The sequence below is a fragment of the Colius striatus genome, chromosome 10, assembly GCF_028858725.1.
Source record: "Colius striatus isolate bColStr4 chromosome 10, bColStr4.1.hap1, whole genome shotgun sequence".
In the NCBI taxonomy this organism is placed as follows: domain Eukaryota; kingdom Metazoa; phylum Chordata; class Aves; order Coliiformes; family Coliidae; genus Colius; species Colius striatus.
The window spans coordinates 17,867,929-18,153,798 of NC_084768.1; the positions used below are offsets into that span (position 1 = coordinate 17,867,929).

Genomic DNA, 285,870 nt, shown 5'->3' on the forward strand with positions numbered 1-285,870 from the left:
GGGAAGGGGAGGAAGAAAGGATGAAAACGGAGCGTTTTGTTAAATCTCCCACACGGGGACATGATTCATTCTCCAGTATTTCGCTGTGAGAAGGAAAAAGAATCAGGGAAAAGAAGCAAACCCCTCACATTACAGAAACTCTAATGTTCTTTGTTTTTTTTTCTGGTGACACAACAAAAAGGGGGAGAATTTCCAAAGCACTGGCCAAGGGGGTCTTTTTAATTGAAAAGCTAATTTCCCATTAGGAGGGAAATGTTTGAAGACTGAAAATATTCAACATGCTTGTTGTAAAACCTTTGCCAGAGTTTGAGACGCTACGGGCAGACTGTGCTGTACCCACACCACGCTGCTGCTTACACAAAGAGAGAGGCTACCTGCAGCCTGGGCTGCTACAGGCTTCCCTTCTAAGAGCTGTGAGCTTCTAAGAGCTGGTTCCCAAACTAGCTGGGTTGGGGTTTTTTTTCCAGATTATAAAGCCCTTAGTTTCTGTTGACCTCCCTGCTCTCAGGTTTGATGATTTAAGTTAAGGAGGTTGGTTGGCATGAGCAGGCTTAGCAAGAGGAGGGCTGCAGCATGTGATACTTCTGACTGAAGGTAGACTATGTGGTGTAAGGCTTTCTGTTGAAATATATAGAGGAAAACCTAGGGGTCCTCATGCCTGCAGCCAGACCTCTTGCTGTGATCATAAGAGCTGCAAGGTTGGAGTTTAAATTGGCCAAAGCATCCCAAAGTACTTTGGGCTTTGGTGGCTTTGTCTGGGTCCACGAGGAGGGATTCAGAGTTGCTGATATTCCACATTGGCAGAACAGCTCAACACATGGACAGCAGAGAAAAATAAACTGGACAGAAAAGTGGGATCCAGAGTGTAGCCCAGATGGCTCTGCCTGTGCAACTGCAGTCAGTGCAAGTGGAGCTTGGCCAGTCCTATGGGCAGTTCACCTTGACTATCTTAATGCTGATCTGAGCCCCCAGTCTGGGAGCAAAGCCAGACCACTGCCTGCAGGATGAACAGCCACTTTTTGAAGCTGGAAGTGATGGGATACCATAACCAAGACTGGGGCAGGAAGTCTCAAAGTAGCCATTTGTGACTCCTGGACATCCCTACACTTAGCAGTCTACCTCAAGACCCTGGCAAGGAGATCTCTGGGTACTGGGCCACAAAGTCTCCATGTTTCACTTTGAGCAAAGCTTTTGCTCTTTCTCCAGATGACTAGTGGGGTTTTTAGGTTAAATTTATCTGCTCAATCATCTGTTTAACACATCCTCCACTACACACTGTGTCTGGTAGAGCAGCGAGACCAGGAAACACAGAGTATAGCTTCTGTAAATAAGACACTACATGCTTGTCTCAAAGTGTCATTATCAGACAGTAGTCTTGTGCAGAGGAAAGAAGTTACTGAGCAGCTCAGCTCTCTCTGCAATCATTGAGGACCTGAGGTTTGATGGAATCTCCTGGGTTTGGTCCTAACCCTCAGATTTATCACTGGGGTTGTGTGCTTCCATGCAATAGTGTCAAATGCTGCCCAAGAGTAGTGCTTCCCCTGTCCTTGCACAGCAGAGGGATGTGTGGCTACAGACATCCCAAGGAGCAGATCCCCCAGCAGTTAGCAGTAACTCCCTGGTGCAGTTTTCCTTCAGGATGAATTGCAGCTTGGCATGGTTGAAGCTTATGCAATCTGCAGCCTTGCAAGAACCTCATTTGCAACAAATAGTAGAAATGACAATCATGGGTGAGCCGAAGAAAACTTCTGTCCTTGCACATACATGCAGTCCCAGCTTGTGTGGAACTACAGCTGCACAAAGAACCAAAAAATATCACTGAAGAACTCAACAATCAAGAGCTACCACAGTTTAAGGCCTTTACAATGTGGTATTTTTTCCTTGCAGACATGTGGCATGATGGTGCCTTCAAAACCCAGGCTCAGGCACTCTTCAGGCACAACAAGGAGAGCATAAAGGGATCTAGCCACTTACCATTCCTACAGAAACCTCCTCCTATCTCCTCTGAACTTTGCTCTTGGCAGATTTCTGGGTCTTGCCACCACTTCATCTGAAGATCCAGTCACTGTTTTTCCCATGAAAACCCTCATAGCCTCAGATTAAGCTCTGACATTTTTTTCCCTTTGCTCTGGGAATAATAAATAAACCATGCTCTGGGAATGACTGGTACAAAACAAAATGTCCCTTTCACTTTCCCACCATGCATCGCATCTCATGAGGTTTCTGAGTTACCAGCAGGTCCCTCTCACCATGGACGAGCTTTGTTTCAGTGCACAGACCAAATATATAAAAGCATTTATTAGTTCTGAGCTGCTCCATGGAGGAGAGTTAAAAAAATAGTGGGTTTGGCCACCTATGATGAGGACTTTGGGAAATGAAAAAGCTCTTAAACTCCATTGCTTGTGCTAAACTGGATTTGTTACTCATCCAGAAATCCAAGCCCATGTGTTTTCCTGCCCCTGTCTTCCTTTGGATTCTGTAGTGGCTGCTTCAGTTTCTACTGAAGTTCAACAAAAGCAGTTTTGGACTGAGAATAAAAATGCATCCTAAACTATAAAGGTTTGAGGTGGTTTCCATTCAGTCCAGCTCTGTGCTCCCTGCTGAATGTAGTGGTTCAAGGGCACGTGCCCTTGAGATGAGATGACTTTTCACATGTCAATGAGTGACTAAACTGAGTGTCACCACCACTGGCCTGTCCTCGAGGGCCTCTTGTCTGGGCTGGGCCCTGGACTGACTTCACCATGACACCTGAGCTCCCCTGAGGTACTCTGCCCTGTCTGCTCATCCCCTTCCTGTTCCTCCCAGGTCCCACTGAAGGTGCGGGTGGGAAGCTGGGGAGCCTGTGCTGACTCAGAGCTGCCTGGCGCTGCAGAGAGTACGCAGAAGAGGAATTACACTGATGAGGCACATCCCCAGAGCTGATGGTGGCAGTGGGAAGCAGTGTGTGTACCCTCTTTCTGGGGATGATGGCTTTTGTTTCATGGTGAGGTACATTGGAAAGCATGGTACAAAGGCAGAGAAGCCCAGAATCCCCAGGCGTCGTTCAGCAGCAGTGGACGAGCACCAGCCTATACCTACACAAGGCAGTGGCTGCCACCCCTTACCTCTCTCCCCCTATGCCCTCTGTGCAATTAGAGACCAGATTGGTGTGGGGGCTTTCAGTGGCAAAGGGAGAGGATTTTATCACCTTGGGAGTATCTGACAGTCGTGTCTGTGGGCTGGTTTCTGGTTTACCTCTCTCCAGGGGCTGGCCAGCCCAAGGTGGTGTGGAGCCCCTGATGTCTGTAAAGGGCTATGAGGGTGGCAGAAAAGAGAGGGCAGTGTGTTTTCTGTAGGAGTGAGTGGTGGAGAGTGATGTCTTCTGGTTCAGAGTTGGCTTCAGGCACTAAAAGCACCCCAGTGCCAAAGGAAGGTGACTGTCTGTAGCGAAGCACAGTTCACAGTCACCCTCCCTCTTGGTGTCCTGTGTCCCTGCCTCTGGGTCCCTGCTCCTGCATTGTTGTGCATCTGCTCTGCTGGGCAGAGTTAAGGGTTTATGGGAGGAGGGATCTATCTCTTCACTGACTGGAGCCACGTCTGTTGCTGTGACTGTGACTCCCCACCCTCAGAGCCCAGTGCTGTTGAGCTCCTTCCAGCAGTAAACAGCGGGGAAGCTTCTGCTTCACCTGGGCTCCTTGGCACAACATGTGAGAGCTGGGCAGGCCCAGGGACAGTGGCTGGGGAAGATGTGTGGCTCCTCTTCCAGTGGGCTTGTGAATCTGGTGGGCAGCTTCTGTTAATACTGTTTTCCCCTGACCACATAGTTTTTGCAACACCTGGCTGCCTGCAGAACATACAACTAGAAGAAGAGAGCCTCCTCATGCTTGTCCTCTGGTTTGATTCTCTTCACCTGTCAATGCTCTGGGCTGCTGAACCTATTTGAGCCCTGGATGAGGTGATCATGGAACTCCTGATGCTTAGAGGCCAAGGTCAGGTGGCTGACATCCTCTCCCTCATCTTTTGTAAGGCTGTTGCCTGAGGTGAAGGTGTGCTTTGGGGGTGAGGGGATGTATTTCTTGCATATTTTACTGGTTTAGCTGATGACTGTCCTTTGCACGAGACCAAGTATGCTCCAGTACTTGTGATGTGTGTGGCAGCTGGTGGATATGTGGCAGCAGCACCCTGTGGTGTTGCACACTGGGCTTATCCCTCAAGCCTGATCCTTTGTAGACTGAGCTGGGAGTTGTGCAGAAGAGCTGTGAGGTAAAGCTGTCTCCAGATCCCTCTTTGCCTGGAGAGAAGGAGGAGAACGAACACCATGGGGTGACAATATCTAGGGGTGGAATGACTTCCCTCCCAGCTTCCTCTGTCTTTCATTAGTCCACATCAGTGCCTGGTACAGGGCCACAGCTGTGAGCAGTGATGAGGGATGGTGTTCCTACCCCACAGGGCTGAGCTCTGGCTGTGTGAGGAAAATCCGCTGTCCTGCACAGCTCTGCAGCTGGGGTGGGATGGGATGGCTGTGCTGGTTTGCCCAGGGAGGAAGAGCAGCATGTGAGGCCTCGAGTCCCCAGTCATGCTGCATTCCTTGCTGGGCTGGTGTCTTGGCAATGTGGCTCTGACAGGTCTGGCTGCCCAGAAACTTGGCTGGAGCTGCTCAGAGGCCTTCAGGAAGAGACAAAGACAGAGGCATCAGAGCCCACTGCCTCCCTGGTACAGCTGCAGCTCTGCCTTCCTGGGTGTGAGGGATCAGCTGTTCCATGCTGACCTGTGCAATGGTGCCAACGCTTTTGTGCCCAGATTCCCAGTGTGGTTATAGTGAGATACAGTGGGGCTGTCCCAGGACCCCACTTCCCTTTTCCATGGGGTTTTGGCAGGGTGGTGACCCACCTCTGCTAACCTGTGGCCCCCTGAGCTCCCAAAGGACACGAGCTTGGTCCCTGCATCACCCAGGGGCTGGGAGGGCTCCTGCCCCTGGTGCCAAGGTCACTGGTGAGCATGGGAGGTGAAGCCTCTAAAAACCTCCCATCCTCTACCTGCCTGTGGTGGGTCCTCTGCGGCTGGAGAGGGGGGAGCCCAGCTCTCTTCTGTGCCAGGGGAAGCCTCAGCCCCGCTGCCCAGGCCGCTCCAGCAGCGGCAGGTACGTGGCCCCGGCCCTGCTGCAGGCGGCTCCGGGCCTGAGGGGCCCCCAAAATTCCCGGAGAAAGAGCGACTCGCCCCCTCCATCCCTAAGCAGGAGGGAAGGAGAGAGCCGGGTGGGACGGGAAATCGTCGGGGCCGCGGGAACGCTCCAAGTTTCAGCGTCCCCGGCCGGGCGGGATCTTTCCTTGGCGGGTTTCCCCTCCTTGAAACGGATGCGGTTTGGCGGTGCTGGGGCCGCCTCCGCCCGCGGCTCCACGGTACCGGCGCCCGTAGCGCACCGGGCCCTGCTCGGCGCCAGTGATCAGGGCGACGAGCTCTCCGGAACAGCGCTCCAGCTTTGGGTTTTGGTGTGTTTTGGCTTTTTTTTTTCTCTCCTCTCAGAACTCCTTTTCCTTAAAGGTTGCGGAGCGGCGGGGCGAGGCGCCCGGGGGGATGCGCAGCGCGGGGAAGCGCATCCCCGCCGGGGACCGCATCCCGCCCCGGCCGCTGCCTCCCCGCGCCGGGGACCGGCTTTCCCCAAAACCTCCCGGCCTGGGCTTCTCCTGGAGGAGGCAGCTGATTTCCAGGCGGTTTCATTATCGGGAGAGCAGCGGTGACGGGACACCACCCTTTCCACCCTTTTCTCTCTTTTTTTTTTTGTTTGTTTTTTGTTTTTCGCTTCTTTTTGGCTCGCTTTCTAAGAAAAGAAGGGGGGAAGAAAAATAACAAGGCAGGGACGGGAGCGGAGCCGGGGCTGTCCCTGCCGTGCCCCTCGGAGCCGGGAAGAGCCGCCGGCCCCTCGAGGCGTGGCGGGGCCGGTGCCTGCAGCCAGGCACGAGAGCGGGGAGGAAACTTATTTCGAGTGGGGTGGAGAGGGGAGGGCAGAGGGTGGGGGTCGGGCAGGGAGGTATCAGCTCCAGGAAATGTGCCTTGGCAGCAGTCGGACGGGCGCTTCCCCGCAGGTTGGTGCGTTCTGCTCCGCTCCGGAGCCGTCCAGGGAGCCGCGGTTCTCTCCGCAGCCCGGAGAGGCAGGACCTGCCGCAGGACCCCCCCGGAGCGGTGGCTGCGAACGCTTCTCCCGCCGGGCCCCCGCAGGAAGGCACCGCCCAGGCCGCCCCAGGTAAGCGGTCGAGCCCTGCCGACGGCAACCCCGCATCCTCTGGTCCCGCTGCGGGACCACGTCGGGGGCCGCGGGGTTGGTGGGACGCTGCGCAGCCGGAGCGGGGGCTCCGGGGGTTGTCTGTGCGTGTGCGTCTGTCGCTGGGAAGAAGGGCAGAAGGGTGCGGGCCGGGGAGCCCGGGCCGCGAGCGGTGGGGTCGGTGGCGGGGCTGAACGCGGCGTGTCCGGGCTGTGTTGGCAGGCGGGCGGCGCGGCCCCCTCGCCCGGCCCGGTTCCCCACCATGCTGGACGGGCTGAAGATGGAGGAGAGTTTGCAGAGCGCCCTGGACCCCGCGGCCCCCTTCTCTCTCCTGGGTAAGTCGAGGCACCCCACTTGCTCTCCTGGGACCCCCACCCTGCCGGGCGGGACCGAGTGATGGGCACAGGGAGTGCGGGGGCAGCCTTTCCCCCTCGGCTCGTTCCTGCCCGGCGCCGCTCCCTTCGCCCGGGGAGTGCTCCCGGCATCCGCCTTCCCCGCTCCGTTTCGTTCCGCGATTGCACTGAATCGTGTGTGCCCCCCTCCCCTCCGGCCCGTTGAACGAAAGCCTTTCCTTCGGTTCCAACAATAAATTTGAGGGCTTTTAATTTTTTTTCTCTTCGTTTTAATGTCGCTTACAAACAACCGCCCTCTCTCCGAGCCGCGCCGCCGCCGCCGCCTTTCCGCCTGGAACGAATTTGGGGGCGATGTCCCCTCCTTAGAGCTCCCCTAAGGCACAGGTCCCCCCCGGATCCCGGAGCAGCCCCCCACACGCCCCCCGTCTCTCCCCCGTCCCCCCTAGCCGCCGGGGGGCAGCGAGAGAAGCGGGATACGCCGTCCATCCTTCGCCCGCTCCGTCTCCCCGTCCACCGCTCCCTCCACCCAGCCCTATCCCCGGATTCTTCCCCGCAGGCAGAGCCGCGACCCCCAAGTCGGTGTGTGAAGGGTGCCAGCGAGTGATTTCGGACCGGTTCCTGCTGCGCCTGAACGATAGCCTGTGGCATGAGCAGTGCGTCCAGTGCGCATCCTGCAAGGAGCCCCTGCACACCACCTGCTTCTACCGCGACAAGAAGCTCTACTGCAAGCTGGATTACGAGAAGTAAGTGTCCCCCAGCCCCCGGTGAACCTCCCTCGCTCCTCTCCCACCACCCACAAAGCTTCAGTACCCCGCCGACGGCATGTCCCGAGAGATAGCAGCCTGCCCGTGCTGTGTGCCCAGTGGTGCATCTCCCTCAGCCTCGCTATGCCCCGCTTCTCTCCTTAGAGGTGTTTTGTTGTGCTTGGTTTGTACTTTGGGAATTTAGGAGCCTTTTGTCGGGAGCCTGTAAGACCCCTCGGTAACTCTGGGGCTACGGATGGGGCCAAATGTTTTCCCGTCTTCTCTGGTTTTTGTTTCCTACTGAGTGTCTGCAGGAGGAACGTTATATCCTCCCCGACCTGGTCCTGGACAGGGCTATTTTCCTAATATCCCCACAAGCAGGGAAATGTTGCAGCCCCTGCTCAGATGGGGAAACTGAGGTACTGAGCAGGGACCAGGGAAGGCTGTGCTGAATTCCCTGTGTTCACTGTCAGGCGCAGGACGCTCTGCCTGCGCCCGGGGCTGTGATGGAACAACAAATTTGCATGTAGGTGATTAAAGCTTCCAGCTCTGATGCTTTCCCTTTGGCAAGTGTGAAACTTGGGGTGGAAAGACAAGAAGAAAATTATTTTTTTTTTCTTTCTTTTAAAAAAAATAACCACCCTAAACTTCCCCGTGGGACTGGGGAGAAGGCTGTTGAGCCTTTCCTACAGCTGCTTTCGTTTTTCATCCCTGCTCATCCCTCTTGTACCGTCAAGGCCGGACGCCACTCGCTTAGTTTTGGAGAGGGGAAATTTGTGTGGACTCCAGGCTTCTTGTTTCTTGAGGAAGGGTGTAGATACCCCCTCTTGAAGAGGGTGTAGGTCCTTCATTGTGACAGGAGCGCAGCTATGGGAACCCCACGCTTTCATTCCATGAGACTGTTAAACGAGAAAGCAGCCATCCGCTCCCTGGCTCTGGCCCGACTGCTGAGCATACCGGGGGCTAGTGCTGCTCCAGGCCTTTTTCAAGTTGGAGTGGGTTTGTTTTTTGGGTTTTTTTTTCCCCCCTTTAATTCCTGTATTGTGGGTCTGAGTTTAATCACTATGGATACGAGGCAAATTGAAAGCAGAATTTGTGCGCGTGACCTTGTTTTCAAATGTTTACGAAAGAGTGGAAGAATTAGCTGCTGCGGGAGAGGGAAGGAGAGAGCTGCCTTGTGGGGCTTGGTTTGGAGGCAAAAAATTGGTGAGATTGGGTTGTGCTGCCTGTTTGGCCATAGACATTTGGCTACTGGTTCCCACACGTTTCCAACACGATTTAAGTTGCTTTTTATGTTCGACGAGTGCCCCAATTTGGGATATTAAGGAGAAATTGGGGTGAATATTACCACAGAAGTGCCTTTCCAGCTTGCAGCATGTCTGGGTTTTACTCTCTGCATGTTTGCCTGCAGCTTCGGAGCTCTGGAAGTCAGCTCCAACCTGAAACCCTCCTCCTATGTTGCTTGGCCGTGAAAGAAATCGGTGCCGCAGTTGGCTCCTTGCTGTGCCTGTCTCGCTGTCGGGATGGACACAAATGATTGCAGGGGGTGTAAAAAAGCAAGTCACAAATATTACCTAGGCTCTGGCGGCAGTACCCTTTATCCTTGCTATTTCCTGGTAATATCCTGGTTATTTCCCAGCTGCGTTTGGGTCGGTGATTTCTGCGTGAGCCGGGGAGCGAGCTCTGTGGCGGACGGCTTCCCGGAGATATGATGGTTTTAGCCCTGAACTGCAGCTGGCCTCTTTCCCCTCCTGCACCCACCTGCCCCTCACTAGCACCTTGTTGTTCCCTTGAATTTTATTTTGTTGTATTTTTTTTGGCATGGGGCTGCAGGTCCATGTCCCTGCTCCCTCCCTCTCCCCAGCGAGGCTTTCCGCTCTGCCGGTGCTGTGGCTTCTTACCTGGGCATGGCAAGGATGTGGAGCAGAGTCTCAAAGAGCTGTTGCTTTTGCTTTACAATATAGCTCTGTATTTAACAATAAAACCTCTTTCTTTGCCCAAACTGCCCATCGTGTCTTTGGGCTGAGCGTTTTCCCTGGGTGCAGGAGCACTGGGCTTGCCTCCGCCGCGCTGCTGACGCTGTGAACGGGGCTTTCGGTGTGAAACACACAGGGGAAGAGCTGCTGCTCTTGGACTGAGTTAATTATCTCGAGCTGATAGCTGGTTAATTATCATGGGTGACTGACACTCCCTGCGCAGCGTGGTTGTGTGGAGCAGCCGATCCTCCCCACAGAGGACTGGGGTGTCTGCGTGTGAAACGCCGCTGCTGGGGAAACGGTTGGGATCCTGCTGCTGCTGTCGTGGCGTTAGCGTTTTGGGGTGATTGGGGTTGGTTTTTAATTGAAAGAAGGGAGTTTCTCTTCCAGATGGTGACTGTTGGGGTGTTTTATCAGAGAAGAGTAGGTGAGGTATTTTCTGACGCATATCTTTGCTCACTGTGTGAGCTCTGTCTGTAACGAGGCTGCAGAGGGTTAATGACAGAGCATGAGAAGCAGAGTTATGCCTTTAGTTATAAATACACCCATGGAAAGTGTTACAGACTGTTTTAAGCGAGCATCTGACTTGCCGGACTCTAGAAATTGAGGAATTGTTTATTAAAACACATGTTTTGAATTTCTTTCTTTTGTAAAGAGGAAGACTTTGGGAGAGAACCTAGAGAGGGATGGATTAAAGACCAGGGACACCAGGCCAGGTCTCGGCATCTCTTTGTGGTGCCCAGCAATGTGGGTTGGGGCTTGTGGGCAGTCCGGGTGCCAACGCTGGATGGGAGCTTGAGGGGCTGGGGCTTACTCTTGGACTATTTTCCCTGGCTCTTGTGTGGAGGGCTCCTGGGGAGAGACAGCTCAAGCTTGTGCCCCTGGGACAGCGTCTATTTGGGGCAGAGAACGTCCATTACAGAACATCCTGAATCCCGCAGCAGCCCCCGGCTCTTGTCCAAACCTGATAAGTCTCAACTATGACAAGGTTCAGGCTTCGCCCTGGCCGCCTCCCTGACTGCCAAGTGGCCCCAGGGATGTGCCCCGGCTGCAGGGTCCCTGTGTTAGTGACCAGGGGAATGAGGTTTTGTAGTGGCAGATTGGGGAAGAGGGGCAACATCAAACCTGGCTGTAAATCAGGAGGGGGTGATGGGAAGAATGGGGCTGCCCTGCAGGCTTAAAATCCACATGAGGATGGGAATGGCTGAGCCTCCCTTGCCCAGTGGAGTTTCACAGCGGGTTTGCGTAGGCCAAACGGAGTCAGAGCCATAGGGAGGCCGTGGAGCTGCGAGGATGTCGTCACCCTCAAGCCTCTTGGTGTGTGCAGGAGCCCCACTGGCCAGTTTGGGGGGCCGGGAGTGCCGGCAGCGGTGTAGTCGTGACGGGGGGCGCAGCTGGGGAGCGTGGTGACGGCGGGACGGGTTGGCACGTCCCCAGCTACGGCACAGAGCCCCGGCCCCAGCCCCGGCTGGCAGGAGCAGATGGCCAGCACATCTCGGAGCAGGCCTGGCATGTGGGCGCCGGCAGCGGAGGGGCGGCCGTGGGCCCCGAGCTGCCACTGCCGTGCCGGGCTCCGTGGCCAAGGGAGGCAGTTGTGTGATGATCGCCCGGTCTCTGCACAGTTCCGTGTCTTTGCCAGCTTCTGTACCGTCATCACTGCTTGGCTCTGAACTCTCCTGCTCCTGGAGTTGTGGGTGCCTCCTCCTCCTCCTTCTCCTCCACCATGAAATAAAATGAGGAGGCATCTGTCTGTGAAGGGGGGAGGAAAAATAAAGTCTTTCCAACTTCTGATTGTGCACAAAAGAAAATGTGTGAAGAAATGCATCGGTGTTGGGTTTTAAAATCACACCCAGTTACCCTCATGTGGGGGATGAGCCCGAGTGCCCAGCAACATGGTCACGGCAGACCGCGGCTGGCTCTGGCTGGGGGAAGGTGGGATCCCCGGGCTCCGGGCTGTACATCCTCCTCTCTCCTGCTGAAGGCTCGTCTGGCAGCTGCTGCTGTTGAGGAGAGAGGAGGAAGAGGTTTGCAGTGTGGTGGTTGTTTATCTTGCTTAATGTGGGTAATGAATGGAATTGTGCAATTAGTTGCAAACTGTGGTGCTGCTTCCCCGTCCTGGAAGGGTCATGAGGGGGATGTGAATGAGGGAGGGGTTGCTGATGCTTTAAATGCTTTAGGGCGGCCTGATTCCACTGTCCAGAGACTTTCTGTGGTCTGAGGGGTTTGTGCTGATGATTCACAGTCCTTTCCCTTTTCTTGCCCAGAGAGATGGGACTTTTTGCTCTTCTTGTGGCTGATGGGAGAGAAGAATCCCTTCAGAGAGCCATGAGTCAGTCCAGCTACAGTGCAACATGCTTTCCAGAGGTCCTTTCCCTTCCTGTAGGGCATCATATGGAGAGGGTGGTGCTAACTTGGGCTTCTCCAGCTGGCCATGCACTGGGGATACTCATACTGGCCCAGATTTGGTTCCAGAGCCAGTGGCACCTCCGTGGCACAATGTCCCTCTTGCCAGTCTCTCTTTTTATATCCCTCATTCTTTTCTTCTAGTGATTCTCATCCTTCTTGCCTGCTCTCCATCCTCACCCAGCACCTCACCTCCCCTAGCAAACCTCTCTCTGTCCATACCCACTTCCCAATACCAGGAAGGTGCTGACTCTTTGCAAGCTGGGATGAACGTGGCTTTGAGGCAGGTGAATCTGGCCTCATCCCTCCAGGGATGTGGTGGTAGGTAGCACCAGGTGCTGGTCCTTTGGTGTTTGTTATTCAGTCGCCTTTTATGCCAATGGGGCAGGGAGGCAGTGGGATGGTGGTGAGAAGGCTGTTACAGAGGATGCTGTGGGATCCAAGTTGGAAAAGCCAGGCAAGCAAAAATGTGCCTTGTCCCATCACCACCACCCCCCTGTCCTCCTGTGTGCTGCTTACAGGGTTCCCCCTTTCCAGAGGGAGTGGAGAAGAGATTTGGTGTCTTACCCCTTCCCCCTGCCCTTAGATTTGTGTCTTTCAAGTAACGTTTTGCAGAAAGGGCCTGGGAAGGAGTGACTTTTGGCAGTTTGAGAGTGAGGCAGCCAAATATATTCATAATCTGTTCCCCCCTGGTGGGGACAGGGGTGGCTCTGCGGTCACCCTTTCTCCTGCTCGTTGGCAGTGAGATCCTGGATACTGTAGCTCAGTGCTGGCTGATCTGGGATCTGGGCATCCTTGGGACCCTCCGTGCTTTCTACCATCTTGTTCTTATTACCATCTCTCTCCCCCGGTGGCACAGCACTCCCTGATCACCCTCTGATGGGGCACTTGGAGCTGGGGGAACCTCTTTGGATCTTTGCAGTCCCAAGGAAGGCGACAGAAAGAAATCAGCTTGGGGAAAGAAAGGGGGGTTTGTTTCGATTTGATGAGAATTTTGTCTCCACCAGCTGGAGAAACAGCTGGGGTCCCCCCCTGCCCCAGCTCGCCAGCCCTCGCCTCGCTGCTTTTTCACCTGCTCACAGCCACCAGGCGCGGGGAGGGATCCGCTGAGCCCTGGATTTGAGAGCCCACAGTTTGGTCTCTCCCTCTGCCCTTCCTTAGGGGGGTTTCCAGCAGGGTCTGAACCCAATGCTGTGGTCATCCCCAACCAGTTTTGGAGAGGATGGTGGTCTCGGGTGTTGGCTGTGCTGAAGGCTGGCTGGTGTGCAGGTAAGGTTTGCTGGTGGCCATGCACGTTGCTGGGAGACTGAGGTCTGCTGGTTGCTCCTGTCCCTGCTGCCATCAACATACCCAAAGATGTGCTCCTCACTCTGATCCTGTGCACTTGCCCCAGAGTGCAGCTGGGGGCACCCTGAAGAATCCTCTGCCTTGGAGAAAGGGGAATTTAAAGAGTGAGGGTTGATCTCCTGCTTGCAAGGGTGCAAGTCCCACTTCTGGCTGAGAATGGGGAAGACTCAATGGTTTATATCAGGTTTGGGTCTGGATACAATATTCCCTACTTCTAGTGAACCCCGTGGTATGCAGCCAAGGAGGCCTACTCAAAACATCCCGTGTCCCAGGCACTTTTCTTTTCCAGATACTCTCTGTGCTCTATTTTGCCTCTGCAGACACTGGCATGAGGACTTGAGCTGGAGAACTGCCTCTGCCTGCGATTCAACAGAGCATCTCCCCTGTAATAGGAGTAAAGAATAGCTTTAAACCAGGGACAAAATACTTAGATTTTGTTAGGGTGAAGCACTGAAGCTGATCCCAAATAATTTAGGGTTTGGGTTTTTGTACGTAAATGTGTTCTCTTGAGCAATTTGAATTTGTGTGTATTTGTAAGAGATTGCAGAAGGCAGAAGTGGAGGGAGGGGACTAACAACACTCCCTGACATGGCCAACACTGCAGAGCTGTATGTGAAATCCCATAGCCACAGTTACACTAGCCTCTAACTTCAGTTTTGTTCCTCAGTGCTTTTAACCTGGAAGAGACCCTGCTTGGGCAGAAGGAAGCCAGCTGATCCCAGCGTATCTTCTCCCGGGGCTGTTGGACCTCGGGGGCAATGGATGCCCCTGCGTTGTCTCGTGTGTCTCTGTGAAACTGACAGTCATCTGTGGCAGCTGTTTAAGGCTCACGGGGTTCTTTTTTTTTTAAGATTATCAAACCTTGGTTGCCCAGGAGAGGGATTCTGTAATCTCTGGCTTCTCATCCCAAATATTTACGGACAACCAGATGCTGAAGCTTTAGGGAAAGGCGTGGGGCAGGCTAAGCAGTGCTGTGCTGGCAGCAGGGGCACAGCATTGGGCTGGTGGCACTGGTCTTTTATTTGGGGGAATTTCTATCAGGTGGCTCTGTCTTCTTATCTGTTTTGCTGCAAACTTATTGACAAAAGTCTGGTTTCTTCAGCTTGCCAGGGATCCTTCACATTTTGTAGGCTGGCTCTCTGAAAATGGTGTTTTCTTCCACCAAGACTTGTGTTTTCGGGAGAGTGCCATGTGCATTTCTCAAGGCAGGGGTGAAATCATGTTGTGTTTAATGCAAACAAGTTATTTTCTCATATTGTGCTGTGTGCTTACCTACCTGCTTTCAGTAGAGCATTTCCCATGCCCATGAACGTGATCCTGTTTTGGGTTCAGGTCTCCAGTGCTGGTGTCTGGCCACGGTTACATGCAGGAAAAGCAGCTGAGACTTGACCCCTTCACCCATGGAGTGGAGCTGAAAATATGAATCCAGTTAAAAAAGGCTTCATTCATCATCATAAATGCTTTGAGCATCTTGCTGGGTGAGTCTGAGCACAGGGCATGAGTTCTCAGTCCCTCCTCAGATTGGCCTTTTATGTCATGTTTGCCGTTGCGTTTTCCACCTCGGGCTACCTTTGACCAAAGGTGACTGAGATCTCACCAGCTGAGATACCAGCTTCTTCCAGGTGTGAATCAGTAGGATTAAGGCATGAGTTGATAGGAGAAGGCACAAATTGGTGGGAGAACCTCTCTCCTCTGTAGGCACATCCTAGCAGGCAGCAATGCTTCCCCTCGCCTCAGGGTCACTGGGGCTCTGTGGCTGCAGCTGAAAGAATGGCACTGCATGAAGACATCCTGCTTTTCCTCAGGGCAGATGCCTCAAAGGGCAGAGCTCACTGGAAGAGGCTTCCTGGGCTGGTACTGCTGCTCTGCAAACCCATCAGGGCTCAGCGTCGATCCTTCCCAGCTGTCCCCCTGTCACTGTTGTCCATCCGTTGTCTCTCACTGCTCCCTACCCGTTTTTTTTATTTCCCCCCTTCCCTTGTGGGTTTCATTTCCTCAGGCTGCTCTTAGGGAGAGCTTTCTGTCCTTGACAGCGGAACAAATCCCTTTTCACGCGACCATCGCTCCTCAGCCCATTGTCCTCCGCCTCTGCTGGCACCGTGCAAAATCTCCCTCCCTGTTAAGCCTGTTCCTCTGGAATGAGAACCACCATCACCCAAAATCCCTCTGGGCAAAATCCCCTGTCCTTGCAAGGGAGCAAAGTGGGGTCTTAAAAGCACAAGAAGAGGGTTTCCAGAGAATCCTCTGTCTGGATGTGATTTGTCTCTTTAGGATGTGCATTCTCTCCTCTGGGTTTGTGCTGCAGAGCTCCTCGGATGAACCTGGAGCCTATGGGTGCTGAGGGTTCCTTTTTCCCTGCCTGGGGCCAGCAGGATAGTGTTGTAAGTTGATTTCTTTTCACTACATAGCATCACCCAAGGTGGCTAAGCAGGAAGAAGGAATTTTCTCTTTGCTGTTGAAAGCTCGGGTATGCATTTATCAGGAAAAATCTGGAAAGAAGAGGAGGGAAATAGCTGAAGCAGTTCTCAGCTGCAGCAGTGGTTATTATTTGAAAGGGTCAGTGTGATCATTTCTTCTCTCCATCCCCCACTGTCATAAAAATATAGGGGTGCTTTCATTGTCCAAACTTCTGCTCAGCATTTGCCAGCTCTGTTAAGACTTTATTCGTGGAAAACAGCATCTCGCCAGGGCAAAATGTTGCTGACCTCTGCGGTGATGTATCTAAAAGGGAGGAGGGAAATGCAGCCTGGGAAGTGGCACGTGCTCACAGTTGCCTCTGTAGGGGTGGCTGGTGCTGCTAGAGGACTAAATTGATGGGTGCTGATAGCAGAGGTGGACACTGATACTTACAAATATTTAAAAGGTGGATGTCAAGAGGATGGAGAAACACTTTCTCCTGTTGTCTCCAGTGATGGACAAGGGGTAAGGGACATAAGCTGGAACACAAAAAGTTCCACTTAAGTTTAAGGAAAAACTTCTTTACTGTAAGGATGAGTGAGCCCTGGCACAGGCTACCCAGGGAAGGTGTGGAGGCTCCTTCTCTGCATGTTTTCAGACCTGCCTGGACACGTTTCTGTACAACCTGATTAAGGGGAAGCTGCTTCAGCAGGGAGTTGGACTAGATGATCTTTAGAGGTCCCTTCTAATCCCCACCATTCTGTGATGTGTCAGGACATATTGCTGAGTGACTTCTATGTCAACCCTGGATTGTGACTGCCCTGCAACACCCTTCTGGGGCATCTTTTCCATTTTTAGCCTGAGAGAACTGTCCAGGCAACAGGAGAGAAGGGAACAGCAGCTGTGTTTTGGGTATGCAAAACCCCAGCCCTGTGCTGAGTGTTGAGATTGTTGCCTCATCCTCCTCTCTGCTTGTAGTCTGCTTTTCGTAGGCTGCCTTCAATGACTGAAGAGAAGGGGCTCCTTTGGATCACATGATTCAGCCAAGCCAAGGTCTCAATTGCCTGATGGAGATGCTGAACTCCAGGTCTTGGCTGCAGGGAGAGCTGAGAGCACCTTGCTCAGCTGAACTGTGTCTGGGGCACCTGTGGTCTCTGATGGGGTGAGATGGCTCAGGCTCATGTGTCTTGAGTCTTTCTTGTGCCAAGTGGATGTCCAGCTGGGTTGGCAATGGGGAGCTGAAATACTGAATTATGTATATCTCAGTGGAGTGGTATCGAGCAGATCCTTTTAAACAGCCATGTGGATGTGGGAGCCTGGTTAGGAAAGCCATTAAGCATTTGAACCTTCTTGATGTCTGCTCAGGTGAACGTTGCTCTTTCCTCTGCGGCCCTAATTATGAAAGGCTAAAAGAGCAGCCTCAGTAGACAGGCTTAAAAGTTTAATGAAGCTTGAAGTTGTCTTGGCTAGGCTCTTGAGTTTGAGCTTGTTTCAGCTCGGGCCCTAGGAAGGAGGGTTAACCAGAAAGGAGGAGAGGCTTCCTGCATGCATTACCTCAAGGACACTAAAACTCGTGTTGATGGGAGGTGCTGTTACTGAGATGGATTCGGAGAAAGTAATGGGAGAAGATAGCAGAGATGGGTGAAGAGCTCTGCATGAGGGAATTAGGTCCAAGTGAAGCATTTATCCTTTGAGGAGGGAAAGCTGCCCATGGCAGGGCTGAGATTTTTCTGGCCCCTGCAGTGCAAAATGTGCTTGTGTGATGAATGTGTGCAAAGGTGCTGTAGGACCCTCACAGGAGTTTTCTCTGCAGCACTGAATTCCTCTGTGCAGCCTTGTTTGGTCAGCTGAGGCTCTGAGCAGTCAGCCAGTGTGGGGCTGGGACAGAAGTGCTCTCTCCAGATGTGCCACAATGTGAAATCTCCACCAGATCCTGTTTTTAGTTTCATGGGAAGGGTTTGCAGTGGGAACAACCTCTGGCTGAGTGCACTAGATTCCTGCCCACTGACAGCACTTGGTGAAGCATTGGCACAGGTTGTCCCAAAGACATTGTGGATGCCCCATCCCTAGAAGCATTCAAGGCTAGGCTATGAGACTTTGAGCAACCTGGTCTAGGGGTAGGTGTCCATGCCTATGGCAGGGGGGTTGGAACCAGCTGTTCTTTAAGGTGCCTGACAACCCAAGCTATGCTTCCTCTCTCCTCGTGGCAAAACTGTAGTTCTTTGTGGCCTAAATCCACCCTGCTCTGCTGGGATGGCCCATCCCCATCCTCCAGAGAAAGTGCAATATCCCTGCCAATAGTTTCTTTATGCTATTTCCAACCGCATAGCAAAAATCCCAGGAACTCCCTGAATCCTTGGCTTTTCAAGTAAATATACCCCCACCTCCAACTGATTTATTTTTGCCTGTTTCATGCAGTTCTGCCTCCAAACATTAACCTTGGTCCTCCCCTCCCCAGCCTGAGGCCTGCAGGTCTCAATTGGCAGGGGAAGCTCATCAGGCATGTGAGTGAAAGGTGCTAATGAAATGAGCACCCCCAATCTACACCTTCTTCTTCTCCCTTTAGTGCCTTTGTGCTGGAAAAGTGCAGCAACAGTCAACTGAGGAGGCATCCAGCCGAAGCTGCATGTTGTTTTCTTTTCCATAAGGATTAGTGGTTCAAGAGCGGGGATTTTCAATCTGACAAGCCCTTGGCAGAGAAATAATTATGGACTCTGTGCTTTGTGTTTCCTAAGGAGTTCTGAATGACTTTTTCCCTTGGGGCATTTTTTTAAAAGTTCACAAAATTGAGTTAAAAAAAAAAAAGTGTATTTCCTCAGTGTCCTTGAAAATGCAAGAGGTTTGCAAGACTTTGAGTTTCAGCTATAAGACTTGTGTGTGTGTGTGTGTGTTTGCTTTAACCGTGTCCAATCAACCAAAGTTTCTTGGCCAGTGGTGCTCCAGAAATGGATTGTAGATGGAAGGAGATAGATGTGATCACTTCTCAGTCATCTCAGGAATGCGGGTTCTGCCTCTGCAATGTATCCCCCAGGGTTTTTTACCCCACTCTTTGCTGTAAGAGAAGGTTTCTGGGGCTAGTGGAGCTGTTTGTTCCCATCAGTATCCATTAATTGCTTGCATAGGTTGCTGCTCATCCCACTGGGAGACCATGACCACGTCCCTCTTGTCAGCATCCCGCTGCAATTCCGAGGGGCTTGCCCAGTCCTGTCCTCCACTGGCTTGCACCTCCATCCTGACCGCTTGGGACAGGCTTTTAAGTGTAAAAAAAGGCACTGTGATGTGAAAAAAGCGACATGGGAGGTGCTGAGAGCAGCTCCAGAGCACATAGGAGCTCACTGATGCCTTTTATCCCTAGCAGAATTCTCCTCCTAGAGGTCTCTAAGCAAGCCTCTGCTGAGGCACCCTGATGTTCTGAGCGCACCAAGTCCCTGCACGTTTCATCACAGTTCAGCCCCAGCCTGGAGCTCTTTGCTTTCTACTTTTTTGCCCTTCTCTGGTAAGAACCCTGCAGAGGATGTTGTCCTATATCCTGCTCCTCACTAGGGAGGGAGATTCCTGCCTTCCATCCATCCCTGATACTAAATGCTGTAAGGAGAGGCTTAGGAGAGGACCCTGCTGGCGTTTACACTCACTGCAACATAAAAGGGCAATGCCAGGGCCCAGAGGGGCTGTGTTATTGCATCTGCTGTCAGGGCAGTGCTGAGGCACTCGCCTGAGATTACTGGTGCAATATTCCCACTGTTGGCAAGGAGTGGGGGCAGGTTGTAATTTAACAGCATGGCTCTATCTTGGCTTTATTAAGTGAGGGAAGTCTCTGTTCCTCACACTCTAGATGTGTCTGGGTCTGGGTTTTATGGCAAGAGGGAAAGGGAGTGGGTGACAGTGCAGAGGAGGGGTGAGGGGAAGATGGTGTTTGAGTTAATTGGAGCTACTTGATGGAGAGGGAGTAATTGCCAAGAGGGATGGCAGTCATGTCTCAACCTACTGCCAACCCTTCCCGTGATCTCTGCCCATCCCACCCCACTCCTCAGCCCTTTGTCTCCCTGGGGACTTTGGAGTTTAGTGAGTGAGCTGGTGAACATGTTGCTTTCATCATTCTCCCCTCTTCTGGAGACCCTCTTGGGGATAGCTAAAGTCTGGTTGAGCTTGTGAGGAGGCCACGATGTAGCTCCGGGGCTTATAAAGTCTCTCGTGCCCTGCAGATGTGGTGGGTGACCCTGTCAGGAAGGGACCTGCCTGTCCTGTCTTTGCCCCAACCATCATTTCTCAGGGCAAAGGATTATTTTTTTCTTTTCCCCTCATCTTCTCGCGTCCAGACGCTGTGAATCCCACTAAAACTTTTGACTGGAGCGGGGATTACGTGCTCAGGTTTCAGCCCTTGTCTGTGAGTGGTGTAAACTTTCTGCTGGAGCTCGAGTGACATTTTGTGGGAGATAGGAGAGTATTAAGTGTTGGTCCTTGCAGATAAAAATAGCTGCTGGCCCGACGATGTTTTCTTGTCTTGTTTCTGCACTGACACAGCTCCATCGCCTCCACACTGCCACTGCAGACCTGGTCTTTTCTTAGTGTCAAGTGCTAGGGACACCTGCAGCCCAACCTGGTGTGGTCTTACTCTGAGCATCCCCACCTGCCTGTCACAGCAACGCTCCTTTCCTCCTGTAAGCACTGTGGCTGGGATGGTGCCGGGCTGTCGGAGTAGACCAGAGAGCAAATCAGACTGGGAGAAGCAGGTTTGTGTCCAGGGGGGTGGAAAGAATCCCTGTCTATCCCACTCACTGTGAGCCCACTCTAACCAAGTACAGCATCCTCCTTCCCTGAAGTCCCAGCCTGAGGATCAAAGCAAGTACCCCAATAGCCCATCATCACAAACCTCGCTGCTAATGTGGGAGCTCTGCTGGTTCCACAAGTCCTCATGCGTGCACACGTGTCCTCCTGGCAGTTTTTACCCTGTTGCTGTGTTTCAGAGTCGATGTTTTCATCCTGAGGTTGTAGCTGGCTCAGGGCCTCTCAGCAGCATCGGCAGAGCTGACTCTTGCTGCTCCAGAAACACGGGGTTGAGGCCGGTCGAGAGGAAAGGGAAGGAGAGGAGGAGGAGGAGGGAGCGGCAGGGTCTGGCTGGCTGCTGAGCTGGGCGCAGATCCGCTGCTGGGAGAGGCTTTCCCACCCTGCCTGCCCCGTGCCTTTCCTGGGCTCCACTGCAGACCAGCATCCGCCTGCTCCACCTCTGAAATCTGCCAGCGTGGCTCTGGAAGAGCTTGTGTACAGCACTAGGATGCCAGCAGGGACAGTTTCTCCTGGTGTCGAGCCTTTCTTTCTCAGGGCTGGGCTGGCAAGTTGACAGACATTGGCCTCTGTGGACTACGCATCCTTTGAGGATGCCTCTGTTTCATCTACTTGTTCCACTGGCCACTAGAGCATCATCCTCCCCATGCAGCCCTTAAATGCCTTTCTCAACCAAACAAAGGGGTTTGGGAACAGCATCTTTTCCAGATTCCCTTTACACCTCTGCTTCAAGTCCCACCCGCCACAAGGGGATTCATCATCTTGAGTGGTGTTGTCCATCAGTCGAAGCGTCTCTCCTTTCAGAAATAAGGAATAAGGGCCTCATGTGTCTGGAGCTGAACTGATTCTGTGGCACTTGGCCACTCACAGTGGTGGGCGATTACTGAGCCCCTGCCAGGAATTCTTCCAGTGGGATTGGGAACGCTCTCGGGTGTTAAATTTGTCCTGCGACGCGTAACCTCTAAGTAGAGCCCATCGTGTTTTGTAACATGGGTCATATGACGCCAGCCATAGCAGACGCCTGCCCTGAGTTTCAAGGTCAGCCCTGAGCTCAGGGCCCTGCTCCTGGCTGCAGCCTTGCCTGGCCACTGAGCCATTTTGCAGGGCTCTGCCCTTTCCCAGGGCAAAGCCTCAGGACCTCAGGCTTGGAGGTGGAAGCTGCTTTGCTCCCAAGGGATGAGGCTGCAGCCTGCATCTTGGCATGTCCCCCTGGATGTGTGCTCCTGGAATCAGCCTGGCTCTGGGAGCAAATGTGTCCTGCAGTCCTCGGAGAGTTTCGTATGTGCTACTGACACACTGTTTCCACATCTGGAAACTACTGTCCTTCAGCCAGAGGTTGTGCATCAGGTGTGGCTCTGTCCACTGGGAGTTTCACAGCATCATGCTGAGGACAGGACCTTCTAGCATACAAACAGACAACATTCCCTCACTCTCAATGCCTTAAAATACATCCCAGTTAGGACTTCATCTTGTATCCTGCAGGCTGGGTCATCTGCTGTGCAGAGAAACGTTTGCTGGCAGAGGTGAGGAGCACAGGGTCCTTGTCTCAGTGGATGATGAGTACAGTGATGCTGCTGCCTGCTCTGTCCCTCAGCCTCCAGTCCCTTGCAGGAACGCACAGCCATCCCCATGGTAAAGACCGTCCAGTGGACTTTACCAGTAAGTAATTGTTTCAGGCCCATCCCTGCATCAAACAATTAGAAGAGACTTTTCACACAGGTCGTTAAATAAGAATTTAGTGGGGGTTTAAAATATTAATGAGCAATTGGCCCTCACCAGTTCTGGTTACACAAACGTTTCATTTGTAACTTGGACCCGAGCTGGGGTGTGCTGAGAGATGCTCAGGCCACAGCCTGTGCAGGGGGGTTAACGTGGGGCTCTCTCCTGCCAGAAAATAATAAAAGCCAGGGGCTGTCTAGGGATCGTGCATGAAGGATTAGGAAGAGGATATGCACGAGCCTGTCTGCAGCTGGTTGAAGTCTAGCGCAGAGGGGTAAGCCTGGAAATCATTGCTTTCCGAGGGCTGAGAGGGGGCCAGCACAGAAAGGGAGCTTGTCTCCTAAAAGCTGGGGAGCTCTGCAGCCAGCCCGTGTTTTCAGTGAGAGGCAGCGAGTGGATCCTCTCTCTCCCTGAAAGATGTGTCTGTGGTTTGGAAGGAGGAAGCATTGTGGGGCAGATGCTTTTGCCTCTACTTTCCAGGTGCTGCAGTTGTTCAGCACAAGCAGAGGATATTGGGTTCCAGGGGCCTGGTTTTCAGTGTGAGCAGAGGATGCCAAGCTCCAGGGGAACAGGGTTTTTCACCTTTCTACAGGATGCCTTATCAGATCTACAGAGACCCTGGCTTCATCCACAGCCTTGTCTGGGGCTTCTGCTTTTAAATCTCTAGGTCACAAAGCCAGGGAATTCAATGAAGCCCTCCCCTACCTTTTGGTAGAGCCCTTCTAGCTCTCTGACTCTAGGAAAAGCTGGAAGATGAGTTTGACTTCTTGACGCCGGCAGTGCTGTTCACTGGAGCAGTCACCTTGAGCTGGCTCAGGAAGCTGGAGTCACAGCAAGGGCATGAAGGTTTCCTAGCGTCAGTTATTCAGTGTTAGGATTCACTTTGTAACCACCACACTCATGGAAGGTGTCTGTGGAGATGGAGGCATCCAGATTCCCCAAGCGAGTCAGGGCTTTCTGGCCCAAGAGAAGCAAAACTGGTTTTGTGGCAACTATAAATTGCTTCCTGAATTTAAAAAGCATAAACAAACTCTCCTGCCAGGGACCAAGTTACCTGGCACAGAAATGCTTTGCCATTAATGTGTGGCTGACCTTGATGATGATGTGAGGACCAGAAGGGCTTTCAAAGAACTTACCAGAAACCATCTGAGGGGAGGTTGTGTGTTGTAAACCCTTAAGTAACGGGATGGAGGGAATTAGATTAGATAATAGTTTGCAGATTGTTCATTGAGGATCTTGAGATCATTGGAAACGTGGTGAGATGAGGAGAGGCCTCTGTCTGTCCTTAGCCCAGTGACCAGGGAGTGAGTTTACAACCTGGAAAATGAGTCTATCAAAGGGTCTGGTTTATACCCTGCAATAGTGAGTGGTGTCTGGGAGCAAAACAGGCTCTTGTTACATCCAAAGGTGCCTTGTAAAGCTGCAGTGGTCCCTGGAAGAGCAGCCCAGGACAGGGCTGTTTGCACTGAGTTGAGGGTTTGCACTACACCTTGCAGGCTTTGGCCTGGGGGTCTTGGGTGGTTCTATGGCTCTGCTGAGCTCACCAGGCTGCTTCAGGACTTTTGGCTGCCATGGCAAGGGTGGTGGTGTCCTAGCACGCTTTCACAATCTGCTCTGATGTATACATCCCTCTTTCTGCTCCTGCCATGCACTGACCTAAAACTGCAAGTTTCTAGGGGCCCCCAGCCCATGTACTGCACCGCTGAGCTATTTCACAGGGAGATGTTGGCACGTGGGGCTGTTTGCTGCCTTCCCCCCTCCAGCAGCGCCTTTCATCTGCTTGCTACCTCCCCTGGTTTGCTCTTCCTCAGATTCCCCCTGTGCCAGAGCGAGGGGATTGAGTGAGCTTTAGGGTTGCTGGTGGCTTTTTGGTGACTTAGACCTGCTTTTACCATTTGGGGCACATGTTGGGTTTTCCCCAGAAGTTTGCAGACGGTGCCTGCTGCAAGGAGCCAGGGAGCTCAGCAGTGTTGAGCCACCCTCATTTGAAAGGATAGGCATGGGGAGGGGGGGAAACTCCACCGTGTTTTGCCTGTGGCAAAAAAAAAAGTCTTTCCCAAATCCAATATCTATGCAATGAGGGGTACTGCAGTGGGAATTGTGCATCCTTTCACGGGGCAGTGCTCCACGGCAGGGAAAGCAGCCAGCGGCCAGGCTGCCTCGAGCCCTAATAATAGTCTTGCTGTCTGCCTGGGGCAAGGCGCTGGTGCTTAAAAGATCAAATCTAGTGGCTGATATTTGGCTGCCTCTTAACGCTGGTGTAGCAGATCACATCCAGCTTGTCTGTTTGTCCTGGGACTGCCCTGGCACGTGCACGGGTTAGTGGTGTTTTCAGGGTGACACCAGGGAAGCTGTAAGCCTAGATTAGCATTGGGGTGTGTGGTTTTGTATCTCCAGATTTCACTCTCTCCAGCAGAAGGACGGAGTTCACAGGGGCTCCAGCCTTCTTGGAACGGGAAACTCTGGGATCCACCCCAGAGCCTTTTCTCCTCTTACCCAGAAGGGTCCCACCCCAGCTGAGAAACCTTAAATCCGGCTGGGTGTGGAAATGGGGGCGGAAAGGTCCCACTTCCCTACCACTCCAGAGCTGGTTGTTCTCCTAGAGCACATGTGAGATTGTGTTTGATCTGGGTCTGAGCTTGGCGTTTGTCTTCATTCTCCTTTACAAAAGGGGGGTAAAGAACTCCAGGCGGCCCCAGCGAGATGGGCTTGGAGCAGGGCGGTTCTTGCTCCACGGAGCAGGCGCTGGCGTCCAATTTTCTGTCTTGCTCTGTTTAATGGACCTGTGAACCCATTGCAAAGCCAAGATTGCAGAGGCCTGATTGCAGGGTCTTGCTTAACCCAGCACTGCCGAGCTTCTCCCCACCGTCCTCGTGCGAGATCTCAGCTTCACCTTTTCACCAGTGAGAAACTCCCCAGAGCAGCCCAGCTGACCCTGAAGGTCAGGGTTGTCTTTGGGAGTTGAATCTTATTCAGCCTTAGAGATGCTTTCTGGCACTGTGGAGGTGGAGGTGGGAAGTGAAGGCCACGTGGATGGAGAGGCTGTTTTGCACTGATCTGTGGTGAGTCCGCTGCTTTTTCCCTCTCAGGAGGTCCCTTGGAAGCACTTTCCTGTGCTGGTCACACGCAGGTCTCTCTGCCTTCCCCACCTCAGGAGGTGTTCAAAAGGTTGACAAGAGACATTGTTAGGCTTCAGAGGTAACGTGCTGTGGAAATAAGCAAGGAGAATCTCTCGGCAGCTGGTTCTCTAACCAGGGGCTCTGTGTTGCTTTGATTTGGACTCTGTGCTCAGGTGTTTTTCCTCCTGATGCACACCTTCCTCACAGACTTTCACAGCAGACTTGAGCAGGCTCAGTCTCTCAGGCAGGTGAATACACGGCCTCGTGGCCTGAGGTGACATTATTTCTGTGTTTTAGTTTTGTGTGAGTCCTTTCCTACCTCTGCACCATGCAGAGGTCTTCCAGGAACACAAGAGGCACCTGAGGGAAGGGAGATACTATAGAAATCAAGGCATGGTGCCCTGGCATCCACCACCTCTGCCTAGTGGGTCACATCCCTGTCTGTCTTTGAAGACCACCCATCCCAGAGACAGGGAGCACCCAGGGTGGATTTTTTTTGACAGAGAAATACAACAGCCCCATTTGCAATGCAGCAGGGATGTCTCTGTAAGAAGAGGTGTGGAGGTACTTGGGATGCAGCATGCGGAGGGGCTGGGGTGAGTTTTGGAGGCTTGAATTCCCCTTCACACTGATGCTGCTGGCAGAGACTGTTTTTCTCTGGCGTGTCCCACCTCTGCAGCGGAGGGGGAAGTGTCCCTGTCAGGGCTGTGCAGGCAGGACACGGGCAGGGAAGGAAAAGGAGGAGAGGATAACGCCCCAGCTGTGGGCTCTGGCCATTTCTGGATGAGTAGGTCATCTGGGTGTGGGAGGGGAGCCGGTGTCCAAGCCAGCCCAGAGAGGCTGAGGTTGGGTGTATGTGTGATTTGGGGGAAAGCGAGAAGAGATTTCTTAGGCGAGAGGAATGCAAGTTTCCTCCTTCACATATGTCTCCTGTTCTTCCAGTTTGCAACAAAAGTCATCAAATTGCCCAAGACCTGGCAGCAAGGACAGCCCAAGAACAGCCCACAAATCACGGGGAAGTATCCCCCCTCCTCCCTGCCTGCCTCCAGATACTCGTGCATCAGGAACCACTTTAATCCCTCTTTGGGCAATAAAACTCCTACCCTTTCCCAGTGCCGAGTGGCTGCAGAGCCCAGAGCCTCTGGAGCTCCTGCACGCTGTAGCACCAGGGCTGGCAGGTTAGAAATCTGTGTTTCCCTTGGAGTGGTGGCACTTTAAACCTCCCAAATGGTCCAGGGTAGGGCTGGAGCACTCAGAAGTTCTTCACTTATGAAGAACTTTTTCCCTGAGAGGGTTGTGAGCCCCTGTCCCAGGCTGCCCAGGGAGATGAGGGAGTCCCCATCCCTGGGGATATTGAAAAGACACACAGCTGAGGTGCTGAGGGCCATGGGTTAATGCTGGGCTTGGCACTGTGAGGTGAGGGGTTGATCTCGATGAGCTTAAAGGTCTTTTCCAACTGAAGGGTTTCTATGGTTCTGTGACCTCAGGGGTGACAGCAGCTGTTTGGAGGTTTGTCCTCAGGCGGCAGTGACTCGGGTGCTGCTTGGTCCACCTGAATTACCAGGAGCTGGGAGACAGACAGTGACTCCCAAGGATTCCCAGCTGGGGAGCACCAGGACTTGGGGCTGTTGGGCTTCCAGGTGGGAGGCTAAGGAGCCACCTGATTTGCACCAGGAGGTGCAGGTGCATTCGGATTCCTGCAAGGAACACACCCACATTACCTCATTTTGGTCATTTCAGCTATTATAGGATTTTCTCACAAGAAAACAATTCCATCCATCTTGAGTTCAGACTGGCAGTGATACCAGGACTCAGACTGCCAAGGTGCCCACCCTGAGGGTCCACCCCTTGTCCTCTGCCCCATAAGACAGTGATGGTGCTGATTAGTCCCTAATTGCAATTGCCAATGAAGATGTCAGCTAAGGCTGATACTAACCCTGCTCCTTCACGTGGATCTTTTACTGAGAATCCTGCAGATTACTCTGTACCCCTCCCATCATCTGATTTTGTCTGTCTTCAAGGAGGGGTGCTCACATCTGCACTGAGTGTCGTTGCTCCCCTAGTACAGACTTGCTGAGATGCATCATAGGGTGGTTTATGAAACCCCCAGGGCCAGGCTGGCGATGGATGTAGCTGTGAGAGGTGTTTTCTGGCTAGTCCCAAGGTCTCACCTCAAAGGCAGAGCCTATGCCTGGCTCTCCCTGGCAGCCCCCTCAGGAGGCAGAAGGTAAAAATAAAGGACTTTGGAAAGTTAGAGTGGCATTTACCATCCCGCCTATACGCTCAACCCTCTGGCTGCTCAGGCGTTGTGCAAAGGTCTTCCACAACTATAAATAGGCAGAGAGGTAGGCAAAGAGATGGTGAGATGGGCTGAGGACAGGTGGCAAGCTAGCCTTGGCTGGCATCTGCAGCCCCCATCGCCTTCGTGCGCACAAGAGCTGCGATTTGTCCCGGCCACGCTACTCTTGTCAGGCAAAGTTTGCCCCCGCAGAGCCTATTTTTGAACACGATTCCCCTCTCTGCTCCCAGTTACCTCTTGGAGGTGTCGCAAAGAACCAGGATTGGCTTATGGTGAGGTGTCCCAGTGCTGCTGCGGGACCTCGAGCCATGTGCTTCGAATAGCTCAGTGCAGACGTGGCCTATGGAGATGAAATGCGGCTCTTGACCGATTGCGAATAAATCAGGGTCAGGAGCTTGAACGCTGGCCAAGAAACCCAAAGGGATAAAATATAGCCTCTCTACAGACTGTTAGCAAACAGCACGTGGGCTGAGGTCTGCTAGATAAATTTATGCACTGTGAATTGTTCACCCAGCTGTAGTGGAGGGATGGACGGACCCATGGAGAACTAATAACCATATGTGGTGGACATGCCTTCGGTGCTGACCTTTAGAGGGTTCAGCCAGGCTGGGAGGTGACACGGTGACGTCTTAGGGCTGTCACCAGGAGGGAGTTGGAGGCACATGTTGCTTGACGTGAGTGAAGGGGGATTCAGGCTGCTGCCGCCCTGCTCGGCCAGGAGGCAGCCTGGCAAAATGAATTAACGCTTCTGACCTTGGTTTTCACATCATGTCATTTGACATGAATTGAGGATAAATACTGGGCCCTTTGCCTGCTTGTTTCTGAGCTTGTGGGATCCATTGGCCTGAGGGAGCCCAGGGAGATCAGTTTATAACAGGAGGAGGCAATAGAGAAACAGTGAAAAGGTGGGATTCTCACCCAATCCCAGGCTGTGGGCATAGGGGTCTCCAGCACCCACTGCTCACCCATTTCAGGGAGTTGGGAGCTGACAGCGCTGCCCTGGCCATGGGGGCTGCTTCCTCTCACTTGCCCTCAATCCCTCATAGCTACAAAGAGGAACATGGAGTTCATGTTGAGATGAAATGTTCTGGCGGCAAGACCAGCTCCAGACAGACTGACCTAACAAGCCTTTGGGCTTGATTCAACTGTTTTAAACCAGAGAGATGGGCCCAAGCCCAAAACCTGGAGCCAAACAAATCTCGTCCAAGCTGTAGATGAGTGAGAGTGGTTTGTGGTTGGTCCCTCCTTTCTCTGACCAGGCACCCACTTCCCACCCTCCACCCCAGGATGCTGGCTGTGTGTATGCTGTCATCACATGGGACCAGCTTATATATCCCACGGCTTATATGTCAACAGCTTATGTATCAGCATCACTGTGCTGGTTTTGCTCAGTGTGCAGGGGGACCTGACACCCTGCTGGGTACCAGACCCTGCGCCCTGAGTCTAGTTCCAAGAGAATGACCACTCTGTTCTCTTGTCTCTTTTTACCCCAGTGCTCCAGGGGGAACTTTATTTCCCTCAGCAGTGAAATGCACAGAGTAATGCAGGGAAAACGAAATTCCACAGTCTAGGGGAAAAAGCATTGCTCCTGGATGCTGGGCCAGGCCTGCACTCCTGGGTTGGGCTAGTCTTCCCTAGACTGCAGGGAATACCAAGGGGGGGTGCAGATTATCTCTGCCTTCTAGGATTTGCAGCACCATTTTGAGGTTTAGAGTTGGAAAGAGAGGCTTTTCCCAGGCTGGGCATCCCCAGCAGCCTGGGAGAATCCTCTCTGGGGCAGACTAGCTGCTAGCCATAGCCAGAATCTCTCCTAAGCTATGAGAGCAGGCTAGTCCTCATCTTTGCCAAGGGGATTCCCACCTCGGTGGCTAATCCAGCAGCTCCTCCCTTGCCACCTCCCCTGTGCCTTTGCCTTGGGCTGTGACTTTTGACACAGGCAGGACACATTTAACACTGTGCTCTGAACATTTCACCAGTGGTGAGCCAGTGGGTTGTGAGCTGCGGGGCTGTGTCACAACTTCTACCAGAGTGACACCAGATCTGGTATCACTGTCCCAGATAGTTGCCACTCATCCCTGTGGCAACTTGGGGTGGGTAAGAGCCAGCAGAGGCTAGTGTGACTCTCCACATGCAGGGTGAAGGATCCCCACCATGACTTGTACCGCCGTGCTGCTCAGTGATCTCATTTTTACTTTTGAGAGTTATTTAGACTGCATCGGTGCAAAACACAGCTGACTGATTTTTCCACTGAGCCGTCTTTCCTTTCTCCCTGTGGCAGTGAGCATTTTGACAAAACCTCCCAAGGAAACCACAAATAAAACCCAGAGCAATGAAATCAGTGTGAAAAAGTGTGACGTGGTGCTTGGGCTAGACGTGCCCATTGCTTTTGGTGAGGCAGTTCAGAAAAGCCCAGCACTGCACAGGCAAACACGAAAGAGGTTTGGTTTTTTGGAGGGTGGAGGGCAGAAACTGATCTTTTTTTCCACAAAGGTATTTATTTTCAGTTAATGGGTGTGATTTTGCAAGAGAGTGTCATTGCCATCCTTTGCTCTGTGGCCAAGCCATCCCAGTGTGTGCTCCTTTATCATCAGGATCTAGCTCGTCCCTTCACAAAAGGCATCTGCCAACTTTTCTGGGGAGCAAATGCTACTGGGGCAAGCAGAAGACTGCCTATGCTGCTGCCCAAAGTTGCATGCTTATAACACACCAGACAAAAGAGCAGAGCTAGAAGGGACTCCCCAACACCTGAGTAGCAGGAGCAGAGTGTCATTCTTACCCCACCCCAACATGCTGGTGCGTTTAATGTTTCACCGAAAGAAATGAGATTTCTACTGGGGATGGGTGGCTTTGGATCTAATCTGCTACCAGGACACCTTTGTTATTGCTGTTGGTGATATCTGTGGTTTGCCTTGGTTTCAATCATTAGGGTCCAGAGTGTACAGCAGGCACAGGGTACCTTATGCTTGTCTCAGCTGTGAGGGAACAGTCCAGCTTTAATTTAATACCCTTCAAAGGTGTTGCCTTCTAGCTAGAAGGATTATCAACATCATTTTTTCTGGGGCTTTGCAGAGCCCTTGCCCCTCTGTGGGCTCCCATCCCACCAGCTCCTGCTACAGGCACGTGTTTTGGGGCCAGGAGAGCCTTCTCCTGGCTGAAGGCGTTGAGCCGTCTTCCGTGGGGGGTTCGCAGCTAATTGGTACAATCAATATTTGTTTTGCAAATGCAATTGGAGGGAAAGAGGGATGGAGAGCGCCAGAAATTCAATTGACCTGTAAAAAAGCAGATACTGTGTAAAGGGAATCCTTTCCCTGCCAAGCAAATATTTAGAAAGGAGAAGCAATAAAATGAATAAGCAACAAAGTAATATCCTGCCTCGACGGCGGCCGGAGGCTGCTGGGAAGGACTGCTGTCCCCACACTGCCATAACCCTGAGCCTGTTTCCTGGAGAAAAGCATGTTTACTTTCACAGTCTAACCTGTCAGAAGCTCATCCTGGCGCTTTGGCAGCACTGGGACTTGTCTTGGGTAGCCTGGCAAGCTGGGCACTGGCCCCACTGTCTTGCAACCGCAACAGCAGCGTGAGCCCAGAGATGGCACGGGGCTGTCTCTGCACCCTTGTTCCCCTTTGTATGTGTGTGTATGTGCTTCTGTGTGTGTTTAGATCTATATAAAATAGAGCAAGGAAGGAAAATGATTTCATGGGAGAACTCTCAGCCAGCTCTGACGCTGAGCGCTGCTAAGCCAGTTTGGAGCCTTCTGAGCATCTTCCCCCACCGCGTGATGGATACTGACCCTTGTAATTGACATCAGGATGTGGGGCCGCTTTGCTTTTACTGATGTCAATCAGAGCCTTTCTGGGGAATGTTCATGATTACTGACACCACCTTGAAATGCAGTTGCTACACAGAAATCAGAAAGAGGTTTGGATTCATGTTGGTGTGATGCTGAATTTTCAAGAGCTGGCTAACAATTCAGACTTCTCTCACAGACTTCAGACTGAGAGGGAAAGAGAGAAGCAGGTGGATTTTAAACACTTGATTTTCAGTTTTTCCTGAGGTTTTGTCCTTATTTATTGTGAGAGTGAGCTCCTCTGGGATGCTCAGTACCTGTGGAGAGCTGATGCTGAGACCCACAAAAGGCATAGCACCTCTCCTTCTCCATACACAAGTTCTCTTTTGGGAGCAGGTTACTTGCTCGTGGCCAGTGAGCTGCCCATCCTGACTACCCGTTGTCTGGCTGCCTCTGCTGACATGCCCTCGGGCCACTGATGGCAGGTACAACCCCCTGCACTGTCATCTGTCACCGCAGCCCTGCAACGGGTGCCTCTGAGCTTGCAAAAGATGCCCCAAGCATTTGTTTCTCCCAACACCTCAGCCCCAGAGCATGCACGAGGAGGGAGCTGCAGCACGAGCTCAGAGGAGGGGGGGAGGAAAGCAAAACAAAGCAAAAAAAGGCTTAAATGTAATGTCTTTTTAGATGGATATTTCCATTCATTCCAGAGCATATTCCTCTGGCATTTCCAGCACGCTTGTTTAGATGAGTAGTTAACAAACTTCATCGAAACACATGTTACAGTGCTCTCTAGTGCACAGAGCTATGAATGAAGGATGCCTCTTTGGAGATATCTCCATGTGCAGCCCAGCTTTTACTCCAGAGCAGCCTCTTTACCACAACAGCTGCTTCCCATTGTGGAAACGCTGTTGAAAAAAAACCCAAACCAAACTAAAACCCGAAACCCCATTCCAACAACTTGACAACACACGATATTTATGCAAAACCTTATGTGGGGGTGAGCTGGGGCACATGGAAATAAAAGATAAGGCAAGAAATAACCTAGCTGAGAGCTGTATCTCGCCCGGTGTGCTCCCGTGGATCTGTGTTTGCTGAGCTGGTTCGGAGCAGCTGGTCTCTGTGTCCAACTTAGTTTATTCTGTTTAGCTTTTATACAGCTGAGCGGTTTTTATAGCTGCTGGAGCACCGGGAAGCTCAGCAGGATATTGGCCACCTCTAATGAGATTTTGGCACGTTGGCACAAACGCCCCGTGGATTTGAAACGCCTGGGAAACAGTGGCTCACGTGGGCATCCCGTCCCCGGGTGCCCAGAGAGCCCTTGAGGGGTAACGTGGAGTTTGTGTTTAATAAGGGGAAATGCAAGTCTTGATTGTAGCCTAGGAAACTTGAGAGCAGCTAGAGCCTCAGCACCAGAGCTGAACCACGTCCACCCATGTTGCCTTCAATGGTGGTGATCCAGGAAAGTCCCCCCAAAACCAAGGAAGCTTTCACTGCCCTGGGTAGCTGGGGATTTGGGGAATCCTGAGTGTGAAGTCAGGCCTATGAGACCAGACTGAGAGTGGACTTGGTCCCCTGGGTTTGCCTGATCCCCTTTTGAACCTGTTGGTGCAAGGTGGATATAAATTTATGGCATCACTGGAGGTCCCCGGAGCTTCCTCTTGCAGGAGTGTGGCTGCTTGAATGCTGGGTCAGGTTGTTCAGGGCTGCGGGTAGGCAAGTGCTGGCTGTCCCCAAGGAAGGAGGTTTTACAACTTCTGCACTTGATCTGAACGCTTTCTTTTCCTTTCCTTTGTTTTGGGGTTTGGTTTTTGTTTTGTAGCCCTCCTTGTGAAGTTCAGCCTGGAAAATATGAAGGTTTTCATTTAGGGGTTTGTTTCTATTTTCATTTTCCGTCACAGAAGGTTCACAAAAGATTCAGAGGCAAATATAATGACTTGCAAGAAGAGGTACCCTAAGCTGGAAGAGAATGAAAATTGTTCCTTCCCCCATGGTGGTTCTGCACGTTAAATAAACAGTGAGTTTGTAACATCCCCAAGGGCTCAGGAAAACCAGCCCGCAGGATTTTTCAGCCAGGGTTTCTGTTTCTTGGAAAGCAAAAAAAAAACCAACCCACCCAACCCCAAACCAAAAGAGGGTTTCGAGATTATCACGTTTTATCCACAAAAAGAAAGACATGAACAGCATTTCCTTCTCTCCTCATTCTTCCTGCCCCGCTTACAAAGACGGCCAAATTGGGGTGGTGGCAGCCATGGCGCATCCTCTTGCTCCTGGTGACTTTGCTTTTCCATCATTTGCCTCCCCATTAATCTCAGTACAAACAAAGGCTCTGAAGAGACAAGCTGAAAAGCTCCTGGGGGTACGTTTAAATCAGTCCTTTCTAATAATGTCTGTCGACCTCTCTGTGGAAAGCACTGCTCCCCAAGGAAAGGACACGGAGCCGCGGCAGCGTGCTGAAATATGGTGGGGTGTAATTAATTCTGACCTCTGGCTCCCGCTCACTCACTCTCAATATTAAATTTGACTAGTGATATTGTGGTTTTTCAATTACCCTTGTTTTCTTGGGGGCACAGGGGGAAGGAGGGGGTCGCTGCTCGGAGTTGGGCTTGGTGGGAGATGGATCGGTTGGGATGCAGAACTGCCACGCCACGGCTGGCTGGGATCGGTGCCTGGGTCCTGGCTGTTGGGACAGTGTTTGTGTTGTGTGTGCCTCTCCCCCTCCTACCTGTGACCCTCCTGCCTCCAAAACCAGATGCTTGATCAGTGCTGTGATGGGGCCAGCACCCTGCCTGATGCTACACGCTGTTGGGAGATGAGGGGTGTGTACACAAAAAAAAAAGCAACCTTTAGGGAAATGGGGAGAAAAATCAGCATTTTGGTTTAATTCTTCTGGCCTTGCCCAGGAGGCCACTGTCCAGCTGCTCCTGGAGTTGGTAGAGGATTTTTACCAAACTGTCTGAGGGCCTGGAAGGGACCCAGAGACACCAGCTCCTATAGGACTTTGTTGGTGAAAGTCTTTTTAGAGTGTCCTTGATCAGAAATGGAGAAACTTAAAGCAGCTTTGGCAGCTGGGCACTTGCTCGACCTTTCACTTTGGTGTAGAGATGTCTTGAGGGTTGCAAGTTTGTTTTGGCAGCGGCTGTTAGCTGGGAAGGCTTCCCTTGCCTATTTGTTTAACCCTGTCATCCTAGCAGTGCCCCTGATGTCCCAGTGTGATCTCTGGAAGGTCCAGGGGTTGTTAAGTGACTGCTTTTGGACCTCGTCCAGGAGGCAGGGATGAAGGTGCCCTTTCCTGGGAAGGCTCAGATGGTTCTCATGTAGCACAAGGAGGGTTAAGCCACCCAGTGCTAACCCTTCTTTCCCTTTGCCATCAGCTCTCCAGTGCATCCCTGGTCACTGATGTCTTCTGCCATGACACCAGGCTCCAGCAGGGGATAAAGGACCTGCTGAGGTGTTTGGGTGTTCCCATCAGGGCAGGAACTCTTTTAGGGATGCTTCTACAGGATGCCAATGCATGGACCCCCCGGTTTAACCTTTCTAAAGAATCTGGATGTCCCCTAGATGAAGCTGTCCCCCTCCTCCATGCATTGGCCATCTGTGGAATTCTCTTGAGGAAAGACTACTGAGTTTGGACCTAGAGAGAGCTGGCTTGGGTGAAGAAAGGTGAAAAACTCTCAGCCTTCACCTCCCTTCCTCACTTTCCCTGGCCTCTCGGAGAGCTCAGCCACCGGCCAGCTGCTCGGGGCTGGATTCATGAGAGGACAAGGGTTGGCTTTTTGGACTCCTCATCCCTGGTTGCCAGCAGCAGCTCGGCTGGACCCCAGGGAGAGCTCACACCCTGGGGCCACAGAGGTGAGCTCTCATCAGCTCCTGGGACGAAACAAGCCCGTTTCAGTCCGGTTGCCATGTCCCCTTGAAGGGTCGGAAGATGCATTCAGGCAGCAGGAATGAGAAGGGCTTGAGCTGGGGGGGAGGGAGGGAGGAGAAGGGAAATTAAAGAAAAAAAAAAAGAAGAAGGGAAAAAAAAGGAAACCAGCACTTGCTGCAAAGCGAGTGAATTCTCCAATAAACCCAAATCTGCTGAGAATACATTTTACAAACATGCAGTGAAGTTGGCCGCTTTTGTTTGGGCGTTTGTTAAGCATTAACTAAAGAATGCCATGGTCCAGCCTGCTCGGTGTGAAACCTAATTCTCCCCCTTTCTGGAGCCATGGCATGGAGTGCTCAATTTTTTTCTCTCTGTAGGACTGCAGCCTTCTGGTACTCCAGCCAAAAAACACTCATATTTTAGCAAGCTTAGCCCCGGCCCCGTTGCCAGGCAGTAAAGCGAACACTTGTCCGCCTCGGGGGGAGGGACCTGGGAGACGGGGAAGGGTCAGGAGAACAGTCCCAGGGGAAACATCCCTCCTCTGTCCCACTGGAGAGCTCTCTGAGGGCTTGGGGTGTGTGGGGAGGGAAGGAGAGGGGCAGCTGTGGGTGCTTTCCTCCGTAAGCACCAGAGCCCAGAGTCCCAGGGTAGGTTTGGAGGTCCCCAGGATTGCTGATGCTGGGTTGCTTACTGAATCACTCTCCTCATCCCCAGGCCATGCCAGCCTGTTCTCAGCGGCAATGAGATGGACTCAGCCATTTCCTAGTCGCTCCCATGGCCTTGATACTTCCCCTGTCAGGGCTGAGGGTCCATGTGGTGTCCCCATGGCTGTGGCTGGGGGATGTCCTCAACAGGCACCAGACATAAGGGCTGCATCTATTCCCTCTCCTGCTTGGCTGTGGTCCATGCCCTCTGTCTCATCCTTTTGCCCCATGAGGGCCAGAGGGAGAGAACAGGATGATGTGAGCCCAGCAGCAGCAGGACAGTGGCTCGTTCCCAAGCCATGGGTTCAAGTTTGACAGTAACTGGCATCTTTCCACTGCCAGCCTGTTCAGGACCTGGTGCTGCTGTCCTCCCTTCCGACAAGTGACAGTGAATGAGAAGATAACCCAGTGCCAAGACAACTCAATCCAGCATCCTCACTCCCCACAGAGCCCTGCAGCTTGCTGCCAGCACCTGCCACCAGCCTCTTCCCTTACACCAGGCATGGCCATCGACCGGTGCCCATGCCAAGGTCACGGCTCTGGTGGGGGGTCATGGCTTTGCTCTCTGGAGAGCTGTCAGTTGGGGAGCTCCCTGCTCCTCTGATGGGTCAGTTGGGGTCTGCTCAGTCTCCTCCTGGGTGATGACTGGAGCAGATGAATTGATCAGACCTGTGCAACGAGGTGCTGGCATCCCTGTGGGCAGGGATGGTGAGCAGGGCAGCTGCTTTGTAAGGACCAGTGCCCAGCCCTCAGTCAGGAGCCCACAGGGTCACTTGAGGGTCTGCCCTTGCCCCTTTCATCGCATCCCTGGGCCAGGCTGGTGCAGGCAGGGAGGAAAGCCTCCCTGCACCCCCCAGAGCTGCCTTGTGTTACCCACCACCTGAACCAAGGCTGTGCAGCGTTTGAGATTTGTCCATCAGTATTTAATATCGGCGTCCCTGAGCCGCTGCTCCCTCCCCAGGGGGCTGCCAGGGGCCGTGTTTGTATGCGGGGCACGCAGGCAGACAGCAGCCGGGAAGCGCCCGTCAATCACAGCCCCTTTCAGCCTGTCACCTCAAAATAAAGGCAGAAAGAGGGGGCGGTGGCTCTGCTGGGAAACCAGGGCTGCCCACACCGCTCCAACTCCACCGGTGCCCCCAGGACAGGATGCACTGCCCCACAGGTGGCTTTGGCCACGGGACAGAATTTCTAGGTGTCAGTGATGCTGCGTGGATGGGAAAGCCCAAAGCAGAGGTCTGGGATGGGTTTCTCACAGAACTACAGAATCATAGAATGATGGGGGTTGGAAGGGAGCTCTAAAGATCATCCAGTCCTCAATCAGGGGGCACAATAACGTGTCCAGACAGATTTAGAAACCTCCAGAGAAGGAGCCTCCACACCCTCCCTGGGCAGCCTGGGCCAGGGCTCCCTCACCCACACAGCAAAGAAATTTTTCCTGGTCTTTAAGTGCAACTTTTTTGTGTTCCAGCTTATGGTCCTTACTCCTTGTCCTATCACTGGAGACATCAGAAAAGTGTCACCCCATTCTCCTGACACCCACCCTGTAGGTACTTAGAAGTGTTGATGAGGTCTCCCCTTAGACTTCTCCAGGCTAAACAGCACCAGTTCCCGCAGCCTTTCCTCATCAGAGAGATGTTCCAGTCCCCTCAGCATCTTGGTAGCCCTGTGCCGGACTCTCTCCAGAAGCTCTCACTGTCACCACTTTGATGGGGCTTTGACTGAGCTGTACTCATTGAGTGGGCAGGGGGAAGGAGCTAGGCACAGAGCTGAAGATCCCAGAGGTGAAGGAACATCTCTGGATCCAGGCTGGGGTGACTTATTCAGGCCAAAAACATTATATTACTTTCCAGGTCTGGTGCTGAAAGAAAACCTTCAGCTCCAGCTCAGGCTGACCAGGGGTGTTTCTGAGTGGGGGTTATCCGTGCTGGAGTTATCCTATGTGGAATTACTCCTAAGTGGAATTATCCATGCATGGGATTATCCATGCATGGGGTTATCCATGTTTGGGGTTATCAGTGCATGCTCTTCATTCCCAGTCCCTGTAGAGGAACTGGTATTGTCCAGGACTGATCCAGGGCTGTGGGTATCTGGGACACCAGCGATGCCCTTTGCTCTCTCCCCATTACTACCTGTGGTAGGCTGCAGTTTTTCAACCCCTGACCTTTTAGTGCCTAAGATCTGGGTTTATTGTGGGTTTGTAAGTAGCTCTTTACGGTCTCATGCTGTGGAGGAGCTTTTATGGGGATTTCTCTTCATCTCACGTTGCCCAGGGCTGGGATAGTGCTACATTGGGCAGTGAAAGACACCTCAGCCCTCTGGCATCCCTCAGCAGGAGCTGTTGGGGACTCAGCAGTTTGGAAATCAAGTCATTTATTCCTAGACCTAAGTATGCCTTTAAGTGTCTGATATTAGGCAACCATTTACCTAAACCTCGCATCATCCTGTTTTACAACATGCTTCAGGGCTTAGAAACATCCATCACTCAGCTGGTGCTGCTGTGCCTAATTGGCAAAGGTTTATGGCTCTCTAATCAATGCCCTGAAAAAGGAGATTTTGGGTACATTCAGTCGTGACAATTAGGTAGTAACATAATAGCTTATCAGTGTTTTATTACTGAGAGCAGTTAGTAATCCCAACAGGTAGGGCTTAAACTTCATTTAAGCAGGAGGAGAATGTGTTATCAGATGAATACAAATCGCCTCCACTTTGACATAAAAGAGACATAATTAAAGATAAAATGACTACAGAAATATTAACACAAGCCTGTGTTTCTCTGAGCTGGAACAAGAACAAATGACCCTTCAGAAGGGATGCTTCTAAGGGAATATCCATCCCTCTCCTCCCAGGGCAGTCACAAGGACGTTGGAAGTAGATACATCTTACAGACAGGCAGTTGTATGTAAACCTGGGAAACAGTTTAATGTACTACTAATGCTACTAATGGTATTATCTGGAATCATAAACTCCCAAACCTCCACCTTTTAATTGGTGATTTTCCACTTTCTGTAGCAAGAACGGTGCTTTATCGAGGCCTTATAAAAACTTCTTTCCTAATTCCTGGGGGATGCTACAGTTTGCTGAGTACACTGAAAACATGGCTGGAACAGAGAGGGCAATGCACCTCATCCTCATCTTGGGAAGGCCCGGAGGGAGCTGGCATAGCTCACACACTGGCATGAAGTGTCTGTGAGATGACCCAAGGTGGCAGGAGGCAGATGCAAATGAAACAGAGTACATTTATGGACCCTTGACACCCAGCCCCAGAGGCTGGTGGGCATCGCTGGAGAATGGCAATGTGCCCACATCTGGTGGGCAACTCTTTGCCTCTGGTGCTCGGTGATGCTCTGTAGCCAAATTTGCCCGTTGGCATGGGGAAGCAGGAGTTCTCTGCACCTGCACATATCTCCCCTCCTCACACTGATGGTGAGATTGCCTTGCCCGGCCTCGCTGGCCATGTTGATCCCTGATGCGCCGGGCACAGATGTGCCCAGCTGCTGCTGACTCTCCCTGCCTGTCCCCCTCCGGCCGTTTCCATGGCTGACCGTCTTGTTTATCTCCTGTTGAGCAACTAAAGCAGTGAAATGAAAAAGTGAAATGAAGCCTGGCTAGGATTTCAGGGGAGCAGAGGCTGCCCCTGGGCTGCAGCAAGACGCTGCCAGGAAGCTTTTGTTCAGCAGCATCTCTGCTGCACCCTCCGTGGAAGCTGCCTCGGGGGCACACACAGACGTGTGCCTTGCTCTGAGCCCCGTCTCCTTGTTTTATGGGCTACAGAGCTCATCACAAAAAACCTTTCTAAAATGATCCCCGTTTTCTGATGGATTTACTGTGGGGGTTTTGCATGCATCTGGTCTTTCCTTGTTGGATTGGAGCTGACTCGGCACTTTTCATTTCCTCTGTGGTTTTGGGGGTTTTTTTGTGGGTTGAAAACCTGCCCTTCTCCTCCCCAGCCAGCCAACCCCAGTGCCCCAGCCCCACAGATCTCCCCCAGGGATGACACTTGGGATGGGGACTATGGAGGTGGGAGCTATCTGGGGCCAGTGGAAGGCTGGAGGCTGCGATCCCTGTGCGGGTCCCTGGGGCATCCCCGGGCTGGGACATGGGTAATGCTCGGAGATAACCTCTGCAGGATGTGTGTTGACTTCTGACTTCTCTTTCTGGGCCAAAGTCATCAAGACAGAGGAATAGTAAAGTCCATTTCCCACAGATATTTAGGACAAGGCTGGGTAAACAGTGTTTTTTTTTCTTTAGAGGGCATAAACCAAAAAAAGAGATATCTAGGGGTGGCAAAAGGTTCTGGGTTGGTACTTTCAAATATCTGTACTGGGGAAACATCCCATTAACTTAAAACATCCAGCCCAGAGTTTAGCTCCAGGTCCTCCTAAACCAACCCTAATGCTGCTACCCCTGCTCTACTTGCCTCAGTTTCACCACCTGTAAATCCCTGCTCATGCTACTGAGCTCCTCGGTAGAGATAATTAGAGACAGAGAAAGAAAAGCTCTTTTTCCAGCCTAAAGTGTTGTTGCTGTTGTCAACAACAACATGTTCATGGTTTTTAAGAATAAAGCCAGTGTGTTGAAACTTGGGAACTGTACAATTAGGGATTCCTCAAACACTGTCACATCAATGTCAAGGAACAAACTGAGCTTTTTCTTTTCCTTTTGACACATCAAGTCTTCAGTCTATCGCCAGCCTTAACTGCAAATTTGCTGCCATGGAGATTTTTAGAACGTATTGGACATTCCTGATGTGTCTGGTAACCAGGCCTGAGGGACAGGGTGGTTTGTGGGTCACCAACAGTGTGAGTGCTTTCTTCAGACGCTTGTTGAGAGGCAGGGATGAGCTCGCTGGCCCCATTACTATCTCCAGCATCTCCCCACATCTGTGTGTGAGCCAGCAGCAAGTGGACATGTAGGATTGGTTTGCTAAAAGTCATGTGGATGTGAGGTATGTCCCTGTGCTGGTGGTGATTGGACTGTTGGGTTTGATGTCTGTTTGCTCTTCACCTGGAGTATCCAGGCATTGAGGTCTTTGTCCTTTGAGCAAGTTTGTGGTGAGCACCAGCTAACAGGTCAACCAGCAATGCCAAAACTGACCCAAAGACAGCATCTCTCCTTGGCACAGGGCAAGGCTGCAGCACATGTGGGGTGCCAGCACCGTTGTGCTTAACCCCTCACTGCATCCAGTGGGGTGAAGCAGTCATCCTGTGCCCATGCCCATCTTTCCACCCATCTGTCACATGAAGGGTGAGAGCTTTGCATATCAGAGGCCCTCCTGGGGACTTTAACCCAAAGCAGTTTCACAAAGTCAAGGGTCAGAATTTGGTTTATGAGCCACAATTTCAGAAGGCTGAGAAACAGATAATTGATTAAGGTGACAGATAACAGAGGGGAGATTGCCATTGATAAATGCAGTTACTGCAGTAGTGCTGATGTGTGGTAAAAATTATGATCAGCACCAGTGCTGGTCCTGGAGACTCCTTGCCACAGAGTGAAAAAGCACAGTTCTTACCAAGGTGTCACTGGGTTGAGGAAGAGGAGCACAGCCCATCCACTGTCTCCTCTGGGTCTCCAGTCTCTAAGTCGAGTTGAGAAGAAGTGGAGCTGAAAGGGCTCAAAAGCTGTGTCTACCTCTCCCTGGGGACTTTTATACCCCAAATTCTCTACCTCCTCTCTGGGTTGCTGTTTAATGTGGTTTGGCTGGAGAGCTGAGGGTCAGAGTCATACATATTTGGCGTATACCTCTTTTTTGCTCTTTTATCATACATACATGTCTTATCACACTATGGGGTGTCAGAGGGGTGTCACCTTGAATATTAATTTCACTGTTATTAACTGTACATTGTTAATATTAACATGAACGAAGCAATTCTCTCTGAGCACCACAGCCGTGCTGAAACCGTTTTGAAGCTGTTTTTTCTGCTGGATCCCACGATTTACAGCCAGAACGAGACCGTCCTGGCTCTGCAAAGCTCCCTCTCTCTCGGCTGTTTCTCACGCTGGCACTGGCACTTTTAACCCTTTATGTGCCATCCCCACACCATCCCGTTGCCGGACGCTGCCGGCCGTCCCAGCGGGGTCTCCTTTTGCTCCCGCAGGCTCTTCGCGGTGAAATGTGCCGGGTGCCTGGAGGCCATCGCCCCCAGCGAGCTGGTGATGCGAGCCCAAAAGAGCGTCTACCACCTGCGCTGCTTCTGCTGCTGCGTCTGCGAGCGGCGCCTGCAGAAGGGCGACGAGTTTGTGCTGAAGGAAGGGCAGCTCCTCTGTAAGGGCGACTACGAGAAGGAGCGGGAGCTGCTGAGCTTGGTGAGCCCAGCTCTGTCGGATTCTGGTAAGGGGCTGCCCGTGCCCAGCGTCTTCCTGGCTGGTCCCGCTCCGAGGCCCCTGTGAGTGCGGTGCAGGGAGGTTTGGGCTCTCTGCTCTGAAGCTCTGCCCCTCTATAAGAAGCTTTGCATCCTCTAGACACAGTGTCTTATGCCTCAGGGAGCTGATACCTTGGCAGCAGAGGGGCCGTGGGGCTGCTCTGGGGACCATCCCATCTCATTAGGCTCATTTCTGTAAGGGTTTGTGCTCCTGGCCTGTGCAGAGCACCAGCACCCCATCCCAAGAAGTGTACAGCCTCCCTGGGTGTGGGAGGGAGAGCTGTACTGGCTAAAGGTAACATCTCCCACCTCCTCACCTGGCGAAACAGAGGAGCTGCCTCTGCTATAAACACACTGCAAATGAGAGTTTTCTTCCTGCAAAAAACTCACAGCCCCAGGCATCCCACTGAGCACCTTGAACTAAACCTTCTGTATCCTTCCCCTGTGCCTCACCTCCCCTGTGGGGGACTCTGGAAAGGCTGAGTGCATGAAGTGAGCTGTTTCTGCTGTAGCCACCCTTCTGAACACAGAAGGGAAACTGAGGCATGAGGCTAAGACATGAGCTGGCTGTAGGGAACCTGCAAATCTGATGTCCCCAGTGGCTTCCAAGGCAGTCAGTGGCCGGAGCCAGATTGCAGACCTGGCATGGTGACACTGGGGGGACACCACAGAGCCAAGGAAGGGCTGCGGGAGAGGTGGCACCACGGGCAGAGGTGGGTAGGGGGGCTTGCATCTGCTCCAACCAGGGTGGCACTCAGGTTAGGTTGGCCAGAGCATCGTATCAGCATTAAAATTTGTATCTACAGTCAATGCAAACCAAACCTGATTATTTCCCAGGCAGCCAAATTTAGTAAGAAAGCCCAGCAATTAGGGGCTGGGGGGGTGAAAATTATCTGCTAGTAGAAGCCCTCATGTTAAGGCAAAGCCTCCCTCCTACCTCTCTCGGCTCCTCTTCAAAACCATCACCAGGGGAAATCTGCTCTGCAGAGGGAAGGATTTACCTTCAAAAGACTGTGCTCTGGAAAGAGCTGCTGGGAGCTGAGGGGAGCTCATCTTTTCCCTAGTAGAGCAAAGCACTGCCTTTTGAAAAACAGGAAAGAGCAGCTTTAGGAGCCCATTTAGGAGGGGCTTGTTAAGGTGTGAAGCAGGACAGGTCACAGACACAGCAAAGCCCAGTGTGGGAAGGTGAATGGAGGGGGGCATAAGGATGGTTTCAGTGGGCATAGTGCAAAAGCTGCCCAAAGCCCATATTTCTCTTTCATATCGTGCTCCTCTGCAGCATGAAGCTGGCTGTTCTGAGCTCTACAAGTCCACTGAAAAGAAAGAACCAATCCTCTTCCCAAATAACAGTGATGATATTTAAAAAGTAAAGAGTGAGGCCACTGGAGGAGGTGGCTGAAGGGAGCTGCTGAGTGATGGTCCAGTGCTGGAGGAGCTGGAGAGGCTGGAAAGCAGCAGGATGCAGTGCTGGCTTTTGCCTTAGCCCTGGGAAAGCTGATTGAGGAATTGTTATTTTTCTCCTTATGGGATGTGCAAACTCTGTCAGTTAAAATAAGAACCACTGAGGAGATGTCATGCAGGAAAATAAGTGACTCGTCCACAACGGTTTGGGCTCATTCCGAGTGGGGGAAAAGGGCAGTTTGGGAAAGGTTGGGGAGCTTTTCCTCCCCAGTGACTCATCAGCTCCTGGTCCAGCCCTGTTGCCAGGGGCTCTGGCCAAACCAAGAGCTTCAGCTAGCAAAAACCTCCGGGGGAAATACTTCTTTTGGTGGAAACTCCAGCTGAGACCTGGGGGATGCAAAGGGCCAGCGTGGGAGTCAAAAGGGCACGGCAAGCCCTTGGTTGCTCAGAAACCCAACACGAATCCCCTGGCACCCTCTGGCAGCCCGTGGCTGGGGGTCCCAGCCCTTCTTGCCTCCTCACAGTCCCCAGAAGGTAGCCCCACCGCTGTCCCCTGCCTGCTTTTGGTGGCACGGTGGCGGCCAGCCCCCGCGCACACCCCGCGTGGATGCTCAGCCTGGGGCGGCTTTGCCCCTCTCCTGCTGCATCCCCCCCGGGGAACCCCCCACCACCGCAGGGATGAAGGGGGATCCTCGCCCCGGCAGCGGTCCCGGCTGCCCTTCGGCAGCAGCGGTGGCTGTGCCCGTGCAGCCGCTCCCCCTCCCTCGCTGCTTTGAAGCCCTCCCTCTCCCTCCCCCCGGCCGCCGCGCACCAAAGGCCACTTTATGAGAAAGCGGAGATAAAAAGCGAGCCATATGTTGTCTGTAATCTCCCAAACCCCCGCTTCAATTACTGCCTCCCCCGAGCCTCCGCCGCCCAGCCTAAGTAAACAAGCCCCTCTGAAAGAGGACCCCGCTTTCCAATTAAAAGCGTCCTAACGTTTCTCCTCTCCCTAAATCCTCCCGAGCGAGGAATGTCCTGGCCCCGGCGGCGGGATGCGGGCTCGGCGGGTCGGACCGAGGGCAAGCCGCACAATATCCAGCGCCCCGGCCCCTTCCCGGCTGACGTCAGGGGCAGCCCCAGACACTCATTAATTTCTCCCCCCCCTCCCCTTCCTCGGTGAGGAAAAGCTTGAAAGGGAGAGTTAATTAAAAGTAATACCCCGCCAAATCCAGCTCCGCTTTTCCTTCTTTCCCTTTGACACTGGGAGGGATTTGGGGAGCAGGTGTTGGGGGAGGGAGGGCTCCAGGGGACTGATCCGAGTGGGTTTTCCCCCATGGTGTGGGTTTTGAGCATCATTTGCTTGATGGAGTCCATAAGCCTCTGGCTACCCCCTGCCAGACTCTTCCCCTCCCCAACTGGAGGAGATTGGGGTGCTCACCTTGTTTTGGGGTGCTCACCTTGTTTTAGGTTGCAAAAGGGTTCAGGTACCAAAATTTCTTCATTGGTTGACATTCCTCCTCCCAATATTTGTAAAAATCTCTACCTTTCCATCAAAACTAAACTCCTTCAGGTTTCAGGAAAGCAGGCAGCTCCTCAGAGCACAGCCCCTGCTTGTGTTGGCACTGAGAAGGAAGCAGCGGCATCTGCTGCTCAGCCCCTTTAGCCATCAGAGACTCCACACCCTGAAGGTCTCTGGTACTTGGGCTCTCAGACCTACTGCATAACTCCATCCCTCATGTTGGGACACGTGGGAAAACAGCAGCTTGTCTTCTCCATTGCTGCTGCTGCCGTGGGCGTGCTGTGGATGTGCCCTGAGGGAGCAGGGAGCTCAAGGCAGCAGCAGCAAGGCTCGGGCTCCCAGGGGCCAGCACCCAGCTCCAGGCTGTCTGAGGATCACCAGCATGAAGACATTTCTCCCTGTGCCAGCCCTCACCATAGGGAAGGTCTCTATGTTGGCTGGAGAGCCCAGGAGGGAGCCCAGCAGTGTGGAGAAAGAGGCAACTGGTACCTGAGAGCATCCTCCAGTGAGATCATTGCCTCCCTGCAGATCTGCTCCTGTCTTTCCCCATTCCCAGCTGAGCTGCTGTTGGATTTATGCTTCTCTGATGTGGGTGATCCATGATTAGCTCTCGCCATAGCGTTTGACCTGACCTGCTTTCACCATGAGTTACTCTGGGCCAGACTCAAACCCCACTGATACATCCCCATCACCCAGAGACGTGTCAGCCCCAGGATGGGCCTCAGGCCAAGCACAATCCTGCAGCCTTCACCTGCATCAAACCAACACCTCAGCTCTGCTATCGATTCTCAAATGGATGGTGGGGGAGCTTTCTGGAAAAGGCTGTCGGTGATTTACGGCTCATGAGAGGGAGACCTGTGCTGTCAGACCTCCATTACAGCCCTGCCACACCGGCTGAGCAAGCAAGGTCATTGGCACGGTGGCGAGGCAGGAAATGAGGAGGGCTGGGAAGAGGCAGAGCACAGCTGAAGGCTTTCCCAGAGCAGCTCCTGCCTGAAGGCCTCGTGGGCCTGAGTGGCACAGAGCAGCAGGGAGATGCACACCAGTGCCTGGGAAAGCAATGGAGCGGCATATTGCAGCCAGTACCCGAGGGGTGAAGCTTGAAAGCAGCCTGGGCTTCTGCCCAGGGAGGTTTAAAACTCCACAAAAAAGGGGAAAATGCAGGAGAAAATATGCCCCTTGTATCACTGATTAAAAGTCTATGCTCTAAATGGAGTTAACCTCCACGGTAGGGCAAATCAGGACAGGTTTGTGAGGTCTTGGTTAACGTGTTGCCCTCTCTGAGCGTCTCTGCTCACCTGCACCCTGACTTCTCCCAGCCTGGGCAGAACGAGCAGATGCCCTGTGACCAACTGGGTAGGGGGAGAGCCCCAGGGGCACAGCAGTCCTTGCTGGCTGCTCTCCCCTCATCAGGGATGCAACCTGCTGTCTCTGCCCCAGCTGAGGCCTGGCAGGAAATCTCTGTGGAGCAGGCAGGGATTTGGGTCTGACGGAGGGAAAATCAGGTGTCCCAGGGTCTCACGTTGCAGCTGCTCAGACTGTTGGGGAAAAGAAGCACCAAAAAACAGATCTGCTGGCTGAGCAGTCCCCAAACTGCGAGCTGCAGCAGCTTTCCCCTTCTCAGAGCTGCAATGTGGCAGCCAGCCCCAAACCTCAGCTCCTTACACACGTTCACAAGGAGACCCCCACCAACACCAGCTTAAGTCCCTCAGATTGTTTTGGATGTGCTGGGAAATTGTGTGCATGGTCTGTAAAGGACCTGAGCTTTTTTTTGCCTCTTCCTTAGGCAAAAGTGACGATGAGGACAGCATTTGTAAGGTGGGCCAAGCCTCAGGGAAGGGTGCTGAGGATGGGAAGGATCACAAGCGGCCCAAGAGACCCCGGACAATCCTGACCACGCAGCAGCGGAGAGCCTTCAAGGCATCGTTTGAGGTCTCCTCCAAGCCCTGCAGGAAGGTATGGGGAGAAGGGCCATTGCTCTGCCACCTCCAGCCCCTGGGATGTCCCAGATGCTGGGCAAGGGCTTGCCACAGCGGCTCTGTCCCTTCCCAGAGTTCCCTTGACTAGCAGAGTGGGCTGAGACACTGCTGTCATTCCTCTCTCCAAGGTGCGGGAGACCCTGGCAGCTGAGACAGGGCTGAGTGTCCGTGTGGTGCAGGTCTGGTTCCAGAACCAGCGAGCAAAGGTGGGTACGAGGGGGAGCTCACTGCCAGTGGCTGGTGCCTGGGCTCCCCTCCCTCCTTGCTTTGTCTAGGGGGCAATTACACCCTGTTTTTCCCCCCTTCTTCTCACCCAGATGAAGAAGCTTGCCAGGAGGCAGCAGCAGCAGCAGCAGGATCAGCAAAACACCCAGCGCCTGAGCTCAGGTACCCCACTCACACCCAGCTCTCCCTGCACTCAGAATCTTCAGCCTTGGCTGGAGCAGTGGGCTGAGGCCAATTGCAGGAGGTTTAACAAGGCCAAGTGTCAGGTCCTGCACTTGAGCCACAACAACCCCGGGCAATGCTACAGGCTTGGGGCAGAGGGGCTGGAAAGCTGCCTGGTGGAAAAGAACCTGGGGGTGTTAATCAATAGCAGCTGAGCATGAGCCAGCAGTGTGCCCAGGTGGCCAAAAAGGCCAATGGCATCCTGGCTTGTATCAGCAGTAGTGTGCAGCAGGAACAGGATTGTTCCCCTGTACTGGGCACTGGTGAGGCTGCACCTCGAGTGCTGTGTCCAGTTCTGGGCCCCTCACTACAAGGACACTGAGGGACTGGAGCATGTCCAGAGACGGGCAGTGGAGCTGGGGAAAGGTCTGGAGCACAAGTCTGATGAGGAGAGGCTGAGGAAGCTGGGGGTGTTCAGCCTAGGGAAGAGGAGGCTGAGGGGAGATATGAGTAGTCTCTGCAACTACCTGAAAGGAGGTTGTAGTGAGGTGGGGGTTGGTCTCCTCTCAAGTAACAAGAGCGATAGGACAAGAGCAAATGCCTCAGGTTGCACCAGGGGAGGTTTGGATTGGAGATGAGGAAGAATTTTTTCCCTGAGAGAGTTGTCAGCCCCTGTCCCAGGCTGCCCAGGGAGCTGGTGGAGTCCCCATCCCTGGAGATATTGCAAAGCGTTGTAGCTGAGGTGCTGAGAGCCAGGAGTTAGTGATGGGCTTGGCAGGGTGAGGCGACGAGTTGGACCTGATGATCTTAAAGGTCTTTTCCAACTGTTCTACGATTCTATGACTTTCCCTATTCCCAGCCCTCTCCGGGCTTCCTTGGGAGCTGGGCCCCCAAAAAGCAGCAGCCTGGCTTTAACCAAGGACCTCCTCTTATCTTCCAGCCCAGCCAAACGGCGGTGGTGGCAGCGTGGGGCTGGAGGGGATGCTGAACCCCTACACCACTCTGCCCCCACCCCAGCAGCTGCTGGGCATGGAGCAAAGCGTCTACGGCTCTGACCCCTTCCGGCAAGGGCTCACCCCGCCGCAGATGCCCGGAGACCACATGCACCCCTATGGTAAGGCTCTGGGGCTGCCCCCCTGCCTGCTCTCCTTTGAGGAGATGCTGGGTTGTGATGGGAAGCTGTGTGGTGGGGGCTGTGGCAATTCTTGGGAAGATGGCTGTCCACTTACCTCTAAATCCTTATGCTGCTAAAGCTTGGGGTGCCAGACACTGTCAAGGTGCCAGAGGAGAAAGCAAACTCTGAAGCCCTTCTGCTTATTCCCTGCTTCCTAAGGTGCTGAGCCCCTCTTCCACGACCTGGATAGTGATGATACCTCGCTGAGCAACCTGGGTGACTGCTTCCTTGCCACGGCAGATGCAGGGCCACTCCAGGCACGAGTGGGGAACCCCATCGACCACCTCTACTCCATGCAGAACTCCTACTTCACCTCCTGAGTGCCGCGTGGTCCCTGGCACGGGGCAGCCATGGCCACCGCGGTGCCCCAGGAGGGGCCGCAGAGCCCCCGGGGTTGGGAGGGAGGGGGAAGCGATACTGCTGGGATGCTGTCAAACAATATGTTGTAGCTTGGGATTCCCAAGGAGCGAGTTAAGTTATGGGTTGCATAGTTTCATGTTTCTCTTAGGAGCCTAGGATTAGGGACAGGAGTGGTTTTTGCAGCTGGCTGGTGGGTTTTCAAATTTCAAACAGGGAACCACATTTCTCGTTTCAGCAGGGGGAAAGGCGGGGGGGAGGGGGGTGCTGCTGGAGGAGCATCTCGGTGCTGTGTCCCCTCCTCAGCGCCTCTGGGAAGAGCAAACTGCTGACCTTCATGGGGAGAGCCCAGGGCACCAGCCAGGCTTTGAAATTTGAAAAGCTGACACAACACTTAGGGGCAACACAGGGGAAAAGTTCTCTGCGGGGTTTTCCCTCTGTTCCCTCGGCCAGCTTGAGCGCTCGCTGTTCAGACACAGGGGCTTTTTCAGATAGATGTTCCCCTGTGAACATAGAAAGCTAGAAACCCCTAACATGGTCCCCATGCCCGAGGATGGGGCTGTGTGTGTGTGTGTATGTGCGTGTATGTGGGCACAACACACGTGTTGTGTGTGTGTGTGTGTGTATGCAGAGCCGTGGGGCTGTGGGGGGATTGTACCACACAGTCACACCTGCCAGATTGTATCAACAAAGTTTATTTCTAAGTCTATCAGAAATTTACTGTACAGCAAAAGTAACTTTATTTTCAGCGTGAACCATATTTAAGGAAACACTCAGTGCACTTAAGTTATGAGATGAAATGATTTACTTTTTATAAGCGTTATGTTTTAGGTTGCAAAAGCCCAGTGGCAGGGAAGGAACGTCAGTTCATTTCAGGTGGTAGGTTTGGGTTTTGGGCTCGGTTCTTTTTTTTTTGGTGCTCTCAGGTTGCCCCACTGGTTTTGAGGTGCAGTTGAAACCCAAAGCAAGGCTGGCTTCAGGGACCAGCTCCTCTGCCAGCAGATTGATGGGGACAGCGTGGAGGCCAGCTCCTCTCCTCACTGCTGGACGTGTCTAGGAGGTGGGTGCAGGGTACAAAAAGCTGCTGGAGCTGGTGGACATCCCAGCCCTTTGGGGCTCAGCCGTGCTTCTCTGCATCACCTCTCCTTCCCATGGCAAGACACAACCCTCAAATACGGGTGGTAGACCAGTGTGAATTGCTCTCCTGGCTCTGGAAAACACCACAGCCTGTATCACCACCCCTGAGGAGATAGAGAAAGGAGGGGAAGCGCTGCATTTCCCACCCTGAGCTTGGATTCATATCTGCAGGAGCTGTGAGAACCTGGGGAACGTTCTCCTTCATGTCGGGCCTTCAGCTGACCCTCACCTCATCCCTGCTCTCGTTTTCATGCGTTGTGTCCTTTTTGTGCTGCTGTTCACAAATGATGTAAGTGACAACCCTGTAAAGACATGCAAGTGACTGTGAGGCTCGAAACACTGGCTCATGGCCGCCGTACGATGTGACACTGAATGTAGCAGGGGCCCAGAGGTGGCTGCCCCGGCGGGAGATGCTGACACACTGTCAGGAATCACGTACCAAGATGAAAGTAAAAAGACAAAAAAAAGATCTCTGGATAAAAAGGAAAAAAAGCAAAAAAAGCCTGGTCTTTTCTTGTGTGGAGTGTCTGCTTGACTTGGACAGACAGGGGTTTGGGTCGTCTCCAAAGACAGTGACATGTTGGTTACGGTATAGTGAGACCACGGGGAGAGCTGCTACCCCTCAGGTTTTCGACATCAAATGTTGTCTGATCTGGGATTAAATTGGCCTTTGAGTGTCTTCTGTGGCCAATAGACAGAGGTTGGTGGATCTAAAAGGTGACACAGCTATCTCTGGCTCACACCCAAAGGGGCTTGCTGGGGTGGTTCTCCTCCAAGCGCAGCGCGACTCTGCAGCGCTAGCTCAGCTGTGAGCAGACAACTTGTAGACATCTCTAGGCAGCAGAGATGATTCCCAGCCAGAATGACAAAAGAAAAAGTGAGATCAGACACCAGGCAACAATCTTTACAACAAGGGGGGATCTTGTTGAAGATCCTTCTTGTTCCTATCTTGTTGAAAGGAGGGGGGGAAAAAAAGAGAAAGAGAAGTGTTTTACATGATTGCCACTTCTTTGCATGGTCTCACTTTGTACCACCAGAAAATTGCTTCTTGTTTATACCTGCCCACGGTGTTTGAATGCTCTTAGCACTGACAGGTAGCTGCAGAAGCCAGCACAGGCAGGTTACTAGCAAAATGGTTTTCCCAAAAGATTGGGCTCTTGGCTTAAAATGCTCTGCAGACCTCATTGGTACCTTCAGATCCCTGGTTGCCATTTCAGCTCACTGAGCAGGACACGACTGGGAGGATTTCATCCTGCTTTGGGGCAGGGGGACTGCAGGAGTGGGAAAGCATTTCTCAGGCAAGCCTACCCTATAAATGCTCTCACCTGGACTATCATTTCACTGTGATGCCCAGCCTCTCCGTTGCAGGGCCACAGACATCTCCGTGTTAAGACTGCCTAAAAAGATACGAGTGGGTATTTCCCAATAGGACTTGGTCTTGTTGCAGCCCTCTGACATGGGAGGGTGTTCCAAAATATGTGTTGATGCCACCAAACTGTGGATGGGGATCCACAACTCATTGTCTAAGCTGTTCAAAAGAAAGTATTCTCTGTCCTGCACTTCATCAGTCACTGCTCTGCTGTCCCTGTGCTGTAAAATATTTTCCAAGTCCAACCTGTGGAAAAAAAATGTTCTAAAAGGGTGTGACAGTGTGAAAAAACATGTGATTTTTGTTTTGCAAGTTGTAGTTTCCTAGGAACAGCCTGGATTTCCTGGGCTGGTTTGGGGTTTTGCTCTACTTCAGGATAGAAAAGCACAGCAACTACTACAAAACTGCCCAGTAGCCCCAGCCCAGCAGTGTCCAGCTTCTTCCAGTCACTCAATTATGTCTTGGAATGGGCTGATGGGCAGTCTGCCTCACCCAAACTGCTTGGGTCTTTGTCATCTTGCAGCTGATTGTTTCCCCTTGCTCCCCAAAATGAAGACTTAATCACTGCACAGGCTCTCTTGGCAGTAATAGTTTGATTTCAAAACATCTCTGAGCCCTTATCTGACCTCTGTTGCCTCAAACACGAGCTGAAAAAGCACAGAAGGAAGGCAGGAGAAACACCTAGCATGTAGGAGAAGGCCTTCCATGGAGAATTAAATCAGCTGTATTAGGCTGCAGGGTCTTCTTTTCCAGTAGAAGTGTCTCAGCTGTGCCTGCTTGCTCATTTAGGATGTAATTAGTGAGTCACCAGGTAAAGGTGTTGCAGGAGGGAGGACGAAAACCTTATAAAAGCAAGATTCACAGTCTGCTTGGGTTTGGGAGGAGGTGGGAAGATGTGCCCTGGGAAGGTGCTTGGCCTGATTTGAGATGATCTTGTGAAGGACGGCAGGGTAGGTGCTTGTGTGCAAATTTTGCTGTGTTTCTAATGCCCTTGCTCTAAGGGAAATGGGTGTGTTGTGGAATTTCTTCGTAGAGGCTGTGGTATTGATGTGTACTTTGCTCTTGCAAAGCATGAGGTTGATACCTGTTACAAATGCTAGTGTGTTTTGATGTTAGTGAGGCATAATTTTTTTTAGCTGGTTGTCTGCAAGCTCACCTTCTGCTTGGATGTTATGGAAAAGCAAAATCCCATCTTTTAGCTGGGGATTTTGGCCCAGGAGGGGCCAACAGCAACAACGAAAAGGACTGAACCTGTCCTGGCATGGATAGGTTGGGGAAGTTGTGGCTTGGTATTTCTCTATCACTAGGCTTGGTGGTCTTGGAGAAATACTGGCTGATGCTAGAAGAGCAGAGGGGATCTGGGCTGGAGTGAGGCTGATAGTCCCTGGAAGCTCAGGGTGGAGATGTGCTTTGCTTCTGGGAAGGGGATAAATCAGGGAGAGGTGGAACACACGTGAGGTGAAGGTGAGTTGCTGTGACCTGTGAAGGTAGGATGAGTCTGATTTGTAGGACTTAGGTGTAGGCAATGGCTGGGTTAATGCCACCCAGGCTTGCAATAGAAAAATGGATGTTTTCATTACTAGTTATTAAAATTGCCTTAACAATTCCTCTCACTTGGATGCTTCTTAAAACATCATGTTTGAAGTGAGTTTTTTAACACATCTTTTCGAGATAAAAGGCTTGTCTTCCCCACCCACAGCTATCTCCTCTTTGAAAAATCTTCACCTACACCAGTTTGATTCTCCATCAGCCTAACTATCAGATCACACTTACCAAATTACTGCCTCAGAAAGAAAACCCCCATAAAAAACCCTGTCGTACAGACTAGTTGCCTGCTTTAAGAATCTTGCCACAGTGCTGTAATAACAGTGCCTCAAGGTAACTGTGTGGTATATGTATGGAATTAATACATGGAGTATGTAATTTTTGGGAAGGATCAGCATCATGGAAGGGGGCAGATCTTTCTCTAGTGAAATTCGTGGTCTTAAACCCATCCTCCTTCTGCAAGTTGGCTTGTGTGCTTGCCATAACCTGAGCCCAAGTCCAGATTGCAATTGTGTAATGCAGTGGCAGATGTGGATCCTCCTGTCATCTGGATTTAATATTCTGTCATGCCTTATTTCAGGGTGTGGATGGATCCTGCCAAAGCAAAACTGGCTGGGCCTTATCTTCTGCAGGTGGTGGAGTCACTGCATGGCAGATGACTCCTTGTCAGGCTGGGTGGGTGACTGGCTGGATGTCTGTGGGTGGTGGGTTTGCTACATTTAAGGACTGGCACCCTGGGATCTGCATTCATGGTGCTTCTTTGCCATTTTGTGCTCCATATCCGAGCCCACTCTCAGCCCAGGACAGTGGTATCTTCTTGTCAGACACAAATTTAAAAAACCCCGAGGTCTGACATGAGAACAGGCTTTCCCTTGCTCTCCAAAGCAAGGGCAATGCCAGGAAAGGATTGGGAGCTGACCTTTGTGTGTCTAGTGACTCAAAACAAAACCCCTTCTGTTCAGACATTGCTCGGTGGCCAAGGAAAGATCAAGTCTGAGATTACTGTTCAGTTGAGGACACTGATTAGATGATACTGATAGCTAGGAACAAGCTAGCTCTGAGTGATATTATGTTAATTAACTTGCTCTTTGTGAATGGATGGTACAGATACAGACCAGAGTGAAACTCAAAGTGGCGTTGGCCAATACTATCTGGGCTTGCATCTGGAGATTTAAACATTGATGGTATTTTTAGGTGTTTGTAGTGTGCAGACATAGAAAGTGGAACAAGCAACCCTCCTGTAAGCATGTCACCTTGGTAGCAGTCGAGGTAAACCACCTTCAGCTGAAGGATTGGATCCTTGCCTTGATCAAAATGATCTGGCTCAGCATGCCACAGAAGCCAAAGGAGCTGGCCTGCCTCCTGCCAGATGAAATGTGGGCACTAAGACCTCAAAGCAGAGAGCTTCCCAGCAAACAAGAGCTTGGTGCAGTGAGGAAGCCTGTGTACGAGCCCCAGCCCCTTGCTGCACAGGGCATTTGCAGGCTGGCAGGGTGGAGGCTGCTTTCTCCTGTGATGTGGGCATGCAGTCATGCACAGGAGTTCTGCAGGATGGCTGCTTATGTGCCCTCTTCAGGGGGTTGTCTTTCTGCATGCCTGAGGTGGAGAGGGCACAAATCCCAGGGAAGCCACAGGCAGGGTGTTTTCCTGGAACTTGACACGGGAGATAGCAAATGCTGCTTTTTCTGGAGGGAAAAGACCAAAGCTTTGGTAGCTTCTGTCACCTTTCCAGAGTGAAATCATTTGCCAGATGTCTGGTATCTATACTGATGCTGTTCGGGGCACAAAATGTCACCCATCATTAGAAAACGCTTGTCTTGTGACACATGATAGGGCTCAAACCACTGAGGATGAGTGCCTTGGCCTTATGGTAGGTCTGAGAGTGAGATCCCAGGTAACACCAGCTGTCCAAATCTGTGACTTGCATTTGCTAAGTCTTTCCTTCCACCCCTTGTCTGCATAGGAAGCTCACTTTAAAAAAAAATAAATAAAAATCTTTATGAAAATGGCATTGGAAAGGCAGGAAAAGTGTCAGTAAGTGCTTCAGGTGTAAAAAAGTGAAGAATAGTTTCTTATCTTGTTGGAAATCAGACCAAATTTTTGTGTCTATTCCTGAGTGGCACAGTGGTTCCTTTTGTGTTGGTCACAAAAAGGTTATCTTGTCAACTCTAGACCTCCTAGACGCTGATGTGGAGACTGACATGTATAAGTTCACAGGCTGAGGACAAGCATATCCAACTGCAAACCATGTCAAAACACTCCAAGTGATCAAATACCGACAGCACTTTTGGTGAGGAACAGCAGATTCCCACTGCCTCGGGCCCTCTGAGCTGCTGCTTCAGACAGGAGATCAGATTTCTCCTCTGATGACCCTGAGAACAGGGGACTCATTCAGAGGGATGCTTGGTGGATTGAATCATGATCTCAGGGCAGAGTAAATCCTTGGCAGGAGGCAGACAGGCCCTGTGGCACAGAGATGGGGAGCTGGTGGGGAATCCCAGCAGGCAGCAATTTAGTGGCTTCAAGTGAGGTGAAGAGCTAATGACCCTTTTCTGACCCATCTTATTCGGGATTCTTAGTAAGAGCCCCAACAGGGCTGAGCTTTGGTATTTCAAATCAGTGCTCTGAAACTGACTGGCCCCCAGCAGCTCTGGCTCTCCTCTTGACTCTGCATTTGTACTGCAAAGAACAATAATATCTGCTTTGGAGAGGAGGGGCCGTGGAGGGAGGTATCCATGGAGCCTTGGGCTTCTCTGAGCTTTGCTGAGCATCTGTGAGGAAACAAGTCTGTGCTCAACACAAACTCAAAATAACGTGAGCACAGAGGACCCTGAGGCTGTGCACAGTGTGAAGAGGAGATGGGAAAGAGTGAACAATCACCCATTTGCTGAAAGAGGCAGGGACTGTATGGAAAATATAGCATGAGATCATGGAACTAGAGATGTAGTGTGTAATGCCTGTGCCTTGGTTGGCTGATTATGTTGTCCTGACAACCTTGAGCTGGTGTCCCAGATTTGGAGGGTTTGGCTCTGCAGCAGAGTGCATGTAGGTATTTGGGAAGTAACTGGAGAGCCCCTGAGGAGTTTGGGAAGAGGAGACTGGTGAAACCCTTCCAAAAGGATTAGCTGTGGCCTGCCAGAAGCTATAACCAATTGTTGGCTGCTCTGCTTCCTCCTGGAGTAGGTGGAGGAGTGAGGAAGGAGCGATGACATCCCAGTGCTGCCAGCAGAAGACCTGGCAGCTGGTGCACATGAAGCCTCATCCCATGGGGTAAAGATTGCCTTTGCTGGGAGCTCTTCAACAAAGGCTGGGCTGGGAGGGATGGAGGCTGAGAGGCTCAGGCAGGACACAGTGACTGAAGGACCAGCAGCAAATGTAGCAGAGCACCTCATCTCTAAAAGGAGACGTTAGCTGCAGGTGGGACCAGGATGGCTGGGAAAGATGAGGCTGTCACTTCCTTGTTAAGACAAAAGGAGCAGCCCCATCATGAGTGAGCAGGAGGCCTAAGGAGAGGCACTGTGAACCACATGAAAGCCTCTTTTGATCCTCAAATTTAAGGTGTGATAAACAGGGCTAATTCTCAGCACCGGTTGGCTGAGCCACGGTCAGGCTTCAGCCAGTGGCAGGGAAGGAAAACAGTATGGTTGGTGTTTGACCAGTGGCTTTTCCATGGCAGGCTGGATTACCTGGAGCTGTGATATGGGGAAGAGACACTGAACCTAGAGAAGAGTATTAGTCAGTCTGGCAAGGAGTCAGACTCATGAAGAAGGCCAAAGGCAGATGCTATCCTTAGAGGCATCATGGTATGTTGGGCAGTAGTACTGGGACCCACAGCCTGTGCCATGACCCAGAAATGGCTATACAAATTGAGCTGCTTGGCCTCTTCCTGGGCTTTACTGTTGCCATCAATTAGAGGCTAATCACTTCCTTCAGAAAGCTTCTAAGTGCAAGCAAGCTTATTCAAGATGATGAAATTGCCTCCTAATTGATTATTCCTGCAGTTTAACAGCTGTTTCCCTGACTTGCTGCTTTTTTCCTTTCCTTGAAATAAAAACCTGCTGTTGATATGACCAGCTCACCTCCAGCTAGGAGCTCGTGAGGAGCTGACAAATGTTTGTGGCAGTGCTGGCTTTTGTGAAGGGATTGACAGAAGTGCCTGATGGAGAGTGTATGAACCAGGGCTGGAGCCAGAGGGGAAGAGCTTCCCTGTGAAATATGAATAAGCAGAGGAGATGCTGCATTCTCAGTCCTCCCTGTGATGGCCTCAAAACTGCGGTGTGCTGGGGGAGGAGGAAGAGTCCTGTTTCACCCCACAGCCCTGGGCCACCCGAGCTTAGGTGCTGCCTGACCGTGTGCACCCAGCCAGCCCCTCCTGATAGCATCGAGGAGAACACAGTAGGTGCTTTGTAGCTGGGGGGGGATCTGGTTACCTGGGAGCAACTCTGCTCCTGGGGAAGATGATGACAACGTGCTGGGAGGAAGCAGGGCTTGCAGAAAAAGCCAATGTCAATTTGTGAATTCCTTTGCGATTGTTTCAAGGTGCTTCCTAAAGAAGTAGCCAGTGGGCTCCCTGCATACAAGGGTTCTATACAGGGTTACCTGGTCTGCCTCTACCTGCTCTTGCTGACATCCTTAATGCTGGGTTTGCTGTGCTATATCACAGCCTTTCCTGCCCTCAGGGTATATACTCCCTTTTTAGCTGCTATTATGGTAGCTATTATTATTACCAGCAAGACTGGTGGTATCTCTTCTTTCTCTCCCAGCATCTCCATCTTTCTTTTCTGCTCAGACAGGGCATGTCTCCTCCTCGACAAAAGAATTCTGAGGGCTGCTGCCTGACTTCTATCAATGTTGATAAGTTAGAAAAGTTATGTGGGCACTGAATAAAGTGATGCTGAAGAGATCTATACATGTGCCCATTACTTCCCTTCCATGTGGAGACTTCAGTGTGAGCGTGGCCCTTTCTGGACTTCAGGCAGTGCCCTGTCAAGTACTGCTACCCATGTCACCCCTGCAGCTGCGGTGTGAGGTGAGGGGATTGGATCATGGCTGCCCATTAAAGGGATGCACATTCAATGTGCTAGAGTTGTGGCGGGAGGTACTTTGCTGGCCCATTCTTTCTCTCTGTTGGAACACCTGATCAAAGTAAGCCAGGGATATGCTGCTGTTTGTTGGCCTCTGATCCAGGTAGCTGATGTCAAGTCCTTTTCTTTCTAAGTTAAAGGTCTTGCTCTTTTGGCAGCAAGCTCCTGTGAATGTGAGGTTCTCTGGAGACTGTCAGAGTTTGACAGTGTGCAAGCTTCTTTCTGTGTAGATGTCTTGAGTTACCCTAATGATAACTCTGTTCCTGGTGTGGCTTTCTGTAACATGGGATGCTTCAGTGAGGGAGCAGGACCCTTAGCTAAAAGGCAAAAGGCTTGGGAGATCCATGGGAAATGGAGCAATGAAATAAAGAGATGATGATGAAGCTTTGCCATCTGCTCCAGAGCAAACTGACTGCAGGGAATATTCAGAGCAGTGCCAACATATACAAACTTGCTCCTGCAATGTGTTTGCAGTTCTGCTTGGTGTGGGAAGCCACTGGATGTGGGATCTCAGCTGCTGGTCCCTAATAAAACCTACAGTGCCTCACCTTTGTCAGGGAGAAATGGTAAACTGTCCTTCAGTGCCAGGCAGGTGGCAGCTCTGTTATTCTGAGCTGTGTTTTCTGATGTGCTTCATACTGGTGGGGAACTGGGAGAGACCCTCTGAGCTGTTTTTCCCAGGAAGGTGGCACCTGGTTGTCCTGTCTGTTAACATCCACGGGTTGGAGGACACAAAACACCTTTCTTGACACACCACCTGTGTGATGCAGCCCAGACTGAGGGCTCTGTGATAACCACCTGATAAAAGGGGTCCTGCAATGGCAGCGACGCGTGGGCAAGCTCCCGTTGCGGGGTGTGTGGATCCAGTTTCAGTGCTAATGGGTTTCCCAGGATTTGCAGATGGGAATTATTTACATTCTTGACTCGGAGGTGAGCACAGGTGCATCTGATGGTGCCCGTGAGCACCCCTCTGACGTGCTGTCCCCACCTCCTGGGCTGCTGGCTGAGCTCACAGAGCTGCTATTGTGTGTTGCTGCCTGTGTGCCAGCTGCCCACGGGACAGCCCCGTTGGGTGCTTGCTCCTTGCAAAGGTGCTTTCTGAAAGGGTCTCTTCTTTTTCTTTCTCCTCTAGGAGAGAAGTCATTTATAGAGTCAAACCCTGAGCTGGCCCTAGGGCTTTTGGTCAGAGGTCCAAGGAAAACAGCCTTTACCTTTAAATCGACCTCCTTGCATTTGCTCTGCTTAAACTCCAGGACTATTTAACACACCTCAGCTTCTTATGAAGTTTCTGTCAAGATGGATTAGCAGCAGGCTGACAGATTGCTATTACAGCCCCAGTGAACTGTTAATACCTGCCAGTAACTTCTGTGAGTCCCTTAAATCCTCCTGAGGGTGCTTGGCTTGGGGAGCACAGGTTGCTGCTTATGTGGCTGGTATTCAGGGTACCCCTGCCTCTCTCCAGACTGTCAGCATTAAGAAATTACCTCTGATATCATGTTCCCCAAGGCCTCAAACAGCTTCCTTGATGCCAATGCATCCCTTCTCTCTGTGGGGTGAGGTCCTGCTGAGGCTTGGGGATGGAAGTTCCCTGCCTCAGGCAGAGGATGGGCAGCAGCACACCCCTGCCTGTCCAGGGCAGGGTGTTGGGGGGGTGAGCAGAAGCCAGGGTGATTTGGTAGGACCCTCAGGGCTGCTGTCTGATATCTGGGATCAGAGCATTACTCAGGTGAGACAAGTTGTTGGCTGCCTGTCAGGCAGGCTTAGGTTGGTCTAGAGGAGTTGTGGCCTGCAGTCCCGTCACCCCACTGAGGGTCAGCAGGCTGGTGAGTCTGGAGTTAATGACAGTTTTCTTCCTTATTCTGACTTTTGCCTATTTTTATTTCAATTTTGATGCACCTTTTCCCAGTACTGTCACCAAAACAGTGTGAGCTGAGGAGTATCTGTTTGAATGTCCATATGGCTGTGGGTGTGCTGATGTGGGTAACTGTGTGGTGGTGCAACTGGAAGACCTTCTCTCCAGGATCCTTGGGCCTCTGCTGGGTACCAGCAAACCTCTCACAGCTTTTTTTGTTTGCCCCCCTTCAAAATCATTGATTTCTGGAAGTGTGGTATGTGCACAAGCTATCTGCTGCACTGGGTGGCTTCTAGTTGTGGATGCGGGGGGAAAGCTTGAAACCGCCTTTGCGTAACTCCCTAAAGTAAAAAAAACAGAAGTCACCTAATAATTGAGGGCACATGAGTTTTTGCTTGCTTGAGACAAAAAAAAAATGGAAATAGCTTTTGAGCAGAGTCTTTCTGACTAGATCTGAATAAGTTCTGCTCTTTGTTTAACTTACTGGGACACACACATTCTCCCAGTAGGCAACTTGCATTCAGGGTTTGTTAGCCTTTTGAAATGCCATCTTTCTCTTGTGCAGTGCTGGACAAGTTTGTGTAGCTTGGCAGAGATACAGTTGTTCAACAAGAAGCTGCAGCTGAGCAAGATGTCTTGTCTTGGCATGGCCAACACATCATGGCTAGCATTTTGGCCTCCTGCCTGCAGGATGTGCCTCAGGCACCCAGCAAATGCTGTGGAGGTGGCTGCTGTGTGATGGTTGATATGGTTGAGGGAGGGTTTTACAGCTGCCCTGAGAGCTGTAGCTGAAACTGGACCTCTGCTTGGGACTGCACGTGTGGCTGGCAGGGGCTAGGGTGCAGAGCTCCCTGTAGCAAATATATTAAGGAATCATAGAATGGTAGGGGTTGGATGGGACCTTTAGAGATCATCCAGTCCAATCCCCCTACAGAAGCAGGTTCACCTAGATCAGGTCACATAGAAACGTGTCCAGGCGGGTCTTGAAGACCTCCAAGGAAGGAGCCTCCACACCCTCCCTGGGCAGCCTGTGCCAGGGCTCCCTCATCTGAACAATGAAATAGTTTTTTCATATGTTTAAATGGAACTTTCTGTGTTCCAGCTTCATCCCATTACCCCTTGTCCTGTTGCTAGATACCATAGAAAAAAGCGATGCCCCAACCTCCTGACTATATGGTGGATGCAGATACAAGAGAGAGCCCCTTGTCAGTAAAGGAAGGTTTGGGGTGCTGAGGGAGCCAGGACAGGCCCACATTTGCTGCTGCTTGTAGAGAGTTAGAGCATGAGAGGGAAGGAGAGTGAGGGACTTTGATTTCCTAGTGTCTATCCCAGCCCTGCCCTGCCTGAACTGGGTTAACTAGCTGCTCTTTAAGTATCTTTAGGGGTTTTTTAATTGTACACCAAAATGCTTTTTGGAAAGCTGGTCTATTATCCCTCCAATAGCAAAATCCAGCCCCAGAAGAGAGAAAGGGGCAAGGGGAGGGAGGGAGCCATGAGAAGGAGGCCTTTGAAGTGAGCTGCCCAAATGAAACGTGTGACATCAGAGAGATGGCAGATAGCTGTCGGAACAAGGCGGCCTTTGAGCCCGCCTCGGGCCCGGCCAGCGCGCGCTTTACACCCCACCTCCCGAAGCTGGAGATGAAAGATGCCCCAGGCAGCCTGCCTGACCCCATTGCCTCTGCTATCTCCACTTGATTGCACAGTGGTTTTGCTCCAAACAATTCTTCAGTGTCTGGGCCTTGCAGGTGAATCTCCCGGCTTGGCTGGCTAGCGGGGATGCCACGCATAGCACGGCTGCTTTGTGGCCCTCGCTCACCTGCTTGCAAGGTGGCTTTCTTAGGACAGGCATTGTTCAGCAGCAGGGCATGAAACAAGGGTGGAGAGCAAAGGATGGGGCAGGGAAAGGTCTGGTGGGGGCAGGGGGATGTTGAGTCAGGGAGCATCTTTTGGCCAGCAGATTGGTGAGCCAAGCAGCTTGTGTTGGATGCTCTAAGAATCCAGGCTGGATTAGAAATCTGCTGTTCCATTTGTTACTGGATTCAGTCTAAATTCAGATAGTGTCTAAAGCACTCTGGGTTTCCCCACTTGGGGTCCTTGCTCTTGAAGTGTGGTGGAGGGGAGGACATCTGCATGCATATCTATGCTAAGTAGAAAATGCATTTTTGAGAAGCTCTTTTGTCTCAGATTTGTGATGGATTTGTGTAAAAATGAGATGAGAAAACAGTTGCAAATAAGGCACTCACCCAATGGGCTCAGAGGGCCATGGGGCTCTGAGAAACCAGACAGGGAATTGGCAAAGATGGTGGTGGGTCATGTGTTTGGAATTGAGACTCTCTTAAGTCTCCGTGTTGAGTTCATGGAAAGGAAATATATGTCATAAAGACTATGTTGGGGAGGGTGAATGAGCCAGTGCCAAAAGCAGGTCTAGAATAGAATCCTCTAGACTAGTTAATTTTGGAGCTTTTTCTAGCAGCACAAAGCCCAGGTGGGACCTGTCCCACATGCATCCAATACCTCTTCAAAACAGCTCTTGTGGGACCTGTGTCCTTTGGGTTGGGATGGTAAGGATAGACAGACATCCTGCCAAGTGAGAGCTTGTGGTTCAGTGTAAGGATTCTCACAGCAGGAACAAAGCAGAGGGCTGGCCACCCTCAGTCCTTGGTTAGATCAAAAGTGGAAAAGGACTGAGCCAGTCTTCAGAAAATCACCAGCCAGTGGAATTCCATCACTACAGATAGTCTGTGGATGGATAAGCTCAGGAAAAGCTTGAGTGTTCAAGTAGTACTACAAATGTGTCCACATGGTCTTCTCGGTAGGTCCTTCTTCAGCAAATGCCATCAGAGGCAATTCTTAGATCCATGAGTGAGGCAGACTTCAAAACCCTGAAGGGCATTTGAACAGTTGAGCCCCAGTACAAAGATCTGAGCACCCTTTTGACCTTTACTGAAAAGATCAGAGCCAAGTTTTCCCTTGCTTTCAGAGACTTGTAAAGCCTGACTGCCCTAAAATCAATGTTACTAGTGGGAACATGGAAATTAATTGTGTCAATCTATCACTCATCTTTCTCTATTACCTTCAGTGATTAGAACTTGGCTTCAAATACATGAACAAAGTGTCTTCTGTGACAGGCAACTGCTGCACATGAGATGGTGGTGCATGACTTAGTGGTCAAAAGCAAAGTTTGGGTCCAACACTGTTTTGTTTTTTCTAATCCAATGCAATGCTTTCCTTGCTTGGGCCTAGCCAGGTCAGTATGACATCTTGGAAACAAAGGCTTGTTTGCACAAGTCTGAGTTGCAAAGGAAGCAGAGTTTTCAGGATGCATTCCCTTAATCTCTCTACTGATGAGCAGTGGGTAACTTGCAGAAAGCTGCTTACTAAGGACTTGTGAAATGGTAAGGCTGGAAAAAAGCAAAACAGCAGGAAAGTAGCAGTAGGAGCAAGGGATTGTGAGAGGGAAGAAATGGAAAAAATGACAGCTAGAGCAGACACTGGAGGCTTCCTGCCCTGTGCCAGAATGCATAGCAGAGTGGCCTCTGTGCTTGCCCTGCCTGCACTGAATGTCCTCCAGTGAGCAAGACTGTGATAGTCTCCTGCAGCTGCCATTTGGGAGCATTTTCTGTGCTACTTTCCTCCTTATAGCAAGGAAAGGGAGGAAGGGAATGAAACCAAGGAGAGAATCTGCTCCTTGCCAGGAGGATGAGCGGCAGAGCAGGGAGGGCTCCCGCCCTCTGCTCCTCCCCTGTGGCTGGGAAGCCCAGGAAGGCATTTCTCCTCTTCACTGGGGACCAGCTCTAGGGGTGACCAGGGGTTTGCAGCACTGGTGAAGAACCTGGTGCTAGGCCATCCCGTGACATGGAGCTTTTCCAGCCTCCCAGTGCCACTTTGCCACTGGGACAGGACCACAGCACTCTCTCCCCGTGGGACCTCTGCCTCAGAGGTGGCCGTGGCAGCTTGGTACCCATGTGTCCCCTTCCTTCCTCTCCTTCATTAAGGCATTAAGAATCTCTTCCCAATAACAAGGGGGCTTCTGTTCAGCAAAACCTGCCAATTAGTCATTCTGGCTGGGTATAAACATGGCACTTGAACAGCTGAGGGGACGGCGGGCAGTCCTGCCCCTTCTCGCGGCGTTGCCAAGCTTGCCATTAACACAATGTGACAACTAATCTCTCTATAGCATCTGACTGAGCAATTTTAATTAATAGCTCTGTACGCTTGCACACCCCCCCACCCCCTCTGCTCTGCACAGGTACCGCATGCCTTTAAAGCTCCTTCCCTTCCACTGCAGCCTGTGGGGACAAAAGGAGGAAGAAAAAGCCTCATTCTGCCCCAAGGAGGGAAAAGATGCTTGTTTGGGACTGTGGCCCTTGGAGTAGTCAGAGCTCGATGCTTCTCATTCCCCCTCCCCTCTGTGGGGCTGAGGACCTGAATAAACATGAGGCCTCTGGATGTTTTCTCAGCTCTGAGGGTGGCTGGGGCATCCCTGCAGTGGCCTGGCTATGCCAGCTTCATGGGCTAAATGTGAGGGAATTAGAGTACTGAGGGGTATTTGTGCTGCTCTCCCAAAAAAGAAGTCTTCCTGGCTTTGTCCAAGTGCATGATAACATCATAAAAACCCCAAATCCCATTTCTATGAGTGGGTTCTCCCCTGATGTGAATGGCTTGGCAGATGGCTGCTGTGGGGCTACCCTGGTGTCAGTGGGGAGGTGTCTCAGTTTGCTTTGTCCCAACTGGCAGGGTCATCCCTGGTGAGCTCAGAGAGGAGAAAGTGGGAAGGCCAGTAGAATATACTCCTTTCAATGCTTGAATTCAGTATTTTGGTGCTTCTGATCCAGGTGGTGCTGAGTAGCCAAGACCAAAGATGTTATTGGGATGACTCAGTATCCCGAGTGTGACAAAGTTGTTCAGGCTTTGGGCACTTAAGGAATAAGAGGAATACATGGGATCACTTCTTCCTATGGTGACATGCCTCCACCATCACTCTCCTGCAGCTCCCTCCTGCCCAGGGGCTGCACAGCACCTTTCTTTAGATCACCAGAGTAAGTCCTCAAAGCCAGTGAAAAAGCACCACGGGCTGCTTAGGCTTGTGCAGAACATCCATGCTTTCTGCAGGCTCCCATTCCCAGGGCACGTGGGTCTGGAGTCTGCCACTATCACCTTGCTGGAACAGCAGCAGCGGGTGACCCGTGGTGTCAGGGGCACATAGCCTTGAACTCTCGCAGAAACTACCACAACTATTGATGCTCCTGCTAGACCTGGCTTGCTGCAGGTGCTTAAACAGTTTGATACTTAGGTGATAAGTGGGGGAAGCCCTTGGCTCTCAAGAGAGGATTATACTCTTGCAATACTGTTGGTTAACACACCTCTGGCTGGGAAGGTTCATCCGGCCTAGAAGTGTTGCTCGTTATGGACAAATGATTTGCATGGGAGAGGTAGGGGGTTGTGGATGTGAGACACTGGGATGATGTCCAAGAGATCTAGAAGGAAATGACCAAGTGGCCTTGCATCCATTTCTCTCTGCTTGTGCTCGTTCTTTCTGGCTTGGTCCTTGCAGGTGACTCCTGGCTTGGGCTCACATTTCATTTGGTCCCTCCCCTGCTTTTGGGGCTGCTCAGGCTGTATCCCAGAGCTCTGGCTGCTGCTGCTGCAGGATGTCTTCGCTTTGGTCTGGCAGGGAATGTATCCTGCCTGTGCTAGGAGTTGAGACTGGCTAAGAGCACCCTTAATGCCTAAGGTGACTTCTCGTGCTCAGCACCAGGCTGCTTGGCAGTGGGGTGTCCCCTCATCTTAGGCCACAAGTGAAGCTGCCTGGGTGTCTCAAACATCCTGGCCCTACAAGCACTACCGAGGCTGTTGTATCTCCCAGAGCCAGGAGAGCTTTCTTGCTCCCTGCTCACCCTCCTGGCAGTGAGCTGGCAGCAGAGTCCCCTGGGCCAGGCACTCCTTACAGCCTGGGTAACTGTGGGCCGCCATGCCCCCAGCCAGGCCCACGGAGAGAGAGCATCTCTGGTGCCCCCCAGCCCAGTGGTGGCAGGATCTGCCCCGGCACAGCCCCTTGGCCCGGTGGCAGCAGGATCTGCCCCATCTGCCCGCGCAGCAGCGCGGCAGGGAGCTAATGAGAAGCAAGGTGAGAGGCAGGAGACGGGCTGACAACTCACTGTCTTTGCAAGCTGCAGGTGGTGCGCGGGCAGCAGAAGGATGGCATCTGCCCCCTCTCCCCCGGTCCCCAGCAGCTCCAGCCTCATAATGAGGTTATTACTGGCCTGCTGCTTGACGGCCGGCACCAGCATCTCTCGCCTCTTCGTCCTCCCAATTCCCACTTGTGGCTAGGGCAGAGATGAGCCAGGGAGGAAGGGATCGCCCTGTCCTCAGGCTTGGGTTTGGCCCAGGCTTTTGGTGGGAGGAAGGTACGGTTTTGACCTTGCCTGAGGAGGAGACTGGGCTCCCGGGCTCACCGCCTGTCCATCCCCTTTATTATCTCTTGAAGGTTTCTGGCCCGTTGCAGTCTGTTGTGACAGAGGGAGAAGTCTCCAAGATAATTAAGTTCCTACAAGTTTTGTGAAAACAGGCAGGTGAAGGAGAGGGATGTGATGAGGGCTTCTGTGGTGGGGAGGGCTCCTGACAGCAAGACTGAGCCAGGCGGCAGTGGCTGCTTTGCTTGCAGAACTGGTGGGAAAGCCCTTCCTGAGCCTGAGCTCGGGAAACTGGGGAATGATCCTTCCCTGGGGGTTTTCACACTTGGGTTCTGCTGGGGGAAGGATGGGATTCCACAGGAGGGGCAAGATCCCAGTGTATCCCGCAAAGGAGCTTCCACAGAGATAACAAAGGCAGGATTTCTCCCATTAGCTCCTTAAAAATTTCTGATGGAAAAAAAAGCTCTGTCTGTGTGCATGCTGCTTGCCAGCAGCATGTGCCAGCCCTCCCTTTGCCTGCAGAGCACCAGCTAAAAGGCTCCAAACACTTTTCATCATCCCACCCTGTCTAACAGCAGCTGCAAATGACTTTGCTGAGCTTGCCACCTCTAGGACACTACTAACATTTGTATTAATGCAGTGTGAGAAACACACGTGTCACCAGACTCCCCTGCCATCTGAAGGCTTGCAAAGCAGGGTGTGGAGTGGCTGCACTGGGGACACACTGCCCATGGAATGGGCTCACGGGGCCCCCTGGCAGACCTCCACATGGGGCAGTGGCAGAGGCTGCCTGCAGTAAGGGTGCTGGGCTGTGCCCTCACCTCCCGGAGCAGCTGGTGTGGGTGTCACTGCCGATCACATCGGGGAAGGAGGTGAGTGGGAAAGTGGTGACACCTCCCTCCTGGCACCCTGCTGCCCAGGGGCAGGTGTGGAGGCCCACACAGGTGGGCTGTTGCTAATTAATCACCTCCATGGCAGGGCTGTGGCAGCTCTGTGCTCCGTGGCGAGAGTGCGGTGGCCCCACCGGGGTGAGGGTGAGAGTTTGTGCCTTGGAGCTGTGGAGAATCAGAGAATAATTTTGGTTGGAAAAGACTTTTGAGATAGAATCCAACCACTCCCCCTACACTGCCAAGCTCAGCACTAATCCATAGCCCTCAGCACTTCATCTATGTGTCTTTTCTGTACCTCCAGGGACGGGGACTCCCCCAGCTCCCTGGGCAGCCTGGGACAGGGGCTGACAACCCTCTCAGGGAAAAAGTTCTTCCTCATCTCCAACCTCAACCTCCCCTGGTGCAGCCTGAGGCTATTCTCTCTTGTCCTGTCTCCTGTTATCTGGGGAAAGAGATCATTCCATCCTTGGGATAGCAAGATGGGAGGGTCACTCTGCCAGCGAACACTGATGCCCTCAGTTTTGGCTCCTGCAAGAATGAGGTTAGAAAGGCAGGATGCTGCCTCCTTCACAGAGGCATCACTACACTATAAATAAATGGGATTCCTCCCTAGCACAGCCCTAACTGGAGCACCCCTGGGAAACTGAGCATCCCAAGACCAGACACCTCATCTGCATCCCAAGGGTCAAGGCACAGTATCTGTGCTTGCAGCTGCAAGCGGTTTGGGCAGACAGGAAAGAGGATTCCCTTCCTCCTGCACCTTCTAAATAATAGAGAGAGCAGGCCTTCTTTTGCAGAAAAAAAAAATGTTGATGAATCCAGAGGTTTTGGGGGTGTTTTTCTGTTTGCTTTGACATGTGCAGCAGAAGTCAGGCACTGCTACTCCAATTTGACTCGCCAAAGAGCCACAGGGAGAGTAAGCTTTTTCCCCACTGTCCCTGCTAGCCAGCTGCAAAAAGCGTCCCGAGTGGAGAGTGTCAGAATTTTGCTGAAATGTTATTTCTCTTTGCTGGGAATGTTTCCCTGGAATTTCTGATAATGTTCTCCCAGCCAGGAGCATCTCCCAGGTCACAGCAGCCCCCTTTGCCTGCCCAGCCTATGCCCAGGCTCCCAGGGGAACAGCAGTGCTGGGGAGATGCGAAGAAGCTCCTTCTTATCTCTTTCCTCTGGCTTTCCACCGAGTGACACAATGAGATTTTGCAGCAGATGCTGCTGGTGACTCGGCTTTGGGGACAGAGGATGAGGATGCAGTGGTCATCTTTGGGTCCCAATCCATCCCCAAAGCACCACAGTGCCTGAGCAGCCCCGGCGTGCTCCGGGGAGCTGAGGGACAGTGGCTGGGGAACCTGCAGCTGCCCGGGAAGCTCTCTGGGGTCTCTGCGGGGCCGTCCCGGCTCTGCTCCGCGGGCAGAAGCCTCCATCTCGTGGCCGAGCTCCGAATGACAGACGGGGCCTGGAGCCGTGTCCTCTCCTTGGGGGCTGTGGCTGGAGCCCCACCAGCCCGCAGCCCTTTTCTTCATCTCTGACTGTATAGTTTCCCCCCCTGCCTTGCAATTTCATCGAGCTCCCCCCTGTTGAGCTGGTGATTTTTATGTGTTGCTCTTGAACTCTTCTGTTCCTGCTCTGTTGCAACAGTTGAAAGTCTTAAAGAAAGTTACTGTCTTGGCTTTTTTTCCCCAGATCCAAGTTTTATTTCCAAAGCTGGGCCTAAGGCAACCGAGGAGGCAGCAGGGATAAAATTAGACAGCAGTGCATCTCTGCTCTTCTGTCTATTCCTGGGATGTGTTGTCCCTGGCTAGGGAATGACAGGAGAGGGTGGAAGACCTGCACCAGCTTGAAGCATCTTCTCCCCATTCCCTCAGATTCTGCTGTCCCTTGCTGGGGGTACAAGGAAGGGGGATGTGCCTGGGTAGGACCTGCCCCTCATATTTAACAGCCAGCTCTCCCACAAAGTTTGACTTCTTACCAGCTCATCCCTCCCCTGTGAGGGTGAGCAGGGTGTGGGGTGCTAAACCTGGTTAGTGCAGGGTGAGGCAAGCCTGTGTGCCTGTTTCCCATGACATTTTTTCCTGCCTTTGTTTCTCTCTCAACCTAGCTGCTATTCTAACCCCTTCAATTAGTACAATTGCTAGCTCTGCCTTCCAGCAACCAGAAGGTTTTTCACCCACAATCCTCATCTCACTTAACTAATGAGCTTTCTGTTTTAAAAGCAAGGGAACAGCTTTTAAAGGGCAGCTCATTCCTGACCTGGGCACCTGCACTGTGTGGCTCTCTCGAGGCTCATTCATGCTCACATCGATGTCCTGCAGCCTCAGTGGGTCACATTGAGCAAGAGTGTCTGTCCGACCACACTTGCAGGGGAAAAAGTCTCAGATGCTACCTGCCTTCTACCCTGCATCTCCCCTGTGATGGATTTTGCATGAGCTGCCTCCAGATCTGGCAAACCTGGTTATATAGAGGACATTCCCCCAGCTCTGTGGGCACTGTCAGTAGAGGAGCCTGTGCTAACCTCAGCAGTTGCCTTCTGCTTTCCCTCTTCTTTTGAGCTCGATGGGGAAAACCAGTAAGGGCGGCCCAGGTTTTGTGGTGCTGTCATGGAAAAGCAACTTCTCCTGGTTCTCACTTCCTCCATCTGTTATCGGTGGTATAGGTATGGCACGTCTGCCCAGGTGCTTCTAGGGCATCCTTTCATCTAAACAATTCCCAGCTGCAGCTCTTTGCTTCCCTTGCTGTCAGCTGCTGGCTGCCCCAGACAGCGTTTGGCTTGTGACTCTATTCTGCACAGATCAAGGACAAAGTTTGACAAAAAAACAAAGAGACAAACAGCAGAGAAAAACAAAACCTGGGATTGGGGCTGGGCTGCTCTGCAACTTGTCAGCTCAAACTCTGGTGTCCTGAGGGCTTGGAAATGAAATCTCCTACAGCCAGTAAGGACCATGGGGGATCTCACAATGGGCCAAGCACCACTCTGTGATAGGAAACTTCCAGCAGTGCCTGCCCCACGCCTGAAGCTGCCCTTTGCTGCACAGAATCATACAATGGTGGGGGTTAGAACAGGCCTCCAGAGCTCATCCAGCCCAACCCAGTGCTAAAGCAGGTTCCCCTTGATCAGGGAGCACAGGAACATGTCCAGGTGGGTTTGGAAACCTCCAGAGAAGGAGCCTCCACACCCTCCCTGGGAAACCTGGGCCAGGGTTCCCTAACCTCAACAGCAAAGCTTTTCCTTGTGTTCCAGCTTATGTCCATTACCCCTAGTCCTGTCACTGGAGACAACAGCCCCATCCTCCTAACACCCACCTTTTAGGTACTGATAAGTGTTAGTGAGGTTCCTCCCTTAGTCTTCTCCAGCTCCTGCAGCCTTTTCTCATAAGATGTTCCAAGCATCTCTCCAGACAAGTGTGCAAACCAAAGGCATTTCTCTCCTACTTTTTGGTCTTCTTGCCTTTCAAAAATTAAGACTTTATTTCAGCATGAAGTCAGGATTTTTTTTTTTCCCCATTTCAGAAATTCCACAAGGAATTTCAAGAAGAAATGGAAACATTTGCAAGGCGCCCCAGGACAGAGAACTGGGTTCTGAGCAGCTTTCGTCTGGTGCAGCCTTTGCTTCCTACCCTGTGGGAGAAAAGTCACAGCAGAAGTGACAAAGAAAGACTCATAAATTCCACAGAACAATTTAGTTCTTTCTGGAAAAAAATCTGGTTGTTCCCTGAAGTGGGGCTGAGAGCTGGGTGTGACATGGGGTAAAGAAACTTTCTGCAGATGTCTGTCTCTTAATTAATATTAATACCTCTCCAGCTTTTTATCTCTGCTTTAAATAAAAGGAATCCAGCCATGGCAGAGTTCCCACCACATTAAGAAACTCATGAAAGCGCCGTGATGGATGCTTTGGAAGATGGTTCTCATTAACGTCTCATCCTTCCCATCAGCCCCGCTTGTCCCTGACACTTTGAGCTTGTTAACCATTTTTTGCAACTGTTTTCAGGGACTTTGAAAGTTGGGAGGGGATAGTGGGAGGAGATGACATTGCTTCCTCCCCTTGCACTTGGGTGACAGCACGAAGAAAAGCGTGGAAAAAAGTGGTTTCTGGTTTGAGTGTAACGAGCTGCCACTTTCCATCTACTTGCCCCAGGTTTATTGCACGTGGACTCTCCCAGGCTGACCCCAAGGCTGGGAGGCCAGGGCTTGCTGGAGGTACTGAAAAATGTTGCTGTTGCTTTATAGGCTACCACCATAATTTTAAAGGCTGCAGGTTCTTTCCAGCAGTTGTTTCTGGGTGTGGGACTGTGTGGTGCCGAGGAGCAGGGCCTTTGCTTGGACTGTAGCTGCTGCTGTGAAGGACAGTCCATCTGGGGACACCAGCTCCTGGATTCAAGTGAACAAGTAACTTTTCTTTGGATTTTTTTATTTTTTGGCATGAAATCACTTTAGTGCATATGGAAAAGGCAAAAGGTTTTGAGGCTGGAAGGGAACAGTAAGTGCTTTTAGTCTCCATGGGATTATACCTAGAAAATCCAGCAAAAGGACTGTTTCCCTGCGCACAGATGTGCCACTGAAGCACTTTTCTGGTAGGGAAGAGCTTGTTGTGCTCATTCCTTTTGTTTTTGTCAGCTCTTGGCAACCATACACCTTTGCTGGGAGAGTGTGCTTATCACAATGGTGATGGTGAAGGCTCCTTCAGTGAACACCAGTATTCCCAGTTGATATCCAGGCTGCAATGCTGTCTCAGCAGTTGGTGATGACACAGCATGCTCGAGGAGGAAGGTGCCCATCCTTCTAGGCTCAGTCTCACTGGGTGTCCTCAGGAGGACGTCACAGGACTGAGTCACCTGTGCCAAGTACTGGGAAAAATGGGCCTCTCATCCTGCTTGTGGTCTTGCAGAACCCCCCATGCCACTCTGCTGAGGGGATGCTGGGGCTCAGGAGCAGCTCATTGAGGTCTTAAACAATGTGGAGCTTCTGCACCCAACCCAACTGTGAGGGATAAGCAGGCTCTGGCCACCTAAAATCAGGACAACTGCTAGATTTAGTTGAAGTCTTTCTCACACCTAAATATTGCATCCAAGTAGGTGGATGCAAAGCCCCTTGGAGATCAAGCTCTTGATGTGGAAGTGGTGCAGACCAGGGCGGCCGCTTCTGTCTCCTTTCCACTAGAGGTTGCTGGAGCCACACACAACCCGCCCAGCAGCCCTGGGACGTGCACGCCCCAGCCCTAAAATCAGCATGTGATGAGCCTGCCGTTAACGGCGTCTGTCTCAAAGCAGGGGGTTGTTGGGCGGCAGCTCTCCCTCCCCTCCGCGGCCCCTCTGCCCTGCCTGCGTCCTTGCGTAGCTGCATCCCGCACCGCCGCATCCCTGCGGCCCCGCATCCCCCGCGCCGCGGGAGCCGCAGCGGCCACCGCTGCGTCAGCACTTTCTGCGTGTAAACCCCAGCGTTTGGGGGCAGAGAAAAAAATCTCCTGTGCTGCTGGAATTCATCAGGCGGCTTCTCAGCCTTGGGGACAGATGTGTGTGACACTGGAGAACAGTGAACTGCTTTTAGCCGTTTGTTCTGCAGAGGAGGAACAGAAGTTCGGTGGTTTAAGGCAATTTTGCCCTCCTTTTATTTTTTCTTCCCATCTTTTGCCCTTCTAGTAGGTTAAAGAGGCATATTGCCAGTTGACTCTGTAGCTGCTGTTTTTGGAGAGGTGAGGAATAACCCCTCCATGGGTCACGGGGTGTGTATAGGACAGTTGTCTCTGGCCACAGGGATCCCTCTGGCTGAAGGACTCCAAGGGGACAAATGTCTTTTTGGGGAGGGGAGAGGAAGGAGTATATCATGTAGAGCAGCTCCTCGTGGGGAGCTGCAATAACCTTGCAAAGTGAGGAAAGAAGGTCAGGAGGAGCAGGGATTATCTGCCTTCCCCACTCCCAAGGGGATTTTAGCCCTGACTTTTAATAACAGCCAGGAAAGAGGCAGACTTCATGCTTACCCAGAGGAAAAGGCCCTAATAGCATAAAGGATCAACTAGAAAAAAACCCCTTTTTCTCTCACTTTGCCTTTGCCATGGAAACTACTGTGCCAGAGAGTGCAGCTCCGACCCTGAGCCTGCCCTGTACCCTCTGTAGTGGATTGGGGTCCCAGCTGGCACAGGGAATGCCCATGCCACCAGTCTGGCCATGATCTGCTGATGGTGTGACTTCCCCAGCCAAGGTCACTGGCGCAGCTCTGTGCAACACGAGGGACTCATGCATGGGATGGAGGGAGAGCCCTTGGGCCCCTCTCTGTGGCCACTGTGTTGCCCAGTTCTTTTGTGGACTTAGCAAGCGTGGCTCAAAATAAGTGAGGGCCCGTTGAGCTGAAGGCATTGGGGAGGAATAAATAGGGGTTGCATGGTTGGAGCCAGCTGCAGCTCCTCAAAGGTTTCCCAAGACTGCAGCATGTGGCCTGCTCTGGCAGGGGGATTGGACTAGGTGATCTTTTGAGGTCTCTTTTGACTCTTAAGGTTCTGTGATCAAGAAGGGCCCCTTGTCTTTTCCTGATGCCACTTCAGATATGGCTGTAGGTCTTTAGCTGCATCATCCTCTTTGGTTGGGTGTTTGTGAAGCTGGTGAAGAGGCTGGAGAAGACGTCTGATAGGGAGCAGCTGAGGGAGCTGGGAGTGTTCAGCCAGGAGAAGAGGAGGCTGAGGGGAGACATGAGCACTCTGTGCAACTATCTGGCAGGAGGTTGCAGCAAGGTGGTTGGAGTTGGTCTCTTCTCTCCATTAATGAATGACAGGACAAGAGGAAATGGTCCCAAGTTGCACCAGGGAGGTTTGGATTGGAGATGAGGAAGAACTTTTTCCCTGAGAGGGTTGTCAGCCCCTGTCCCAGGCTGCCCAGGGAGCTGGGGGAGTCCCCGTCCCTGGAGATATTGCAAAGCCGTGTAGCTGAGGTGCTGAGGGCCAGGGGTTAGTGGTGGGCTTGGCAGTGTGAGGGGAGGGATTGACTTTATGATCTTAAAGGTCTTTTCCAACTAAATTGTTTCTATATTCTATGATGAAGGATCAGCCCTGTTTGGTCTGGCCAAAGCCAGCAGTTACCTCGGTGCCTCCTTGGTCCATCAGGCAGGAGCAGGCTACAGAATGGAGAGAAACAAGCCTTTCTGAAGGGAGAGGCTGGCACCTTCTTGTGCTTTGGTCTAACCTCTAAATCAGTACTGGAAGACGATCTCAAAACCACCCTTGACTTCTTCAGAGGGCTGTCAGGTGGCATTTGGGGACGGTGGAGGAGGACGAGGCCAGGCACACGCCAGTGAGCTTTGACAGATGGAGACTGTTAATATTGAACATATAATTACACCGGCCAGGGCCCAGAGTCCTTCCACAGCAATGTGCACGGAGGGCATCAATATTAAGGCGTTACTAAATGTATCTCAAAGGTGAACTGAAAGGCATTTTAGAGAGCCAGGGCTGGGTTTTGGGACTCTGCCATGCCACAGCCAGCACAGAGGAAGTTCTTGGTGGCAGCACAGCAGAGAAAAGAGCTGTTTTCCCTGAACCTCTAGAGATGTCTCCGTGTTTGACAGTTAAAAGAGGAGACAAGCACAGCTACGTGTGCTGCCAAGCTCAGCCCTTCCAAAATCAGGGGGGGATCAGCTTAACATGCTCATTTTTAAAGACTGTAAATGCTCTAAATGAATCAATCTAATCCAAATATATCCTCCCAGAGCTGGGCTTTTAGGGTGCTTGGCTTTCTTTTTCTACCAGGCAGCTGGAAACTTTGTCGTGGTTGATTTCTAATGCAAGTTATTCTTGCCTAAGCCCTCCTTTCCCAGAGCTGGGCCTTTAAAAGGTACTTCAGGTGCCATGGGTGAAGCTGGGAGACCTGCAAATTGTGCTGGGAGCTCCCTAATGAGAACTTTTTTTATATTTATGGAGGAAAAGGAATAATTTCTCTCTATCAAAAATGAATGAAAACTTGAAAAATCTCCACCAGGTTTATTTATTGCCTCATCTATTAAAATAGCCACATATCTATTCAAGTGTGGGGGTTGTACTTCATCTTACCTTTTCCATGACTCACCGAACACATCTTTTTCTCTTTTCAGGGAAAAGATATTGCTGAGTTTCTCACAAGGGGAAAATGTGCTGGAGGACACCAAGGGCACAACTTGTCACCCCAGCAGGCATCCAGCACCACTGTCCTCCTGCCACCACCATCCCATGGCCGTGCAAATGCCTCCGTGGCCAAGGCCACCCTGTCGGCCCATTGCCATCCCTGCTGGCCAGCTGAATCCAGGAGCAAGGAATCCACCTCTAAACCAGGAGCCATCTACTGCTGGTGAGTGCTAGTTGGGTTAAAGAAGGCAGAGGTGCGCTGAGACACCAGCACACCTACCTGCACCAAACCTCTCAAGGGACTGATGGGCTGCTTCTAGCAGGTTTGGGCATCTGTGCCCATGTTCCTATGCTGTGGCATGAAGGAGTCTCACACACACATAGGCACGTAAAACCTCTTGTACCTTTCTTGCTCAGCATTCAGTGAAAATGCTCATACTGAGCAGATAGCTCTGAGCTTCTGCTAAGCTAGTCCAGAGCAGGAACTGATCTGGAAGAGAAAGGACACGCTTTGCTATCCAAACACAAAATATTTCAATTCAAACCCTAGAACAGAAACTCCCTCCTTGTTTTGTCTCACACTGAAATGCAAACTCACAGCTGGACAAGAAGCCTGCTTCCCATGTACCCCTGTACCATGTACCAGTAGATTTACTGGTCAATAAACTTTCTTTAGAAGTTATCCATAATACTTCAAATGCTATTTGCCCAACCTGATATTATTAACCATGTTTTCAGTGTACAGTAAGTGCCAGTTTGGGCCTGTGACACCATGGGGAGCTGCTGCCTTTTTCCATCACGTGGGGCTGGTTTTAACTCTCTGCAGTATTTTTTTCTCAGTATGCATCGAGCTGAGGATGGCTTCAGCCATGGGCATAGCTCAGGACTCCCACTGAGGGAGACTTTATTCCTTGGGGAATGGCAGGAGGACGAGTATGGGGGCAAAAATCATCACTTTATGAGCATTTTTGGTAAGCATATCAGCCCAGGGCTGGCGAATGGCCTGGCTCAGTGGGATGGGCAGCACTTTCTTTCCCATGGGACCCCAGTCCCCCCAAACCCTTCCTGCTCCCTCCCCACTGCAGCTCAGAAATAGCTTTATTTATCCTCATTTAGCTGCTTGCCTTCTCCCTAATTGAAATCATTAACCTTCTCGCTTAATGAAGAAGCAGACCAGGCAGGGGAGGGGGTTGTTCCGGGGCCAGCAGCCCCCTCCCAGGCTGCTCTGCCAACTCCCTCCGCTGCCTCAGAGCATCACGTTTGAATTTGGCCACCGGCAGCTACAAAAAAACACCCGAAACCAAACCCACCCGAACACCGGGGGTGTGTGTGTGTGGGAGTGTCTTGGTCGGGGGCTGTGGGGGTACTGCTGCCCGAGCCCCCCGGCTCCGCGGCGGGGAGGGGGGATGCTGACGCCGGCGTTTCATCTCGCTGGAGAAGTCATCGGCTCTGACCACGGGGAGGGCTTTGCCCGCCGGGCCCCACTTTGCTCCCCTATATTTAGCCCATTATGAATATGGAAGAGGGTTGAAAATGATTCGCCCAGACATCGCTCTGTCCAGCCGAATAACGTCAAAGGCGGGAGCGGGCACGGGAGCCGCTCGCCCTGACAGGGACCCCGGCCGCCGCACAGCCGCGTGGGGGAAGGGGCAGGGACCGCCACTCGCGGCTTTAGGGACCCCCACGGTGGGTGTGCGGGGGTGCTGCGGGCTGGGGACCGCTCCCCCATCCGCCGCCGCAGCGAGGTCTCGGCTGGCTCTGGAAGGGGCCGCGGCGGGGCCGGAGCGTGGCGGGTGCTCAGCTGCGCTCTCCGAGGGCACCGCGGCCCCTCTGTCCCTCCCTCCCACCGCCCGCACCCCCCGGCTGGCCGGGCACGGCCCCGCACTCGCTGCCTCCCATTGAGCTCTCCCCTCTCCGCAGGGATGCTGCAGTTCTGGATGGGTTTGCTGATGCCCCGACGTCCCCGCTCCTCAGGGATGCTGCAGTTCTGGATGGGTTTGCTGATGCCCCAACGTCCCCGCTCCGCTCAAGCTCTGGCGCCAGACATGCTGAAGGTCCCGGGTGTGTGACCCGGCAGCACGTGGCTGCTCCTCTGCGATAATTTAGCGTGCAGCCCGGAGCATTAAGCACCTTTACCCAAGGTGAGCTGCTCTCCCACTCTTTTGGGAGCCCAAACTTGCCCCCAAAGCATTTGGGATCCTGCTGTCCTGCTCCAGGATATGGACACTCCTCAGGCATCTGCCCCTTTTCACCAGGAGCATCAGTCCATCCCAAAAGCCCAGGTCCTGATAGGGAGAGGACACAGGGGGCAAACCTCCTTCTGGAAGAGCCCTCCCAGCTCGGTTGGGTTGGGTTGGGGTTTGAAGAGCATTTTGCACGAAAGATTACCGTCGCTTTTGGGCATAACGGAGCAGAGGGAGAACAGCTTTATTCGAGCTGTTAATGAAATGTCATTTGCAATTCCCTTCCACGGCTGTCACGTGGCGGATCCGCAGCACCCCCGGGTTGCACCGGCTCACATGGGAGGGGCTGTTACTTTGCGGGGGGGGAGGAGAAAAATGCACAAAAGCATCACAACACGCCTGCCCTGTCCCCAGGGCACGAAGGCTGTGCGTGCCGTGGGTGGTATTGCTGGGAGAGGTGGCTCAGCCTACCCTCCTAGCTCAGGGGATAAGGGTAGGGGTCAGCAGGGACCTGGCAGAGCAACACACCTTTTCTGTGGGGTCTGCCCTCAGAAATATCCCCTCCTTTCATCACATTTTTCCACCCCTCACATTGCAATGGGCAGCCTGCAGAGTCCTGCTGCTTTCCTCCCCATCCCCAAGGCTCAGTGAACCCCTTTTCCACCTTCCCTCCTGTCCCCTCTCCCCTCTTCTGCCCCCTCCCAGTTTCTAGGGGATCCTCTGCAGCCATGAGCAGGTTTAACTCAAATCTCTGTCAGTGGGGTACTTTATGGAAATTGAAAACTAATTACCATTCATCTCAGCAGCTAATCACATAAAAGCCCCACCATCTCATCTTCCCTGGTCATGCAATAGTGATGGCACATGAGCAGGAGCAGAGGAGATCTTGATCAAGCCCATCAGGATGGGATGCTTCCAAAGACAATGCTGGGATTTCCCAAAACCCTTTACCCAGGGATGAGTCACCTTCTGCTGGTGCTGGACTCAGCTCCTGACCCACTGAATCCTTCTTGTCCATCTCACAGCCCTTCCTGCTCTCTCCCTCAACCCAAGAGGTAGGAAAAATGCATTTTGAGGCATTTTAGGGAAAGGAGGAGGTGTGGGGCTGGGGCCAGGAGGGCAGTGGAGATGTGTGGTCAAAGATGCTCTCGCCCGCAGTGACTTTAATTGCTCCTTGAAGTTGTCGGCTGCTGGCAGAGATGTCATGTTATAGTCATGCGTGAAGAGCTAATGGTCAAGGGTGACACCACCACCAAAACATCCTCGGGGAAGCTGTCAGCAGAGCAGGGCATCAAAGGGCAGGGAGAAGGCCCAGCCTGCTGCCAAGGGTCAGGGGGTGCTGCTGGAGATGCAAGTGCCCAGTGTAGGGGTGGTGACAGTGCCCGTGGGGCTTTGTGGCCACAAAATCATCCTGCCACATCAGGGACAGTGCAGGCAGTGCCTGAGCTGAGGGCTGGCTGCTCTCAGAACCCCTGGAAAAGATATCCTTTGAAGCTGGCACAGGCCGGGAGGGATCATGTTGATGCTGCTGTTCGGCCGGTGTCAGCTGCTTTCTGCTGTCCCCATGTTGAAGGGAGATGGCCCAGGTGTGATAAACCAGGGTGTGAAGGTGGGTCTCAGGTGCACAGCTCCCGTGCCAGCCACAGGGACACCAACCCACCCCTTTGGGCTCTTGTACCCTCCTGCACCCTGGCTGGGATGCTGCTGATTGTCACCCACCAAGGGCTGAAGGGAACCCCCTCCCCCATCTCAAGAGGTTAAGTGGCACAGCGTGGTGGGGTTGGCTTTTTGGATGTTGCCAACAGAAGGGGCTGCAGCACACACATTTGCAGGCTGTGACTGTGTCACAGTGCAAGGTGCCCATCATCCCCCGGGGCCAGAGGACACAGGCTGCTCCTCCACTCCCCAGCAGTGCCAGCGCAGTCCTGCCTTGCCTTTGGCTCACACTCCTCCTTTCCAGATGCTTCCCACTGTGCTGCTGCTGGGTACAGCTTCTCTCCCCCTCCACTGCTGCTCCATCAGGATGGGGAACATCTTCCTGCCCTCCATCAGCGGGAATGGCTCGGAGCAAGCCAGGTGAGAGCCAGGCTGCTGGGGCACACGGGTCAGCCCGCCTCAGAAGCAGCCGTCCCGCTGGAGAAGCGCGGCGAGGGAGGAAGAGTTATTACTGCAGTCACACACCAGCTATTACCTCCCGACAAAAGGCAGCGTCTGCACAGCTGGGAGAGAGCCTGAGGACAGGGCCAGCCCCGGTGACCTTCAGAGGACACGCAGCAGACAGACCAAAGCCCTGATTGCCCCAGACAGGTAGGCCCATGGGCACCTCTCCACCTGGCCCAGCGCAGTGGGAGCCTCCCGGGATGCTCCCCGTAAGCCTTCAGCCACTATCAGCTTCAAATCTCCTCACCAGCCCCTGGCCTAGGTGGTTTGTTGTGGTGGCTGTATTTTTTTCCCCGTCTCAGCTTTCTCATCAAGCTTTCAGGTCTCTGGAAGGAGGCAGAGGTGATGTTGTCAGTGCTTAGCTGCTGCGAGGTGCCAGTACCCAGTCTAATGCTGGAGTCTGGATACATCAAACAAAACATCACTTTCCAGCCCATCCCTAGCAGCTGGAGCTTAGCAAGGAACCTGCTTATAATAACTGGATTAAAGACCTGGGAGAGGAGGGAGTGAGCCAGGGGTCTCACCACGAGGCCATGGGTCAGGGTCTGCTGGCTGCATCCCTGGAGCTGAAACATCAGTGAAGTCAGAACACAGCTCTGGGACAGCCAGACCCGAGGGTTATGTCCCTGTGCTGCCTCTCACCCCAGGAGCAAAGGTACTCAAGGACACCTCATGCCATGGTAAGAAACTACCTGTAGACAAGCAGAACTGACTGGCCAGCTGGGTTTCTGGTCTCTCTCTTTAAACTGGCCCAAATGCACCTTGGGGAGGTGTTAGGGCATGTGTGCAAGAGCAGGGGAAGCACCATCATCTTCACGGTCGGCTCCCCACAGAGAGCTGGAGAAGAGTGAGTTGCCAGGGCTAAATGAAGAGGGCAGCAATTGGATGTCAGCACATGTCAAAAAAGCACAAAACAAGTTGGACTTCACAGCCAATTAAGTTTGTATGTTGTGAGAGGAGTACTGGTTAAAGACACGGCAGTGGCTGTGCTGTATGTCCATTTATCTAAACACAGTTTTCCTCAGGAGAGGAGTACGTGCATGACCATTAGCACCAAATATCTCTAATAAGGCTGTCTCTACTAATGTGCCAAGAAGAGCTTAATTAACTTGGCTTCACAGGAGCAAAACAGGTCTTCAGACAGGGCCAATCCCTTCACCATGCAGGGAAGTGCCACTGAGCGGTGGGTGACCCTGGAGGGGTCCAGCCGGCCACGATGTCTGACACTGTGTAGCTGATGGAGAGAGGTCTTGGTGGGACAAGAGGACTCAATAGGAGATGGGTCTCAATAGGAGAGGAGGGGTCTCAATAGAAGGGTCTTGGAGAGTGGTCTCAATAGGAGAGGAGGTTTTCATAGAAGAGGCCTTGTAGGAGAGGGGTCTTGATAGGGGTAGAGTCTTGAAAGGAAAGAGTGGTCTCAATAGGACAGGAGGTCTCAACAGGAGAAGGGGAGGGTCTTAATAAGAGAGAGGTCTTCATAAGAGTTTCTCAACGGGGTCTCATTAGCACAGCCCTTCTGGTTTAGCTAGGGAAAACTTTCATGGCTCCAAGGACAAGTTTTGAGACAGCTTGATGAGATTTACCCACTAATGCCCCAGTCCTGTCAGGCTCTGGAAATGCTGCAGACCACAGACACAGCTTTGAGGAGCTGAAATTCCCTGAGTTATGCAGCATCTCCCCATCATCCCCGTGGGCTGCACTGGCTGTGGGGAGCCTGCGTGGGGTGTCGTGTACAGCAGTGGGCCCCTGCTGCGGGGTGGTGAAAGATTTTAACGAGCATTAGCCACATGTTGAAGGTAAAATGAGCTGCTTGCTTTCATCCTTTCATATTATTTTGGTGTATGCAAATGAACTGGAAGCTTATTAACAAGATGAGAGGCTGGAGCCTAATTAGCAGCAGGACGAGGGAGCCGCGCTGGAGCTGAGTCAGCGAGTGAGACAATTGCTGGCAAGGCCCTCAGCAAACGCTGCAGTGGTTTCTGCAACCCCCAGCTGCTCCCAAATCACCCTAAAAACAGGAGAATTGGGCAAAATCTGTGCCTTTCTCAGAGGATTGAGGGGACAGGCTTTATATGTGGTGATGCTCTGGCTGTAGCCTGTGTGGGCCACCCCTAAGGCACTGGCTTTGGTTTGTTCTCCATAGTGGTTGCACTGCAGTTTGGATCTTACAGGTGGAGCTAGGGCAATGCTTCCTTCCAAAAGTGAGTATTTTGGACAATGCCACCAGGCTGTGGTGATGGCTGGAGCAGAAGTGAGGCATGTGAGGTCTGGGCTCAATGCACCGGGCGCTGCTGGCAGGAGACAGGGCTGCTTTGGTCCCGATGGAGTTAGTTTCAGTGAGTACTTGCTTCTGCTGATGCTTCTTTTCTCATTTTGAAGAATCCTTTCTCACAAAGAGCTGGGAGGAGAAGATCATCTTTATTTTCTCCTGTCCTCCCCTCTGTAACCTTTTCCCCACTCTGGCTGTTGCCTCAAGCAGAGGAAAGCTGAAACCTTGCCGGTGGTGCAGGCAGGGGCTGTGAGGCTGCTGGCCTGTGCTGGCTGCTGGTGATGGGAATTAGCCTCCCAATGAGAAGCTGCCAATAAATCCCTCCAGCAATTTGCACCTTTGGAAGGCCACAGCAGCCGTTCATTTGCATTTGTAATTAGCTGGGCTCCCCCAGCACTTCTCAGCTGCCCTGCTCTGGGGCTAGAGACAGCTGTGGGCAAACCAGGTAGGATTTGGGAGTGGGAGCCCTGGCAAGGAGGGGGTGGCATTCCCCTGGGTTTTTGTTTGTTTGGTTTTTAGTATGTATTTCTTCTGCTGGGTCTGGGTCCAGCCCTGCCTCTGTGCCACCATCACCCACAGCTCTGCCAAGCCAATGCCCATCCATTTGCCTCCTCCTCTGGGCTCCTTCCTCGTCATCCCCGTCCTCTCTCAGCACTGAGCACCTTCGCTGCCGTCCCCACAGCACAACCCTGACAAATCGGCACCTTGAGCAGGCAGCATGCAGGAGGATGCCACAATTCCCTATAAAGCTATCAGAACATTAGCAGTAATTAGAAGATGCAGCACACATTCCCAAGAGCTGATGCCTGTGGGCAGGGTTAGAATCACAGAATCATAGAATGGTAGGGGTTGGAAGGGACCTTTAGAGATCATCTAGTCCAACCCCCTATTTTATTTATTTTACTTCATTTTATTATTTTATCTTTTGTTTATGTTTTATTTTTAAAAAACGATTCGAATTTATTTTATTTCACTTATGGGTTTTATTTTACTTTTGGGTTTTGTCCTTTTCCAAAAATTATAATTTATTTTCATTTAATTAAAAGTATTAAATTTAATTATTTTAATCTTTTGTCTTTTGGTGGTTTATATTATTTGGTTTTATTCTTTTATTTATGGTTTTTGTGTTGTTTCAAAAGATTATTTGTTTTCATTGAATTATGAAATGTCATTATTTTCTTTTTTTTGTCTTTTAAAACATAATTGTTTTGTTTTGTCTCATTTTAAAAGGTGATTATTGGTTTTCAATCAATTAAATTTCATATATTTTTCTCTCTTTAGAAATGATTTTATTGATGGGGTTTGCCTTGATTTGTAAATTATTCTTTATTTCATTCCACTTTATTTCGTTAATTCTTTTGTCTTTTGTTATTTAATGCTTTAAAAAAAGGTTTTTTTCTTTATTTCCTAGGCTCCTACACCTGCTGTGCCCAAAGAATGAGCAGCACCAGCCCTCCCTCCACCCCACTGCCCAGAGTCCCGGGGCCAGCCTCCACTCGCCATTGAGGAGGGGAGCTGCCTCCAGCCAAGGCACAGTAAAATATTTTACTACAAAGCAGAATTACTCCAAAGACTGATGGGCTGACTTGCGAGACCCACTCACATTTATGGAGGTCGTAAGTTATAGACTCCTGGTGAACTGGAGAAAAGCACAACCCTCCCCTTTTATAGGCGACGCTTCCTGCCGTATATTAAACTCTCCAGCAAACGGACGGGGCTTTACTGCAAACTATAACTTTAACGTGGCCCAACCCCTCAGTTAGTTCAGAAGGATTAATAATAACCAGGGTGTGCTTTGCCAGCCCCGGCACGATGGCTGTTTGCCCTGGAGCTGCTGGTGGTGGGTCCTGGCTGGACCTGGGTGGGGGAGACCCCAGGCTGCTGCCAACTAGGAGAGAAAGCTGCAGGAGGCATTGCAGGATGTGCCCATGGGAACTTGGAAGGCATGGACACATCACCTAGCCGCTGGGTTCTGCTCGCCAAAAGCTTTTCGAAGCTTCTGCTGTGGAAATCAGTGGGGCCTGGTACATGCCATGCTTTTATTTTCCCAGTTTTTTGGCCTAAAATATTAGAACATGAAATGGGAAAAGTGCAGGAGCCATCCCTCGAAGTCTGGTGAACTTTGTTGCTTAAATAAGGGGGAACAGGGAGGAAGAAAACCCCAACCCTAGAGATGAATGAGTAGCCAGGGGAGAAGGAAAAGGTGTGGATGCAGAGGGGGAAGGAGCTGAAAGCAAGGAAAAGGCAAACAGTTCAGCTGGATTAGGAGGATTCAGTTTCTCTGTCAGTCACAAGAAGCCAATGAGGGGGGGAGGGAGGAAGGATGCTGCACCCAGCCAGGCTCCTCCACCCACCTCCAAACACTCCGGGAGGCTGCAGATGCCCTTTTCCCACCTGCAAACCATCTCCTTTTTTGTTTGTTTTGCAGGGAGAGAGGGGAAGACTTGAGCTGGGAAAGGCCGTGTGTGTCAGGACAGCCAGCGTCGCCTCCTCCCACCTGCCTTTTTGGGACGATTTTTCTCCTCGAGGCTCGGTGAGACTTGACTTAGCATTTCTCTGTTTGGAGCCGGGCTGAGCATTTATTAGAATGAAACAGCTGGGAGCAAGATGATATTTAAGCTGGTATGAGGAGAGCAGCGTTGGAGGGAGATAACTCCTGGGGCGCCGCGGCAGCCGGGGCCTCGCGCGGCTCCTGCCGCACAGCGATACAGTTAATTTGCAGCCGGAGCTGGAGGCTGTCCCACGCTGATACCGACGTGTTATTTAGAAGAGAAAGGTCAGGCTGGAGACTGAATAATCATTGACAAGAATTCCACAAAGGGAGGGAGTGGGGGCTGCCTCTCCCCAGGGGCTCCTTGCCCTGCTCTCTGTTGGGGGGTGGCAGGGATCCTGTCTGCCTTCAGCCACCCTCTTTTTCCCCTAATCCCTCCATCTCTGGGGAGGGGGCAGAGCTGGCCTGGTTTTCATCCCATGCACAGACCCTTTTCGAAATGTTAAATTATGTTTTGCTCAGAAAGGTTTCCAAATATTTCTATTTTTCCCCAACTAACCGCCCCAGTAAAACAGCAGAACCCACCAAACCTTCCCCTGCCCCTCCCCAGCCCCGGGCTGAGAAAGGAAAATCCTCACGCCAGCCTGAAGCACGCTAAAAAGAAAACCATCCTGAAAGCACCATGAAGGAGCAATGACAATGGAAAGACTGCAAAATGTCCTTGTGCACGGACACCTCCGTGTGTGCAGGAGACCCACCTCCCCCTGCCCAGGGACACGGTGGCATCACCCCGGCCACAGCCCTCCCACCATATAGCAGGGAACCCCCCGAAGATATTCTCACATTCCTCTTCCCTGCCTCCCCCCCAAAAAATACACCAGGTTTGGTTTCAGGGTTTTGGGGTTTTTTTTTTAGTTTTTTTTTTTTGCAACAAAAGAAACTATTTATTTGGAATATGCATTACCAGTACAAATCAGGAAACTGTAAAACCTACACCTTGTTAGTATCGTCATAGAACAGAAAAGTCTCAACTGGGATCAGAAAGACAGAGGCCTTTTTTTTTTTTTTTCTTTTTCTTTCTTTACAGAAGCAGAAAAGCTTAAAGTTTCAAAAACCAGGTCGGAACAGAGAGTCTTCTTTTACTTTTTTAGGGTTTCTCTTTCTTTTTTTTTTTTAATATTTGGAATCCATCAGGAAGGGGGGAAGAGATGGAGGCAAAAAATAAAAAATAGAACAGAAAAAGCAACTCAGAACAAGTGGATCATCTTTACAAGGGCTTTGCAAGTACAAACAAAAAAGCAAGTTGACAAAACCAACCCCCCCCCCAGGCAATGTCTGATTTATGTCATTTTAATAATAACAATAAAGGTGTACCAAAACAAAAGGACTCCAGGAAACCTTGGGATTAAAAGGGTTACCCCAAACCCTAAAGCGTGCAGTGATGTGAAAAGCTCAGGTTTTTTTTAGGGGGAGGTGGGCAGGCAGCAGGGAAACTGTTTTCAGAGAAAACTAGTGATGGCAACTGGTGACTTAACCCAGCAGTTCTCCTTGCACCACGCTCTGCAGACACTGAGACTTTGGGCTGTATTGGAGGGAATCTTGGTTGTGTCTCTCCATGGCTGGGGAGGGGCTGACACATCTCATCTTGTTGCTCGTCCTTCCCTTGTCCTCTCAGGGGAGGAGGGGGCCCAAGCTGTGACCCCCCCCGTTGTTAACAAGGTCCACAGTTGAAATTGGGTTGGTATGTTCCATGCTCTAAACTCCTCAGATTTGGGGGCCTCTAAGCCAGAGCTCTTGCAGGGAACCCTTGGGCCAAGGATGCTGCCAGGATTTGAGGAAGAGCACTGCTTTTGGGGAGGATTCATGCCCTTTCATCACTTCCAGGCAGCTCAGCATCACCCCCAGGAATGGAGACTGACTCCCTGTCACCCTTTGGGATCTCCTCTACAAACCCCCTCAGATTACAAACCCCCTCGGATTCCAGTTCTGGGCTCCCCAGCTCAAGAGGGACAGGGAACTGCTGGAGAGAGTCCAGCGCAGGGGCACCAAGATGATCAGGGGACTGGAACATCGTCCTTATACGGAAAGGCTGCGGGAACTGGGGCTGTTCAGTCTGCAGAAGAGAAAACTGGGGGTGGGGCGAATCTCATAAGTATATAAATGTATCTAGCAACAGGACAAGGGTTAATGGGATGAAGCTGGAACACAAAAAGTTCCATTTAAACGTAAGAAAAAAACCCCTATTTGACTGTTGAGGTGAGGGAGCCCTGGCACAGGCTGTCCAGGGAGGGTGTGGAGGCTCCTTCCTTGGAGGTCTTCAAGACTCACCTGGACATGTTCCTGTGTGACCTGATCTAGGTGGACCTGCTTTGGAAGGGGGTGGGGGGAGTGACTGGACTGGATGATCTCTAAAGGTCTCATCCAAGCCTTGCTGTTCTATGATTCTATGATACACCCCTCTCCGGAGACATAATCCCCTCCACTCGGCCCCAGAGCAGCCACTTGGGGATCTATAGTGTCAAAATAAGATTCCCTGCTCCAAGAGAAACACCATCCCCCCAAAACCCATCCCTCCCACCACCATCACTTTTCACATCACTTGGGTCAAAGCGCAGGGGAAGCGACAAGGCCATTGTCTGGGACGGGACAAAACGAACTCATCATCATCATCATCATGAACCTCCCCCCAGGCTGTCCCCTCCCAAACAACGCCAACAAAATAAAGCAAAAAGGTAATTTCTGGGATCTGGGCGTTAAGAAACAGAAAAGTGTTAGACTGTACCTATTAATGCTCACTATTCCAACCATTTTTTTTCTTTTTGTTTTTTTTCCCAAGTTTTACAAAATGAATGACCGTCACTTCTTTAACCACGGTGTCAGAAGAAACGAGTGTGCACAACTCTACACTTCTCTAGCATTCTGGAACTAATTCACAAAGGCGAGAAAACGGGGAAAGAAAGAAAAAAGCCAAAACAAAACCAAAAACTCCAAACCATGGGAAAAGCCAAGAATCAAACAAACAAAAAAAAAAAAAGAAAGAAAGAAAAGAAGGATGACTGTAGGTAGTCTGATGTTATAAACTATACAGGAATGAAGCGCTTGTTGCCACAGGAAGAACAGCGCCGGGACCTTCCCCCTGTTCAATTTTGCGTGCTAAGAGGGTCATTGTTTTTTTACTCTTTTATTATAAACACTATTAAATTCCGACTGCTTTTTTGGTTTTTGGGGTTGGTGGTTTGTTTTTTTTTTCTTTTTTTTTTTGTTTTCCTTTTTTTTTTCTCTCCTTTATCTGAATATACAAGAACATTCATTATCAAATGTTCATTATCATCAATACTACAAAGAACGAGACACAAATCGCAAGAAACAATGGAAAATGTTAATAAAGCTGAAAGAATCTTTGTTGGGGTTTTTTTTGTGGTTTTTTTTTTTTTTGTTTGGTTTTATGATTTTTTTTTTTTTTAGTTTCTGCAGGGTTTTTTTTTTGTTTCTTTTTTGTTTTTTCGTTTTGTTTTTTTTTTGGTATCGAAGTCAGGTTTTTCTGGGCAGAAAAACAACAAAATAATAATAATAAAAAAGGAGGAGGAAAAAAAAAACCCAAAAACACACCCCACAACACTTGGGGATTTGGTGGGGGAGAGGAGGAGGGAAGAGGGAGGGAGAAATAATCTTCCAAAATTAAAAAAGCAAAGGAAAAGGCAAGCGAGCAGCTACGTCAACATGAACCAGAGGGAACAAGCGGGGAACCCAGGAGGTGATTTGCAAAGTACCATGGAGAAGCGAGGGCCTGGGCTGGGCTGGGGGCGGCAGGGAGGGGACGGCGGTGCCAAGCCAGTGGTTTGGGCTCGTTGCACTGCTGCTGCTCCAGCAGACAGGCCTGAGCCTGGCGTGCCCACCCCAAAATGCTCTGCTGCATCGGTTTTGTGTAAAATCAGCTGGAAATGCTGAAAAAGCTGCAGTGTGGGGATGCTGCAGGAGGGCTGGGGAAGAGGGGCAGCACCTCCAGACAGTCCTCGTTGGGAAATGATCATCTTGTTGCTCTTACTGTGTCCCCAGACGAGAGGTGGCCCTTGGCCTCGTGCGTGACGGTCCCCGGGCACCGAGGATGCGAAAGGAGCACAAAGTGTCTTACTGCCACAGACAGGAAAACCGTGCGAGGAGCAGCTTGTGCTGTTTCCTGGCCACCTTTCTCACCCTACTCTGATCCCACCAACTCAAAAACAGAATATCCACCGCATTGGGACTTTGTATGTTGAGGGAAGGTCAGCTTTTGGAGCCTTCTGGGCTTGTTTCCCAGGGAAAGGCAGGCTTCACCTCCACCTCAGGTGAGGCACACTGCTGGCCCCACGCTGCAAGGCCATGGGCTGTTGGGGCCCAGCAGATGGGTGGCAATCTTTCTGGCAGAGCTTTAATTTGCAATGGCTCTTGCTTAACGCTGCTCTGTGCTGGCAGTTCCCATCTCAAGATGGCTAGCAGGGTGGGTAGGGGCGTGCAAGAGTGTTAGATGTGGCCAAGAAGTATTTGGATTCATCAGGAGGTGCAGGATGTGCAGCACCCATGCAGGTGCCCATTGACACCTAGGGCCTTGCCATGCACCAGCTCAGCCTCCTCATGCCTGCTAAAGGGTGGCCAAAAGTACCACTCTGGTATAAAGCTCAGCCCGCTGCCTGGGGTGAACTGGTGCCACCTCACCCTGCTCTTCAATGAAAGCCATACCCTTCCAGCAGCAGCTGCCTGAAGGGGTGTCTGAGCAGATGAAGCCTTGCTTTACCACCCTTCACTGCTTTTCCAAAGAGCAGACCAGGCAAGCTGTGCAGAAAATCCCACAAGGTCTCCTATGGCTTGGGATGCTGCTGCCCAGAGTAACACCCGGGATAAAACCAGCAGCTTTAGCAGAATGACGTCCCTAAGCAGGGCACCCACCCATCCTACAGAGCTTCACACTCAAGCAAACCCTTTGCACTAACAGCACACCCGATGCGCTCACCCCACCTCAGCTGGCCTCTGGGATCCCGCTGCCCGTCTCTTGCTGCCTGACTGGCGAGGCTTCGGGTGCCACCAACCTCTGTGAGTCCTGTCTGCACTGATAAACCCTCCTCCTCCTCTTCCACAGCACAGCATACTCCTGCAGGCACAAGCCAACAGCCCACAACGCTTTTTCCTCACCAGGGCAAACTCCACCGCCGCCTCCTGAGGTGCTGGAGTCCCATCGGGCACCGAGGTCCGAGCCTGTCACACTGCCCAGGGGCTCAGCGCCTTCGACAGCAGCCATGGCCAGTTCTTGCCTGCCTCTGCTGTGTTTCCTTTCTTCTTCTCCTTCCTTCCTTCCTTCCCACAGCAGGCAGGGAGGATGGTGGGGCCTCATGGCTCACCCAGCTTTGGGATGTGTGGCGGAGCAGGGCAGGGACTGGGAAGAGCTGGCAGTTTCTCCAGGGCTGGGAACAGGCCGGGATCTTTCAGAGGCAAATGGGAGCAGGTCAGCTCCTTCTCCTGCATGCATGGGGCCTGCATCCACCTGCCCTGTCATCGGGGCAGGGCAGGAGACGGCAGAGACGAGGTGGCACTGGGGCTGCGGTGGCACTTCCCTACGGAGAGGTAGCGTGAGAGACATGGAGGGAGAGAGGGCTGCCTGCTAGTAAAGGAGCAAGATGTGACCGAGGTACATTGGTGGCTCCTCAGACGAGATGCCCAACACGAGGCCATGCTCTGCTTTGGGGTGCTTCTGATTTTTTGCTTTTCCTCCTTAAAATCCTTCTACCTGTTGACATATCCTTCGGTGGGAAAGGGGGGAAGGGGAGGGAGTGGTGTTGTGGCGGTGGCAGGGAGGGGGAGAGCGGCTTCTACCCAGAAAAGAAAGGGAAGAGAGTATAAAGAAGTGTCCAGATTGGCTGAAAAAAGCATCCCGACGAAGAGAAGAGAAGAGAAGGAGTCTTCTTGTGTGTGCTGATTGGGTTCACCTCCAGTCTGACTGCTGCAGTGTTAGGAGAGGCCCCCTCCCCTCCCTCCCCTGCCGGGGCCGGCTCAGCCAGGGATGCAATTTGCTGGGAGATCAGTTGGAGGTATCAGAGTGAACGCTGCCAGGGCCTTCTGTGGGGGAGGTCACTGACGACGGGGTAGTAGCGTCTTGCCAACCTCCATTAGCCTGTGGGAAGGGAGACACAGAGATGTCAGACACCCAGGGCAGGCCTGGCCCTGCCCAAGCCACCCCTCCACTTCCCACCCTTCTGCTTCTTCCTCAGCAGAGGCTGATATAGGGGTAAAGATGTCCCCTCTGGCTGCCCCCTCCCATCACAGGCTCCATCAGTGGGATGGGACCAGAAACAATTCTGTCAAAACCAGGGGTTTTGATAAATAGCCAGTGTGTGCAAATTCTGTCTCTTCAAAAACACATACTCCTGCAGAAACCCTGAGCTCTGGTTGTTAGGGGTTTTTTACCCTCAAACAGGACTTCTCTGCATAAGAAAGGAGGAAAATAGCAAACATCTCATCCTAGAACCATCCCCCGCCCCCTTGCCCCCAGGACGTTATCTGGTGCTACAAGCAAGCAGAACAAGCAATGGGTGCCTAGGGACTGCTGAGCTGTGTCCTGTCCCCCAGCATCACTCCATGTCCCCCCTCACCACCTTCCTGGGAAGCTCTCCTCCTGCACAGTCCCATCAGCACCAAGCCTTGTCATGGGGAAGACATGTTGCCCCAACACTCCTCTTGCCACTATGAAGGCTGTGTTTGGGGATTTGAGCCACCTCCCTGCTCCCAACGCAAAAGTCACAAACAAATACGTGCTGCCCTGAGGCTGCTCCTGTCATCCCTCCTTGAGAGATCCCAAGCCACAGCACAACAGAGGTGCCACCGTTGTATCCCAGCCAAGGGTCTGTACAGCAAAGCATGACAGACAACTTTTTTCCTCTCCTAAAAAGTGACGCAGAGGCAAACCCTCCAGGCTCTGCAGAGCAGGGCTACTGAAGGGCCATGGCTGCAGTAGGCAGGAGCCGGCAGCGCACAGAAGCTGCTCCTCCATGGCTGCCATCTCCTTCGGAGAGAAGCAGATGTCTCACCCAACCTCCTCTGCTCGCTCTGACATTGATTCAGTGCTTGGCTAATTAATCCTTCCCAACCACTGCCTGAGCTCCAGTCGGTAGCAGCCGCTGTCCCGCTCTGGATGTGCCCAGGCTGCTTTCTCCTCTCTGCCTGTCCTGTTGGCACATGGCTGACCCCCAAAGCAAGGTAAAGGTAGGAAAAGCCTCATTGCCCTGAGGCACTGAACAGCCATCCAGGGCTCACTGGCAGGTTATCCACACAGCTGAGATGGGAGCTAAGAGCTGACCACGGGTGAGCTGAGCAAACCCACATCTTGTGGGATGCAATCAGTTCACAGTAGGACAGCCACAAAGCAGAGAACGCACACACGCAATGGGCTTGTGTGCTCTTCCACACCCAGCAGCCTGGGCAGCAGCAAGGAGACAGGAACCACATACTGAGTTTACCAGCTGAGCAAACCCTGTGCTGCTTCACCTTGGGTGCAACAGTGAAACCAGACGTGCTCCCCCTGGCCTGCAGAAACCTCACCACCCCCACCAGCCTCTCTCCACTGCCAGACCCCGACCCACTGTCCCTGTGCTCCCTGAGATGCAACATCCACCCTTACATGTCTTGGACCGCTGCAAGAGGCAGCAATTACTGCAGATTATCAGCCCAACAATGACAGGCCACGTAAAGAGAGACACAGAGCCAACTCTACCACCCCGAGACTGGCATATTCAAGTACACTTAGGACATTAATAGCAATTTACGTGCCATCAGTGAGAGAGAACCACAATAGCTGTGCTGGCAGCCCCTTATTACCAAGCCTGTTATTTGTTGGAGTTACAAGCTATAATCACAACAGAAACTTTCAAAACCCTTATCTTCCGTGACGCACCAAATCTATTTCAGAGCCGTAATTGCTATGTCACCGGAGAGTTTGCTGCTTAATGCACTCAGATGCCATTTAGTGTTTGCAGGGTCATTACAGCGAGCAGGAGGGGGGAGCGTGGCGGGGCCCGCGCAGAGAGGGGCTCCGGACCCATTCTGCTCCGTTATTTTTAGCCAGGCCAGAGAGGGAGGGAGAGCATCTCACAGTCAGAAATGAAGGGGCTTCCACATTTAGCACCCTACCCCATACCCTCCCCAAAATTCTGGGGAGCCCCGCGATACCCAAGCGTGGGGATTATCAGTTTGTGCTGGCGATGATCGCCTCAGTGGGAAGCCAAGAGGGTGTTGGGGAGAGGCATGCTACACAGTCCCTGTAACACTCTCCTGCTCCCTGAGCTGGGAAGGCCTCAAGTTATGGGTCAAGTGATGGAAAAGAAGCCCTAAGGTTGGCCATGACTTTATCATCTTGTTGCTGTTCTTTGGTACGGACAAGCCCTCCATGAGAAGGCCGGATCTTTCCCCAGGCAGAGGGCACGTAGGCACCATCCACACTCATCCCTCCCTTTCTGGAGTTCATCCTGCTGCTGCACAGACCAAGCGAAGTGTAAGATGCATCCAATTTCACCCAGGTGGCCCTGTCTCTTTCCTTCTCTGGGGATCTAACTGTAGGAAATCCCTTGGGATGTCCCTCAAAGACAAGGGAGGGTTCTGAGGAGACCCACTGAGCAGCTTCTGCACACAGCTGTGACTTCTTCGGGAGGGGCAGAAGCCAGACAGAGCAACAATCTCCAGGACATATGCATATGTCACCTTCTAGTGCCAGAGCACAGGTAAGGCCCTAGTGACTGTCCATGGGTAGAGCCCCTGTGCTGGATTACTGAAGTAACTGGTTTTGGTGCCTGTTTCCAGAGGTCTCACAGCATTTTTGTCTCCTCCAGCATGTCTGGCTGGCTCTCAGCCTGGGCCTCCTACATGGGGCTGGGAGATGACCTTCTGGCCATTTTTAAAGATGCCTTCTGCTTTGCACAAAGGTTCTCTTCATGGCCCACTTTCTCTGACCAAATCCTTGTCACATCATTGTCAGGTCAGCCTCCAAACACACCAGACACTGGCAAGTCAGACAGACAGGTTTCAGACCTCTGGACTTTTAAGAGTCTGTGTCGGGGTCTCCTTTTGATACACAGTGAAGCTCTTATCACACCCCACAGAATCCAGCCTTGCCTGGCCATCACTTTCCAAGGGTCACAGAGTCAGTCTTCAGGACACCCCAAGGCATCCCTGAAGGATGGAGGCTGGGCAATGAAGCCCTGCCAGACTATCCTCCACATCTCAGCTTGTAAACTGCAGCTTGATCACAACAGTGAACCCCAGCTTGCTGAAGAACAGTGACAACTTTCTTTTCCAAGGCTTAAACTCTTGGAATAAAGGCTCTTGATCTCTCACAGGCACCAGTGCCTGGTGATCCTTGCCAACAAGACTGGGTGCAAAATTCAAGGGCACACCTTGCCACTGCCCATTGCTATCTTTACAGTCATCTTTAAGATGACTTTTCAGACCTTTACATCTTTAAGATGACTATAGCTCATTCCTTCATTATCAGATGGAGGAACTAAAACACTCTGTGGATTTACAGCCATGAAGCAGTAGCAGGAAGGGCCATGTTTTGGGTTGGGTCTCTCCAGAGGATTACGGCAATAAAGATCCAACTTCTGCTGAAACTCACTAGAACATGGACACCTAAATCCTTCAAAATCCCTAGTCTCAAGGAGCTCTGTCTGGGTACACACGCAGACTCCAATAAACAAGCACTGTACAGAGGGACCAGACACTTAATGGTGCAAACCTCCTCAAAGCTTGCAAAAAGGGCTGGATCAGGCCCCAGACATTCAGGACGGGGGTGGGTGTCTCTCATTCCTCTCAGTGCTACCCGAGGCTGGGTAGCCTCCAGACAGCTCCTGCCTCTTCCACCCCTCCATTACCAAAAGCCTCCTTGTCCTAGCTGGGAGAGGCGAGAAGGTGCCTGCTCCAGCTCCGCCTCCGCCATCGCCACGGGTCAGGGCCATCACATCGCTGTGACACCATTCATTCTCCTGCTAACGATGCAGAACCCACCGCAGGCCCCTTTGCTGGTGGAGCGAGCTGCCAGCCACCCAGCAGCACAGCCATGGAGCAAGCTGCGCTCTGGCTACCTCCTTGTTCTCAGCTGTCAGGACTTACATGCCTTTAAAGCCTCATCCTCCACCAAGGACGGCAAACCCCAAGCGCCGTCTCTCCTGCCAAGGTTTACAGCGGTGGAGCTGGGCAACCTGCCGCTGACTTCCCAGCCCTGACGGGCTCCAGGGATGACTGAACCTCAGCCCCGTGCAGACATCTTTGTGACAGGGCTCCTGACTAGGTTTCGGCTCATCTCCTTCCAGCAGCCCACGGGGACGCTCGGGTGACGCAAGGACGGCAGCTTTCTGTGTCACTAGCAGCTTTCCTCTGCATCCTGCTGCTCTTCCTTGGCATGGAAGGGTACTGGGGAGATACAGGGAAACCCTGTCTGCTATGAGACAGCCACCTTGCCTGCGCTCAGCAGCTCCCCTTGCCCATGACCAATGCTTCCAGAGGGCAGCCAGGCTCCAGGGAGGACAAACTGGAGTCTATCAAGGGATGTGGCTTGAGTGGAAGACATTAAGTCACCAAAAAAAGCTACGGGCAGGAGCAGGCTGCCTGGGACACTGTGGGGAAGCAAAACATTTGGGGACAGAGAGACAGCCCAGAAAATGATTCCTAAACTACCTGCTCAGCTCTGGACTTCCCTATGCCTACACCTCAGCTTCATAAGGAAACAAGGTAGCACCCCAAAACCTAGGGGATCCCTTTGCCCACTTGCCAACAGGCCCTTCACTAAACATCATCCAATTTGGGCCAATTCGGTCTCCGATTCAGTCTCCAGTCCTCCCTGAAAACCAGCCTAAGGAGTCATCAGCTGGCACAATCCCTGTCTGGGAAACACAGAGGGCACCACAAGCTCCCAGTGCAGCTCATGGTAACGCTGGATCTCCCAGTAGCACAGCCAGGAATCTCCTCATCCCATTCAGTTTATGAGTTTCCACTATACCTCTATCTTCTCCTCTCCCCCACTGCCCCCTCCTTGCCTCATCATCCCTGGCAGCAACCATCTCCCCACAGATTTTGGCTCAGTCCAGCCCCCTGTTATTTTCCAAGCCAACTGCAACCGTTATCAGCTCAGTCTCTTTCCTTGGGGGTATTTTAATTTATACAAAAGTATCATCTCTTATCATGATCAGCCTGCAACTCATTTACTCTCCCAAGTATTAAAAAGCCAGAAAGGGAATAAATTCAGCACACCGAGAAGTTAATGTGGAACGATAGGCTCTTTCATGTGGCATTTCCAAGTGCCATTCCTGCAACGGGCTTATGTAACGAGACATAATTATCTGCACATGTTCAATTACATTACTTCACAAATCCTCCCTGCCTCTGCCTCCTGACGTCAGGCCGCCCGCTAAGCCCCGGTGCCCGCGGGAGAGGGAGCGCAGCCCCCCGTCCTGCTGCACCCCTCTCCCCACGCTGACGGCTCAAAGACGGTCACACTCAGCGTGACAAATGGCACAGTGCTTGCCCACAGGACCATCGTCCCATGGGGAGGACCACCCCAGCTCAACCTTCAACCTCCTCTACGGCGATGGCGACAGCCAGCCACATCCAGGGCCGGCCATCCCCTCCTCTGTGCCACGCTGGACACTGCTGCCACCACCCACTCAGTGCTCACAGCCTCCTTTTCTAGGCTGCCCTCTTCTCCCAGCTTGCTGTCACCGCCGCTGAGATGGCGGACGATTGATCTGAGAAATGAAGTTGGATTGCTGTCCCGAATCTACACCGGGTTCTCCTTGTGTGTGTCTGATCGATTTCCCCCTGTGCGACACAGCTTGTCGCTACGAATTTTCATGCTAGTCAGAACCCACCAGCGCACCCAAGAACAAGGAGAAGATGCTCCAGAGACCGCCCTCCCCCTCGCGTCCTCCCCCGGCCTGCTCGGGTGAGGTTCCCTCCGCTTGAGGTTGGTTTGTGGCTTTTTTCCTCTCCTCCTTTTACCCGCCATCGTTCTCGCCGCCAACCCTACCGGGTGCCAGCCGGGGACGGGTTATTTTTAGCCGGGTGCCGCGGGATGGTGCCACCGGCCTGGGCCGGGGTGTCGGCGGTGACATTCTGCACCACGGTGACGCGAGGTGTCACCTGTTTAGCAGCTCCTCTGGGCCCCGGCGCGCGTGGCCGCAGGTGCCAGGCGAACGCTGATGGGCTGTGACAGCCCGAGACGCCAGCTGCCTGCACGCAGCCTGCCCGGACGCCACTTTGTTTTGTGGGCAAAGCTCTGCCGTTGGCGTGACCGATACAGAAGCAATAAACTAGGTGACCGTAAAAGCAAAGACAAGTCCTACTAAGTGGCATTCTGAGCCCTATGGCTTTGAAATAATTGGTAGTGAGAGAACAAAAAACGAATCAAAAACCCCCACGAAAACAAGAGCCCGAGCCTGGATTGTTTTTTTCTCTTACACTGATGCCCTGCGGACTATACATCTGACTTGCTGCGAGTCCGTCACTGTATCCTCCTGTCTGGCTGATAACATGGCGAAGGGTATCCACCTAAACAGACCAACAACAACAAAGACACAAATTAGAGTGAATGAAAGGTTAAGTGGGCAAAGCCGCTTCGGTTCAGCTTTGGCAAGATAAAACCAGTCAAACAGTAATAATAATAATAATTATCGTAACGACAATAAAAAATAGAGGTTTACATTTAAAGAGGGGGTAAGAGAGAACCCACAGTTAAGTCTTCCAGTGAGAGCCGAGCCAGAGGACTGCTCCTGCCTCCCTCACCACCTCCCGCCTGCCCCGGTGGCCCCGTCACGCTTTCCTTGGCCCAAGTCTTTCCACAAGAAGAGCGGAGAGGGGAGAACAGCGTGGCAAGCGCCAGGGTGAGACCTCCTGGAGTACATCGTGCCTCACCATCGTGCTCCAGGACCCACGTTCCTACCCCTTTCCACCCTTCGTCCCCATGCACTGGAAAGCTCACAGCAGCAGCAGGAGGTCCTTGGAGTCGGTTGAGCGCCCTCGTTTCGGAGGGCCCAGAGAAAGCACATACCTACGATGGCAAAGGCCTCTGCAGCTCTCCTCTGGACACCCTGTTCCTCTCCCTGCACTCCCTCAGCTCAGCCCCGGCAGCAGCAGCGCACACCTCCTTGCCCATGGATGGCATGTCTGCTCTGCGCCCAGCACTGCCAGGGGTGCAGCCTCGGCTCTACACAGCTCTCCTGCCTGATACAGAAGGGTCAGAGTGGCTGTCGTCTCTCAACACAGTACAGAGCCTTAGACACTAGAGAGTGGAGTTATGGCATGTCTGGACATTGGATGGGAAGTGGGAGCGGGTTCCTGGTGATCTGAAATCTGTTCTTTTTTGCCCAAAGCGTGGGTCGATGTTTCAGTAATGCTGCTTAAAGCTCCCTCGCTCTGTCTTGCTGGTGTGTACGTGGGTGTTGTCAGTGCCTGTGCTTTGGGGAGTTGGGGACGTGGTGAACTGAATTAAAAAAATACATCTAGCTGTGCACTGCAACGTTTCTTGTCTTTCAGCAGACACCTGGTTTGGCATCAAAGGAGGAAGTGGAAGCCTTGTAAAACGAGACACCAGTCCAAACACCTAGCCCCGTCCCTTGGAAGAATAAAGCAAGTAGAACCTAAACCTCAGCTGCTTTTGTTTCAGCTCCTGCCTGTGCTTCTCTCCTAAACCTCCTCTCCTCCTAGTACGACTATCAAGCCAGAGCCAAATGCATTCACAAAGTGTGGGCAAGTCTCCTCAAGACCATGGTTGGGTGTTTGGTTTTGGTTTCTTTTGGATTGATTTTTTTTTGGTGGTTGTTGCTGTCGCTTTTTTTTGGTTGGTTGGTAGGTTTTTGGGTTTGGTTTGCCTTTTTTTAAGTGTTGGTTGGTTGGTTCGTTTGTGCTGGCTGAGATTTGCTCTTTTCAGAAGGGAGGGAGAAGTGCCAATACAATCAAAGGCTCCTCCAATACTAATGCATTCACTGGCAGTACATCGGATGGGTCCCTACCTGTGACTGCACGTTGGCTCCAACCTGGGCCCCTTGGTAAGAATCCCCATTGAGAGACTGCACGCTCATGAACAAATCTCCAGAGTTTGACATGTTAAAAGAACTGGAAGAACCTGGAAAGGAAAGAGTGAGGCACCTGAATCACAGAAAGGAAAAAGATCCACCCCATGACTCTCAGCCAAGAGGAAGGAACAACATGCAAAGCAACCACAAAAACAAAACACACGGTCAGGTTAGTAGTATGAAGAACAGAGCAAGCAAAAAATAAAAAAAGATGCACTCTTGAGGTTATTCAAAGCCACATGTTGTTACAGCTCAATGCCAAGAACATTCTTCAACAGCTCCTCAGCTGGAGGAAGGATTCTTCATGCTTTCAACTGAGACAAACAAAACCCAGCCTGGAGGATTCGGACAGCCCTTTCCCTTCATTTCAGGGCTTCAAAATCCCTCAGGCAGCTTTGAAAATCTCGTTTGCTGGAGGTGTCCACCTGGCAGACTGCACTGGAGAAGAGAATTACCCACGTCAGCCTCGCTACCGAGAGCAGAAGCCTTTGCGGCAGGGCAAACGAGGCCCACACGACTCGAGCGGCTCAGATGGCGGTGGGGGCGCCCACACCACGTTGCCCTGCGCGAGGGGGGTACATTCAGACACCCCCCAGCTCCAGGGCCAGAGGGGAAAGGTGTGTGGGGCTTGCCTTCAGGACATCAGGAACCCATCACCAGTGGCAACCGCAGCGCAACACAAAAACGTGAAGGCGCTCGGGCTAGAGTCCCAGCACCCGTCGTGTTGGCGAGTGTCTTTCATCGTGAAGGGCCGTGAGAGAGAACACCAGGGGGGCTGAGAGAACACCCCCTTGGGCCAGCTGCCCCAGAAGAACGAGCTCTGAAAGCAAATTCCCTGCTGCATGCACCAGTCGCCAACGTTATGCTAAGAGAATGACACCGGTGAAGACAACTGGGTGGGATCAGGAGGGAAAAAAACCACCACGAATGAAAAGGGGGAATAAAAAAAACACCCCGCCTTTGCAGAAACAAGGTTTTCTGCTTCCAGCTTTGAGATATCCGAGCACCTCCTCAACTGCTGAATGGGAGAAACAAACCCATCACATAGCTGGAAGGCGGGGAAGGAGGGAAGGGGGTTAAAAATAAATGTAAAGGTTGTATGGGATTATTTGAGAACTTGTCGTGCAGATCAGCGCGTTAAGTGTGAGACAGCTCAACGTGCAAGGGTTGGTTATATACATGACGTTAGCCTTGGAAAGGAGAGACTTCAGGGGCCCAGGTCAGCTACACTTTCAGCTACAACCCCAAACACACACTCATCATCTCTACTGCCACTTCTAACTGGGAAGACTGGCAACCACAGTCCTGGTGGAACTGCCCAACTATGGCTCATGCGTACGCTCTGAGAAACGCCTGGCAATCCCCCTCCCTTTGCTGTGGAGAGGGAAGAAACACCCTGGACAGGCCCTAGCTGTACCCTGGAGGTGGACAAGGAAGGCTCCTGTGAAGGAAGACCAGGTGGGAGGTCTATGCTGGAGACTTCATGCTGGCTAAACTCTCTGCTGCTCTTTTTGCAATGGGCTCTTTTGTCAGGTGCTGGCAATTCTCAGGATTGAAGGAAAGCAGAAACATCGCTGCTAGATACCACGCCCCAGACAGTCAAGGCAAAGACTCATCTTGAGCACAGTCAGTCTTGGATCAAGACCCTCCCACCAGTGCCTGAAAAGAGCAGAGCCAGGAATAGCTCATTGTGCTCACTGTCAACCCTGCCCAACCTGTTCCAGAGAACAATCCCACAGTGCTTCGTAAAATAACTGGGACTAGTCAGAAGGCAGCTGTAACCACCACCTCCTCTGCTCAGCTGGCAAAGGGCTCCTGTCACTTCCCGACCTCTCACGTTACTTGCTATTTTGAAAGGCAAAAACCTAGGGAAATGAGCTGGCAGACTGAGGATGGCCCACTCTGAAATGCTGAACCTTTTAGGCATGGAGGTGGGCACTTTTCACATACACAAAGACGCTTCCTACCTGGTTTTCTGAATGATCGCTTGGATGCTTAAAAAAATAAAAGCACAGGGCAGTAACGTAGCTTCACACTCCTGTAGTGGCTGAGAACCAAAGGACTTTGCAGCTACTGCTCAGAAGCAGCAGAGAATAATCTCCTGTTCTTTTAAGGTGAACAGAGACCACACAAATAAGCACTGGTAGAGGTGGGAAGAGGACTTGGGAATCCCTGAGCACCTGATCAGACACCACTGAGCAGACCAACACTCAGCAGAGCAACATTTCATCCCACCTTCTCCCACCAAAATAAAAACATAACAATAATAACAAATAAAAATGCCACCATTAACTGATATTTTACTGAAACTTAACAAACCTGGCTGTAAAATTGAGACTAGGAGAGACGAAATAAAAATCAACAGGCACAAAACTCTTAAGTTCTGAAGAGCACTGGTGTCTTGGAAATCATGAGGAGCACTGGAGATGTCACTTACAAGATATACACTGCTATTGGCATGGGATATTTTTACAATATATGTGCATATCTAACCAGTAAATATGTCTTGCCGCTGATGTGGATGCAAAGATAAATATGCGCATAGCAATGGCCCTGCGTGAACAGTGGCGTCTGTGTCAGAGCCCTGACTGCAGAGAGGCTCTGCTGCTTCAGCACTGCCCTGTCTCTGGAGCGGCTACGTGTGAAAATTACGATGGCCCACAGTCTCAGAGATGTGGCTACGAGGGGCTGATGGGCTGCAGTGGGAGAGGGGGCAGGAATGTGAAGAGTCTCAAACATTAAAGACTACGGTATCCTCCATACACACAGGATCCCAGAACACAAGAGGAGGCTCCATCATAAATCTAATCTGTCCTTCTGAAAGGCTTCCTTGTGAACACACCAAAGGTCTTCAGTGGCCATTATTTGACCTGGGTCTCCTCAAGAACTGAGAGGTAACAACTATCTTTCAGCTTGCGAACCCAGGAGAGGAAAGGGCTCTGATCTTGGCATGGAAGCCCCTTGATGCTACCATGTGTGGGCAAAAAAAACCCCAATCCCAACTAACACAAAAACACCAGAGAAAAATCTCCCACTTTTCATGACCTGTAGCAGCGTGGAACAGTGGTTCACCTTCAGCATCCAGACATTTCGTCAAACCCACGACCTAACACCACTGTTACTTAGCGCTGAGTCTTTAATCAGGTCATCACCAGCTTCAGAAGGAGTGCTGTAAAAATGTTCAAATGAGCTTTGGCAGTCAGGTCTTGCCACTGGGTGAAAGTCTACCTGAAAACAATGCCTACAAAGCGATCTCTTCCACCCTGAACATTTCTGATGAGCAAAACCCACTTCAAGTTTGCCTCCAACTCAAAAACGTTCACAAGGTTGACCATTGGTGTTTCTTACACCGCTTCTCCAGCTTTTCTAGTCCCGACAGTCTCAACTTCAACCTTTAATTTTCCAGGCCTTCATTACAAGTCCTTTTCTCTAATGTATTCAAACAGCATCAAAAATAAACCAACACAGTAATGGTGTTCACTGGAGCTGAAATCAAGCCATCTTCATCTCCTTCCTCATACCACCTACCACCAATGAGACAGAGATCAGCACACCGAACCACTGAGGTCAACTCTGGTCACATACACAAGACTTCCAGTCAGCGTCAATGGCAATATTGTATACACATTGAGAGCACAGAATTTACCCTCCCTGTAACTTTTCCTTGTGTTTCTACCATGGTCAAAGACGAGGGAAGAGCTTGATGATCCAGTCTGATAGCAGGTTTAAAAGCCTGGGATGACCTAGGAGTACACTGGTTCTTTTCCACTTGCCAACTGACACTCAAGACAGTGAGACCGTGACCACAACAGCTTCTCTGCTGAAGCATGGTCCTCTCTGGTGACATGCTCTGGGCAAGTGATTGCCACAAATGGAGGAAGGCAGACAGAAGAAGGTAACAGCAATCAGGCCCATGCCTGATGAAGTACCTTTCCAGACAGCACAATACCCTCAATCAGCAGCTTTGCAAGAAGATTTTTACAAACTGAAAGGGTGAGAAGGTAAAAATCCAATTCAGGACAATTCTGGCTCCTTTTCATGAAGATTTCACTGGATGTCATCACCTGTGTATGGCCCTTGAGGACCCTGCTTGGCAAAAGGGTCTGCCCACATAAAATAGCTTTCATTTGCCATGTGGTTTTTGTGCTGAGATTGTCCAGGCAATCAAAGCGAGGATGGGGAGTTGTTAGCCCAAATGAGCCAGACATCTCAGCTTATTTGAACATCTGGCTGATAAAGCCCAACTGTGCGTATTCAGGATGAAAAGGTGTTTGACATTCAGGCCTGGGTGACTGAGGATGGGGGACCCTGCTCTGAACATGCCAGATGGCCAGACAGATGCAATCCTTGCCCTTGTCAATGTGTGGCCAATCTCTTTGACTGACTGTAGCCATTCACTGATCTCCAGTAACATGGGTATCAACGCAGAGAACAGATGGGCCTGTGCAGCCACGGCAGAAATGAATTTAACTCCTGTCCCAGGTCCCATCGCATCCAATTCCACCTCCTCTTCCAATAGCACAGCCCTCCAGGGATTACGTTGCTGGTAGCTTCTTTCTCATGACCTGTCCTCTGCCTATTCTCTTTCTTTCCACATGCCTTATATTTAAACCAGAAGGTCTTACAAATCCCCAGCAAATGTCTTTGCTCAGGCTCCTTCCTCACCAAAGTCTCAGCCAATGATCTGAAAAGAGAAAGAAGTCCAGAGTGTAAAAGGACAAGGATGATCCATCTCAGTCTTTCACCTCTTCATCTCCTTTCACGTTCCTCCCAGGGCAACCCAGTACATCTGGATGGCTCATGGCCCCTGACATCATCCTAAATCGTCCACAGGCAAGTATTTCAGTCCTAGCATGCAGAAGAAGGCTTCTTGCTGCTAGCACCTGCAGGACAACCTGAAGTAGGGGAAGTCACACGACTCCAGATGTCTTCAGGATGTGCCTTTGCCCCACAGTGCAGCAATGCAGGGATGCTTGACTGAACTGTTACAGCTTCATGGTACAGTCAGGAAGATTTCAGCCTGAGATGACACTGTTGGAGATAAAATCCAGTTGTCTTCTCAGTAGAGGACTTACAGGGACATCCAAACCCACTGTATCTGCAAGCTGACCCAGAGACTGATGCAGTGTTGACATCGGGGCCTCCGTGCTGCTCTTCCACTCCTGCAGAATACCAGCAGGGTGATGGGGCCTGGGCTAGGTTAGAAATACTTGGCTTCTAGCAGAAATAGGATCTCATGGCTCTTGAGCACCCTCAAACTGAGGGGACCACCTTTAGCACCAAGCCACATTAGGCATGTGAAAGGAGGTCAATGTTTCTGGAGTGCAGACAAGTGAGCCAGAAAGAGGACCCAGGAGCTCAAGTCTTAGCTGTTAATAACAAGACTGTTTGTCCTTCCTTGAAAGGGAAGTGTTATCCAGGGATTATCTGAGCTGTTTACTGCAGGATATCGGCCAATTTATCTTTGAAACAGCCGTGTTACTGCCTGTGGGGAAGACGAAGGAACAGCCTGGCACCAGAGCACTATTTAACTGGGCAGGCACTTGGGAAATGCCTATTCCACTACACACAGGCCAGATCCAAACCCTCTTAAGCAGTCTGAAGCTCTTCTCTTTGCTATTCCAGATCTTTGGATATGACTCCAGTTGAAGAAAGAGGAAAAGAAGGAAAGTTGTGTCTCTTTGGTCCAAGCTGCTGTGGAATGCAGCACAGCATGGCAGGCGGCAGGCATCTCCACCACACTCAACTCTGCTCTCCACCCTCCAGCTTCTTCTACAGTGGGGTGTTAACATCCAGACATTCCCACCTCAGCAGGTATTTTGAGTGAGCTCCTTGGAAAAGATGACATTTTTTTAAACTGCAGCTAAATCTTCAGCAGTTCAAACAATGGATGGAAAAGGGGAAAACAAAGAAGCAAACAAACAAAAATAATTAAAAAGGGAAAAAGAAAAATCCTCCTGATTGTTTGACCCTGAAAAACTCTTCCACATCCATTGCTTGTCTCTTTAGCCTGTGCATAATGGACTGCCTTTGCCTCCTCGTTGCAAGGTTGGTTTGGGAGATCAGCCAGAGACCCATGCCACTGATCCCTCCCTTTGTTTGACCTCTGGCTCTCCACTTGCCGCTCTGATCCTCCAGATTTGTGGGGAATTCTGGGCTGCAACTCCTCTGCTACCTGTCCCAGGCAGCCTTGTGCTCACTCTGGAAGTTATGTCCTGATAGCAATCAGCATGGTGTGGACCCATGGTCTACTTAACACTCAGCTTCTCCTGCTGCCCACCATCCTCTCTGCTCTCCCACCATCTCCTTCCTCTTAGCAGCCCACCTGGTAGCAGCAAGCATCATGCCCCAGTGAAAGGGTACCATGAGCTCAAAGGCACAAGAGTGGCACATTTCCACTCTCCTTCCCACCCCTAAAAAGAAAACAGGCACACAGATATTTCCACGGACAACATGGCACCCACAAAGTTCACTTTTTTCCTCCTTTTGAACAAATCCCAGTCTTCCATCTCGCTTGGGAGTGGAGCACAACCAGCTGACTGCAGCCTGGGATCATTTTTGGGTTGGCCATCCTTGTGGCAGCCTTGTGGCACCACATCATTCTCTAGCAGAGGAGTTGCAATCTGGGAAAGGGCTCTGTGCCTTTGACCCTCAAAACAGACAAATGGAAACCACAGCAAATGGGCAGGAAAGGGGGAAAGGGAAGAGAAGGGAATGACCCATGGATTTCTTTGTCTTGGGCTGACACAAAGGGAAAATAAAATCCACACAGAGCACACTTGCAGGCGATCCAGATACTGTCATGTAAGCAATCAATCAGAGGTAGCCACAACAGAAAGAAAAATCAAAGGATAAAAATGTACCCCAAATCAACCTTCAGAATGGCATGAGTCAGGCTGTCCCAGAAATGCTGGGGATTACCCACCATGGCCACTCATGCTTTCAGCCCCAGTGAAATAAAGTCATTGCACAACCATTTCTTCATTGTGTATTTCTTCCTCCCCACATAACGCAAGCAATCCCAGCAAACTTTTATTTCCAGACTCCATTTCTGGTTTTTGTGTTTAGCACCCATGCATACAAACCCCCAAAGAGGCACCATCAGTCACAAGCTCCGACCACATCAGTTTTCCACCAAAAAAACAGAACAGGGAAGGAGAAGAGAAAGAAAAGAAGGGAAAACAAAAAAAAGAGGGAGAAAAAAGGAGAGAAAATAAAGTACCCTCCCCCAAATCAAACCCACCTCTCTTCTCTTGTTTTTTAAAGACCAATCAAAACCAGAAAATTAAAATGGAAATAATCAAAAGGAGAAAACAGGAAAGAGATTAGAGGGAGGTGAGGAAACAAACCAAAAAACGAACACTAACGACCCAAAATAAAAACAAAAACCAAAAACTAACCAGCTGAATTGGGAGTTGAGGGTGAGTTAGCCTGGCTTCCATGGGCTGACACATTGGTAGCCGTGACAGCCGTTTTGGCAGCATAAATATTGGCTTCCTCTTGAAATTTACCTATGTTCTTCTTGTACCGGATTCTCTTATTTCCAAACCAGTTTGATACCTAGAGTGAGTTTAAGAGAAGAGAAAGACGTTAACGTTTCAGCTCTGGTGAGCGTGGCTGGGTGAGGAAGGTAGATGAGGTCAGATGAGGTTAAGTACACCCTTTTTCAACCCCCCTCCTTTTTTTCCTAGCTGTGGAAACAAACACCTTCTAACCTGTGTGTGCCCCAGCACGCCTGGCCAAGGTGCTGGGACCCCTTGAGGGTGCTGGGTTTGTGCAGATATGTCTGGTTGCTCTACGGATGGGATGTCCATGAACAGAGTGCCCCAGGGATGGCTAGACTCCCCCCATGAAAATATCAGATGGGTTTAAAAAAGACCTGAGAAAGTTGAATGACCCTGGAATTTCAGAGTTTGAAAACAGGTGTGTGTAATTTTGAAACTTTTCCTTTGTCTCCTCCTCATATCCCTTGGACAGGGACAGATGACCTTATTCCCAGATGCCCCTTCTCCTCCCTTTGCAGAAGTCAGTGTGGCTTTCAAGGAGAACATCCAACAAATTTACTCAGACCTGGATGACTCAGAAAATTACCTTGATCACTGCAGATCTGCTTTTGATCCATCTGAGTGAAATAAGTGCAAAAGGCCAGAAGTGGATGCTCTTCATCCAGCTGAACTCAGCTTCATACAGTTTAGCACGAGCCACTAAATAAACCCAGAGCTTCAGGGGACGGCTAAAGAGGGAGCAAGGGCTTGTTGGAAAACCTAACTTTGGTCCCAGGAAACGAGTGTGTCCCTTGGAAGGGGGCAGGAGTATTTTCCATTGTTTGTCCTGAGACCAGTGCGGGCTTCACGTGTCTAAGGACCTAGAAGTGTGCTGAATGGGGCTGGTGGATTTATTTTAACAAATAAACCATAAAGAAGCAGGATGAAAGCCTTCACAAGTCATGAGGGTGGCTGAAAATGATGGGCCAGACCTGAAGGCAGAACTACGTGGTACAGCTCCGCTCACACCAGTTCTGGTGAAAGCTGTTTCCCTGTGCCTGCAGCAGTGCAAGGCACAGACCTCAGAAAGCCTCAAGGAGAGGTCTGAGCTGTAATCCTCAGTGTTAGGCTGTTATCCCGGCATCAGGAGTATGAATGCTTGACAGAAAGGCCACTTGGACAACGTGCCAGGTGTCTGGTTAAGTATCTCAAAGTTTGCACATCAGAGGTTCACAGCACAGTGACAGACTAACTCCGAAGCCTGTGAAACCAGACTGTGGTATCTGTCCAGAACTGCCTCCCAGGGAAGATTTCAGAATACCTTCTGAGTCACCACCAACTTGGTGTTTCCCAAATCCCTGCTGCTGATAATCCTGTTCTCTTGTGGGTTCACATTGTGCTGAACAATTTCAGAGAAGACGTGGGAAACAGTTAACCTACAGTTTGGGAAGCAGCTTTTAGCTTCTTCTTCAACAACAATAAACACGGAAAACCACAGGAATGTCTTCCTACACGCAGGTCTCTAAGTAGAAGACAACTTCCAGCTGCTACTGACCTTGTCTGAGAAAGCTCAGCAAGATGAAGAGAATAGGCAAATGCTAAAGGATGCTGAAGCTCTCCTGGAAGACTTCCAACACTCCTAAGATTGCTTGGAGCCGCAATCTTGAGCTAGCACATCAACCTCTTTGGTGGGACTCCAAGGACATTCTTCCTTTGCTTGCTGGTGAGCAAGTACATCTGTGCTCCTCCTTCCAAATGGACTGCCTGAGCACCAAGACACATCAGACAATACTGGATATTCATCCTGGGAAGCTCATGATTTTCTCCTCATCTTAGGGCAATTGTTTTGGCTTGGGTGTAGATAACTCAAACCACACGCTTTAATTCCTACCCTGCTTTGTCTCTGCCATGCTCCTAGAGCATTCAGCAGCTTCTACACAGAAGTGTCTTCACCTACCAATTTACCTGCTACAGAACTGCAAGTATCCAATCCTGCACCGCTGCAGAGTGGGAAAAAATATAACCTGCAGAGACTCCTGGGAGGCAAAAGGTAGTAACTCAGATCAGCACCCAACCCAGATCTGGGAGTGAACATTTTGAAAGCACCAGGAGCAGGTGTTGTTTGCAAGGAGTTCCATTTCATGTCCTGGTGCGTTGTCTCCTTAATGACAATGTACTCTTTCACGATCTTCCCATTTGGCCATTTCTCTACAGCTCTTCTGGCTTCAACTGCTGAGGCCAGTGGGTGATGTCTGAGCCCCACAGGGAAGGAAGCTGGGCTAAACAGCCACTATGATCAATCTTCATTTTAAAACTTGTGAAGCAAAGAACCTGCCTGTCCCGGTCAGCCTTTGAGATCTACTCTGCTCATGACGTGCACGGGTTCATGCTGTCCCATGTTCTCACTTAACCTCAGTAAAAACACAGATCCAGATGTGTGTTTCTACCTTCTCTGGATGAAGAAGGAAGGGAGATCCTGGACACAGGCACAAAGCAGCCTTGATACTGCACGGTCAAAGAAGTGCAGCATTTCTCCTGGGTATCTTCTCTTTGCGAGGGAAAAGTTGTAAGTGTGAACAGATGAATTAAAAGTGAGAGGGGGAAGCATCAGGACAGCTGTAGTTTTACTTAAGCCAATATGTGCTGTCTCTCATAGGTAATTCTGAGCAGAATCAACATTTGGGTCTTCTGACTCAGGGGATGCAATTGGAATCACTCAGCAGGCATTCAACGCAGTGACGACACCTACCCTTGGATGCTGTTGCTCCTGCAGAAGGCAGACATGCTCTCACAAGGACACCAGATGCTAAAGCTGTCTTCAGTTTACTCAAGTGAGGAGCAGGCATGTGCCTGGGGCTGGGAAGCGGCCAAAGATGGGGAATGCAATGGGAGCCTAGAGGGAGCACTAAACTCACATGAGGACCAGACTACCACAGGCCATGTAGGTTGGCTTTCAATCACACAGTTTGCTCCAGGAAGTGAGGAAATAAAGAAGTGCAGGCCTATGCAACATACAGCGGAATGCTTTAAGGGCTGACTGAACCCCCCACAAGTTCCAGAAGCTCCCAGGTCAAAGCTGCAGACTCTAAGAACTATGTGTCTGCCCTGACTGTATGAAAATAATTCAATTTGTCTTTATTGACCACCTTCTTTTGAGGGATAAGCAAGTCAGGGGGACATCAGGGAGACATCATGTTCTGCAGTACAAGAGTAATGAGACAGAAATAACCCTGAGAAAGCCCACCCTCCTTGAGCACAAACTGTAACCATTACCCTGTCTGTCCCAAACCCTTCCCATCTGGACCTTGTCCATTCTACCTCATCGAGCAAAATCTGTGCAATTCTTCCTTATAGCCTTCAAATCCCTTGGCTTGAAGAATAGACTGGCAGCTCAAATAAGCTCTTCTTGCAAGCTAGCTCAGCACTAAGTCCCCGAGGTGAAGACTTGGCCTCTGTGGGTCATGCCACATGATTTCTTTGCTGTTAAGACCTCAGCTGCACACACAGTCATTGCTCCATGAAGTCTTCATCCCTTCTAAATCCTCGCCCAAACTCTCCTTTCCCATATTGGCTTCAATTTCCAAGCCTGCCATCTGCCCTCTCACCCATTCACACTAACTTGTGCTAAACTCACTTAGTAATTAAATACTCAACTCTGAGGCATGACTGACTCGAATGAGGCACAGAGCCTCCTTCACCACTCTCAGGTTTCCCATTAGCAGCAGTGTCTTTGCTGTTACTTCAGAGCGCCCTCACCTGTGAGACTGTGATGCCACATTTCTTGGCTAGCTCTTCTTTGGCTTCCTCACTGGGGTAAGGGTTGCTGAGATGGGAATAGAAATACTCATTCAGGATTTCCGTAGCCTGCTTGTTGAAGTTTCGTCTCTTCCGCCTTTAGTATGAAGAAAGAGGGGGAACAGAAGGAAAAGGAAAGGGAATCAGTGCTATGGATCCAGAAATCGGAATGCAATTTCAACTCTGACTTTCCCCAACTTCCCTCCCTCTTACTCCTGAACAGTGCAATAGACCAGCCAGGAAGCTTCTCATCTGTACCTTGCTGGTGACTCCTCTCTCAATGCCCTTCAAGGCAAGTCTCTGCCTCAAATTATCACTGTATTCTCTAGCTCACAGAAGAGTCTTAAAATTGGCACTCACTCCTCCATCTGGGAAGGTGACTTGACACCTGGCTGCCCTGGCCAAAGATATCACTGCTATTCTGCAAAGCTCCATGCTGAGAAAGCAGCATTGGCTATATCCCTGGGCATATCTGTTCCATTTACAGCTGGGCATTATGTGTCTGCTACCTCCTCCCTCACACCCTCAGTGTAGCTGCCTCTCCTCCCAATACCAAACTGCCCAATCCACAACCAGCTTGGAAGCAGGGAGTGAAATAATTCTACAGCAAATCAAAAACATGGGACAATAGAAACATAAGGAAAAGAACAGGAACCTGGAGGGGACAGGATGGACTGGGAGATTAGCTTTCATTCCTAACTGAAGTGCATATTTTCATCACAGAGGTTTGTTGGAATACACCAATTTTCCTTCTGTCACAGCAAAACCAGGATGTGCAGTTCTCAAGATATAGCTGGGAGCTTCTCTGAGACAGAAGGTCTTGAACTGCTGTCCTCTCCCCTGCTGAGCCATAGACAGCTAAAGGATAAGGAAGGTAGCCCCTGTGGCTCGAGAACAAGAGACTGCAGTTCTTCAGAACCTCAAGACACCTCTCCCAGGCCTGAACAATACTGCACAGTGGGTGGGGAGAGAAGGTTTGACGGGTTGAACTCACCGTGCGTCCAGAAATCGTGAGCGCAGGATCATAACGGCTTCACATGTGCTTTGCTTCAGCTGCATCTGGATGGAGCTGAACTTGCGGTGGATGATGCTCACCATCCGCTCGATCTCCTTGGGTGAGATGGGTCGCGTCCGGCTCTGCTCGCGTAGCAAGTTCATCACATGAGTGGTGAATTCGTTGCATGCCTGGGATGGCAAGAAAAGCAAAAGAAACCCCGGGATCGGAAGGTCATTCGATGGCGCCGAGGACAGTGCCGAGGCACCGCTGCTAAGGAAGGAGATGTGAGTGCAGGCCTCGATGGCTGGGGCCTTTCAGGACAGAGCCAGAGCAAGTGTGCTGGCTCTCAGGAGAGAGTGAATAAGCAGAGGGCATGAAGGACTCCTAACAAATACGTTGAGAAAGGCAGAAGTCAGTGGTTGGGCCTAGATGATCTTAAAGGTCTTTTCGAACCATAACGATTCTGTGATTGAGTTTTCTATCAGGGATGGAACTGGGGCACGTGAAGCCCTAGGATTCATAGAAAGCATGAAGGAGTCCCAGTCGCTGCTTTTCTGGATGGGACTGGAGGAGCTATAGATGTATTTGAGGAGGACCATGAGCCTTTTGACCTGCTGCCCCTCCTCTCACTGCCCTAGCTGGACCTCAGCACCATGTGTCCTGCAGAGCTTCTTGTGCTTCACAGGAGCAGCTCCCAGAGAGACAAAGCTCTTCTCTGCGCCCTTGGCACATCAGATAAGAAGTAAATAACAATAATAATTAAAGCCTGAGTGAGGCAGGAGCTCTGACAGGTAAGGACAAGTAGGTAATAATCCCAATTAGTTTGCTGCTGGCACAGCACCGTCTGACTACTCCGGCTGTCCCCAAGCTGCACTGTGAGAACAGGGGGTCAGGGGGACAAGGAAGGGATTTTGAGGCTGGATGAAGACCATTTCACTGTCCTCTCCTCCTTCCCCAGAACCACCTCATGGGCATGACAGGCTCCTCCAACTCCCCCAGCCATGCCCCGAAAAAAAGGTGGAGAGCAGCACTTGGACACTGGCAGCTCGAGAAGCCTTCAGTGCTCCTGGGACATGGGCAGCTGCTCTGGAGACAGTGTTCCTAGTTCCCACCCCACAATGGAGAAAAAGTGGCTAGGAGGGGAAAGAAACACTGATTTTCTGGACTGGTGACATGGGCTTGACTTAATATCTCCCAGCCCACTCTTCCAAGCTGAATCTCCACCCACAGCTCAGACCTAACAAGGAGACATCCCTGAGGTTAGCAGAGCCCCTCCAATTGCCCATCACCAGCCTCAGCTGACAGCTCCCATCTCCTGGGGAAAGCACTGGCTATGAGAGCTCTCAGCTGGGTGCCTCTTTGCTCCCAGATGCCTGAGCAATTTCAGCTCATCTCCTCTTGGCGTGAAATAAAGAGCAATAAAGGCAAAACTGCCGGCGAGTGCTGTGCTGTCACAGCAGCAGGCAGACACCATGAGAAGCCAGGAGCTGAGCTGCCCCCAGCCACCAACAATGGGACTGGAGAGAAGGAGATGAAGGCTGAGAAACCCTGTTTTTGTAGGACTGCAGGTGATGGTGCCCAAGATGTGGAACCAGCACAGCCATTTGCAAAGCAATTCAGTGGCAGAACCAGCCCCATCAGTGGGATGCAAGAAGGAAAGATCTTACCCTGTGGGGCTAGGGAAAAGGCTTCTCTCACCTGGGTAGTTGCCCTCTTTGGGGAGCAAAAATTACGCAGAAGCAAAATCAGAAGAGCAAACAAACAAAACTCCTGCCAAAGGGGAGGAAGGAGCAGAAGGTCCTTCCCTGAAGCCTGTCCCTGGCTGTGCCAAGGGTCTCTTCTTGGGCTCGGGTGGCAGAGCACAAGGGGTGTCTCTCCCCCTTTTCAGCCTAGGGGCTGAAAGATGAGCCCTGATGTGCTCTCTGCTCCTACCCATGTGAGATGGCTGAGGCTCCCTCACGCCGCAACACCCTGTCTCTGTGCCTCAAGGGAATGACAGCAAAGGCTGAGGACAGCCATCAAAGGTATTCCTGCCACTCCCTCCTCCTCTAATACTCTGACAAAATGCCTTTCAAGTTGAGACCATGCTCCACTTCTTCAACACCAAAGTTCTGCCTGGCCACACTGACTTCAGCTCTAACCCAGGCAGCTCCACACCACCCCAGCAGGTCTGAAGATGCCAACCAGCAGCCACAGCTTGGCCAATGTTGGCACCTGAAGGGGTGTAACATTCCTGAGCCCCACCACACATCCAGTTATCTGGGTAAAACGAGGGCTGGGCTGGCTCACTTGTACAGACCCCGGCACCAGCAGAGACGGCGTTAAACCAGAGATCTGAAACCCTGCCTAGTTCCTAGTCCTGCACCCAAAAAGGAGGGATGCTTTCTTTCACTCCATAAACCACAGCCTCAGGGTGCACCACATTCATCACAAGGGCAAGGCCATGCAGAAGTGAAGAGAGGTCTGCAAAACATCTGGAAGCGTTGGAAAGAAACTGGTTTTGAGCGTTGGCCTGCGATGTCTTTCATGCAGTTGTCAGCATTGCCAATAGCTGCATTTATGACCCAAAGAGTTGTTCTTTTAAGAATCATTTTCCAGAAGAAAAAAAGACATTTTTCTCTGAAAAAAGGATTTTTTGAGTGGAAAAAATATTCAAAGAAGACTTTGACTGAAGCCTTGCTTGGAAAACTGCCTGTGCCGAGGCCAGCACCTCAAAGAGGACCCTCCCTTCACAGGGCAAATTCTTGGCAAGACATTAGTGGAGGAGTGAAAAGTGAAAATCAAAGGGGCAACCCATACTGACCCTATTCTGACACCACATCCCAGTGCAAAAACCCAACCTTCTCAAGGCTGAAGCAGCACACCTTCACTCCAGTGCCAAGCAACAGCTGGAATCTGCTCATCCACTCCTGTCAGTAGCGATCCAGGCCGCGCACACCCACACCGACGGCGGCTCTCTGGCCGCTCTGGCTCCCACCACCCCAGCGCCGTCACCCGCTGCCCTCAGCCTCGAAGGAGCCTGTTACCTGCTCGTACTTCTCCAGCTCCGTGTGGTAGATCTGCCGGATTTGGGAGAGTTTGGCTCTGTAGTCGGAGTGCTCCACCGAGTTGTCGGAGCCGGCTCCTCCTGACGCAGCGGCGGCAGCGGCGGCGGCGGCCGAGCCACCTCCTTTTTCGGGGCCCGCCACCCCCTCGGCCAGGAGCATGTTGTCTAACCGCATCAGCTGGGGGTCCGTGGGCTCCTCTTCCTGCGCTCCTCGGATGCTCAGCACTGCAGGAGACACAAAAGGGAGACAAAAGCCTGAGTCGTGCCCAGGGCTTCACTCAGAGATCAGGATGCTCATCCAGGCTGGACTGACAGAGCTCAGCCCCCATCATCAGGCTTTTTCTTTCTTTCCCAAGGGTATCCCAACAGGCAGTCTGCACTCTGGTGTTCCATATGGAAAACATGTACAAAATCAATTTTATTCTTTGGAAAAGAATCCAGCCATTCCCACAAAGTCTAAACCACACTAAGAAAAGGGGCTACAATGAATGAATCCTCCCAGAGTGACTTTCCAACAAGAGAATTTTCCTTCCCGTTTTATACTCCTTGCTTCAGTTCACAGAATCATACAATGGTAGAGTTGGAAAGATCACCCAGTCCAACTCCCCCGCAGAAACAGGTTCACCTAGATCAGGTCGCATAGGAACGTGTCCAGGTGGGTCTTTAGGACCTCCAAGGAAGGAGCCTCCACACCCTCCCTGGGCAGCCTGTGCCAGGGCTCCCTCACCTCAACACTGAAATAGTTTTTCCTTATGTTTAGATGGAACTTTTTGTGTTGCAGCTTTATCCCATTACCCCTTGTCCTGTTGCCAGATACCATCGAAAAAAGGGATGCCCCAGGATGCCCCAGTTATTGCTTTGTGTAAAAGTCCTTCTCCTGTGAGGGCCTTCCTGAAAATGCCACATGGATACATGGGAGCATATGAAGGAGGCACTGAAGGATAGAGATGCCCAAGCCCCGTATGTTCCACCCACAGTCTGTATTTGGACACAGAACCTGAGATTTCCACTTGCACACACGTGCACTGGTGTGCATAGCTGCAAAAAGAATCCTCGATGAATGAACAAAAAAGGCATTTCGTAAGAGAAATGGATTGTATTTCCCCATCTCATTTCGCACAGGAGCTCAAAGCACTTTGTAAACGCACAAACCTGTGCATACCCAGAGCTGGGTAACATGTGGATGTTAAAACAGCCGTGCCCGCTGACATTAGAGACGAATTTAGCTCCCTGAATTCACAGCACAAACAAGAGCAAGTGATTTCCCCCGTCATTTAAAAAAAACACCCTAAAAGTCTAAAATCAGTTGACAATAAGAAGTAAAACCAGAGCAGCTACAAAACCCAGACAAACACCATGTACGGTCTTTCCTCATTCTGAAATAAGTTCAAGACACAGCTATTATCACTATAAAATGGAAGCAAAAGACTCTGTTGAGAGGACAGGCTAACACTAAAGACAGCTTTGTTTTAAAGCCTTAAACTCTACTGAAATCATTATTTTCAGGACTGTAGCATTTATTGGCATTTTTGTGATTGAAACATTCACTGTCAACAAAGGTGGGAAGGTCAAGGAGAAAGAAAAGACAAAAAATGCCCAACAGCAGTAAATTTGCCAATAAGATAAGCTAACAATAAATAATTCCACGCTAGGGAGGATGGTTTCTATACAGAGGGATGGGGGCAGAGTGCCAAATTTGGAGCTGGGTCCAGTTGCCGAGCCTCAAGGCTTCCCACAGCATCACTGGCACTCAGGAACACACTTTGCTGGTGAATAAATCCAAGGGGAAAGGTCTGATTTCATCAGGAAATCGGTCTGAAGTCTGTGCTCCATAAACTGAAATAAGAGGTAGCCAATACCCTTAAAAAGAGAAGAGGGAAGCGGGGAGGTGACAGACTACAGGCATGAGACAAACTTGCTATGAAATGAAGAGATCAAATTCCTATTCTTCCAGGACAACAACAAACAACAAAAATCACTAAATTAAAGCACATCAAAAGCCCAAAGACAAAATAACACAGGGTAAAGAAAAAAAACCCAACAGAAAGGAACCTCCCCCAAGAAACAAATCAAAGGCAGAGTTGCCAAAACAGATGCACCTGGATTTCAAAAGGGAAATATTTTTAGATTAAAAAAAATCTCAGGAATCATTGACCTGACAGGTAGGCACAAGTGATTAATTAGTTTATGTTTAGAGAGCTGCTTCCTGATGAAAAGCACCGTATAACCCCTGAGCTTTCTTAGCGTGTGACATGCACAGCGCGGCACCTGCTGGGGTGCTGCATCCCGAGCGTCCCACAGACGTGGGTCACCACAGCAGAGACCTCCAACCCGGCCAGGGATCGTGTGGAGACAGCCTGGGCTTGGCTGCCTGCTCAGAATGATGCTAGAGAGTAAAGAAATGGAAAGGCCAATGTGTCTGAGCAGAACTGATGCTGCCTATTTATCCCTGGAAGGCTGCGAGGAAAAGACAAAATGATTATTTAAAAGCTCCCTTTTTTATCTTCCTGGTGCTGTCCCTGGCTCCAACACATCTCCTGCCAGGATGCCCAGGGTGCTGAGCTCCTTGGCAGCTCCAAACCTCAAAAATAACTCCCCATTATGGGATGCTGTCCCCACTCTGCTGGCCAGGGGAATTTGGGGTGAGCTGGTGCAGGCAGCACCTGACCTGCAACGCCTGGCCACCCCACTCTCCCCAGGCTGCCAGCTTTCCCACCGAATCAGACCAAAACAAATTAAGCAGAATGAATGTCCAGCAGCAAGCCAGAGCTGAGAGGCTGCGGGTGTGCTCCCACCCGTGCCCTGGCATCCCCAGGACCTGCCATTTACTGCTCCCGAACAACAAAAAGAAATAAGAACAAACGAAAGATAGTGACTGGCAGCTGTGGGGAGGAAAATTCATGCAAGACTTTCTGTCCTTGGCTGCTCTCCTGCTGGCTTGGCAGCCCCTGGAGCTGTGGCAAACGCCACTAGAGGGTGCTCGGCCCTCGCCGAGGTCTCCCGCTGCCTCAAAATGCGTTTTTAGAGAGAAACATATCTATGCACACATGCAAATGTACAAATGTATGGATGTATTTTAAAAGCGAAGCCAAGCCACGTGCCTTGGTCCCGCTTGCACTGCTGTAAACGCTGGCTGTGGAGGGGAAGGAGGAGCACGGCCGTGGCAGGGTCACCCTCACCCACAGCAGCGGGAGCAGCTGGGGACCGCCGAGCCACCAGCCTGCAGGCCAGTCACAGATGCCACCAGGGTCACGGGGACCTGCTCCAGCAGCTGGGAAATGGCTCCCAGCTCCCACACTCGTTCCCTTCTTCCTCTCGAGGACGGTATCGCAGCCATCACAGCAGGTATCACAGCAGAGGACATCATCTGAGTCCCGATCCTGGCTGGCTCCGTGGCTGCAGTGCAGGACACGGGGAGGTGGTGGCAGGACTGGCCTTGGAAAAGCAGGCAGGAGGCAAAGTCGAAAACAGCTCCCGGGTTCCTCGCCTGCCTTGTGACTCAGGGATGCAAAATGGAAACTGCAGCGAGTCACCAAAGCTTTCAGATGCTTCCCACCGACCTGGGCACCTCTGAGGGGCACCTGCAGGGCAGGCAGCTCCATACTCACAAGAGATGGGCAGCTCACACACACCACTGTATTTCTCCTGCTGTCCTCACATTCTGAGGTGGCCACACAGGCAGATGTACAGCTGGGGGGGCATGGGGCAGAAGGAACAGTCCTTGCTGGACACGGTGCTGGCAGCTGCCTTGGAAACGGACGGCACTCTGCAGACAGCCTGGGGCTGCAAAGACACACACTAAGGTGGGTACCAGGCTTCTCCTGGCCCTTCATTCCACAATCTCCTCTCTTATTTACTCCATTCTCCTGGAAGTATTTTTCCAAAGGGACCTGAGGAGTCAGCTCAACACAGGAGCTGAGCATGCAGTCACCACTCTTACAAGGCTGCCCTAAAATGCTTCGGCTTAGCAACTGATTGCTCTCCATTCCTTCCAAACCCTCCAGATCAGAGGGGTGTGGGCAGCACAGGCAGAACAACATCATGAGGCATAAAACGTGATGGGGGTGATGGCAGTAGCTTAGCAGGAGACTGTGGCTCAGCAATGACAATGGGAAAAGACACTCAAACCTCCACGCCCTACCCTTCCTCTAGAAAGGGCAATTTATCCTACTGCAGTTAGTGTCCTCAAGCTAGGGAGATGTGGGAAGCACGTGCCTGTCTCAGCCAGCCTCTCAGCACGGGATATATCCCCTCATACCATTTCCCATCCTCATGTCTGCCCCTGGCTGCCACTGGATGTGTGTGTGCTCATCCCCAGTTAGGTGCTGGCCAGGAATTCTGGGGTGGAAGCTGAAGACTGAGCAGAAGACACCAGAGGAGGCTTAAGGCAAGGTGGAGCTGGGGAATCAGCCTCTCTTGGGATGCAACAGGGATATTTTTTAAGAAGACACAGCAAACAGGAAGCCAACACAGGTTGTGATGATGAAAGAAGGGGCACCCCAGAGCTGGTGTAGCTCTTGGTTCCTCAACTCTCTGCTGACTTCAGCAGTCGAAAGCACAGTCCTGTGAAATTTGCTGTGACTGCCTGGTTAAGATCCCCTCCAACTGCATCAGCTGGCACATCCTCTACAGGTCCATTTGCTGACAGCACCAGTCAAGAAGCTGGTCCCAGTGGCTGGACATTTACACAAACCCACCCTAAAAAGACACCCGCTGTGTTCTTTCAGTGAGCATGGGAAGAACACTCACTCTCACACCTGAGCTGCGCTGCTTCTGGATGGGTTTTCTCGTGGTTGTTTCTGGCCATTCCCAACTTGCTGAATTGCCTTTCCAGGGGGACATTTTAAAGGAGAAGGAGATTTCAAGTAAATGATTGCAACTTATCGAAAATAATGTGCTACTTAGCATCGGAGACAAGCATCCTGGCAGGCAGAAATGGGAAGCAGTGCCGGAGCAGATGGGAGTAATTAGGTTGTGATTTTCAGAAGGGTTTTCTTTCCTGTCTCCACTGTGCTTAAGATGTACTGGGAGGGGGGGAAACAACCCACCCAACAACAGTTTCAAGAGAGGCAGATGATTCCTCCGCTGGGCTGTGAGCTGGCCTCTGGTGTGACTTCCCCATGGGGAAACCAGAGATGCCACAAGCAGGGCAAGATGCCTCCTTCTTCACCAAGGCATTTGTCTGCCACCAGATGAAAAAAGTATAGCCCAAATCCTTTCCTGGATCAGTGGGTGTCCCTGTGGGGTGGTACAGACAATGAAAGCATAGCAGCTCCTCCCTGGGAACCCCAAAACTCCTGCACAGATGTGCACAGCCAGGCTTAGAAACACACACTGAACATCGGCCCTCTTCTGACCTTTCACAGTCTAACCACCACCTGGCAATACTCACCCGGGCTCATGAAGACCCAGCTTCAGGGGTCACACAAGCTCACCAGGGTTTTTTAAACATATGTTTTTACACCTTCAGGTTTAGAAGAAGAGCCAGAAAGCAGCGGGGCAGTCATGATGCCAGCAAATGTCCCTGCTAACAAAACTAGCAACTAATCACCTTATTTTAAGCTGATCTCAATTGTCCCTGGAGCCCGAGCCTATGTTTGTGAATGCTGAAGATGAGCAGAACTGAACTTGGTGCAAAAATACTGCCATCTGTCTCATATTTGAGGACACTTACGTGCCTTGCAGCCGTCTGCCTGCATCCTCCTTGTACTCATAGTCACAACCAAGTCAGGAGAGTTGGGGTTTGTTTCCTTGGCTGATCCATGATGGCACTAGCTTGAGCTGCTCGTTTCAAACTTTGTTCAGAAAAGCCCCCAGACCCCATGAACCTACCTAAATCCCAAGAGGTTTTTTTCCTATGCAAGTATATTTGCAGACTTCTTTCTTCTGCAACGGCAAACCTCAGACACAAAGGAAAATCCAGTGTCTTGGATCTTCTCTGTAAACACAAAGTCACCCTATGCTCAGAAGCAATAAAGAAACTCTCAGAGCTTTGTGGGGGATACTAAAGCACCTCTGTCTGGGTCTCCACATTGTCTCCTCAACAAAGCATGTGGTGTCCATCCTAAATGACTATCAACAATCTTGGTAAGCAAGATGGAGCACTTCAATGTCAAGTAACCACAAGGATTTTTAAACATTGGTTATACATAAGCACCATGTTTACATAAAGCCACTAAGAAGATCAACATCAGCACACAAACACCTATTTTCCAACACAACGGGAGCTGCAATTTCCAAATACACTGACATCCACCCTTCCAGGAAGTGGGAATTAAAAGAAGTTGGGTTATTTTTTCCTTACAATTGACATAAAAGTTCCCCTCCTTGCTCCAGCTTTTCCAAACCTTACGAATGGCTGAACACATATTTTCTCAGACTTTCCAAAACAGGCTGCCGTGAGATGAGGCATGGAAAATTTCATCTGGCAAAATGGCTTTTTGTACATCTACTTATTTCCCAGAAAAAAAAAAAAAAACCAAAAGGAGAAATACTGTGAAACTGATGGGCCATTTCTGACACCTACTTTCACAGCCTAAAGCCACAAACCAAACCAAAGCTCCCAGTAACAAATCAAGAGGGAGGCCTGTGCCCATAAGCACTGTAAAGCCACCCTGGACCCTCGCAAACTCATCTCTCCTCCCAAAACAGAAGAGTCCATCGGGGCTGTTTGGAAACAAAACACTAAAACCATCTTGTGAGAGATGCTTTTAAAGGTGGAGAAGTATTCCTTCAATCCATAAAGCATGGAAAATTGTCATATGTGCTCCCACAAAGATGGAAGCAAGTCACATCAGTTCAGAGTAATGGTCCACTTGGCCTCAGAGGCCAACAAGCCCTGCTGGAGACCCAACCAAGGCCATGACCAACAGCAGAAGCATCAGATGCTCAGGGCAGTGGCACTTCCCCAGCACCTTTCTATCCACCACTAGTCATGGCAAGCTGCATCACAACCCAAAGTCAGGTCAATCAAAAATGAGATCTTTTCCTCCCATTTCATTGTATTGTTTTCTCCCTCCCTCTTTTTTTCATGTAAATAAACATTTGGGTCAATTTCAAAACAACCAAGCTTCTTTAAAAAACAACTTCCCATCTTCCTAGGGTGGAAGAGTCCAAATTATTTGCTGAATCCAACCTCCTCCCAAAAAGTCTGAATTACCCTCAAACTGTAATTCTGGCGTGTGGGAAATGGGAGAAGGGAATTTATCACATGCCAAAAAGTTTCTCAGCTCCCAGCAGCAGCTCTCCATCAATCCAGGAAGATGTAGTTTGCATGTGCCATGGAAGCTGCAGAAGACAGACACGTATTTCACAGCACTGGCACAGAATCTGCACCAGTTTTCTCCTAATCCCATCCCAAATACCCAACTGGTTGCCATAGTGAATGAGGATCTGGCAGCAAAATGATCAAAAGGTCTGGAAAATTATCACTAACACATTTGGGGTGGAAAAAAAAAATCCCCCCCTCGGAAAGGATCTAAAATAAGCATGAAAATAAAGCATGATGTTGCAGTGATTACTGAAAACCAGATTCCCTGAGAAATGTGACTTCCCAGGAAGCTGATCACAGATGAGCTCGTCTTTGCAGCCCTTCCCTGCATCCTGCTCCTGCAGACCAGTTTAGCTCATAGCTAGTAACTGAGGCAGGTATGGAGACTTTTGACCCTGTCCCTGTATGCCCAGTTCCTGCTGCATTGCAGACCAACTATAAATATTTTCATTTTTTCTCCTTCCAGTCCCAAAGCCACAAGCTGTGTCTACTCACCAACCCTTCACTGCAGGCTGGTGGTCATCTCCCATCAGCCTTGGCAGCAAAACCCCCAGCTGTGAAATTTGGGGGCCAGAAGCCTGAGCTGATTGAATCTCCTGTGCCTACCAAGCGGAGGCAGGTTTGGTGGCAGAGAGCAGGCTGGAAGAGCTTGCAAACATTAAAACAAGCCAACTGCCCCGTTGGTGGACAAACCATCTCCTCCTCTCCCAGTTACAGCAGCTTTAAACCCACCTTTGCCACATCCCACAGAGCAGTAAACCCTCATAACTCTACCTAATGAAGCAACTCAATTTCATCTCCTTCACACCACCACAAAACAGAGGGGTCAATCCTGTCTTGAAGAACACAAATCAGTTTTGGCCAGGCACAGGTCCCTTCTCCACCCCACTGAGCACCCCACACATTCTCAGGCCATGCTCGTGGTCTGGCCATGAAGCAGGCTGATGTCAGGGAGCGATGCTGGAGCAACCCCAGGCTTGGCTTATCTCACAAAGCAGTTTCCCCCTTGCTAAGCAGGGCAGGATTAGCAGTCTCCAGTTACAGCTGTTAAACATAATCGGTTCCTTATCTGCGTAGGTAAACCCTGCAGATCTCAAATTCTCCAGCCACACCAAAAGGGTGAGATTATCTATGAGGGAGAGCCTGTCTGCAGACATCCAGCCCAGCCTCTTCCAACCCACCCTCCTCCATCTGCCCCAGCCCCTGTGGGCAGGGAACAGGGACTGGGACTAACCACAGGGGCTCAGAGCAGCAGCTGCAGGAGACGAAGGAAAGCAGGGTGAGATTCAGTGCTGCCCTGCTGCTGGGCCAGACTGGAGCAGAAGATGTAACCCAAGTAACTGACCACAGGCTGCCTGCCTCGAGGGAGCAGCATCTCCTGCACAGAAAAGCTGGTGTTTGGGATGGTAAATCGGCATTACAGGCAGTGGAAGGGAGGAGGAAAACACAAACATGCACATGTGCCTCTCTTCTCACACCTCTTAAAGTGTGTCTGGCGTTTTTTCCAACCCCAGATTGTGATATGAGGAAAAAGAATCAGATTTTGCTACTTTGATGAGAAGAACAGGCAGCTAAACACAGGGCTTTGCCTTGGTCCCTCCAAGGGCAGCACCTGCTATGCCAAGATCTCACCCGCTCCTGGTGGTGTTCAGGTGATGGATCAAAGTCCTCTCTGCAGCACCAAGTGAGCAAAGTGTCACAAAGGCACAGAGTAAGCCATCATTCCCACCCCAGGAGACAGCTTGGACCTAGTGTTGGTCAGGCTCGAGACACATCCCAGCCCTGGGGCACGAAGTGAACTAGGGCTCCCTAATCCCTGCAGAAACAAATCAGCAGACAAAAGACTGGATTGCTCCCGGGACAGGTCCAGCCATGCCCCTCCCCACTCCCCCAAGCCAGTTGGGCTGGGATCTGTGAGGTGCTTTGCATATGAATTCTCTTTGCTGAAAAGAAATTGGTCGTTTGAATGAACTGAATCTGGTAATGAGGAGCCTGGGCCTCCAGAGCTTTTCCGAGGACAAGGGTCCCATTTCGACTGCCCCAGGCCAAGCCCTGAAACCTGAGAACAAACAAAGAGAGGTTTTCCCCTAGAAGGAATCTGCTTTTCCAGCCTGCTCCCCTCTAGGAAAGGTCATCTCCCCTGGACACACAGGGCTGCTGGATGCATAAAGAGGCTGGGAGGCAAGAAAGTCATAGGTGAAAAGACTGGTAAGGGCTCAGGCTGAAACTGCATTTCATATTCCCTTTGCCAGCCATCCTTCAAAACAGGTTACCCATGAGACTGCATCCACAGAAAGCTAGTGGTCATTAGATGGCAATGTCCCACTCATGTCTCGAGTCTGCTAAATAATTAAAAGGTACCCACTGCCCATCCTATGTCTGAGAATGCTGTTACTCTGTTGCCAACCTGATGGCCTTGCCATGGGCTAGATTTGAGACTTTTTCCAGGTCTCAGGGCCAAGGAACCCAGGAAATACAGGGTTTTTTCCTCCCTTTCTCTCTCACAAAGCAGGGAGTGCAGAACCACAACAGACACCTTTACCAAAAGCTGGGGTCAGATATGTAACAGCTTCCCATTGCAGAGCACTCTGGGGCCGTGTCCTCTCCCTCCACAGCCAAGAGACCTTCCCTCCTCCTGCTTACTGCCTCACTCTCTACCCAGGAACACGTTCCTGTTTTCAGCAGCTACCTTCTGATGCAGCCCAAGAGCTGATCGTGGCCCATGTCACTCTTCTGCTTACTTGAAAGGTAGCCTTGGTGCTTGGAGAAGGTGACAACTATTAAGTAGAAGTGGATCAGAAGCACCTACCATCAGTGACTGTTTTCTCTGAGGCCCATGGTCTCTTATTGCTGGAGGCTAGACACTGCTCTTTCCTGAGACACAGGGTCCTGCACCCCAGATGCATTACAAACCATTGCTCCCACCATGTCCAACTCTTCCCCAGCCATTGTACCAGGCAGTTCAAACCCCTCTCCGTGAAAAATGTGTAAGTTATATGCCTGTGAAGAGACATCAAGCACAAGAAGCAACCACAACCGAAGGTGCCAAAAATCTCACCCCAACTCCTGTAGCCACCAATGAGATGCAACACATCAGCTACTTGACAACTTCAGGCACCTACTTTTGGTGGTGTCCTGTACTGGGACAATACCAGGCCACTTTGGGACATTACAGATCACAGAATCATAGAATGGTAGGGGTTGGAAGAGACCTTTAGAGATCATCCAGTCCAATACCCCTGCAGAAGCAGGTTCACCTAGATCAGGTTGCATAGGAACGTGCCCAGGCAGGTCTTGAAGACCTCCAAGGAAGGAGACTCCACAATCCCCCGGGTAGCCTGTTATGGATGTCACCTAGGTTACAGGACCAGAGCCAGCCTCGCTGGAACCCCTACGAATGTCACCCTTGTGTGTTTCTGAAACACCACAGCTCTCCAGCACTAAACACTCCTCTAACTCCTCGTGGTCTTCCCTTACCCACAATTTCTTTCTCTCTATGCCATACATCGATCATACCAAAGCCTACCTGAACGGTCCTCTTCCATTTTCTTGGTTTCCAAGACACACTATCTTGAACCCAACTTTGATTTAATGACCTCAGGCAAATAAAGGAGCACATTTTTTGCACGATGCTCAGTCCCTCGCACTATGGTGCCGACCTACTGAGCCTGGCGTCAAACCTGGGCCCTGAGCACGCCAGACAAAGCCGGGCTCTTGGAAAGGCAACAGCCGGTCGGCAGTGTTTTAAGGCCAGAAAACAGCTCTGAACGTTCAGTTCCTTCTTTAAATAGAGGCCCCTTCTGTAAACGATCTGTTTGGACAGGAGGGAGAGTGCTGCAAGAGTCCAAGCGCTTGTGAAATAGGATCAGCTGCCTTCGCTCCTGCTCCATTCAAAACACGTGGGGGAAAGAAAGAAACTCAAAACTGGCAAGGCAAGAGGGGAGGAGAGAGCCCCTGCACCTCTGTGTGCGAGACACCAGAGAAAACAGGGGGGAAAAGACTTTTAAAGGATCAATTAGTGGCGTTTCTGCTTCGAGGCGCCTGCGTGTGTTTAATTATATTCCATGCAAGAGGTTGTTGACGCAGATTTCCGTGCTGCGAGGAGGTGGTGTAACAGGATCCAGCTCTGCCTTCTACCCTGGACAACCCCGCTCAGGGCTTTACTACCAAGCCCACCCATCCACTGCGTTGGGCGGCACCCTCGGGCAGAGGGGGGCTGACACTCAGCCCCACGGTTCCCTGGCCAGACAGACAGCCGCACAGTTTCCCCCCTGCTCCTTCAAGAGAGGCCCCTGCCATAAACAGAGAGGAGATTAAAAAAAGGGAGTAAAAAAAAATGAAATCTTTGCTCAACTCCGGCTGCGTCCCAGATCAAAGATCATCTCCAGCGAGGCCATCTGGTCCTTGTAAATGTAAAACCAAATTGAAAGCCCTGCCCTCACCTCCTCTGACTCCCTCGGCAATATTGCTTTTACCGGCCGGGAACGGGGAAGGAGCTCGCAAAAAGGCATCTGTATGTAATATAGAGCCCCCGAACAGCTGGGGTAGAGCTTTGCAACCCCTCTTTTTGTTAATCATGAAGCTGAGGTAAATGTTTTCTTTGGATCTCCGGAGGCCATATTATTCTCAGGGGCTTTGGGGAGAGCCCATGGCAGCAAGTCTGGGATGGAGGAAGGCTGCTCTGCATCCTCATCACTGTTCCTCAGTACCGGGTTGTTGTCCCTGTCCTGGTTTAGAAAGGGACACACCGGGATGGGAAGATGTCCTCACCATCCCAGCAGCGTCTGCACCATCTGAAAGCCACGCAGCACTCTCCTACCCCAACCCAAGCAGGTTTCTCCTATCACCGCTCCCTGCCTGGGATGCAAAAGGGGATGCAAAGGCCAGCAAATAAATAAAGAGGACTGAACGGAGTGCTTCCAAACAGGGGAAATACAATGCATTTGAGCCAAAAAATGACTTGTGAAAAACCCTGCCATTGCCAACCCAAATACTCTAGGCTCAACTTGAAAAGCAAGCGGGACTCGCTATGGAGAGGAGAAAGCTACACGGGAGACGTCGCAAGGCAAAGAGGAGGCAGCTTGAGGAATTCCTACCCATCAAGCTTTATTGTGTTATTCCAACTAAGCAGAGACAAAAAGACAAATCTCAGCTCCCTACTTTCATTTATAATTGAACCCAGTCCAGAAGGATGGAGCAAGTACCATCTGTAATGCAGAGTGCATTAGCAGCCGGCAGAATGAAATATTCAAATTACTGTAGGCTACCTCGCATTTTAATGACAGGGTTACAAAAACCTGACTTGTAAGTGGAGATAGGTCTGTAAGAATAGAAAGTTTGTTTTTCCAGTGCATGAATTAACCTAACAAAATGTTACTTTCAGGGAAAAGAAAAAAAAAAGCATTTGCATGGGTAATTCTGCAACATATCCCAGCAGGCTCACGAGGAAAAAAGTATTACCCCATTTAGCTATCCTAATTGATATATTGCCCAGGGAGATGAAAACAACTTGGGGAAAAAAGGGGGTAAGGCTCTTTCCTTTTGGCTCGAGATACTAACCAAATAGATATAGGTGTGCATGGACCTTACCAACACACGCAGGACCCAAGCGCAGCGATGCACGGCAGCAGCCTGCGTACCCATGAGGTGTGTCAGGGCAGTGCTTGCACGAGCTGTAGCCTTTTGATGCCCTGCACAAATCTGAATATGCAAATCACCCCTTGATTTTTGTGCTTGTGTCTGTGCTGGGATCCACTCGTTTTGATATCGTTAATCAGGGCTGCCGAAAAGGCTGACACAGTAAGTGGCTGTAGCCCCTAGCAGTAGTCAAGATAGAGTGACAGGATCCATTTAAGATGTCACAGCATATAATAAAGTGTAAAACTATACCTAAAATAAACGAGATAGAAACAATAAACTTGACTCTGGGTTTGAACTTTCTGGAGGAGTGGCAGAGATATGCGAGCACATGCTCTGTGCAAGTGGGTACAGGGCTGGGGTGGCTGGAGGGGACGGTCCCTCACCAGCCTGCTGCCCAGGTGAGAGTGAGGAGGGCTGCCTCCTGCATCCTCCAAAGGAGCCCAGCTCCTCAGCAACCCTATGACAGCAACCATTCTGCACGTGGGACACGTCTGCAGCTTCTGGAGGTGGATGGTAAGGAGGAGGAGGAAGGACAGGAGCCATAACTGGGATCTGTCCTGGACCAAGAGGATAGACTGGCCACAATGGGCATTGTGAAACAGGTGAGAGCCCAACAAAGGGGCTGAGCTTTGCTTCCAGGAGCTCAGCAGACAAGCAGCAACGTACTCACCACAGGGGTCGCCTCCATGTGCCTGAACAGAGGTTTGGACAATCTGGTCCAAAACAACCTTCTGTCTTGGGCACCATGGGGCATCACCAGCTTCTGGCCACACTCCCAGGGTGTCTCTTCCCCTCTGTCCCCAGACAGTAGTGCCAGGATGGGATGGAGAGGCAGCCAAGTTCTCAGCACCTCCACACCAAGCTTGGCTGCATGTCCCAGGACCAGTAGCCACAGCAAATGCTGGAGCCCTTCCCTGGCAGGATGAGGACCACATGGAAAGGGGGCAGAGGACCACATACTAACAAGTCCAAAAGCCCTGTTTTGCACCCCAAATCAACCCTCTGCACCTCAAAACCTCCTCTGTGCTAGACAGCAGCTCTCTGTGCTGAGACAGACCAGTCGCTCTCCCTCCTGCTAAGCAGTTAAATTAGAGAGTATTCAATTAATAACAGCTGAATATTCTGTCACATTTAGGAAGATGTATGGTAAGACAAGCGAGTTGTGATGTCTGTGACAGAAATGATAAAAGTTCTCCCGACACAGCCTGGCAGATACTTGGCTGGAGGAACCGCTCACTCTCATGGACTCCAACGTCAGCGCAGACACCAGGCCCAGCGCTGCCTTCAAAGGAGAGACACTCCAAATTGTACGGGAGAACCACTGCCAAAATCGTTTGCAGGCAGCTCCCTCCCTCCTTCTGGTATCCATCTGAGATGCAGCAACAAGACCCTGGAGAAGCCCTTGGCCAAGAGACGTCCGAGCCCGCACCTGCCAGCCTCCACGTGGCAAGCATCGCTCAGCAGAACCTCCAACCCTCCATTGTCACCTGAAGAAGGCCATCCCATGACACTCCTTCCCCTCCCCAAGCTGCAAAAAGGGCAGCGACTGTATCCCAAGTGACCCACCCCGGGGAGGGGGGCACCGGGGCAGCGCTTGCAGGGCACCACGACCATGGGCGAGCACCTGCCAAAACATCCTCCATCCGTCTCCCAGCCGTGGCAGGGCCTGGGGACACACGGGAGAGGTGTTCTTGAGGCCGCCTCCTCTTCTTCTAAGGGGTTGTTTTTCACCGGTGTTGTTTGTGAACACAGTTTTGTTGCTAAGAAACTACCTTCATACTGCTCGGAGAGCAAAGACAAAGCAACCGTCAAAATCACGCTGTATTTTGACAGTAGCCAGATCGTAACCAGAAATGATCCATTTTCCCTGCTCTCCCATATGCTCGTTAACGTGGCCCAAATGCCACACTCCCATATAGAACCCACACCCTATATGTGCACGTGCAGGCACCGGGGACATGTGCCCCATCTGTGGGGGGTGCTGCAGTGCATCCGTTCATCCCTCAGGCAAAAGCTGAAAGAATCAGACTCAGGAAAAGGAGGGGGCTCCCTGGGGAGGCCCCACGGCTCCCTTCTAGGCAGGAAGATGGCACAAGGTCTTTAAGCAAGAGATACACATGAGAAATAACAGGGAGAAGGTAAAACCTCCACCCATATCCATAGCAGCTAGCTCTGAACATCAGCCGTGGTTTAGGGAGAAATGCAATTATCTGTTGGCTTTGGGCTTGTTGGGTAGGTTGCGGTTGCTTGTTGTCAAGGATTTTTAAGTCCCAGGAGCGAAAAAGTGCGAGGAAAAAAAATCAAACCCCATTCACTGCTCAGTTTCTGAAGTGCTCCGTGCCTCTTCACGCTTTCAGGATGGGGAGATCTTGCCACACAGGGAAGATCAGAGCACCTCCTCACCATCACCTTGACACAGATACATTCCCAAGCCACGTCTCCAGGATCCTGCAAACCAGTTTGCCAACACATCCATCTCCTGTGGAAGGATGACATCCCTGTTTTTCCTGCCAAAGTGTCTCTGGCCCTGGTCCCACTGTAAATGGGAGTACCTGGAGGGGTCCCAGACACGATGTGAAAAGCAACACATCCACCTCCCAACCCCCAAAAAGACAGTAAAGGGGCAAAAGCACGTTCAAAGTGGCAGCAGTTGCAGGAAGGTGCTGCTTGTGCTGATCGAGGACCATCCAGGATGATGCATAAAGCCAGAAAGACTTGGTGCACACAGTGGTACAGTGAGGTCAGCAGTGCCCTATTCACATCAAAAAGCTAAAGGAAAGCAAGTGGCCTGTTTGTACACATCCCACGTGCCTGGAGGGCAGAGAGAGAAAAGAGACCTGGGCTGTACCCACCACCAACTGGGAATGAAAACCACTTCACCTGGAAAGCCTGGGTGTAATGGGAAGTGAGAGCAGAGGCAGCACATCGCAGCCAGGTGCCAGTGAGACAAGAGGAGCACGGCAACTTTCACACAGGCAGGAAAAGGGGTAACCTCCACACAGGCAGGGACACACCTCAGCACCTTGTACCCCAGGGCTACACAACCACCACTGCTGAAATACAGGACGAGAGAAAAGCAGGCTAAAGGCAAGGCTGAAAACCACAATCTGTCATGCCACAGCAACCTGAAGGGCCTCGTGCTTCTGTGAAGGCCTGGTGCAAGAAAGGATCCCAGCATGCCAGCAGGACAGCAAACACACACCTGCTGTCCTTCACCATGACCCATCCGTGACAACCACCAGCTCAAGAGCTGACACGACTCACTGCCAGAGAGGGATTGCCATGGTCTGCTTTACAACTCTCTCCTCTACACCTCCCTGCCTTACACCCCTCTGCTCTACATCCCTCATTGCCCCGTCTTGGATGCTTTTTAGAGTGAATGAAAGCTGAAGCCATGGGATGCAATCCCACACTATCTGGGTCATTTCGTCTCTTGCCCTGGGCCAGCTCTGGCTGATCCCTTGCTCAAGCACAAGATGCTCTGCACCTACGAAACCCCAGCCCAGCACCAAACAGTCTGTCTCCCGTAGAGCAGCAGCTTGACATGTGTGTTTTCCTTGCCAAAACCCCAAGCTCCACCTTGCAGTAGGAGAAAAAGGGAAGGGCGCAAAGAGCTCTGTGGAAACCCACCAAACATTTCTCTACAGCAGAACAAAGCCCTCAGAAACTTCTTCTCCTCTTGGGTCCCCTGACCCACATGAAAGCAGCCTGTTTCTGGACTGATTACGCATGCTGCTCTGAGCCTCCTGGCAGAATATGAGCTGCAAAGGCAGACATCAAAGGGCTTCAGACTTTAAAATAAACAGAAAGCAAAGACAGCACGATCCGTGGGAGATCCCTCCCCACTGTCTGCACTGGCCACCTGGGTTCAACGTTGTAGGTGACTCAGCCCATGAGAACCCTGGCAAGCAAAGCCAGGGGAAGAGGGAGGGCAGCTAGTTATTATCTGCATAGCACATTCTCAGGAGGCACAGGCAAGGAGAGGGGGTTTGGTCCTTGCAGGACCAGCCATGGTCACAGCAAAGCTTTCTGAGGCCTCCATCCAAGGGAAGGACCAACTATGGAGTCTGTCTGCTAGCTGGGGTGGGCAAGCTGTGGGGCGCTGGATGGAGAGGCCAAGGTCGTGCTGCAGTAGAAAATGGGACAAGTAGTGGTGGCTGCCATCACAGCTGGCTGAGCACCAGCCTTGGGCACTATATGCCTCAGTTTCCTCAGAGCTGAAGGCACTCATGCAGCTGGAGCTTCTGAGATGGGATTTTCCAAACAGGTCCTTCACTGTGAAGAGCAATCTTCTAGGGAAAGCGTCGGTCCTACTCAAGCAGGGTCACAGTCTGTACCTGCAGCTCCTGATAGATGAGAAACCCAAGCTCTGCTGCTTCCTGTTCATCTGGGAGACAGACAAGATGACTTTGCTGTCCCCTTTGGGAAAGAGGTACCAACCCCAAATCATCAGCGCCCCACGGCCCAGAAAGCAGCAGATTCTCCTGGCTTTCAGTAGGACACCCTGCTGTGCTGGGCACGATTTGCATCGGAGATGACTGGGGCAGATGAAGCCATCCTACCAGCTCCTCCAGCCCCCACCTTTTGCCTGCTCCTTTGGGCTTCATAAGGCCTTGCAGCGCGGCCAGTACATGCTCTGCTCTGCAGAGTAACCAGCCCTCCCTCCTTCTTGCTGACGAGCACACAGAGACGCCTCCAAAACAGCAAGGCATGACCAGAAATCCTAGGGGTCTTCAGGCTCTGGTCTTTCCATGGGCTGCAATTACGCAGGAGTGCTGTCATGCAACACGTCTGCAGTGCCTCGGAAAAGGACAGGCACAATGAAACCCAGACGGATGCTGCGATGCTCAGGAAGATCAGCGCACACAAAACCGCCACGCGAGGGGTACCACCCGCACTCCTGACCCCAGCCGGGTCCGGCCCTAGGTCTCCCCGGCTCTCCTCTGGCCTCGGCCCTGCGAGAGAAGGAGGGAAGCAAGGCTGGACCGCACCCCGCATCCTCCTAGGGAGGAAAGATGAAAGGAAGGATGAGGCTGGGACGGCCGAGCGTGGGATGTGAGGGGAAGGTGTCAATTAAAGCAATGAGGCCCTCTGTGTTCCCGCACCTGACAGCCGGGCTGAGCGGAGCTGACAGCCGCAGCGCCGGCTGCCTTCCTCGTCTCGCTCGCCGCAGCGCGCTTCCCCCCGTGCTCCCCCAGCTCCCAACCAGCAAGGTCGGGCCACACGGACACCAGCAGTAGCATCAGGTCCTTCCTCTGGCCCCAGAGATGCTCCAGATCACAGGGATTATCAGGATTTGAGGCTTGAGCAGGCCACAGCCAGCCTGGAGGCGGTGGCTGGGGCGGGATGAAGTGGCAGAGACGTGCTGGATCACACAGAAACAACTACTGAGCGCTGCAAGGTCCCAGCCCCGTGCAGGATGGCATCAGTTGGGTGCTGGCACGAGGGGAAGGTGGCAATTCATCTGACACTGGCTGACAATTGGCCCCCCAAAGCACCCCCAAGCAGCCAGCCTGCATCCCCACTTGCCATTGCTTCGCCCTGGGAATCGCATCCCGGGAGCCCCTGCTTCAACTCCCTGCCTGCCCTCCCCGCAGGCTGAATCCGATTATTGCTGATACACATCTCCTCCTGGGCTCCAAAACACGCTCTTCCCTGCTGAAGGATTCGCAGGGACACGGAAAACTTGTCCTGATTGTGGCATTAATGGTCGTGTGGCCCATGTCATCACCGAAATGGCCTTAGGGGAAGAGTTGATGGGTCTCTGAAGTCATCAGGACTACCCCACCTCATCTTGCTCCCCTTATTAAAACCATTCATCCTGGGAGCTAAATGAATATGTTTCATCTTCAAATGCTGAGACACAACAGCAAGCAGGCCGAGATCTAATAGAACAATACCCATCTAATCATGCCGATTTTTCTCTCTCCATCCTGCTTTCATATTACACGCGTGGCCAAGAGACCGAGCCGCGGCTGCGGGCAACGGGCGAGGACGGGGCACGGCACGCTCCCGCCTTTGCCACCTCGCCCCCCCCACCACATCAGGGTCTTCCTCCCTCAGCTGCGATGGAAAAAGCCTCAGGACTTTTAAAACTAATAAGCCTGAAAGATACCGAGCCTAACAAGTCTAAGGGAGCCGGGGAAGCAGGGCAAGCCCTCCGCCACCAGCAGCCCCCGGCTTCCCACAGGAATACTGCAACGCCACACTGCCCATGAATCATTTTGGCGTTCCTTCCCGCACCCACCGCAGGTTTTCCCAGCTCCCGTTCCCTTAGATACAGGGTTGATTTTTTTCCTCTTGTTTGCCAAAGCACTTTTTTGCACACACGACACCGGGAGAAGCAGAACAATTCTGTGTATCTTGCATATTAAGGGTCTCCCGCAAGCTCCCTGGCTGGAGATGGGCTGGTGGAGGATGCAGCATGTGGGAGCATCGGGAAGGGCTGGGGATGGGAAAGGTGGTTAATCCATTGCATCTTCCAAGAGCCTGCCGGGCGATACTGCTGGCCTCCCCTTCCTAGCCGCGGTTTGCACAGCAAATCCCCCCTCTATCTAATTATTAACGATAATAATGGTGGCTGGCTCACTGGATGCCATCTGGAGCCCTGCCACACGTGCCCGCCAGCCCTGGGAGGGCCAGCAAGGGGGTGACCCGTGGGGCGAGGGCCGGGGCCAGGGGTTGGCTGGGCAGGGGGTACCAGCTCGGGATCGCCCCCAAGACCCGGTGGGCCCACCCAAGCTGCCGTGCTTGTGTTCACTGCTGTGGCAGGCTTCATAAGGCTCCGCTCTTTGACTGGCGTTGAGTTTATGTGAAAGTAATTAACAGTAATTAATCCTTAATTACAGTAATTAGCCAAGTCGCAGTAAATTAAACCACATCTGGAGCAGATGAGGGCTTCCGAATGGGAGGCTAGTGCAGGCGACAATCGGAGAGATACTGAATTCATCTGACAGCATCTGATTAAGGCTACCTGTTGCAAGCAGCTCATTTGCATCGTGTTTTTGTTTGCATTTGGCCATAACCCTTTTATCTGGGCTCTCATCCCCCACCTCTGCTCCCCCGGTCCTCTTCTACCTCCTCATCTGTCCCCATACAGCCTCCTGCATCTGCAAGGAGGAAGAAGCACCTCCAGACTGAGAGCCAAAGGTCTCTCTGCCATCCTCCCCAATCAGCCCAGATTGGATGAGCCAGCACAGGCCCAGGTAGCCACTGGGCTCCCTGACACTTCCCAGAGAACAGGAACTCCTGCTCCTGAACCACCCACCCTGCAGGCAGGCACTGGGCAGGGGGTGACTGAGCAGGATGGAGGCAGGGGGATGGAGGCAGCTAGCTTTGCTCCTCAGCTTCCCCACGTCATAACAGCTACAATAATACTAATAATAAAAGATCTGGACTCCAAAGGGGAACACATTAGCAAAAAGGGGCAGGTTATTATTAAAACCACTCAGCATTTACCCAGTGCCGTGCAGCCTAGGAGACCTTTGCTAATGTTTAGCCACGCTCACAGGTAGGGGGAAATCCTGCCCTTCCCTTTCTTGCTACAATAGAGAAACCACAAGACAGAGAGGTGAAACGGTACAAAAAGCTTAGCTACTGTTTGTCATGTTTGAATGCTGAAGAAATTTGCTCAGGGAGCAAATTGTGCCATCCTGACTCGGTTTCATGCCTTTATCCCACGTGGCCAGGTTGCATGGTTGGCCCTGAGCTATTAGAAAAATAATGTGGACACTTCACAAAAATATCTTACCTTCTTTTGGTGCTCAAATCACATCACCCAATAGCACACCAAACCCTGGGATAAAGATTTCCATCAAGACAGGGAGATGCCAATGGGATTTCATAAGCAGGACTGCAACCATGATGATCCAGAAGCAATGCCCTATTTCTGCAGGTACTGAAAAAGCTTCAGGGTTTAACTGCACACAAGTAATTAATGAGCATGAAGTTCCTGTTTATCTTGCCTTTGTATCATACAAGCACAGGGTGGATGGGTGACATACATACCTAGGCTTCCCAAGCCTACTGCTGAAAACCCCTTCAATACTGAAATACTGTCTGTTCTCTGGAAATAAAACCATCCAGGATTGCCAAAACCAACAGCTGCAACAGGCCCTGATCAGAAGAACCTCACTTTTGTTTTCACTTTATGAAAAAGAGCTATCCCCTCATTGCAAAATAAAAGCAACCTTTTTAATTTCCTGCGCACACAAGAAGAGCCTCACAAAAAAACAACGTGGTTTCCCCACCTCTGCTTTGACTCCACATTAGGCAGGATTCCCTGCACCACTGAAGCTCAGCCTAATGCTGAAACAGTGACCAACCAGCCACCGTCCAACACCCATCCGGACCAGAAACGCACTTTGCCATGATGGAGAAAGGGGAACGCACAGCTTTCCTCTCCCTCCAAGGAGAAACACGGTGCTCCTCAGCCCCCAGGGCCAACAGCCACCAAACAGAGAAGGAAAATATGGCTGCATGAAATCTCCCCTTCCTGAGCCAGGTCTCCAAACGTCGATGTTACCTCGAGATGGCTGTTCCTGGTGCAAAAACACCATGTACCCACCCAGGGGGAAAGGATTTTGGAGTCAACTCAAAAGAGTGGGGAGCGTTCCTGATTCGTACCCCCAAAATTAACTCTCACTCTCCTTTCTGTGCAATTTTGCTTTCAATCAATAATTTTTCAAAATAGATTTTCCATCAGCTCTGTACTTGAGATCTTTCACAGCTATGGCATTTACAGCAAATCACATTATCTTGCTGCAAGCCAGATTTTTGGCAAAAAGAAAATAATTGCATTCATATGAATAAAAGATTCCCTCACAAATGTATTTCTTCAAGAAATACACCCCCCAAACCCACAATGCCAGCATTTGCCTTGCACAAATATAACATAAATTAGGAAGCTGTAACCAACCAGGCAAAGCCTGCTCCAGCCTGGCAAAAGGAGTGCAGGACGTCGCTCTGCTACATAGACAGGAATGACCTCAGCTGGTTTAAGGGTGGAGGCAACAGAGGCTGGTTGGTCCTGCTTGTCCTCCACAGGTATCAGCCATCAGCTGATCTGTACAGACCACAGATGCTAAAGACGAGGCCTTCAAAGGTGCAAAATGCTCAACATCTCAGTTTGGGTGAATAACCAAGTTTTCAGCGCGTGGGCAACTCAGCACTCCTGGGAAGACAGTAATTTTGGACCCAAGCAGATGTTTCATTTCTGCTTGTGCGTGCCTTTATATCCAAATTTCCTCCAACCTCACAATGGCTACAAAGCTTCATTACTGCACACACACAGAAGGCCCTTCCGCTTGTGTTGAAAGGCTCAAGAGAAATGGCTCCCAAGACAACTCCCAGCTGTCCTGCTCTGGACCAGGACGTGATGAGACCTCTCCTCCTAGGAGACAGCAAGGGTGGAGTGGTGCAACCTCCACTGCTCACCTGCCCACTGCTCCTCTCAATGCTTGCAGGAACATGAGGACTGGGTCAGTGCCTACTACAAGACGGATAAGACATGTTGCTGTTGGGTCCAATTACACTCAAAGCTAAATTCTCCCTAAAACTCCAGTGTTGCTCAGCCCAGTTACTGACTGCAAGTGGTACACCTCAAACTCTCAAGCCTGTGTCCACAATGGCTCTGACCTACATAAACAGCAACATGAGCCCCTTTGGCTTACTTATGTGGTTGGGAACACATCCCCCTGCTCTTCACGCTGCAAATTACTGGCAAACCACTAAGGGACACATCCCTCCCCATGTCGGTGAGGTGATCGTTAACTCCACCAAGTTCACTCTCTCCAGCTTTTCACTCCCATATGGCCACTCAGGACTTTCAGCTGCAAAAGTCCTTTAAAGGGTAGTTTTGCAACAGGTCAAATAAGGAAGCAAATACAACCTAAGAAAAACTAGTGATGCCATCAAGGGGGGAGGCACATCTCTTCTCCTCTTCAGAGGGGCCTAACAACATGGCCAGGCAGGCTGACCCAGCCATCAAATAGCACCGTTTCTAGACCAAACACTAGTGTGAAAGTTAACCTGAACGCAGAATGTGTGTGTGGGGAAGTTCCCTAAGAAAACCAACTCAAACTAAGCCTCTGTGCCTTACAGGCCAGGAAGGCAACATAGCCCAAAGGTCGACGGGGGCTGGGGAGGTGAGAAGTGTCTGATCTGCCCAGCCCTGCCAGGGCCCCGGCACAGATGTGCCCGTCGTTGCAGATGGACACACGCACTTTTTACGGACATGTGTGTGCTCCTTTCAGGCCAGAGAATCGGGTCCCTCCTCATCTGCACAGTTCGAATTAATTATACACTTTAATTTCATGAATTATTAATTTGATTCTGATTCGGCAGCTTACGATTATCCAGCGCTACAGACTATGCAATTCCAGCTTCATTAAAACATCACCAGCTGCCTGAGAGACAGACATTAAATAGCAGAGAGTAATAATAAAATTAAGCTCCCTGCGCATAGCAACAGAGTCTTCCCCAGCCGCACGCTGCGAGGGCCCAACGGGTAAATAGGTCCCTTCCAGGAGGTTTATTCCCTTCCTGAGGCTGGTCTCGCCCTAATCCCTCGTTGGGAGGATGCTGCTGCTGGGATGTGTGGCAGAACAGGGCCGGGGGTCTGCCGGAGCATCGTTCGGATGGGGGGCACAGCTGGGCAATGAGAGCGAGAGGCATCCCTCCTCCCAACGGCCTCCTCGATGCCTGCAGCAAGGACGAGGAAGGCTCTGGAGCTAACATCACCTCCAAATAAATAAAGGGGGAGCGCTGCCTCCCAGCATCTCCCTGGCAAAACAATTTATAGAGGGAAAATGTCGGAATTTAGACATTCCATTTAGCTGCTTCAGAAATCTAAGAACCCCAAACCTTGTGGGATTTGAGAAATCGATGGAATTAATTAAGGGAGATGTCCAGCGGTCTCTGCTAAGTAATCAGCAGGTACAGTAGACCTGAAATTCTATAAAGAAAAATGGGAAGGGATGACATTGAAGGAGGCAGTGGGGATTAAAAAATGAGCATCTGAGTGGTAAAGGCGCACACCCATTGATCGCTGCATTACGGATTAAGGCTTCAACGAGCAGCCAGAAGATTCTGTAGCAGAAAATGGTTACAGAGGATGAGCATGAGCAGAGCAGATATATATAACCTCTGACAGCCGGGAACAACTGAGACGGAGCACAGCTCTGCGACGAACGGCAGAGCAAGAAAGTTTTGGGCAAGGGGAGGAAGGGGAAGCTGGGGGAAAGCTCGGAGGGAGCCATTTTGTGTGAATGAGACTTGCCCAGGAGGAGGGAACAGTGCTCCCCAGGGAAGAGGGGGGCATCCAGAGCTGGTGCCAGAGGCAAGGACATGGGAGCGGGCAGCGAGGTGAGGAGGGGGGTCTGGTATGCTGGCCTGGGAGGCTGCTCCATCAGCAGTTAATGCCTGGGAAGGCAGCACAGGCACATAGGCACACACTAGACCTGCCTGTCACAGGGCTCTCCAGGCCATGCTTCACCTCTCTGCCCTGCCGTGGACTCTCAAGGATATCCCTGCTTTTAATCCTATGGCTCTTGGTGGTTCTGTGCTCTGGTTTGCCAGTTGTCTCACCTCCCACAGGATGACTACATCCGAGCCCAGGAAGGCATCATCACCACTCAGACCATGTCCATGGGGCAGCAGCCTCCCCAGGTCTCTCTGCACACACCACAGCCCCAGGATGTGCAGCTACCTGCCCTCGAAAGCCAGGCTGAATCCTCCTCACAGGGGCAACTGTGGGCAGCAGCAGACAACGCTCTGTTCAGGGGGCCAGTGAGCACCCTCCACCCACAGGAAGGAAACAACATCCTAGGTATGTATGGGAGGAGGATAAAGTAAGATTTACCCTGGAAGCCCCAGCACACAGTCAGTCACTCACCCATGCAGAACTAGTACCACGCTCAGGCCACCATTTGGGACCAACCACAGCCAAGACGTGCTTCTCCAGAGGTCTGAAGCATCGCTCAGAGCCCGGTACCCTACGACATTGCACAGCAGCTATTTCAGACAAGTCTTCAGCAGCTGAACTCAGTTTTCCATGCTTAAAACGGATCCTTGCTGGGAATGTTACCGCTGCATCCAATGCCCTGTGCAAACAGAGCTGCTGCCTGGAGAAAACCCTTGGGAAGCAGCAGCACCTCTCCCAACCATGCAGCCTTCCTGATCAAAACTGAATTGGGATTGCTGGAACATTTCAATGAGAGATTTCACAAATAAACCCAACCCCCACCTCCTGGAGCCACATGTGGTGGCAGCTCTGTCTGCAGAGGTCACCGGGCCAGGCCAGCCTCCCCGTCTGCTCCTCATACATATGCATCATTCCAAGCCAGTGAGAGCTAAATGTCAGCACTGCACAGCCAGAGGGGACCCTGGCTTTGCACGACAAAGGCAGGAGCTTTGGGGTATGAGAAGCACAGACAGGTCAGGTGCATGGAGTAGAAGGGCTCACCCCAGGTATAGATGTGGCTGTGGGCACCCAGCTGCTTCAGGAGACCACCACAAGCTAGTAAGGCTGATTAGGCCAAAGCACAGGTCCGGTAAAGGGCTGTTTGCAGCCCTATGGGTGCCTGGATGGGTGTCACCACCACTCTTTCAAACACAGGAGTATTGCCGTCCTTCATCCCTTAAATTTCTTTCAAAAATCTAGTAGGCACCAAAAAGCATGCCTGAAGGGTTATGAGCATTTTGAGTCAAACTCAGTAAGAATGTCCTGTCTGGGGAAGTGTCCACAAAATCATCTTCCCTCCCCAGCGTGAGCTGGACCCCCTTCCCAACCCTGCAGAAAACACAGCTGTGCTTAGATGAGCAACCTCCACAAAGCATCTGGGTGAGTCCTCCTGTGTGGCTCTGAGAGACAGAGCAGGACACTAAGTGGACCTCATCCCCTTCATCATTGAGGAACACAGGCAGCGTCACCTCCTCCATTGCTGGTTGAGGGACATGGAAACTCTCACTGTGCCAGGCAGGCTACAAGGACCAGGGGACACAGGATGGGCAGTTGTCTGTTCAAGCTGAAATGAGACACTCCTGCATGCAAAAGACTGAACACTGTGTCCCCAGACCCAGCATGACAAGACATGAGCATAAAGAGGCCATGACCTCATGACAAAGATGAGTCTAGCAGACAAAGCTGCAGCATAAACACAGCTTGTCCTTTCTCCCCAGAAAGGCTTCCTCTATGTCCAGGTTGGACTTTGAAAGTGCCTTGTGGAAGGTGCCTTCTACCCTGACATCTCTGCACATCCTTGGAGCAAGTCTCTCTGGCTCCAGCCCCAGTTTCCTTCCAGGTAACCCCAACCTGTCCCCAGGCAGGAGCTGCCAATCCCACCATCCAAGACAACAGCAACGCCTTCAGCTCCCACGTGGGAGGCCTTATGGGTGCCCAGTGACACGTCAGGCGGTGTGTGTTTTACAATCCATGTGTCAAAGAGCCCTAAGCAAAGGCTGTAGCAGATGCAGAGTGTTCAGTAGATTCCTTCCCCTGGCTGCATTACAGTGGGAGGCAGGGAGCAGCCACAGCCCTCTGCCCCCCGCCTCCCCAGCCCCCAGCAGGCATTTGGCATCCAGCACCACAAGCTCCCGGGGCAGACGCGCTCGTCGCCACAAACATCCTCCCTCAAAGCAGGACGCCTTCTCCCATGGGGCAAACATTAGTGGGACAACTGGAAACGTTCAACTTGATTATAATGCTTTAAGAAAAGGTCACAGTGAAATTTCAGTGCTTTACCTTGAGCTCTGTTTGTTCTCTGCGGGATGAGATGGGAAGAGTCAGCTCGCCCTGGCTCGTGGCATCCGTGGAGCTCTGATTGCATTTCATGGGCCAGCAGCGGGCTGTTGAGCTGCAGCAACCCCCCCCAGCCCTGGGGACTGAGATAAGTCACCACGGACACGCTCGTGGGGGCACGAACTGGACCACCACACCATACCTGGACTGTGTTTTCCCTTCACAAGTTGTCCAGCCCTTTGCTGATTTTGCACTGTGCTTGCACCTCTGCTGTCACAACTGATCAAATACACCCAAAAAGCATGGAAAGGCAGCCAGCAATTCCTAGACAGCATCTCCCTGGGAGTTGGGAAGGTTTTCCAGGACGCCATTTGGCTTTATCTTTTCAGTCCTCAAAAGGAGCTGTGGCCAAAAGCACAATGAGGCAGCAGCACTGCGGGACCTGAGTATCACTCAAGCACCACCTAGACCACAGACGACCCTTGGCCACCACAGCAGCCCCACCAACACCTCACCGTGCTCCTAGAGAGAGAAGGCAAAGCAAGGGCTGCCAGTATCGAAGGGCTGTCACAGTTCTGGCCAGCCCTGTGAGCAGGACCAGGTCTCAGCATGAACCTCTGCAGCATCCTGGCTCCCTGTCCCCTATCCTTGTACTCTGGCATGATTGCTTTAGGTCTCATTAACAAGCCACTTTGCTTTCCAAGCCGAGGTGCACAAGGACAACTCACTGAAAGGCTCACGGAAGATAGTCAACGCTCCCTAAAATGCACGCACAAGGGAGAGGAGTAGCCAGGCAGCCATCCTTTTCTGCACAGCAGAGCAGGAGCAGCTCTAACCTGCAGCAAAGGGTTTGCTATCAGTTGGGCAAGAGGAAAACCAAGGTCAGCTTTGTTTGTGGCCAACTGACGGATGCTCTGCCCCCAGCAACGCTCCTGCTGCAATAATTAAATCTGTCGTCCGACAATTTGCTGCCAGGGCAGTTCTCAAAAGGTCTCCAAGCCGAGCCAGTGGAGATGGAGCCCTCTGCACCCACTGTGGTCCAGGCTTCCAGGCTCAGGGAGGAAGATAAGCCAGCGGGAACTCCCTTCAGATGCGACAACACCCCAGGAAAGGGCAGACAACAGACAATTTGGGGGGGAGATTTTAAAACAGCCAGCTCCAGCAAATCAGGATGAATGCCTGAGGTGCTGAGTGCTCTCCCAGCGCCTGAGTGGCCAGGAAGGCTTCAGCTTCCTTCCCTGGGAGCTGCTGCACCATCCAGCCTGCAAAGTGCTCCCCAAAGAGGGAACACTTCGAGGCACTACCACCACACAAATGATTCTTCCCCGATGGCTGCCGCTGTGTCCGGAACACAGGGCCAGGGTGACACTCCCGCACGAGCTGGCACGCAGCAGGCAGCATCCTTCCACTAAAAGCCAACCTCAGCAAAGGCGAGGCCTGCTTCCAAGCCAGTGAAGACAGAAGCAACATCTCAGCTTGTCAGTGGTGCTGTGGTGTAGCCAGGAGGCAGGCAGATCCTCGTCCCTGCAGTGCTTGCTCTCGCTTTTCCGGAGCACGCAGCCACACCTGCCCACGGAGCCGGGATGCTGTATTCCCACCACTCCAGCAGCACCGCTCGCAACAGCTCCCAGCTGCTGCCAAAAGGTATTTTTAGCTGCATTATTTATTTGAACACCTGCCTGAGACTTCAAGGCAGAGTACACAGCCCAAGCAGCAGAGGGAGGGAGGCAGGAACGGTACCGGAAGATCTGGACCGCTTCCATGGAAGATTTGAGGGCAGAGACATGGGTGTGATGGAGTAAGAAGGAGGTTGTGCTGAGGAAGAAGATGGCATAGATGGGATCATCCACCGGCACCACAAACGGCACCAGATTAACCCAGCTGCTGACAGTAGTCAAGTACCAGTGCAGACTGGGAAGATGCTCTGGCCACCCTCATTGACAGGCTGCCTTCAGGGAAATTGGTCTCTTTAGGTATCCAAACACATGTAATTTCAAGATGCTCCAGCCCAACACAGTGACTGCAGCAGGAACACTGAGGTCTCGCTGTCCTAAACCCATGTAACCCCATTTTGGAGAAAAAACTCTCCAAATTCACCCCAATTCCACCCCAGTAACAGCTCATGGCCCTGTTTCAGAGAGCCAGATGCAGAGAAAAAGCAGACAAAGCAAGCAGAGAGTGAGGGAAAGAGGGATGCTGCAGGAGAGGACAGACAAACTTCACTCTTCTTCCTAAAGATGGAGATGCCGTCAGGGGTTGGGGGGGGCACAGGGTAACTGAGAGGCACATGGAAAATGATACAACACCCCTGTGTTATTTTTTCTTACTACCTCATTTACTGGCGAACAAAACCTAGCACACCTCCCTCCCCTTCTGCTGAAATAATCCCTCCTTCTCTCTGAAATAAGCCAAGAAAAAGAGAAGGAAAAAAAAAGGGGAAAAAAAAGAGCATCTAAAAATAAAGGCCAGGCCAGAGTATGTGCCTCTTGGTTGGGCTCCTGTGCTCACAGATCTGCTTATTTTGGCCTATCTCTCCCCAGCGATAAGGCAGCTAACAGCCCGTTATCAGCCAGTCAGTGAAAATGTGCTCCAGCCTGATTAGGGCTCAGTCTTTGCCAAGGTTATAAACAGCCGTTATCGTTCTCCCAAACAGAATAATCCGGACAGTATCAGCTCAGAAACATATGGGCCACACAGCGAAGATAGCCGCTGACGGACACTTCATTTTAATTGTAACGAGTGGTTAGCAGCAGCCTCCAGACAACAGACACAACTGCCCAATTGGCAGCGGGTTCGCATCTCCTCCTGCATCCCTCCTCCCTCCTGCTTGCCACAGCTTTTCTCCTCTCTCTACTGCCCTCCTCCCCTTGACTTTGCAGACCCTTGGGTGAGCATCCCTGCGATGTTGGGAGAGCCCTGCCCAGCCCCCATGGGGTCAGTGTGGAGGATGGAGTGGGCAGGCAGCACCCTCCCTCTCTGCAAAACAGGCACTGACTGGGTGATGGTGGAGTACAGCCATGTCACACCTGATGTGCTTATGGCCAGGATGGCATGAGCAGGGAATAAGAGGGTGCTTGAGGCTGCTGCGATGGTGGGGAGGAACCTGCACCCACCTCACCATGGGGGACAGAGGCAGAGCCCATGGAGAGTCCAGCACCCACATCCCCGTTCCACGCAGCACCTTGGCGTTGCCTCACTGCCTGCCAGCTCAGCAGCAGGCAGGGTGCGGGAAGAGAGGCAGTAAACCCTCATTTCACATTCTCCCGGTGTCCCTCCTGTGTCATACTTCTTTCCCTCCCCCCCACCTACCCCCCTCCCTCTTCCCAAAAGAGGTGGTTTAGCTCAGAGAGTCTTAAAACACATTTGCATTCCCAAGACAAGCTTAAGCATAAATTCATCTCAGTGCAGGGGTCTTTTTTTTTTCCCCTTCTTTTAGTCCCCTCCCCATCCTCCTGCTTTTCCTCCCTTCTCCTTTTCTCTCCAAACCTGAAATGAATTCAGCGAGAACCCTTGCGATTCCGGCACCATCGCGCTGCGCAGCACGGGATTACAAGGGATCCGAGGGCTTTCCTTTTCTTGCGACTCACAGTGTGTGGTGTTGCTGCCTGGGTTTGTTATTAACCATACAGAGGGATAAGGCTCTTAGCCCTATTAGCCACACTAACCGTATTCCCACTTTCTTCTCCAGTCAGCCCCTACTCCCAGAAATTGCACCTGAGCTCCATTTTCCCCCTGGAGGGACAAAAATAGGAGAAAAGGGGAATCCCACAAAAAAAGAGAAACAACAGCAAAACATTAACATGGGGAGGCAAGCTAAAAACCTTAGGAAGACCCAAGGCTGAGCTTCAAGTCACGGATGCTTTCTCAGATCATCTGTATTCGTATCTAGGTGCCAACAGAGCTGTGATCAGAATATCCAAGGCCTCATAAAAGATTCAGGGCTTATTGACTTCCTTGCCTTCACTGCTGCTTCGTGGTATTCCTGCTCAGCCTCCAAACCACCCGCTGCCCCTTACAACTTGCCATCGCAGATGCCAAAGTTGAAGACATCTACTTCTGCCACTGTATTGGACCAGCAGAGCAGAGCATGGGAGGAAGAGTCACCACCCAAGCTGCGGGATGCATTCCCGGCCCCCAGTCCTGGTGAGGGGCACTTCAGGGGATCTTTTGCCTCAGTGGACACCCATACCCCAGAACAGACATCCCCACAGCCACTCCAGCAGCAGCAGCCACCATGGTGGGTAGGTGATACCCCACATACAGTGGGCAGAAGAGCAGGTTTATGAATTACTTTAATTCCAGTCACACATTTAGGTGAAATCATCCCCAAGCTGCAAAAAGAACTTTAGAGCAGAGATTCCTCAAGAGCAGGTTTCCCCCAGGATCATACATGTGATGAGCTCTCCAAAGGCTGTCTCCAGCAGCACTGCAGCCCAGTTTTGCTGCATAAGCAGCCCTGAGCAAACGTGCCAGCCAGAGAATTCAGTCCCTGCAAATTTACGAGCAGCGTTACTCGGCCGCAGCCTTAAAGAGAAGGCAGGGGATGGGGGGAGGGCAGGCACCCAGCTCCTCAGAACACACCTTCCCACTATCAGTCCCTTACTCACTGGTTTTAGGCACAAAACACCAGGTGCATTGTGGACGTGGGATAAATCGTTGTCATTTACATACCAGAGATGTTTGTACCTGAAGTTACGGTGAGATGCCCGCAAATGCCACAGAATATCTACATATCTGCACGCAGATCTGGGCTGTTTATACATACACAGAGTACACACACGTTCCACGCACCCTGCTCAGTGACAGCTCCGATTTCCAGTAATATCATAATATTATTTTTTAGATCAGTTAAGGTATAAAATGTGCGCTCTCTCCGTCTTTAATATTAATAAGTCTTGTAACTAGCAGTTTCTCGTAGCACCGAATTCTTGAGCACAACTAGAAAGGGCACTTATCCTGAAAAATCTAATAAATTTACAGTTTTATATACTTCCTTCAATTGTAAAAGTCTTGTTCAATAAACTTTAAAATGCCACTATAGAGCAATAACACAGACAGTATAAACCCAGCCCTGGGAAAGCTGTGCAACCAGAAATTGTTCCCCTTTCTGCTACAGCAATAAAGTTTTATATGTTTGAACTGACTGTAAAAAGGTTTGAATGTTGGCAACTGGGGAATAATCTGTCTTCTTTATAGTTATTATCATATTTCCCACAAGACCCTTTGGTCTGTGTCAATCCTTCTCGTATATGACACCTTTGTACTGTCAGCGAAAGCAAGAATACTTAACTTTTTGCGTGCGCGCAGGGCTGTGACTGGAGGTCCTTCATTCTGCTTTCCTTCAGATTACAGCGCCGGGAATAAATTACCTGTGACGTGCTGCGATGGAAACCTTTTACCAAATCAAGCTGATTTGGAGCTCAAAGCTCAAAAAAAAAAACCTGACAAAACAAGAGAGGGATTGATTTGTGGACCGGCTGTTAAGGCACCAGAGGTAAGAGCAGCTGCCACTGAATGAGGGTGCTGCCATCCCCATGGCTCCCCAGGACACTGTGGCTGCACCCCCGGGCAGGCAGCGTTCTCCCTCGATGCCATCTCCTTGTTGCCCTTGCTCCTCCTGCCTCTCTGCCACTGTCTGAAGGCAAAGGCAGGTCCAGTACGAGCATCCCTAGGTTGGGCGGTTGGAGATAGAACAGCCAGGTGCCTCCTGGACAGAAACATTTGGGGGATTCTCTCTGAATCCCAAAGTTTCCCTTTTTTCAATGGTATCTAGCAACAGGACAAGGGGTAATGGGATGAAGCTGGAACACAAAAAGTTCCATTTAAACATAAGAAAAAACTATTTCACTGTGAAGGAGCCCTGGCACAGGCTGCCCAGGGAGGGTGTGGAGGTCTTCAAGACCCGCCTGGACACGTTTCTGTGTGACCTGATCTGGGTGGACCTGCTTCTGCAGGGTCTAGATGATCTCTAAAGGTCCCTTCCAACCCCTACCATTCTATGATTCTGTGAAATCTGACCTAAAGCAGTAGTAGATAAATATAAGGAGATTCCTCAAGCTCATCCATTTAGCAACAGATGATGCTTTAATCAGTTGAAATTTTTAACCAGCGAGGAACTCACAAGCCAAGATGAAGGATGGGTTTTGTCACAAGACCTATAGTAGACCTGGACCTGGCACCATCCATGCAGGGCAGACCTGGAGGAGTCACTGTGGTGGTAAGGACACAGGGGAACCCGGTCCTCAGCCTGCAGCAACCCAATCATCTTTCAGGTGGCAAAGATGAGGCTCAATCAGAGATTGAGATGTCAGAAGAAGGGATGTTAAAGCACGTTTGGAAAATGAAAAATGAGGAGTCACCAGGACCAGATAATACCTGCCTAAGAGTTCTGCAGGGACTCAGAAATAAAATGATTGCATATTTTCATTAGCAGCTCAATCTCTCATTACACTAGAGGACACAAAGTGTCATACCCTATTTTTAAAAAATGGAGTGAGATGAGCCACAGATTCACCGACTTGTGAGTCTCACTTCAGTACTGGCTAAGATGACAAATAGATAGGATAAAGCCTTGAGATGGACATGATACCACCGAGATTAACTTGCGGTGCCTGTAAGGAAGAAGAAAATGTACCTTACTGATCTATCTATTCAATTGCTTCACACCCAGCAGCTGAAGGCAGGAAGCATAGCTGGTGTTGCTTAGAGTCCCTCAAAGTTTCATCAGTTAAATTTAACTCTTCTCCCAGCAAAAACAAGGACTAAACGTTGGGTTAAGAGGTGGAAGAGAGTAGAGATAAATGTCTTTTTCAACAAGGCCACGGGTATAGGTTTGCACACTGCTGCATAGTAAGTTTATTGCCAGGAGAAGAGCGTGAGCAGCAGTAGGCTTGAAAGGAACATGAGCAACAGGAGTTAGCAAGGACTTGTGAGGGTTGAGATACTTCTCCAAGGACGTGTGAACGAAGCTCCATGAGCTGGAGATAAGATGGTGGGTAAAAGTCAGCGAGGGTAAAATGCACAAGGAAGTAATTTAATTACTCACACACAGTGAGTACGACAAACTTTGCGCAGTCAGGCCAGACGCCCAGCCAAGCATGAAGGGAAGGTGTGGTGAGAGCTGCCAGGGCTGCACAACACCCCACGTCCAGGCTGCCCCCTGCCCTGAGGCTTCTCAGCCCCTTTAAGCTCACTAGCCTTGTAAGAAAGCTGAAGAGAGAATTCTTATCACGGCCTTTAGTGCTAGGACATGGGGTAATGGTTTTAAATTAAAAGAGGGTAGATTTAGATGATATATAAGGATGAAATGTTTTATGATGAAGGTGTGAGACACTGCAAGAGGGTATCTGGTGAGGCTGTGAATGCTCCATTCCTGGAGAGAGATTCTGTAAGGAGGAAGGATGGAAACGAGCACCAAGCACTTATAGCCTTCAAAATATAATTTGATAGTTAAGCAGACAACTGGAAAATCCACCACTATGAACCAGAAGAAGAGGACAGAGATGCACCCATACTGCCCTTCCCAGGCCTAACCACAGAGCTGGAGGAGCACCAGCCACCACAGCTTCTCCCCACCCCATCTGTCCCTCCACACGTGAGAAATGGCACTTGAAAGGCAAACCGAGCACCATAATCATGAGGTTTCAGTTCTAGACCCCAGCTTAGCACTTTGCACAACCGGACACAAGACCCCAAGACCTCTGCACTCATCCTCCGCAGGACCCCAAACCTGAAGCCACTCCAAGTGGGCCATGGGGCTGTTGTCTGCCCCCAGCTGCATCCCTTTGCGCCTCCCAAGCAGCATAAGCCTCTTTGCTAACGATCAATGAATAAACCTCTCGGTGCTCACCATGAAGATGCTCCATCTCTGGCTTGTTGTGAGCCCAGCAAGTGCTGCTGTGCGGTAGTAGGGGTCTGCAGAGATCTAGGCAGCACTCTCCTCGCTCCATGGGGACAACCCAGCTCTTCCCAGTGCACCTCAACATCCCAGCCCCGAACCTGCTGGATCCCAGGGCCGTGAGCGAGCGGGGTATGCGCTCACCGTGCCGCCCCATCCCGCCAGCAGAGCAGCAAGGGTTAAGTCCAGCCAGCAAGGCGCATCTCTGTTGCAAGAGTCCATTACCTCCCGCCACATTACCTCATTCATTTCTTATATGCGGATGGTTTATTCTCCCATGAGCACCCTCGCTGGCAGACATGGCTAGTGTAAAGTCCCCTCCCTCCCCTGTATTTCTCTATCCATCACATTTAACACTCTGACAGTAACAGTCTATAATGTTTCTATTCTACAAAACCGCTCTGTCAACTCCAGGCTTCCAGAGCAGCAACTGAGGAAAATAAATAACATCAACGCCAGGCCCGACAGTATCACAGCTTGCTTTCTGCTGGGGGTTTTTGTTTGGTGGGTTGGTTGTTGGTTTGTTTTTTTTTTTTGAGGAACGGAAAGGAAAGGAAAAAAAGGAGAGAGAGAATGGGGAAAAAAAGTCCAGGCACATAATGTGCAGAGAGAGATGGGCAGGAGTTTCCTTCCCACCCAAACGAAGGGCTAGGAGACCCTCAGAGATAAGCACAGAGCTTCCAGTGCAGAGAAAGCAGGAGCCTGCTGCCCCTGCACCCCTGATCCCCAGGGCTATGGTGGCTATGGGGAGGAGGAGGCAAGGGACTGTATCTCAGCTCCCCTTCAACACCGGCTCTGCCTCCAGGAGCCAAGGGTGTGCATAGGCAGACAGGTAGCTGCAAGCACCCAAGTGCAAGAATAGGCTGGGAAGCACTTGCAGAGGCTATGTGTGAGAACAGAGGCTGCACAGGGAGGAGGAGAGGAGCTACAGCTTGTGGAGATGTAGGATTCATCCCACTGTCACCCATCATAACCCCCACAAATTCCATCACATCAGCAGGCAAAACCCCATCTGGTCCACACCAGCCCCGGTCAGAAATCACTAATCCACTTAAATAATCCACTCTGGCTCATAGCTTAGTGGCTTTACAGTGTTTTCCATCTCCTTTCACTCCTGTGGAATTCCCTGGAGCTGAAATCGGGCAGGCAGCCACAGCTCCAAGGTTTGCCTGCTCCTTTCTGCAGCTGCACGGGCAACTCCAGTACCCAGTAGCAGCAACGCTGAAGGGGAACTGCACCCAAATAAGCATCACCAGCAAATAATAATGATAACCACCTTAGAAAATTGTCTGGCATGTTGGAAAGTGAAAACCAAGCTGAGAAACTCACTTTGTATTTTTGCTTTTCCTTGATAGGACTCTGTTGGTGTTTAAGTTGCTGCCTGCAAGCTCGCCTGCTTGCCTGCCTTCTGCATGAGCCACGCAGGCTTGACAAACAGAGAGGTCAGGTGGTGTTTTTCAATGGGAAAAAAAAAAAAAACAAAACCACATAAAGAAAGAAAGACATGCACAAGAACTTTTCCAATCAATCAGAGAGAGACACAGCCCTTGACAGCCCTGCAGACCTGGGGGCTGTGCTCACCAGGCAGCTTACGGAACCTGCCCACCGCAGGACAATGAGGAGCTAGGTTGGCTCAGAAGGAGAGATTTGGAGGGCACAAAAAACATAGGGAGCAAGTAACTGTCCTCACAGCCCCCCTGGTATTCACTTCACCTCTCCCTTTGTATCTAACAGCTCTGAAATCAAGCTGATATCCTCCAGCTTGACACCAGGCAGGGCCACTGCCAGTCAGCCCCGGATGGGAAGGTGCATGGGGCTACACCACCTCATATCTCAACGACAACTTCAAGGAAAAGGGGGAAAAAAAAAAAAGAGCAAGTAGAAAACGGTTCCCTCTTTTGTTTACACACCTGCCAAGGGCTGATGCTGGCTGCTGTCAGTCATTTGTACGAGCTGATGGTTTTCTAGCCGAAAGCAACGTAAGCAATAGCAAAGCAAGTAATAAAGGGCTGGATCCTGCTCCAAGAGTCCCATGCCACCCCCTTAGCTCACTCTGCAAACTCTGCTCTGAAACACACCAAGCAACCAGAAAAGCCTTTAGCTTTGGAAAATGAACTGTGTGGTCTGACTCTTTGCAAGAAAGAGCATCACCTCTGTGAGAGGGACCTCTAAGCAACATCAGCACTGAGCTATGCTGAGCATCCAGGATTTGGAGAACTCAGACAGAGATGGACAATGTTTGCACCTGAGCATCCTCTCTGGGATTCCCTCAGAGAGAAGCGGCTCACGCAGCACCCACCATTGCTTCAGGTTCACTGGCCAGACCCTGCCTGTCCTCTGCACCCCAAGCTGTGCTTTGCCGCAAAGGCCCTGGAGCCCCTCAGAAAACCCTGAGCCAAGGAGAATACTGATAGGTTCTGAGCTACTGTCTGGAACGGGCTAAAGGATGAGGACTCCAGAAGCAACTATCTTTGCCACAGACTCCCAGTACTCTGCCAGGAAGGGCCTTTATTCCACTGCAAAATGAAACTTCCCACTTGCAAAAGCAAGAATAAAGCTTCCCACAGAGGTCTGACAGCATAATATGCATGCAGGCCCGTGTGTGTACAGGCACACTCGCAAGGGGAACGTGCAAGAGAAATACAAAGGAGCAATGAAAGGCAGAAATCGAACTCCGAGCTTTGATGGGGAAAAAACCCACATAAATGCCTTTTTTTTCTTTTTGTCAAGCTGTATTATTTTCCATTCATAAATATCCCCAATAGCTATATACGTACCCAGGTAAAATTTGTGTTTAGCTAAGCCCTGTCACCAGGAAGTGTGTTATTTGCTCTCTGATCGCTGTTGTTACTCCATTTATAGAAAAGACCTCCCTTTGCCCAACATGAGAGGAGAAACTGGGCGCTGGGGCTGATGTCAGTGCGACCAGAGAGCAGCCCTTGGAGAGAAACCGTTGCAAACAGTTCACAGGCTGAGATTTGTTCCTGCAACACAAATTATGTTTATATAATTAATCCCTTTCCTATTTACTTTTGCATCAGGATTTGCTGACAAACAGTTCACCAAACTATAAAGTAAAAGCGGTAGATCTGGGAGCAGGGGGTAGGGCTCCCAACTTGCTTTACTTACTCCCCAAACTCTAGGGAGATGCAATGCCCTGTTGATAGACACAGCAAGTTCAGCTGCTGTGTGGAACAGCCAAACTTTTCAGGTTTGCTGCTGCCAAAATTAAAGGCTAGAGACTCACTCGCAGAACCAGAAGCATCTTCCACTCATCCCCTCAGCTGAGTCCTCCAATGGCCTGAAATGATGGAAGCAGCAGTACACGTGAGCAGGGAAATCCATCTTTTCTAACTTCAGGAAACATAAGATTTGGGCTGGGTTTTTTTTTGCAGAACAGAAGGGAACTGAGGAAGCAGAAGATCCTCCAATAAGAGCAAACGCAGCTCTGCTCCAGAGCACCCCAGGCTGAGAGCCCCAGGGCTCCCCAGGGAGCTGCCGCTGTGCGCACCAGAGGGCAGCAGTGCCAAAGCCACCCACTACAGCCCTGCAGCCACTCACCTGACAGTTCTGCTTCATGCAGGGAAAGAGGTGGAAAACAAAACCATCAGCTGTTTTGATCCCTGTCCTTTACAGAAAGCTCGGTGCAGACGTCTACTGAAGCAAATGTGAGCCCTTTTTTGCTGCTGCTTTAAGGACATCCTCAAACGCTGTGAGCTGCACTCAGGCACTGATGGCTGCATGAAAGGGGCTGTGGTGCCACAGAGCTACTCGCTCAACAGCATACTTTGCTGAGACTCAGCTGAAGGGCCCTGCACTAGGGCACTTCTGGGCTGTGAAAAACCCAGGAGCTACAGCACAGGAAAGTTAAAGCGGGTTTTGATGGAAAGCCATGAGGAAGACTCAGTGTGCAAGCAACGCATCACTGTGAGCATCCTTGCACCGCTGTGAGCATCCCTCCCATAGTCCACCTGCAAGAGGCTACGGGGCCAGCTCAGTCACGGGCAGCACAACAAGCACCAACAAGCCACAGCTTCACCCTGCATACCCTCCTCTTGCCTACAGCCCACCTCTGGAGATGAGGAGTGCTGATGTAACCCGCGGCCTACTGATAAAGGGAGATGAGGCGCAGCAGCAGTGGTGGCAGCAGCAGCCAGGCTGCCGAGCGGGCTGGGATGCATGTAATCAGAAGGGTTATCTAATGCTAGTTTCATTCTAATTGAGTCACTACCATATGTCACCCTGCAATAACAACGCAAGCAGCATGCAACTGAATACATATTTAATTCACATAATGGGTACAACAGTAGAAGTAATCAAGGCAGTTTGCCATAAGCCATAAAGAAGTGTAGCGTGTTCCCATTGAGGAGCAGCCTGCGCTGGGGGAGAAGGGGATGGCAGGAGCTGCAGAGGAGGGGGAGGGGAGCCCCAAAATGCACCCCAGCGTGGGCTGAAAGCGAGGCGGCCGTTCGACGCCAATGGGAATCGATGGTGGGATATTGTCGACGGATCGTTAGCCCCTTCAATATAATTAACAGTAATGGATTTATTGGCGGAAACTTAATGATTGGAATGTTAAATACCGGCCTGGAATTGCAGCGTGCAGTCCAGCTGAGGGACACTCGCTTTGTTTCCAGTTTCAAAAAGGACAGAAAAATTCGGAAAGTCAAACTGAGGCAGGAACAAAACAAGGTGCAACCTCAGCAGCAGGGCCAGGCAGCAGTGGCTGTCCCTGCTCCCAGCTCACCCTCCTCTTCCAGGGGCACCTGACGGCCCCGCTCGCCACCTTCATTTCCTCCCGCAACGAGAAGATTAATACGATTGAGGACCACTCATCAATATCTTTGGACAGATCAACCGGAGTTTTCATTAAAGCCATATTAATGCTTTTGGGTACACAGCTGTGGACGGGTTAAGCCTCAAAAATAAAGCCCTGGGAGGAAAGAAAAGAGGAGAGGAGCAATGTCCGCTCCCAGCCGGGAATTAACGGAGAGCTGGCCTGTTCCCTCGTTAGCGGCCTCTCCCATCAACATGTTTTGATGTATATTTCATGAGGATAAACAAACATTCATTTCACTTTGGAAAGGTGCTTGCTGTAATGTATTGGCAGCCTCACCAGCAATGAGGGGACATTAATTTCAATTCTGGTGTTTAAACACTTTGTTGAGTCCCAATCATTCATCCCCAGCTCAGCACAGCCCCGGTGTGGGGAAATAACGGACAAGCAGAACCCAAACCTCACCCTGCTGCAGAGCCTGGTGGAGTTCATTTGCTATTTAAATGACTTAAGAAGGACCAGATGTTAGGAAAGAGGTGGTTCTACCTGGCTGCTTGTACATCCTTCAGCCATCCCATGTATCATCAGAGAGGTGTTCCCAGCCTACCTTGGGAAATCCGTGCCCAATATTTGCAGAGTTACAATGAACTACAAGATGTGCCAGGGGTGGACGGAGGACATCTCTGTTGGAAGACTCCTGGGTCTTCCAAGACTCCCCAGCTCTCCACCTTTGTATCCTTTGAATTCCCTTGGAGTGCTGCAGAGCGGTCTATTAAAGACAGGGGATTATCAGTCTGCTACCAAAAGCCAAACCTCAGAAAACAGCCCGCCTGGTCCATATGGCTTTCCTTCAAGGGGAGAGGAGAGATGCTAGTGAGGATCCATTGCATGTACCTCCTTCCAAATCAAATACTGTTCTGGGGTTAACAACTGCAGCCAGCTCCCAGATTAACTGTTTGGACAGATTTGCTTGCCAGTAGCCTACATCTCTCAGTGGGGTTTTGGAGATGCACAGGCTATATGTGAGAAAATGTCCACGGTGTTCCTCAGGGAAACGCAGGTACAGATGCAGGCTCCTGTGCTCCATCCCTGCTGGCTCTTGGTTCTTTGTCTGCACCACTGACTAAATAGAGCTGGCAGAAAATGCACAGCAGATAGAGCAAGGGAGGCCAGGGATGGAGAGCTGGGGGTGTGTGGGAGGGGGAAAATGGGAAGTAAATGTGGCCTGGAAAAGGAGATGTGGCCGTCCTGCCCAGTGGAGGAGAGCAGGACAGGCTGAAGAAAGTGGTTGGGAAGACACCACCACCTTTATTACTCTCTGTAATGTCTGCAAGAGACAGCGCTGGAGGAAAGGCATTTTACAAATTATCTCTGGGTTAAGATGAGAGGAAATAGCCAAATAGGAGAATGATGCCTTTATGAAATGGTGATGTTGTTTCTTTGAACACCAAGGGTTTTGCTTATCCCAGCCCTCCCTAAACGCACTCACCACCACCCAAAAGGAAGAAGGAAGCTGCAGCACAGTTTCCTCCCTTCTAAGAAGCAGAGTTCCCCTATCAACACTTAACGAATATTCACCTGGAGAGCCACAGCAGGAGAGGACAGGGAGGAAACTACCTTACAACGGGACAGCCAGAGTTACTCTCTTGTTTTTTCCTCCCATTTTTATTCTCCTGCTTCTTTTTCTGATCACTAAATATGCAAGATACCTTATGCATAAGGCAGACTTAAAAGAAGTTACAGTATCTGACAACATATCAACAGCTCTCTGGGAGCACTGTAGAGACATTGTGGTTGCTTTATATTATAAAGCACGCACAAAGAGACAGATACACACACATGCTCCTATCTGGCTCCACATAAATGCAGGCAATGCCATAAAAACATTTCTCCTTTCGCTTTATTTTGTGTGATCTGCTTTGTGAGGATGTTTGTAGAGGCAGCAGCATTGTCTCCCTTCTCATCTACACATCTCCTCGTTTTTAAGGGTAAAAAGTTGTTTTAAGAAGAAAATACACTAATGCCTAAAAAGGAACTTATGACAGGAGAGCTGCCACAGTCAGGGTCACAAAGCAGATAGGCAGTGAGAGGCAGAAACCACCTTGCCCCCAACCACCTTCTACGGTATGAGCCCAATGAAACGATACGCATCAACATCAGGTGCTACTCAATGGCTAATCCAGTCCCATCAGAAGTCCCTCCCTTGTCCTTCATCTGAGGCTGATGAAGGTGTACGTCCTTCCTAAAAATCTCCCTCACATGTCTGTCTTGACCTCTGAAAAGCCAGATGTTTCCAGTAGTGTTGCAATGAACACAACTGCCCTGATGGCAGCCCCCGTGAAGATGCAGACAGACCACGTGCCATGGTTGGGTGAAACGGGCATTTCTCTGTGGTAGGGTTAGAAACCGACAGATTTCCCATTTCACCTCCTTACAAGGGCCATGTACCATCAACTATGGTCTCTACCCCAAAGAGCTCCACGTCTAAATGCACAGAGAGGCAACACAGACAGAAGGATTAGTTCAGACCTTTGTGAACCCAACCGTCCCACTACAGCTCACCCAGTGACATCTGGCAAAGTCATCCCAACTCCTGAAGCTTCCCCATCCTGCCAGTGCCATTGGAAAAGAAACATCCATGGCCCGAAGTCACATGGAAAAATCCCAGAGCCTTGCCTCCCTCCGCCTGCCCCCCACTCCCTCCATTCAATAATCCTGTTAAACTGAACCCTGGCTGGATTAATCTCTTTCCCCAGACAAATGGGTGATTATTCAGGCATCACTTTGGGATTTTTAGGGTTTGTGTGTGTTTCTACTGATCTCCTCTTGGCTTCTTTTGTACGTGGCTTTTACTGCTCCCCCGACAGCGTGCACGATTCAATGCAGTCTCTCTATTAACATTTCAGATACAAATACCTGCTCCCCAGGGCTACTCACAACAAACATCTGCAGAGCTTTGGGGAATCCTTCCGTACTTCACCACCAGGCTAGAAAAACCTACAGCTACTCCTATTTGTCCTTAACATCTTCTCGTCTCTAAAGCTTGCCAAGACGAGCTCTGCAAACATTCAATCCACACAGCCTAAGGCCAGAGCATCCAGAAATCAACCTCCTAGCCAAGCCTGACAAATCCAGCATGTGCCTTGGACAGTCTTGGATAAGGAAGATCCTACTAAGGTCAACTGAATTTGGCACCCAAACACTCAAGTGTAAAGACATAACCCTGATGAGGAAAGGCTCGGGCAGGAACATCAGGTGGCTGTGGTTATCTCCTGTCCAGGAGAATAAATTGAGACCCATCAGGAAAAGCAAGAAGGAAAAAACTGAAGTGACCTCAAAGGTGGTGGTCGGGCTTCTCGCCTGGACAACAGGAGACAACCACTTGTGACCCCAGAGAACTGGCCCTGGGTCTCACACAGCTACATTTCCAGTAAGGTTTTTTCTATAGTCAAAAAAAAAATCTTGGGAGCAAGACACATGGTCCCTGCCTTGCCTGAAGGAATGTAACTCCTTTACTCCCCAGAGCACCTCTACAACAGAGCCTGAATCTACCAAGCCAGCAGTTCAGTTTGCCATCACCCCACATTTGCATTCCTATATATGCCATTATGTGTGTGCATATACAGACACATAGGTACAGGTATACATAAACATGCATTTTGGTAAGCAGCGTGGAACTAGGCAGCGTTGAAACACCGTTTTGCTCTTTGAAAAAATCTGCTTGTAAGGTTATTCACACTCCCAACCCCAGAGAATGCCATCACGTAAAAGCCAACAAACCCTTTTGCACTGCCCAGATGTTTTCCCCGCATGTCCTCAGTTATATTTCTATACTTCAGTGACTACAATAAGTTGAAACTAATTTATGCCCTGGCTAGCCCTGCCAAAGTGAGTTGGCCACGAGGAGCCAGCTGGACTGTGGAGCTATACGACTGTTTACCAAGCCTCAGCCTGCCCTGAGCCTTTCCAGTAAAGGCATGCAAAGGAGCACATCATCCCCCAAAGGCTAGTACAACCCTTCAGCTGCTAGCAAAGGGAACGAGAACAACCAGAAGATATCTCAGCCCTGCAGCTGGAAGGTAGATCTCACTGGGTACTTGCTGAACTAATAGCTTCCACTTCAGTGGGATACTCACATTTTTGGTCATTTTTAGCTTCAGGGGTCTTGAAAGAGACAAGACTCACAGCATTTGGTGTCAGAAGAGAAAGTGCAATACAGAGTCACGCTGATCCTCGGGAAAGACACTCAACAGTGAGGCTTCCCACATCACTCAAGACATCCTTAGAAAACATAAATCAGTATTTCCAGCTTCTCTGGGGTGTTTAGTTTGTGACATTTCAGGACATACAAGATGCTTCTTGACACTGCAAGGGACAGAGGATGCTCTGCCAATTCTTGTCCAGATCAGGGACCAGTGACAGCGGTGAAGGACTGGCGAGCTCGATGCTGAGCCAGAGGGGCAGTAATCCTCGGGACAGACCTGGAGAACCAGAGAGGGATGCTCTACAACTCTTAAGAAATCCTTCCCACGCCTTTTGCAGCAAAGGGCAGCCTGGGGTGCCAAACAGACCAAAAAGTCACAAAATCTACACACCTCCAGCCTCTCTTCCCTAATCAAGGCAGAGATAAGCCAGGCACAATTCCCATTAACCAGCTAACACGTATCACAGTGTTTCCCAGCCGGGGCTCCTCATGGCTAAATAACAGTCTTTATCCCCCAATTTCCCTTCATCATTTGTCATCTTCTTTCATATCAACTCAGTATTTCCTGAATCCTCAACTACTAAGAGGCTCAAATAAAAAAAAAAAAAAACAAGGAGGAAAGTGCTTATGACTCACTAGTAAACTGGTTAATGTTTCCCACCCTTCTCTCCATCTTCCCCTTTTCCACTCTAGGCCTCCAAAAGCTTCCCAGCCAGCCAGAGATTGGTTCAGATGCTCTGGCCTGGGGGAGGAAACCTAGCAAACAAGAAGGCAGATACACATCCAGTGCTGGGAAGAAAGAGGCACAGAGCATGGGGATCTCTGGCAGATGTGTTTTCTGTTCTCCAATCCCACATCAGCCCAGCATCCCTGGGACAAACGCAGTCCTGCACCAAGCCATGCTAGGAACTTTCCCAAAGGACAAGAGCACAAAAGCAGTTGGGGATCCCATTGTGGGAGCATCCTCTGCACAGGACAGGCAGCACACAGCCCCCCCCCATCAGCCAACAGTCCCTTTCAAGCTGATATGAACGGGCAGAGATGCGAGTTCCTGCAGCAAAAAACGGTCTGTGAGGATACAGAGGAGGGGCTGCACTGTGGGCTTGGCAGGTCTACATGGAAACAGAGACAAGAAAACAGGGTACAGCAGTGTTTCATGCTCAGCAGTGCTCTCCTTTACACATGCATCCATGGGCAAAGACAGCACAGGAAGCTGGGTGGTGTGGGCAATGAGGGCACGGCTCTGTATGAGGCTGAAGGTAGCCTCATCTGCATCACCACGCCACATGGCACCTCCATGGCAGAAGGGAGACCTTCAGCTCCTGCAGATGACAAGCTGACTGAATCATCACCCAGACTCAGCCATGCTGCTCGCCTCCTGAGCGGGTGCACATCCTGCATTCTCCCAAGCAACACCGAAAGAAATGGGTATTTTTTTTACCCCCTCCCCTTCAACGCTTTTACCCCCACACAGGTTCTCCTCTGTCTCTTTGCTCTCTAATGCACTGCCACATCTTCAGATAAATTGCATCAGGACAATTCAGGGGCAACCCAAAAGCAAAGCAGAATGGTTGCAATGGCTGCAGAGTAGGGAAACAACAACAGCAACAGAACACACCCCCCCCCCCCCCCCCAAAAAAAAATAAAATGAACTAAAACAAATGAGGAGCCAGGGGGTTTAAAAAGAGACAGGACTGGGGAAAAAGCAACAGCAGCACATGGAAAGGGGAAAGGGGGGGGCAGAATTCCTCTGGAAATCATTAATACTCCAGGAACCTTCAGGACTAAACCTGAATACAGACACTTAAGCTCTCAGCTCTGCCATTAACGCTAGGGCCTAAATTATTGATCTTTTGCCTTTATCAGCATAACAGTCACGTCCCGGTATCAAGATCTAACTACGCTGCGGTCCCTGTGCTGCAGCCACTGAAATAATTAGGCGAAATTCTCATTAAAGGAGAGTGAAAGGTTCAGAGATGGAGACAGAGAAAAAGGTCTGGGAGAGTGTTTAATGTCTTCCACGGGGTCGAGAGAGCGCTCTGATCAAATCCCTGCGCGGGGCTGGGGGATGACAGCTTATCAAAAGGAGAAGTCCAAAGCCCGGGCTGGGCTGCACTGTAGCGGCGCCCGCCCGCAGCCACGCGCCGGGGAGAGGGGGAGTGGAGGAAGGCAGGGGGAAAAGGCATGAGGAGATAGGAAAACGAACACAAAACAACACAAGGGCTCGGTCTGAGTCTAAAGGCTGGGGACAGAGAAGGGGTGTGGGGAGGGGAGGTGGGAGGCAGGAGCCCCCAGTCTGCTCCCCAAGGCACACGGCCATGGCTCCTGCTATCGATTTCACTGCGGACTGCGCCGCTTGGGACACCGAAAGGAAACCGCAGCACGGAGAGGGAACGCGGCAAACCAGAATCGAATCCGTGTGCGGGGCTGGGAGGATGGAAGGAAGCAGACAGGAGGATGAGGGTAGGAGGAGGGAGGAAGAAGCTCAGCCTGGCAGCAGCACTAGTCCCAGCCCTAAATGCTATGAAAAATGTCTAAAATATACAGGTCTGTTTGTAAAAAAGGGAAAAAACGAACCCCACCAGCCCAAAATGCTGAGAAACATTTCACAAAGCCCAGGGGGAAAAAAACCAACAATCCTCCGTCTGGTGGACAGCAGGAAGAAGTCGCTGAAGATTTTGGTGCAATTGGGGAGGAGGTGATGGAAAGATAAGGCAAGTGATGGACAGGGAGGGAAAAGGACAGGGATGAACATAAAAAGCCTGTCCCCTCCCCCCCACTCACCCAAAGTTTGCCTATATTTAATGTCAGCGCGCTGCAATTTAAAAGAAAAATTCCATTTCACTCGTCTAATCAGAATGGTTAGAGAGCCCATTACCACAAACACTGGGAACATCTGAAATTGATTATTTTCTTTACTTGGTGCAGTTAATGAAATCCTCCAGCGACCGCGGGCGAGCGTGGCGGAGGGGTCTGGAGGGGCCTGCGCCCGGCGCCGGGGACGGGAAACACCGCGCTGCCGTCGCCGACCTCGCTGCTGAGGGCTGTGGGGGAGAGGTGCGGGGCTGCCGGAGCCTGCCTGGGCTCCCTGCCCACCATTTTGTGAAGCCTGGAGATATTTAGCATGGGCGGCACATCCCATAAGGAGCACCACATCATTAAATGTCTTGGGCTGGTGCGGCAGGGAAGAGAAATGCAGGATGTCACTGCCTGATAGGGAGAAGCCTCGGAGGTTATTTATTAGCGGACACTTACCACAAACTGCATTTTCTCCATTTGCATTCGATATGCTGCAGCCAGCTTAACGCCAGGAAACGGCGGGCGGGATGGAGGGACCAGCACCTTCACCCTTCCCCTGCTTTCCCCCTCTTGCCCTCCATCCATCTCAACCCCTCAACAGCTCTCACACTCCTCACCAGTCCCACTGAAAGCTCACTTGTCTATCTGCTTGGCATGACTCGATCACACCAAGTTTCCTAAAGAAGCCGTGAGGCTCCCTGTTGATGATCTCCATCACTAGGGTTCAAGCCACCAAGCCCTGGGCTACTACTGAGGTTCCCAGAGCTCTACAGCTGGCCTTTGGCCACTGATGCAGGACGCATGCCTTCTGTAAGGCCATCCTGAGCTACACACCAAAGAGCCTGCAGGATGCTCAGACACTCGGACTGTCACAGGCAGGTATCAGATGCCTCCTGGGAGCACCACGAGGGTATCCTGACACATCCCTGCCTCAGATGCAGACACATGTTGGGGGCCACTCTCCTCTCCATCCCATGGCCACAGCATCTCACCCACCTCTGAAAAGTGGCCGAGTGTAATTACGCAGAAAGCTCCTCTGGAGCTATATCAATAAGACAGACGTCTGTTGTATCATTCTCTCTCAGTAAGGCATTTCTTCTCCCCAATTGCTCATATAGAATCATAGCCTAATAGCATGCTATTAACATAATTGCCAACACAACTAGTGTTCCGTGTCTCACAGCCATTTGCTTATTTTGCCATAAAGAATATCAAAAAGCAGCCTGCAACCCCAGAGTCAGGCCGTGCGGCCGAGGGCAGCGGCGGGACCCGCTCTGCCAGCAGCTCGGGGACCCGGCCGGGCGAGCAGCGGCCCCAGCAGCCGGCCCCAGCTGCCGAGCGCGGCACCGGCAGCGCGCTCCGACCGGGCTCCTGAGCAGACGTGTGCGAAGATCTAAACAGATTCTGCCAGGCGAAATGAAATTCCCATTATTTTTAATTAATCCTTAATTAAAATATATTACTCCGCAGATTCCGCAAATCTCTCTTAATATGCAAATGCGGCCCATTCAAGGATATTTACATATCATTAATTAAAACGGCACATTCTTTCAGTCTAACAAGCTGGGAGCCCTGGCTGTTGCCACACTGGCAAGTAAGTCTGGCCTGGTGCTGCCAAATCAATCCACGAGAAAGATGTTAAGTGTCACGGCAAGGGTGGGAGAACGCAGGACCATGCTGTGGGAAGGAGACGGCTCTTGAGGCTCCCACGCATCACCAAACAAGGAGATGAGATTGGGAGATCCCAGTCCATGCAGAGGAGCGTGCTGGAGCCTGGCTGGAGCAGTGGACGGGCATGCATGGTGGTATGGCAGTAACCAGGGAGGAAGGAGCAGAGCCAGGGGCACAGTCCAGGCTCTGATCACAGGGTCACTGCTCACCCACACACAATGTTTGAGGTCAGTCAGGTCTCCGTGGCTTTCATTGCCAGGGGCACTGCTGTCCCACCAAGATTTGACATCAGGGAGTACTCCTCTCCCTGTCTGCCGCAACCTCAGAGCATGGAGATGTCCCTGCTTCAAAAACAAGACACATCATCTGCAACAGTTGAGTTCCCAGATCCAAATTCACTCTGGGCTGCTTCACATCAAGCAAGATAAACCACCTCATCAGATGGGTCAGACCCTATGAGGCAAACCAGTGCTAAAGCCTTTCAACAGGGTGAAAAAGCACAGGGGTGACAATGAGCTGGCTTGAGGGAAGAAAGCTTTCTGTTCCTTAGCAATTCCTCCTCCACGGCTCTCCGAGATGAATCTGTGCCCCCTTCCCCAAGTCATAATGGACAGGCTCTTAGGGCAACATTGCAAACATAACACCGACCCCAAGATGTATGTGAATCAACCCAGAGCATGGGACAGATGAGAGGTTCATCACTTCTCCAGTATGGGTCTAATAGCTGCAGAGAGACTCAGACTTCACAGTATGCTGGAAAGGTTTCTCAAGTAACTGAGTCAGGATACTAGTCAGGCAGAAATCCACCACCCCCGAGCACCATCAGTTTTGCACATGAGATGACAACTCCCTGTCACTGCCAACTGACCTATGTCTTAAGTCTCTTGTGGGTTAGTGTCAACAAGAACATCAGGCAACCCAAAACCCAGCCAGCAGCTCCTTTTCAGAAGAGGAAGGTGACCACCAACCCATTATTGTCTGTGTGTTCATGGTCCCAGCAGTGCCTGAAAACAAAGGCTGGCCAGGCCTCCACAGCAACTCACCAGGACAGAGCCTTATCTCCCATCCTGGATATAGTGCTCCTATAAACCTGGAGGTTTCCAGCCTGCAAGACTGATTTCCATGAGAATGACAGCCCCACTCTCATTGTCTCAGTACTGTCACTACCTTCTCCTAGATAGAGCAGACAGCAGAAATTCAGCCAGCAGCTCCTCAAGCGGGACTGACAGATAATCTCAACAACAATTAATAAGCCTCTGTCCTTCTCCGGTGCTTTTCATCAGAGGACTTCAAAGTGCTTGAATTAACTTGTTTCTACCACACTCCAGAGCGGGAACAAATGCACATCAACCACTCTGCCCAGGTGGGGAAACCGAGGCAGGGTGCAAGGAAATCTTTACCAGGCCACACAAGGAGCTTTACACACAGAGCAAAACAAAAACCACCCCAGCTGGGTGAGAGAATTTGTGCTGAGCATTTCCAGGCCTACTGCTGCTCTCTGTTGTGGTATGGGAGGGACACCAGCAAAGGGACACTTCACTCTTGACTCATCCCTTTTTGTTCCTTCCCCTGGCAGCTGCCACCAGGCTTTGGCAATGAGGGCAGCTCAGTCAGCCTGGCATAGTTGCCTGGAAACCCCTGGAGATACCCACATCATCCAGGTACCTGCCATGCAACACTTTCATGCTTCCAGAAGAAATGAGGCTGTTCGGGTCACGGGAGCCTTCAATCTCCCAGGTCTGCAGAGGAGGAAGAGACAGTCACACTATTACCAGCTGACTGAGAGGACACGATATGAACTGCTCAAATCAGGATGACTTGGCTGCATTTCAGTGCCTCCCGTGGCTGGGAAAAGCAGCAGGATGTCCATGTACCAGGCTGATACATCGAGTCCATTTTAGGCCACACTCACCCTTTTTTCTGAACTGCTCTAAAGGCCAGAACCTTTAACCAGAGATATGTATCAGAGGGGATGCTTGCTTTTCCTTTTTGTTGTCTTTTTTTCAGCACAGTGCAGGGACATTTCCACTTTACCCCAGACTGCCCCTTCAGCAAGCTTTCACATCATTTAACTCCTCTTCAGGTCTTCAGTATTGGTCCAGGGAGCTCACTAAGGCCCATGCAAGTCACAGCAGCTGGCAAGTCAGGTGCTGCCACAGAAGCTCATCCTGCCTCCTCAGCATCTTTGGTCCCAAGTCCTTTTCAAGAAGCAAGTGGAGTCAGGCAAGGGAGGCATTCTATGATTCTATGGTTTGGGCTGGGCTTGACACACCCATTTGACTCCTGTGCCAACATGCGGAGAAGTTGCTGATGCACCAGGAACCACAGACAAATCCCACCAGGACTGTTTTCCTCACCTGCAGGCAGGAAGTTTTGGAGACCCTACCACCAACCACCAGTACTATACTATGGCCTCATGAGCTGACCAAGCCAGTAGCTTCCACTTGCTTCCCAGAAAAGCCTCAAAGCACCTCAAAATCCCCCAGTCCAGAGCACCAGGATACTGCATGAAGAACACATCACGAGGTGCCAAATGGTTGATGAATTATACCAATTAAATACTCCCCTGGCATCTCTTGAGATGGAGAGGTGTTTGAAGCTTGGTGGTCTTGGCCCAGGGCCAACTGACGTGATTAAATTGTGCCTTGCTCTGCTCTCCCTTTAGAGTTCCAATTGCACATGAAATTGCTCTTCACCTGGAGCACCCAGCTGCATCCTGGCAGCCTACACAGGGTTAAAAGCCACCATCACAAGCCACAGCTCTAGGCCACAGGTCCGCAGCCTGGGCCAGTCCACTCGGCCTCATCTCCTGTGCTCACTCCCCCAGCAAGTTGTGAGGAGGAGACAGTCACATCTGGCTTCTGAATCTTCTTCCTTTCCCCCCCAGATTTGCTGGTGTAGGTGGTGGAGTGCGTCTACAGTCCCTGCTCTGTCCCCTAGGCTGGCAGACCAAGACTCAGGTTCCCTGCTCTGTCCCACACAGAACAGGCACTTGTATCTCCTTCTCACCACAGAAACACCAGCACCTTCTCATCCAGCAAACAAGGCAAAGCAAAACCAAACACCACACACCATTACAGCTTCGCATTCAGCAAGGGCTGCAGGACAGAAGGTCATTAGAGCGACACCAGGGCCATTTTGTCACCCAGGTTAGTCCTCTCTGAGCCAAATCCTCCCACCAACACTCACCACCAGCCCTGAGATAACAAATCTGGAATGCAGAAGAGCTCTGGCTTCTCAGCATCCTAGAAATGCTGGTCCCTGTCCCGCTTGGCTCCTACTCTGCTCCTCCACCCCCAGCAGATATTGGGCACCACTTAGGGGCTCGGCATAGCCTCCACTCACTCCAGCTCAGGAGGATGGCAGTGGGATGCTTTTCCTCCCTCCCCACTGTTGACTCACACTCTGCCATGGCACTAATCCCACATTACTACGCTCACCACAGCTGAAGCAGCCAATGTAATGAAAAAGCCCATCCATGAGGAGATAATTATATAGCAAAACTATTTTAAATAGATGGGTGCCAAGATGGATAGGGATTGGGGGGGGGGGGGGGGGGGGGGGGGGGTGCTGGGGACAGGCTGCCGTCACTCTGGGTGTCCTACCATAGTCCAGTCATTCCTGAAGGCTGGACTCCGTGGCTCCAGAAGGCAGGGGATCCACAAATCTCTTCTGCCAGGGGATAGGCTACCTGGGAGTGAAAAATACTACAGAAAAGCAAAAGGTGGCCCAGAAGAGCACGGCCTCAGAGCCAGTACAGCTTTTGGTGCCCCAACTCTCAGGACAGGCAGCGGCCATTCTGAATTCACCAGCTCCAAGAGGTGGGGAATGGCAGCTTTCAGCAAAATCCATCCCCATTTGAGAGCACAACCCAGGAGGTGGACTGGGAGCTGAGAAACAGCCACTTGGTTTATCCAACGGCACTTTCCATCCCACTGCTGTCTCCCACATGGCCACACAGCGAGACAAGGCCGAGCAGGGGCATGGGACACCAAGATGTGCTCTGTAGTGAGGATAAAAAAAAAAAAAAAAGAGGACATCCCTTCAATCACCCCTACAGAAGAGGATCCAGGGCCACAAACAAAGTCATCACCTCCAATATGACAACACATCCTGCCTCAAGGAGAAACCCCAGCTGCAAAGGAAACCGCTTAAAAGGAAAAACAGCCGGAAAAAGGGGAAACCCTAGAACCAAAGGAACCCCTACAACACACATCCTCCCCCTCTCCTCCTTTTGCGCCTTGTTCTCTCTCTCCTTTCCCCAGTCGGGTTTAATTTGACACCTTGAGCTTTGGTAACGAGGTGGGGAGAGAAGAGCCACAGCGGAATTCATTAGGCTGAGCACTGCAGGGCCCGCTCTCGGCACGCTAATGACATCGGAGGATAGGGAAACGAGACAGCCGCCACGCAGGATGAAATAAACATGAGCACTGTCAGCCCTGACAGCAAAAGGGACAAAATAAGGCAGGTAGAGACCTTTCCCCAGCTGCGCAATGCAAAGCGACAGCTTCCAAAGCCCCCTGCCCACAGATCCCCTCTGCTTAGGAAAGGGGAGTGTAGATGAAAAGGGAATGGAACAGAAAAGGGGCAACTGAACCACCCTTCCCTAGGTGCTCACACTCCTTCAGGCCCCTTCCACAGCAGGAGGAACCCATGTCACCCTCTTTCCAGCCGGTCAACGCAATCCCCGACTCCATGCTGCTCCCAGGGTTGTGGATTTGGGGATGCTCCTCTGCCTGGGGTACAGCTCAGCATAGGGGAGGAGGGGAGCAGGGTAAGACAAGCATTGCACAACTCACCCAAGTTTGTTGCACCAGTGAAGAAGCCGGAGAGTACTGAGCTCTGCCATGCCAGAGGGCTGATGTACAGCACGGGAGCACATGTATGGGCACAGACCGCGCTCCTGATGTGTCACAGTGCTATAGAAATTCGGCACCATGGCTCTGGCACAACTTCTGCCAACACCCACTGTCGTCTTTCACTCTGGAAATACCCAGGCATGTTACTTGGAAACCTTCATCTCAAGTCTGTGAGTACCTAGGTACATCGGTCCTACTGAGACAGCAATGTTTAAAGGGCAATATGCAAGTTGCAAAGGGCAGGAAAACTGCAGGCTCTAGGAGGAAACTATCTACCTCCATCAGCTCACCTGTTTGGGTGCTGGACTGCAGGGACACAAGGACAGCCTGCTTCCCTCACAGAATCTGGGTCTGTAGGACCATCAGGCAACACTGAGGTCTTCCACTTGTCAAACACAAGGACCGCTGCAGGACCACTGCCTACCAAGCAAGAAGCCACAATCCAACTGCCCAGCTCAGCCTCCAACACAGCACAGTCTCTCCTCTTTCTCTAAATACCACTTCCAGTACCCTCCTCAGCCCCTCTACTGAAAGCAACTCTTCAGGAGGATGAGGCTCTCCATTATAAGGCTGCTCCAAGCTGCACCGGTGAGACAGGAGGGACAGAGAAGCATGGATTACCTGTAGTGGATCAAGAAAAGCCATATGGATTTTGAGAAGCCAGATCCTAGGGAAGACAGGGCCAAAGAACTGACCTGCCCAGCATTAATTGCTGATGTCGGGCTGAGCTCAGGGCCCAGCATGACTCCTCTTCATGCCTCACTCTGCCTATCACTACATCAGGCAGTGCAACAGTCAGGTCAGACTTTCACTCAATGCTTCTGATGTCTTGAAAGGTGAAATACTTCAACCCAAGAACAACTAGCATCACAATGAGACTGTACCCTTCTTCCAAAACACTGACCTATCCTGTTCCTCCACTAAGAGACTTCTTCCTCTGTGCATCAACACACAGCACAAGAGCTCATCTGCTTGATGCCAGGCAGATCATTTGGGTTGACAGATGCTCTCCTCCCATCAGGAATCTGAATTTTCTGCTTGGGTTTGGGGGCAAATTTTTCTGGCTGGGCAAAGTTTCCAGAAGGCTCTTTTACAGCATCTTCACTCCAGTGCTTTTAGTGTTCCCAGTTGTTGGCTCTGCTCCCAGGACACAGCAGCGTGCAGGAGGGAAAATGCACACGAGGGAAAATGACAAACTTCTGGAGCATAAGAGCCCCAAGCACTAGTACTCTATCGGCCTCTGGCCTGTACCCAGTTTGAACAAGTCACACGTAGACACCTGCCTTAGTTTCCCCACCTGTTATAAGAGCCAAATCCTCATCCGGCCTTTTTTCCTCCTACTCTCAGCAAAGGATGGCACTGCTAGATTTGCTGCATCCTCACCACCCTGATTTTGACCCCAGCAAAGAACTCCACACATTGATGGGAATATAGCACCCATCATATGGTTTAAATGACTCAGGGCTGTTTCCCAAAGTCCACTCAAAGGCCAGGAACACTTCCAGGCTCAGCCATTCACCCCCTGCTCCATTCTCCTTATTCCCTCCCCCCCTCTCCCCTAAGCATCCCTTGAAAGCGAATGGCAATTGAGTTTGTAAGTCCCTATTCATCAAGGAAATTAATTCCTTATGCATAATTCATTTCTTTTGTCAACTTTTTTTCCCCCCCTAAATGCTCCCGAATGCATCAGGAATGGAAGTAGCAAAGGGAAAATGGGAACACAAGAATATGAGGGGGAAAGAAATAAGCTGACTGGCTATAAGCTGACCAGCCTATGCTCTGCACCAGCCCATCACTCCAGTCCCTGGCTCACAAGGTGTCCCAGAGAATGGCTGAGGAACAGGGAGATCATCACAGAGTTTGAGCTACCAATAAGCACTGAGTTTGGTGGTGGGACAGAGAAAATCTGTGGGCTGAAAGTCTGTGCTGTCTATGTTGCTGCCTACACCTGGAGGCAGTTGAGCTGAAGATGGTCTTGCTGTAGTTGAGCAGCATCTCAAGTGACAACCGAGAGCCCAAAGACTAGCCCAGGGTTAGCACGCAGCAGAGTGCCAGAGTGCCCAGAAGACCAAAGATGGAGGGAGCTCTGAAGGCATGAAATCACACCACTCTGGTCCCTGAATCAGAGGGAGTGTCAGACTCTGGACAGGCTTTCTGTCCTCTTTCTAGCAGGTTACGGCAGCCTTGCACTGTGTTGGATGGACATGTCCTTCAGTAGCTATCCTGTGCAGAGGGAGTTAGCTAGCCTTCACCTTACGTCTTGTCTGTAGGGAGGTGTCTCCCCATGTGGGTTACTTATGGGGGAGAGCTCTGGAGCCATCTCTCAGTCCTGCTGACTGCAGAAGCTCTGCAGATAGGTTTACCTTGACACAAGCACAAGTCTGGAAGGAGGCCTGGAGGTTACACTCCCACCTTGTCAGCTCTTGGAAGCAGGAAGATGAACTCAATTGCAAAAGGAAGAGTTGGCTGGAGATGAGCCAAGCCTGAACTCGCAGCAGACTCTGAACTCCCAGTTCCTCCCAGTATCAGGATGGGCCCATGTTACCAGCAGCACTCAGTCTTTTACTTCCCTCCAGCTCTCACGGCAGGCAGGAAGGGATCGATTCTTCCTGCCAGCTCCATCTTGCCCCTTCCCAAGGCAAGGCGCTCTTGGCTCACCCTGGCATCAGCACAGCCAAGCCCAGATACAGGGACACCATCACTGAAACTCAGACTGGAAGTGCTGAGGCCACATGCAACACCACAGCCCCAGCAGAACGCCACCAGTCCCAGCGGGATCAGGTCCAGCAGCAGCTTAGGTTACAGGGCTCAGTTTACCACTAACCTATTGACATTTACACTCACACGCAGCTCGTAAACCGCCTTCAGATACCTGACCAAAAAAAAACACTGTGGCACTTGGCCCACATGCTGCTAATCCCCAAACTTAAGGAGAAGTTCACATGCAATGCTCACGCCCACGTACCGTCGCTTCCCACCCTGCAAGCCGGGGAACCCCATATAAATAAAGCTTAATTGCTGCTCCTCCAACACAGCACACACAGGCAGAACAGGCAGTCACCAAACAAACAGCAAAGCCCTGGGATTCCCCCCACTGCCCCATGGACCAGCCCCTCCAGCCGATGGTTCAACCAAAGCCAACGGGACCACAGCCTTACCTGCAAACCTGGTGTCTTTCATGACCGAATTTCTCCCTCTGCTAGGAAGGAGAAGGCATTTGTATAGTGAAGTTGAGTTCGTTTATTGCTTCCACGCTTGTGGAGCTCTCAGTGGCACTAAAGAAGAGGGAAAAATTAAGCGATGTGCTGAGATGCCACTGCCACGTCCAACTCCACAGAGGGGAAACAGCCCTGGTTGCATCTTGCCCCAGCCCAGAAAGCAAAAGGCAGCAGTTCTTGCTGTTCCCTGTACTAAATTTGGACAGTAAGCAACGCCACCTTGTCACAGGGGTACAGAGAGCGTTTGCAACGCCCCATTTAACTGCACTGTACTCCTACCCACAGGCTTCATCAGCATATTTCAGCAGCGCCTTGATGGATGAAGATAGATGGGAGAACATCATCCTTGGTGAAATCACTGTTTTATCAAGGTTAAACCATCCTCACGCTGCACCACCTCCCTTTGTTGCTTCATTTCCAAACGCAAAATTAGCAGCAGATGTAACACGCATTTGCACGGGCCCCGTCCCTTCCCTCTCAACTCAGCTCTGCCTTCCGCAGGCTGGGGAAGGACAGGAAGCATGGGGAGACCTCTCTCATCTCCATATCTAAGGCCCTCCAGCTCTATGGGCTCTGGGGATGCCAAAAAAAAACCCCAAATCTGAATGGATTTCATTAAGTTGTCTCTGCAGCACAGAGGGCCGGTGAAAGCACTGCTGCACTACCCTTTAGGGCTCTACAAGAGCTCCTGCCAAAACCAAAGGATCACCAGCCCTTCTCCATTCACCTTGGCACACCACATCTACTGACACGTTTCTATGGGCTAAGAGCTAAAGCCATGGTGAGCAGTGGACAAGGAAGGAAAGCAGGAGGCAGGTAGGATTTTGGTGGAGCCAGATGGCCTCATGGTGAAGGCACCAAAGGGAACAAGACACGGAGGGCAGCAGCACAATAGGTGACCTTTCTCCATTGTAAGCCTGTCTGGATGCAGGCAGGAATGTCTAGGCAATTTGAGGAAAACGGCACCGGAGCCAGGGAGGGAGGGGAATAGCTTTTATCTCCAGGTCAGAAGTTCAACCCCAGCCCAGGTCAGTGGTGACAGAAAGCTGTTGCCTTCTGACACCTCTCCAGCAGCCAGCTGGGTAGGTTGATGGATGTCCCCATGGCTGCCAGTCCCAGCACTCCCCACATCCCCACCTGGCAGGCCAGGCACATCTTCCATCTCTTCCCAAGAGCCATTCCCTCCAGACTCAGGGGACATGGCCTACAGCAGCTGTCCTGGGCCACCAGGCAAAGTCAGGTTTCCCTTCAAACCCTAAGCACACTCAGGTGCTCTATCAAACCCCTTCCACAGAAGCCTCTCTGCCAAGAAATGCTTGTCACCTTGAATCACCTCATCTTTCCAAGATCAGACATTGCATGCTGTGGAGCAGACTTTGTGCAGAGTCAACAAGGCCCTGCTGTGTCTTAGGCAAAATCACCAGGCGAGGAGTCCGTGTGAGGGAGCACCCATCCCGCTGGACACCCTAGATCACAGGCTCCCAAGTCACTGCAACCCAGATTTCAGAGCCCTTTCAGGGCTGACCCCCCTGCCTGAAGGCCAGGCCCCAGCAGAGGGGAGCACCTGTTACCCCTGCAGCCTCCAGCCAAGCTTCACTGGACAAACATGATCCCAATGCCTCAGCAATACATAAGGACAGACAACGAAGGTGGGCAGCATGCAGCTTTTAAACAATCTGCAGGACTCCTGCTCTGTAGTCCCAGGCTCCTAGATACCTTTCAAAAAAATCTGTACCCCCTTTATAGCACTGTTTGTCTCTGCAGAGCGCTATTAAGTTACAAGACTATCTCTGGGCCCAGGGCCAGCTGACATGTCGTGTGGTCCCCATTAAACACAGATGGGTCAGGATTGCCTCCCGCAGGGAAACCTGCTCCAGCCCTGGCTTTGCATCCCTGTCCTGTGAAAGTCAGCTTTGGTGACTAGGCTTTCTATCTAGGTCATCACTCATCTACATGATGCATGGGCCCCTATGGTACCTTTCAACCAAAGGTCAATGGTGTTTTGCACCAAAATAAAGGGTAAGAGGGTCTGCAAGATCATTGGCTTTACAGTTGAGGAAACTGAGGCAGGAGCAACCCTGGAGGGCCAGCTCAGGCTTATGAAATGCAGCACTGACCAGTCCAATTGGTGTATAGCCACATTCCTTTTCCCTCTCCCCCTCCTTTCTACCCTAGCTCCTCTCCTGCACCTCCTCTGGATCAGCTCCAGACACAGTCAGCCCTGCAGGTCAGGTCTGTGGGGGCTGCCAGCCCTCCCCCTCCCCTCCTCCTCCTCCAATGAGATCCCTCCTTTGCACTTTCACCAGCAGGGAAAAGCATCCCTGATATGCAGCTGAGCAGCCAACTGACCCTGGCAGGCAGTGACCCAGGAGAAGGTCACTTACCAGAGTCCTGCTGCGCAATCTGCTGCCTCCAAAGCCACCCCGCTGTCAGGGGGAGACAATGCCCTCGGGAGAGTGTGGGTACATCTACACACACCAACACTCCACAAAGTTTCCAGAAGAAACTTCTGGTCTCACACCCCAGCTCTTTCAGAGCTGCTTCCCCATGCCAACCACACATAGCTGCCAGTAGGAGCAGGGCAAGCTTTGCCCTGGCTCCCTCCAGCCCCTGCCCGCTCCTGCCACCCCCTTCCTGGGGCAGACAGCTCTCCAGTTTGCAGATACCATCACAACAAGCCCAGCGGAGAAGGAGCTAGGAAGGAGATGCTCACAGGGAAGTTTCCTCCAAGCTCAGCGTGCAGCGGTTGGCTCGCACTCCAAAGCACCATGGTTTATAGCCCTTATAAAAACATTTATATAGAAACTGCCTGTTCCTATGCATATAAGGCCAATGCCTTCAGACTCAGGCAGGCCCCAACACCATATTCAGGCGCAGGGAATAACCCAGCTTCCCAGTGAACCGAGCACATCCAAAGCTGGACAGAAACCAGCCAGCATCTCAGAAAACCTCTCCAAGAGCTATATATGGATTCTGGAGCCTAGTCCTGGTTCACCCTGGGAGAAGAGGCCAGGAGGGCTGTGCTGACCAGCACTCTTGAGACATGCCTACAGAAACACACAACCATACAACTACAGAAAGGGTTTACAGCAGTAAAAACCAAAGCAAAAGGTGAAGGTCTCCTTCACTTCACCTCATCCCCAGCACAGTGAGGTAAATGAGAGCACAGATTAAACAGATGCAGCTTATGCTACATCCTCAAACAAAACAAAAGCAGGATTTTCTGCAGTATATACATGTCATTAAAAAGCACAGCTCCCGGTGACGGTACTGCAGCAGCAGATGTCCACAAAAGCCCAGATCTGGTTAAATGTAAAACATCCAGGTTGGAAAACACTCAGCGCATCAATCTCTTGGTTTTGCAAGGATCCCAATTCACACACAGCAGACAGGACCATTTCTCCTTCACCCATTTCATACTGGTTACCTCCAAATCTCCTTGGGTATCCCACTGGGGGGAGTGAAAACATTGTCTCCCAAGTGCTATTTCATACACTACCGCTAAGGAGATGCCTTCTTCTCCAGTTTGCCCTGGGCAAGAAGAAAGTGCTTGCTCCCATGGCCACCCCAGCCAGGTACAGAGCCATCCCCATGGCAAACTTGCTCCCTCCTCCTAGTAACAACCACTTTGTTCCAGACCTGTGCAGCTTTCATTAAGAGCTTGTGGATCATACTCGCCCCAGAATTTCCCTGCCAGCCCTGATTCAGGTTGTCTCTGCCACAGAGGTGGTCAACGGGCAGTTGGGCATCTGTAAAGTGTTGCTGCCTCATGGGCACATCCACTTCCAAGATTCAGGGACATTTAGACTTCAGTTCCTGGAGACAATTAAGACGAATAAATCTGGTTGCTTTAGCCCCAGCACTGCAGTGGGAATGATTTTTCCCCAGTGCTAATGGAGGTGCTTTTCCTTACATATATATCAACTGCGATGATGTCCAGGCAGAACATTAAATTAGCCAGCCTCTATTAATTACAGCGTTTCTATAGCTCTTCCCATCTTCCAAGTACTTTACAAACAGCATTAATTCCTCTGCATGTTATCTGCATGTTTCCAAAAACCTCCCTGAGGAGCTCGCAAAGCCTCACAGCCTGGAGCAGCCTCAGAGCATGCAGTTCCCACCCAGCCTACGGTCCCCTGCACCCATCCCTGCACCACACTGTGCCTTTGCTCTGACCATTGTTTGAAGCTGGAGCGGGAGTCCAGCTAATTTACCAGTCATCAAAAGGATCAGAACTCCCCAGTGAGGTCTGTCCCCAGCTGGTCTCCCATAGTCTGACACTTACTGCTGTCCTCCCATCCCTGAGGGCTGCTGCCACTCCAACTTCAGCATCTCTCTCTCTCTCCCCTCTCTCCCCAGCTGGAGAATTTCTCCCACTATTAAAATTAACGAGGTGGGTTTTCAGAGCTGAGCTCGCTCCAGAGCCCCTCCTGCTCCTGGAGTTTGGGGTGGTTTTTCTAAATTGAGTTGCACTCCTGCAAGTGCAAAGTTATACCAAGCATCATTTACTTTACTGCTGAGCACTGGTGAAGGGGGAGGGAAGCAGGCGCTCCCCTCCCGGCACAATGCAAAGCGCCCGGCGCACACAGACACTGCCTGCAGTTCTCTGCTCTGGGCCGCCAGCACTCCCCATGCCAAGAGCTACAGCCTGGAAAATGGCACTTGTGCTAAAGTGCCCACATTAATCAAATCTTCATTCACATCAGCAGAAAGAGAGAGAAAGGCAGAGAGAGGGCTCTCCGAGCCCAGCCCTCAGTCCACCCGGGCTGGGACGAAGCATGGTCTGGTACTTGGGCAACCAGCAGCCTCCACACAACGCAAGAGGCCACAACATCAGAAAAGAGCACTGGAAGTCTCTGTGTAATGGCTTTCACAGACCTAAGTGTTCCCAGGAAGAAAGGAGAAATCCCAACTTTCCAAACTAGATTTAGCAACACAGGCCAAATACACCTACGGCAGAAGAGGGCCATGGGATTCCCAGCAAAATCATCAGGCTGTGCTTTGATCTTAGAGACTGACTGCAGCTTTCCAACTGGATCCCACTCTGGGACCACTGATCCATCACCCACAGCGTGTTATGGAGACAAGCTTAGCAGTAGCAACGGGGCATCACATGCTGGACGTCCAGGGGCAAGGAGCCCATGGAGCCATCACTAGACTTAGGGTTACTCCTAACATCAGCCACGTATAGGGCAGCCTCAGCCTCTTGGCTACAATTGGCAAGAGCAGAACAGATGCTTACCACACCAGCACCAACCTCATACTGAGAGAGCCAACACCATGCACCCTGAATCAGTAGCAGCAGGGGTGGGCAGACACATACAGACTGACACTTTCTCCAACACTTGAACAAGAGTATCCCTGACAGGTATTTTTCTAACCTGTTCTTAGACACTCACCACAAAGGTGAGTCTGCCACCTCTCCAGGTGAATTTGCATTTGGACACACAATCTGAAGAGGAGGCTGTTGGAATGTTGCATGCATGACTACCTCTCACCTGGCTTTTGGACTTACATTTACTTCTTCAGTCCGTGAAGCAAGAGTATGCTTACTGACCTCTTTGGACTAAGAAGAGCAAGAACCACCTTGACTGTCTAAGCTTACACAGCTATCTGTGGCACTGGAAAACAAGTCAAATATAGATCACTCAAAGCCCAAGTGAGTGCTCTGTCCAGTAAATCAGAGGAAAAAAGTATTTAACACAAGTGCGAAAAAGAGAAGGTAGAGGAGGGATTCCCCTCCCTCTCATTTTAATAACCCAAGGTTGCAAGGACAGGAAGAGCTCTTAAAACTACACCATGCTGGGCACAGCAGCATCATGACCTTCACCACTTTTCAACTCATTGGAAAGGAAATGAACCAACATTTTCTTCCACTCTTCTGCCTTTTCTGTTCCTCGTACACACTCTGGACTATCAGACAAGATAGATCCAGTCCTCAAAGGCAAAGTCAGATGCAGCACACCTTCACCTTCAGACCAGACCTATTGCCTCTCCTCTGTGAAGCTACAAGCAGGAACCAGTACCCTGGCTACCAGAAATGAATGTTGAATCTTGGCAGAACACTAAGGGAGTCAGACCCGCATGGCTTCAACATCTCTGCACAAGAAATGAGAAGATGCTCTATAGATATGTTGGGATCTTGCCCACTCAACATCAAGGCTGCTTTCAATCCTTCTCATCTCTGCCCTATTATGGAATCCTAGGGCCCAGGGCAGCACAACAGCAAGGGCTCCTCCAGGCTTCAGTTACAAAACAGCCTGGCGTCCACCCGCAGTAACAGCAGCAGGTGCTGCTCAACAACCCATCTTCTCTGAACCCATCACCTCCCAGCTCTGTGGCAAGCTGACCAAAAGAGCCACAGGCTTCCCCCAAGCCAGGTGCACCTCAACACTTAGAGCTTGGAGGCAAGAAAAGAAGTGTCTATACAAAGCCACCTTCCAACCAACCTTAGTAAGTTAGTGCAGAAATCTTCCCAAAGAACCTGGCTATAGGAGACACTGGTCTCCACTGAATCAAGATCTGTTACGTTGTAATATAATAGATGTAAATTAAAACAGAAAATCTATCATGCCTCTAATGTAGCCTGATAGCTGAGCGTGTGGATCCGTACAAGCAGAAGCACAGAGAGGAAGGGTGATATATGGCGAAGCTGGATGGAGGGTGAAAAGCGTGGCGAGACGAGCCGGAGAATGGCGCAGCCCGCTCTACGCTCCTCAGACCCAAGGGCAAGAGAGGAATAAATGTTGATTAGTGTTGATTTTGTCCGACGAACGCTTGTCGAGTGACAGTTGGACTAAGCTGCTCTGAAAGAGAAGCATTAATCTTGGTCTGGTTTAAGTAGAGTATATTAATTTGTGTCATTTTTACTAAGCCGTACTGAGAAAGGCTTCTTACTGCTTTGCATCTGACTGCTTTGGTGGTTTAGCCTACTTTATATTTTTTCCTCCTTTTTTCCCCTCCTTCCCCCTTTTAAACAGATACGGCGGCAGCAGCAACATATTCAAATAGCTCAGCAGGAGCGCGGGGGACCAAACGCTTCGCTCCTGGATTAAGAAAATAAACTCCCAGGGTGTTGGCATAGCAACAGCATTTCAGATGAACTGCTATATATTCCGTGATTAATAAATTAACATTTTTTTCATATGGCTGTTCCTCCTTTTCTTTCCCTCCTTCCGATGGCAGGAAAGAGAGCAAGAGGGGGGCAGGCAGCAGACAGGGAAGGCCAGTGTCGATGTCCCCACAGCTTTGCCCAAACACTGTGGCTGGGTGCCCTTTCCTTTTGGTGCGGCCAGATGCTCCAGCACAGAGCTTTCTGCACCCTGCAGAGGTGTGGGAATACAACAGAGATGCAACACCTCACGTGTTGAGGCCAAGGAGAAATGGGTCTCAGGTGGATGGGGATGGGGATGCAGCACAGCCAAGGAGGCAGGCACGGGCAGCCCCACTGCAGGCAAAGCTGGAGGTGCTGCTGATGCTGGGACAATGCCAGTTTCAACATCCCTCTCAGGGATGAATAGCCTCAGCTGCCCAAAGAGTGAGCAAGTTCTCACCATGGAGGAATGAAGCCCTCCTGCACAGACAGGTGTTGCCTGCACTGCTGGTCCTGGCTCAGTTACGCTCCGTTCCTGCTCTCAGCAGAACCAAGGGTTTCCTCACAAAGCTGGAGGATCAGCCCTTTTGCAGCCACTTCTCCTCCCTACTGCCTGCCTTCTTTTTTCCTTTTACTTACTTTTATGGAAAAGGGACTAGAGGGAGAAGCTAGAGAAAATACCATGAATTAAGAGCAAAAGACTGCAAAGCTCCCCAGAGCCAACTGCAGGTGCCAAGTTAATTTTCTATGGCTAAAGCAGGTAACAAGAGCTCCCACACATGTCCCATCACTTTCTGAACACAACTGGGTGATCCTGTTCTCATACAAACATGAAACCAAGAGCCTCTCCAAGGAGCACAGGTGAGGGACTGACCCAAATTCAAACACTTTCTTCCTCCTAGCAGTGCTGGCAAAGTGACCAGTCCTGAACCGTACCCACCATCAGGCCTTTGCTGTGCTGCACTGCTAAGAGCCCAAATGCAGAATGCGGAAAAGCAACAATTCAGAACTCGTTATAGCCCCCAAACCCCCAGTAAAAAGCTCTGGGGATATGCTGAGCTGGGAGAGTTTTGCCAGGATGCCAGACTCCCACTGGTAGGGTGAGTGATGTCCCATTTGCAAACACGCATACCAGGAGGTTGGCTTGGTGTGGGATCAGCATGTTGAAAAGGTTCAAGCTTGGTTTTCACACTGTTCCCACTCAATTTAAGAGGTTTGGAGTTTTTCTTTTAATCTCCTTGTAACACCTGTAGCATCTCTATTGCCCATGCCACTTGCATCCTCTTTGGCACTGTGACAGTCCACCACCCAAAGCTGCATTGCTTCAGGCACCAACCAAAGCTGAAACATTTTCTCTTCTTACCAAAATCTGAATTTCTCCAAGTTTCGTTAAACCATGAAATCATTTTGACAAGGCTTGAGCTACATCCACCACAACCTAAACTTGCACATAGCCACGCTGTAGACACATACTCTGATAATTAAGATCCTCAAGAACCACCAATATACTTAAAAGTACTTCAGCTGTTTGAGACCCCAAACCTCTTTTTCATACCTGGCTTGGAATGATGCTTCTCAGCTTCTCTCAAGAGCAAGACTTGGGTAATCCAGAAACATTATCAAAAGCCAAACCCAGCAGTTCTGTGCTTGCTGCCCCTCATACAGCTGCAGGCAGAAAAACTAGTCCCAGCTGGTAGAACTGTGCAAAGCTCCTCTATCAACAGCAGGAATATCCTGGTTTAAGCCTGATGCCAATCCCTCCCAGTGTCTTCTGTGGTCTCAGTGACTTCCCCCACCCCTTCACAGAATCACTCCTTTAACTGTGCAAAACCCCGGCACAAGCTGTGCCATTGTGCCAAGCCCATCTAAGTCCTCTACACTATAGCAGCATACTGCAGGGTCTCCAACCATGCCTCGAGGGCACCCTATTGCTCACCAGACCTTCCTTTGCTGCTGACTTTTCCTAAAAAAACCAGGAACTGTTATGATTCAAGCCCCTGGGGAAAGGGAAGCAGAGCACAGCCCCACAGCACTTTCCTCCCCTCATTATTGCTACTGCTGAGGACGGCGGGCGAGCGGCACCGCGCCGTGTCCTCCCCTGAACGTTATCTTATGCTCTGAAGCACAAAGGACTACTTAGAAAACCCTCACTGGTGTAATGCTGTTTCTCAATGACTCTTCTTATGGATCCTGGAGGATAAGCTGTATCAAAGTATTTCCACAGCTGCATACAGAGAGCTGAGGGTAACCCAAGCCTTTCATTTAAGCAACTCCTAGCCTCCAGCCCACCACGAGTAGTTTTTAGAGGGAAGACGGAAACAAGCAGGCGCCTGTGGTGACGTGGGATGCTTGTCACCAAACTTCAGAGGTGTCTTTGCATATTGGCACATTCTTTGTCCAGTACTGTTTGAAAACACATCTTGATCTGCACCATGTTTATTAAATATGCCAACAATCAGTCTACAAGTAAGGACTGAGTCACAAATCCAAAATACACAGAGCCTGGGACTTCTGAAGGTGGGAACATTCCTCATCCCTCTCAGACACAGTCTGTGAGAGCCCACATGGAGTCACTGCAGCATGAACACTACCCAGTCCTTCACTAACACCTTCCGTCTAACCCAAGAGACTGTAGAATAAATCAATCCATCAAAGCACTGAGTCCAAGTGTCAGCCCCTTCACTCAAAAGGAAAGGGTAAGACCTCGGCAGGCAAAGTGCGCACACACATCACAGCTCATTTTCCCAGGGCTGAATTGAGGGAGCCAGGGTCAGCGTGAGAGGAGGTACAGCCCCTGCTTTCCGAGCTGGATGGTCCAGGAGAGAGAAAATGGGGCACTGCTTGGCCATAAAGGATGAGTGCCACAGCAGTGTAAAATGGTACAGAAAAGATCCTGCTCCTTGTTATCTGCCTTGTATCTGAACGCTGTCGTGCACAGAGGCTGTGGTCCCCTCTTAACAACTGAAATAGTCAACCAGAATGGGACGGGGAAACCCTCAAAGAATCTTTGTTTTCAAAAAAAAAAAAGCAAACCAAGAGAGCAGCCTCCTGGAATTTGTCCATGATGACTGGCACCAAGTCGTTCCGCTTCCCCCAATTTTCCCTGTTTAAAATGAACCCTGCAAAGAATTGGGAGCTGAAAATAGAAAAGGAGGTGTGTAAAATTCATGGCAACCACACAGCATGCTGCAAAATATCTCCAGCCCCTAACAGCTTTTGTCCCGTGCAGTATAATCCCCAACAATGCTACTTAGATCCTGTTTCTGGCCTCGCTTTTTAATTCATCCCTTGTCCATCCTCAATTTCACCACCCAGTTCCTAGTCCAGGGATAGCTGTGTTACTCATTCCACAGTTCCTCATCACCTGACACCCACACCTTTCATTAGTTTACCCAGACAGAAGCAAAGCAACACTTGCTTCCCTGAACTTGGCAAGGAGATACTTTTTTGTAGGGAAAAAAAATATTTTTATCCACCATCAAAATCAAGGGGAAAGTCTGAGTTCAAACTCAGATCAAGAATCCCAAGCAGAGGATTCACTAGACAATCAATAATTCAATGCTGCTCAAAAATTCTGATCCAGAAGTATTAGCACTGGACCACATCCACCCCTAGAGGGTTTAGGGGCCCCTCTAATTTGCTGGACTCATCATGAAGCTGCCTACGTCTCCATTAATGTGTGCTCAGAGAGACCCGTAATCCTCAGCCAAAGCTACAAGAGAGAAGCCTGTAAAAGGCCTTTTACTGCAGTTACACTTCTGCTCTTACAAAAGACCCCACGGAACTGTGGTGCTGTGGAAAGAAACGGTACCAACAGGGACAATGCCACTCATCTAACGAGCTTCTGCTCAGCATCTTGGAGTTGCTCCTTCATTTCTCTGCAGAGGTTTCCCTTTTTCCAGATGTTTCCTAGCACGTGCCAGCACCTAACATCCCCTCTGAGAGTGGCTGCTGGTGAGCCTCCTGGTCTGCCATGGAAATCATAAAGGCTCCACTACAAGGGGAGAATTTCTCCCTGTAACTTCCTAGCTCCAGTCCCCTACATCTGGAGTTCCTGAAACTCCCCTTATTTCACCAGTACTGTTGCATTAATCAGATGTCTGGAGACACACGCCATACCCAGTTAGGAAAAGGAACTAAGATCTCTCCTGCTCTATCAAGTGTGGCCTCTGCAGCCTAGAAAGCCCACTGCTACCCTTTTTGCCAAACCACACTGCAAGTAACACATCTAATTTGCTCTCCGCTGTGCTCCTTAGGTCTTTTGCAACATTACTGATTTCCAAGAGCTTTCCTCCCACCGAATCTTTCTGGTTTGGATGGCGAGGGTAGTATTTTGCAATTTCTACCTCACACATTCATGAAGTGTTGCTGTTTGCCACTAAAAAGCCGCTTGCTGGGCTCTACCTCACAGGCAGCTGCGTTTCAATGGTCGGGAAGCTAATAACACACATCACCATACCAGGAGGCAGGGGGAGACCGGCACTGATGTTTGTATCTTTCCCATACAACCAACGCACCAGGCGGGCAGGATTCTGTGGAGGATTTGGGGAGGGAGGGAGTGAGGGAAGAGCATTGGGAGGATGGGGCCACCAGCACCCCAGCTCCTGATCGATAGGCCATCTGTAATAGAAGATCAATCGCTTCCATTTTGCGAGGTGTTAAGTGTGACAGGGATTGAATTAAAGCCGAGACCGTAAGAGCAGCTGTAAGTTATGCCTTTTTTCTTCCCTTCTTTTTTTTTAACCTTTTAAGAAACAAACCCATAAAAAGGTACTTTTTTTTTTCTTTCCTCTTCCCTGCCCCCTCCCTTTCCCCTCTAAGATTTTCAATTAGGTGAGTGGAAGGACGAATGGCGCAAATACATTTTGCTCGAGTTCTAAGTGCTTTTGAAACCCCCTGTCAAAGCATTTAGTAACGCAAGATTTAAGATGCCCAATTAATTTTTCCCCAACAAGGAGCCAAAAGTAGATGCAGGAGGAGGTTGAAAGCTAAGTGTTTAATTAATATTAAATTTATATGATTCTTTATCACTGAAAGCATTGTAAAATTGAAAAAGCAGTTAATTTTATGGTCACTGTGTATTCCTCTGCTTTGATCTTTGATCCGTGGAATGAAATCGCCAAGTGTAAAGATTCTCCTTCTTTATTATACCTGTCTCACGGCAGGAATGCTGGGTGAGGTGAGCTCATCAGAGCCCCAGCACGGGCTGGGCAGGGCGGTACCTGGGCATGAAGCCCACACGCTGCCCTGGGCATGGGGGTGCACAGTTTGCAATCACCCCCCGAGGTGAACTTTGTGCCATTCGGCTGAGGACGGCACGAAACTCTTCTGTACGCCACCGCTGCCTCGCCGCCGATTCCTGGCCTCCCCCGTGCCTATCTGCCAGCAAGACAAAGAGCTATTATGCAGAACGGATTGCACTGGAAAGGAAAAAAAAAGGGGGGAATAATTTCTGCAGGGTTTTTTAATGTGGGTTTTTTCTATATTTTTAAAGCCCACTGGGAGCCTCATTATAATTTAGTTATTAGCAAGGGGAAAAGAAACCAAATAAGTTAAAGAAATTTAACATCTTAAAAAATATATACTTAAGGAGAGGAGAAAAACCAACAGGATGAAAGTTCTCCAAGCTTCAAAGCAGTTGCAAATTCCTGATTCAAACATTTCAGGCATCCAGCTGCCTCCCAGTCAGCTCCCCATCACAGATCCATCTCAGCTTCAGGCCGGAACAGGCAGTGTCCCCCAGACCACAGACACCCTATACGGCCCTGATGGACACCTGGGATGGGAGCACATCTCCACTCCAAGCATGATCATCTGATCCCACTCTTCTTACCCAGCCCTCCACTTAGAAATCCCTTGAAAGGCCAAGTACATCTCCCCCTTCAATTCTTCCCAGAGAGAGGCACTGTGTGTGCATTCATATAAGAAGAAAGTGTGAGTTTAAATGGGAATTTAATCTTATTAAACTCTTGATTTTAGGGCAGGTGCATTAAGTCATACATATGAAGAGGCACAAAGTAATGAAACGGTGCAGCTCTCAGGATACAGATGGGAAAATCGGAAAGTCATTAAGGACAGACAAAAATTAGGCCTGGTATCAAGAAATAAGATCTAATAATTGGCAGTGCTTCATAAGCAGTGGGAATTAATATGGTTAACCCTTCAACCCCACACTTCAACTTATTTTCAGTTGCTGTCAGAGGACAATCACCTTAACCCCACATGAGAGGTTCAAGCACAGCAGCAACACAAGTTTCTCCAGGTCATGTGGCATTGATGGAGCAGAGCCTTAGAAGAGAAACCAGGTTTCTCCTCTCCCATGAAATGCCAGAAGAAGGCTTATCTTCTACTAAGCAGAAGAGGTGCCAGACACAGAAAGGCTGTCTACAACCTCAGGGAGGCCAAAATGGGATGGATAACCTCAGCCCTGCCATAGTTGGCAGCTCATCTCTGCACCCATCCATGACATGGAAAGTATAAGACACAGATTTGAGTTTTTTCACATCCTCATTGAATGCACTGTGGATTCCAATCACCAGAGATGCTAGGCACCAAATCACACTCTCCAACTAGTATTTCTTCAAGCCCATATCCAGTCTGTTTTTTTAAGGCACAAACAAGATGGAAAATCAGATTTTCAAAGACTCAACCCTGGCCTTGAACAGGCAATCAGCTTTCAGGCCTTGCACAAAGTACATCAATGAGAAAAAACAACCCCGAGAAGTACCTCCAATTGTCAATGCAGAGGTATCTACAGCCTTGCTACTCTCTCCATTGTTCAGGGAAGAAAAACAGATACCAAGGAGACCACCTCCTGCTGACGTTCACATCTGAAGTGGTACTTTCAGGATATGCTTGACAGATGTCCTGTAACGACTTCCAGTCCTCTCCCATGGACCAGAAGCCATACATGCTCAAGCACGGGGTGTGTGTCTATCTTGGGAAGAGCTGCCATTAAGTGAGATGTTCAAGGGACATATACAGCACCCAGGAGATCTGGTGCTGCTCCGACTGCCTCCCTCCCAAGCAGTGGAAAGCACTGGGTCCACCACAACTCTGGCCATACATAGTGCAGCCTCCCCCTGCAGACCAACTGACTGTATTTTATACATACACATGCAGATATCGACAGATGGAGAGAGAAAATTACTGTGCCCATAAACTGAAGCTTTGGTCATGTCAGTTCAAGAAGCAGAATAGAAAATTTAGAGCCAAAAAACCAGCTTGTGTCAGTCAGGCTGATAAGCGCAGGCGCCAAAAAACACACCCCTTAGCATGGGGAGGTGAGACGCAAGCACACGCACACTGAGACCCCGCTTCTCTTCATCTATTCTCAGCAACTGTTTGTCTGAGGCCACATGCAACTGGATTTGTCAAGCCCCCTTTTAACAACTTCTTGTCACAGTCCATTACCAAATTGCATATAGTTATATATTCCACTAATTAGGCTTCTAAAATATCATTAACATGTCTCTTGATCATTAGCATAACGTATGAGGCGTCCTCGTTAGGCACAACTCGAGTTTGTTAACGCAGTAATGAAAGGCACAGGGCTGGTACTGCAGGAGCCATGCAGAGATAGGAGGCTGGGAACATCAAAAGCATCAGTGCCAGGCTTAAAAAAAAAACAAGATCAGTGCAAGGCAGGGGCAAAAGCCAATTGCTGGGAAACCGGGGCGATGTGGAAGACAGCACAAGCATCTCCAGGCAGGCAGATACTTTGCATGCACCACGCCTCTTCCCTGGATTAAAATAACATTCCCATAATCTGAGTACAGAGCAGGTCAGGGATGAGTCAGAACCACAGACCTGAACACATTGTCAGTGCAGTCTGCATAGAACAACTGAGGGCCAGGGTCCACGCAAGACCAGCCCTGAGCCCCACAGCACAGATCTGTGTCCCCAGTTGAACCTTTCCTGTCTGGTTGATCCTAGGACAGCCCTCAGCTTTCCTCAGGCCAGTCCTGCTTCACACAAGGACATCCTGCACCCAAAAACCTATTGCAAGACACAAGCATGTTCCTCCCTCCTCAGAAATGAAGGTTGAGTGCTCTCCCCGGCCCCAAGACAAAACTGGTCCAATGCAATGCCAGGCACCACCCTCACCAAGCCAGCTCAGGCTACGCAACCACCCCAGCTAAACCGACAAGGAAAAAACCACCACCCACCAGGCATTACACAGTGGGAGACCAAGGGAGACAGCAGCCCAGGATGGTGCAATGACCTGGGACTTTGATCAGGAACATAAAAGAAAGGCCTGAAAGCCCTCCGATACCCAAACATGAACCCCAGACAGCAGTGTTTGCCCATGTGCTCCAATGCATCCAGGTATGGGGGGTGAAGGATGTAAATTAACAGCCAAAGGTTTGACTAGCACAGATGCTTCTATGTCCAAGCCAGCTCATGTATCAGTGGTTACCACCGTTGCTATAAATAAGCAGGGGCTTTTTTTCTTTCCCCTCCTTTGAGTGAATAACTCAATAAGTCACCACATGAAAGATATTGTAAATAGCTCCAGCAGAGTGCAAGTCAGGGCTGCTTCCAATTAGCTTTCACTTACGCTCCCCCTGCCTGCGCCAAGTTTGCAGAGTTTGCTCCCAACACGCCACTCGCTGTCGGGGGAGAGGTGGGGAATGATCCCCACTGCCACCCAGGCCACTGCTGCTCCATGTTACAAATGAGCTTTTCATTAAAGCCGTGAGGATGTCAAAGCAAGTGAAAACGGCCCACATGTGCATTTATCTTTGTCCAGATGTTAGTGAAAAGGTGGGGGGGGAAAGAAACCACTGAGAGCTTTTCTTCAGCTGCTGAGAGCAACCACCACCACCACCGCAGCAACAACTTGGAAATAAGAAGCAGCACACAACTTTTTATTACAACAAAGACATAAAACAAGCTCAGTGAAGGCAGCCCAGGGGCTTTTTACGCACGTATCTGAAGAGACACACACCCTCCCCAACACGTCCCTAAGAAACGGGTAGGACACATCCTCGTGGGCGACACCGCTGCCAAAACAACAGGGGGAAGATGGATGATTTTGTGACTCTTCATCAAAAAACTCCTCTTCCATGAGATAAACACGGTGCTAAGACTCTTTCCGAGTTCCTGCTCATTCAGACACGCAGCCTGTGTCCCGCACATGCGCGCACCTTCAAACAGCAGCTGGTCCCGATACCACAGGAGCGGCACAGCCAGGAAACTACACCAGGAAGATAAAATAAAGGGCAGGAGAGTGTAAAGTCAGTCGGCAGCCTACAAGGACAGGAGTCCCGAGGAAAGTGTTTGATTCCCTAACACCACTATCTGGGAGAGGCTCTGGGGAACTGATCTGTGCCTCATCAGGATAGTGTTACAGGTGCCTAACCGGAGACAGGAGATACAAAGGGACCAAGAAACCATGATCTGCTCATCACATCATCGTTATAGCCAAATCCCCCTTAGGTCACCAAGCACCTAAGTACCACCCTCCCTTGAGTATTTTGGAAGGAGGTCACCAACATCCAAAGCAGGACCTGGAGATGTCCCTAAAGCAAGCAGATATATTTGTTCATACTCGAGCAGCCTCCCTTCCCTGCTGCCCCAACCATAACACTGCACTGAAATACAGACACTGGAAAGCATCCACTGTTTTGGAGAGAGGGGGTTACGGCAGCCAGCACAGCACATACTGCTTTTGTTTGCTTCCTGCCTTTCAAGCCAAAAGCAACAATCACAACAAAAAAAGAAAAAGAAACACCACTAACACTTGATAAAGCTTTTTGATTTGAAAGGGGTCAGGAAAATGTTTCAGGAAAGGGAAGAGAAACCCTTTTTTAAACCCTTTAATGCAGTGAGACTCAGCTCCCGCTGGCTCTAAGTTTAGATTTTTCCTTGGAATTTTTCAAGCATCTTTACCCCCTTCCTCCGTGCTCCACCTTCTTCCCAATCCCTCTCACACTCTCAAATGGCGGCAGCGCTCTGTTAAAATGGCCAGAAAGGAACCTCTCCCCTCCCCATGCAGGAGGGCACTGGGCTGACCTCTCCACATCTGGATATGGCTGCAACCTCCAGCCACCCACGGCAAGCGCCATCAGCACAGCGACCTTCCCGGAAACCCGCTCCTCTGACCTTCCTTCTCTGACCCACCCAGCTCTCCTGTCCCTCTGCTGAACTCCACCACCCTCCACCCTGGCCAGGCTAGGGACACAAGATATCTCATGAGGGGTCCAACTCCTCCAGGCAGGGCTTTGACAGCTCTAACAGTCCCAAAACCAGGGCATATTTGCTTGGGAGACTGAAGAGGAAGGGAATCCAGACTGCAAAGCATTCACATGTTAACTAACTAAAGTACGCAGCCTTAAACAGCAACAAATCTGTTCAAATCATGGAACCATAGGATTGCTGAGGGTGAAAAAGACCTTAGAGATTGAGTACAATCGTTAGCTTAGCACTGACACATCCACTACTAAACCAGATCCCTTCAATACCTCTAGGGATGGTGACTCAACTACTTCCCTGGGCAGTCTGTTCCAGGGAACGACAACTCTTTTGGTAAAGAAATGTTTCCTAATACCCAATCCAAACCTTCCCTGGTGCTATTTGAGGCCATTTACTCCTGTCCTGTCACTTGTTACTTGGCAAAGGAGACAAATCCTAGAAAGGTCTTGCTTTTGACCACCTGGATAGCATTTGCCACCACAGAGCAGCTGTCATGCAAGCAGTCAGAATAGGTTCCAGACCCATCAACACTTCAGTTGATGCAGTTGAAAAGTCTTGGTGGGTTGTCTTCCTCCTTGTGCTGCACACAAGGAGGCTATTGAGTAAAACCTGGTCTTCCACAGTCACTGCAACAAACCTTTCAGACTCCCCCTGCCAGTCCACCACAAAGTGGTCTATGCTCCAGCTATTCCAAGCCACACACAGGCCAAACTAGTCACTGATAATCACATCATGTCCCCTTCCCTGGCATGTCCAGTACTCCCTCCTCTACGTGCCCCAGCTTTCCCACAACTCACACATCCACATTGCTCTATGGGAGCTGCCCCTCCCAAAATACCAATAATTTTAATGCATCAATGCACCACTAGAAAGCCACAGCAATGCTCCTGCAGAATGGGAGACCTCATCCCAAGAGAGACCACAACCAACCACCTCACTCACTTGGAACAGCTTTTCCAAACATCCTCCCACCCAGCCCACAGCCGCCCAAGGCAAGCTGGAGCTCTTCATGCCTCAGCCCATCTCGCCTGGAAAGAGCATGACAGAAAACAGAGAAGACATTACCAGCTAAGGAGCAAACTGTCACTCGGGCTAGTTGCAAAACCAGCAAGAAGATGGGCTCACACCAGTGGCACCACTTGCTACCAGCTGGAGGAAAAGGCATAGGCAGCAGCTTTTCCTGTGTATATCATCATCACCACCAAACACTAGTTTTGCAGCTCTCACTAACTTCTTGCTGTCCTTGCTGGGTGAGTGTGGATGCCCCTTCCTTGACCCCTTGGCCACAATGGGGAAGATCAGGATGATAAGGCAAGGAGACATGTGCCTTCCTGCTACCCACAATCAACTTCGTTTGTTTATTTTCATTTAAGCAAAACTTCAGCTCAGTTGGGCTGCGGGAAGGCTGGGAAGAGGACAAACCCCTGGAAAGCCAGGTTGCACGTGGTTCTCCAAAGAGACTGGAATTGGGGATGGGAGGAGGGGCTGGCTCTCTTTTCCAAAGAGCTTTCAATAGGAAACAGATGTTGAGGGCCCAAGCACCAAAAGCAGGGTCTGCAGTGGTCTTCCCTGGCTCCATGCTCCTGACAAAATCTGTTTTAATTAAAATATTTCAGTTCCAGCACGAGGCAAGGGGTAGGGGGAGCAGGGAAAGGTCTGGAAGTGATGTGCTTATCATATCTTGGCAGGCAGGAGGGTTTGTGGCAGGTCTGGAATGGATGCTTAAGTACGTGGGGTCGGGTCAAGAGACCCCATCCCCTACCCCCAGCCCAGGCTCCCTCCCTTCATCAGGGCTCAGAATAGATTCTGCTGCACTCAAGTGAAAAATTGCCTCATTTCAGTACCGAAAAAAATAACATTACATTATATAAGGCTGTGTCAGGTTCTATTAATGCCCCCTTCCCACCCACCCCCAAAGCAAGGGGGATGTAACCCAACACTATGAAAACACCAGCCTGGAGAAGAAAAGAGGCCTTTGTCCTGGACTGTCAGCTCCCTGCTCCTGACTGAGGTGAAGAAAGATCTCCAAAAATGTTAGGCTGGGAGGTACAGACTCCAGACACAGCCCCTCCAAGGCCTCTTTGCTTCCCCATCCCCGCCTTCAAAACCCCTGCTTCTCCATTACTTAAGAATCTCTGCCACTACTTGGACCCAGAGCTCCCTTCTCCCCCCGATCTCTTGCAAACATCAGCCCTGTGGAAAAAAACAGGGTACCCGGAAGCCTAAGAGCCCAGCTGTAGGATCACTAAAACTTGACCTCAAAAGCCTGAATGAGTCAATAGTGACCTCCAGGTGAGGATCCATCCAGGCTTTCTTCACAAGGGCATATAGAGCAGAGGACACATGGACACCCACATCCAGCTACAGGAAGGAGAAACAGTGGAAGGTCAGGACCCAAACAGTGGGGAAGGACTTTACCAAGCCACGCCCTGCTGGAGCAGAGAGAGCTTTTGCCCATCTCACGGGGACAGGCATGAGCTAACAAGGAGGGAAGGAAATCAGGGTCTGCAGGATCCGAGAACCAGCATCAGCAATGCACCACAGGTTAGGCTCCGAGTTCAGCAGGACCAGGCACAGGCCCAAGGGCTCTCCCACAGCTGCTGGGGGAGCATTGTGCTAGGCAGATCGGAGACAGGCTACGCCACTGCTAAAGAACAGGCCCCAACCCGCTTATTTACTGGGAGAGAGGAGCAGCACAAGTCTGAGGCTCCACTACTTCCCAGGCTGAGCATGCAAGCAGGAATGAAGGGGTGCAAAATGAAGCGAGCTGCCCTGGACCATGCACTGTGCAGGGCAGGGGTCCAGGTTGCTTTCTGCCTCCCTGTTGAGATCACGGTTTCCTAGACACAAGCAGAGGAACAAGGGAATGCACCCTAGCCAAGTGTGTTTTGTTTAAACCCTGCCTGCTACCAGCACCCGAGCTTGCTGAGCAAACCCACAGCAAAGGGAGAAAGAGCTGCTGCTGCTTGTGGGCAGCACAGCACCAGGCCACGCACGGGTCAAAGGGAGAGGGAAGAGAACACCCAGCTTGCCCCAGGGCCTGGGCTCTCAAATGTATTTTCTCATTAACGTGTAATACGGTTTTATTGTCTCAAACAATGTCTGGTTTCGATCAGTTCCTTTATCCTAGACACTGCTGCACAGAGAGACCGAGAAGGCCAGATGGTTCGTGTTGCAGGAGTCTTCCCGCTCTTCCCGCCCGCCCCCTAATTCCTTACAAATTCCTGGAATGCCTGCGCCCCCGAAAACCAGCCCCAGGCAGAGGCAGGCATCGGCCTCTGGAGCAGGGGCTGGGGGCCCTCCCCGGCCTCCCCTCCTCACTAGCAGCAGCTCACACACAGCAGGTCCCCAGCAGCGAGCAGTGGCTCCCGGCTGTCGTCTCCTCCACAGGGTCACCAACAAGCAGCTTGCACCCAAAACTGGAGACTTGTGGATCCCTTTCTTTGGCCAGGGTAGGGGGATTTCCTCTGCTGAGGAGGGATGTGCAGATCCCAAACCTCCCCCCATCATCTCAGCCTCAAAGGTACAGCCAGCTCTGGTGCTGCAGGCAGCAGGGAGGACGTCTGCCCATAATCCCCACCACGTGCCCAAGGCCACCAGGCCCCTGCCACACTGCTCACAGCTCCTGCGCTCACCCACGCCTGCTGGCGCTAATCCTCACGCCGGTGGCTGCACGCAGAGGTTGGCTGAGCCCTTCCCAAAATGCAGGGGCCGACCTGAGCCTCAGCCAAATCAAAGGGAAAGGCTCCCGCTGACTTCAAGCGGCCTACCTCCTCCCCATGCTGGCTATCCAGACAGGCAGCTTGGCTGGCTGCTCCGGCCCACCCCGAAACACACAGCCTGGAGGTCCAGCAAGGCTCATGCTTCTGCCATCTTCCCAACACCCTCACAAGCCAACTCCCTTGGAGGGGAAAGGAGCCTAGCAGCCCCCGGGTGGAAGGAGCCCTGCTGAGCACAACCCAGCAGCAGCAGGGTGAGGAGGGGGGAAAATAAAGGATGCTGAAAGCAATCATTGAGCCTGGAAGGTAGCCAGGAGACTAGTGTTCACACCCTTAAACTCAGGAAAAGCGCCACGAGAGCACAATCCCATCTGGGAAAAACCTGAATCTGGGGGAAAGATGGCACTGAGACGCTCAAGCACCGCATGGCACAGCCAGGCTGTGGGTCATCCCGTGGTCTCTCTCACCCTGCTCCCAAGGAGCTCCATATGAGCTGCATTTTCCTCTCTGTTCCTGCTCCACAGCTGCTGCTTCCCAGGAAAAGTCTCCATTGAGAAAGGGACAGAGGGGACATCCAGCCTGCAGCACCTCAGGGCCAGCAGCCATTCTTCAGGGTTTAGCTGCCAAAAATGTCACACAGCCCCCTCAGAGACCTGCCGAGCAGACGGGTACATATCTGCTCCCAATTCGACTGAATTTTCATGAGGATGACACAAGACAGCCCCACTGCCAAGTTTCCACGGCTCTTTCAGAGAGGAGGGGTGTCAGCCCAAGAGGCACCTCCAAAAATCTCACTCACACAGAATCAGGAGGACACCTTTTTTTCCCTCCATTGCTTTTTTCTCTCCTAAGCCACTAGGCTCATTTTAGCAAGCCCTACTCCTAACCTGCCTCTACCCCTAGAAATGTCAGGGCACACAGTTACAGCCCTGCCAGGTTCTGAGAGACGAGGAAAAAAATAAGGGGGTAAGAGGTTTATTTATTTATACCTGTAGGATCATGCTGTCTCCTCCAACACTCTCCCTACACCTTGTCCACAAAGCACTGTTCTTACCCTGTTGTGGTCAGATGTCCAAGAGGCCAATAGAAGCTGGAGAGGTCTGAGATGTTTGGTTTTCACCCCAGAAGCCCATGTGCAGAAGAAAAGCTGCTACAGGCCAGAACCGAGATATACAGAGTTCTCAGACACAAGGCCTGAAATAGGCAGGAAGGGGAATAAGCAGGGGATGTGCCCTTGGTACAGAGGAACAAGAGGGCTGAGAAGAAGTGACGAGGTGGGAGGGAGGAGTGGGGGGATCATGCAAGCATTTTGGTGATTTTGCACTCCTTTGGCAGGGAAAATATCACCTGCAACCTTTTGGGATTCTCAGAGCTCAACTTTGGCTCCATCAAGCCAAAAAAAAAAAACCAAACCAACCTCACAGCAGGAAAAAGCAAGGGAGTTGAAACCTGATCCCCTGAAAGGCCGGACTCGGTGTCTGGCTTTTCTTACCGGCTCGGCCGACCTGTACGTGCCAGCCTGGGAAGCCGTAATGGTTCCACCGACAGAACTTCATTAACTTTTTATACACTCGGCCGTTAATTTATAATCATTAGTGGACAAACAGCCAACAATTACAAGAGCAGCACGTTAAGAAGAGAGGGAGAGAGCTTGAAGGAGCAGTGATGTAAATTGCGCTTGTGGTCAGGATGGCACGTCCCCCATCCCAGGGCTGGCATGTGACAGAGGTGACCTCTCCCAGGATTTACTGGCATGCTGTTTCATCAGCTGTAACTATAGCATCGGGCAGCAGAAAGGCAAAAGGTGCCGGTGAGCATGGGGAAGGGAGAAATCTCACAAGCCGCCTTGTTTTCAGTGCAAAAAATAAAAACAGAGACAGGAAAAGGAGTGTGCATATTCCATTTCTAACTCCTGGGGAAAGCAAGGCCCTTGCTTGCAGAAGAATGGGAAACAGCACACACAAACAGCACAAAATTCATCCTGATACAATGAAGTCTTCAGGTCCAGGTCACGAAGCCCCAGCGCCTTTCCACAAACAAGCTCTCCTTCTGCAGCAGGCAGCTCTGTGCAGAGGCAGGAAACAGTGTTGTAAGGCACAGCCCTCGCACCCTGGGTGAGCAACACCTGCAAGTACCCAAATCCTCAGAGCGCGTCTACCTCAAGGGTGGAGATGTGAACACGGGGAAAGGCTTCAAACACCTCTGAGATCATGTTCCCCAGAACCAAACTCAAAGCTAATTCCATCAGTGCTCCCCTCTTGCGGAATACCCCACCCAGTCCCTGCCCGTAAAGGCACGGGGCTTGCATCACCCATCCAGATCCTAGCTGCACAACACCAGGCTGCAGGCAGAGGACAACAGGCAAACTTCCCTTCTCTGCAACAATCTGAGCTGCTTTAATCGATAAAAAAGCCATAAGACCTGCAGATACAGATGTGCTCACTGCACAGGCAGGCCAGCAAGGAAGCAGAGTGACCTGACCAGCATCACTCAACAACAAGTCGTGCCCAGTAACCAAACACACACCTCTTTTGGCTTCTGTGCAAGTGCTGAGCCTGCTCTTCTGCCCCACACCAGGCAAGCCAGTCAGTTCTTTTTGACAGGTAAAGCTTCCTGCTAAACAGGTCTAAAGAACACAGAGAACACCTTGTAAAGCCTCTCCTTGGGCCATCAGCTCAGCAAAGCACCCACGGCCTCTGATCATGAAAAGTCCTTTCCAAAACTCCATGCAGCAGAGGGGAAAGAGCAGCACCCAGCTTTGCAAAGCTGAGCAGCATCTCTTTACAAAGGTGCACGAAGTGAGCAGTTGGCCACGACTCACCCAGCTCCTCTCCAAAGCAAGAGGGGGAGGGTGCAGCAAGCCATGCAGCCCATGCGCAGGACCTGCCATGCCGTGCAAGCCATGGCTTGCCAAGCACGCAGAGGGTAGGAAGACAGAGCCCAGCGCTCGGAGCACAGTCCTGGGCATGCTCACAGCTGGAAAGAGCAATCGAAGCCCTCCAGCCCCTGCCCCCTCCCTGCAGCAGAGGCGTGCAAAAAAGGCACTCACACAAGCCGCTTTCACTCACAGCAGGACCTTTCCCCTTCCACCCTTGATGCTTGCAAAGAGAAAAGTGCAGGTCTAACACATGCTGACTCTTACCACATCAAGAGACCAAACTGTTCAGGCCAGAAGGATGAGTGGGTTTGGGAGTGCTGGGGGCTAAACCCTGACTTCCTGTGTGATGAGGTCGCTTCCCACTACAGCAGCTTAATAACCATCCAGCATCCACATAGAAATTAAAAAATCTCTTCACCTGTAAGTGCAGTTCTCAGGGCAATTCTGGGGATCAAGTAGTAAAACTCATTTAGATGTAAATTCAGACCACTCATCCTGCCTGAGATAACAATTCCACCCACCTCAATTGAGCTGCAAGATCATAATGCCCACCTACACTGGGGCAAGAAATCCTCTACCTGATCTGCTAAGAAACACAGCATGATGATAGATACTTTTCCTGTGGCTGTTTGATATCCACAATGCCACAAAATCCTTAGTCTGCACATCTAGGAATACCAGAGGGGGAAACACATTCGATAAGCCATCATGCAGTTCATGTGGAGAAACAACCACAGATCTAATGGTGGGATAGATAAACTGAGGAGGAGAGGTTGTTTCAGCAAACTTCACATTGGCATTCCAGCCTTTGAGTAACTTTCAAACAGAACTGTCCAAATACCTAATCTACCAAGATTTTTGTGGGTTTTTTTTTTTAAACAGCATCACTTGAGAGTTGGATTTGCCATTAAGGTATTTGTAATGTAAAACTGAAGTTAGATTCCACAGAAATACTTTTAATAAAGGGGCAGCAGCTTAATTTCAAACATGTAAATACAAGGCGTTCCCATCTTCTTTATGTTTCCCAAAAGCAAAGCAAAAGAGTCTTCTTTACTAAAACATGTTAGGAAATTGAGCTGCACACATTTGTACATTTCTGTCAACCCAAATACAGATTATTTATTTTCCTCCTCAAGACCTTTTAATTTGGATGGGGAAAAAAAAAAAAGACCTCATCTTGCCTAAAGACATGAAGATGATGCCAATGCCCCTCAAGTCCATAAATAACTGGTCTGTACCCCATCCTGCAGGGATGTGGCATGGCATCCACAATCGGAGAGAGAAGGAAGGAATCTCCCACCAGACCCAGGTCAGCATCCAGTCCGGAGCACTGCAGCGGTAGCAAGGGCAGGACACAAACACCAAATTTTGCTGGTAGGAAGCACCAGCACTCTGGGAACCCTTGCCATAGAAGGAATTAAAAGCAGCCGGCCTCCAAAGGGGAGGATGGAAGAGTTACTACAGCTACCTACTAAGTCCAAGCTAGGCTCACAAGAAACAGATTCCTATGTTTTTGGGGGAGAAATGCAGACGTATTCAGGCTTATCTAACCCTAGAGATGCCTGCACAAGGCTAGAATGTGAGCATAGGGACCATCAGCATTCCTGGAGCAGGACCCCCACCACTCCAAATGATGAAGAGCCAATCTTTTAAAGTAAGAACATGGTGAACTGGGCAGCATCCTTTAAATCGCTAAAGCATCAGTAGCATCATGTTGAGCCTGTGGAGCTCTCCTGAAGGGCTTTCACATAGAGCCATGGCTGCTCCCCTCCCTGCATGTTTAGGAATGCTCCTTTCTGCCTTTCAGCACTCCATTATCCAAGGACTCTGGCAAACAAGGCAAGACCAGCAGTGGCACGACTTGACTCAATGCCTTCCTGCAAAGGGGCCAGCCCCATCCACCTCTAGTTTCCCAGCGAGCCTCAGGAAGGGGAAAGGAGCAGGGGGGCTGGCAAGACAGCACTCCCCTGCCACAGCCGACCTCACACAGACCTCACCCAAAGCCTCCCCCAGGGAGGAGGGGACTGCACAGCAAGCATCCCTGTGTGCAATCCCCCTCCCACCGCCCCTTTCCCTTCTCCTCCCCCTAAACTGGCTCTCGGGCCCCGTCTTCCCGAACAATCTCGCCGCGGGCTGCTTTTGTAAGCCTCCAGCCCCAAAAGAAAAATGATGGGTTTGAACTCTTAACCCCGCCCCAGAAAAAGGCTGGAATTAAAAGGAGTTTATGACTAAGTATGCAGATGGGAATACTGTAATAACAACAGGCAAAATGTTTGCCCAGCAGTTCTGGGCTGGTTTCGGAGGGAGGGAGGGAGGGAGAGTGGGGATGGGGCGGCCTCTGGCCGGAGGATGACGGCACGGAGAAAGAATTTGGCTGCTGGGAGGGAAGGGAGGTTGCTGATAAATGCTGGGGTAGAGGCAAGGAGGGGGGCCGGGCCCCGAAAGCCGCATGGCTGGCACTTGAGGGAGGCTGGCTGTGGCGCTGCGGGTGTCTGATCGGCTGACAAAGGCACCGCCGCCGAGAAGCCAGGCAGGGGTAGGGGGAGGTGGCAGGAGAGCTCGGGTCACATCCTGCGGGACACTTGCACTCGATGAGACCGGGACACACAATAGGGAATGAAGTGAGGCAGAAAGCAATGCTCCCCAGCACCTCATATCCCTCAGAGGGAGGACCCATGCACACAGATTCCTGCCAAGGGGAGGGCACACAACTGTAAAGAAGTAGCTAATTTTCATCAGCCCTGGCACTCCAGCTCTGCTGCAATGGTGTGGCAAAACATTAGTGCCTGCATCACCTAGGAGGGCATTTTGAGGACATCACCCTCCCTTTTTAGCAGCAGGCAGTACAGAGGCCTCATAAGTGGGAGGCTCAGGCTAGGGGAGACCCAAACCTCAGGCACCATCCCAAAGGAGTGCACCCTTAAACCCTTCTGCAAGGGAGAAGAGCATTGCTTCTCCAGTCCCCACAGCCCTGCATAAGCCTGCTCCCATCTCTTGGGCATCCGTGGCTCCCCTCTCTGTGGGGACCCAGCTCCCCCCTATCACACAACACTGCTCTGCAGAGCCCAAAACCACCTCCCTGCCACTGCACCAAGCCAGGCTGCCCACTGACACCTAGTCTATAGAAGAGGTTTGCTCCATAGGTCACTGTGGATACAAGTCCCTGATTGTACCAAACAAGCACCTTCCTGCTCTCTTGAGCTCTTCTCAACACACCTGCAAACTTAATACAAGATGCAAACAGCTTGCACAACATCATACACAGCTTGGCAGCCACAGGCCACAAAGCCACCAAACACCCAAATCATGCAAGTCACCAGGAGCCACGGGAGAGAAACTGACATGTGGCACATGGAAACAAGCCACAATATGGAACTACTTTTGAGCAATACTCCTGCTGCAAGTACAGGGACCTTCCACCCCATGTTCACTCAGCACAGCCCAGCCTGATGCAACTGTAGCCCTTTGCCAAAGCAAGCACCTCGCAGTGGGATGAGGTTAGGATGGGAACACACCACAGCTGCTTCCTTGCAGCCTTCCCAGCTTGCAATGTTGGGGGGGGGGGGGCTATTTCCAAGCATTTCTCACACCCTCCTTTGCTCAGTTTGCAACATCAGGGCATGGAGTCTTGACTCAAATCTGGTCACCTCCTGCTGACCCATTGCATTTACCTGAGATAAGGAGTACTGGAAGGAGCCTGTGGATAGTAAAAGGTCTTTCTCATCACCCAGCATCTTCCTCCAGGTCTGACCTGTTGCATTTATGAACAAAAACACAACAGTCCTGCAACAACCAGGTGAGAAGATGACCTCTCAAACTACCCCATATAGCACTCAGCACTGCTGCTCCCAGCAACATCATGCAGGTGACAAGGAAAACCCAAAGCCACGAGGCTTGCTTCTCTTCACAAGCAAGGAGATCTTTATTTTGCTCCTCAAACAAAGCAAACATCTCCGTAGAGATATTTAGAGACCATTTGCAGGATCAGGAAAGATAGTCACTAGCCAAGTGTGACAGGGCAGACCCAGGCTCCAGTCCCTTCCAGCACCACATGTGCAGCAGCCTGCAATAGACACAAACTGCACAAATGCACAGCTCCCTTCAGGGCTGCTGCTCCGCGATGGCACTGCCATGAGCACCAACACGCCAGGAAGCACTTGGATCAGGTAATAGAGGGTGTAGGAGATCTGTGAGATGATTCCCATGAGTTAGACAAGCTGCCCAGGGCCCAGGTCAGCAAGCTCTGCAAAATCAGCAAACAAAAGAGGGCAAAACCTGGACCTCCCCAGCCCCTTCCTGCTGCTTCAGAGATGACCCCTGCAAGCAGTCCCAGCAGCCAGCAGTGGGCTTGATGAGAGCAGCAAGAGCCACATGGAATGCTGGGGACAGAGACCCAACCTGACATGCTTTGGGGTGGGTTGGTTGCCCCAGCTCCTTGCTCAGTCTTGGGACTTGCTGAGCAGTCAAGTTTCTTTGCCAACAGGAGACAACGTTGCTCACTGAAGTCTCTCTTTGCATGCAAACTGAACCCAAGAAATCCTCCTCTCACCCACAGCCTCCAGGGCACTTCCTAGGGTTTAAGGATCTCCCTTAAATGCTCCTTTGCAGGTCCTTTCCTGACAGCAGTGTTTCCCCTCCCTGTCCAATTGCATGCATGTAGGCATGGAGCTGGCCTACACAAGGGTTGGCCCTGAGCACCCCACCCCTACCCAGAGCATGCAGAGTCTCCAGCTCTGCCTTGCACCACATCCCTGGAGCTTGCTCCAGAGGCTTTCACAGGTAACCTGTTATGGGAGGTTGCAGTGGCTTCTCTGCACCAGGAGGGTCCCTGTCAGAGACCAAGAGAAGATCCCTTCTCTCCAGAGAGAGACATGGGGCATTCAGTGACTGAAGTAAAGGTCTGACCCAAGCACATCTCTCTGTAGGATCACACCGCCTCTTGAGAAACAACCCCAAGCAACGAGTTACCATATGTTTCCTGGAGACCTCCTCTCCCTGGAGGCTTGAGATCCTTACCCTCTAACCTTTGCCTAGGTGCTACAGGCAACCTGGCTTCCAAAAAAGCTCCCATGAGGTGCTGCCATCTTTTCCTCATCTGAGACTTCCAGATGTTCTAGCTGTCGTTATTTTTCATTAAAAAAAGGAAAGAAGGTGAATGGTGGGAAGGACATCTGGAAGAGGGATAAATACCCATCAGGAGTCATCCTAGTTCTGACAGCTGAATGAGTTAGACAAGTGCTAACGAACAAACAGGCTAAATTGCTCCTTTCCCTTCCTGACAGGCTGAACCAAGTCTCCTGAGCATCCTGAACATCAGCTCAAAAAACACTCCCTTCCCAGCTTTTGGTAGCAGCAAGAAGCCCAACCCAGGCAGCTGTCCAGCTAAACCAGCCTGCATGTGCTGCACTAGCACAGGGAAGCCTCTGACACTCAACCCCATTCGACTGTCCCCTCAGAGGAGTACCACCTGTCACCCATGGGGAAGCCCTGAAGCCAGGTGAGATGGAAGACCAAGTCAAGATCAGACCAAGCCACCTTACTTGGTGAAATGGAAGACCAAGTCAGGACAATGAAGCCTTTAGAAACAGACGGGGTCAGGACCACACACTCCCTCTTCCCTAAGGCAAAGCCTCCTGTTCCTGCAGAGAGGCAGTGCAGGCAGGCCAACAGCCTCCATCCCATAGCCCTTTCCTTCCCCTGCTCCCAACAGGAGGCACACCCAGCACTAAACAGAGGCAAACTCCATCCGGTCCTTCCTCCCTACATCTATTGCTGCTAAAAATTTGTCCAGTTTCTGCCAAAAAAACCCCAAACCCAAAAATGCTTCACATCCTCTCTGCCCTTCAAAGTGAAAGCAGTTCTGTTCTTCACCCACGGAGGGGGAGAAGAGTTTAAACATGAGTGTGTCTCCCCCCCATCTACACAGTACAGCTCCACTCCTCCTCCAAGGACTTTCACACAGCCCTGTCCCGTCAGCCTGTCTGTGGCATTTGATTCCTGTCTGTCACTAAGTGATGAGGACAAAGGGTGAGGAGTCAGGAAAAGGTCTGAGCTACTTTGTTCATCCTCTGGATACGAACTTTGGATGAACTCCGTGGGGAAGGAGAAAAGCCGCATGGAGCGGGACTCACCGTGCACAGCTCTCGCTCTCTCTCTCTCCCTTCCAAAAAAAAAAAAAAAGAGAAAGGAAAGAAAAAATACAAGGGAGGCTTGAACAAGGGGAAGAGGTAGGAGGGAAAGGGAGAGGAGAGCACTCCCCAACCCCATGGCGGCAGTCAGTCCTGAGAGCTCCCTGCTCCGAGGAGACAGAAGGATATTCAGCCCGCCTTCCCAGGAGGCATGTTCAATAAAGCAGGATGCCAATGCAGCCTTTTCTCAAACAAATCTGTTAGTGGCGGGCCAGGGGCCAGCCACAAGGGCTTGCTTTTTAAAGCAACCAAATGGGAATTTCCTAATAAGACACAGGTTTTTTTGAAAAGCCCCACTGTGGCACGGTTCAAGGGAAGCTTGCTGGCAGCAACAACCAACAGCTTACGCACACACCTCTCCAGAGGCACAGGAAGATGAAATACCGTGCAGGATGGGCAGCCTTGGGATGCAGCCAGGGCGAGGGCACCAAAGCATTTGTGTGCTTCCCTGGCATCCCCTGCATGAGCCGGGGGACATAACTGCCCACAGTATCGTTACATACCATGGTGAAGATTTACAACCACTATCTCTGCCATGCTGAACAAGGGAGGAAGCTCACCCTGTGCTGCAACAGTGGCAATCTCTTTTGTGCCAACCTCAGGGACCTGGAGAAACCACCACAAGGAACACCTGCCTCCTCTGCTTCACTCTGCTTTTCAGAGCAGAGCCAATTTGCAACTGGAAAGCCCTGTGGTAGTCTTGCAAACATACATTAAATTTGCCCCTCCTGGGCAGCAAAGCCACCACAAACTTTTTCCTGAATGGCTTTGCCAAGCAGCAAAGATGCCCACGCTGGGATCAGACACAGCCTCCACTGAGGATGAGGCAAAGCCTACACAGACAGAAAACAATTGGAACTGTTTCTGCAATTCTGCAGCATTCACAAGAGACCAGCTGAGTGCTGGAGACAAAAGGTACCCCTGACAAAACACCCCACCACATAGCACCCACTAAATATGGCAGGAGACTCAGTCTCATGGGCCAAGTGGGCCCACGGTTCTGCTTCTATCACCTTCAAAGACTCTGCCTGAGGCACAAGCACTTGAAAAACCAAGGGTCATACTACAGGCTGTTCACCACCAGCCTTCCAAGCCCATCCCGGCAGAGCAGATGAACTTACCCTCCAGGGTGGGGAACCCTATCTACAAAAGTGGGTTACAAAATGCAGGAGATCATCTGAAAGCAATGCTCTAGAACATACCAGAGGTTAACTTGCCTCCCTACTAGGCACCAGCAAATTGAGAGATATCTCTGTATGAGAAAGCTCTGCTTGGGACATGACTGCAACAGCCCTGCACACTGCAGCTGTCCAGCTGTAGAGGGCACTGTCAAGACCTCCCTGTCTGGGCACACAGTAGTACACAGGGCACACATTCTCCTTCAAGGTGGGAGAAACTTCATCCCCTTACATGGTGCCCAGCACAGGAGACAGAGCTGCAGAGATGGTCACAGGAATGGCTAATCCCAGCTCCAACTTGGTTGGGGAAGATGGTTAATCACCACCAGGACTCTTGGAAGTGGAAGGGATCAAAGGCTCGGCTTCATTCCCAAGATTCACCTGCTGTGCACCAAGATGATGACCGGGGGGGGGGGGGGGAAAAAAAAAAAAAAAAAAGAGGATGGGGAAGAAAGCCTGTTTCTGCAAGGAAACTACCTGTCTGCAAAGGCCAGGAAGAATGTTCCCTTGCAGCCACCACAGGAGCACATGTTAGGACACGCAAGCATCTCAGAGCACTGCCCAAGACCTCTGATAAAGAAACTTTGATCTCCAAGCACAGCCAGTGCCTGGGGACTGCCTCTGAAGTACACAGCAGAGCATGCCAGGATAATTTGACTCCACAGGAAAAACCTCAGTCTGTTTGGGGGAGTTTGTTCCATTCTTCACTCCAGAAAGTCTGAAACACTCTTCTAGCAGTGGGAGGACCTGTCCCCAGCAGCCCAGCCAAGGTAGCCTGGCTCAAGGCAACAAGATCCTGACAGGGAGAGCCAGACAGGAGGAGAAAGGAAAAAAAACGGACAAGGTGTCAGATGGACTGGCCAGTAATCCCACTCGCAGGGGAGGAGATGCCAGTGCTGTTGGATCCAGGGCTGTTTTGAGAATAAGAGGAACAGAGGGAAAGAGAGGGGGCTGGGGAAAGAGAATGTAAAAGAAAACAAATCTGCTTTATTATTGCCTGAAACCCAAGGAGACTGATTAAAGTAAACAGCCCCCCTGCCCCTTCCAAAGGGCTGTCTCGTCTGCTTCCTAAATCTGATCCCCATTTGTCTCTATACGGTTCTCATTTGTTCTTCATTTAGTTCTCTTCTCCTCACCAAGCCAAAGAGAGCCCTCCAGAGAGCTGCAGGGACAGGCTTCCCCCCGAGAGCCCGTGAGGACAATCGCTGACCAGGGTCAGACACAGCACTAGTGCCTGTATAGAGGGAGGAGATGTAGCAAGAGGAAGGCAGCAGGCTGCTGACTCCATGCAACAGGCAGTAGGCTGAGGAGATCCTTAGGGAGAGCTGCCTGAGGGAGATGGGCTTCACTACTCAAGGGTGTTGATGGAGGCCTAGCTGCCTCTAGGGTGGCAGACCTGGCATCTTCAACAGGTGAAGCAAAAGCAACTTTAGAAAGCAAAAAGGACTGGAAACAGAGGATGTGGCATAAGCAGAGACCCGCCGCACAAGTAGTTTCCCTCTTCATCAGCAGGCAGCCTTCTGATTAAACAGAAGCTTTAAAACTATCCTAATGGAGCTCCTTTCAAACATAAACTGCAGGGCCTTCTCCTAATTGTGTGGCTCTCTCCTCGACTGCAGCCTGTGTATGACAAAGCAGGTCCCTCCACCATCCTCCCCGCAGCAGCGTGCCTCAGCATGCAGCCCCAGTGTGCTCCACCAGCCCTGCCCACAGCTCCCCATGGGTTGCTGGGGCTGAAGGCATCATGGCTCTCCTGCCATTTGCATGGCAGAAAAAAGAGAAATAAGTCTGTCCTTCCACCTGCATGGACTTTGCCACCTGTCTTGGGAGCACAGAATGACCATGGACTTCCCTGACCATCACCCTTTGTTGTGTCTTATCAACTTCCACAGTGCTTGTCAGTTTTTCCACAGTAAACAATCCCCATTTGCCCTTGGGATATTCTCCCTAAACCTCCAGCCATCCATCAGGCTGCTGCACGTATCTTCCTACCCCCAAGAGCCCACAGGTCAGGACCCCACAGCTTTCTAGACCTGGATGCAGAATAGCTATTTTCAAGGCAAATTACCACCAACCCCCCAGCTACACAGCTCCCCGCCATGTGCTGCAAACCTATCAAAAGGGAAATCTTTGCCACAACAAAAGCGAGCAAAGCACTCATTGCCCAACCAATCCAACCACCACAAGAGGAAACTGAACAGGGTCTAAGCTCTCTGCAGACAGGGTCAACCCCACATCCACCCAACATCAGAGCAGGGCCCAGACGGTTGCATAGGCACCATTACCCATGTAACATCATCTTCCCCCTCCTGTTTGCTCCCTGGATAGAGGACACAGTACCCATCTCCCTGTTCTCTCCTGCCCATAAGGAAAGTATAGACCCCTGACCTTCTCCATCACATCCCCCCAGCCCTCTGCAGCTTAAGCAGCCCAGGTGTGCAAATGTTACCCAATGCTCTTGCCAGGCAGAAAGTAAATTCCACCGATCAGGGGAAATGCCAGCTGCAGTCAGACCCTGGGATGTGCAAATAGCAGCCAGGGACCTTCGGGAGAGGAACAGTCTGGGCTCAGGCGCTCCTGCCGATAATCCTTCCCGGGATGACCCCTCCAGAAGCTGCTGCAGCAGGAAGGAGGCTATTTTGACTATTTGAGGGAGTGCAAAAAAAGAAAATTAATAGATTAAATGTTTGCTATTGCTCTAAATGACCTTTTCAGCCACTTGGGGACAGAATTGCACTGGGGCTTTGGAGCAAGCTGCAGCAGGCACTGCTCGCTCCCTGCTCCCACGCTTGATGTTTTATGCCTCCAGATCCACCTAGGGGTCTGTGCCTCTCTAGCCCCCTCTACCCACCCAGTGACAGAGCCTAAAAACAGTCTCTTTGGGAAAAATCTGTATGAAGTAGGGAGGAAGATGTAGTCCGTTAAGAGCTTGCTGAGCAAAGTGCTTCAGATGGCTTCATTTCACATTGCTGAAAGCGTAAATCAGGGAATTGCTCCTCGGGTTTTTCTCCATTAGCAAAGTATATTGCAAGTCCTCTTCCCACCACTGATACCGATCAACACGTCACATCTGCTGACCAGATCTAACAGCCAGGGTTTTCCGGGGGAATAATACAATCACTGAAAACACCATTCCTGCCACCTGCTCCCCCCAGACATGCAACTGCCCTGCACCGGGAGATGGGCTGTGGCAGGCTCCTCGCTCTCAGCAGGCACACGCACAGCACAGCGTGGCAGCCAGAAGCTTCACAAATTAGTATGAGAAATAAGTAGGTGATCCCTTGCAAAGCAAGGGTGGTAAACCCTTCAAAATCCCTCCTCCATCACGGTGGTAGAGCGTGTTCCACTGCCTGGCAACTTTCTTACATGCACCCAAACGCCCTTCTGGAAAGCAGAAGCTTTACAGAAAACATAGCAGGAAAGCTGTGTCCTGCGACTCCTTCCAACTCATTGCTTTTACTCTGTGAACTGTGTGCCTTTTCTCTGGACACTTGCAACAATCACTTTGCAAATTAATCATATTATTACAGTATTATTGCAGTAATAATTTTGTGCATAAACATCCCCCTCCCAAAGTAAAAAAAAGACTATGTTAAAACATTGCAGCCTTTTAAAATTAGAGACTCGGAGTTAAAAGCCAAATTCAAAGCTGAAAGCTGCAGACAGATCCATCCAGAGGCTCCAGGTATTGTATCACTCTTAATGTTTCACCAGAGAATTACTACATAGGGAGAAACAAAAAAAAAGGATGTGTGTAAACAAGCCAACGAACACCCACCAGCAGCTTGGGTTTTGAAACATTAATGTTGAAATTAGAAAGGCACATTTCAGAGAGTTATGGGCAGATTCACTTTCATTTTTGGCTCCAGCCTTGTAAATATCAAGTGTCAAAGGAAACAGTTAAGCTGAATTCAGAGAGAAGAATCCCTGTGCTGGGGAGATCAGGACCACTGGAGTTGGAAAAGGATCAGCAACCAGTAACACTTCACAACTGGAAGGGTATTTTTGCCGCTTAACCTGCCACTGCTAATTCTGCTAATTGACATCACTCTGGAATTTAAAAATGTTATCCAACCAGGAGAGAAACTTGATTTTCCTCTTCTGATAACAAGGACAGGCAGGCCAGCCAGGCTGGTCCAAACATGGCGTTACAAAATGCTGCCTGTGAAACCGAAAATGGGACACGGAAGTGATGAACTGAGTTTCGGGGCTTGCACTCAGGCAAGAAAAAAAAAAATCCAGCCACCAGCATTTAGGTAGCCTGATCCCCCTTGCAAAGGCAGCTATGCTCATTTTTCACCAAGGCTGAAGTAAAATGGCAAAGTTATCATTTTAGATTAGAGTGGCTCCTCACAGCACTGGCTGTTCCAAGGGTTTTCAATTTATCGGTTGGATTTTTTTTTAATGGGTGGGAGGGGGGAGAGGAACGGCCTGCCACCTCGGGACAAGTGAAAAAACTATTTTGGATAAGGCTTCTCCTATAAATAAAAGGCTAGGCAGGGAGAGGACTGTGCCAACATGCTGCTCACTCAAGGTGTTTCTATTATCTGCTGGCCACCTCCCCAAAACACTGAGAAACAGCCACAGCACGAGGCTCTGGGGCAGGCCTGGCAGCCAGGCCAGGCCACTTTTGTCCCCTCCATCAGAGTGCCTGCCAGAGCTCCTGTTGCCTCACCACCAGGAAAAGGAGACAGTAAAGGTGGCTTCTGTTCCAACTTTAAAATGTTCTTTATATACATATATATATATATACACACACAGAGGCAGGGCTCACAAACACACAGCCAAAAACATTTAATTCTTCAAGTGTCTTTTCCTTTTCAATTCCTTTTTTCCCCTCCCCCCTTTTCAATCCACACACTTGCAAACCAGTAATTCCAGCCCAACCAATGCCCCAGTGCCAGGGGAAAATATCACCCTGGTCCCTCCCCAGCCCTGCTGCCGACCTGACAACACCACGCTTTAATGTATTCAGCCCACAGCCTCCTCAGGCCATCGCTTGCTGTAATTTACCCTCATACCGCCCGCCACCTTGTATTATTTAAGCCACTGGGGGATGCAAAACCTCCAAGTCAGTTTTAAGCAGATGCTGATGACCGCCCAGCCCACAAAACTATCATTCTGGGTTTCAAACAGGGTTCCCAACAGATGCTTCTTAAGGCCACACAGTGAGAAGAGGGATTTCACTGAAAACCTCATGGTTTTAATGCCTCTGGAGCACGTCGGCGAGTTACAGGCTGCAAAGCACCACACAGCACCTACAAACATCCAGCACACCCAAAAAGCAGGGGTGCCCAGAGCCCAGGTTGCTGTGGAGGGTACAGCCTTAGAACCTGGTAGCCACTGGCAGCATTAAGAGTGTTATGTGTGACCCCAGGGTGAGCAGTCCAGGGGCCAGTTAGAGTTCTAACAGCTTCTACAGCCACAGGGAACACTTGCCAGTCCAACTGGACCAGGATACTGGGATCATCTCTGGTTTGATGTTTAGGGAAAGCAAAGGACACAGATTGAGGTTGCTTTATTAGATTATGGACAGCCCCATGCAAATAGGGCCATATTGATCCGGTCTGCAAACACCTGGCAGGGAATACAAGCAGCCCCTGAGTGTACAGAAGCTGCTGGAGATTATTAACCAGATCTATTGCTGTAAATCACATTACCTCCTTCCAAACCCCAACCCAGCACTGAGTCTCCCTGTGTTAGCTGTACAGCGCACATCCTTGCAGTACCAGGGAGCATCACTTCTCTCCACCTGCCATTCAAAAGCCCAAAGATTCAGCCCAAAAGCATAGAGCTCGGCAGAGGCATCCTGCTCTGAGGTCTGTGAAGCCAGGGAGGGCTGTGCAGCCCACCTCCTCCACAGCAACTCCCAAAACAAAGCAAAGCACACGTTACTAGAATGGTGAAACTCACTGTACAGGAAAATTGCCACAGGAATGAATAAAAATCTTTTTAAAAGGTGGAAAAAAGAAAATGTCATACCTTCAGATACACACTCATCCCCTGCTACCACTAGTTACCTGGTACTTTGTACCAGCTGCAAAACACCCCTCTAGTGTACAGAGCAAATAGGACAGGCTCTCCTGCCTCCCAAAGCACCCCTACTCTGAAAACAAGAAGGAAAACAAACAGTAGTAACATGCTTCACAGCACATTTCCAAGAAATCACAAAACCTCTTGCAGAGTTTCATTAGCAGAAGACAGCAGCTCCCAGATTAAAGGAGAAACTGGGAAATGAGGTGCTGAATCAAAGTATTCCTCCCTTCTCAAAGCCTAAATCCTCAGCTCTGATTCAGCAGAAGCACCAACAGCAGCACAGTCTAGTGTATCTCACTGCAAACAAACCCATTTATGTTTAACTACCACCCTATGCCCCTAAAGAACTGCTGCATGCAGTAATTTCCTTGTGAGGGGGGGAGAAGCATGATGAAATTGTCTCAAGAGTTTCTCTGCATTTTGTTTACGGCCGCTGCCCTCAAAGCCAGGGCCAGCACACAGCGTGCAAGCCTGCTCACAGGGATAAATCTAGCATTTGAGATCGTTTAGAAAAGCTCTGCTCACAGAAAGTCAGCACTCTGAGAGGGATACTCTGTTTCAGGTCTAAAATATGGGAACTTAAACCATTTTCCCCTGGAGAAATTTAGGCCTAGAACATCCAAGCTTCTCATTCAGAACTATACAGCCCTATAACAAGATCTCTTTCCCTGGACTCAACCACAACACTTCAACTGCTGCCAAGACCTTGCAGAGATGAGCGGGGATGGGCTGGAAAGAGACCCATGGCAGTGGGGAAGCCACTTAACATCCACGACAGAGGATGCTCTGGTTATACAGAATTTTTACCTCTGTGCCTTGCCCAGTGCTGTCAGCAGGCAGCATTCAAAGAGCAGGCTGTCAGTACAGCCCCTTCCCAGCACCCTCCCTCCCTTGGACATACACACCCAATGCGACCACTACCCAAAACCTGGGGACAGTGAGGCAAGGCTGGGAGATTTGGGAGCATGGGATCAAGGGCAGGAGAACAAGCTCATCCATCTCCCAGGAAGAAACAGATGGGGCAGGGAGCGATGGGACCCTGAAGACCCTCCAAGATCATCCTCCCGGTCTGCTGCAATCACAACAAAGTCTAATCAACACCAGGCACACACAACAAAGAAGCCTTCAAAGACAACCGAACAGGTTTGCTCCTGTATTGCTCAAATCGTGGCAGTAACACTGTTGCTGGAGCCAGGCCTGGTTTCTCCGCTTTGCAGGCAGGGTCGAGGGGGAGGAGGTGGGAGGAAGAGCCCACTGGCAGTCCTGTGCTTCCCACCTCCTCCCCTGGAGGATTGCAGGAGGACAATTTTGATTAAACTAATTAAGCTTGCACCGTTCAAAGAGCTCCAACCACATGCTACCAGGGGAGAGGAAGAAAATATAAAATTAAAAAGGAAAAAGAGAAATCTCCCTGCAAGCACACTCCTCCAAAGCTATCCATCCCCAGCTGATCCCTGATGGGCAACACCATGCTGGAAGAGGAAAGCACAGAAAAAAGACTCGCTGCAGTGACAGAGTCCAGCCCTGAAGACACTGCTCCTTCCTACCACCAGAACCTACTGGGTTATGTCCCAATTCCCATCAGGGTGACTGGTTTGCATCCCCTTCCCAGAGGTGGCTGCTCCTCTCACAGTAATAAAGCCTTCTACCAAGCCCAGGTCTCCCAGATGCTGCCTCTCCTCCCAAACTATCTCTATCCTTCAGCCTCTTGCACATCCCCTTCCTTCCTTTACCTTGAAAACATCAGGTTTCTGGAAGCAATTTAATTGAGAGCTGCATGGAAGCTTCCTTAAGCAGTGCTGGCCAGCTGCAGGCCCTGCTCTCACGAAATGTTTTGCTTCCCCTTGGGGCAGGCAGACCAGGGACCCCACAAACCGTGCCCCTGACAAGGAGCCTACTTAGCTGGGAGAGAGAAACATCATTTTTCCCTCCAAAGCCCTTCACATGAAGGAAAAAAAAAATAATACTACTACCAATGCAAAGGCTTCCTCCTCTTTGACGAACAGGAGGGAGAGCAGCCAGGCAAGTGCTGGACATGCCAAAAGCAGAGCAGGGACCCTGATCCTCCAGGGCTGAAGCTTGAGCACTTTCATTATGAGCTTTTGCAGGGCAAAATTAAGCCTCAGGCACAAGAATTGCACTGAAATTCAAATCAGAGGGTTGAACTCTCCCCTGCACCTTGGTAAACCTCGGTGGAAATATAGGATGATAAGGTCAGGGTTTGAAATCTTAGAGAGGCGGGGGTGGGGGGAGGAGGAAAGCAAGCTGCCCCATCCTGCCCTACAAATAACTTCATCTGAGGAGCCTCAGGCTTGCCAGCATACCCTGCTTACAGCTCTGCCTTGCACCCCAACACAGCTGCCCCTCTTCTTCCCATGCCACTCCTGGTGAGGCTTGAGTTGGGAGCGAAGGGAAGAGAAGGGAGGGAGGAAGAAAGAAAGAAACCCCATATCGTAATTGCTATATTAAAGAGAAATAGCAGGCAAGAATAATAAGAGAGATGTCAGAAGTGAAATACAGTAACAGACATTTAAAAAAAAAGAGACTACAGTTCTTCGATGGGGGTGTTAATTGAACTCAGAGCTGCAGAGAACAAAAGGGTGTTAAAGAAGAAAAGAAGAGGAAAAAAATCTTACCTCCTCCAAAGATCTGATTTGAGTTAAGTTTGGTGAAGATAATGCACAGGGAAAGGTAGCTAAAGAGGCACCTTAGATAGCTATTATGTTCTAAAATTAAAGAAAAAAAAATCAACAAACCCATTATTCAACAACAATTGCACTGCTAATCAGTGCTGTCTATAAATATTCCACTTTGTAAATTCCCCCCCCTCGTCACACATTTTCCTTCTAAACCTGAGTTCCTTCAATACAGAAGGGAGAGGAGGGGGTAAGAAAATAAAAATCAAGGGATTTTAAACTCGGGGTCTTTTTAATAAGTAGATTTTGCTCGATGCCCACACCTCCCCCAAAAGAATGGAGAAAGTGAAACGATGGGAAAAGCTCTTAAGGAGGAGGAATCAGATTAAATGGTCATATATCCTGCGCTCAGCCGCTCCCCGCCGAACGAGATGGGAGTTGGGAAAGGCTCACAGCTGAAATAGATGCTGCTGCATTTTGACAGCAGATATTTTCCAGTTTGCCATCCAAGGACCCCACGTCTGTGTATGTCTTGCCTGATTCTTCTACTTAGCTATTCTGCTCATGTAGAGAACAGCTTAAAAAAAAAATACATACCAAGAGAGAGAAAAAAAACAAGGGGAAAAAAAAAAAAGAGACCATAAAGACAGAGCCCCTACCTCTGTCTTCAAACTTTTTCTAAACCAGCAATGCAATTTCCGATTTCAATCCCTATTGACAGAGGAATCAATTGTATTTAAGACAACAATGCCTCCCATTTCCATAATTATTATTCCAAAAAGCCAGCCAGCCATTTGAAGGCAGTCCTGCCCCTTCCCTCACAACAAAGCGACCATCAGCAAGTGAAAACACACCAAATGAATGCCGACAACTTACACGTATATTTAAGTGGCAATTTCCCCCCACACACACATACTTAGATCGAGCCTCTCAACTTTTGTTACTTTTAAACAGACATCACCCCGAAAAAGCAGCAATCTCCAGGCTGCAGACAACTCACCTAGTTTTATGTAAGTCTCTTATAAAAAGCGTTTATAAACGCTTTAAAATAAGTTAAGAGCCCGAGAGCAAAAGGGAACTCTTTGGCCAATACGGGCGACTTCTTTTTCTCACGAACTTTATGGACACTTTGGGTTTGCTCAAGACAACGTTAATGCTATGAAATATTAGCCATAATGTTGCGAGAGAGGGTGGTAAAGTCTCCGTAAGGCTCTGGAGTCACTTAAATCAGGCAGCGGGGTAACTGAACGCACATTTCTGCACATCATAACGCCGGGGGGGGAAGATGTACGCATGCACTTTCAAACACCCACCAGTGACCACAAACAATCACCAGGATTTAAAACGCGACACATGCAAAAATCTGGGAAGCAAAATGGAAACTGGGAAGGAAGAAGTTGGCTCAACTTTCACGTCGCTGTCTATAAGGATGGGGTAAGCAAACAGAAGCGGGCGGTACCCTCAGCCCCAGAAAAAAAAAACCCAAAGCTGATTTCCTCCCAGCATTGGGACCACGAAGCAATAATTAGAAAAAAACATTTAAAATTAACCAAAACCATTTGGCCATTTGCTTCCTGAGAAAGTGTGACTTTTAGGGATGCAGATGGAGCGAGGGGAGGTCTTTGAATTTGCAAAGTAAAATAATAAACCGTAAACATATCTCAGGGAAGATAAATAATGTTCAAGAAACTGCCTGGATTCAGCCTCTTTGGAGATCTCTATCCAGCAGCCACGTAGCCAAGACACCCGAGCACAATAACAACAAATAAAATCTTTAAAAATCTGAAACAGTCCCAGTTCACACCTGAATATCCTTTACTTCCAGCAACACGATTTGCCCCACATCATCTCTCAGGATTCTCCTTCGCAGACAGAAATTATCCCAGTCTGTCACTGTGAGTGCATACAGCTCCCCATCCCCTCCCAGCGTACACGGACCTCACGGCATTCCCAAGGTCACCTGGATTTGCCAACGGGTTTGGTCCTAGCAGATCCCCCATCCCCAAACTCTGCAACTGCACCAATAGCAAAGCCGAGCTGGGATTAATCCATTGACGTGCCAAAAAGTACCCCTGCACGGACAGGCTACGCAGCCTCAAGTACAGGTGGAGAAAAGGCAGACAAACACTTGTGAGTGGCTCGCACAAAATAAAAGGAGAAAGACGGAAGAGGGAAGGGAATCTGGTGTCTCTGCTTTTTGGGGAGGTACACAGGGAAGCACTGTAAAAAAAACCATAAAATTTCTCTCTAGGCAGACTCCCTCATGTTATATCACATAAGCTTTCCAAAGGCTCCCATACTGAACCCAGTGCTCGATATGAAGGGAACTCCATACAGACAGACTCCTCAGGCAGGTCAGACCCGGCCACGCAGCCGGGAGGACTCCGGAGAGCCGAATGCCATCGGTAGGTGCTTTGTCTGGGCTACATGCTACACAAACAGCATTTAACAAAGGGCCCTCTTAGTCATTTTATATATATTGCAAGAGTCAAGTAATTGTATTTTCAATCAGCTGCTCACACTAGGAGGTTTTCTATATACATTTTAAAAAGGAAAAAACAGAAAGAGCCCCAGATTCAGGCTTCTGAAAGCTGTTCACCTTTTATGTGTAACTATCAATGTATATCAACGGGGTGTGCAATCATATTTATTGTCACTTTCATTCATGTCATGCCCTTGCTTATATGGTTTAGATATGAATTATTGACTGTTACAGTCCTTGTTGTAAAAAGGGGGGGGGGGGGGGGGGGGGGGGTGGAGGGAGAGGAGTCAAGTACTTTGCAGTGCGCTGAAACAAGGCAGCTAGATCGGCAAGGAAAAGCCCGCTGAGCAGCTCCGGTCGGCTCAGAAGGCCAACAGCAAAGATGAACACCTCCCCCTCACCCACTTTCCATCATTCCCCCCCACCTTTTTTTTAATGAAAAAAAAAGAGAGATTCCAACAAATACATAAGTGGTGCATGTTGCTAAATGTCCTTCCCTGAGCATCTGTTGTTTAAGATCACCCTTGATTGATGACTGCTATTTTTTAATTGTTGCTTTTAAAATTTAAATGCCCCCCTGGGATGTGTTATAAGTGTGTTAGTACATGGTAGGAGGTCTGGAAAGTGGGAAACGGCAGAACCAAAGCTCTCATGCCATTAGCTTCTTTAGAAGCCTGAGAACACCCCATGCCATAAAACAACAGTACCCTAAAGTAACTAACAATCTAATATATTGCTTTCACTAAAGGCAACTGACAACTCACTCTTACACGAGCTAGCCTGCATGATTGGCAGACAAGAGGATTTTAACCCTTTCTTTAAAAAAAAGAAAGAAACCTTTATGTTTACCTGAATAGCAATAGTAATAAAGCTGCACGGTTTTATTTTGTTGGGTTTTGTTCCCCACCGACACACTCTGTACTCACATTTATTTTTTAAAGTGCAATGTCTTAAAGAAGAAACTAGAGCAAGAGAGAAATTGCAAGGGGTTTGATTTTTTTTTTCCTCTTCTCACCAGAAAAAGCAATAAATAAAAGGCTATACAATAGAAATTAAACCACGGTATTTTCCCTTCCAGACACAAACCACATCATGCAAGTCCACTGCCAGAAGCATTAAATACCGGCGAGTTATTTCTCCCCACTTAAATACTGCTACTCTGGGAGGGGAGGCCACAAACTTGGTGGAATAAAGCCCTCAAAGAGCAAAAAAAACAAGAAAAACAAGACAGAACCAACAGCATTGATTTCCTACCTGTTTTCTCTTTGATTTCACACAAGACATTAAAAAGGGCTGGCTTCATCCTGTGGCAGTTTAAAGCGTGTTTCCTGGAAAGAAAAGAAGAGAGGGTGAGGTTAGGATGTCACCACAAGGAACAACTTTGCAAATTCATGCCAGCCGGTCCGTGTGTGCTGGGGGAACACCTTTGAGCCCTCTCAACCCTGTCACCATCCTTACTAGGATTTGAGCTCCAGTGCTGCAAACAGCCATCCACCTGTCGCAGAGATGAATTACGCCAATTTAGGAACGGTTGGAAAAATCGCCTTTGCCACCGAGCAGCTCCCAGCACCGGCTCAAGTCAGGCAACACACCGAACCAAAGCCAGCAGCTTTTGGAAGCCAAGCTTGGTTGAACTGTCTCATTCAACACAGAGAGAGCACTGGGCTCTCTCCGTCCCCCACCTCTGATATTAAACCCAGTCATGTGCTTTATTAGGCTCATCCTGCATAATAGAGGGGAGATAAACACCCCCCTCCCTTGTCCCAGCACTAGAAACATCCTCTGCTGAGAGGTCTCAATTTGGGCTATTTCAGCGCCCAACTTGGAGCACAGACACATACATGCACGGATGGGGAAGAGAAACCCCTTCTCCATGCTACTTACATCCAGCTTATTTGCAGGTGTTAAAAATTAATTCTTTACAAGTGGGACAATAAGCACATTTAAAGACAGAGGTGGCTGCTCCTGAGAAGGGAAGGGTGTGCTACTCAACGCCTTTCTTTTTGGCTGCTGTTATTTCAGAGCTGGCTGTTCTCCTGTGGGTTTTGAGATAAGAGTTGGGGGGGGGGGGACGGACACACAGGGGGTGGGTAAAGAGCTGATTTTAAAACCCACCAAGTGCCTGCTGAGGCAAAGAAACAGTATGGGTTTATTTTTTCTTCTTAAGCCACACGATCATTTAGCCAAGGGTTTGGTTGTATAATGGGCTGTTGCTATCAGGCACCGGTTACGGGATTTCTGTTTACCAACCAAAATTACACGCGAAAGACAATGTGAACATCTGGCAAACATTCACACTACTTGCCCCACCACCCACAACATGTTAAAAAGATTTATATATCTGATGAAGTCTCTCAAAGGTATATACCCTTGCAGAACCACAGAGTCCCCTTATCAGCACACCCAGATGGGCACAGACATTTGGGTACACACAAATCACATACATATGCTGTAGGGGCCATCTGACAAATAATATTGGTGCTGTGCATCTTCCCAAAACTTCATTAAAAGAAAAAAAAAAAAAGAGACAGGAAAGTAGCCATGCAATACAGGGATGGAGAAATGCAAAGCCAAACATCACTGATAAATACAGTGAGGTTGGCAGCTCAGCATTAAAAATAATAAAAAAGTGTACTGTAAGGAAGCAGCTGAAATAGTCCAGCAAGAAACATCCATAAAGCCTGCTCCTAGTTCTGTTCTGCTTTGGTTTTATTGATTTGATTAACTACACTAAATTATCCAGGCAGGAACACACACAATCCCTGCAACTTTCCGAAGGAAGATCCCCTCACTGCCCCAGGTCTGGCCGGGGAGAAAGTGCATTATTCCCTCCTCCTCCTCCTAACAGCTACTCTGACCCTGCAAGAACATAAGAAAATTAATAAGATCAGCCCAGCAACAAGCCTTTTCGGTAAGCAGGAGCTGTGTACCAGCTGAGGAGGTGGGGAGGATGCAAACTGAGGTTTAGAGGGTACTTTTATCTTTCTGGAAGTTTTTACTAAGCGAGTTTGAGGGCTGTGCAGTGCGTTTCACCGAGAACAATGTATTCGAGCAATCTGCTCCAGCTCGGGGCATGAATGTTAGGGGAAAGGACACCACAGCAAGCAACTCTGCAACCCATAAGAAATTTCAGTGTACCCCAGGCAATTCAGGGCAACTTTTGGGTTTTCTTACTCTTTAAACTGTGTCTTCAATTAGGGGATTTCCCCCCCCCCTTAACTTTTGCTAGCACCTTTCAAAGTGCGCATTAGGTTTGCGCTCCTTAAAGCCTGGGGCAATTCGGTTATCGGCTTTTAAAGGCTTTTTTCCTATCTTTTTAAATACTTCTGCAATTAAAAAGACGAATAATAAAAAAAACCCGCTTCTATGTGCATCCTCCAAGCACAAAAACACGGCCTTAAAAATAACACTACAGGGCCGTAAAAAAAAAAAGCATCAATGCCCCTGAAAATACGGAGCAACACTCTCAGATGAGACTAAAGCGGAGCTCAGCCTGCCCCAACGACCATCTCCCTCCAGAATTAACTCCCACCTCAAAAAAAAAAGCTGGCAAAAGCCATGCCATTTGCCCGAGTTGGGGACCCCCGGTGGGAAAGGGGCAATGGAAGCGGCGGGAGGGGAGCGGGGTACCGCGGGCTATGGGCGCTGAGACCCCCAGAAACCGCCAGGAAGTTGGAAGTGGGGGAAGCGGGGGGGAAAAAAATGCGGGGGGCAGGGAAATTAACAGGATTCCTTTTTTCGCCCCGCTTCCCCCAAAATTTCTTGGCAGCAGGCGCCCCCGTCCCCGCGCGATGGGGACAACAAAGGCCGGGCCGGGGCGCGGGGGAAACTTCCACGCACCTGCCCCCCCCACACACACCCCCCCACCGCCGGCCGGGGCCGGGCCGCCGCTCTCACCTGGCCTGCGCTTCGTCCAAACTCTGGTCCGTGATGGTCATGATCTGCTGTAAGATGTCTCCGATGTCCTGTTTCCTGCCTGCCTCCCCCTCCGCCCCGCCTGGTCCATCCTGCATGTGCTGGGACAGGCCCGGGTGCCCCGGCATCCCCACCCCGCTGTGCGTGTGCATCAGCCGCGGCTGGTCATCCATCGCCGGCCCCCGGCCCCCGCTCTGCCGCCGCCGCCGCCTCCTCCTGCCCTGGCTGCCGGGAGCGGCGCGGCTGGGCTGGCCGCCTGGCTCCTCGCTTTCTTTTCTTGCTCGCTTTCTTCTTCTTCTTTCCTCCCCCCCCTTCTCCTCCTCCTCCCCAGCCTCTTCCTCTTCGCTTTTTATTTATCCTTCACGCTGGCGCCCGGCTCCGCGGCGGGGAGGAAGAGGAGGAGGAGGAAGGAAAAAAATGAAAAAAAAAAAAAGAGAGAGAGAAAAGAAAGGGGAAAAAAATCCCTTTGGCTGCTGGAGGAGGAGAGAGGGAGGGAGGGAGGGAGGAGGGAGGGAGGGAAGGAGGAGGGAGGGAAAGGGGGGGGGTTCCGGGGAAGGGAGGGGAAACGGCGGCGACTCCAAAAGCAGGGCAGCTCAGCCCCGCGCCCGTGGAGGCAGCGGGCGGGCGGGCGGGGACAGGGGCCGGAGAAGCAGGGGTGCGCCCGCGAAGACGACGGCGGCAACGGCCACGCCGGGGCGGGGCGAGGCGAGGCGGCCGCCCGCGGTGGCAGCGCCGGAGCTGCCGGGGCTGGAGCGCAACGGAGCCCCCGGCGCTCGGGGGCAAGGCTCCAAACTTTCCCCCGGGCTCGGGGCTGGCTGGCGGCCCGCACCGTCCGCGGCCGGCAGCGAGGCCCCCACCCCCGCCACCTCCGCCAGGCCTGCGCGCACCGCTCCCGGCCCTCGCCGCCCGCTTTTGTTCGGCTCCGGACTCCTCAAACTGGCACGGAGGAGCCCAGGGGGCGGGGGGAGGAAGGGGCAGCAGCGCCTCCCCGCCCCCCCCGGCTCCATTGGCGGCGGCGGCGGGAAGGCCGGCCCCTGCGGGCCGCTCCACCTCCTCCGCGGCCGCCCGTCAATCTCCGGGTTCAGAGGTGGGCCGGGGGCCGCGCTCCGCCCGCGCCTTAAAGTGGCCTCAGCTGTCGGGCGGGGAAGGAGCGGAGCAGAGGTGTGCGGGCTTGCAGCTGCACTCGTACCCCCTCAGCCCCTGCACGGGCCCCGGCCCGCTTTCCACCTCTCCTCAGAGCTGTGCCACTCAGCCTTCCTGCCAGCCCTCAGACCCCCACCTCTCTTCAGGCAGCCTTCCTGCAGCGCTGCTGCACTCCCAACTGCTTTCAGTCTCCCTACAGTCAGCCCTCCACACTGCCCACAGCCCCCTCATGCCATTCAGGCAGCTTCTGCCACCTCTTTGTGGCCCACCAGCCAGCTATGACTCCTCACGCTATCCCCATATCAGCTTCACACCCCAGTCAGGAGCAGGGTTCCCCCTCCACTGTTGCCCCGAGGGAGATTATTCCCTCACTTCAGCCACCATCATCTTGCTGGTTTTTTCCTCTTCCCTGACCCACACAGTCCCACAAGCAGGGCTTTCCCAAGCACATCACGCAGGCCGGTGGTGTCGCGTCCCATACCTGACGGTCCCATACCTGCCCAAACACGACAGGGGAAGCCAGCAGAGATCCTAAGCCACCAAGGCTGCCATGCAGACCTACGTGTCACAGCACTTGAGTGGAAGGGTTTCCCCAGCCCCTTTCTGCACTCCCCAGGATCTGAGGCTGTCTTGAAGCCAAAAAGACCTCTGTAGGTATTGGCTGGTGAGCAGGGATGGGCTTGCCTGCAAGTTTTTATTTAACAAAGAAGAAATAAAACATAGTTACAGTGATACAGGAATTTCTTGTGTGGGAGATGATTTCATCACATTGTCCCTTTCTCAGATCCAAGGGTTCTTAGCTCCAGGCCCCTCATAATGCAAGAGAAGACAGGAACCGGCCTGGTGTTTCACCTCAGCATTGGCTGGGGAAAGAGCCATCAGGCTGATTGCAAAGAGAGGGAAAAAAAAGCCCAAGACAATTGTTTTGCTTCCACTCTTCCTCTTTAATGAAACACTTTCCAGTGTTTTAAGCAAAACATGAGTTTTCATTTTGAAAATTCCTTTTGAACCATTAAAATGTTTTAAAGTGGTTGAAGGCAAAGTGAGATGTTTTGATTTTTATCGCTATGAAATGTTTCACTCAACACGTTCCTTGTGTTTCTTGATTTGCCAAAATTTTACAGAGGTTTCTGCTTTCTCGCCCAAGATGTATCTATGTATTTTTTACTTTCTTTAAAAGGTAAAAAAAAAAAAGGAGGAGAAAAACATCCTTTATCTCCACAGCTCCACAAGAATCAGAACTTTATCCAAGAAACAAGGAGCCAAGGGACTCCTCTCCCAAAGGTCCAAACTTTCAGACACTTAGTCATCCCTTCCCTTGCTTGCTCATATACCAAGTCTAGACATATGCTGTCTCAAACTCTGGCGAGGACTCCCCAGAGGTCAGTCCAGGGTCTTTTGGGTTTGATTTTGAGCATCTCTGAGGAGAGGCAGCACAGCAGAGCTGAACATGCACAGCTGAAAATGGATGGGAGGCTGACAGGGACATTGGGGACCATGGGATGTGGTCACTCACTGACCCTGTAGACTTTTGTATCCAGATCCTTCTCCTGTTTCCCAAGTCAAAACATAAAGCTTCAGCACATCAGGTAGATGTTAGAGACGGTAGGAGCCAGAAGGCCCTTTGGGGAGCCAGCACAGTTCAGGTACAAGGCACACAAGGGGAAAGGAGAGTTGTCTGTGGGATCAGCGAACCCCAGGCAGCCCCATGACATCTCACATGTCATCTCGCAGAGTGACCTGAGCTGCCTGAGAGAAGCATCCCAGCATGGGACCTTGGAGGAGCCATCAGGCCAATGCAGAAATGGCCAGGACTTCGCCTCTGCTGTCTGCTGGAGTCTGTAAAATCCTTCCCGTCAGAGATAACTAATCCTGGGGCCTTTACAACACCTCTCCTGAAAAGCACATTTCATTCCTCCGTCTCCTCCTGCCTTCCAAGAGCACAAGATTGCAATAGGTATTACCGAAAATATTCCCCATGGGAGCTGACACTGTACTCCCTTAAAACCCAAACGCCATCACCCCTCCTTCCACAAGACACAAGCAAGAGCTATGCTCTATTATCTCTACACCCACTAAATCTTTCTGAAATAAAGAATAAACATTTCCACCACACATAGTGTAAGTGTATGTGCCAAGCTGCATCGCTTCCTCTCCTCTGTGGTTGTTATAAAGTGGTTTTGTTTCAATGGTGAAGCAGATGGACAGATTCCAAGTCTGGCTTCCCCACTCTCTCCAAGTACGTCTAACACTATCTTTGGTTTATCACAGATTCCTGAAGAAAAGGTTTATGGGAGCATGTTGTTTAAAATCTTGGCTCCATCACAGCATAATTCCTATTATTTATTAAATGAACATCAAGCCGTTGTTAATGCACCATTACTGTGGCAAAGTGGAACCCTCAAAAAGGAAGGCCAAGCACACTCTCTTTCTCTGAGCATGAGGGAAGCATCTCCCCATCACCATCGATTAATGCCCACACCACAGTGAGGTGAAAAACTGTCTGCTTCCCTGTGGCACTTTTTGGTGAGGAGACCCGTGGACTTTTTTACTTTGCTGCCCAAAACCTGACATCCCAGAGTCAGACAGCGTGCAAATTGTACATAACACCGTCAGAGGGGCTTTACCTGAGACATCTCTGTGGCAATGCCCTTCTCACCGTGACCAAATTATTTTTCCTCTAACGTAATCCACAGGAAAAAAACAAAGCCTTTCCTATTTCCCAGCCAGCCACAGCCCCCATGACACAATGAACCCTGCACCTACGGTCTCTCTTGGCTTGAAGCATGGCAGAGTTTAACATTCCCAAACGTTTTTCAGAGGAGATTCTTACATTTTTCCTGGAAATGTTGTGTTGCTGCTTTGAAGTGATTGTTTATTTGTCAATTTAGTCATTAACCTTCTTCCTTGCTCCTTTGGCTTTTGATAAGACAGAAAATGTCAAAGGGAAGGGAAATAGGCCTAGAATGATTTCCCCTGGCGAAGGATCCCAGTTCCCAGAAGCAAAGGGAGTTTTCTCATCAATTTTAGCAGAGACACAGCTTCACTCATAGTGCCAACTTAAATCAGTGTTCAAGGATATTTTTTTTTGTAGGGTTTCTCTGTTAGACTTCAGCAAAATACCTGGGTCTTCTGGAATGATCTCGATCTGCAGGTCTCAACGCCCTTTCAGAAGCAGCTAAATACCACTGTTCCCAGTTCAGGTGGGAGGTGGGAAGAGCTGTCCAGGTGATGGGAGAGGCAGAAATGGATTCCTGCTCACCCCATTCCCAGCCTCACGTTAAATCCCTTGGCTCACACCAATTTTACCATGGTGGTACAATCATGGTCTATCCTATTACAAAATGCATGTCTTAATGCATTGCTTATTAATATTTCCTATTCACAGAACTATTACAAACAACCTGAAGATGGGTAAAATGCTACAACCACCAGAGAGGGAGTCAACTTCTGTGCACGCTAAAATTTGTTGCATCTAAGCTTGTTGTTTGATGCTTATCCAAATGCAAGTAACAAAATTCTTACCATCAGAAGTTTACCAAAAAGGCAAATGGCTTTTCCCAATAGCTGACATAAACATGTAAGTGCTACCAAACATATTTACATGTTTGAAATAGATGGTATAATTACAATGAGTTATAGTCAATATTCAGTCTTTCCCCAGTTTAAATGCTACCTTCTGATACAGCACAACACATCCTTTAATTGTGATCATGTGCTCTTTCTTACACACTGCTGCTGCAATTTTTTTTCCCCCACAGAAACATCTCTAATTGAAAAGAAAATGGCATTGTTTAAAATAAATTCTATGCCCTCTTGGAAATAAACAGGCAACTTCCCTTACAAAGGGTCCTGTTTCTGGGACTTCTACATCAGAGCAAGCCATCTCCAAAATCATTTTGGGCATTTTTTTCTTTCCCAGACCCCAGACTTGAATTTCAGAAAGGAAATGCAGTTTGTGAAGACTGAAAAAAAAATCCAACAAGGATTTTGAAAACAAGTCAAGTAAAAGCTGTTAGAGGAAATATCCAAACAAAAGTGATCATAGAGTCCTCCAATAAAAGCAGGTCCATTCCAGACTCAACAAAAAAGGTCTTTTTCCCCTCTTTTAGCCAATGCTGATGTTCTTCAAAGGATACAAAATAACCATTACATACACTTTTATCCAGCGTGGCTCACATTCTATTCAGTGCTTTTAAATAGAGAAAGCCACATTAGAGGAGCAAACACATGACTTCATCCCACAGCTTCTCCATGAGATCTCACAAGTCAGGCCTCCAAGTAAGACCTCCTCTTCACCACCAGCACTATGGGCTCATTTTTGCGGTAAGCCCATTTTCAGATGATTTACCAAGAAGGGATATCTTTACCCTTCTTTTCCAGATGGGGAAATGGATAGACAAAGAGAAGAAGGGTCTTACCTCTATGAACCACTACCAAAAGCCAAGGTTATCAGCCGAAGGTGATCATGTAATATTTACCTTGATCACCGTGTCTGTGAAAGAAAACTCTGCTGCCTCAGGTGAACTACAGATATCTAGAATTACTTTCTTTGTGTTTCAGATGCAGACTCATGGTTTTTGGATGTTTTCCAGCACGTTATCTGCCTTCAAGTGGTCTTCCTGGAGTACATCTGCAGGCAGAAGTTGGTTTTCTTTCTCTTGAGCTTTCCATAGATTTCCAAAACTGAGAAAGGCTGCACAGGAAGAGGCTCAGCTACAGGTTTCCGACTTCACCTTCATAAGAGCAGTTTAAGGCTATCTCCAAAGACAATTCTCACCAGCCTTGAATCAAGGGATAGAGCAAATGCCTTCTGTCCTTCTACAGCAGTAAACTTGGTGGGAAGTGTTCCCCCCATGCAAAGACCCTTGCTACTGTCTCATACATTTCTCAATTTGTCTGTCACCACAAAGCAGTGAGCAAACAGGTCACAGTGAGACACTTAGGTCTCCATGGTGGTAAGCAAGCCAAGAGCTCCAATTTGCTGACTCTCTTTTCAATAAAACCCCCACCACCCTGGCTTGTTCACAGATTCCCTCAGCCTCTCTCGCTGGGGTTTTGACCCAGTGTTCCTGTCGGCTTTCCTATTATCAGCTGTCCCATCCTTCCTTTGCAACTGCTGAAGTTGGACCTTAGCCTTTCATTTCATTTTCATTTGGCTTCTTCCCCAACTTCCCATATTTGAGCACTTTTGCTTATTATCAGTCTGGTCCCTCATGTACTTTACTTAGCTCCATTCTACTAATTGGTTCGAGCGTGGGCCCAGCATTTCCTAAAGGAGAGTCACTTCCCCTCGCACACAGTCGCTGCCACACATTGAATACCTTCTGCAGACTCCCAGAGCAGGAGCAACACTTCCTCTCCAAAAGGTGCTGTTGTCCTTGACTGAATGGGTCTGAGACAGTGATCGATATAATCACTGATATATGATTGTGTCCCATATTGGTTCTTCACAGCTCAGAAAACACGTCCCCTGGCAGGCCCTGAAGGTTGTAGGACAGATAGGCTTCAAAAACACACATCCATTTTCACTATTGCTCTATCAACTCTTATCCCAGTAACATCCCTATATTACACACCAACTGGGGAAGCACCCAACTTCAAATAGCCAGCAACCTAAAACGAGGATGTTCACTTTAATTCCTATGAATGGAAACTATTTGAATTCTTGTATGGTCAGATGAACAAAGGGTGCTTACATCACCCTTATTGATGACCTTGTCTTTCCAGAACACAAGTCACCACTACTTTCCTGTGGCTCCAAAGTCAGAAAGAGGTGTCAAAACCATTCACCTCTCACTTGTATGGAGGCAGTTCTGCAGAGAGAATAACCACAAATCACAGCAGCAGCTCTCCTACCCCCAGACCCAACCCACATTCACCAAGGGCTTTACTTTCCCTGGTTGACTGGGCACAAAACCCCGCAAAGCTTAATTTCTTACCACGCTTTCCCAGGAGGGAAAAAATCTCACCTAGAATTGCTGTCAAGTCACATATCATTTCTCACCCCAAAAAGATTTAGGCAGGTTAAGCCTGGAAGAAAGAGAAAATATCAAAGGCTGCTTGTTTGATAAGGGCACATCTATAGTCCAACAGTACCTGGTTACAGCTGGGACATGAATCTGGAAGCTGGGCTAGGGGAGCAGGTTGCCCTCCCTAGGCACTGCTCTCCACAGGGGAAGCTAGAAAGGGCAGATTGTCACCAGTTCTGAGCAAGGGCAAAGCCTGCAGAGCGAAAACTGTTTGCATTTTGCAGTGAGCCCGGAGCCACCTAGCACTCACATTCAATAGCTGGCCCGCCAACATCACCAGCTCAGCACCTGCTAGGGAGGGAAAGACACAGCTTGGAGAATGGAAAGTCAAGTTCTCTGGGATTGTGGCTTTGGAAGGAAGCCTTGTTGAGACAAAGGTCTTAGTCACTGCTCTGGAGGAAACCTGCAGCCTTCCACACTAAATCTAGCAGCTAGTGCTGCTTCAGCCTTCCCAGCCTCCACTTAAGTAGTGCAAAAGTCACAGTGTCCAAGGGATGGGGATCTTTGGGAGAGGACCAGAAGTTATTTGCTAGAGGGCTGGAAAAAAGGATGAGGGTTCCATGGTAATGGGGAAGACAAAAGGACATGTAAAAATCTGAAAGCTACCAATGACCCTAATGTGCTGCTTTTCCTCCAGTCTCATACTGCGGAATGTCCTCAAAGGATGTAAATTAATAGACTTTTTAAAACTATACCAATTTACTCAAAGTAAAGACCTGGCTTTCAAATTTTAGAAGCCTGAAGTGGATGTAGCATAAGAGCAGAATTTCAAAGCCCATGCTGGGAAGACCCCACTTGGGTCACATTTCACTGGCCTCAAATAAAAGAGCCAAAGCTCCTCCTTGTGTTCCAGGCTTCACAGCCCCTTCCTCAAGCTAAATGTTCTTTCCCCAGTTTGATAGTCTTGTTCTCGAGCCATACAGGAGTTAGAACAAAGAAAAAGGCAGAGCCCCAGAAGGAGCAGAGTCATCCCAGGTCCCCACTGTCCCCATGAACAGTCAGTGCCAGGTTCCCAACAGCCAGACGGGAATTATGTGGGAGGAGACCAATAAGAGCAGTGTCCTGAGAGATATAGACCATCTTGATCAGAGAGGAAAAGGAGGAGAAGCAAAAGAAGCCACAGCCTTTTGGTTTTGCAGGGAAGGGGGGTGTTTTATAGTCATCACACACGTACAGACACACACCCCTCCCGCCGACTAAAATGTATAAGCTGTGACCAACCATGTGATGGGCAGCAGATGCAAAAGCAGCAGGGACGTGCTCACCCAAAAGTGCCTTATATCTTCTTCTCAGAGAACTTCCCTCATCATGCAGGGCAGGGTTTGGCACATTAAACTACCTCTAGGCCAGGCCTTGCACTACTGCCTGCAGCAGCAAACAGGTCTGCTGACTTCCAGTTAACTCCATCTCCCAGCCCTGCTCCATCTCCCCTCCCAGCCTGCTCAGTGCTGGGAGTTGGGAATGCAAACCATCCCACCAAGACATGCTCTCAATATCCATCTCTATTTTCACTTCTTCCTCCCATTTAGCAGAGAAAGAGCCAGGCTGGTAAGGGTCAGACTTATCACATGAAGCCCAAGGCTCAATGTAAACCAAGGGAGAGCAGTTCCCAGGGCTTGGGCTGGAGAGTGGGAAAATGACAGGCATGTCTTATGAAACCTCAGCAGCTTGCCAGTCTTGTGACCTGAAATCAAGGCTGTCAGGGACTGCTCAGAGCTAATAGCAGTGGTTATTTGCATTTGAGCTAAGGGTCTGGCTCAGAAGCTTTAGGCAGTCACTGTTCCAGATAACAAGAAAGGCGACTCCTTGCATGTGCACTCTGGACACATCTGGCGAGCTGCTGCTGGGCACTGCTATGTGGTTGAAGTCAAAGACATGAGTCTGGAGGAGGAGCAGAGGCAGGGCTCTATGAGAAATAGCAACATTCCTTTCATAACAGCACTTCTGACTCTGCTGCTAAAAAGAGAGGTGGAAGCTTAGCTGGGTCTGGAGCACAGAGCAGATCCTTGTAGGTCACACCCTGCTTTACTCCTTAGCCAGAGAAATGTTATTTACCAAAGCACATGCAGCCTATTTTCATATCCTAGATAACATAGCATTCTCCAAGTCAGTGCTTGGCAAGTGGACTACATGTGCACTGGAGGCCACGGTGCTGCCATCAGCCCTGGAGTCACATCCCAGAAGAAAATCATCACAGCCTGCTCTGGGATAGCCTCTGCCAGACTTTCACTGCACAGTGCACTATTTGTCTGTGAATGGATGGACTCATGCAACAGCAGGAGAGACCTTCACCAGGGTCAAAGTTTGGTTCACAGTGGTGAAGATATACCTGCATTTTGATGTCAAGTTATCAAAGTGAATCACTTCAACCACAGAGCAAACTAGAGCAACTCCAACTGTGTGGATGTGGTAAAGCTGACTCCATTCAGTCACAAGTCTTTCTCTACACCAGAAACCCAAGCAATACCAGTGATATGAGCATGGCATTGCACTGGATTTGCTCTGTGGAGCTGGGATCAAACTCTAACCCTAGCTTTTACACAGCTTTTTTTATCATCTCCCCTCGCCACCGCATAACTCCAACCCCAAGTGCTAGAATAACTAAAATACCACCAGTTAAATTGCCTCAAAGAAAACAGAATGTGCATTTTCACAGCCCTGAGACACGGTCCTGTTCCCATGCTTCATGAAAAAAGGAGTTCTTTAGCCTGCACAAAAAACTCTTGCATTAAAAGGCAGATATTATTATTTCCTGGGTTTTTTTCCTTTGGAACACAGAGCAGATGAGAGAGAATACATAATATGGGATCAGAGGTGCCCCTTAGAGCAAGAAATCAGTGTATCTAGTCCTCAGCTGATGAAGGACCGATGCATTCTTTGTAAAGGGCAGAAGGACGCTCTTAGCTTGGTGTTGGAATCGCAACAGGAAAAATCTGTGGTGGGACTCAAGAATCCCCTCATGATGGAATACAGAAAAATAAACTCAAGATTCTGAATGTTCCTTTTAGGCAAGTGTTTCTGCAGCAAGCATCTCTCTTCCCACTTGCTCCAATGCCCTTCCCCCGGCTGAAGAGGAGTGGTGGCGGTTTGTTGCACACACATGCACACACAAATCCCACACGTGCTCTTTCCATCCCATTTGAGGCATGGCTTCCCAGGCTGTATCAAGTGCAAAGTGAAATCACCTGAAGAGTGTCGCTTTAAAAGCCACGGAAGTGCAGAGAGCAGCACCAGCAGTCAATAGCAATTTCCACCACCGGGTCGATACCATCTGATGGCTGTGTAGCTGTAAAGATTGTTTCACACACATATCAGGAGGTGGGCAGGGGCAGGAAAAGTAGAATTGGTTTTAATGATTGCAGGATTCAAAGTACTCCTGGCTCCCTCTCCCTCTCCTTTCACAAGAAACACACGCACAAAGAGTCAGAAATCAAATTTCCAGCCCTGTCAGTTCCTATCACACCACCTCCCCAGCTTGGACTCCTTCCCAGTTTGCCAGGGAAGCTTCTCCTAATCCACTGAGAAGTGCATTACCAAGCGATGGAGTTGCAGCCTGTGTCCAAACTTCCCCACAGTTTCAGGTCATTAGCTCCACTGGTGTGGCCACGGAGCTACAGCAGAAGCACAGTGCTCAGGTTCAGACCCAAAGGGCTTCCAGATGAGGATAATTTGCACTATTTCATCTCTCCAGACATCTCCTCAGCATCTCATTTTGCTAGACGCTGTCTGGGCAGGGAAAAGTAGGCAAGCACAAACAGCTAACCACAAAAAGAGGGAGGAAAAAAATGTGTGAATGGCTATAGCCTGAAAAATAATAGCACATTGTGTTTCTGTTGCCTCATAAAGTGCTTTTCAGCCAGTGACTCCAGGGGCAACACATGAACAAACGTGCCTTGGTCAATGTTAAGAGCATTGCTGCGGGATGAAGGAGGTTAGTTCTATGACTTACTGTTCCCAGGGCTGGCCCTATGGTCCAAGCTCTGCTCTTTGGCTCCTGTAAATATGCTGAAATACCAGTCACTGCTTCTGTTTCCCATGCACTGTCTGTCTGCCTCCTGCCCGAGGCAGAGACTCTTTCTTACAGAGTTTCACTAGCTGGAGCTCTGATCTCTGCTAGGAAAACCTCTCAATTGCTACTGCAGTAAAGGAAAGCCAAGACTGTGACTCCTTTTCAGGAAACAAAGAACATTCGTTTGATTCTTTGTCTTCTAATTCACCCATTCACCAACATATGAAGACAAACCTCTCCCTCAGCATCACATGTGAATAAGCAAGACAATTTTCCAAGGTGCTGAGCCCTCAGCAGTCTCTCTCCCAGTCCTCAGTGCCTGGTTACCAGGGTGGGAGCAGAGCTGGGCATCTTCAAGCACCTCTCTCTGAAAACTGGGGCAAAGCACCCTCTCCACAGTTCATCAGGTTGTGCCAGACAGACACAACTTACCTCCTCTGCTCCTCAGATCTCTTGATAAAGCATTCTTACACGCCCATCATAGAATATTTTATTAACACACTCATTTAGGCCTCATTTTATAACCAAGAAGCAAACAATAGGCATATGCTACCAATGGGCCTTTCTTTCACCTTGTAGGATGCCACAGGAACCTGTGTGTGCGTAACACCTGTACTCACATATCTTTCATTCATTTTCTCCCAGCCCTTGAGACATCAACCCATATTTGCTGCAGCTTTTTGTTTTGTTTTTTTTTAAATAAATGTGCAAAGATTTCAGAGTCTGACTGCCAGCTCACTTCTTTTATGGAAGGGATAACACATAGGTACAATATCCACGGTGGTTAGAAGCATGCTCCCAGACTCCCAGCCTCCAGAGTCCTTTTAGAAGCAGAAATGGCAGCTAACAGTACCCAAATCTTGAAGCCTGGAAATGGCAAACGAGGTAGAGCTTTTCTGCAAGGGCTGGAGAAACTGAAAAAGAGCAGGATCCAATTAGTAGGGCTTGCTGAAGTTTTAAATCAACAGAAAACCATCTGGAGTTCAGCCGCCAAAGCTACTGTAACTCTGGATCCAACTTCACAAATAGGCTTTTTTTCCTGGGAAGAAATATAAAGAGAGGAATACTTTCGGTGTTTTTAAATGAAGTGTCTTGCTGTTTCAGTTTGAAACACTCCTGGTTTACACCTGCCCCTTTCAGAAGACCTGCCAGCTGTCCCTGAGCCTGCTGCCACCACCAGCCCTAACCCCTACAGCCATGCAGAGGTGGCCACTATGGTAGCCACAGCAGCACTCCATCCAGCAATGCTGCCAGGAGACACAGGGAAGGCAACAAACAGGCTGGAAGGCAAACAAGGCCCAAGCTGTGGGATTACCGAGGCACATTAGCTCAGTGAAGGGAGGTCGATGCATTGCAGTGGACCTCTGACTTATGAAGGAAGCTGGAAAACAAACTCCCCTCTCCACATGCACAACACTGATGGTGAGGCCACATGTACCTTCAGCCTGGCCAGTCATGCAGAAGAACCTGCAGATGATGAAGGCTTGAAATTCAGAGCTGTCAAGGCCAGATGGGCCACTCCCCTCAACTAAACCTACTACTCTGGTACTGTGCAGGTGGAAGAGAATCAGGGGAATTTCAGGTTGACATCTACCCTGCTTGCAGGAACCACATATCCATGCAAGGAGACACCCCCTGAGCCCCTTGGCATCTCCTCAGGGAGTTCAGAGCTTTACTAATTAGTCACCCAGCCAGCACTCACCATTGCTGCTCACAATAGACCAAAACATCACAAAACTCTCAATGCATTGAAAAAAGAGAAATCCCCAAATTATGATTCTTATCTGTCTTTTGGGTCACGTTTTCAGGTTACTGCAAAAATGAAGTGGAAGGTCCTTGTAATGATGCAAGTCCAGAGGCTGGGACTTTAAATAAAAACCCCACGAGCTGGGAGATGCTCAAGGCAGTGGTGAGCACAGCTTCTGCTTTGCCTGTGCTCAACCCTGCAAAAGACTGAAAGGGCTCTGTCTGCTCAGCAGTCAAAGAAAATCTTCGTCGTGACTTGATCCCAGATACCCACTGAGTGAAAATAGCTGAGATTGGCATGTTTGTTAGGCTCACAGGTAAAAGGCACAGTAAGCAGCAAAACGCAAAATAAATAGTGAGAGTTGACAACACTGAATGAGGGAACCTTGAATGGGAAATAAAAGACAATTTTGAACAGTGAGGGTAGTTAATCACCAGGTCCAGTTACCAAGGGAAATGGCAAATTCATCATCAGTGAGAGGTCATGCACGGAGACTCGATGTCTTCCAAAAAGTGCCAGTCTGGTTCAGGAGCAAGTTTTTGGGTTCAAGAGCATCTCTCAGAGCAGAATAAGGCCCTGTGCACACCTTCCCGTGCTGGGTGAGCGGGTGAGGGCTGCAGCACTGCACAGAGCCCTCCTCTCAGCACAGCCCTCAGTCACACTGAGGCCGCTTCCCGGGGCCCAGCCAAGCACTGCAACCCTGCATCGACCACGGCCCTCCTGCACACACCCCAGCTGAGCTGGGCTCCGAGTCCCAGCCTCCAGCCTCTGCTCAGCCCCAGCCTGGTGCTCCAGGCCCCTGTGGCAAGCTGTGCTGCCATGCTCCCCGCTCCTGAGCACTGGCTGCCCAACACAGCCAGGGAAGCACAACAAAGGACCTTTTTTTTCTCTTTACTCCTTTTAGCCTCTGTGCCTGCTTCTTCCTTCCTTTAGCTGCCATGCTAGACCAAGCCCAAAATACACACTCTGGCTTCTGTTTACCCTTTCAGGCAGTTTCCCTGATGCCCAAGATGCTGATTTGAACTGACCTCTCTCTTAGTGCCACCTATCACCAACTCTGCTCCCCATCCCTCCTTGGAAGAAGAAACAAAAATCCAAGGGCAAAGTAAAGCAGCCTTGGCATCTCTGATATGCCTCAGCACATTGATCCCCCAACCATCACACGGAAGAAAAGGAAAATGCATCAGAGGAACACAAATGGAACACAAAAAGTTCCATTCAAACATAAGAAAAATTTCTTTCACTGTGAGGTGAGGGAGCCCTGGCACAGGCTGCCCAGGGAGGGTGTGGAGGCTCCTTCCTTGGAGGTCTTCAAGACCCGCCTGGAAATGTTCCTGTGTGACCTGATCTAGGTGGAACTGCTTTAGCAGGAGGTTTGGACTGGATGATCTCCAAAGGTCCCTTCCAGCCCCTACCATTCTATGATACAGTGAGTCTGACTTGCAGCTTTGATTGTGGACACAGAGAGCAAAACACCAGCTAGTGTGTCACGGTGCCACAGTCCCTGCTTGGAAGTGACTCTCCACATCCCAAAGGGCAGAGTTGTGCTCTCTTCCCTTCCTTTTGCACCAGCCAATATGGCCAATTTAAAGACGTTTCAGAAGGAAACAGGTGCCTGCAGCTCAGGCTGCTTCCCTGACCCTTGTAAATCCAGTCTCTTGAGTGAATGGCTTGTTTGGAGAGAGCCCTCCGTTTGTTTGTCTGGGCTCTAGTGATAATAGCTCTAATTTATCTCTGAGCTGGGCAGGCATGTCTAATGTGTTTGAGTATTTAGAAGCATTACTGAGGTTTCATTTGGTCAATTGTTTCTTGAAATCCTTTCCCACACACAGAACAGCTATGCAAAGGTGGAACTGTTGCACCACGGGTAGCCCTGGGATCTGAAGCCTGTGCTGCCAGTCTGGGAAGGGCACACAGACCACCACGGTTGCTGGAGGCACTAAAAAGGAGGAACAGTGATCCCAAAGCTCCTAGGTCTTGGAAATAAAAGACTAAAAAGCTGACCTTTGAAATGGACAATGATGGGACCGTCTAGAACAGGCCACTGCACCTCTTCCTCCTCCTTAGATCTTCCAACCCTGTTTGCTTTCTCATTTATCTCCTCCATGCAGACACACTCCATCTCAGCTCAGACTTGATTAGCAGGGTTAGCTTGGCATCTGCATTAGGAAACACAGCACAATTGACCAACACATTGTTCCTAATCTTAAATTAACCCTTCTTGCACTCCAAGATCCTTTCATTCCAGCCATAACCAGGCACCAGCTGAAGACCCTTTAAGCTGTGTCCCAGACAAAGGGGTTGACCCAGGTCAGTGCTGGGGAACAGTGAGAGCAGGTCACAGGTAGAACAAACCAACTACAGAGTTTCTAACAGCTCGTCCCCACGGTGTAGCACACTACCACACATCACCTCGGCTGTGCTCGCAGACCCGCGTGTGCTTCGGCCCGTGACAAATGCAAGGTCACGTGCTTCGGCTTAAATCACTTTCGTGGAGGTTTCAGCAATTCTCTTCATGCCATTTCAGCTAATTTTAGCTGCGAGCTGAGAGGCTGTTACTGAGGTTCAGCTGACTGGTGGCAATTTATCAGGTCACCCTGTTGGGGTAGGGAGCCTGATCCAACTCAGCTCTGCCCTCTCCACTCTCCCTTTTCTGAACGTGGGAGCAGGAGTGCTGAGAACCAGATATGTTGTACAGCACTTGTAGCCTCAGAGCAACATAACAGAGTATTACCATGAGCGAGTCCACCTTGCTTCCTCTGCCCATCCTCCCTGCCATCTCAGCACCCAGACACAACGGGTACCGGAGTGGAGCACGTCGGGCATCACACAGCACCGCGCAGCCGGGAGGAAATGACGCTGCAGCTCCCCGGGTGCGAGCACAGGGCTAATTTATAGAGGCCGAATGTAATTACTTACCCTGGCGCACGGCCAGGACACCAAGGTTAACACCCTTGCTCTCCGAAGAGTGCCAGGGGAACGGTAGAGAGATGCTGCCAAGTCATTTAATATGCCTTGCCTTCAGGTGTTGCAGACAGCGAGCTTTAGCGAGGGCCAGCCAGGAGGAAAAGGGTCAGCATGGAATGTTTTTAAAAAGCAGATTAAAAGAAGGGGATTGCTTTCTACTCAACTAGTTTGGGTCGATTACTGTGCTGCACCAAGGACTCAAGTACAACAGCCATAGAAGAAAAGCAAGGGCTTGCAGATGCATCCTTTGGTTGCTTTGGAAAGTTTAAAGCCTTCTCTTGGCTTTGGTAGACATATCTTGTGAGGCCTTGAAAAAACATCCCTTCATCTCTGTCCCTGAGCTGTCTGTCCCTACGATGGCCTTGGCAGAGTCTGAGCCGTCATGTCCCGGAGCAGGGGCTGGCGCAGACACCGTGTCTGTATCATGTGGGCCAGAGAGTGCTCAGCTCAACAGATCCTTACAGTGCTGGCAAAAGTTTCTCATGGCTTTATTTTTTCTCTGCATGGTTTTAAATCAGATTGAAATAGCCCTTGTTAAAAATAAAAGCCACCAAATTTAGTCTTCCTTCCCTCTTGGTCCCCCCGCCTCCCATTTCCTGGAGTATTTGCAACAGGCAGCTGGTTGGGAGGTTTTTCCCTAGGGGTTTTGTCTGTTATTTATAAAGCTTTGATGAAAAATGCAAGAGAAAGGGAATGGGGAAAAAAAAAAAAATCAGCTTCCAGGTGACCTCTCTCCTTCTGCAGCAGCTCTGCTCCCTGCAGCAATGAGGCATCGTGGCAGCCACAGCTTCAGGGCCCACAGGCAGCATCCTTTGGGGTCAACCCAGAGCTGCCCTCTGCCTTCCCTGAAGGTTGTCTCCAACCCCCTCTGGCCACATGGGACGTAGCAATGAGGGATATGGTTCCCCTCATTTAGAGTTTACTAGTTCAGTCAAAAATGTCACAAAACCTGCACCTCAGGCAGTGCAGTGTTACTAGCAGGTGTCCCTGGAGCTTACTGATCTGGAAGACTTCCCGAAAACTGGGAAGCTCCTCCAGGCAGGGCCTTGGAGGAGCTGGTCTGCCATCCCCTCCTGGCTTTTAAGGTGAAGCAAAGCAGAAAAAACAAAAAAAAAAATCACAAATATATCCCTCCTGACTGCCCCACTGCAAGGCTAGTCTCACAGCACCAAGAGCTGACGTGGGCATCTCCTGTCTGCTGGTGAACCAAAAACACTCAAATAAGTGAAAACCTCTCTGGCCTTCCCATTAGTCCATAAACCTGTACAGGAAAGGGCAGGGCAGAATGCCAGTCCCTTTACCCTCTGTGGTCACCTTTCCAGCCAGAAAGCAAGGACAAGCACAACAGAAGCAGCAGCTGCAGCTTCCCTTGCAGGGCTGTGATGGCTGCAGCCTCTGATCAGTCTGACGGGGGGTCCAGGACGATGCCCAGCAAGGGAGCATTACACCATGGGGCCTGGGATGATACCTGATGTGGGAGCATTACACTGTGAGGCCCAGGACAGTGCCTGATGCTCATGGGGCCTGGGACAATGCCCAATGTAGAAACATTCCCCCATGCTCCCCATTGCTGTGCCTGTTGGGGGACACGTTGCAGCAATGTGGATGCATGTATTGCTCTGTCTATACATGTGTGCAGGTACTATGGCATGCATTTGATGCATATTGAGATAAATAATATTTTGAGAACAAACATTTCATTTTAAAAGTCACTGTGTGACAACAAGTTAATTATCTATCATATCATCTCTCAAACCCAAACATTTTGAAAGCTAGGAAATAACTAATTAAGATCATCATAAATCTTGCTCTGTCTCACAAGCCCATTTTCCTAAGAAATAGGAAGAAATACATATTTCATCATGATGCAGCATCCATAACTCTGACCTATAAGATATTAATGACTAGTTCACATGTTTTTCCACCTAAACACTTTCTTGCAAAGGTTACCATAAGGTAGGACAGGATAATTATGTGGTAATGCTCTCCTGGCAACCTGACTTCCAATAAATCTGTAGACAGAGATAGTTAAGCAAAAAAAAAAGAAGACAACATCAGGATCCTCTTGCCTAACAGCAGCCATGTGACTTCCTCAGATCCACTTTCCTTTGAATCAAGATAAATCTTGTAGAGGATCATAATTAACTGTTCCTAGTTAAAGCTTTGCTCTCTCTTCCTTCTCCAGACAACTGTTCCAAACAAGACCCTTACATCCAAGCCTCTACCTACTCCTACTCTACCTACTCAGGGCTTTCCTCTGACTCTTGTTTTGCCACAGCCCTGGCAAAGAGCTGGCCATTTTTAGAAGACAACTTCAGGTTTATCCTGGATAGATAAATCAAATCCACTAGAGAAGATGAACCAAGGGCCAGACCACTATTAACATGCTCAACACAACTCAAGAGTGTAAGGACTCAAACATGGAGGAAATGTCAAAGTCTTTCAAATTAGAGTGTGAAAAGCAGGTGGGATGATCATTCAAGCAATGCTTTGAGCCTAGAGCCATGTTTCATAGGAAAAGGGCGTTCACACTTTGTATCAGACCTACAAAGGGGAAAAAAAGATGGTGTGGAGGAGAAATCAGCAAAGGAAGACATCTGGAAACCTTGAAGTACAGGAACAAAATGCAACTTGGCAGGACTCGGGCAGATTTAGACCTTGGAGAACAGACACAAACACAGCAAAAAGGGTTTTCATCATGAAAGGAGAGCAAGTGAAAAAGAATGTCTGCTCCACACTTACTCTGGAGGTCTGTGTTTGGGTAGTTTGGACACGACTCCAAGAATAAATCAATGCTTAATGCCTGGTGAGGGCAAAGACAAAGAAAGTACGTTTAGAAATGGCAACAATCTTTACCCATGTATGGTCCAGAGCAGAGGGAGGCAGATTGTCCTCACAGGCCATCACTCAGAGCCAGCATCCAGGAGCCACCCTCTGTGACTGCAGGATAGGAGATGTAGCACCTCTTCTCAGCTCTGCAATGCTAGTGGGCTGATCTCAAGAGTCTGCAAAGACTCAGAAGAAGTTTTGAAGCTGGGATGATTTAGGACTCAGAGCTCACTACATGGAAAATGAGCCAAAATGCAACATGGCTCTTGCAAATTTGAGTCTTGGTGGGCAAATTCCCAAACTAGCTTTCTAGATGAAACAGGAGGTTCAGCTAGGGAAGACTTCCCTGAATGGTGCCCCATGGGACACATCCCATTGAGGTGGGAGGATGGGGATCATGACACCAGGGACCAGGAAGCAGAGGCAGAGCAGGGTTAAGCTGAAGGATTGCAAAAGTGCCCCATAAGACCCTGTGCTCTTCTCTGGGCATCACGAGCTGCCCATCTACACAAACCCATGACTTTGAGGCAAAGTGAGCTTTGACACAGTCTAGAGTGGGAATTCAGGCAGATAATGCTACACACAAGTACACACTACTCTTATAGTCATGAAGCAGGCCCTGGTTTTGTGAAGGACATTTGCAAGCAAATCTAAGCTAAAGGAAAAAAGCCCTTTTTATATTAGAATCAACATGTCTAGACAGAGCCTTCCTGGTGCAACTGAACCTGCACACACTGATCGTGATACACCTGATAAAACTGCCCATGTAGACAGGGACTAAGAAATACTTTGGCAGAAATTCCAGCAGGAGCCATTTTAAAAGTCTTTAATCTCAAGGATTACTTACGCTATGTAATGAAGTCTGCATTATGGTTGTTCATTACATGGGCCCTGAACACTTGAAAGCATGAGGACTTTCTTTGGCACTAAGACAGGAATCCATGGCCTAGATGACGCTGGCCCTCAGTGTGAGGTCGTATCTCCCTCTAGCTGCTGGTCCTGGGGACTCAGCAGCCTTTGACCACCCAAGACCTGCACAGACTCCCCTCTCCTTGTGTGTTGGTGCTTCCAGTGCTGGAAGCCTTGGGGTCACTTCTTGCTATCTGCAGTGCTCCTCGAAGGAGTACAAAATAGCTTGACTTTTGGAAAGAACATAATCCAAAAGGAAAGAGGCCAAGAGTAAAATCCAGAAGGTTGATGGCTTCTTCAAAATAAAGCAGTACAATTAGTTCACATGGTGTGAAGAGAACCCAGGACTCTCTGCAGAGGAGACAACATACAGCCGAGATACCTGTGCCATGTGCCCCCTCCCAGGCCTACCTATATCAACAAAAGAGCTTCTAGTCCATTTTCTCCCTCCAGCATACAGCAGGATGCAGGCAGTGCTCAGCATCACACTGCTCTTCCCAGAGATGCATACCCTAGAGCAGCAGCCCTGGGTCTCCAACCTGCCCCTATGATGTTGGTACATCACTTGCATGTTCAAGGCTAGCATCAGAGCTTGCTATTAAACCACCATCACCAAAATGTCCCAGCAAGAGCAATCCCAGAGGAGGAGCGCATCCCTGGATCTTTGGAGGTGTGTTACCTGAAGATCACTGGGTCTTCCTAGGAGGCAATGAGTAGTTAGGAGGGTCAAAGGGAGAAGGCAACAGGCCCTTCCAGTGTCCATCTACAGTTCCTGAGGGAATGACTGGAGAAGAGGGCCCCTTCCAGACCAGAAGGGATATAAAGAGCTTCAGCTATTCCCTACTGTCTCTCAGGGTGGCAAGGGAAGCTGCTTTGTTGGCAGGATGCAAAGCCTCTTTATTTCTTTTGAAGAGCTGGACACAACCCTTGTTTTAGGGGGCTGGAGTTAGGTGGCTGAAAGATGTCTCCTGTCATAGGGGTCAGAGTTCTCCTGGCTGGTCCCACCTGCATTTTCAAATCAGCTTCTTCCTTATGTGCTCAGATCTGAAGTGGAAAACCTGTGCAAATCCTAGCCTGATGGTCCCTTCAGCCAGCCACTCCTTGGCAACATCCGTGTGTTGTGTGTGAAGAGATTTCTCCTCCTGACACAAAGCTGGTGGTAAGGACTCCTCCTGGCAGGCATTAACCAGGAATCCAAATGATCTTCAACAACAACAACAAAAACACAGTTGCTCCTCAAAAACACCTTTCCTTAACTGTGACTTATTTTCTTCAGACACATCTGGACAGGCAAGTACTCTAGAAGTGAGAACAAGCTTTGAGGACAAGTTGACATTTCAGCAGCTAGAAAGGGTCCAGCTAAAGCACTCACAATTCACACAGCTATAAAAAATGCTCCTCAGGCACAGCAGGAATCTTATCAACTCTCCACAGCACAATTTCCACCTCTGGTCACTTTTTTTAAGCCAAACCCACAAGAGAACTAAAATGGGACTTTATCAGGCAGCCCAGCACAACCCTGGGTCTCCTTCTCATCCCTCTGGTCAGGCAGGACATGGCCTTCATGCTATTCTAGCATTGGTTGTTGCAGAGAGGCATCACGAGGCAATCATTGACTTCAAGCCACCTTCCAGCCTAAGGCTGGAGAAAGTCTCAGACCTCTGTTACACTTACCTTGCTCCTCCCAGGACCTGGAAGCCAAGAGTGTCCTTATGGAAAGGCAACAGTCACAGCTCTGCCCTCCCCTTTAAGGAAAACTTGCTCTCCAGAGCCCTTCTACAAGATCTGTAGAGATACAAGAGTTCTTTCTCACACTACCTAAAGGTCTCTTTATATTGCCAGTGTCATACAGAAGGGCTCCAGACTGAAGCCAACTGCAGAGAGAGCGCATCTGCAGCAGACCTCAGAAGGACCAGCCTGTCTGAAAAGCCACAGGCACACATGCACAAACACATGCACACACACAGTGTCCACCTTGCAAAGTTTCCCCTGGATTTTTGTTACCATGTCATCTATTAATTACCTAATTACATCTTCTAATTATGGGATTCCTCCAGTATTTATACTCATTACATAAATGGCGGCAATTACACTAATTAGGTTAATGATACAGGATAACAGTCTACAAATTGCTTTAAAGGGACACTCTCAAGGCACATAGGCCAAGGATGCTCCCTGGCAGGTCAGCTAGTGGGTGGCACAGCAGACATGCTCCCTCATGCCATGTAGCTGCTGCTGCTGCTGCTGTGCCTCCTCGCATTGCTTCCACCTGAGCACCAGGGCTGTTACTATGGGGCCTCATTCTGCCTCAACAGGGCACAGCTGCAAAGACCAAGGAGACAAGGAAGCAGTGCTCTGTTGATAAATTGTCACGGATGAAAACTGTTGCCCAGTACTTAAATGTGACACGCCAATGGCTTATGACCCCCTCTAAGCTGGAAAGCTGGAGGAAGCATTACAAATCTTTCTTCTCTCGCAGTATGGAAACCTGGGAGGAGGAAAGCAGACCACTCACATCCTTCCAGGCTCCTCAGCACCACTTCTGAATGCACCCCAAGCCCCTGAGACCCATTCAGCTGGAGGTGACCCCATCTCTTGCCTATAGGCATTTCCAAAATGACTGGTTTGCAGAGAGGAAATCCAGTTCCCTCTGCTCCAGCAAGGTCCCCTGGAGCTCTGCAGCACTCCACAGCCAAGCATGTCCTCGGGGTGAAAAGCGATCCCCAAGAGGCTGGAAGGAATCTATTTTGCTCAGCGCCCTACTTACCCAGATTTTCTGGAGACTGAGCAGTGCATGGCAAGGTGCTTGCTGCTGTATCTCACCCAAAAAGGATCCCACAGCAGTGCCAGTGCTCCATTACTCTCTGAAGTGGCCTCGGGTATGGGGAGAAAACTTTGTTGCTTGGATTCGAATGCAGGCACTTCTCTGGTGGAACAGGGGAGCCCTTTGCAGCACTTTGGAGCGTGATGAATGGCCCTTTGTCCTGCAGCCACTACAGAAAGAGAATGTAATTACCCAAACTGGAATTCAGCCAGGACTCAATTTTACACTGAATGAATTTCCCCCCCCCCCCCACCTTAAAGTGTTTGCAAATCCCCCTTTAAAGATAAAATCCTGGAATAAAATCCAGTGCTTGCTTCAAAATTGGCCCAATTCCATTATAAGTCAACTTGAACAACTCCATTTTGCACCTTTAAGGCCATGGAGCTCTCGATGTTGCGCAAGAGATTTTGTTATTGGCAAGCTTGAGGAATGCTGATTTCTGCTACTGAACTGCTGTCTTAGCCCTAAACTATATCCCCGTGTCAGCTGCCCAAAGACATGTGTAACCAGGTCCATTTTCTGAAAGATATACAGCTGCGTCCTGCTTTATAGCCTGTTCCAGCAGGCCGTGGCTGGCACTTCCAGTGGAGCGGGCTGACCGGGCTCCACTCTAACAGGCAGGGTCTATGGCTCCAGCGGGAGTCTTGCAGGAGCATATATCGATTGTAAATAATGTCTCAATATCCTATAGTAGCTCATAAATCAAAAAGGGGTTGAAATATCTTTTCTCTGAGGGACTTTTTTTTTTTTAAAGGAGTCTATTTCTTGTTTAGTAGTTTTCTTTTTAGAGTTACTGCGTCGACCTTTTACCCCAAGTGCCACGTTTGAAGCGTGGCTGCAGATCCCTGCTTGACCTTCTCCAGGCACATGCAGCAGCTCTGCGGTGTGTCTAGGCCCCAGGGCAGCAGATCCCTGCTTGACCTTTCCCCAGGGACATGCAGCAGCTCTGCGGTGAGTCCAGGCCCCAGGGCAGCCCATGGGAGAACACTCACAGAGAATCATAGAGTGGCAGAGGTTGGAAGGGACCTTTAGAGGTCATCTAGTCCAATCCTCCTGTCAAAGCAGGTTCAGTTAGATCATCTCCCACCAAAGTCTTTACCCCAGGTGGTACCCGTTGCCTAGCTTAGCAAGCCAAGCTCCAAAGCAGCCACCTCTGCTCTGATTGCAGACTATGGCTTGGGGAAGAGTCTCTAGCGTTAGAGACACTCACCATGGAAGCGGGCAACTTGTAGAGAATGCAGGAAGCAGAGATCCTCCCTGCTGGGTATGGAGCAACACAATCTTCAACTTCTCTGCAGCTTATTTGACTTATGACAACCCAGAAAATAAAAGCAAGCTTTGGGCCAATGAAGACATCAGTCTTTCTCCTGTTCCACAGGCCGTGAGAGATCCCTCCCAAAGCCTGACTATCAACCCAAACCTCTCCTTCCCCTCTTTGGAATGAAAAGCCACCATGTGCTTCCAAACCACATGTGCTGGCACAGCAACACAAGAGAAAAGGCTTCAGGGTTTTGTCCTGTCAGATGTGACACTGCTGCTGCCATCGGCCCAGGGCTCATACCCATGTGCTGTCATCAACATGGGACAGACGCAGCCTCCAACCCACCATGCACAGCCCTGCACCACTCACCTCCTCCGTGGCCACGGCTTCCAGACCCATCTGACGTGTCTCAGAGCAGAGACCCCCTTTTTGATCTCAATAGGGCCCTATCACAAGAGGCTTTTGTCTTACAAAGTACCAGTTTCTGTAATTGCTGCATTATTCTAGAAGACAAAAACCAACCAACCAACCAAACCCAACCTGCTTTGGGCTGTTTTTAGGGGTATTGGGCAGAGGGAACAGAATACCTGGCAGAAGGACAGAAAAAAACCCAGTAGCTTGCCATCTAGAAAGTCCTCAAAAATGCTCCAAGCTGAGCTTCCCTGTCACATGATGCTTGGTAGCAACTGGGGAGAGCTCCAGTCCCTCTCCAAGCCTCTCTTATGTGCCACCAGCACCCTGCACAGGAGGTGGGACAGGCCATCGGGATGGCCACCAGCAAGCAGCAGGACATGGTCCTACTGCTCCCCCTCCAGCACTGCCTTGGTAAGACCAGGGCAATATTGATTTCTCCAAGTTGGAGAAGTATTTGAGCTTAACTGGCAATAAAACCAAGCCCAGAGAAAGGTGCAATGGAATCTCTTGGGAGTGAAAAGAGAGCTATGAGCTTTAAAGAAGCCAAGAGGGAATAAAAAGGAAAGGAAGGGTGGGAGGGGAACAGCAGTTACCTGCACAAAAGCGAGAACGTTGACAATAACCCAGCTCAGCTCCAGCTTGCACAGGAGACTTTGGAGAAGGGGGTGGGAGGCAAGGTGGGAAATTACCAGGAGCTTAAGAAAATATATATGTAAAAATTAAAAAAATAGAATCCAACTGTATCAGCATTGACTAATAATTTCCGGGCTCTGCGCAGATGTCATTAATGACCCTTTTTATTCATGCAGGAGTTCCCAAAGAGGAGCATAATGTTCCATTAGTAATAATTGAGAAAGTCTCCTGTCGGGATTATGTCAAAACCTAGAGATGCTGCTGCTGCCAAAACATTTTGGTGACAAACGTGTGAAGCGTTTGACAGAAGGTGCCACAGCAGGTTGGGGCGGCTTCAGGAGGGGAATCTTAGGAGGAGAGAAGAGATGGGAGACAGCAGCAGAGTGAGAGCTGAACACCAATTTACTCAGGGAACACACAGCTCCAGGGCTGAGCCCACCTACTGCAACAGCTTTGGGGTCAGCAGGTGCTGGGGACCACCGCACTCACCAGCACAAAGAGCAAAGCTGGGACAAAGCTGCTGTGAGCCATTAACCCAGCCTTTCCCGTTTCTAGAGGATGCAAAACAATGTCAGGTGAGACAAGTGGTTTCCTCTCTCACATTTCAACCTACAGCAAGGCTGGGCAACACCTTTTGAACTATGAAACACCAGTGGTATTTAGACAAACAGGGAAATAGATCCCTTCTGCCAAACCTTTCCCATTTGTAACAGGGACATCTCTGATTTTTTACCCAGCAGGCAGAGCCCTGTTTGACCACAGCTGGTGTCCAAGGACCAGCATCACACTGCTGCTGCACAGACACCACCAGAAAACACAGGAAGAACAAGAGTTTTTCCAGGCTTGCCCCTTTTCTGAGAAAGGGTTAGTTAATGTCTTGCAGGAGCCAAAACAACACATTCCATCCCCCCTCACCAAGCTCCTCCTGGGACTGCCAAGCCTCTCCTGGGATGCAGAGATCTGTGTTGCACTCCTGGGGCTGGCACAACTCAGCTCTACAACATCCTTGGGCTCAACAGACACAAGTTACAAGGCTCAGGGAGTGGGCCACACTCAGGAGAAGAGCATGAGCAAGCTAATAGAAGAGGTGCCCAGGCATTGGTGGAACCAGGGACTAAGCCAGGCAGATGGGCAATGCAGGGAGAGCTGAGGAAGCCACCCTGGCTCCCCATCCCCAGCAAGGGAGGCTTGAGCACAGCTCACAGTCTGACACAGGTAAGCATCCATGGGTCAAGCACTGTGAGCCACACAAAACCAGGCAGGTGATTTTGCCAAGTCAGCACACACTGCCAGAGGGGTGAAAAAAAAAGGGGGTTAAATGCAAATACTGTCCTGGCTGCAGCAATGCAGCTGGAGAAGCCCAAGTCAGAGCAACTCCAAGTCAGTATCATATACTGAGCCACAGACAGAAAAATAGTTTGTCACCACCATATTATTTTCCTTTTTAGAGCAGAAAAGTATTTGGAGCCAAGACATCAGTTCAGGCAGCATGTAGAGCCATGAAATTTGGATTTGGATCCAGAGTTGGAATCTAAAAACCATCCCAGTTTGCAAGGGTTGGTTCAGGCTCATTTCTAGTCCCCAGACCACAGCAGAAGGGCCTCTCTTCCCCAGGGCAGAAGCAGAGCAGCTGGTACTCTTCAGCCCAGTTAACAGACGAGGTCTGGCCACCGCAGCCCAGGGCTGCTCCAGATTTGTTTTCTAGTGGTTTATTCATTGAGAGGCTGCCAACGCGTTAGCAAAGAGAAATGCACACTGGCCTGATTCTCCCCAGCCGTGCCTTGCACCAGAGAAAATCTGCTGCAAGCTGAAGACCCTGTTGAAGGAGAGGGGAATGTAATTTCTGTTGTAACCAATCCCTTCAGAGGACAGAGCCAGGGTACATCCCAAATGCCTTCCATTAGGGCAACCCCCTTAGAGAGAAGTCTGTGTGCCCCGCAGGTTGCTTTGCACATTCACTTCACAGAGTCCTGGCTTGGGGTCTGGTGTAGCTGAAAAATGAGTGGTGTCATCCCCCCCGACACCTGTGGGAAAGCTGCTACTTCCATCCCCACCACGGTGGCCTTACAGAGTCAGAGACAGAAGTGGCATTGAAAAGAGCGTGAAGGCTGATTGCTGTAATTGAACCTACCAGGGGAATTCTGGTCTGTGGGAACGCACAGTACATCCCAGCCTGCAGGAACGGGGGTGGAGAATATCTGAGCTGTTCCTTTCGAGGACTAATGATGATGGGTTTTTGCTAGGACTCAAGCTGGCATGGATGAGAGCTCCCGCAGAGAGCAGAGTCAGACAATTTAAGTGCTGGTCCTCCCTTGGAGAAATCCAGTCGAGAAGAGTTAGTCACAGGATGCTGCCAGCCTGGGTGCCCGCTACACACAGGAGGAGGTGGCAGGCGAGGAGTCCTGTGTCCTTACTGGTTTCCTGCTGACTCTGGTCTTACAGCTCATGCTATTTAGGTGGCAAGAGCCCAAGCAGCAATGGCAAGGTGATTCAGATGTAGGCAAGATGATCTTCAGGGATCTCTCCTCTTGTCACCTGGAAACACAGGGCAAGTCTCATGTAGAATTAAAAGAAGAGGAAAAAGATGCATTTGCATGTGCAATGCAACCCTTTGTGTGCACAAGCACACGATGTTCAGAGGCACAGAAAATCTACACCACAGTCAATGCTCTGGTTGCCATTTTGCCCTTTTTTTACCTTATAAAATTCACTTCCCCTGTGTAAGTGTATCAGCTCACTCCAACATAGGGGCAGATATGTTGTAATCACTTACTAACCATTTCTGTCTGAGCATGAAGGGTTTAAATTCTGACTAAATGGGAGATGTGGGTCTCACCTCAGAGGGCTGAAAGGTGAACCTGGCAGCTGCATTGCTTTCTTGCCTAGCTTGGGAAATGATTACTAAAAGATTTATCATGGGCATAAATAAGTTTGTCCCAAACTGATTCTTCCTAGCCAAACCCAGTGAGAAGAAACAAGGAACACATTACTGGTACTTGTGGTTAATTGCTGTCTTTTCTTTTGGGTCTACTTGGCTTGAAATATTAAATGCAGAAGAAACCATCTATTTTTCCTCCACAGTCTGTCAGTAGAGGAAGTGAAATATGGGGTTTTTTTCCCCTCTTCTCTTTTTTATTTTTTATAAACAAGGAGTATAAACTGTTTTATAGTAACTAGATAAAATTACACAGTATTTTACTCAGTGGGGAAAAATATGGATCTCTATGTGGTGGTATTTCTCCTATCTTTCTCACTGACTATCTGTTAACATGACGACTCCACATAACTCAGCTTTGCAGAGTTGTCATGGACATCTCTGAGGTCAAGCACCTCTGAGTCTGTCACCACCAGGCCTGTTTCCAGAGCTGGGGACATGCATTTTAAAGAGTTCTAGGGTTTGATGTCCCTCCCCAAACACCCCAATAACGTTGGGGAAATGTGGACTGGTTGGTAGTCACAGATTTAAAGCTGTATTTCACATCCAGCCTGCTGCAGCCTGTCACCAGCCTTTAGCCTGAAAAGGAGCCCTGGTCTAGTGAACACAGATTCAGCCCATTCTACCACACTGTGACTTTAAGAGCACGTGTCTTGGAGAACCACAGATCAGGTAGATACACCAACTTTTCAGAACCAACAAATCTGTATAAACAGTTACCTTCTTTGCTCTGAAGGACCAAAGCTTTTGCTGCCAACACCAACTGTTCTGCTTCACCTTCCTGAGCACCTCAAAGCTCTCTGACAGACCTCCTGTCTGCTGCCAATTCCAAACCTTGCACTAAAGCAGAGAGTTTTGAAGGCAAGGTTCCAAAGCCACAACCTTGCTCTAAGGACATGACAATATCTCAGAATCAAAATATCTCTGTAGCATTTTATGCCCATTCTGATGGTGAACATGAAATATTGTCTTTTCTTTGCATTGGTAGCTAGAAGTATTTTTCCAGACCTTTATATGGGATTAAAATTCAACATTTTCCATCGCCTCCTAGCAAACATCTACCCTAACAAGGGAGGTTCTTCTCCCTCTCTACTCTGACCTGGTGAGGCCTCATCTGGAGTCCTGTGTCCAGTTCTGGGCTCCTCAGCTCAAGAGGGACAGGGAACTGCTGGAGAGAGTCCAGCACAGGGCCACCAAGATGATCAGGGGAATGGAACATCTTTCATACAAGGAAAGGCTGCGGGAACTGGGGCTGTTTAGTCTGGAGGAGACTGAGGAGGGATCTCATTAACATTTACATTTAATGGTGGGTGTCAGGAGGTTGAGACATCCCTTTTTTCTATAGTAGCTAGCAACAGGACAAGGGGTAATGGGATGAAACTGGAACACAAAAAGTTTCATTTAAATATAAGGAAAAACTATTTGACTGTTGAGGTGAGGGAGCCCTGGCACAGGCTGCCCAGGGAGGGTGTGGAGGCTCCTTCTCTGGAGGTTTCCAAACCCACCTGGACATGTTCTTGTGCCCCTTGACAGAGGATGGATGATCTCTAGAGGTCCCTTCCAAGCCCCATCATTCTGTGATTCTGTGAAACCCACCAGACACAACGCAAAGTACAGAGGAGAAGTATACAAGTGGCTTCAGCTTTCCCCACCAGGCACTGAACCCTCATCTCCTCTATAAGCAGAAATTCAGCGGCACTCCCCTAATCAAATAAGCTGCTTTGCAGCTTTTAGCTGTGTAAAAACCACAAGATAAAACATTTTCATTCAGAGCTAAACACATCCATCCCTTTGCACTGTGTTTGCACAGCCACTTTCACCCTGAAACAATACCATCCCCCTAATACTGGAGCATGCCATCACTTCAGATTGAAACAAAAGGCTTCTAGGATTATTTTGCAATACCTATTTTTTTCCAGAGGAGGAAAAACAACAGAAAAGAAACAAACAAACAAATAAAAGACAGGATTTAATCTAAAAGTTTCATAGTCTGGGAATCTCTGCTGCTCCTGCTGCTAATACCCACTGTGTGGGGCAAACCCACGGGACTCTGGAGCAGGACGTGGTGCGGAGCCCGAGTAACGCTACCGCGGCATCACCCGCAGAGGGAGCTTCCTCAGGGAGCCCTCCATGCTTGACATCATTTCATCAAAAGTGTGGAGCTTTTTCCTAACCAAAACCCCCATTTTATTATTTTTGGGTTTTTTTTTTCCCAGACAATATAAAGTATTGATTTTAAAGTTCTTGTGGTTTTCCTTCTGAGTAAAACAGGCAGCTCTGGGTTAAGCTTGTTCAAATGGATGTTTTGTGAGAGGGGGGAAGGTGAGGGGAAGGAATTTGGAGAAAAATGCTTTGCCCTGCGCTAGGTGTTTGCAGTCTGGTTTTGGTTGGATTGAATCAAGCAAGTTGTAAATGATCACTTTTCCATTTAATTTTATTATAAGGGGGTGGAGCTGATATTGTAGCAAAAATAAGATTCTGCCATCTGCCAGTGCTCAAGTGTTAAAGAGCTTTTCAGTCCTACTGGATACCACTCTGGATCTGAAATGTGAAGCCCAAGGGCTGTTTTTCTACACATTTTTAGTTTCATTTCCTTGCAAAGAGGCTCCCAGCCTCTAGTTACTTCTCCGTGAGAATCTCCCTTACCCTTTGGGCACTGCCACAGGATTCCCACAGCTTCCCGAGCCGGTGGAAGAACGTCCTTTTAATTCACTCTGTGGACGGCCCAATTAGCATCCCAGTAAATTATTACCTCAGGGAAAACTCTGGTCTCGGGCCTTGGCAGCCAGCTGCGAAGGCAGCCGGCACGGGCTCCGCTTTCCCGAGCGGCACGGGGACAGAGCAGAAGATGGAGGGCATTTTCTCCGGGAAGTGACGGTGTTCAGGTGGTCAGGCAGCGCAATTAGACAGGGAGAATTGTAGATTATCTCTGGTTTATAGTTCCCTCATAGAAGGGAGGGGGAGAAGCACAATAAAAACATGATCAAATCATTTGTTCTGCTGTTCAAACTTCTGGACAAGGCAAGAGATAAGACACGGCTCCACCTCCCAGCTGCATTTGATCTATTGGGCTTTGAAATTAAATATTCTCCCTGCAACAGGCATAGTTGTATCCTGGTGAAAACTGCTTCTCCAGGCTCTGCTGTAATGCAGGGTTTGGGGCTCCCTCTGCTCAGCACATTAAGTATGAAAAGCCCCAGAGGCAGCTGAGACCCCTCTGGTTCAGGTGCAGCACAAGCAAGGAATGATCCTCAAGCCAGGTCCTTTCCTACCTGCAAGCCACCAGCAAGAACTGCTGGTCTGCTTGGGCCAAGGGACTGAACAACACCAGAGGACCAGATCAAAGCTGTGCAGGAGAGCTGTGTCCCAGCAGACACATGGCCCAGACAGCAGCATGGTCCACCATGAAGCTGTTGTTGCACCTCCATAACCTGTTGCCACCTTCTTCTCCTTCTGAAGATCCTTCTCTCTGTTCTCTCCCTCCAAATTGCCTTTGAAATTCATGTGAATGAGGTGCAGGCAAATAAAACCACATCAAGCCCATGCTGCCAACAAAACCTGTGCCCTTGTTGCATGCACTATGAAAGACAGAAGGGGCAGAGATAGGCAATCTACCCATTTACCAGCTGGGAAAAAACCACTCTCCATTTGCAGGAATAAATTTGTCACCAGTATCCTTGCTCACCTCAGTGTGCTTCAGCTTCAGAAGAGCCAGGCAAATTTTCCTCCCTAATCTCAGCATCCTGATGTTACACCTCCAAAACCTCAATATTGCCACAAACAGCTAATTTAATGAACTTATTTCCCAAACTGGTCTCTGCTGAGACAGTACCAGCACCGAGGCACATATGGTTTGGCTTTACGAAATCTCCACAAGCTTCAGAGAATGGTGTGGCATTTATGAAGTGCAGTTTCTTTAATAACATAGCAAGGTGGGACACACCTCCCAGGCTCTCAATGTTTCTCAGTGCTGGCTGTCAGTGTTTCTGCAGTGGAACATATGCTCCTTTTACCAGCTTTAGATTTATAGTACAGTATCTCCATCAATTTTGATGGACCTACTCTTGACAAGGTCACAATGGGCAAGGGGAGAACTCCATCCCTTTTAACCAAGTACCATATTTGCTTGCAGAGCCAGCAGAGCTCCCCCTGCCCCGAGCTTTATGTAAGATAAGGCAGAACCTGCTGTACTTCTGTATGACCTTGCAGTGAGTTTTCACAGCTCAAGAGTACAAGATCTTAAGAACATTTCCTTGTACAAGCTGCAAATGTTTCACCTTTTTTCTCCCCAGTCTTTCCTGAAGGAGGAGAGAGCAGGTAGGATACCCAAGCCACCTTCCTTGTCTTGTTTGCTACCTGACCATATCCATTCTCACTTACTCCTCTCTCATCATACAGCACCCTCTTTCCTTCTCAGCCAGCCTCCCTCTAGGAGGTCTTTATTTTAGTCTATTGTCTCATTCTGCTCACCTGGATGGAAGCAACACCTATTCATCTGCACTTTTGCCAGACCAAACCACCCACTAAGTTTATTTCTAAAGGCCCCAAACAACACTTGCTCCAGTCACACCTTCTTCACCCCTCAGAGCCCATCTCAAAATTGCTGGAGGTATTTTGCATGCCAGGCTGCTTCTCTGCCATCCTGGCCCTCTCAGCTAGGCTGGTGGCATCTGGAAACAACTGTAGCTGCATTCCGCCATCCTGGGTCACTAACGAAAACACAGACCCTCACCAGATGCCAGAGTCACCCTGTGCACACGTAACAAATCCCTTCAGCGCAACAGTGAACCTCTTCTGGGCACTCTCCAGCCCCACATTTCTGGCTACTTTTGCAGTCTCCAACATTACAAAACCAGATGATCCTCTCCAACTTGTGAGTCCAGCCCGTCAACCTCACCTGGTAACTGCAGGATATTCAGCCTTCCCTCCTGCTACTCAGTAACACAAGGAGAGGTTACTGGGCTGATCCAGTTTCCTTTGCAGTCACCTGTGTTATTGTTCTCATGCCCTGCTTTTCTCCTAGGCTTTCACAAGTTTGGCTTAAAGTCTGGATACTTTTCTGTGAGCTGCACTTTGTTGGAAAGCTGTATCATTATCTTGTTCTTCCTTTTCCCCTTGTTTAAAGATGGGTTTATTTTTCCACAGTTCTTAACTAGGATCACAGCCGACCCTCTTAGGGGAAAACAAATGTGTGGCACTTCTTTGGCATCATCTGCTGAGTGCTTTCCCTGCCCCTGAGTACTAAACCAACACCTCTGTGGTCCTCCTGCAACTGCTGATGTGCTGCTAGAGCGATCTCTCGTTACACTTCACGTCCCCTGCTAATTGCATCTCACCATGCGCCTTGGCTTAACTGATCTTGTCTCTGCATGCACATGCTGCACTTTTGTACTTGATCTTCATGCCCTGACCTACTTTTCTTTTCCCCTAGGTTTCCTTCTCAGATACAAGCCCTATCCCTATGCTTCCTTTCTCCTGCAGCACCATAGTCTGAACTATGCCCACAGAAGTTCCGTCTGGCTGTCATTAATAACCTTCCCAGGGGGCTTTATCTGTGCATGATGGAGTCCCCAGATATGTACATAAATCCAGCACTCTACTTCCTCCCTGCTGCTCCTCAGCACCAGTTCAATCCTTTCCCTACAACTCCAACAAGTCACCTTCCACATCCCTAGCCAGTTTCTCCTGTGGGAGTTACCATCAGAAATATGCTCTTTCCTGTTCTCCCATCCTTGGTGATGGAAATGGTCACCCACACACCCCCAAGACTTGTTGGATCCTCTGCATCTTCTTTCTCCAGAAACAGACAGCTTACAGCAACCCAATGATGCTGCCAGCTGGCCACTAAAGCCTCCTTTCCCTGGTGTGCTGGAGACTCACCCCTGTAGTAATTATGTTGGTGCTTTCCCATATGCACCCTTGGTAGGACAAACACACTTTCTCCATGATGCCACTACCTGCCTTCCCTGCTTCAGCCAGCTCCTTTTAATGTCACGATTCCAGAATAAGGCTTCTCCTCCTAATTGAATCTTGCTGCTTTGTTGCAAGCCAAAGCCCCCAGCTCCCCCCCCATTCATTTTGCATTCAGCTACCAGGCACAACAGCCTTCTCTGCAGTTCCTTGGCCCTCCTTTGATCTTGCCTTGAATAGAAGAGGTCAAGCTACATGGCCACAATCCCTTTCTCCCTTCCTCCAGGCCCGTGAGGGCCGGCGCATTGAGCACCAGCCGACGGTGCTTCCCGCAGTGGGTCAGGGCTGCCGGGCTGCCTCAGCAGGGGAGCACCCAGCCCCAGCTACCTCCATCCTTAACAGGGCCCCGACACTTGGTGCTTTCCCTCTGCCTCAGCAGCACGATTCAAAGCCCATTGAAGGCCAGAGAAAGGCTCCCATTAGCTTCAGCAGGCTGCGGAGTGGGGTCGTGAACTGCAGAGGAGGGTGTTTTTTACAGCAAGGCTGCCAGATCAAGTTAGTAAATTGTCCTCAGCAGTCAGGTGCCTGCCAGGTCCTCTGATAACACAGCTCCGGGCTGTATGTCCTGGTGCAGAAAGCAACAGACCTGGGAGATTTACTTCACTCTGGGTTTGCTACAAGAGAGAAATCCTTACTAACCCCACTGGCACCCATGAAGGTGATGTCTAAGCCAAGAGGCAGAGAAAAGAGAAGGGAGAATTACTCTGGTTTAAACCCACTCAGCTTCTCATACCAAAAAGATTTACCTTTCAAGACATGATCCTGATAGGACTCAGAGCTGAATCCCCAGCCTGAAGTGTAGGAGGTTTAATTACTGGAGCTTTGTTAAATCAGCTCAGTTAAGCCCCTGTGCAATTGCCTTCTTCTGGGCCCAGCAGCGGTTTATTTGAGGACAGCTCAGGATGATTTTCAGATGACCTGAAGCTGCTCCTTACAGGTGCTGTTTACATCACCTCATTTCAATCAATTTAAACCTCTTCAGAAAGCACCTTCAAAGAGGTAAGGCCTCAGCCTTTGCTCCGGGAGAAAACAATATGCTTAATTTTTGCTTAAAATACTTTAAGCCAAATTGCACCCAGTGCTATCAGTGTGCCCCAGACCATCAGTCTCATGGAGGATGTATGAGGCACCCCAGAAAACAGAAACGACAGCTGGTCTTTGAGGCCAGCTCAGGCTGATTTTCAGATGACCCAAAGCTGCTCCTGTGTGGTTTACATCACCTCATTTCAATCAGTTTAAACCCACACCTCTTGAGAACGTGCCTTCAAAGAAGAGTGGCCTCAGCCTTTGCTCAGGTTTGCACTGGGAGAAAACAAAAGGCTTTTTTTTCACTTTAAATACATGAAGCCCAACTGCATCTTGTGCTATGGGTGTGCCCTAGACCACACCAACTCAGGGAGGATGCATAAGGCACCCCAAAAAAGAGAAACGATACCCAGTGATAGGGCCGGGACATGAGGCTGGGGTCAGGGCTCCTGCCTGGAGAAACCCAGCACGAATCACATCCTAAATCATATTGTACCTTCCACTGCCCTCGCGCAGCTGGGGAGAAGCCCAGGACACACGATGCCCCGGCACTCCTCCACTCCATCCCTGCATCTGTGCCGGTTGCCACGGTTACGGGCAAATCGGTATGTTTTGCCGGGTGACTGGGGGGGCTGGGTAGCGGACAGGATCGGGGTGGAGCGGGCTGTAAATGCTATGGCTTGGGAAGGTGGAAGGGAAGGAGGAAAGAAAGCAGGGAGGGAGGAAGGGCCCTCGGCAGCGCCGCAGAGCCGCCCCGCGCCGGCTGCGGGCTCCTTGCGAATTTGCATGGAGCTGACAAGATGACAAGGTGCAAATACGCCAGGCTGCTCCGGAGTAATTTTTACGGCAGCTCTGCCTTGTGCACGTTTTTATTGCAAAGAGGGTAATCGGGCCTCTTCATTATTGAAAACATATTTACTACCCCTCAGCCGCTCTCTCCCATTTTTGCCAGCCCCTTCCTTCCCCCCTTAACTACCCTGTCCTCCGCGAGATATGATCTCATAAATTTACAGTGTACTTGCTGTCTGCAAAGTGGATGTTCAGTTTCATTTTTATTGGACTTTATGATACAGGCGGATTGCATTTTATTTGTTGCACCGCTACCAGAAGGCCTAAAACCACAGGTAAGTGCTGGCTGCAACAGGGATTCGGCCTGAGAAAGGGCTGTGGGATGGGACGCTGCAGACCCCAGGGGAGCTACTGGCATGGGACATGCTGTAGGAAAAGGTAGTCCTTTGCAGGAAGGCTGCCTTCCTCTTCTTCTGCTGGAGGAGATGTTGCTCCATCTACCTCGTGATCCTCCTGTCTCCTCCCGAAAGGGTTTGGGATCCATGTGGGAGCTGTGCCTCGCTCCCCAACAGCCGGTGTGATTGACAAGGGAGGCACAGCAGGAACATGGCAGTGGCCTCTCATCCCCCACCATTCCCTTTGTGGTCAGTACTCTTCCCAAAAATGCCTTTCCTGAGGCTTGCTTTCAGGCTAGACAGGCTTGTCCAAACCTGCCAGTCCAGCACTGCCCTTAGCATGACACTAATGTTCCTTAACAGAATTGCCAGAAACCACAGGGAGCAGTAGCGATGTGCGTGACACGGAGCAGGGCAGCAGCTCTGACAACATCTATTGCAGCCAGTGCACTGCTCCAGGTTTATCCTGCTGTGAACAGCAAGCAGAGTATAACCTCACCCCTCCTAACTCCAAACCCCTTGGATGGCTTCTGCATACTGCCTAGGCCACAGGCAGTATCTCTCTGAGGAGGAGGGAGCACTGCCTGGAGCCCTGTCCAACAGGCAGGGGCAGAAGGAAGCTCCCTTGGACATCAGGGACTGCTGACCACGATCAGGGCTGCTATCATCAATTAGTATCAGTATCAAAAAACTTGTATCAAAAAACTTGTCTTGCTCATGCACAAGGAATTTGTTGTCCCTCTCAGCATCAGGTGGGTACAGTGAGCACCACATCTCACTGCCTTCCCAAGGGGAAAGGGCTTTCAGCAACAGCCCAGCAGCATCAGAAGCCCAACATGCTTTGTATCCACCTCATCTTGGTGTGGCACAGTGGAAATCATCAACTTGTGTCATTTCAATCCAAAAAAGGGAGGAATTTTACTGGGTTTTTTTCTTTTCCAAGGTAACAGGGAGAGGCCAAGCAAAGCATCACAAAGCAACATAAATGATTTAGCACCCAACTATTTTGCCAGGGAAACGCTAAAGATGGAGTCTAATCCTTTCATCTAACCCTGGTCCTTCTAAAAGCTTTAAGCTAGGAGTTGACTCAGCATGTCAGTGCCAAAAAGATCCATTGACCTCGAGTTCAGTGCTGAGAAATTGAGAAATGTTCTTTTTAATGTCTATTCAATAAATACAGCATCACCCTCTCCGTGGGCTGAGCAATCCACTTCAAATCCATTACAGCACGTTCTCACAGACTGACAAGTTGTCCTGAGACAATAGTGGCTGCCAGATGAGGTTAACCCTTGCAGAGGGGGTGTAAATCTTTGTAGCCACAAGCCTTTTGCTCTCAGAAGTCCTTGAGAAGAGGGGAGGGGGAATATCTGAATTGATGACGGGCGGCTGCTGCATGTGCTCCTTGCTGGACCAAGGTGATCTGCGTCAGTAAAAAATGTGCCCAGTCAAGACAGCCAGGCTTCTGGCCATCTTGATGGGAAGGAGAGGACTGCTGCTGCCTTTCTCTCCGATAGGCTGGTGATGCTCCAAGGCACCCTTGCTCCCAGCTCCCAGTTGGACTAGCAGCAGGACAGATGCTGCTGAGTCAAGGTTTTGTTGGGGAGCACCATGCTGTGGCACTACCATCCCTCAGGCAGCTCTACCAACAGCCAAAAGTGACCCCTGAAGCTCATGGTGCTCAGGGAGATCTGGATCTGCTTTGGAGCCTGCTGGCACAGGCATGCAGACTGTGAGCTCCATGCTTGACTCCTTGAGGACACCTCCCAGGCTGCACCAAGCTGGCCAGATGAAATACACCATTGAGGATGATGGCAACACAACCCATCTAAGTCCAGCCACCCCTGGCAGTGGGCCATGACTTTCACTCCCCCCAAAAATGCATCTGAACACAGTGGCTGCACCAGGGACAGCCCGAGGCCAGCACTGGCACAGATTCCCTGCACAGGACATTGTAACTACAGGCTAAGCTTGCTGTCCCAGAGCATTCCCATGCGAGGAGTGACAGCAGTATGACACCTCTTCACCTACCACCACATATCTATAACTCTGTCCAAGGCCAGCAAGGTTTTTTTCACTAGTTCCTGGTTCCCAAGTGCCCTGTCTGGTGAGTGCCTTGTGACCATCTATAGATATTTCAACATCAATTCTCATGGTTATCTCTGATTCATCCATGGTTGGTGGAGTGTGGCCCAACCAGAGGGCTGGCAGCCCGTCCTAAAGTCAGAGTCCTAGGTCACTGGGCTGAACACACTTAAAGTAATGCTGGTCTCCTTCCACAGAGGGTAGAGGCACCTCCTTGGCCAGTTTAGTCCATCAGAGCTCAAACACACAAGGAGAGAGGAGTGCTCGCCTGGCCACCGGGGCACCTGGCAGCCAGTCAGACCTTCCTTCTGATGGAAAGCCCTGGGCTGCTGCAGTTTCCAGCAGTAAGTCATTAATGAAAATTATCACCTTAGTAATGGTAATAACACAGTAATTCCAAGAGGTAAAGCTACGGGTGCACAGTCAATCTGCAGGAAATTGGAGCTTAGGCAGCAGGGGAGCCCCATGCCTTTGGTTGTGTATTTGGTTACAGACATTTTACAGTGCCTCCTTCTCGTCCCCTTCCTCCTCAGTTTCAAGCTGCTGAGCTTTGGCTCACAATGCACAACCACACTGGAGGCTGTGGCAGTTTTGGGGGGACAATGGGGTGATGCAGCAGCCACCCAGGTGTTGCAGAGTTCTGTGACACACTGGAGTGGAGGAAGCCACACGAGCCGGTATTCAGGGCTCTCTGCCGACTCAAGGAAGCCACCCTGCATCATGTTTATCTGGGTCACATTTGCAAATTCTCTTTTTGGTTTTGGAGGCTGGGAGTTTCTATTTTTTCTCCTCTCTCCCCTTGTTTGTATGTGCCTGCTGAAGGCAGCATTGCTAAGACCTGCAGCGTACCCAGGGCTCAGCCATGGGGTTATACTGGTAATTGATGTTTGCTGGTTAACTAGATCATGAACACTAGCATATGTTTATCTTCGGTTGGACTGCAAAACCTTCAAGACAGGGTTCTTTACTCATATAGTCTTTAAAGAGATAGGATTCTGCAAGAAATCAGCAACAAGCTTTTGCTTATAGACATAAAGTTTGAATATAAACTCATACAGCTGCTGAGAAAAACATGGGAAAGCGAAGTGTCTGCACACAAAGGCACGAAACAACCCCTGGATTTTTCTCCAACTCTCTGAATTGAATTCAGTTTTAAATCTCAAGACTTCTTGGGGAAGAGTAGAACACTGGAGGCTTTTGCACAGGTAGTACTTGGGAGCATCTTCCCAGCACACCAGTCCTCACAAGGGGACTTTTGGGCAGTTGAAAGCTTAGACTACACTAGTAAATATTTCTACACTAGTAAATAAAAGGTGCTCAGCACTCTTTCCCAGCACTGCTGAATTTACTTCTGTAGGCATAGCCTTAAATATTTCCAAAGAGCCAGACCAAGTCCCTCATGTAGGAGGGCCAAGCACCCAGTGCTTGGATGCTGCCCCAGCAGTATCCCTCCTATCTGCACCACCACCGAGACCTGCTCCAGAAAGTGGCCCAATGTCACATCCTCAACTCTACATGCTGTTTGGATGCTCTAGCCCTGTCTTTTTTTGGTCCCCCAGGCACTCTGGGGAGCTCTACCCTCCCAAAAAAAGCCCAGCCACTGAGTAGGGGCAATGCAGCTGCTTTGAGATAGGCAGGAGGATTCCCAAATAGCTTTGAAAGGTGCCTAAAGGTCCTTAGGGCAAGGAACGCCATCATTAGAGAGATTGCCTGCTGAAGGACCAACATTGAGCAATGATATTTCAATCCCTTCCCTTTCTTGCCTCTGTCACACCAGCCAAACAGGCCACATGGGAGAGATGCTAAGGAAGAATCCCTCTCCTAATGTTTTTAATTCCTCATGTGTATAACAATACACCAAACATATACCCAACAATGAAAGTCCTCCAGGCTGCAAGGGACCCTGAGTCTTGCCTTCAAACTCTATGCCAGCAGAGCCCTGCAGCCCAGCAGCAACCTGCACTGCCTGTGCGAAGCTGTGCAAGGCCAGCACCAGACCCACATCCTCTGCTTGGGGCTTAAATGCCCCCTGTGCTGGGTGCACGAGTGTGCAGGATACGTACCAACCTGTAACACCTGTGTAGGCTGGAAGACTTGCTTTGACCACAGTCACAACCTTGCCCCAGGATGGAAGATGGGATGCTTAAGATACTACACCCATAGCTGTGTCTGAGCAGCACCACCAGAGAAGATGTGCTGGAGACAATCCTCCCAGGTAGGAGGCCTTCAGCTCACTCCTGGCTGTTTCACTGGGAGAGTCACTGAAAAGTCAGGTTTTCAGACAACAATTCCCAAGAGCAAGGCCTGTGCTCAGCTCTGTCACAGGAGCGTTTCCAGAGGTCAGCCAATGTGAAAGCAAACGGGCCGGCAGGTTGTGAACAGCACCACCAAAACAAAACCATACAAGATGAGACATCAGAAAGGTAAGAGGACGCTGCTCTGCTGCTCCACTGGACAGAGTTGTTTTGTTTGAAGACAGGTTGCCAGCACCACATTGTCACCCACACTGCCCGCCTCGGTCACCAGCACTGGCCATGGTTTTGGTGCTCCATAAACCTGTTGGGCCACCTTCTGCAGAGGAGAGACAGAATGTTTCTCTTCCACATAGGGATAGGAGACCATCCAAGGTGGACCATCTTGGCACTACTGAGATGTAGAAAAGGACGGGGATGGCAGTGCCCAACACACCAACCTCTGCAGGCACCCTGACTCACCCATGCCACAGCAACTGCCTGGCTGTGGGGCTCCTTTTTTGCGACCCAGACTTTAGGAGTCTCCTCCAAGACATCTGCTGACACCACTAATCATGGGCCAGGCTGACAGGGGCTTGGTGCACTGCAAGAATTTCCCGATTGCTTTTTTGGAAGGGAGGGAAAGGAGCTTTCCTTCTCCCTTTGTCTCCCCAGTGAAGGATGTGCACTCAGGCTGAAGTCCTGACAATCCAAGCTGCTGAAATGAATCCTCTTCAGTCTATTTACTTGATATTTACCAAAGTCTGCGATCAACAAGAAAACACATCTCAGCAGCTCACTTGGCAAGAGAACGAATTGAGGCAGCACTGCAGCTGTCATATTTATTTCAGTGGCAAAGCAGGTCAGGAAAATTGATAAAATTAATCATACAAACTAGCAAACACCGGGAGTGAAGGAGAGGGAGAGCGAAGGGGAGAGAATGAGAGTGAAGGAGTGTTTGCAGCACCGGGCTGCACCTGCTTTTATTTCTTTTAATGGATTTTTTTTTTCTAATGCAATGTCACAGATAAAATTGGTGCAAGGTACATTATTTTCTAAGTAGGTTTGGGGAGGGGTGTTGAGATTACTACAAGCAGATGCCTATTACACCAGGGCTGAGCCCTAGCCACAGGGTTTGCGAGGAAATGGGAATTCAAGGACAGAAGTGATTTTTCAGAGAGTCCCTGTAGACCAGTTGAAAAGGTCCTTGAAAGGAATACCTAGAGGTGCTCTGAGCAGGCTGGGGTTCAGGCCAGGGCTCCAGGCAGCTCCTCAAGGTGCTCCCAAGGTTGCCCGCAGGGCCATGTCCCTACGACCCACCAAACCACAGAAACATCTCCCCAGGCACAACTTTCCTTACCCCTGCAAGCAAGCTGCTCTGAGGACATCTCACTCAATGCATCCCCCCTGATTTTTGGACATCAATCTCAGGAAGCATGGATGAGGTACAGCTCCAATGATTCCCTGTGCTCCCTAGACAGCGAGCTCTCCATTTCTGTGGCCACCTGTGCAGGGGTTAAAGAACCTACATAACAAGGATTAACACACTCAGAGCAACTTATGGGTCCATCTGGAGAGGGAAGCTTGCTAAAGCAAGACCTTTTGGCTATAGACTCTTCTTTGAGTAAACGCCTGCCTGATTTCAAGGTAGGGGTAGGCAAGCCAAAAAGAGCTGAATTAGTGGGATAAAAGCCTTCAGGGAAGGTTTTGCATGTCAAGGTTTAAGCACTAAGCACACACAACACACCACCACCCCTTGGGGGTGGCTTTCTTAGACTTTTAGTCCAAGACTGAAAGTTTAAAACTTGCCATTTCAGAATGAGAAGTGGAAGAGTGCATTTCAAGGATGTTACCAAATGGCATTTTGGCATTTCTACTCTTTAGTTTTCTGTCACAAAAATAGCATTCACAAAACTCAACCCAAATTCAAAAATAACAGGTCCCTCTGAAACGCTTCTCTTCTCTCTCCTTTTCTTTTCTCATCATCCCTCTCATAGACTAAAGATTCACTGAAAAATGTCTCTGGTCTAATTTTGAGTCCTTTTTCTCTGGCTTTCCAGCCTTCTCTCCCACTCCTCTCCAGACCCTCGCTGCGTGTCCCCATTCCTACCGTGAATTACTGTTCTCATTGCTCCAAGTACATTAAAAGTGAAGCTAATTAACCAGCAGAACAATTTGCCTAACGATGTGGTAGATCCTCCATCACTTGCAGTCTTCAAGTCAAGCCTGAACATCTCTCTGACAGAGCTGTAGCAGGGTGATGGAATTTAGGGGTGAGGATCTTGATCCCACACAGGGCTACAGGGTACATGAGTCCACCTTAGAGACTTTGGGATCCTAAAACAGTGAGTCCCACCTGCCCCTGGGGAGAAGGGTGTCTATGAGTTCCAACTTACTCATATGCAGCCTCATATCTCTGTCCTCACAGGGGATGGGGTTGCTGAGGGTGCAACGGTGGTGTTTGCCGAGCCGTGGCTGAGGAATGATGCTGGGAGGGACCCTGAGAAAGTGAACCCAGGGGGATGGTGACAAACCAGCAAGAGGCCACCACAAACACCGAGGCTGCCATGGAAATCACAAGAGTTAACGAGCATTTTAAGAAAGAAATCCCTCTATAAGATCTTGCTGACAAGCGCTATTAAATATTCATTCTATAGACTGCAGAGACATCATTAGACACATACGTTCAGGCTCTCCCTACTCCCGGCTCTGGCATTTGTTTTACGCTGCACTGATGAGCTGAGGGGACCTCGGGGGGGGCTGGTGCCAGCCCCCGTCAGCAGAGCTGGGCTCCACAGGGGCAGATATGGCTTGCGAAGGAAAAATCTGTCCTGGAAGCCCTGATACTGCCCTGTACCAAGGAGGCAGGAATATGGGGGTTTGGATGTTTAAGGCTTACTTTCTTTCCTATGGAAGAGCAGCAGCAGAGGTTGGAGGGACAGCCATGCCCTGGGAAGTCACGCTGACCCCCAGCAGCCACACTCCCCTCATACATCCCCCGTGGGTGTGAGGGTGCCATGCCTTCACATGTGCCCCATGAGCACATGTCAGCTCAGGCAGCACTCCCTTTACCTGGCAAACCCGGAGGAAGCCCTTTCCAGATGGTCACCCTGACCAGCGACTGAGGAGGGGTCTGATGGGCACCCTGTGAGATGCCACAGCCCTGCCCTCAGCCACCTCAGCAGCCTTGCCAGAACGACGCCATTCGCTACAGGTCTCCTCAGCTCAGAGACACCTCTCCCATGCCATGGGAAATCCCCCTGTGCTCACCCTGGCCCAAGCTGGCTGTGCCCATGGGAAACAGGGCTTGCACACATGCATATAAATATATGTGTGGTTCTGCATACATCCGTGGTGAGGGCAGGGTTTGGGGTTTTTTTAAACAACCCGTCCATAAATGTCACCGAAAATCCCGGTCTCCTTTTATTAAACCTGAAAAATGCGTATAAATGTAAATAACAAATGACTGATACAGGGAGAGGAACCAGAGCGTCTGCTGGCGTCACCCTCCCTCCCTCTCTCCCTCCCTCGCGCTCTTTCCTCCTCGTGTAATTTGCATTAATAAAGAGGCTGTTCCTTGTCGGAATGTGTTTCATCCGGTTTAAAATCCCAGGGCGATCCACCAGGAACAGCTCTGGGAGAATCCGACTGTCAGAGCCGACAAGACAAATGAATCCCGGTGTCAGGAGCGTGTGGTTCAACGATGACAGATTGAGAAGAACTGTCCCCCTCTCGACAGGCGGGCTTCATTTTCAAATTAATAAATCTGAATAAAATATTTTCCCTTTCATTACGAGCCGAGCCCGGATGACAGTTCCCGTGACAGGAGGGAGTCGCAGTGTTGATGAGGAGACTTTGCATGAATTCCACCTGGGCTTCTTCGGCTTTATTTTTACCTGCAATTTCTTCCCTGTTTACTTCTCTCCCCTTCCCTCCTCCCCTTGCCCTCTCTCTCCCGCTCCCCCTCCCTCCCTCACTCCTTCCTCCTTCCTTCACCCACTCTCCTGTTGTTCCTCCTGCGCTCCTCCCTTCCCCACCGTCCCCTGGTGATTTGGAAGGCGAGCCCTGGACGTCACTCCTGCAACACACGCACCGGCTGTCTCGCGCCTTCAACACACGTACGAGATGCACCAAGCTCTCCTGTTCTCACTGCCTGAGCGCTGTTTCATTTTCATACTTGCACAGGTACCTGGACCCCACTCAAAAACCACAGCCCACGCACTTAAAGGTAACTTCCTCCTGGGGTTTCGGTTCACCAGGCAGAAGAGGGGCTTGGCTTGGGGATTGGCCAGAGCTGTGCCCCATAGCCTGGCCCCAAGGGGTGGGCAGCCAGGCCATCATGGGCTGTGTGCCTCTGGAAGTGTCCTCAGCCCCAGCTACAACATACAGCTCCTACCCTGACAACCCCACCGCCCTGCTCCCAAGGTGGAAGGCATTTGCAGACTTGGGTTGGTTATAACCTTTTCCTGGCCTGCTGCCTCAGGTACCTTTGTAAGCCTCCCCAGCATCTTTCCTCGAGACAGCAGCGTGCCAGCCGCGGTCGTGTGCTGCCTTTGCACAGTAGCACTATCTGAAGCGGCCATGCCCAGGAGCCTGCAGTCTGCAGCAGCACTGAGCTCCCACCCCTCTGCCCCCCCAACTTTTGTGCCACAAACCCCACATCCTTGCTCTAGAACATGCCTTCAGACTCTGAGGGCAGGCAAACAGCAAACAATCATATCGCAGCCCAGCGCTCGTGACACTCAAGACTCCATTCCGCCTCCAGATCCCACTGTGACCCATAAACAGGGCTGGAGAGCCTGTAAACATCTTTACTGCCATGTAGCCTCCAAGGCAGTGATGTGGCCCACTTCCCAAGGATGCTGCAGAGATTATTCAATGATGCTCCTCATGCAACCTCAGCACAGCAAGTGCTAGCCTAGGATAAGGGCTGGAAGCCTCTTTTCATCCACAAAGGATGTCCTAAAGGGTGGGTGTCAACAGGATGGGGCCAGTCTTTTTCCTGTGGTTCTCAGTGACAGGACAAGGGGTAACAGGCACAAGCTGGAACACAAAAAGTTCCACTTGAACACAACGAGCCCTGGCACGGGCTGCCCAGGGAGGGTGTGGAGGCTCCTTCTCTGGAGGTTTCCAAACCCACCTGGACAAGTTCCTGTGTGACCTGATCGAGGGGAACCTGCTCTAACAGGGGTTGGGCTGGATGGGCTCTAGAGGTCCCTCCCGACCCCCATCACTCTGTGATTTCTGTGATGCTCTGGTTTAACGAAACCTTCCGGCTCTCCTGCACAAGAGTAGGTCTTTAGTTTGAACAGTCTTCTGGATCGCCCCAACCGAGATGTGGCACCCATAGGAGATCACAAAAACCCAACTCAAAATGTGGACTGAGCTGGCAGCGGCATGGAGACAGCAGACATAGGATAGACCACAATGGGAAACAGAGCGTTTTGAGCTGGCTTGGGAACTGCAGCCACTTCAGGGCATGTTACGGAGAGAGCCAGCAGAAACAGAGGCAATGGCTGATTCTTTGCAATCCCAATATCCCCCTCCAAAGAAATTAGAAACATTCCAACAGCTATAGCTATGCCTGACAGTAAATTTGATTAACTTGCCCATGGAGTTAATGATATAGAGGGCCGTGTGGATTTTGTTGTAAAGAACACAGAAAAGACAGATGAGAAAATGAGAAAACAAGAAAGTAAATTTAAGCAGCTGGAAGCTTTAACAACTGGCATGATAAATCCAATAAAGAACTGCTCGATAAAACCCAACCACTGGAAAGCCAAACATGGGCTGGGGAGAGAGTGGATGTGCTTTGGATTCACAGCTGAAGCGGGAGCATCATTCACTACAGGTGGGAAAATGCTCTCAGGTCACCAGCCTGGCAAAGCCAAAGACATGCTGCCCAGGCTTGCTCCCCATGCCTCTTCCAACGCTCGTTCCATATTCCTTTGGAAATCTCTCAGGACCAGGATGAATCTGCTGAGGCTGACGAGAGCCTGGGGGAGATTCACACTTACCAAGCCAAACCACACTAACTCTGGAAGGCAGCACAGCATCGCAGACGTGCTTGCCAACCAAACAGAGACCAGGTATTGCCAAGAAGCCTGAAGTAAAACCCAACATTTGGACATCCATATTCTCAAATTTTATCATCTTTAAAATTTAATTCAGATGAACCCTGCTGGAAGTCACAGCCAAGAGGAAAACCTCTAAGAAAGTAGCTGATGAGGATACATCTCTGCTTATCCCAGAAGCAAGAGCTGTGAAGCAGCATCCCTTTGCACCCTATTATACAATACAGAGGCAGAGTCAAAGTATCACCGTATCACAGAAGACCCTGCAGGATCCTTGTTGTCTGCACACAGAGGTAATTTTGGCATCTTCCCGCTGAGCTCACTGGTGTCCCCCATCCACTCGAGTGTGCCGCGTAATTGCAGAGGTGAGCCACCACTGCCAGCCCAGCCACCCACTGTACTTACACAGGGTGAAAGGAGAGACACCCTCCATGTGGATCCAAGGATCAGCAGTGTAGGGAGATGGGGACCAGGGCCACCCATGCAGTACCAGATGCAGCTGGCAACAGCCCAGCCACTGTGTTAGCTCTGGCACAACTTCCCCAGGGCTCTGCATTGCAGGAGCGGGTGTTAGCTGGGCATAGCCTGACTGCACAGAGCTGGACTTGAGCCCAAAACAACCAGATTTGCTGGGACTACCCCAACAGCATTTAAGCTGGGTTCATGCAGGACCACCCAAATACATTGACCTGGCACTTCCCATTATCCGTATCCTTTGCCCCATCATTTTTCCTGCTCTCCGTGGCCCTGGGCAGCAGAGAACCACCGTTCCCAACCAGAACATCCAAGCTGGCCTGTTGACCCAAATCTGAACTTGGTACTTGGACTTTGCAGACCAACATTTACGTTGCTGAACCACCTACATCCAATTTTGACAGGTCACAGTCAATCAGAAGACATTTACTACAAGGGTCAGTGGAGAACAACAGCTTCAGATGCTCTCCATGCATTCCCTAATGAGGCAAAGATACAAATGGAGCCCTGTTCTTCAGAGTCTTAGTTTGCTGCCATAACCCTAATTCTCAATAATATCTCCCAGGTCTGACTTCAAATTTGGAATTGGATAGCAAATATGGGAAAGGCATCATCATGAACTGGAGATTTGCTGTAGCCAGAGGTTTTCAGGTTGCTCTCTCAAGCAAGTGACCAAGGAGAGCAAAGCAGCCCTTCAGAGCCATCTCCCCCATCTCCTGCCATGTTCCTATGGCTCAGCTGCCTGCAAGACCAAGTGGCTGGAAATGTGCAGAGTGCTCTGAATTGAGCTGTAAAGAATGAAGGTGAAGTTTTAAGCCGCTAGATTCATGGCTGGGCTTTTTATACACACATAAAATATGAATCTCAGTTGTATACAAAGCTGAGCCCATCGTGCCAAAAGGATCCCAGTCAAGCAGGCCTGTAAAATGAAATCCTCTCGGACTAATTTAAGGAGACCTGAGCAATATAAATTCTGGCCTGCTCAAATGCAGGAAATAAAGAAAAAAATCTGACTTGAATGCAGGCTTCTCTCTCAATGTACCTGGCAGCCCCAGCATGTGAGCAACAGCAACCAAGAAATAGAGCAAGAAATTAGCTCTGGGCTTGCAAAAGACACTGTTCCAGCTCCCTGTTTATACCAGTCTTGTGGCCCCAGTGAAACCTTCTTTGGTGAAAGTTTAATGCAGAAATAAACTTTCCAATAAATAAGGGGTGCTTGTATTTGCTGACTCCTGGTGACTTTCCTGACCTGCACAGTTGCTTCCACTGATTTCTCCACACATGGAGAAACCGCCCATAAATGTGCTTCTTATAAACAAAAATATTAACTTATCTGTCAGCTAGTAAATCTTGACTTGCACACCTTTGTCTCCTCTGACTTTAGTGGAATAAGAGTCTCTTTCAACAAGCTGCCTCTCTGGAGGCTGGAGATTTGCTTGGACTGCTCCACTTGATGAGCATGGCTGGAGGAAGGTCACGGGGCTGGAGGAGCTTGCTCTTAGCCATGGTCACTGCACTTCAGGTGCATCAGATAGTTTATGGCCAGCCCTGGAGAGCCTGTGGGTCAGCCAGGCAGGACGAGAAGCAGGGGAAATAAAGCATCATTGTCCCCATTTCCTTTCTTAGGCAGGGACACCGCGGTGAGAGCAGCTGAAACGACCTTACTCAAGGTCAGAGAAGAAGCCTGAGGTCTGTGAAATGCCTCTAGGTCTGTAGAAGATCTCTCTACAAGGGCCAGAGATAACATCATGCTTCCCAGCAAAACAAGGGGCCAGATAAAACCATCTAATTACAGGATTAGAAATGCCTTAGCTGCAAACAACGTCTTCTCTTTGTACAGAATGCACGTGGCTGTTGTTTGGAGGGTGGGGAGGAGGAGCATCACTCAGACTGGCCTTGAATTATCTGCCAGCTTGCTGGGACCAGAGCACAGTTGTTTGGGCATGTGCTGCCAGCCTTGTGGCACAGTGCATGGCAGCTCTCTTCCAAGGAAAACAGCCTAAGGACAGCTTGAGTGAGGTGGGTACAGCTGTGCTGCAGTTGCTGAGGACCCCTCAGCACCTCTGGAGTTCACACCTCCCGTGTTCTCCTCACGCCAGCACCATCACCACCTCTCCTGCTAAAGAAACCCTCCCTCTCATGCCCAGGGTCCTCCTTCTTGTGCCAATCCCACCTCCTCACACCACAGAGGCCTGAAGGGAACATAGAGGAGCCTTTCTGTAGCTGATCCAAGGCACAAGACATCCAGCACCGGCAGGATGATTTGGGAACAAGATTTCTGGGGCTATTTTTCTGGTCTTTCTCCATTTATTAAAAAAAAAAAAAAAAACCTTAAAAAGAGGCAAAACCCAAAGCCAAGCACTAGCCAGGAAAAACCTCCCTAATGAACGCATCAGCTTCAGCTCCAAAGCTGAAGGCGACTTCCAGCCCAGCCCATCCTTGCTCCTCAGGGCCCTGGAGAAAGATCTCCTCTTGGGCAGCCAAGTAGCAATTGGGTCACAGTGCAGGATTATCTGCTAGTAACAAGCCGCAAATGTGCTCTGGGACCAGTGATTCATTAATGCACTTCATGGTGACATATGAACCAGAACCCGAGGGAGCCTTTATTTCTGCCCTCTCTATCCATTCAGTTGAAAGACAGGGAAAAGGTTCCAGCATCGCACTGATTTCTAACGCTGATCAAATTAGCACGACCCTACAACCAAGGCAACTAATCAAGGGCATCAGGGAGAAGGTGTGGTTTGAAGTGCAGCAAAACCCCGGCACTCTGAGCAATGTTGCAAGACAAATGCTCACCGGTTATAGCAACTAGGAGGAGAGGGGACTGAAGAGGCAGGGAGAGAGGCTTTGCAAGAAGACAGTGCTGCAGGGAACCTGTTGTGGACCCTCATGGCCATGGCTACAGGGTGCCAGCACCTCTCCCTATCTTTGCACAGGCATCTCTCATCCTCCCCCAAAAAACTCCCCAACAGGCCTCAACATTGCCAGCATCCTTGGGAACTGGGAGCACAGATGCTCTTCTGGAGAAGTGCAGTCCCTCCAGAATCGCATCACCCACGTGCACTCTGTACCAGCACCCTGCTGATTTAATTCTAAATATTGAGAAGCAAAAGCTATCCTGACAGTAGGAAAGCTCATACCCACTGCCTGCCTTCAGCTGCACTGGTCGAGAACATTCAATGCACACTGACTGGGACAAAATGGGTTTCTTTCAATGGTAGCTGCCAAAATATTTCCAAGGTGGCACATGTGCACCCTTTCAGGTCCAACCTTGGGGGATTTTCAAGAAAAGGCTCTTCCCTGGGGCCAGGACTGCTCTGAAATGCACTGAGAACGTGCACATGCAGCAAGGCTGGAGGGCAGCTCCAGCTTCTGCTCTGCAGAGATAACCCAGAGCTACTCCAGCCTTACACCTGCATTGGGAAGCAGTGAGGTTTATGCCAGGTGCTGCCCATCAGGCAGACAAAAGGAGCAGCACCCACAGGCAAACAGGGCTGATGCTATCTGGATGCAGTTTTTGCCCACGTAATGCTCCTGTAGGGGCTTTAAATGTTTTATTTCCTGACTTATATGCAATTTGAGTCCTAACCATAATACTTCATTGACTTGTCTCATTTTTACCTCTTCCTCCACACTGCCTATATATCCAGGTTCTTAGAGCCCTGGGCCAGGGTGAATTTGCAGCTGGTGAGACCCAGCAGCACCGCACTAAAATCCATAGGAGCTGCTGATCCAGACTGTGCCTCAGAGCCATTCCAGAGGTTTTGGCACCCATGGGCCTCCTCTATCCTAGTGTTTGGCTTGCGTAGGTATCACACTGCCCTTTCCAAGGTGGAACCCACAGGGGGTAAAAAGCTGCCGGCATCTTTTCACCCCCTCTTGGTCTGGCAGACGCTGCTCTCCCATTACACATCATCACTCTGCTTTAGGCTGCAGTGGGAGATGGGGCAGCCACCCTGAGGACACAACCCTGAGCCTCACAGGATTTGAGGATCACAAACCCAAGGATGGCAGCAGGTCTGCAAGGTGGAACCACGCTGCTCCTCCTCCCTGACTGACCACGGCAGGACACACACCCTATCGACAGAGTGAAAAGGTTAATGGGATTGCCTCCTTCCAACTCTATCACCGTAAACGTGGGATTTATAGCCATGCTAAAATACTGACCTCTATCTGGTTTATGCTGATCATTAACTAAGATTATCTCACACCAGAGATTTGCTATACCAAAGAGCACTGACATCACTAACTGCTATTAAGTGTATTATACTTAAACTCCATAAAGGGGGAGCAAAAAAACATCGTCAGCAGCGTAGGGAAAAGGAACGTTACCAGGCACGCACTGATTATATAAAAAAAGGAAAGAAAAAAGAGCAGTTGCCTGCAGCTTTCTCTGTGTCTCTGGCATTTTGCAATCCCAATATTGAGAAAAATCCTTGAAAATGTTTTCAGACTCAGAAACCCTCCACGCAGAGACACCCAGACACACAGCCTGTAGCCAAGAGAGGCCAGTGGGGATGGCTCACGTGGCGTGAGGTTCCCAGAGCCTCGCTGCCATAGGTGCTGTAGGTATGGGGCAAACGGTGCCCGCTGTGGGAGTGGTGGGTGAGGGTACTCAGTGTCCCCAGATAGCTCGGGCTGTCTCCCCCCACGGCCCGGCACCCTCCCTGGCTCTCCCGGCCACACGACTGTTTCTGGGCAGTGGCATATTTGTTGACTTGCTCTTTTGGCGACATCTTCTTTTAATAAGGAAATCTGTCTCTTAGCAGCTTCTTGCCTAAGGCTGTGCTTAGTTAAAGTGTAAAATGTCAAACTTTAGCAAGGATGACAATAACCCTGCTGGGCGAAGAAGAGCCAGCCCACTGTATTATTAGCTACTCGAGGGAGAGGGGAGGAATATTGACCCATTCCATGGAGGAAAAACACTGAAATCCCCCAGCCCACCCCCCTTCCCCCTCCTACATGAGACCAGCCTCAAATCCACTTCCACATGATCTTTCCAGCAGCCAGAGCTCATAACTAAAGCTGAACAGCAAACAGAACATCCTTTCTATTTCATCAAATACATGTACATATGCAACTATCATAGGTCAAAGTGTCCTGTCTGTGGCCTTTTATCTCCCCAAATTCCCCAAAGGCAGATCAGGATGCAGGCACAACCCTGGGATAACACACGATGGAGCAAAGTCGTGCTGAAAATCCTAAGGCAGAGAGCTGAGCAGAGCCTCCCGGGCCCCCCACAGCCAGTGGCTTTGGCAGAGGAAGAAAAGCCAGTGGGCACCATGGCAGGCAATAACCCAGGGCAGCTGCACAAAGAGGGAGGTCTGTCAAGGGCTTGCAGAAGCAGCCATTTGCAGAGCAGAGGAAGGCTTTATCAGGCTCACAGGTCTTTGGGCAACACTTCTGCTGTTGCTGCAGGACTCATCTGCACTGCATTTACCTCCACACATGCTGTAATATCCTTAGGTGCAACCTTTTCATCTAGAGCACACGTGATTGGTGCTAACACAATTTTCTGACTAGTTCTTCCTTGAGCTGCAGCAGAACAGAGACATAATTCACATCCGCAAACTCAGGGAGGCAGAGGATTTTCTTTTTAAGAGCTGAGACAGTTCACTGTTAGACCCTATTCCTCCTCCAGTGGGCTGTGCCCAAACCCTGACACACAAGTTACAACAGGCTTTGAGAAAGAGCCCACTTCTGGATCAAAACCTGGATCCCAGCTGCATAATTTGCAGATTTGTCACTGGCCTTGTGCAGGAAAGGTGACCTTCAATGTGCAGAGGGACTAGAAACAAACAGGTGGAGATTTCACTACTCCAGCATGTCCCAGAGAAGAGGGCCAGCATCCACATACCTTCCCACAAGCACAGGACCTCTTGCAACATCCTCCCCATCAGGTGTCACCAGGACCAAGCCAGGTCAGAAAAAACAACCCTGACCAGCCCCAGGATCATCCTTGCTCCCTCAAGCCTCCAATTCCCGGTCCACAACAGGCCACCAGTGGGGTGACCCTCTACCTCCTCAATCCATGGGAACGTCCCATCAGTGTCAGGGCTGGCAGAGAGCCCTCAGATCAGCCCTGCCCTGGCTTCTTCCTTTGCAAAACATTATTTTAGGGAAAGAAAAAAACATACAGCACACCATAGCCTCATCATCTACCCAGGCAAATGTGTCACTGCAGGGTTGTATTTCTGGCTTGGGTTGGAGACTGACCACAAGCCAGCAGGAGCCTGAGACTTACTTCCCAGGTATTGCCAGAAATTCACAGGCTGGATGAGACAAGATGTTTCCAGCAAGCCCTGTTCTTTGGAGACATCTCATCAGTCTTCGGGAGAGGAAGCAATCTATTCCCTCCTCCTCTCTGTCTCAGGACAGAGGCAACCCAGGGGACTGCCTACGTGGTTCTTTGGCAGAGCCACTGCTTGCAGCTCTCACCTCCTCTTCCTAAAAGCAACCCTTTACATCTACCCATCTCCCTCTGCATTGTGTGACGCTCCCAACAAATAAACACACACATACATCTGTGTGTGTGTGTGTGTGTGTGTGTGTGGTGCACACACGGGTGTGTTGTGTTTTCCCAGCTAACACATGTCAGGATCTGTTTAAGCCTCGCTTTACGCTCAAATGTCACCCTGCCAGAATTCATTACATCCCATTTATTAATTAATTAAAATATATTTATACAGAACAGGCTTTATGAGACAGAGATAAAAATAACGTTTTGAGAGCTGTCCCCTGGACAGAGCGGGTGCTCTCTGATGGCAGCAGCAAGGACAGTAGCCACAGCCTTCCCTGTCAAGTGCTGACTCGCAGGGAATTGATGATATGGAAATTCAGTAATTAAGGCTGGGGAAGAAAGAGTAAATATCAAAGGCAGGCTCCAGAGCTGGTACTGGCCATAAGGAAGCTCCACAGCCCCGTCCTCTCCCTCCTGTTGGGCAGTGGGGTGATAGCATCCCCTCATGTAGAGAATCCCAATGCATAGAGCGAAGGGACAGGGAGCAGCTTTCTCTAGCACCAGTGCACACATTCCCACACCCCGAGGGCTTGCAAAGGCAAAGGGATGCACAAGCTTTAGCAGCCCCCTCCTCTCAGCCCACCAGGAGGTGGCCAGTGAGCTGGGGAGGGACAGTGGCACAGTCCCAGTAAGAGGCAATGGCTCTCTTAGCCATGCTTTGAAGCGGGGAAAAGCTGGTCCGTCCTAGCTAGGTATGGTCTAAGTGGTATTGGCAAATGTGGGAATGTCCCTTTGGTCTCCCACCGCCCCAGGAGGTGCCACAGTCTCCTCAGGACTTGGATCCAACAGCACCGGAATCGACCATGCTGAGAAGAGAGCAGAGAAGCACTGGGAAAAAGGATCTCAAGGCTGGGGAGACGCCAGCTGGAGGGGCCCATCCCCAGGGCTGGCTCAGGGAGCCTGCTCTCCCCACCACAGCAGCGGCCACTTCACCACACGTGCCTTGGCTCCATTATCCTTTTGACAGAACAGCACTGACATTTCTACTTAAAACAGTCCCTGACCTTTCCCTGTGAGCCTCTCGTGCTTCACTTGTTCTGGTGGCTCCTGCCTGCCACCCCCTGAGAGCACCTTGCTCTCACCTCAGGGAGGGGAGGGCACGAGCTCCATCCACCAAGGCCAGCCCTGGCTTTTTGGGATCCACTTTTCCTTGTTGGCTCCTGGCAGTGGGAGAGGATGAGCCAACCTCCTTGACAACACTGCATCACACATAGTATGCTCCTCTCAGCAGTGCTGGGGGCCTGGGAGCCTGCAGCCAGACCTACTCATCCACTAGCCCCAGCTGGCACCTCTCTCACCTTGTTTGTTTGGCAAGGAAGGAGAATAGTCACCTCACTTCCAAAAGCTTTGAGGTAGTAACAGAAAACACCATGTCTTGCAGGCCTCCTCTGCCTGTGCTCTCCTGGGCATTGCCTTCACTGGTGTCTGTCTCTCCCCATTGCCTGAGAAGTGCTGGTCCTCCATCAGCATGTGCCTGTGGCTGAGAACTTGTCCTGTGTCTCCCTGGACAGAGATAAGAGCTGCAATTCAGACTTCCCAGACCCTCTGTGAACAGGGCCACCTTCCTTTCCATCCTCACCCTACACAGCCACTGTGCTGCTGTTTCTTGGAAGGTCCAAGTCCTCTCCTCTGGATGTCAGCCAGTGCAGCTCTGCTGGCCTCAGAGGAACTCTGCCAGCTTACCCTGGCTGAGGACATAACCATTTATTATTTAGAGAAGGAAATACACCTGCAGGTATAAATGGGAGCAAATCCACCCTACTTTTTAATGTAGGCAAATATATATCAGTGGATCCTTACTGGATACCAGCCAGAGATGGCAGGAGCGAGGAAGGAGAGCCCTGAGCCTGCAGCTCTCTTGTCCCTTACAGAAACAGGGAGGCAGAGGCAAGGAAAAGCATTTATGGGACAAGAAACTCTCACCCATGTCAGCAGCAGAGGCTTCCAACTGCAGCGACATCAGCCTAGGACGATGCCTCCACTCCAGCTGCCATCTCTGTCCCACCCTATGGGCTCAGTGTCTTGGCCAGGGGATTTGGGCCAGTGGTGCAGCCCTGAGCCCAGCTGTGTAACCCTTGCTTGTGCTCACCACAACCTGCCAAATCTCAACCAAACGGCCTTTTTTTTTGCTGCACAGGGATGGCTGTGAACCATTCGTCATCCGTCAGGCTGGCAAGGAAACCACACGCACGAGGGAAGAGCTTCCCTGACTCAAATGATTCTCATTTTTTGAAGGGCAAATTTCCTTAGTCTGCCCACTCAGTCTTGACAAGGACAGCAGGAGACCCACCACATGAATACTAATGGCAGCAGCGGTGGCGGGGCCACGTGGGGACGGGAGCGGCACGGAGATGAAGGGGCTGCCAGGACACTGGGACCCCCAGAGCAAGGTGGATGGGATGCCCAGACCCAGAGGGCAAGGGATGAAGGCAAACCTTGACCAGCAGCCAGGAGGTCATGGAGGCACAGTAGGTGTGTGGGATCAGGCTGCCGTGGGGGCGTCACTGCAGTGGAGGGTGTGAAAGGGTTACCCACCCCCCCAACATTGTCTTTGGCCTTGACCCTTCTACCCCCCCACTGACCCCAAGCCTCTGAGATGTCCCTTGTGCTGAATTCTTATTCAACTTCAAACTGACAAACTGTTTTTAATCTTTTCCTTCCATCCAGCTTGGAGATTGGGAAGCAAAAATCAATACAGGCTGGCAGGTGATCAAGTTGCTTGACAGTGGTGGCGAGGAGAGAAACAGAGAGGGAGGAGGGTGAGGACAGGCAGGAGGATGAGGGCCGCCAGACACCCTGTGTTACAAGCTCTGGCTGGTTTGGGGGTCCCAACTGTCCCCATTGCCAGCAGAGCTCCTTGATAAAAATAACCAGCCTGAGGTTCTGTGTGCCCACTTGCAGCTGGTGGGGTGGAAGGAGAGGGCATTGCAATCCTGTCTGGGCCCTGCTCCCTTGTGCTCCCCAGCGCTGGCTGCCTGGTGCCCGTGTGGGGCTTGGTGCAGTGCCTGGCCACTCCAGCTGGCTGCTGGCCCAAACCCCCACCAGGCACATCCCCAGTACTGCCTCCCCACATCCAATCCACGGCAGCCCAATGGCAGCATCAGCCTGAGGAGCCTCTTGGCACCTTCAAATGTCAAGCTTGAAGCCCTTCTCCTGGTTGCCTTGAGCATTAGGAGAGAGGCACGTGTTTTCCAAGTCCACTTTTAGCAGGGGGCTACTCAGGCTGGGAAGTGGGGCAATCACAACATAAAGCAAGTTTTGGCAAAAATATTCAGCCACTATCACTCCTGTAGCCTCTGCTCCTGCTGTGTCTCAACCCTGTCCCCACCATCCTCCTCCCTTCGATGCCCAAGGGACACTCCAAACCAAAGAAGGGTAAGGGATGCCATAACTCCAGAGCAAGGAGATGCTCAAAGGATGAGGAGGGCTGCAGCACCCGAAGGAAGAGAGGCAGCACCGAGTCAAGGACAAAACCCCACTGAGCCATGCAGCAGGAGCCAAGGCTCTCCAGCCAGCCCCGAGGGATGAGCAGGGCTGAGTTGGCCTCTTCCATCTGCACACCCCAGCCCTGCCCTGTCCTGCCATTCCCATAAGCCACGGGCTTGCTCCCAGAGCTGCCAGAGCCTCTGAGAGCAGAGCTGACATTTGAAAACGATCAGTTTAGTAACTTCCCCCCGCCGCTCTCCTTCGCGTCCTCCTTCCCATTGTTACTGTTCCTCTGAGCTTTCATCGTCTAACTCGGTAAATCTCCGGGAAATACGGCTATGTTTCTGTTGTCACTTCTGATCAGAGGGATGCCAGCGGGGTGGGGGAAGTGGGGGGGAAGAGCAGGGGGGAAGGGAGAGGGAGGGAAAAGAAAAAGATTGCCTGGGGCCCCACACAGAGCCAGCATGCAAATGAGTGCCAGCTCCGTAAAAATAGCCCCAGCAGTCACATTTTATTACAACCAAATTATTGGACCTGGGTTACTGGGAACTGGCACTGAGAAAGGCGTGAGAGGGAAAGGAAAAGAAGGGGGAAAGGGTCAGGCATCATTTACTCTAAATATTTGAACTTTGCGAATGCCAAGGGGGATGTCCCCTGCTTTGATACACATGTGCACCTGAAACTGCCAGGGTGCTGGATGTGCCACAGCCTCCCTCATCTCCAGCATACCACCACACTCTCCTCCCACCCTGCACAGCACCAGCAAGGCACATCCAGGGGGTGGTTTTTCCATCCTCCCCTCCAGAGCGGTACCAGGTTGCAGTGGGGACACCCACTGCAGGTGTTGGCATCATCCCAGAGGTGCCTGCACTGGGGAGTCACTGCCCGCCTCCCACCATGGGCTTGGGAATGAGGGGGGTGCCAGGCACTGGCTCTGCCCCCCGATTTTCACAGCAGCTCTCAGCCACTGCCACTGTTCATGGGGAATTGGAGGCTGTGACCATGTGAGCTTGGGGGATGGCTCCTGTCCTGGTGACACGGGGATGATGGCTGGGAGACACTGCAAACCCCAGTAACAGGGAAGTGCTGGAGCAAGTGCTGCTCCCACTCACATCCCAAGGGCAGCAGCAGCAGGAGACTCCCATTACTGTCCTCCCGAAAGGTCTGGTCACCTCCCGTGAGCTCCCCCAGAAGCATCTACTTAAGCATCATTTCCCAAGCAGTGACACAGCACATGGGGACTCCTGCATCCCCATCACAGTCACCCTCCCTGGCACCAAACAGTAGCGGTGAGACACAGCAGGCCAGGCCCAGTTGTCCTCCAAGGGAGCTCACAGGAGAGCTGAGCAGAAAAAACAACCTGCCAGGGACAAGCTGCAAACTTTGGAAAGCGCTCCCCTGCACCCACACACGAGTCCCTGATGCTTTCAAACCACAGCAACCCAAAACACTTGTCACTGCTTTGCCACCCCCTCATCAGACCTGTCTAAACCATGGTATTTTTGGTCGCATATCTTGCACCAACAGCCAGAGCTGTGAGAGGCGAGGCCTGGCTGGGAGAGGAGATGCCCTCCTCAGGACAGACACATCCTGCAGCATTGGGCTGGCGCTGGCAGGGACACGGCGCTCGCTCCACGCACTGATGCCGGCTGCTCCACCGAAATCTGGGTCAAGATTTTCTGAAGACAGGAGCTGGCTGCTCGCCCGCCTGGTGCAGCAAGCAGCATCCTGGCAGAGCAGGAGGGGAGCAGAGACAGGGGGACTCTGCCCGCAGAAGAACCCAGACATGATGAAGCAGTCTGAGAAGGATGAGGTCTCCTCTCTGCAGCCACAGGTGTTCTGAGGGCAGATGGGGCTTCCAGGAGGGCCTCTACATACCCAGCAATTCCCACCAACATACATGCCTCTGAAAAAACAGGTTGAGTCACTATTCAAGCATCATCTGGAAGATTTCCTCTGTTTCTTGCTGTGTGCCAAGTGCCTTATGGGACCCAACAAAGTCCTACAGCACTGCACATCATCCTGGGCAGGACCACAGTGTGACTGTGCTGAGGTGCTTACCATGACAAGACACAGAGAGATCCTCTGAAGTCTAGTTTTGATGTGCTGAATTACCAGTGCTCAAAAAAATGCCTCTCAAACAGCACCACTCAGCCCTTCCCAACTCACCCTCTGCCCCGTAGCTGCAGGGCCGCAGTTTGGGCAGCTCTTGCCTTTGCAGCTGCCCTGAGCCCCTCCTTTGCTGTGTAAGTAGGAGCAGTGGGAGTTTGACACAACCTGTCAACAGGCAGCAGCTCCTTACACCCCCAGCATAACCATAAACTGCTCCTGCATCACTGCCCAGCCCCTCACTCGGGATGGAGCCCCTCACCCCGGGCAGGGCGCGGGAGCGGGAGGGATGGACACGCTCCTCCTGCATAGCTCTGCAGTCCAGCACATCACATAGCTCCTTTTGCCAATTTATAATTTTATTTTCATTTAAAAACCACCCAACATTAGGAGACTCAAAGCCTGTGCTCAGGGCTCTTCTGGAGTCCCACTGCAGGCCCTGCCACCCACCCTATCCCTTTGGGATTTAAGCACTCAGCAGCCACATGTGACGACACAGGGCAGGGCTATGGGGCATCCTTGAAACACTCCTGCAGTTTCTTTGTCTGCTCTCTCATTTTTCTCCCCTCCCAGAACCCCACCCCTTAGCTTTTCAGGTATTCCAAGGCATCTTTAGATATTTTTTTTGACGAGAATTGGCCAGCAGCAAATCCCTGCCCAGGATGCCAAGATCCACATTCCTGAATGCTTGTGTTTGGGGGGAAACTCCATTTCAGAAAAGCTCCTTTCCTGTAAAGCTCAAAGACCTGCCCAGGAATCAGAGGAGAGCAGAGCCCCACCCTAGGCCTTACAGTTGAAAAGCTGGTTTTGGAGCTAATTTGGGAAAGGCCTGACTCACTCTTCTGAAATGCCCAGGACTCATCTTGCTGCTGATGCTGCAGGAGCAGCAGAGATGCCAGCCAGCTCCTGTTATCACCTCTGTGGGACTGGCTTGCGATTAAAGACATCTGAGTTGCAAAGCACGGAGGGAACAACATATGGACAGGAGCAAGGGACTGCTTTCCCAGCCTCTCTTTTTTAGCCCATAACTGCATTTGCAAGAGGATCCCAGAGCCGCAGTGCAGTTCTTATTCAGTGCTATTAAACTTCATTAACTGATGTATCGTTTCATGTTGACTCAACAACTCTTAAACCCTCTTCCGAGGGACTTCCTTGAACACGCTGTAAATTGCCAGTAACTGCCTTCCACTGGGAGCAAACTGCTCCAGCCCCAGTACGGTCCCACTCCCCCACCCCAGGATAGGGCAGCGATGCTCCCTGCACTCTGGAGCCCAGCAGCTCTCCTTTGTCCACCTGCAAATCAAGGAAAGCAACCAGAGGGGCAGGAACTGCAAAAAAAAAACCAACAAAACACCTTTCCCCTAAAACTTGGCTCCAAAAATGCAGAGAAAACCTCCCCAGTAAGTTCTAGATCCTCAGTGGAGGAAAAACTCAACCCCCCCCCCCCCCCCCAGACCAGTGATCAAAGCGTTTCTTTGCCACAGAATTGACAGCTCTGCTTCCAGCTGAACGCTTTCAAGCTTCGCATTGTCTTATGTAAACTGTAATCCAAAACGATCTCAAATCCAAAAAAAGCCCTCAAAACTCAAGCTTTTGGACCTAAACCCAAATGGGTTATTTTGGCAGCGTACAATTCTGAGGGTTTTTAGCGTTTCTTCCCACCCCAATTTCAAACATTAGCAAGATTGACCTCCTTTCAGAGAGCTCTTCCACTTTGATGCTGTGGCATACACAGATGGAATATACTTCTGCATATTCCAAGACACTCTGGGATAGCTCTGCTCATGTAATTATTCAGATAAGCTAACCTGAAAGCGAGAGCGTGTGTTGCTCATCTGCAAAATCCGTACGACTTTGCTTTCAAAGCATCGGCAGGGACTTCCCCCTGCCTCAGGTGACAGCTGCCAGGCTGCACTCCCTAAGCCATCCCCAGTGGGAGCCTTTGGGGGAGGCAAGGAAGAAGAGGACCGCTCATAACCTAGGGCGCAGCCCCTCAGCCTCAGCCATGCTTTCAATCTGGGGAGGAAGGGCATGGAGGGATGCTGGGGCTGGGACAGTGCATCAGCGAGAGGGCTGGATGCCTTCATGGAGAAGCTTGCATTGAGGACCACAGCGGCAAGTCAGAGCTATGGGTTTGACGTGGGTGGGTGAAGCAGATGAGAGGATCAATCTCTGCTGTGGTCCACAATTGCAAACCCATCAACACAGCCCCCGGGGCACCTCACACCTCCAGGGCACTCATTCCTCTCCCCATCCCTTAAAACCAAGTGCACTTTCAGAGCAATTTCTGGATGACTTTGAGGTCACGAGGGGATGGTTTGACTTTTAACAGCAAGGCAGGACCGGAGCAGCGCCGGGCAGGATAATAGCAGTGCTGCAGAGTGGCAGGTGGGCCACCGCGCCGGCCGTTTCCCACTCGCCTCAGCCAAGCGCCGGCTGCAATTAACTCGGGCCACCAGCACCACCAGAGCACGCCTTTCCGCTGAAATCATAACGTGTCGCCTTTAATTATGCCAGTTGTTAATGGGGATTCTAATCTGGGGTTCATTTCTCACTCTTAAATCCAAACCACAGGGCGAGGCAGCCCAGGCTTTTCTGCCTTCGCCGGGGTTTCTCCTGCCAGCACTAATTGAAACGTCCCCCCCGCTCCACGCTGACAGTGCTTTTGCCCCTTGTCATAAAATCAATGGCCGTCCCCTGCCCGCGCCGTGCTGGCTTCTCTGCGGCTGCCGGGGCTCCTGCTCCCGCTCGCCGGCTCCCGCGGATCATCGGGGTTAAATGATCTTTTCATAGCGCCCGGCCGGACTGTCAGGAGGCATTGAGTGACTTTGGAAAATGAACCACGTTAAGTGGACTTGATGGGGTTACAACCGCCATTATTGCTATCACCAGTGTGATAAAATGGAGCCGTAATGACGGGGGAAGGTACTTATCACTGTCTTTTGTAGATCACTTAAGATGGTTTGGGTCTGAAGCTTCCCGACGGAGATAAATGGAAGGTACCGAAGACAAATGGCACCAGGACAGATCCTCCCACCATGCACAGGGCACGAGACGGGAGCGACCTGCCTGCCGTGGCCATGTACAAGGATGAAACACCTGAAGAACACAGCACCTTTTCCTGCCTGAAGCCACCTGGGTGACAAGGTTTGCCAAGGCTGCAGCTGGCACCTCCGTCGGGACAACCAGGAGGGGAAGGACAAGGGAAAATGACTCTTTGTGTGCAGCCTGCCTGGAGGAATCGATGGCAACACTATCCAAAAGTTGTGCTAGTGACCCAGGAGGTCCTTCCCTAGTCCCTGCCCAAGCTGTGGTGGGACACCAAGGAGCCCCTTCCCTTCTCTCCTCTGGGTTCTGTCCCATCCACCCTGCCTCAGACTGGACCAGGGGCAACACCACACCCAGGGTCAGCATCCTGCAGCACCCTCTGTCCTTTCTCTTACCCCCATCTCCAAAAAGGGAGTGATTTCTGCTTCAATGGGAGTGCAGTAAAGCACGTGCCCATCTACTTCAGCACCTGCTGCACGGGAGGCCCAGAAAAGACATTTGTTGAACGTGAAGTGAGGTGTGAGCTCATGTTAAAGGCATTCTCACGTGGCATTGCTAGAAAGAGATACAATAGGAGAAAACTCTTTGTGTGTTTACTGCTGCTGATCTTATTGCCCGAAGCCAAACCTGAGCTGCCCCAAAACTCTCACGCAAGCCACAGCCTGTCAAGCACAGACAGAGGAGCAAGCTCCTGCCTGCACCAGGTGCAGGGGAAAGGCTGGCAGGAGTCTACATAGGAGCTGAGCATACCACAGGACACCAGAGAGCTCAAAGAGGGTCTCAAAACACCAACACAAACCCAGGTAGGGCAGTGCCAGCAGGGAAAGCTCACACCTCACTAACAACCAAAGAAAACCAAACAGTACCAAACTCTCTTCCACATTTGATCAGGGAATTCAACAGTTTAAAACAGGAAAGGAAAATATCACATGCTTGGAAAACATTAGGTGAATAAGAAGCAACAGGGACCCCAAAACATCCTCTTGCCAAACCAAGCAGCAGCCCCAGTTCCTGGAAAGCCACACTCACAGTTTGCAACTCACCAACAGGAGAGTCATCCCTGCAGGTCCCGATGGCTCTGCTCAGCCCAGGTCTCAAACAGCACACAGAAAAGGGTCCCGGGACACTGAGCACCCTCATGGCACCCCTCTCAGGGCCCTAAAGAAGAGGAGATAGTGAAAAACAAGAAGCTCCTAAGAACTCCTTTTATCACCTTCTCATCTTCCTTCCAAACACATCAAGCTGAGTTGTATTATAGCACTTCATTATCACTGAGTTGAGATACAGGTGATTCCCTTCTCTCCCTGGACACCTGGTAGCCCAGGTTGCTTTCTCCCTGCTCTGAAAGCATGGGAAAAGACACCAATGCCAGGCCACCCCAAATACACCACCTCCAGCAAAAGCCCTGGCTGCTGGTGCAAGGGGAATGAGAAAGGGCTAGGAGAGGCAGGGATGCAGAGCAAGACAGCAGCTACTACTCGAGTGAGCAGAGCAGCAGTTCCCCCCCAGGCCACCCTGCTCCCCACTAGCATCAGCATTTTGTGAACATGGAGGTTTCTATTCCTCTGCAACAAGGCAAGATATAAAAAGGAACCCCTCTGCAATGTGTCTGAGCCCCCAGGAGGAACCTTCAGGCAGGGAGCAGGGCTGAGGAAGGATAAATAAAGCCACGATTCTGTCTGGGAAAGTTGTGAAGGAGAAAGAGCTGAAGCAAAAGACATTTTTCTGGGAGTTGGATGAGAGGCATCGACTTGAGTCTCGTCACGGCAGCCGTGTCAGCTCCACTTGGGCATGAGGCTGAGACACCGGTCCCGGGCTGCCGGGCTCCTCAGCCACCCCCAACCCCCCTCCCCTTGTCACGGCGATGGTTGCGTGGCTGGCAATATTGACAGCCAGAAGGATTGCTCATTTCCCACAGCCCCACAAGGTAAATTAAAAAAAGGAAAAGTCAAAGCTATCTCTGGCTGCTCGCACTCGGGGAGTCCCAACTCAATACATCTTGGTTACTCAGAAAAGATGCTTATTAATAAGCTAGAAAGGCAAAGTTAGTTCTGTGGGCTGTGGGGTCCCAGGTTAGGGAATCTCTCACTTGGCAAAGACTTTGCAGGGTCATAGAATAATAGGATGGTGGGTTTTGGAAAGGACGTCTAGAGATCATCCACAGCCCAACCCCCTGCTAAAGCAGGTTCCCCTCGACCAGGTCACACAGGAACACGTGCAGGTGGGTTTGGAAACCCCCAGAGAAGGAGCCTCCACACCCTCCCTGGGCAGCCTGTGCCAGGGCTCCCTCATCTGGAACAGCAAAGAACTTTTTCCTTGTGTTTAAGTGGAACATTTTGTGTTCCAGATTATGTCCATTACCCCTTGTGCTGTCACTGGATGCTACAGAAAAAAAGTGTCACCCCATCCTCCTGACACCCACTCTTTAGGTACTTATAAATATTGATGAGGTACAGTGCCTGGACAAAAATAGAGGCTCCAGCTAGGGCTGCTTCTGCAAACTCATGCCCATACCAATTTTTTGTCTTGCCACATGTAAAGCTGTCAAGATAAACCAGTATTTGCTTCATCCAGCTACGTGATACCAATTGCATGAACACTGCCTTCTACACCAGTGCAAACATGACTAAAATGTAGCTTTAGCTGCGAACCAGGCATGAGAAAAGCTGCACTCAGAAACCATGGAAAGTCTGTGAAATTTTACCCACCGCAAAACTCTGTTTCCAGACTGACTTCAAGGCAGCAAAGCCCGCACAAGTCATACTGGTGGCCATGTGCCTTTTCTTCAAGCAAGGATTTCCTGCTGTTTTCTAACCTCAAGGCAAAAGAGAAAACATCTGTCCTTTCACCAGCTTTCTTTCCATTCCAGATGAAGAGCTGAACCTCCTCTTTTTTAGTTTCTTTCCTTTTCTCTGCTTTTCTTTTTTGCCATCTCAGTGTCATAAGATGGTCTCCAAAGCACTGCTTTCCATCAGCACTACTGGGAAGCAGCTCACCTGACCACAGCCTGATGACACCTTGCCAGGGCTGGAAACTGGGTCTGCAAACACTGGACGGTTCCAGGCGAGGGCTGTGGAGCAGGAGCTGCCCAGCGTGCCAGCCCTGGCGAGTTGTGCTCTGAGCATGGATCAAATACGTGGTTTGGCAAACAAAGAAAGCTTTGAAGACAGAAGAGAGCTTTTGCTTCAGAGCACACATTTGAATGTCCCACCCTGGCTGTCAAATTATCTTGGTGTGATGAGCCTGGTGAAAGTTTTTGCTACAAGTATCATTGTTTGCATTAAAACTCACAAAGAAAGAGGGGCTTCCAAATATTGATGTGGGTCTCCCATTCCATCAAAACACAGCAAGTAAAGGTCTCCAAGCCCTCAGACATCCAAACACCACCATTCAGCTGTAGAAATACTCTGCTTCCCCCTTTCTTCTGCTCTCCACAACAACACAGAGAAGGAAATAAGCCCTCAGAAAGGCAAACTGGCGAGTAGAAACATGATCACTCTCTACAACTACCTAAAGAGGGGGTTGTTGTGAGGTGGGGGTTGGCGTCTTCTCTGAAGTAACAAGTAACAGGACATGAGGAAATGGCCTCAAGTTGCACCAGGGGAGGTTGAGGTTGGAGACGAGGAAGAACTTTTTCCCTCAGAGGATTGTCAGCCCCTGTCCCAGGCTGCCCAGGTTGCTGGTGGAGTCCCCATTGCTGGAGACATTTAAAAGATACATAGCTGAGGTGCTGAGGGCCAGGGGTTAGTGATGGGCTTGGCAGTGTGAGGGGAGGGGTTGGACTCAATGATCTTAAAGGTCTTTTCCAACAAACAATTCTGTGACTCTACGAAAACAGGGTGAAGAAAACTAAAGGGTTGCACCCAAGAAAGAAGGAGCCAACACAGTCTCCACAAGCTTCAAAGAGTGACCTGCAGTGATGGCTGGGTCCTGCACAGCACCTTTGCAGCTTGGGCAGGCATCACCAGGTAGAAGTTGCACCACGAGCACACAGCACACATACCCTCTGTGCCTTCAGAGACCTTTATTATGATAGAAATGGTTGTCCCAAAACATTTAAACCTCATGCTAGTGAGCAGCTGCCCCTGAAGGCCTGGGAGAGCTGGTGGGCATCATCCCATAGCAGCTGGACCACCATGTTATGGTCTCACTAGACCTCAGCTGAGTCATCTCTCACTAAACCCTTTGTGCAGTACGGACTATCCATCAGCAACAGCATTGCCACCAGGAGCCGAATTCTGCAAAGATCTACTTCTGCAAGGGACTTTTTAAGCCCTCACAGAAACATTTCCCTGGCTCATCAGACATCTTCCTCCAGCATTTCACTTATTTTCCCTCTGCTGCCCAAAACTCAGCCGCAGAGCAAAATGCATCCAAACCGCTGAGGCTGTGATTTTCGTGACACTGCTGCCTGGCTCATTTCTCTGCTGTCCTCTCAGTTTTGTGAAGGTTAAAGGCATCCTTCCTCAGACTGTCAGACTGTTATCTGGGCTGGAACCAGCTACCCGAGCTCCATGAGGAATATTTTATGCAGATTCTCCGCTGCACCTCGGATGGCTCATCAGTAACCAACCTGCTGCTGATGCTGCGTGGCTTTATTTCTTCCAAGCCTACCTTTTGCATCCTCACTGCCTCTTTCTGCCTTGGCCTCACCTCCTCTGAGAGTGGAAAAAAGTGGATTGCCACGTGCATAAAATGTAAGGGCTTCTCCTAAGGCTGACGCAAGTTGGGGAGCAAGAGTTGCTCTGTGGTGCTCTCAGAGTGGGGTTTGGGAGGGACTGGGGAGAGCTGGAACAGAGATAGGGGTTTTTCCGTCTGGAAGACAGGAAGATTAGGAGACCCCATCATTTTGTATCAAACTTTTACTCCCAGCCCTTTCCTTCCAAAAGCCACACCAGGACAATCCCCGTGTCTCTACTTTCCCTTTGGGAGAGTCAAAGCAGGCACAAACAGAGCATACACGCAGGAGTGGGCACCCAGGCCAGTCTCCCTGCCTGCCTCCTCAGCACAGGGGTGCATAAAGATGGGGAGGAGAGTCCAGACTGGTCAGGCAGCTACAAATCTGAGGCTGATTTTCACCCCCACACCCCTGGCAAGCCTAATGACAGCCTGTTGCCATCCTGGCTGGCTGCATGTTTTTTGAGTGGAGAATCACCAAGGGTGGGAGCACAGCAGCTTGAGCAGCAGCCTGGCTGAGCCCAGGCTGGAGGAGGTGGAGGGCATGCACCTATCAGTATCCCCACGAGCTCACCTGGCCTCTGTGAGCACCAAGGCTGAGCGCATCACTCTGGCATCTTCCCACCAAACACCCGTTACAAATGTCATGATTTCAGAGGGGGAAAGAAAACAGCTGGATTCATCAGACAGCGGCACTGCCAGCTAAAAAAATACCATCCTTTAATGTGTGAGCTGAGTACAGAGAGCGTGAGGATAAACAGGAGACCCTGTGGTAACATTTTTACAAGTCCCTTGGCTGATTGTTAGAGCCCTTTAACTAGAACATGAGTGAGCATCCCCGTTTCGGGATCTCAGCAGCACGCCCAGCTCCTCCGGGGATCACCAGGCTTCAGCGACAGATGGATCCAGGCAACGAAGCTCATGTCTGGATGGCAAGTCAGGAGAACTTGCTTTTGAACTCATCCCCTTGGCTACTTTTAAAACTGCACCGGCATGAGAGGCTGTGCTCCTTTGGCCACGCTTCCTCAAGACCGTAAATCCAATTTTACGGCACCCGGTCCAAGCCTGAAAACAATGCAAAGCGCTGAACAGATATAAACTCTTTCTGCTGCTTCACAAGATCTCCAAAGGGGCCAGGAAGACTTTCTGCTGAATCAGGCCTTGTTTTGTGCTCCCGCCGCTGGCAGGGAGCCAGGTGCACACCATATTGTACGAGCCGGGTAATTTGGCAAACGCGCGATCATGTGCTCACCCCTGATTCAGACCCAGTTCCTCCCAGGGGGTCACCGGGTAACGTGTAGGTCTGGTGTTAATTAACGGGAAACCACAGTCCTAGGCAGGGAGCTGTCAGCCTCTTTTGGATGCAGCCCGTGCCTGCTAACGCCTTCCCCACTGTGGGCTCCCCCCTAGCCTGACCCCCGGGCTCTGGGTAACCCCCAACTCTTCTGAACACTCAGGTGCCAACCAAGCAGCTTGTCTCCAAGAGACATTAAATCTGCACCCCTACCCCCAAGCACGCCTGAACCCTGTGATACCAGGGAGGAATGATTTCTTCTTGCTAGAAGCAGACTGGGGAGCAGCACCAAGCAGGGAGGTCTTACCCAGTCCTCACCCATGGTGTGGCATGGCATGGCATCTCCAGTCTGCTGACAGCTCTGACAGCAGAGCCCAGGCAGCACCGAAAGCTTGGGGAGAAAAAGTCTCCTGGGCTCCAGCAGAAAAGGCGGTGTTGGTACCCGGCGTGCCAGAGATTAAGCAATTTACTGAGTCAATTGTCTTTTTTCCAAGGACAAACATGTGTGATAGAAGATCTCCAGATCTGCTGGCACGCTGAGAGCTCTGGGCCATCAGCCCTTACACTGTCGCAATTCATCTGTCAGTAAACCACCGTGCCCATTAAGGCCACAGAAATGGAAAGGGATGCTCGTGGTCCACCCAGCAAAAGGATTAAATGCCATGTTGCACAAATGATGGTTACCCAAGATTTCTCAGTAGAAGTGTCCAAATTCCTGACCACAACTCACCTCCTAAGTGAAACAGGAGGGACAGTAAACAGCAGGTACGGTATCTGGTACCAGAAAACCCCTGCAAGAGGCAACATGTCTGTGGTCTGCTCTCACTGCTCCACCAAACATCCGGGTGGGAAAATCACACAGTGCCAAAACAAATTCCCTCCAACACATGGGGAAGACACAAGGTGCTTGGAGGAGGTCAGCCAGTGGCCTTCAGCTTTGTCCTCAGACTTTCACAGCATACCTAGAGTTATCTCAGCCTTGCACACTGCTCAGGCAAACAAGCTCAGCTTGCCCGGTTCGCCCAGGGTGTGTCACGATGCTGGTGGCTCCAGGATCATCACACCTCCACCTCCTCTGACCCTGTGCGTTTGCTAACAGGCAGTGGGTGAAGTTGAGAAGAAAAGTAATGGCTTTCCAGCATAGCTGGTAGCTTGTCAGGGCTTGGTGAAAGGCTGCAGGGGAAGGCAGGAGGGCAAGAGGGGCCTCGTCTCCACTCAGAACCCCCTGGCAGCACCCCCTGCCAGGCTGTGCAATGTGAGCTGCCATGGGGTGATGCTAAAGATGAACCTTGAGGAAATTCAAAGAGAGAACAGACATGTTCAGGGAGAATATCATCTAGGGTTGCCATATATAATACTTTTGAAGGACACAAATGCTCTTTGGGATTGTATTATCCCGTAACAACAGCCCAGGACACATTTAGCAGAAGAGGTAATGGGATAAATTATCCAAGAGATGCTCATTCTGGGACAGTTTGGTTTTGTTGATCATTTGTGAGGCTTTTTAACAGCTTCCTCTAGGGGATATCCCTGGGACCTGCTGGAGACAAGACAAAGCAGCGGGAATAGCTCAGAGCTGAGCTGAGCCTCACCATTGTGCCATCACTTCTCACTGTCACCTCTGCAGAGCTCTACATGGATCTCATCATCTGTGGGCCTCAAAGAGACAAGAGTTTCAACCTCACAAAGACCAACCACATGTTACAGCACCTCTGCCCAGCGCCCAAAACTAGAGCAAAGCACAAATGGGAGGTCAGACCTCAGTCAGGTCCTGGGAATGGAGGTTTGCTTCCTCGACAGCTCAAAGCAAATGCTCATGGTACTTCATTACAGTAGAGGAGCACAGTAACGGAAACTTGTGAGTATGTTTGCTGTTGTCTGCAACCA

General features: G+C 50.7%; 2 protein-coding genes and 1 long non-coding RNA gene across 7 annotated transcripts; 2 read left to right on the forward strand and 1 right to left on the reverse strand.

The window, feature by feature from the left end:
- Nucleotides 1-6,500: 6,500 nt before the first annotated feature.
- LMX1A (LIM homeobox transcription factor 1 alpha) lies at nucleotides 6,501-48,857 on the forward strand. Of its 2 annotated transcripts, none has more exons than XM_062003900.1 (8): nucleotides 6,501-6,577; nucleotides 7,152-7,334; nucleotides 41,832-42,064; nucleotides 46,784-46,953; nucleotides 47,105-47,182; nucleotides 47,294-47,363; nucleotides 48,304-48,477; nucleotides 48,697-48,857. In XM_062003900.1, the coding sequence occupies exons 1-8, from the start codon at nucleotides 6,501-6,503 to the stop codon at nucleotides 48,855-48,857; spliced, it is 1,146 nt and encodes a 381-aa protein (XP_061859884.1). The 2 variants fall into 2 exon arrangements, with proteins under 2 accessions (XP_061859884.1, XP_061859883.1); XM_062003899.1 differs by having other exon boundaries at nucleotides 6,501-6,573; nucleotides 7,148-7,334.
- Nucleotides 48,858-85,246: 36,389 nt separating this feature from the next.
- On the reverse strand, nucleotides 85,247-216,999 carry PBX1 (PBX homeobox 1). 4 transcript variants are annotated; one of them, XM_062003181.1, is made up of 9 exons: nucleotides 216,148-216,998; nucleotides 213,505-213,578; nucleotides 113,751-113,995; nucleotides 110,722-110,912; nucleotides 109,689-109,824; nucleotides 105,849-106,008; nucleotides 98,386-98,498; nucleotides 96,836-96,925; nucleotides 85,247-90,506 (listed from the first exon to the last, which is right to left on the reverse strand). In XM_062003181.1, the coding sequence occupies exons 1-9, from the start codon at nucleotides 216,336-216,338 to the stop codon at nucleotides 90,414-90,416; spliced, it is 1,293 nt and encodes a 430-aa protein (XP_061859165.1). In that variant the 5' UTR covers nucleotides 216,339-216,998; the 3' UTR covers nucleotides 85,247-90,413. The 4 variants fall into 4 exon arrangements, with proteins under 4 accessions (XP_061859165.1, XP_061859166.1, XP_061859167.1 ...); XM_062003182.1 differs by lacking the exons at nucleotides 213,505-213,578; nucleotides 216,148-216,998 and adding an exon at nucleotides 140,422-140,653; XM_062003183.1 differs by lacking the exon at nucleotides 98,386-98,498 and having other exon boundaries at nucleotides 90,417-90,506; nucleotides 216,148-216,997.
- Nucleotides 143,092-146,965, forward strand: LOC133626237 (uncharacterized). The gene is made up of 3 exons (XR_009819376.1): nucleotides 143,092-144,655; nucleotides 145,764-145,912; nucleotides 146,691-146,965. It is a non-coding gene; the product is annotated as an uncharacterized LOC133626237 (long non-coding RNA).
- Nucleotides 217,000-285,870: the final 68,871 nt, after the last annotated feature.

What these genes read in the sequence shown, in the direction of transcription:
- LMX1A (XM_062003900.1), top strand. Translation starts at nt 6,501, where the DNA reads ATGCTGGACGGGCTGAAGATGGAGGAGAGTTTGCAGAGCGCCCTGGAC. An exon ending in TGCAAGCTGGATTACGAGAA is followed by an intron (nt 7,335 to 41,831) that starts GTAAGTGTCCCC and finishes TTGCTCCCGCAG; the next exon opens with GCTCTTCGCGGTGAAATGTG. An exon ending in TCCAGAACCAGCGAGCAAAG is followed by an intron (nt 47,183 to 47,293) that starts GTGGGTACGAGG and finishes CTTCTCACCCAG; the next exon opens with ATGAAGAAGCTTGCCAGGAG.
- PBX1 (XM_062003181.1), bottom strand. Translation starts at nt 216,338, where the DNA reads ATGGATGACCAGCCGCGGCTGATGCACACGCACAGCGGGGTGGGGATG. An exon ending in TTGGACGAAGCGCAGGCCAG is followed by an intron (nt 213,579 to 216,147) that starts GTGAGAGCGGCG and finishes TTTTCTTTCCAG; the next exon opens with GAAACACGCTTTAAACTGCC. An exon ending in ATAGTCCGCAGGGCATCAGT is followed by an intron (nt 90,507 to 96,835) that starts GTAAGAGAAAAA and finishes CCCTTCCCACAG; the next exon opens with GCTAATGGAGGTTGGCAAGA.